Consider the following 235,698-nt stretch of genomic DNA (forward strand, 5'->3'; position numbering starts at 1 on the left):
CTTGTTAGCATATAGGTTTTCATAGTACTCTCTAATAATTCTTTGTATTTCCGTGGGGTCCATCATGATTTTTCCTTTCTCGTTTCTGATACTGTTGATTTGTGTTGACTCTCTTTTCCTCTTGATAAGTCTGGCTAGAGGCTTATCTATTTTGTTTATTTTCTAGAAGAACCAGCTCTTGGTTTCATTGATTTTTGCTATTGTTTTATTCTTCTCAATTTTATTTATTTCTTCTCTGATCTTTATTATGTCCTGCCTTTGCTGACCTTAGGCCTCATTTGTTCTTCTTTTTCCAAGTTTGATAATTGTGACATTAGACCATTCATTTGGGATTGTTCTTCCTTCTTTAAATATGCCTGGATTGCTATATACTTTCCTCTTAAGACTGCTTTTGCTGTGTCCCACAGTAGTTGGGGCTTTGTGTTGTTGTTGTCATTTGTTTCCATATATTGCTGGATCTCCATTTTGATTTGGTCATTGATCCATTGATTATTTAGGAGTGTTTTGTTAAGCCTCCATGTGTTTGTGAATCTTTTTGCTTTCTTTGTACAGTTTATTTCTAGTTTTATGCCTTTGTGGTCTGAAAAGTTGATTGGTAGGATTTCAATCTTTTGGAATTTACTGAGGCTCTTTTGTGGCCTAGTATGTGGTCTTTTCTGGAGAATGTTCCATGTGCACTTGAGAAGAATGTGTATCCTGTTGCTTTTGGATGTAGAGTTCTGTAGATGTCTATTAGGTCCATCTGTTCTAGTGTGTTGTTCAGTGCCTCTGTGTCCGTGGATCTGTCCTTTGGAGTGAGTGGTGTGTTGAAGTCTCCTAGAATGAACACATTGCATGCTATTTCCTCCTTTTGTTCTGTTAGTATTTGTTTCAGGTATGTTGGTGCTCCTGTATTGGGTGCATATATATATATATTTATAATGGTTATATCCTCTTGTTGGGCTGAGCCCTTTATCATTATGTAATGTCCTTCTTTGTCTTTTGTTACTTTCTTTATTTTGAAGTCTGTTTTGTCTGATACCAGAATTGCAACACCTGCTTTCTTCTCTCTGTTGTTTGCATGAAATATCTTTTTCCATCCCTTGACTTTAAGTCTGTGCATGTCTTTGGGTTTGAGGTGTGTTTCTTGTAAGCAGCATATGGATGGATCTTGCTTTTTTATCCATTCTATTACTCTGTGTCTTTTGATTGGTGCATTCAGTCCATTTACATTTAGGGTGATTATTGAAAGGTATGTACTTATTGCCATTGCAGGCTTTAAGTTTTTGGTTACCAAAGGTTCAGGGTTAGCTTCTTTTTTACCTTACTGTCTAACTCGCTTTTTGAGCTATTATAAACGCGGTCTGATGATTCTGTATTTCTCTCCCTTCTTATTCCTCCTCCTCCCTTCTTCATATGTTGGGTGTTTTGTTCTGTGCTCCCATCTAGAGGAGTCCCTGTAGGATGCCCTGTAGAGGTGGTTTGTGGGAGGCAAATTCCCTCAGCTTTTGCTTGTCTGGGAATTGTTTAATCCCTCCTTCATATTTAAATGATATTTGTTCTGGATACATTACTCTTGGTTCGATGCCCTTCTGTTTCATTGCATTAAGTATATCATGCCATTCTCTTCTGGCCTGTAGGGTTTCTGTTGAGAAGTCTGATGACAGCCTGATGGGTTTTCCTTTGTAGGTGACCTTTTTTTTCTCTCTGGCTACCTTTAATACTTTGTCCTTGTCTTTGATCTTTGCCATTTTAATTATTTTGTGTCTTGGTGTTGCCCTCTTGGATCCCTTGTCATGGGAGTTATGTGTACCTCTGTGGTCTGAGAGGCCATTTCCTCCCCTAGTTTGGGGAAGTTTTTGGCAATTATTTCTTCAAAGACACTTTCTATCCCTTTTTCTCTCTCTTCTTCTTTTGGTACCCTGATAATGCGGATATTGTTCCTTTATGATTGATCACTCAGCTCTCTTAAAATTCTTTCGTTCCTGGGATCCTTTTATCTCTCTCTGCATCAGCTTCTCTGCGTTCCTGTTCTCTGTTTTCTAGTCCATTAATGGTCTCTTGCGTCTCGTCCATTCTGTTTTGAAGTCCTTCCAGAGCTTGTTTTATTTCTTTATTCTCCTTCCTTAGTTCTTGCATATTTCTCTGCAAGTCCATCAGCATGGTTATGACTTTTGTTTTGAATTCCTTTTCAAAAAGCACTCAGTTTTCTTTGTCACAGGGGCGTCAGCTTCGGAACCCGCTCAGAGGTCTTGCTGCCCTGTTTCCCTAGTTTCCAGCCCTCCACGCATGCACTGTGTCTGCGCTCTGGTGCGGGGGGCTGGGGCTGGGTGTTTAGCAGTCCTGGGCTCCCTCTCCCTCCCGCTGGGAGCTGGGGGGAGGTGTGCTTGGGTCCTGCCGGGCCGGGGGTTGTATCTTACCCCTTTCACCAGGCGCTGGGCTCTCGCACGTGTGGATGCAATCTGGCTGTTGTCCTGTGTCTTCTGGTCTCTCCTTTAGGATTAGTTGTATTTGTTGTATTTTCAAAAGTATATATGTTTTTATGAGGAGATTCCCACTGTCCTACTCATGCCGCCATGTTGGCTCCACCTCCTCCTTTAACTTTTATCTGAGAAACTCTCTCCTTTAATTCTGGATTATTTTCTCTCCAGGTTTAGTATTCTTTGTTGTAAGCTTTTTTTCCTTTCAGCGCCTTGAATATATCATGCTACTCCCTTCTGGCCTGTAGAGTTTCTGCTAAAGAATCAGCTGATAGCTTTATGAGGTTTCCTTTGTAATTACCGCATTGCTTTTCTTTTGCTGTTTTTAAGAATCTTTTTGTCTTTAATCTCTGACATTTTAATTATTATGTGTCTTGGTATGGACCTCCTTGGGTTCAATTTATTTGGGATTCTGTGGACCTGGATATCTGTTTCTTTCCCCAGGTTGTGGAAGTTTTCAGCTATTATTTCTTCAAATAAGTTTTCCACCCCTTTCTCTCTTTCTCCCCCTCCTGAGACTTCTATAAAATAGATGTTGGAATGTTTCATAATGTAGATGTTAGAATGTTTTAAGTTTTCACTTCTTAATGTATTTTCATTTCTTAGTATTTTTCTTTCTTTTCAGCTTATATGCTGTCTTCCAAATTGCTTATCTGTTCTTCTGCATCCTCTAATCTACTGTTGATTCCCTTTAGTGCATTTCTCCTTTCATTTATTGTATTCTTAATCTGTGATTAGTTTTTATAATTTTTTTATATCTTTGTTGATGACCTTCCTGTGTTCATTCTCTCAAGTCCAGTGAGCATCTTTATAACCACTATTTTTAAATCCTTTTTGAGTAGGTTATTTAACTCTAGTTCCTTTAGTTCTTTTTCTTAAGTTTTGTATTGTTTGTTTCAAGCATATTCTTATGTCTCATTTTGTTTGACTTTCTGTTTGTTTTTATGGATTAGACAAAAGGGCTACTTTTCCAGTTGTGAAGATGTGCCCTTGTGTAGGAATATCCCGTGGGTATCCTGTGTGTGTGCTGTGGTTTTAGCTGGCTGGCTGGAGGCAGAGCCAGGGCCAAAGGGGCATGGTCCAAGGGAATCCTAGGTGGGTGCTGGTAGGGGTCACACTGCTTATTGTTATCTTTAATATTTGGTACGTAAAAAAAAAGCTATAGAATTTCTGATATATGGAATATATGTTTCTAGTACTCCATACTGTTGGCAACTAAATTTTAACCTATTTTGAAGGTGTAATAGGAATTATAAGGATGTGCATCTTCAAAAATCAAGCTTGGAAATGAATTTTAATCAGAATTGAGGGAGAGCAAATCTGGACTTCCAGTACAAATGATGATATATAGAACAAATAAAAAAATCTTCCAAAATTTTCTATTTAAATACTATTAAGAAAGAGAACAAAAGCAAAAGAAAAAGTCAACATAAATGAAGAAAATAACATTGCACAAAAGGCATGCAAGCATAAGGCTGATATCCAAGCAACTGTCCAAGAAATATTTAATAAGGACTTTTTCCAGTAGCATTTCTGTCTGCAGAAATCCGCTAAGGGCCTACAGGGTACTTATAGGACATTTTATGATTGTTGATTAGAGAGGCTAGGAGTTTGTTTTTCAGTAATAATTTAAAATGCGTATTGCCAGAAATTTGTTATTCAAGTTTAATGACTAACTGAAGGGCAGAGTTTATCTTTTAAAATATGCAATAACTCCTGGTGCTGTTTTGTCATTTGAATAGTCAACTGATAGAAATGACTTAAAAGTGTCTGGTATTTGAATTGTATTTGTTGCCTAAGAGCATACTTAAAATATCTAAAAAGTCATTCAATCCCTCTAAAGGTGTGAGTACAGCATCTGTCACTAAATTAGGTTTATTGTTCCAGTAAAACCCTATAAAGAAGCCTCAATTCTGGTAATTTTTTAAGATGATTATAAAACCTTAAATAAGATCTGATTTATCTGGAATAGTGTATGGCATTCTTTGCCATATAGTATGTGTACATACTATTTTTCATGTGAATGGATAAAAGAGTCCATTGTATTTTTTGGAATCATATTTATAATGACCATCACATCTATACAAATTTGATATGATACATCATTGTATAATTTCTAACTTGTTCTAAAACATTAGGTGTCTAAGGTTCTTATTCAATGGGTAAACTTATATAGTTGGAAGATTATTAATTAGATCATTCTATTACAATTGCTTGTGTAATTTCACAACTTTATTACATGGAAAGACAAGAACTGGTATGTAATTAGAATAATGCATAAATGAGAACACAAGCCAGACTAATTCCATGGAAGCAAAGGCTAAGTTTACCTGCCAAAGAAGAAATACATCTCACTAATGGATTCCTACTATTTTTACTAGGTAATTGAACAGTTGGGTAGAAAATGACTAAGAAATATTAGCATCAGTGCAAATTTACTCAGGCATACCAGTTACGTTTAACAGGTTCAGAACCATTTTTAATATAGAAGTATAAATATTCTTTCATTGGGGTAATTATTTATAGAAAGTGTGTGGAGGTATAGTTGCACTGAGGTCAGAGTTTACAGAATTTGATCTGTATTTTACTCAGTATTTTCAGAAACAAGAGCCATGTATACTCCATCACGGGAACCAGGAGGAACCTGAAAAAGAATCCAATGTTTAGAGTGAAGGAGACTTTGGATTTGGAAATAGTTTGTTGAAGGAAAGTGTTGCCTTATAGTGCTGGGATTTATTAAATTAAAGGAATTCAACAGAAACAAGCTGAGGTTCCATGGTTTTGGTGATAACTGTAACTCTGAGTATTACAATCAGTCCTCTCCATTTTTGGAATGGAAATTTTCATCTTTCTGGAATGGGAAATTACCTTAGCCTCTAAAGGCAACACCACCACCATACTGTCCAGGAAGAACAGAGCATCAGCCACCAAGGTGATTGTTTACTGAAATGGATGGATGATCTCCGTAGTTGTTCCGTGGTTTTTATCCTCAAAAGAGAAGGGGTTCCTAGCTTAACTATTCCTTTTCCTCTGGTGTGTCCACAATTAAATCTTGTATATTAGAAAACATCTCAAACACCCTATCAGTGAAGTTAACAGTGTAACTACTCTTTATTGTTGTAATCTCTTATTCTTACTTATGAGTAGGACCAAGTAGACTATTTGTGAGAGAAATCACCAGGAGGAAAACTTGTAGCTGGTAGAAAACTTGAAGACTCACTGCAGTGTCTTCAACTATGCAGCAGTTAAATGAAAAAGGTGTATGGAACTCTTAACTGTACAGATAGCATCTTCTTAGAGGGTGAGTGTGATCCTGACTTGCAAACGTTGGATATTATAATTGTATGGGAGATATAAAGATTTTATTCACTTGTATCCTCTATAAAAAATATCTCTCTTTATCTAAAGTAATGCTTGCTGCCTTAAAGTCAACTTTGTTTTATATTAGCTTTAGGACATGAGCTTTCTTTGGATTAGTGTCTACATAGTATATATTTTACTCAATCCTTTACTATCAAAATCTGTATATTTAAGGTGTGTCTCACAGAAGCAATATATAGTTTTTGTTGTTTGGTTTTAATTGAAGTGTTCAGTTATTTTGCATTTGAGGTGTAATTACTGATATATTTGGTCTTATGTCTACTACCTTACTACTTTGTTTTAGGCTGGACCTGTTTTATGTTCCTTTTTCTCTCTTTTCTTCTTTCAGATCATTTATAAAGATTTACTTTTCCATTTTTCTTCTCTATAAACATGAAAGTCATATATTCTTTTACTATCCTATTAGGAAGTACTCTAAGAGACTGAAATATACATTCTTACTATAATTTATTGTGTTCACTTGTTCACAATAAATTCATGTAATCTCTAGCACAGCCTTGTTATAGTTGTTGCTAATTCTACATATATCAGCCAACACAGTATATTATCATTTTGTGCAGTCAATATATTGAATTTTTTTCCCTTTTTTTGCTCTTATCTTCCTGCATTTTGGTACCTTTTCTGGGACCAGCTTCTTTTGGCCTAAAAAACTTTGTATTTCTTTCAGGGCAGGTATGTTGGGGAAAGCTACTCTGTTTATCTGAAATGTGCTTTATTTTGCCATCTTGAAGAATATTTTTAAGGGATATGGAATTCTAAGGGGCAGGTATTTTCCTCCAGCATTTTAGTAATTGTACTTTATTTCCTTTTGGCTTTAATTTTTTTTTATGGTGAGAGGCCACTTTCATTCTATTGTTGTCACTATAAATTTAGTGTTTCTTTATTCTCTGGCTGATTTTAAGAATTCCTTATTGACTTTTCCATTATTTTACTATGATGTAATTATGTGAAATTCCCTTTGTATTTTGCTTAGAGTTTGTGTACCTTATTGAATTTGTTGATTGACACCTTATATCAGTTTTGAAAAATTCTGGGTCATTATCTCTTCCAATATTGACTTCTCCCCATTTTCTGTCTCCTTTTCTTCTGGATATCAAATGATACATTAGATCTTTTTACAGCATCTTATGTGCCTCTTTTTTCTGTATCTTCCATTTGTTTTTCTATGTGTTGTTTTGGACAAATTTAAATTTATTAACCTGTCCTCCAATTGATTACTATTCTTTGGTGTGTGTCTATTATTCTGTCAAACTCATGTATTTTTAACTTTAGTTATTGTATTTTTCATCTCTAGAATTTTCATTTGATTTTTTTTTATATTCCAATACTCTGGCAGAGTCATCCAGCTTTTCCTATATTTTCTCTTTTTCCTCTATTTTCTTGATAATATTAATCATAGTTGGCATTGAGTCCTTATTTGGTATGTCTTGATCACTTGTGGATCTCTATTTTCTATTTTTGATCTTGATATTTGGGTCACAGGGTCCTGTCTCTTGTGATGTATTTTTTTAATGCCAGTGAAAAAAATGGTTGAAGCTCTAGATAATATTATCTTTCTCCAGAGAATATTCATTTATGTTTTAGCAGAGAGGAGGCTGATGAACTTGACTCAATCAGGAACTGAGCTGAATTGAGGTTGTGGGCAGTTTTGACTATATTCTGTTAAGATTCCAATTCATACCAGCTCTGGCCATTTGGGTCTCCCAGGCTTCTAACTAAAAGACTGTATGTTCACAAGGGTCTCTCTCAATGATAGTAAATGACCTTGAGTCTTTGTCTTAATCCCATGAGACTTCAAAGAACTCAGTTCTTCTGTTAGAGGCCTTCTTCTGAGCTTATTAGCCTACTGCCCTATGCAGCATCAATATTCAGCAAGTCTTAAAAGGAAAACCAGCGATAGCCAGTTTTTCATTTCTCCCTTCTCCCTGGGATTTTAGTTCCTTGTATTTCAAATTTTGCCTTTGTAGCCATTCAAGAGTAAAAGAGCTCTGCTGATTTGTCTGCCTGCAAAAAGCATCTCCCAACTTGATCAAAGACCATCTTCAACTTTGTGCCCTGTGTATGCTCTCTGAATGCTCCCAGGAAAATAGCAGCTGTACAGTATCAGCTCACATCTCTTATGTCCCTAATTCCTCAGAATCTTTCCTCCTTTATTCCTATTTATTTCAGCAGTAGCTTAAAAAAATTTTTTTTAAGTCTACTGTTCCTAGCTCTTGTTGAGATTATTGTTCTTCTTCAACCTACTTCATTATATCATTACATCATTTATCCGATATATATTTATTGGATATAAATGTCATTTATCCAATATATTTTCAGTAGTGACTAACAGCTATGATACAGGCACTGGAATGCTGGGAATATAGTATTGAACCTAAGATTCTGCACTGGCAGACTTCCATTTTCAAGGAAGTAATTAGACTAGACCATTAATACATATATATTAACATGTAAACTGTCAGACAATGTTAAGTCCTATGATGTAATAAAAGAAAGTACCTAAGGGAATAGAAGGTGATGATGCATTTTATATGGGCTGTTCAGAGAAGGTCCATCTGGTGACATGTGGTGGTGATGTGCACGAAGCTCAGTGAGCCACGCGTATGTCTGGAGAGTGTGTCACTAACAGGGACAGTAAAAGTCAAGGCATTCACGCCTGGCGATTATGAGGAAGAAGTTTACCTTAGCAAAGTGAATGAGGTAAAGAGTGGTAAGAGATGAAAGAAATGGTACAATGGAGCAGTCATTCCAGGGTTTATATCTATAGACACATTCCATTTTAACTAACGGAAATAGAAAGCTATTTGGGGGTTGTTAGAAAAAGAGACATAATCTTAAAAAGATGATTTTGGCTTTTGCCTTGTTCCATATAGCACAAGTGAGACAAGTGAGAAAAGTGTGGACTCGTGAGCTAGACTGCCTAGGGCACGTGGCAATGCTGCCGATCATTGGCTGAATAATCCTGCTTAATCTTGCTGTACCTGAGATCTAGACATGGCGGGATAGCATGGAATAGAAGGATGAGTTTTAAATGGGGTGTATTTGAGGTGACAGTTGAATACTCAAGTGGAAATGTAAACTACGGTCTGGAACTCAGTAGAGTAGGTCCATACTGAAATTAAATAGATGAGATAGAAGATGTACTATACTTACAGCTATGAGATTAGGTGAGTTCCTCTATGAGTCAGACTACACAGAGGTGAGTATTCAGTAGAGGAGCTGAGGTCAGTTATGATGACTGGAAACTGACCATTTGAATTGGTAATGAGGTTGCTCTGGCCTTGTCAGGAGCTGTCATGATAGAACAGTAGGAAACAAAAGGCTGAATGAAGGGTTAGGGAGGGGAGGGAGGGTGGCAGAGAGAAAGCAACAAGTGAAACAAATTTTACCATGCTGCAAACAAGAGATAAATGAGGCATTAGCTAGAAAGGAAGATGAGAATAGGAGTCACTCCAGGGAGATACAAGTGTCACTTTTATCTGATGAAGGTTAGTTAGTCTTGATCCAATCTGTAGGATTAAGGTTTAGCTCATTTGGATTGATCAAAATCACTTTTTGTCTCTCCCTCGTCTAGTGAACACTGCTATTTAACTGATTGGGTTGTTGTTTGAAAGGGCTAACAGCATTTTCATATTTCCTATCAGATCTTAAGGACCAGCATCATCTATCTACTGGGACAGTGATTTTTGATGTCAGAGACCTTGAATTTTTACAAGCAGCCCTAGACTTTAATTGTGCTGGGCCACCATTTAGAATTATTTATACTATATTATTTTAGTATTCAAGTTATTTAGCTACCTGACTTCTAAGGTTTTACATCCCAACATTCTCTCTCCTCCTCTATTAATCATTATGATGGCTGTGACCTTGATGTAATGTCACAAAGGTATTCTGAGGTGTGGGTAACAAGAGGACAAAGACTAATACTTGAAAATACCAGGGTGTACTCTGCCCATATGGTATCTATATTAACAGATTAATATAAAAGTACTTTAGGGCTGCCATTAACAAAATTCCACTGTATGGCTTTAACAATAGGAAGTTATTTTCTCACAGTGCTGGAGGCTAGAAGTCCCAGATCAAGATGTTGACTGGTTTGGTTTTATCTAAGGCCTCCTTAGCTCGCAGTTGGTCATGGCTTGCTGTGTCCTCACATTATCTTTCCTCTAGGTGCACACATCCCTGGTGTGTGTATGTGTATCATCACAAAAAGCCAACAAGATAGGTGCTATTCCCACTTCTCAGATGAGGACATTTAGATTCTGAAATTTAATCCAATAATTCAAAAAGATCTTAAATCTGTGGAGGTATCTGAATTACTAAAAACTATGCTCAACATATAGTAGCTATGGCAGAGGTGATAGGGATCTACAATATAATTTAGAATAGCTTCAACAAAAAATCCCAAAAAACTAATAAAACAACTATGGAACATAGATGAATTTTAGTTACCTGTAGGATTCGTTTCTGAGCTCTGCATTTCCAGATGATTGGAGATAAACATGATGATTTGTAGACATGGCAGAAAACTGTTCAGAAGATAATCCTAATTCTGTTCTGTCTTTTGAGCAAATGGTAATATCAAAGTATTGGTGCAATTGTGATGAGATGGTGAAAATCTTAGTCATCTTTTCCCCAGAGTGATTAACAAAAGTTAGAAAAAAACATGCAAATATTTGGATATTACAATCTGTTCAAATTTGATGCATTTTCAAAAATATTTCCTTTTGCAGATAGCTTATGCAAATTTTAGAATTAAGAATTGTCATATGAACAATGCAAACTGGCAGCTAATACAGTGATGTACACAAGTCGTATTTTTTCCTTCAAGTGCTTTTGCTTAGTTTTAAATTCTCAGTGCCACTTTGATAAATCATCAGGTAATGATATGTTTAGAAGCCAAATACTTAAAAGCCATGTGTCTAGAAATTAACATTAGGTCTTAAGAGCACCATCAATAATCTGTGTCATGTTTGCATGTATTCATCATTTAAAATAGAACAATATTCATATTGACATGTTTGAAAAAATGACAGTGTTTGGCATATATTAAATTCAAATTTTTTAAAAAGGGAGAAAAGGAAAGAATCTATTTCAAAATAACCTTCAACTTCTGAAAATAATGATGATCCCATTCAGTTGGACTTGTAAAACAATTTTAATTTTTACTCAAAATATGAGATGTCAACATTAGCCCTTATCTTACACTTGAAAATGGAGACAATTGGAAAGGAAGGGAAACAGAAGCTTAGATTTTAAAACTCAGGTTTCAAAAATATTCAAATAAGGCAGGTAAATTCCAGATGCTTCCCACTGTCAAACAGGAACTTTCATATGCCTTATTTCATTAAACACAAATATAATTTATTAGTAATAATAGTTTAATTTTTTTTAACTAAATACCATGGTTTTGTGCTTTGGAAGGCTCCCTAGTAGTGCCAGCTATTTCATAAACTGACCTGCAGTTTTTCTTTCTTTAAAAAAAATCCTAATCTATTTGGATTTAAAGAATAAATATTACATATCCATGGTAAACTATTTTATCACCACCAAATATAGGTGATCAGAATAAATTCATAGCATCAACAGCATATTTCTGTACTATCATCATCAGACTGACCAAAGTATGGGCTTTTGTAGACAAATTCTGATTTAAAAAGCCACCTGAAAAACAGGAGCAGGGGGAAAAAATGGTAGAAATAAAGGTTAGGTACCTAAGATAATTTTAAAGAAATTGATGAAAAGCACTTCCCCTAGTGTGAACTATAATTAGATAGTATTGTCTTTCTGAGGAAAACCACCAACTCAGTAACAGTTCCTCATGTGGAAGCTGAAATTCATTATTCACTAGACTCAGGGAGGAGACTACTGATTAAAAAAAAAAAGAGGCTAGATTAGATGATGTGAACTGGTAGTCCCCTGAATGCAGTTGAGTTAAACTATCCCCCACCCCAAAATGGCGTACACTTCCAGTTCGTTCTGACATTGCAGAGAAAGACATTACAGCCTTACTTAAAATACCAAGAAATGAACATACAAAGTAAGGTAATAACAACAACAAAAAAAACCCATGAAACCCTGTAATGTTTTGTTTGTACTAAAACCATTGTAAGGAGCTCTTAAAAAAGATTGGTTGTATATAGCAACAGTGCAAATGGCATCCTCTCCCAGGTCCTGTGCACACAATCTCTTCAATGCAGTGTAAGTTTCTTTTCCACAGCCACCTACAAACAACTGAAGTGTAGTGAATATATACTGTGGCTGGTTCCCTAACATCATAAATTAGTGGCTGGTGCCACTTATTTGTTTGTTGGTTGAACATTACTTATGGGAAATACTTAGTCACTAGACTTATTCTCTTACAAGTAGTTTTTCATTAAGGAATTCTGGTCAATAGTGGACTAGAATGAATCTTAACTGACCTCCTTAGTTCTTAGAACACTTGTTAACCTCTTGCCTCTTTTAAAAACCCCAATATTGTTTGATGGCAGCCACAAAAATAAAGCCTCCCCCTTTCCTTGCCCTAACATGGACCCCATGTAAACCTAAAAAAAAAAAAATTAAATATACAAGGTTTCTCAAAGTGCAAAATGTGTTATATATAGTTTCATAGACTTCATTTAAACAGTATTTTATACAATACAGTACAGTTTGAGATTTCTGTTCATAAGTTACACTACTTAAGAGACAACTACTTTAACAGGTTGGCCACTAGAAGGAATCTGACGCATTCTTACACAAGGTTAATACAGTTGAACTGTACAAGTTTGCTTCAGACCAAAATAAAGTTAATTTTACACTTATATACATACATATTTAAAAATGCTGTTTAAATGCTCATGTAGAGCCAGACAAACCTTATAAACCATGAATTATCCTACAGTTCTGGTTTCTGGTTTGCACACAGACATCGTATACAATATTGAAAAAATTTGCAGGACTACTCATTTTATTTCTTTCTGCAAAATCTGCTCCCCCTGTAGCTCTTTTGGAAGGGTTCTTGACCGCTGTAGAATCACGCTAAGTTCTTCAATGACCTTTGGTGGTAACTTCTTATCAGAGTCCAAAGGAGCTTTGCCATTCCTGTCCTCCGCCTTCCTCAATGTCTTTAGGTCTCTATGGCCTTTCTGTTGCCCCTCAAAGACCTCAGTCTCTGTGTCTTCCAGGCAGTTGAAACTCCGATGTTTTCTGGCTCGACTGCGAGGTTTCTCATCTTTGCGCTCCAGGCAGTGTGCCACCACAGAGGCCCTCTCCCTTAGGCCGCCATCCCCAGACTCTTGATCATATTTTTCACTGAGCCGCAGCCTTTCGAGTTCTGCTCTTACACTCTAAAAATAATATAAAATGTTTCACAGGAAAACAAAATTTAAAAAAAGTACTTGCCACATAAAAGTTAAGCCTTCTTAAATTAGAGCTTATTGCTATGATTTCGGTTCAAGCTTTACTTTGACACAAGTAGCCTGTCTGAATTTATATTCTAATCTTAGAGCTACAAAATCAACTGAAAGACCATGGAAATTCATTTAACATACCACTTCAAAGCTGTCTTTCAGGTTAGTGATCCAAATTGATTCTCATTTCAAACCTGCCTTTTCCAGTTCACGTCTGCTTAGGTGTGTCGCATGTCTGGGCAGCTGTAGGTCCTCCAGTGCTGTACTGGCAGGACAAGGGGGGCTGTGTGGCCACGTGAGTCAGGGAAATGCTCTGCACTACAGCCCCTTCTTTGAGTCACAATACATGTTACCCTATTACCACATACTGATAAGTATTATGGCAGAGAAATCTGTTTAACTTCTTTTTCTATTTTTTTCTTTCTCCTCCCAAAATATCTGACTAATAAAATCTTTCCTCCCACAGACATATTTCTGACAATAATGAAATGTACATACTAGTCCTGTATGGAAACCCATTTTTGTACCAGTGGATTAGAGCACTCATTCAGTGAACTAAAAGGGCCTCCAGGTACTAGAAATAACAGTGACAGAACACCTCTGATATACAGAGGTGCACTTTTTCAACTAGGGTTCAGGATATCTTGCGACTGGGCAATTCCCAGCATACAGAACCTTCATCAGATTCTCAAAAGGTACTACAACTTAATCAAGTGTAATGGATAAGAATGACCGCCAGAGAATCAAGCTTATGGAGCCACACAGAAAGGCTACCTGATAAAGTGGGTCAGGATATAGGTGGGGGTGTAAAGAAAAAAATTATTTTTTTTCACAAGCAAGAACTGAAGAAATTTGTCAACATTTCCCAACATAAATTGCAAAGCCTAGATTTTTTGTTAAGTTACAAATATTTGGAAGAGAGAAATGAAATGAAAATACTAACTGTGAAATCAGACAGTATAAACAGTACAGAAATGAAAGATGTCCAATTTAATAAAGGCAATGCCTTGTCTTTTTCTACAGTAAGTTATTCATAGCTCTGCCACTGTACGATGCCCTACTAGAAAGTCAACTCAGATGTAAGCAGGGTTTTTGTTTATGCTTCTGTTTGATTTGTTCACTGAACATGGTACAGTGCCTGAATATAGGAAATGATCAATATTCTTTAGACTAGTGAATAAATGTAGGCTTAAACTTTTTCACATGTATAACACCTTGTTCTATTTTCTTAAATTCCAGCAGATTCAGACATGAAATGATAGCAGAGAAGTTGAAACTGAATAAAAATTTTTATAAACATAATTTATAAATGATTTTGAAATTTCCTGATAAGGTTATACATTTCTTCTATTCTAAAATTACATAGAAGATTTTTTTTAAAAATCTGACTGCTAAGTTAAAATGCTTAGTCTTTCAAAAGTTATTTCTATTTGGAAAGCAAGAGATTCAAAGAGCCTAATTCCAAACCTGGAAGAAATAACACTTTTTACCTGCTTTTCTTTTTGTTTTGAGGGACTCAATGAAAGCACTGAAACATGCATTAGTCTCAAAGTGTTTAATGAGTTTTGAGTTGCAAACAGCTTTTGTTCTTTCCTGAAGAGAGTGAACTTCAAGTCAAGACTAATGCTACATCTGTTCTCCCGCCCCTCAAGGTGAGAAGGAAAACAAATGGAAACTTCCCTGAAAAATGCCAATACTTTTTTTACTGATGCTCAGGGGTCATCTTGCAGTCCCATAATTGACTGAGACACCCCATCAGTTCCCAAACCACTGGCATTTGATTGTATTCCTAGAAAGTCTAGTTACCATAACTCTAGACATGTTTTGCCATGGGCTCATTCTAAGGGTATTAGACGGGAACTTGTAAGACTACTTCGAAACTGTGATTTTACCAAAAGAACTTCTGTATACATATTTAAAATTGCTTGGCTACTTTAGGGATAAGGAAATAAGCGGTATTATGAATATTTAACAGAATGGTCAATGTCATTATTAAAACTATTTAAGAAAAAATTAAAATATAAAATGTCAAAGAGTGGCATAGGGTGATTCATAGTATTTTCTTGACGGATGCAATTCTGACTATGCTTTCAAAGAGATTATTACTGTGCTTTTGGAGCCAATGAGGTAATTAATGCACTTAAGACATAAGAAAACAAATGCTGTCATTAATATAAAAAAAAAAACCTAACCTACCTCGATATTTCTCCGGGCTTGGGTTGCATTTTTTTCATGTTGGATGGGAATTAGAGGCAAACCTCCGATTTTGGGATTTTTGGTTATAGAACGTTTCCGTTCCTTTCCAGCTGGTGGACATATGTCATTTTCATGCTGTGGAAACACAATATCTTGCTGTTGGTGGATGATTTCATTACGTGGTACACTATGTTATATAGTCACTTGGCTCCTTTACCATATATCCAAATCAAATGATCTGTTTTCCACGAGATGCCATTTATAATTATGGTGTTTACTCTGGCAGCAACATTGCTCAAGTATGCAAAACTCTTAAGTGAACTGAGCTTTGAGGTCTCAGTTCAATTTCTAAGTTTCAAATCGATGCCTCCTGTACTACTTATCAAACAAAAGGGGGATAATATTTAAGGGAATTGGCAAATTTCTTTGTGGGAGAAAAATAATGCACTTGTCTGTATTTCTAGGCCCTGTAATCAAAGTAACTACATATTCATTTTCTTTCTCCATTAAAGATGACTGTAGTGTAAAAAGTAATTTGACCTTTCATACCTCAACTCGACCTAAGGCATGGCTACCAGAAAAATTAGTCTTATTTTACAACCCTTTGGAAAATGTTATTTTCATCTAATTGAATTCCAAAGAAATGTTACCTTGTACACAGACATTTATACTGAAAATCATTGTACAACAGGCTATGGCACATTTGTTCTCAAATTATTGACTATATATTTTGGCCCACTGAGAAATTAGGTATTTCTAGAGAAAAGTTAATTTTGCAATGGGGAGAAATATCCACAGATAAAAATATAAGTTCTTGAGTGATAAATACTTAAGATATGCATATAAAAGAAAAATCTTTAAAGATTTTTTCCCACTCCTCAGGGTAGATTAACTTTATGTAAGTTGGGAAAAGCAAATTTATTTTCAGACAACAATCTATGAAAGAAGTACAATACCAATTATAAAATGAGAAGCTTACAGATGTTCTGATGAACTGAAAACCTTTTGGTGTGTGTATATAAATATATACACATATATATATACATACAAATATATTAAATATAGCTAACTACTCTATTTTTCTCTAAGATACAACAAATTCTAGTTCTTATGTTGCAATTAGTATTGGGATGTAGTGTTTTATAGAAAAGAACTCATTTAATAAGTATTTACTGTGTACCCACCATATAATAATGCCTAGTTTATGTTCAGAGGCATACTGTCAGACTTTGTGCTTATCAACTTACCTATTGTGTCTCACTTAATCCTCAATTAGCCTACAGTGTAGGTCCTATTATTACTATACATCAGATCTGCCCTTGAATTTTAATGAAGCATTTATTTTGGCTTAGCAAATCTACAATGGTAGATTATGCAATATTTCAATCAGATAGAAAGTTATAAGCTTCATAGTATTATGTCATGGTGACAAACTTGGTAAAAATAATTTTGACATAATTGGGAAGCTCTCAACATGCAGAGCTAGAAGACTGGCCAGGAAGGAATTTGGTCACCCTTGTACTCTTCATTCACCAATGTATGGCATGTATGCTAAATGATATTTTGAAGAACCTAAAAGAAACACAGTTCTCAAACACGTATTTCTTTTTTTGAAATGCTATACAACACTGTGAATACCAGCTAATTAGTTCTTACTGGGTTGATTCAAGAGGTATTTTTCCCAATAGCAAAAACCATTAGATGTTACGTTCTGGCCACATTTACACTTACTTGTGACTTCAAAAGTCAAACTGTATGGCTCATATAGTTGAAGATCATACTTTCATTATCATAACCAGTGATCACAACCCCAAATCTTCATTTCTATCTCCCACTTTCTATTTATCCCTCAGCCACAGCTTTGACATATAAATGTCTTACAATTTTGTCAATTAAAGTGCACTTTGTGTTAATTCAATATTTGCATACATTAGGAAAGGATTCCCCCCATCAAGTTGATTAACTCATCAATCATCTCACATACTTTTTTTCTGTTTTGGTAAGAAGAGTTACGTTCTACTCTCTTGCAAATTTCAATTACACAATACAGTGTTATCAACAATAGCCACCAGGTCATACATTAGATCTTCAGGCCTCATTCATCTTGTAACTGAAAATGTGTCCCACTTTACTGACTTCTCTTTCTCTTACTCTCCAAACACCTGCCAACCCTTTTTCTACTGTGTCTCTATGAGTCTGACTTTTTTAGAGTCCATATATAAGTGATACTTGCTTTATCTGTCTTTGGCCTACTTCATTCAACATAATGACTTCCGGATTCATGCATGCTGTCCCAAATGACAGGATTTCTTTCTTTTTTGAGGCTGGATAATATTCCATCATGCATTTATACACCATAGTGTCTTTATCCATTCATCCACTGACAGACATTGAGGTACTTTCCATACCTTGGCTATTGTGAGTAATGCTGCAATAGGTCTGTCTTATTTCCTGACCTTGGTCTCTTCTCTAACAATTGAATTTCATTCACTGTAAGTATTCTTGAGGCCCTCCCATCCATTCTCCCCCACCATTTTAATTTCTAGATTTTCCCCTACTTCCTGCACATTCATTGTCTGTCAGTATACTCAACCTCCTTATAAATGTCCTTGAAGTCCTGTGCTTTTTCTCTTTCCATCACACTTGCCTGGTAAAAACCCAAAACTAGTTGAACTGCATCTATCTACTTACTTTATGGGGGCCGACCAACTGATGGAGGAAAAAAAAAAGATAACCCTTTCATATATGCATCTTCTTTTACATTTAACCTTGCATTTCCCAAAAGCACAAAGCATTACCTTGAAGTTCTACTTCAAGTGAGGGCAATCGGCTGAAGATTTTCACCTTTACTCTGCCCCTAATCTTTCAACATGGCTCCCCAAGTCACTGGTGGCAAGCACACTGATCAAACTAAAAAATTATTAGTAATCCTGTAAGAATTTGATTTTCCCACCATGAAACATACCAATCTCCCTGCATTTGTAGCCATATAAGCAAGGCTCCCTTCTCTTCCAGTTAGTATTTATTCTGGTTACAAGTAACTTTTCTCTAGTCTTGTCTATAATTGATCAATGGGCCAGCATATACAGTCAATAACTTGAAAACAAAGGCTTTTTTTTCAGAAATGAACAAATGTGCCCTTGTTCACATTGCTTCATGTCTTCTAGAGCCTCTGCTGGTTTCATAATCTCCCTCCTCATTTATCAAGTTTTTCTTCCAATTACTGGATTATCTCCATCAGCATAGGTGCAAAGTATATACTCTCCCTTCATCATAAAGACAAGTAAATCAACACCTCAAAACTGACCTTGACCTTGTTTCAATTTAGTTGCAGCCTCATTCACCTGCATAGCAAATTCCTTGACAGAATACCCATCACCTGGTTCTCCTCCTTCCTCAGCCCTTCTTGTTTGTCTTGCTGTCTTTTCCGATTGACCCTTAAAGTTTGGAATGTCCCAGGGCTTGTCTGTCTGTCTTTCTCTCTTCCCAGTTCATTTTATATTCTCATTCTCTCTCTGGCTCTTTCACTCATCTCACCCCAAACTGTGGCTTTCAATAAAAATAAATGCTGACTTCCCAATTTACATTTCAGCCTCAATTTTTTTTTGCCTGAGGCTTTGACCCACACATCCCACTCACTACTTGCATTTTGCTTGTGTGTCTAATAGGCATCTCAAATTTCACATGGCCAAAACAGAACTCTCAATTTTCTTCCACATCTCTCAGTAACTTCACTTAGGTCTGTCAGTCGCCCAAAGCTGAAACACTAGGATTCGTTCTCTCAAACCGCTGTAGCCAATCAATTGTGAGCCCTGCTGGCTCTGCCTCAGGTATTCCTGAGTCTTAGTATGTCCTACCATGTCCCCTGCTACCTCCTCAGTCTGAGCTGCCATTTTCTTCTAAGTAAGCTGCTCTTCCTGCTTCCATCTTTGACCCCTGACAGTGCCCTCAACAAAGTAACCAAAATTATTATTGTTTTTGTTTAATATAAAGCAGATCTTATGATCTGTCCCCTACCTTCCTCACCTCTTACTTCCCTCCTCACAGCAGTCTTCATGATGTTCATGGAATAACAAGATACTGACCATGTCTCAGGACCTTGTGTTTGCTGGGCACTGTCACTGGAGCGCTCTCCCCACTTGCACATGTGTGCAAGACTTGCTCCCTCATTTCAGACAGGTCTTGGCACACCTGTCAGTTACTTGAAAGGCATTTCCTGAGAACCTTGCTCAATGTGTGCCCTTCCTTACCTCAGTCATACTCTCCCTCTCTTTTCCCTTATTTATAATTTTATTTTGCCACAACAGTATCTATTTGAAATGTTATCATTTATTCATATCCTTTCTCCTTTCCTATTTTAGAAGTACTAACCGAGCATGTACTCCATAAATGGTATTGGGGTCTATGGTACAGATGAATATACAGGTCTGATAAGGCTGACAGTCCTTCCTCTCGTACTGTTTACATTTTAGTAGGAAAGACAGACATGAAAAATCGAATAACAGAAACACCTTTTAGTTAGTGCTACAATGTTGAGCTACAGGTTCCTATAGCCTGAAGGTCTAATTGGTCTGGAGGTCAGGGAGAGTTTCTCTGAGAATGTGACATGTAAGCTGAAATCTACAGGACTTTTGAAGCAGGGGTAAAGAGGGGGATGGATATTAGAAAAGTGTTCCAGGGACCAGAAAGAACTCATTTGAAGGGGCACTTACTGGTGTGTGTGTGTGTTAACATATATGTATATAACATCTGCTGTTTTCCTGTCTGTCTTCTTATGGAGGTGAGCCATTAAATCCTTAAATCCAAGAGGACCTGTGTGTTTACCTTAGTCCTAAGAAGTGGAATTAACAGAGGGAAGGTAATTGGCCAGATCTTCTGGGGCCAGGACAATGAAAAAGTGAGGCATGGAGAAATACATTGACTGAGATAGCAACCTCTCCTTTCTGGCTTATATCTTGATTTTTCAACCACAGAGTCTACTGACTTCAATTATAAAAGAAACACATCAATTTAGTTGTATCAAAAATGGACACTGTAATGGTCTTTGACTCTAAGGTTCCAATCTTACTAAAATACTTTATATCTATTTTTTTTAAAGTAGGACTTAAACATTTGAATTTTTCAAAAGTCACAAAAAAGAAAAAAAGTAACTCAAAAGTTGGCAGTCTTTTTCTGCAAATGTATTCCCAGGAGTAACAAGAGCAATGGATGGAGAAAACTGCTTATTAACCACTGGAAAGGTTAATAAATTAAATGAACAGAGAAAATGGTTTTCAAAACAAATAAGGGCCAGATTTGGGGTGAATTAATTTCTCACTTGTAAGAGAAACAGGGAAGTACATCCTCAGTAATAAAGAGTGGCAACTTAATCGTTACCAGTGAATTCCGATGCTCTTGTGGGAAGCATTGCTGGCAATTCAACCAGACAAGGTTGGGGAAGAAAACCAATCCTGTTAATGAGACGTTTAACTCTTCCCTGAAAGACACTTCCTCTAGGGAGGACACTAAATAGGGAACAGAGTGTCGGTGCTAGTTCCTGGCACCCCTTGGTGTAGACCACTAACTAAATGTATGGTCCTAAGCAAATGATGGAACCTTTGTTCACCTATATTCCCTCATCTATAAGCTTTGTCATGCATGGTTTGTTGCAAGGAATACACGAGTTAACTCTTTTCAAGTATCTAGCACACAGTATTAAAGGAATGTAGGATCCTGGAAAGGCAGGAACAAGAAGAGTAGGGGGCCATAGGAGACCAAGAAGGAAAATAGCATACTTTTCTAAATAAAGATCAGGTTGGGACTCTGGTAGGATGACAGCTTAGACAAACCTCTCTCTCTTTATACTACTGTCTTAAAGCAATACACCTCTCCTGAGCTAAGCTGTTCCTGAGCTTGAAGAAAGAAGCATCAACAAAGAGTTAAAGAAATGTATAAATTTGGGTTGCTCACATATTTTTAAAAAAATGAATGAAAAAATAAAAGTATATGCATAAAACTCATTAAAAATTCCTTGAAAACCACCAACATTTTCTATAAGCAGTTACTATACTTTACTGGAGAGTGAAACAGAGGCTATACCTGGGCAATAAAGATACTGGCCATCCACTCTGTCTGAGTTTCGAAACTATCACAGCACAGGTGCCTGCAAAACAAGGTTAATAAAATACATAATTTAAAATAGACAATGGGCTATTCCCTAGTGTATTTGTTTGGTAATTAAGTGATCAAGAACTTTTTTGGGGATTCTCCTGTTTCATGACTTAATGCAATTAAGATGGGAGTATTTCAGTACAAGTGGCTTCAGGCTTCTGTTAAATATATGATATCAAAATAATGGTGTAAATCAAAATAGTTAAAAGCTTTGGTAACTGCTAAAAAATGATCAGCACTTGAGAGGCAGAAAGGTCAGTGTCATTTGCTCTTTCAGGTACATGATGGTAAACATCTTTTTCCCCAGAAATACTGAACCTAAGAATAAAAATATGTACCCATTTTCTTAAGAGCTATTTTTAAAAAAGGCTTAGACATTTTCCATCATTATGATTATAAATAATACTCACAAAACTCATTAAAAATGAACTAAATGAAAAACTGCCACATGTCCAGTAACACTGAATCAGTAACCTTTTATTGAAAACTTACATAAAACAGAGATCTGGCCCTCAAGGTTCACATAGTCTATTAGAGAAGCCAGGCATGTAAACATAAATCATAGCACAGTGAGAAAAAGAGAAAGTAAAGTTGAACACAAACATAGAAAGATCATACTTGGAGATGAGGTGGAGACTATTTCTCATAAAAGGAAAATTTTGTTACTGATGTTAAAGTGACATGAGGGATATTTCAATGTAATTCTATTTTTAAATCCTGCATTATTCAACATAATTTATTTGGAATAAGTTAAAATGAAATTTCTAAAAAATTCCTTCTTCCTTCATTAGAATCTCATAAAGATATTGTGTCTTTTCATTACCATGTCCAAGGAAACTTTTCTCCTTACAAATAATTTTCATTTTGCACTCATGTATATAAAATACTATAGGTGCAAATAAGAAATAAATATGTAATGATTAGAGGAAGAGTTATTGGATAAGAATTTGGGGGCATTTGAACTACAGTTTAAAAGAATTATGGCTGAGTCTACCAGATCAGCAGGAAGAGAACAGAACCATATGTGGGATGGAGAATCATACAGTATGGAAGAAGGCTCAGTAAAGGGATCACATATATTAAACAAGTATATGTGAAGCAGCAAAGAAAGGACAGAGAATTAATCACAGATTAAGCAAAAAAAGGGAACATCACTGGAGATAAATCTGACGGAGCCCTATATTAAGGACCTTGAAGCTGTGCCCACAACCCCATACTTTATCCTGTAGGTATAGGATCCACTGAAGCAGGAAAGAAACATGATACATTTTAGACAGTCTCTTTGGGGGCCAGGTGGAGAATGTACCAGAAACAAAAGCAAAGTCAGAGGCATAGAGAACCCTTAAGATGCCTGGAATAATTCAGGTAGTTGAAAGAGGGCAGGGCCCTTAGGATACAGGGGTATGAATGGGTCAGAGTAAATTAAGAGGCTGATCCAGTATGTCTTAGTGATTAACTAAGCATGGATAGGTGGGGCAGGAGACATCTGGCATAATCTCTAAGGAGATGTACTAGATACAAGTGACATCAATAGAAAAAAGCACATGTATGGAAAGAACAGGTTTGAAACCAAGATTTCTTTTTTTGAACTATGAAAATTAATAAGGGGCACCTCACTGACAGGGAGTTGGGAGGCATGAGGAGAAGCTCTCAGACTCACCAACTCGTTTTCAATTGCAGACCCCACAGGAAGAAGAGATGGACAGCTTACAACTCAAATACTATTTCAGCCATTTTACCATTCAGGAGGAGGAGGGAAGAGGTTCTGCCTCTCTCAGCAACAGCCCAGCCAATGACAGAGTGTCACAACTCAGCTAATGAGAAGCCATAACACACTGGACTCCCAGTTTCTTTCAATGGACTTTTTGCTTAGAAAAGTCCCCAATTCCCTCTTCCTTCTATAAAAGAGCATTCCTCTCCTTTTTTTCTGGAAATGTCTGTGGTTTTATCATAGCTCACTTGTCCCAAATTATAATTCTCTCCTATTGCAAATAAGCCCGTTTTTGCTGGAAAAATAACTGACAGCTTATTTTTTGGTTAACAAAACTGAATTCTGGCTAGTTCTTTTAAAACGGGATTTTGCATGCTTAGCCCATAAAAGGTGGGATTCCACATTCATATGGAACTAGGAAGAAATAAGATGTGATTTTCTGAGGAGGCATTGGCAAATAGGATATATGGAACTGACTGTTGGGGCCTGGGGGTTGCCGTTGAGGTTTTGGGGTGACACGAAGAGTAAAGAAGGTGGGGGGAGTCATCATGGAGGGTGCTCAAAAGAGGCCACTTTATTCCACATAAAGCTGTATTATACGGCTACAGTGCTAATTCATGGTTGCATAAATATTGAAGATGCGCATGCATGTGGCCTTCCTGGCCAGGTGCCTGGCCTTCAAGGCCCTTAGCTAGCTCCTTTCCCATGGGTACAACACGCTGTGTTTTCAGGTTTCTCAAGGCCAGACATATTTGGGGTGAAGCAGCAGTCAGCTGTCCTCATAGAACAGTAGGGGAAGTGGTGGGGGGAGGGGGCCTTCCCTACACTGACATGGACCTAAATCCTGAAGTAAATCCATTTTCCTCTTCTTAGACTAAATATTAAATACTAAATAGTATTTAGAAAAGATTTAGATTAGGTGAAACATTTCCTGTCTTTAGGTCTATCAGCCAATGAAGATTAATTCGTTTACTTATCAATATATAAAATCTGAAACGGCCAGCTGTTAACTTACCAGTGATGTTTTTCAGAATATGCTGTCAATCCCCAACTGCATCACAAGGGAAAAACACACACATATTAAAAATGAAAATTTCACAAGACTAAAGACAAGATTAACTAAGGAGGTATTATTTAATGGTGGGAATGCATAGTAGATAAAAGACCACAAGTGATGATTCAAACGGGTATGACTTATCTAGATGTGAATGATAAACTCTGAGGAATTTGGCTACAAATTTACCCCAAAGGGAGACAGAGGGAAGGAGTCTTGTGATGTTATGGGACAGCAGGGACAATCTCTTGGAAGATACTATTGGCTGAGTAAGAACAGAAGTCTAGGAAAATGGCCAAATCAGATAATACACATGCTTTCCTGCTGATACTGTAGGAAATTAAAGAATGTGCCAAGTTGCAGCACAGATGTATGTGCTGAGCTTAGAAATTAAGCATGGATACAAAAGTGAGAAAATTTTCAGTACTAGAATCTTGAATAAGCATAAAAAGTACATTAAAATGATGTTTCATGAGACCAAGAAAAGTTTTAGTGCCAACATTAATTAGCTCATCAAAGTGATTTGTGATAAAAGTGTGGCATAAACTTAACACTGGGATAGTTCAAATGTTAAAAAGGAGCACTGTGTGTAAGTGGGGTCCACTTCCTTTCTACCATTTATATGCTATGGGTTTACTACCAAATTTGGTGAAGCAAAAAGGGCAAATTACACAGCCAGGCAGCAGGAGGCTGGATGACAAATGACAGCATTTGTTTTCCTGTGTGTCAATTTGCCTGTGACATTGCCTGGAACAGTCTCCAGGTTGTGATGGATGAAGGAATGGGATATGGAGAAACCCATGTGACTCCGAGTAGACAGAGCCTCCTGGGATTTGCTTTACAGAGGGGAGGTATGATCACTGAGGAGGGTGACTAGTGCGAACATCATTCCTCCTTATCTACCCACACAAGTTCCCTTGATCTGCAAGAGTTTCTCTGACCTGCATCTGTGGCAACTTCAAGTATTTGTCCAAAGCTTCATTTACAGTAAGGTAGGCTATGCCTCTGAGCCCTAAATCCTTGAACAGACATATATTCCTTTAAGATTTTCAACAACCCTTCCCTTTCAAGCTTTACCTTGTTGGAGGCTTCATTTTCTTTTTCACTCCAAGATAAAACTTCACTGAACTGAGAGGAAACATTTTGTCATATTTACTACTCTGTAAGAAAAACAAAATTTGTAACTAAACAGATTTTATAAATATCATTACATTTTCCTTGAGTGTTAATGAGTGGGTTTAGAATTGTTTAGTTCTTCAATGTTTTATTAATGTAATACCAAGTTTTTGGTAAATGAAGATTATTTCAATTACAATGTTATAAATATAAATAGAAAATTTTGGATATACTTATATTTATATATGTATGTATATGTATATACAAACTTACAAATATACAATTTTTTATTCAGAACACTGGAGACAGATGTATATCAGAACTGATCATTTTTCAATTTCTTCATATTTTAAAAACACAACACAAATACAATATAGCTAACTTCACCAATAGTGTCTGGGGCAAAATCTGTGTTTATATATATTCATATTTCCATATTGAAATGCATGACATTTCATAGAGTGTGAGATAAATAGAAGCTATAAATATTGCTCTAGACTGAATGTTCGTATTCCCCCAAATTCTTACACTGAAATCTAAGCTCAAATGTGATGGTATTTGGAGGTGTGGCCTTTTGGGATGTGCTTAGGTCATGAGATTGGAGCACTCATGAAAGGGATTAGTGCCTTTATAAAAAGAGAGCTACCCTGCTATCTTAGCACTATGTAAGGATACCAGAAGTCAGCAGCCGACAACCTGGAGGAGGGCCCTCCCTAGAATCCAAACATGCTGGCACCCTGACCTCAGCTTCCCAGCCTCCAGAACTGTGAGAAATAAATTTCTTTTAGTAGCCACCCAGTCTATGGAACTTTGTTATAACAGTCTGCACTACGACAAATATGTTCATGTTGGTTTGAGTCAGGTATTGCCAACAAGTGAATTATGATTTTCCCTGCTTTTGAACTTCAGACTAATGGAAAACAGCCTGTGAACCTATATAGGTGCATACTGAACGATCTCAAATATCAATTTCATGAAAATTTCCAATCATTCATGAAGTAGACTATAAAAAAAGAATTTATATTTGCTCTAGATCTATTATATATTCTCCAAACATATCCCAACATATTTATCTATAATATTAAAAAAATAATCCTTGAATATAGACCATCAGGACAGTTGTCTTACAGAGGCAAAACCTGAATCATTATACTTCAATTTAAAAACTTATCAACCCACATCCATTTTATTATGTATCCTTGGATACCCTGAAATAGATTTTATAAGGATAATAGCAATGGAAGTAATTTTTAACAGAAGCTTTCCCCTATGTCTTAAAAATTCTCAAGTAAACCTCATTTTGAACTAGTAGGGATATAACATTTATAACTAAGAGCAAGTCGCTTGGGTCAAAGACATGGGTACAAATTTGGATTGCTATTTACTAGTTTGTGACCTCACATCTCTCTGCTCTTATTGTTTGTATTAAGGAAAGTAATAATATTGACTATCTCATGGATTATGATGAAGGTTGAATGAGAAAAAGTGTTAAATAACTGTTGTACAGATTAAATGAGAAAACTGCCTATAAAGTGTTTAGTCCAGTAATTTGCATATGGTAAGTGTGCAGGAAATTATGTTATTATAAATTTAGAGTACATTGCTTCATAGAAATAGCAATATATAGTTTCAGGTCTTACATTTAGGTCTCTAATACATTTCAAGTTTAGTTTTGTGTATGGTGTATCATATATGCATACTATACTGTGATGTATCGATAAAACCATAGCCAGAAGCATCCAGAAAAAAGAGAGTGAACTCACATAAATAAAATGAGAAATGAGGGAGAAATTGCAGAACAATCAACACCACAGAAATACAAAGGATTATAACAGATTACTATGAAAAATTTTATGTCAACAAATTAGACAAGTTAGAAGAAATTGATAAATTCCTAGAAACAATGTCTCAAGACAGGGATATTGAAGGAATAGAAAATAAGAACAGACTGACTACTAATTGAATCAGTAATCATAAAACTCCCAAGAAACAAAAGCCGAGAACAGGATGACTTCACAGGTGAATTAGAGCAAACATTTAAAAAGGAGTTAATGCCTATCATTCTCAAACTTCTCCAAAAAGTAAAGAGGAAGGAATGCTTCCAAATTCCATCTATTAGTTCACCATTACCCTTATACTTAAAAGAAATTTATAGACCAATATTAAGATTCCTCATGATCAAAGATACAAAAATCCTGAACAAAATACTAGCAACCAAATTCACAAATACACTAAAAGGATTATTCACCATGAATAAGTGGGATTTATTCCAGGGACGCAAAGTTAGTTCAACTCCTGCAAATCAACGCAATACACCACATTAATGAAAGGATGGATAAAAGTCATGTGATCATCTCAAAAGACGCAGAAGAGGACATCTATTCATGGTAAAAACTCTCAATGAAGTTGATATAGAGGGAATGTACCTCATCAAAACAAAGTACATCTGTGACAAACCCACAGCTAACATCATAATAGTGAAAAGCTAAAAGATTTTCCTCTAAGATCAGAAGGAAGACACAGATGTCCACTCTCACCACTCATTATCGTAGTACTAGAAGTCCTGGCCACAGCAATCAGACAAGGAATAAAAGGCATACAAATTGATAAAGAAGAAGAAGTTAAGTTGTCACTATAGATGACATGAAACTATATATAGAAAATCTTAAAGACCCCAAGAAACTATTAGAGTAAATGAAATCAGTCAAGTTGCAAGATACAAAATCAATACACAGAAATGTGGCTGTTCTATATATAGCAAAATGAACTAGCAAAAAGAGAAATTAAGAAAACAACCCTATTTACAACTGCATCAAAAATAATAAAATATCTAAGGAATAAATTTAACCAAGGGGGTGAAAAGACCTCTGCTCTGAAAACTATAAGATGTTGATGAAAGGTACTGAACACATAAATTAATAGAAAGATATACCATGCTTATGGACATGAAGAGCTAATATTGTTAGAATGTCCATACTACCCAAAGTCATCTATAGATTCAATGCAATCCCTATCAAAATACCAATGACTTGTTTTACAAAACTAGAATAAATAATCCTAAAATTTGTAGAGAACCACAAAAGACCATGAATAGCCAAAGCAATCTTGAGAGAGAAGAACAGAGCGGGAAGTACCAGACTCCCTGACTTCACACAAAGTTATAGTAATCAAAACAATATGGTACTGGCACAAAAATAGACACACAGATAATGGAGCAGAATAGAGAGCCCAGAAAAACCAATGCTTGTATGGTCAATTAATCTATGATAAAGAAGGCAAGAATATACTAGGGGAAAAGACTGTGTATTCAATAAATGGTGCTGGCAAAACTAAACAGCTATATGCAAAAGAATGATATTGGATCACTACTTTCCACCATGCACAAAAATAAACTTGAAATTCCTTTAAAAGAAAACATAGGCAGTAAACTCATGGACATTGGCCTTAGCAATTTTTTTCTGGATATGTCTGTCTTCTCAGACAAGGGAAACAAAAGCAAAAATAACCAAGTGGGACTACATCAAACTAAGAAGCTTCTGCACAGAAAAGGAAACCATCATCAAAATGAAAAGGTGACCTGCCATATGGGAGAATATATTGGAAATGATATATCCAATAAGGGAATAATATCCAAAAAAATACATAAATAACTCATACAACTCAACAATAAAAAACCCTAAGTAATCTAATTTAAACATGGGCCTGAATTAAAAGCAGAGGTCCTGAATAGTCATTTTTCCAAAACAGACACACATAAAACCAAAAGACACATGAAAAATGCTCTTTATCACTAATCATCAGGGAAGTGCAAATCAAAATAACAATGACACCAGTCAGAAAGGGTGATATAACAGAAAAAAAAAAGCAAATCAAGAAAAAACAAGTTTTGGTGAAGATGTGGAGAAAAGGGAGTCCTTGTGCACTCTCAGTGGGAATGAAAATGGGTGCAGACACTATGGAAAACAGTGTAGAAGTTTTGTAAAAAATTAGAAATAGAAATATATAGCCCAATAATTCCATGCTATATATTTACCTGAAGAAAACAAAATCATTAATTTGAAAAGATGCATGTACCTCTGTTTATTGTAGCATTTACAATAATGTATGTAATATTATTTACAATAGTCAAGATAAGCAACCACCAATAGATAAGCAGATAAAGATGATGTGGTACATAATATACACAATGGAATACTACTCAGCCTTAAGAAAGAATGAAATCTCGCTATTTGTGACAACATGGATGGACCTAGAGGGTATTATGTTAAGTGAAAAAAGTTAGAAAAAGACAAATACCATATGATTTCACTTATATGTGGACCTATATAGCAAAATGAACAAAAAGATAAATAGACTCAAATACAGAGAAAAAACAGGTGGTTACCAGAGGGTTAGGGGTGAGAGGATGGGCAGGATAGGTAATAGGGATGAAGAGATACAAAGTCCCAGGGATGAAATATACAGTACAGGCAATATAAGTGTAGTCAATAATGTTGTGATAACGATGCTGATGGACGATAACACTTATCCTAGTGAGCATTTCATATATATACATAAAAGAAAAAGGAAAAAAACCAATATAATCAAGTTAGGATCCTAGGACAATGTACCAAAGCCTGTTGAAGCAAGTATGTACCTCAAATCAATACTAAGTTCTATAAAAGTTAAACTATTATTATGAAGTCTTTTATTTATAAAAGTAGTTGAATTTGAAAAGCAAAGTGTGGAAAATATGTTTTCAAAAATAAAAATTTGTTTCCATGGAGATGACAGGTTAGGAGCATATAGGGGAAATATAGAGGAAAAGGTAAGAAAGAAGATGATCAAGAATAATGCTTTGGTGACCTCTGACCTCTGCAGCAATGATAAAGCCTGATATTTACATGTGAATTTCCTCAGTCACTATTATTATATTATCATGATGGGTATTATGAAAAACGTATTTTGAGTATGTTTTCCCTTCTAGCTAGATTTCTAGAAATGGAATCACTGGGTCAAAGGCTAGGCACACAATTAAGATTCTGTCTAAACTGACAGAGTACATTTACTCAGAGTTAAACACATATTCATGCATTTGCTAGCAATTTTTAGTTTTGATTTGATAATTTATCCATGTATGTCAATGATCTATGCATGTTATTACTTGTTTGTGTTAGTTCTTTATATACCAAATACAAAATTGTTTTGTCTTTTTAAGTGAAATATTCTACACAAATTGCTCTTTGTCTTAATGTTGTTCACTGTTTACTCAGGTTGCATGGCCATGTAGCTTAAAACGTTATCATTTTTAAAGTTTTAGTTCTTTTGTCAATTGGTAATATGTATTTTACATATATATGAGAATTTATATTGAAATTTACATTATATTGAGATATATTATATTGAAATATATTATATTGAGAATTTATATTGAAAAATTTATATTGAACAATTATCCCAGCTCTTTCTGTATTAAACCAAACTTTCTTTGAACTTTCATTTATAATGGCATATTTATCAAAAATAAAATGCAATATGTAATTAAGTTTTTTAGATGATTTTGTTTCCATTGTTATCCCTGTTCATTTTTATACCAGGATCATATCATCGAAGCTATTTTGGTTTTATCATATACTTTAACAGTAGGATGGGAAATACTTCACAAATATTTTACTTTTTATGCTTCCAAACTCTTAACTGTTTACCATTTGAGGTAAACTATCAAACCATGCTTGCCAGCTCTAAATGATTCCCTGTGTGGCTTTGAAAATAATTACATTAAATCTTATAAATCAATTATCAGTGGACATTTCCTGAGTTTTATTTCCATCATTAATAAAGCTCTATAGTTTTCTTCTACTTGTTCAGGTCATTTTCTGATAATTTATATGTGTTGTCTTCTTACTCAACTGAGGACTGATTTCTTGGGGTATTGATTTTTTTAGCTTGCAACTTTATTGAATCTTAAGGAATATGAAGTTTCTAATATGGAATAGTGAGGTAGCTTGTGAGGCAGTAAAGAGCCCACAGAGAGTCAAGGAGAGAACTTTAATGTACACAGTAGAGGAGCCTCCTGGCCACCTTTGTCAGAGGTGAAGTCAGATTGATTACAGCTGAGGTTAATGTCTCTCATCATAGATGCTGTTGTCTTGGACACGGTCCTAAGGCAGAAGGGTAGGGTGACAGGCAACAATTCTAGCAGTTAAGGCAAGATGGGACTTGCATATTTGAGAATGAGAAGCACTGTGCTTGAACTAGGCAGTCCGCATTTATATGGGCCATTGCCAAGTCCAGGACTGTCTACATTTTGTAGTAGTTTTGGTAATAGATTGAGATCCTGTCTAAAATGAACACAAATAACAATTTGAGAGGAGATCATTAATAGTGGAAAGTTTCAACCTTTAAACTGAATATGCATAAAGAGAAACTACATGGATCCTAATGGAAGTTCTAAAAAAAGAAATCTCATTTGGCAAGAGAACTTTATATAACTCTCTCTTTTGGTATGTGCATATTCTGGAGAATTTCTTCAAAGAGTTCAATATACTGGAGTGTTATGAATCTGTAATTGTTGCTTCAGGCACTATATTTCAAAATGAAATTTTTAACTAAGCCAATTACATTAGTGTGCTTAAAAACTTATTCTTCTGGCTAAAAGGAATTTGCTTATTAGTGCATGCAACTTTTAATAGCCCCCTTACCCATTTACTTTTTTCATATCATTAACAGTATAATGGTAATATTCTTTGAAACTTCTCACCTTTTATGTAAATCAAGTCTAAAAACATTTTAATTAACATTTTCTGTGCAGGGAAAACTTACAAAACAAAACCTATCTTCCCCTGTGTATTACTGTTATTTGTTGTTAATGAGTATTCATACATTACCTCTAATTAACACAGTCTCTTCAAATATACTTCCCAATTTGTAATTTCTACTCCCTTCTCAGTTAATCATTTTCTAATATATACCAGAACACATATATTAACAGCAAGTGTTGAAATCAGAACCAAATCTTTATTCAAGTAAGTTAGGAGTATTTTTACTATTGATTATTTACTGTAAAATCACTGAAAAGTTAACACAGCCAATGACACAACCATCAATACTAAAAGGAACAGGCCAGCAAATGAAAAAGATAACCAGCAATTAAAATGACATATTGAAAATAATAGTAGTTTGTGTTTAAAGGAAAACCATTAAGTCATGTTTGCCTTAATGTACAAATTAAAGTATCAGTTGAATTAATTTATCCTGACAGATGTACAAATATAACTTTCCAACACTTTTAATAATCAGACTATAATGTCACAATCTGAGGTCACTGTGGTCAACAACAAAATATGTTCAGGGTCTTTAAAGAGCACCTGTCTTCCTGGCAAATACTGTATGATCTCACTTACATTTGGAATTAAAACAGTCAAACTCATAGACATAGGAAATAGAATGGTGGTTTCCAGGGGAAGGGGAGAAGGGAAAACAGGAGATGTTGGTGAAAGGGTACAAAGTTTATTACACAGAAGGAGTAAGTTGTAGAAATCTAATGTACATCACAGTGACTATACTTAATACTGTGTTATATACATGAAATTTACTATGAAAGTAGATCTTAAATGTTCTCAGCACACACATACAAAAGGAACTCAAAGAACTATGTGAGGCAATGGTATGTTAACTAGCTTGATTGTAGTAACTTTCACAATGTATGTGTGTGTCAAAGCGTCATGCTGCACAATGTAAATATGTACAATTTTTATTTGCCATTTATACTTTAATACAGCTGGGGAACTTAATTTCAAATGTAAATAAAACACAATCTTTCACACCAAATCTTAATGTTGTCACTATCAGTTTATATGAATTATCTTAGATTAAGCAGGTTGAGCCTTTCAGAAAGATACAAACTCTTAAAATAAAACATATTCTGTTAAGGGTTATGAGATTCCTTATCTCACTTACAAAAACAATTCATCTAAAAAAAAAAGTCACTTCTCTATCAATAGGCTTCCTGGTGGCAGATTTTAAATTTACATCATCTTGGGGGGTGGAAATACCATAAAAAACTGGATTGACATATTCAAAAATATTTGGTACCGTTTAAATGAAAGGAAAAAGACTTATCCTCTTTAAGTACAATTCTGCCAGGAAAAACAATAAGCTAAAATTATGCAAAATTATTGTTTCTTTAGTTAAGTTCCTGCATAAAGCCTTTGAACTCAGACACCTGGGAATGAATTCTGACTCTGTCACTTAGTGGCTATGTCATCTTGGCCAAGCTACAAAATATCTTGCTATGCTCTGTTTCTTCATCGATAAAGTGAAATAATAATAGTACCAATTTCATAGATAAAAGATAATCCAAATGAAATTACAACTCTGCTTTTCATAGAGTAATCACCCAAATGTTTTTTGTTGCTATTTTGACTGTACTGCTATTATTATTAATAATGCTATTAGTTTCTAGCAAACTTCTGTTGCTACACAAAGTGTCAGTTCCTTAATGGGACTACAAAGTTCAGGTTGGTTTTTAAATACTCTAAGAAGATTTCAAACTACAAAAGTGACCCGTAACCAACATATTATGTACAGAGAAGGGCAAAGATTAAGGAAGTCAGTCTAATGAAGATCAAGGTGGGTGGCCCATAAAAGAAAATCAAACAAAATTCAACCAGATTCAGTTCTAGATAGATAGAATAATTAGCTGTTCATGAAATTTACTTTCATGAACACAAACCTTAAGTATTTTAAACTGGTGTGTTCAGTTCACACAACTCCAAATTTTGAATAGGGATAAGGGCTGCAGGATTACTTCTGCAAACTCAACTCTTCCTCTACTGAAAAAAACTAAAGAATGATAACAAATGATAATAAATACTAACAATCGAAGGTGGAGACAAGATGGCAGCATGAGTAGAGCAGCGGAAATCTCCTCCGAAAACCACATATATCATTGAAAATATAACAAAGACAACTCTTCCTAGAATAAAGACCAGAGGACACAGGACAATATCCAGACCACATCCACACCTGTGAGAACTCAGTGCCTCGTAAAGGGGGTAAGATACAAGCCCCGGCCCGGCGGGACCCGAGCGCCCCTCCCCCCAGCTCCCGGCGGGAGAAGAATAGGCAGAGGGGGAGGGAGACGGAGCCCAGGACTGCCGAACACCCAGCCCCAGCCATCTGGGCCAGAGTGCAGACACAGTGCATGCCCAGGGGGCCCTGGATACTAAGGAAACAGGGCAGCAAGAACGGTGAGCGGGTACCGGAGGCCTGGCACCGGAGGACATAAGAAAAGCGAGTGGCCATTTTTTTTTTTTCTGTTCTGTTTTGGCGAGCGCTTTTTGGAAGTCTAAAAGGGATAGGGACCCCAATACTAGGGAAACAGGGCAGCAAGACCAGTGAGCAGATGCCTGGGGCTGGCGCCGGACAATAAAGAAAAACGAGAGGCCATTTTTTATTTATTTATTTTTTAAATTAAAAAAAATTTTTTTTTCTTTTTTGTGGTCATTGTTTTGTTTTGGCGGGTGCTTTTTGGAAGTCTTAAAGGGGCAGGGCGGGAAACTTAACCCAGAGGTAGGGAATCCGGGGATCTCTGGGCACCCTAACCCCTGGGCTGCAGGGAGCAGGGAGGCCCCTTACAGAGATAAATAGCCTCCCAGCAGCTCCCCCTCCAACGTGACTCCACCACTTTGGAGCAACAGCCCGAGCCACGCCACGCCCACAGCAACAGCGGAGATTAACTCCATAGCAGCCGGGCAGGAAGTAGAAACCCTGTCTGCACGCAGCTGCCCAGCACAAGCCACTAGAGGTCACTGTTCTCCCAGGAGAGGAGGGCCACAAACCAACACGAAGGGAAGTCCTTCCAGCCGTCACTCGTTCCAGCTCTGCAAACTATTCCTATCACCATGAAAAGGCAAAACAACAGGCAGACAAAGATCACAGAGACACCAGAGAAGGAGACAAACCTAACCAGTCTTCCTGAAAAAGAATTCAAAATAAAACTCATAAACATGCTGACAGAGATGCAGAGAAATACGCAAGAGATATGGGATGAAGTCCGGAGGGAGATCACAGAAGCCAGAAAGGAGATTACAGAAATGAAACAAACACTGGAAGGGTTTATGAGCAGAATGGATAGGATGCAAGAGGCCATTGATGGAACTGAAACCAGAGAACAGGAACGCATAGAAGCTGACATAGAGAGAGATAAAAGGATCTACAGGAATGAAACAATATTAAGAGAACTGTGTGACCAATCCAAAAGGAACAATATCTGTACTACAAGGGTACCAGAAGAAGAAGAGAGAGGAAAAGGGATGAAAAGGATATCTTGGAAGAAATAATTGCTGAAAACTTCCCCAAACTGGGGGAGGAAATAATCGAACAGACCACGGAAATACACAGAACCCCCAACAGAAAGGATCCAAGGAGGACAACACCAAGACACATAATAATTAAAATGGCAAAGATCAAGGACAAGGAAAGAGTTTTAAAGGCAGCTACAGAGAAAAAGGTCACCTATAAAGGACCACCCATCAGGCTAACATCAGACTTCTCGACAGAACCCTACAGGCCAGAAGAGAATGGCATGATATATTTAATACAATGAAACAGAAGGGCCTTGAACCAAGGACACTGTATCCAGCACGACTATCATTTAAATATGATGGGGGGATTAAACAATTCCCAGACAAACAAAAGCTGAGGGAATTTGCTTCCCACAAACCACCTCTACAGGACATCTTACAGGGATTGCTCTAGATGGGAGCACTCCTAGAAAGAGCACAGAACAAAACACCCAACATATGAAGAATGGAGGAGGAGGAATAAGAAGGGAGAGAAGAAAAGAATCTCCAGACAGTGTATATAACAGCTCAATAAGCGAGCTAAGTTAGGCAGTAAGATACTAAAGAGGCTAACCTTGAACCTTTGGTAACCACGAATTTAAAGCCTGCAATGGCAATAAGTACATATCTTTCAATAGTCACCCTAAATGTAAATGGACTGAATGAACCAATCAAAAGACACAGAGTAAGAGAATGGATAAAAAAGCAAGACCCATCTATATGCTGCTTAAAAGAAACTCACCTCAAACCCAAGACATGTACAGACTAAAAATCAAGGGATGGAAAAACATATTTCAGGCAAACAACAGTGAGAAGAAAGCAGGGGTTGCAGTACTAATATCACACAAAATAGACTTCAAAACAAAGAAAGTAACAAGAGAAAAAGAAGGAAACTGCATAATGATAAAGGGCTGGGCCCAAGAAGAGGATATAACCATTCTAAATATATGTGCACCCAACACAGGAGCACCAGCATATGTGAAACAAATACTAACAGAACTAAAGGGGGAAATAGACTGCAATGCATTCATTCTAGGAGACTTCAACACACCACTCACCCCAAAGGATAGATCCACCGGGCAGAAAATAAGTAAGGACACGGAAGCACTGAACAACACAGTAGAGCAGATGGACCTAATAGACATCTACAGAACTCCACATCCAAAAGCAACAGGACACACATTCTTCTCAAGTGCACATGGAACATTCTCCAGAATAGACCACATACTAGGCCACAAAAAGAGCCTCAGTAAATTCCAAAAGATTGAAATCCTACCAACCAACTTTTCAGACCACAAAGGCATAAAAATAGAAATAAACTGTACAAAGAAAGCAAAGAGGCTCACAAACACATGGAGGCTTAACAACACGCTCCCAAATAATAAATGGGACAATGACCAAATCAAAATGGAGATCCAGCAATATATGGAAACAAATGACAACAACAACACTAAGCCCCAACTTCTGTGGGACACAGCAAAAGCAGTCTTAAGAGGAAAGTATATAGCAATCCAAGCATATTTAAAAAAGGCAGAACAATCCCAAATGAATGATCTAATGTCATAAATATCGAAATTGGAAAAAGAAGAACAAATGAGGCCTAAGGTCAGCAGAAGGAGGGACATAATAAAGATCAGAGAAGAAATAAATAAAATTGAGAAGAATAAAACAATAGCAAAAATCAATGAAACCAAGAGCTGGTTCTTCGAGAAAATGAACAAAATAGATAAGCCTCTAGCCAGACTTACTAAGAAGAAAAGAGAGTCAACACAAATCAACAGTATCAGAAACAAGAAAGGAAAAATCACGACGGACCCCACAGAAATACATAGAATTATTAGAGAATACTATGAAAACCTATATGCTAGCAAGCTGGGAAACCTAGGAAAAATGGACAACTTCCTAGAAAAATACAACCTTCCAAGACTGACCCAGAAAGAAACAGTGAATCTAAACAGACCAATTACCAGCAACGAAATTGAAGCGGTAATCAAAGAACTACGAAAGAACAAAACCCTCGGGACAGATGGATTTACCTCGGAATTTTATCAAACATACAGTGAAGACATAATACCCATTCTCCTTAAAGATTTCCAAAAAATAGAGGAGGAGGGGATACTCCCAAACTCATTCTATGAAGCTAACATCACCCTAATACCAAAACCAGGCAAAGACCCCACCAAAAAAGAAAACTGCAGACCAATATCCCTGATGAACGTAGATGCAAAAATACTCAACAAAATATTAGCAAACTGAATTCAAAAATACATCAAAAGGATCATACACCATGACCAAGTGTGATTCATCCCAGGGATGCAAGGATGGTACAACATTCGAAAGTCCATCAACTTCATCCATCACATCAACAAAAAGAAAGACAAAAACCACATGATCATCTCCATAGATGCTGAAAAAGCATTTGACAAAGTTCAACATCCATTCATGATAAAGATTCTCAACAAAATGGGAATAGAGGGCAAGTACCTCAACATAATAAAGGCCATCTATGATAAACCTACAGCCAACATTGTACTGAACAGCGAGAAGCTGAACGCATTTCCTCAGAGATCGGGAACTACACAGGGATGCCCACTCTCCCCACTGTTATTTAACATAGTGCTGGAGGTCCTAGCCATGGCAATCAGACAAAACAAAAAAATACAAGGAATCCAGATTGGTAAAGAAGAAGTTAAACTGTCACTATTTGCAGATGACATGATACTGTACATAAAAAACCCTAAAGACTCCACCCCAAAACTACTAGAACTGATGTCGGAATACAGCAAAGTTGCAGCATACAAAATCAACACACAGAAATCTGTGGCTTTCCTATACACTAACAATGAACCAACAGAAAGAGAAATCAGGAAAACAACTCCATTCATAATTGCATCAAAAAAAATAAAATACCTAGGAATAAACCTAACCAAGGAAGTGAAAGACTTATACTCTGAAAACTACAAGTCACTCTTAGGAGAAATTAAAGGGGACACTAACAGATGGAAACGCATCCCATGCTCGTGGCTAGGAAGAATTAATATCGTCAAAATGGCCATCCTGCCCAAAGCAATATACAGATTTGATGCAATCCCAATGAAACTACCAGCAACATTCTTCAATGAACTGGAACAAATAATTCAAAAATTCATATGGAAACACCAAAGACCCCGAATAGCCAAAGCAAACCTGAGAAAGAAGAATAAAGTAGGGGGGAATCTCACTCCCAACTTCAAGCTCTACTATAAAGCCATAGTAATCAAGACAATTTAGTACTGGCACAAGAACAGAGCCACAGACCAATGGAACAGACTAGAGAATCCAGACATTAACCCAGACATATATGGTCAATTAATATTTGATAAAGGAGCCATGGACATACAATGGCGAAATGACAGTCTCTTCAACAGATGGTGCTGGCAAAACTGGACAGCTACATGTAGGAGAATGAAACTGGACCATTGTCTAACCCCATATACAAAAGTAAACTCAAAATGGATCAAAGACCTGAATGTAAGTCATGAAACCATTAAACTCCTGGAAAAAAACATAGGCAAAAACCTCTTAGACATAAACATGAATGACCTCTTCTTGAACATATCTCCCCAGGCAAGGAAAACAACAGCAAAAATGAACAAGTGGGACTACATTAAGCTGAAAAGCTTACGTATAGCAAAAGTCACCATCAACAGAACAAAAAGGAACCCTGCAGTAAGGGAGAATATATTTGAAAATGACAGATCCGATAAAGGCTTGAAGTCCAGAATCTATAAAGAGCTCACATGCCTCAACAAACACAAAACAAATAACCCAATAAAAAAATGGGCAGAGGAACTGAACAGACGGTACTCCAAAAAAGAAATACAGATGGCCAACAGACACATGAAAAGATGCTCCACATCGCTAATTATCAGAGAAATGCAAATTAAAACTACAATGAGGTATCACCTCACACCAGTAAGGATGGCTGCCATCCAAAAGACAAACAACAACAAATGTTGGCAAGGCTGTGGAGAAAGGGGAACCCTCCTACACTGCTGGTGGGAATGTAAATTAGTTCAACCATTGTGGAAAGCAGTATGGAGGTACATCAAAATGCTCAAAACAGACTTACCATTTGACCCAGGAATTGCCCTCCTAGGAATTTACCCTAAGAATGCAGCAATCAAGTTTGAGAAAGACCAGTTCGCCCCTATGTTTATCGCATCACTATTTACAATAGCCAAGAATTGGAAGCAACCTAAATGTCCATCGATAGATGAATGGATAAAGAAGATGTGGTACATATACACAATGGAATACTACTCAGCCATAAGAAAAGGGCAAATCCTACCATTTGCAGCAACATGGATGGAGCTGGAGGGTATTATGCTCAGGGAAAGAAGCCAAGCGGAGAAAGAGAAATACCAAATGATTTCACTCATCTGCATAATATAAGTACAAAGGAAAAACTGAAGGAACAAAACAGCAGCAGAATCACAGAACTCAAGAATGGACTAACAGGTACCAAAGGGAAAGGGACTGGGGAGGATGGGTGGGTAGGGAGAGATAAGGTGGGGGAAGAAGAAGGGGGGTATTAAGATTAGCATGCATGGGCGGGGTGGGAGAAAAGGGAGGGCTGTACAACACAGAGAAGGCAAGTAGTGATTCTACAACATTTTGCTATGCTGATGGACAGTGACTGTAAAGGGGTTTATAGGGCGGACCTGCTATAGGGGAGGGCCTAGTAAACATAATATTCGTCATGTAAGAGTAGATTAATGATACCAAAAAAAAAAAAAAAAGGCAGTTCCTGTGTGGTGATCTCCAATGAGTTCTACACAAGGGTATAAAGGGCATATAAAAGTGTAGGCAAAGGGCCTGTTTGTGTTTATAGAGAGGATCAAAACCTAATTTGGCTACCCTGAAAATGAACTAAGATACGATATGAAAAAGAACTTCCAACATCAGCACTCTCTGGAAGACTCATGCCAGAAGATGATCATCAAAAAACCCCAACAAAGATCCACACACTGTTACAGGTGTAGATGCACTCATCCCACCAGTTCCTGGACTTGTCATGGGAATGAAGAAGGGGATACCTAAGCTGGCCTGTGCATACAGTAAAACAACAAATTTGACTGGATCTATACTGTTGGAACTCAACCAAGAATTAGGAGAAGTGCAAACTGTAGCGCTCCAAAATCTTACAACTACAGACTATTTACTGTTAAAAGAACATATGGGATGTGAACAGTCACCAGGAATGGGTTGTTTTAATTTGTCTGATTTCTCTCAGACTGTTCAAGTTCAGTTGGACAATATCCACCATATCATAGATAAGTTTTCACAAATGCCTAAGGTGCCTAACTGGTTTTCTTGGTTTCACTGGAGATGGCTGGTAATTACAGGTATGCTTTGGTTATGTAACTGTACTCCTATTATGTTAATGTGTGTGCACAATTTAATTAGTAGTTTAAAACCTATACATGCTGAAGTTACTCTACAAGAAGATATGTCAAAGAAATAATCAATCTTCCCATGTTTTCTTCAACCTGCTACTTCTATACCTTCTCTTCTTCCTTCCTAACTACAACCCTTAAATAGAATTTGTGCCTCATATCAAATTTACCGAGTATCATAATTCTTCCAACTGGTAAAGATACCTCAAGACAAATGCTGGGCATAGAAGCCACAGGGCATAAATATGCAAAGAAGTAAAAAGCTAACCTTTTCAAACAATAAGGCTTCTCTCTCACTTACAAACTTTACATTTCCCTGTATGGCCCCGGAAGATGACTGGTTAGCCAGAGACGGGTAAGATTCCTCAAGGGAGGAACAACCTAAGACAGGCACAGTCGCAGGGGGGCCATCAGGTGAGAAATTGGGGATCAACAGAGGTGAGGCTTAGAACCTCACCCCCCCTGTTCTAAGAGAAATCTACATACGTGGATGTTTTATTGCCCTTGCCTAGCTTGTATTAACACATAGTCTACAGGCACACACCTGATCATCTACATTTGCTCTCTTACAACACTAAACTATGTTTTCTACCTTTATCTTGTATCTACCTACCACTTCAGCATTTTATTAAAAATAATATTAATAAAGAGAGAAATGTGGTATCCACATATAAATCAAGTATAAAAATCAAATGAGAATTCATATTTGAACTGACTGTTTATAGTTCATAATGCATGAGCAAAACCGAAAGTTTCTGTGATGACTGCCCTTGTACTGTTCACCATGTAACTTATTCACTATGTAAGAATTTGTTCTCCATGTAAGAACTTGTTCGTTATGCTTCTGAAGTTTGGAGACTGATGAAAATTAGGCTTGGGGTGGATTAATGATTGTGCATTGAGCATTGACTCCCCTATACAGAATTTTATTGTTGTTAACAACGATTTCATCAATAAATATGAGAGATGCCCTCACAAAAAAAATAAAAATAAATAAATACTAACAATCACTTGATACCCAGACACACTCCCTGCTGGGTCTGTCAGATGGACTGACAAGATGGGAGTTCAAGTACAGTATAATACAGCTTTTTCAATAGGGATAAGGGCTGCAGAATTCAATGCTGTCCAGCTAGCTCCCCGCTGGACACTGCACTGTCCTTGAAGAAAGTGAACATAAGGTGTTACACAAAGTGGGAATGCTACTAAGATTTAATTACACCCATGTGGAGGTTTCCCTGCTGGAGAGACATAGAGTCAAAGTGGTCAAAGCACATGGAGAACTCGAAAGAGGCCACAACAAAATGAAGCCACAGGGCTTTGGAAAGTTGCCTAACAATTGTTTTTTCATCACATGTTAACAGATGTCAGCAGTCTGGTCTTTCTCTGTACATCTCCACAACAGAATACAGTGAAGTGCCACACGCTTGATGTATGTGAGCAATGTTTACTCAAGTAAATTCTGTAATTCAATTTGGAAAAGTGTCTTTACATCCTGCTGTCACTCTACATTTAAAATAATTGTGTAGGTATTGCTTGAATCTCAAGAGAGTACAGATGTTACTGTATACACCCATGTAATTACCACCCAAAAATGGATAGAGAACACTTATTTCTATTAACACAGAAAGGACCATACTGACTTATCTCCTCACTTCTGCAGCAACCTTTCGCCACACCTTAGGCAAGCAGCTTCTGACTTCTATCCATAAATGTTTTATCCTGTCTTAGCCTCCTTATGGACAGACTAATATAGTACCATTTTTGTGTTGATTCTCTTGCTCAACAAGGATGTGAGATTCATCCAAACTGTTGCATTCATTCATTTTTATTGCTGAGTAGTAGTCCATTTTATAAATGTATCATTCTCCTATTGATGGACATTTGGAATGTCTCCAGGTTTGAGCTTTTATGAATAAAGCTGTTTAGAAACATTCTTGAACAGTTGCTTTTGTGGCCATATTACCTAGGAATAGAATTTCTGGGTCATGGGGTAGCTGTATGAATAACTTTATTTAGAAAACTCCCAAACAGTTTTTCTACACAGTGATCGTGTGATTTTACCCTTTCACCGGTAATTTGTGAGGGTTTCAGTTAATCAACATCCTTATCAGCATCAGGTGTTGTCACTCTAGTGCTTTTTAGTCAGACCTAAAAATCAAGCTTACTGGGTTGTAAGATAGTATCTTGTGGTTTTAATTTGTGTGTCCCTGACAACAAATGATATTGAGCACTTTTGGCTCAATGGTTTATCAGACTGCTTACATTGTCCTTTGTACACTGTCTGTTCAATACTTTGCCTCAGTTTATATTGGGTTGCCTTTTTATTGTTGACTTTAGAGTTCTTTATATTTTGGATATGTATGGATCCTTTTCAGATAAATGGATGATGAATATATTTTTCTCAGTCTGGGACTTGCCTATACATATTCTTAGTGGGATCTTTTGATGAACATGCTACTATTACTATCCATATAATATATGTAATATATCTAACAATAATATATAAGTATAATATATAATGCTTCACAGTTCAAGAATAACTTACATATATTCTTATTTAAGCATAAAGCAATCAGGCATGCAAAACTCACACTATCACCATTATATATGCAGAAATTGAGGCTGAGAGTTTACGCTACTTATTCACACAACCAACTAAGCAGATTTGAGATATTTCTGATGCTAAATTCACTATTCTTATGTATCATTATTCACGTATCATTATCTACTCCTTCTTTTTCGTTTCTACTTCCCCTCTCCATTCCATAGTTCTTTAACAGAAGCTTTTAGGGAATTCAAACTTATAGGGATACATCAGTAAGATTCAATATATAAATATATTACAAGTCAGTTAACTCGAACATATAGGAAATATATTAATCAGATTTATTCTAATATTTGAGTTTTGCCTTTTTATTCCATATTTTATTAGTTTCTATTAGCTAAAATCAAGCCACTTTGCCTTAGGGTATAACACATTCTCTCTTACTTTTATTTACTAAGATGGTGATTTGTATGCTACTTTATAAAACACATATTAGAGTTTTCTTTAGGACTTAAGTCCTATCTTGGCGCTAAAAAATGTGAGGTGCTCAGAAAGGCCACATGAAGTTGTTCACTGTGTTGCTGAGTGTATTAATGTCATCTCCCAGAGGCTGAGAGAGCTCATCAGCTTACTATGCATTTTTTATTTATGATAGGCCTTGACTTCCAGGACAGGTTGTAAAGAGAGGTATATGGGAGAGGTATAAAATATACTCATACAAAAATAACCACACAAAAATATATACATGGTCAAATACTACTCATACAAATACCTTCAGATCCTTGTAAAGAAAGAGACAGCCATCTCGTAAAACAAAATAACGGTCTTGAAATTTATTTCCAGACAGTATTTTAGATGGTTCTTCTTTGATTTTCAAGATTCCCTCTTTGATACTTTCCAAGGACTTCCTCTCTGTAAAGTACAACATTACTTTTGTAAGTTAGGCACATTTTTTATTTATTTAGAATAGAATATAAAACATTTCTATCTTTTCAGTTTTGATAATAAAAAGTAATAACTTGCTCCCTATCATTAAGATGCATAAGGTTAGTTTCTGGGAACACCATGTGTCAGGGGAGTGTTGGCAAGTCATAGACCTGTGACTAAATCTATTTAAATCTGTTTATAATAAATAGGCCTGTCTATACTGTCCACTTAGTGAGTGTCTTAATGAACACTTGAACCCTAAACTGGTTAGGCTCAATTGAGATGTAATCCAAGTAAAAAATGCAAACTGGATTTGAAGACTTAGTACCAAAAGAGGGTAAAAAAAAATCACAATTTTCTAATATTGATTACAGGTTGTAATGATAATATTTTGGATATGTGAGTTTCAATAAACTGCATTAGTAAAATTAACCACCTGTTTCTTCATATACATATGTATATTTATGTATATTTTTAATATGGCTACTAGGAAATTTAAAGTTACATAATCAACTTGTATTATATTGTTTGAACAGCACTTCATAAACAATGCAAATATACAGGTGAAAAGGGAAACCTCTTCCAATATTTGACTCAAGAATCTGGGAATTCTTAAATAAGGCACTGGAGAAATTCCTGCACATTATGAAACAGGTAAGGGGAAAAGGCAAAGCTGCTAAGGTAGAGGATTTCACAACATTTATATTTCATGTGCAATACTGTCCATGTCCCATACTTAGAAACCATTTCAACTATTTCTACTTTAGAAAAAAACTTTTTGGTAAGACCCCCAATTTCTATTTGTATAAATTTATCATCTACCAATTTACCATTATATCTCTATTAAACTTTCTCCTTGAAATCCAGAAAATTTTCAAATGCCTAAATTTGAGAACTGAAGAAAAGTGGAAAGAAAGGGAACCTAAAGCCAAAGAGCCATGACATGGTCACTGTGGTGTCAATTCCTGTTTTTCCTGTAAAGCAGGAGTCATGACACCTATCCTGCAGAATGTTGTGGTTCTCATATAACGTCCATAAAAGATGTGGGGCCAGACACCATATCAGGAGAAGGAACTGTAGCAATATCCTGGCATTAGGTGATGTAACTTTTAAACATTCATGCATTGTTTCTGAAATTTACAAATTACTTGAATGCTTTCAGAAAGAACTTTTAATCCTAACAATCCCTTGGTTTGGGAAAAACCTTTACGTATACAGCAAATAATACACAGATGTTTACAATTACAATTAGCATAAGAAAACAAAACAAAAGTTTTTTAAAAATGCAAATAGTTTCTTCTAACTCAAAAGTGAAAATGGAATGACTACCTGGGAGCAAAATTCCCCAGGACTAATTACATCACTGATCCTAGCCACAAATACACAAAGGTAATTATCAAACTAACAGTTTTCCTGATATACATACTGGCCACAGATAATTCTTTTAATTACACTGTCATACTAAAATAGATCCTTCTCAAGGAGTTTGTGACTTTAAAATAATTTCTGATAAACACCTCCCTAAAATTTGTCTGTCATAATCTCTTAATATTCAACCCCATAGAAAAGAAAAATTTTTAAATGTTAATTTATAGCTAAATAACTTCTATTTAAATTAAAAATACTTTTCTAATTAAAACATTTGAAAGAAGACATTTTAATACAACTGAAAGTCAAGAAAAAATATGCATATGTAAAACTAGTATTCAGTGAAATTCAAATTACATCCATTTGATCATTTATTCACGATGATTGAGGGGCTAATATGCACTTGATGCTAGTAATAGATATTAAACCAGATAGAGATGGTCTCTGACTTGCAGTGCAGTGTTGGAAACAAATTGCTAAGCATGGACTAGCAAACAATGCTTATATTTCCTAACAGAAGTATGGTAAGCAATTAAGAAAATATCAGGTAGACTTAGTGATTCAGCTGATTTAGAACAGGAAAGTGGAGAAAGGCATTTATGATATTGCTGGTTTGGAAATAGGTAAAGCATAAAAAAAAACAGTTATAATCAAGTTGTGAGATATAGATAATACATATTGCTTGAGCTAAACATATTCCATTCAGATCTTCTGATTGTACTTTTCATTTATATTTTTGTTCAAATTAATTAACTTTTCCAATTTTACCAATACAGAATAACCGTATGTCCAGTGTCTAAGTAAACATTCATTTATAGGTCAAAGAGGAAAAAAGGCTTAGGGAAAAAATATCTTTGGGTGTATATTTGTTAAAATTTATTTTAGTCATCATCATATGGAAGTGAGTATATTAGCTAAATCTTGAAGCACACACTATTAAGAGACTCAGGAGGAAGGATTTGAGAAGAGGGAAGAACCAAAAGAACTTTGCAATATGAAGTTTTACGATAAATATTAAATACTTAAAAGAATCTCTAAAAGCTCTCACAAAACTAAATTTCTGTCTGGTCTCAAAATATTAAAATAAGTAGAAAAATTACCCCCACTTAAAGGACAAAATCAAACTACATACTTTGGGGGTCACTGCGTGTATGCCTCAGTGTATAATAAACTAAAGTTGAATTAAATAGCTTCTAATAATTTACTTTTCCCAGCTTTCCCAGTACTGCTTGGTCTCCCAACTTTGTGGTACTTCACTTTCATATTTTCACTGCCTTTACATCATCCTGGCAGAAAGCTTATTAAGATCCCTTGCTCCAGAAAACCTGATTCAGTACAAAGTACATGCCAGCAGTGCCCACTGTACTGGCTGTCCAGACCCTGTCCAGATTTGAGTTCTACTCTAGTTTGTTAGAATACAATTTCATGCCCTGCATGTCCCATATTAGCTAGAGTTCAAATATCTGCTATTCAGGTGTTTGCAGTGAGATCTCTGCTTTACAACTTGAGATTCTAGCCAGAACTCCTGTCTCCATGCTGTCTTTGGGCTTTTTTCTTTCTTGGAATCTGGTCAACTACATACATAGTTCTTTCATAGTACACTGACCTTTCTAGATGTCAAATTTACCTAGCTCTTAACTTCAAGAATGCTACTATTTCTAAAGCCACAGAAGTCTTTCTGGCTCCACCTTTTGCTATAGTTATCCAATTATCTACTGGATCCTTCTGATCCAATCAAAAAGAATGATATCACATGTCATATGGTCCATGCTATAAATCCTAGGCATGGTGTAATACAAGTTACTAAGTATGGAATACTTCCATGCAGTAAGAATTTTAAAAAGAAAGAAATACAATAGGATATGTTATGTATATTTGTTTTTAATTGGAAAAGAAACCAGCTATAGCATATAATGTACTAAAAGAAGCCATTCAGTAAACAACTTGGGAAATCTAATTTTTTTTTCAAGTGTAACAGACCTGAAGATTTGATGCATTCCCCAGAGCACTAATTCTTTCAGAGAAAGATTCTGAAATGTATCCTAATAGGTACAATTTCATTTACAACCTTCTTTGTCTTTCATTATAATCAAATTCTAGCATACTGCTATCGCTAAAGAATCATAAAGCCCTCTCTCTTTTCTTGTTGACTGCTAGGATAAGAAGGCTTGGTTGGAGTTCAGTGAGGAGTCTTTAAAGTTAACAATGTGGGTAAGAAAAAAAACCTTATTAGTTATTATTATTATAATATATTATACAATTATTATTTGTATAATATATATACAATTATTATTTGTATAATATATATACAATTATTAGTTAAATTGTGCTATAATTTTGTTATTAATTAGGAAAGCCCTTAGAAGTCACATGTAAGAAACAGAATGGCCAAATTTATTTAAAGACAACAAACGTATTGACCCAGACAATAAAACTGACACCATAAAAAGTTCTTAAACTATTTGCTAATGTCATTTTTCCTTAACTAGTGGTTCCTAATACCAATAAAATGGAGGAGAGGGGAGAGTTCTGAGGAGAGATGACAGAGACAAGAAGAGAGTGTGAGAGACAGAGAGTAGGGCAGGGAGAAACAAATTTGGGGGTGTATTTCTAAAATATAACTCCCTTTATCCTTCATGTTCAGTCAGCTAGCAATTCAGCCATTGTTCTTCCAGAATTTCTCTTTGGGGTTCAATTCTACTTCATTCTCAATGTCATCACTCTAACCCCTGCCTTTTCTACCTAATACCTGGATTCCAGGATTCTGTAACTCTCTGCCTGCTTTCCTAATGGCTCCAGCATATGATTCCAGATTCACATTATGCAAAATGCTATCTCATGACATCACTCCCCTGGTTCAATGCCCCACCTTTCTACTATTTGAAGTCTTACTTTCCTAATGTTAAAAGTCTAAATTCCTTTTCTTAACTTTTAAAGGGCTAAATAAACTTGATTCCTCCTACCCATCTCTATAAAATATTAAAATGTAATATTTATGATTCAGTTGATTATAATATTATTTGGAAAATCAATTTTTATTTCTACAGCATGACTCAAGTTGATTACTTGAATGACCATGAGAGAAATTCCAATGTGCTTGCTTGTATATAAATTCTATCCCTACTTCTATACTCAACTCACCCATGGAGATTTTTGTAACTACTTCAGTTCATACGTGTTATTCATGTCTCTAAACTCTAAGATGGAATAGAGTACAGCCCTTGAATACATAAAAAGTAATATTTATTCCATAATTTAGCTCCTAAATACATAATCATTTCATATTTGCTTTTTAAAACAATGTGTGCTTTGGATTTTCCTCCCCAAACGATGTGAGAGCTGACAGAGAACAACGACCAAGAGCACTCTCTCGAGCTGGACTGCCTGGGTTTGCATGACAGTCTTATCCTCCCCTGGATCCTGGGCAGTAATCTCTAAATCTCAGCTGCCTTACTGCAAAATGGGGGATCCACATAGTACTCACCCAGTGGACTTGGTATGTGAGATGTTTAGATCAGTGCTTGGCATATAGCAAGAAGAATGTAATTGCTTGCTTATTAATGAAGGACAGACACCATTTTTCTCTGTATACAGAGGTCTGTAGTAATCAATACAGAGAGAAGTATCCTTCCAAAGGTCTGATAATTAGACTGAATATTTAAGAATAAAGAAACTGAATCTGATTTATCTTTGATTTCAGTATAGTAACTAGTTTAGGTGAGAATATGGCCTGGATTTGAAGATCTTCACTCTAATCCCTGCTCCTCCATTTACCAGCAGGTTCCCCTGGGGGAGTAATATTATGTCTCCATATCCTAATCTCTCTATTGGTAAAAGGCCTTGTAAGTACTAATTAGTAGCTCCTAAGGCTACTAGAAAGAGGAAATGAGATGCTCTATGGAAAGCATTCAGCCCAGCATCTAGCATGCAGTAAGTGCACAGTAACTATGAACTATTGCTATCTGTTATCTCTTAATCTCTCTTATATATGATCTGAGTAATGACAAGGGAGATATACAACCAATGGGTCTATTTTTCATGGTCTCTATGTGTATCTCTTCTTTTGCTGGCAAAGACTATGTCCTCAGGCATGTACATCATCTGAAAAAGTTCCTTATTCCATGCTCCACCCCTGCCCATATGCTCAAGAGCTGAAGATGGCAAAGGGACATTTTCCACAAGAGACATCCTCTTAAAAATATGTCACAACCAAACGATATTTGGCAATATATGCACCACATCTAAAATTTCTTCCAAATTAAAAGGTATGCATATTTTCCTTTGTTTGATAGAGAGTAAAGAACACATATTATTCTTTGTAATTTGGAGGAAGAATTCCTGATGTATTGCACTCATTATATGACATTCACTAAAAATCTATTTTAGTAAAATTCAGTTGTACAACTGAAGAGAAACCAAGCCAGACAAAATACCTGCTTTCAAATAATCTATTTCTTAATAAAAGCCAAATATGTACCCCCTACTCAGCCATTCCAAGTCTATTTTCCTTTATGCTACTTGTATTGAAGCAATGTTTAATAGAACTAGTAGCCTGCTGATATCCTTCTAACAAGATTCTCCATAAGTAGCAAAATTGCAAATGTCATTACTGTTAGAGGACTGCCTAGAAAAGTGCCAGAGAGTCCATGCCATTTTAGTGACAGCAAATTGTAAAAAGGAGAACAGTTTTTCTGTTTATTATTACATTGAATTACAAAGAACTGTTCCTGAAACGAAATTTTGTATACTAAATGTAATACCTCTTTTCTATTAAATTACAGTGTGGGTTTTAGCATACTCTTAATAAACACACAGAAAACACTTTAGACTTTTCAAAATGTTCACATATTTCATCTCATGTGATTCTCATGAAACTTTCTAAAGTAGGGAGCACATATTATATGAGCTCATTTTATAAGTGAGAAAATTCTGGCTCACAAAGGTCTTGTGACAAGCTTAGAAAGCAACTATCCTAGAATTACAATTGAGGTCTCTTCATATCTAACACTGAATTCTGTCTTCTGTACTCAGACACTTTTCTTACAAGTAATGGTTCACCACCACAATAACAATACATGTTCAGGTGCCTTTCTTGACCTTGTGCTCCATTTGACACTATTAGCACTCATTTTCCTAAAACTTACTCTGATGATTTCCATGACATTGTTTTGTCCTTGTTCTCCTTTAACCTTTCTGACTGTTCATTCACACATGGGACACCACTTGATACATCCATCTCCCTTCTATCCACTCTATGCTCAGCTCTCTAATGTTTAACACTAAAACTGAATTCACCTTGCATTCTCTCAAGGCTAAAACCACATGCCACACATGTACTCCACAGCAATAAGTACCTAGTTCCCTCTAGACATATATTCTTGGACACTGGAGGAACAACTGAAACCCAATACATCCCAAACTAAATTCTGTGACCCCACCCTTTTCCTCATGCCAATGAACCACCTCTTCTATTCTCCCTATCTTCGTGTCTCAGGAAGCATATAAACCAAGAAATCCAGGATATACACAGCTTTCTTGCTAATAATACAATTCTAATTTCCTTTGGAATGTGTTCCCTAACTATCTAGATAAAAATGAGTCTGCAGAACTGTGAAATTTTGTCAGTACTTGCTCATTTACAAAGTGTTTTAATCATTTATATTTAGAAAAGTTTACTTAACATGTACTTTGAGTGAGCAAAAGAATAGATTAAGACATAGTCTTGTTATCGGAAGACAAAACATACAAGGAAAACTAAACAAGGAATGAGATTTCCTTGAATGAAGACATTCTGTGTTAGAAGAAACAGATGTCAATGATCGTCTAGCTGAACCATTTTTTCTGTGCTTTAGTCCTTCATAAATGTCCTGGCCTACAGTGGTCACGCACTACATGTTATGTTTGTTGTCTTATATTTAAAATAGGCTTCATTTTAAATATTGGATTTCTGTTCCTTTTGGGGAAAGATAATGCTTAATAATCCTTTAAATTTTGCACAGTAGATACCTGGTAGATTCCTAATAGAAACTTACATGTTGGTTTCTCACTACAGAATCACACCACTAGAATAAGGTAAGACTGTCATGCTCAGTGAATATCCAATACTATCTATCATCAATTTCCAAGAAGATATTTCTGCTTGAAGTGGATGAGGTTAAAACTTTCAACTTTTACGTACCTTTGGATTTAAAAACATTTGATAGGAGTGGAATGTAACTTATTTCAGCTGTGCTATGATTTATGGACTCATATTGTTTTTGCTGGAATTTTTAAAAGTCAGTTAATAGTGGATGGCTCAGTTTTCCGGGTCTGAATTTGCCAGAAGCAGCTGCATTTTGAACTATTCTAATGCAAATTTAATTCCAAAGCATCTGTCATATGTAGCAATCTAAATTTAGAAACCCACAGGGATCTGCATTTGAGTTGCATCTTATATCTAAAAAGTATTTCCTCCCCATTGAGATCATTAAAACTTGATTCCAATGTATCCCACTCTATTGTGGTAATTTTAAAGAACTTTAGTGCTTAAAATAAGGCTTTAGCGACATACTATTATTTATTCTGGAGTCTTACAGAAGGTGTACATTTACAGTTTACTTATGATAGAGATTTGCTGAAGCTTAACTCAATATAAAAGATAATGCTACTAAAAGATGGTCTAATAAGATTAGCTATGAAAAAACCTAAACGGCAATTTAAATGAAGTTTTATTCCCCCTATCAAAATGTCTCAGTCATAATCTATGGAGTAGAAAAGAAATTTGAGGACTATTATCTTTCTTTTCAACTTAGTTAACTCCTCATTACAGTAATGGCAATGGCACAAAATGTTTCTAAGAAATAAAATGCTATTTTTGAAAACAGAATTGATTTTTAAGTAGAGGAAACAGAAAATTCATTTACTCTCATATCCTTCCATAAAGTAGACTGTTACCTCATTACTTTAAATGAATGAGCTGAAATTAAGTGTTGGAGAATTCTAAAATCTATTCCTATATGTGATGTCTACATTTTAAGTTGTTTGAATAAAGTGAGAAAATTAAGGAAATTTAAACCCCCTAAACTTATCTGAAAGAATTCTCAAGTTAATAAGGTGTTGAAACATGTCAAACCACAGTACATGCTTATAATACACAAATCAGAAAATCATATAATTAATGAAATATAACTGCATTTGTGTGTATAGATCCACAAATAGAGAAAGGGATGGGTAAACAGTAAAATTTATGGCAACTAGGTATCAAGTATGAGGGGACAGGGTGCAAAGGACATGTAGCGCTACCATATATATGTTTTAACAAAATGTTAACCCTTCTCCTACTGTTACTGAGAGAAAACATAGTTGCAGTCAACTACTCAAATGTAGTTTCAAACTCTGCTGATAGCCTTCAGATTAGAATAAGAAAATCTTAAGTACAGGGGAAAAATCTTTAACATTTTCCCTTTCTGATGTGAAGATCAATGCATTTCTGAGGTGATTCTAGTTTTCCTGCTAACAATTTGATAGAGAAATCCTATTCAATTTACTTTCATTATTTTCCTTTTAGGTCCCAGTTTTAAGGAGTAGTGGATGTAATGAATGAAGCAAGAATTCAGAAGTAGGTGGTCGCTGTGATTAACTCAAGAGTTATTTGCCAGACAGAGACAAAGTAGACCGAATATCTAACTAGACTAAGATCTATCAGAAAGTGTCCTCCGTAAGAAGTATTTATAAGGTCCAGGTGGCTGCAAACCATAACTATAGGAAAAAATTATGACTTGAGAAACTGATTTAAAATACAAACAGGCCAGAGCTTCTTTAAAATGACAATCCTAAATTCACACAGATGCAGAACCAACCTTAATGAAAGAGATGATTTTGCTTTGGCAATCTGAATGTAAATAATCAAACTCTAATTAAAAACATTTATAAAGATTTTATTGGCTAGAAAACTAAAAATGTATTATTTATATCGTAGGTACTCCTATTTTTGACTGAAAATATGTAACCACTAATATGAAATGGCCCAATTAATGTATTTGTTGATGGTGTTACTCTAAACCTGATTCTTTTTTTTTTTTCATTCAAAGAGACATCATTTCCTGGTAGAAAGAATCATAGATATTATAATAGCAACTTGCTTATTGGTTTGGCAAACTGAAGTTGGGACAGTGTAGAATCAGGGTGTGTTTTATAGCTGCCACTCTGCTAGAGGAATGGAGACAGGAGAGTAACACAAGGTTGCTGACTTTTTTACTCTAGAGAAAGAATGGTCCATCCAGTTTTCTGAAACTGACAGTTATGTTTGCTTTCCACTGCCTGAATTCTCCAGTTTTTATGAAAGATGCTTTGTCGAGACCTTACAGAGGCTTGATGCTTTCACAACAGAAGGACACACTCCTTATCCCAAAAAGACACACAGCATATGTGAGGCATCATTATCATACCAACCTTTGTACCTGGTTTGTGGACAAAGTATGGTTTGCCACTTTACCATTTCTTCCTGTCCTTAAACAGCATAAAGAGTTTACTCAGGTGTGGTCACCCTCAACCAGCTCAATGTGTACATTGTTGATTTTTTTTTTTTTTCAAAGATCAACAGCACTTAATGGTACCCTTGCTTTGGGTTATCCCTCACCCCTACCTGCACAAAACCTCCCTTTATATCATAGCTTGTTAAGATCTTATTCTTACCTATTTTTATTCATACAGCCAGTCCCCTAGCATTCCAGCAAGAGCTAATAAGGTATTATGTCTAGGTGTGGGTTTGAATTATTTGGATATTTAGACATGGATAATTAGAGACATTTCAGAGGAATATTACAAAGAAGAAAAGGAAAATTCTCACCAGAAAATAAAAATTTACCTGAAAAGATGGACTTATTTTTTAAAAGAAAAGAAAACATGAGAACCTGTTATATATATTTCATAATGGTGATAGGACTTGGTTCATAAGCTCAATGCTTATTCTTTATCCTAATTTTAAAATGAAAGAATAAAAGAATTTAAGAACAAGAATAGATTCCATAGATTACCTACATCAAAGATTCTCCAATGGGCACCACTGACATTTTGGGCCAGATGATTCTTAGCACAAAAAGCTGTCCTGTGTGTTGTGGGATGATTAACATCATCTCTGGTCTCTACCCACTAAATACCAGAAACACCACTCCACCCAACTGGACAGCCAAAAATGTCTCCAGACATTGCCAAATGTCCCCTGGGGGACAAAACCACACCTACCTGAGAACCACTGTTCTATGACATGATGCATGTTGCATTCATATGACCAGAGAAAATTTCTGTGCAATTCTTGAGAGGTATAGAGAGGATGTGGCCCAAATCACATACAGTTGCAATAAAGAATTTAAAGTAATATAAAATTCTCCAAAAGGCTAAGCTTCTACAGCAAAAATAATAATACATGTTCTGTTTATTTAGATGCTAGTAAGACCAGAATGACACAGAAGTTGTAACACTGCTTGCATTTTGTTAAAATACTTTCATGTCCATAAGATATAAAGGGCATTACTACAGACTGAATGCCTATGTCTCCCAAAATTGCTGTGTTGAAACCCTACCTCTTGATGTGATGGTACAAGTAAGGGGGGGCCTTTGGGAGGTGATCAGGGTTAGATGAAGTCATGAAGGTAACGCCTCACAAGCGGGATCAGTGCCCTTATAAAAGTCACAAGAGAGCCTGCTTCCTTTTACTGCTCTCTGCCATGGGGCCATGTGAGGGTTCAAAGGGAAGTAATAAAATCTGCACCCTGGAAAAAGGCTCTCACCAGAACCAACCATGCTTGCACCTTGATCTTGGACTCAATCTCCAGACTATGAGAAAGACCATAGCAGCCAGAACAGACTGATAATGATTATATTATTATGAAATCAGATTAGCTTTGGTACAATTAAGAATTTACTGGCCTATGGCTATTAGCTGGTCAGCCTGCCATCATTCTTAGTAGGCTTATGGCATTTAAGAGCTGTAGCAACCTCCCCAATTTTTTTCTTTTTAATTAGGAGATTAATCTGTCCTCAAATTCAATATTTAGTAACTTTGTGATCTGGGGCAAGTTACATCATTTCTCTGGGCTTCTCTTTCTTTATTTGTAAAATTCAAATGATATAACTCATAGGGAAGTTTAAAAAAAGTTTAAATGACCTTTGGTGAGTATAGAGCTCAGTTACTGATATGTGATTAGTTAATAGTAATGGTTATTAGTAAACTATAAAAGTTGTAATAAATTTCATCTTATAAAATGTGAATCCTTTGCTTTCAGGGCTGGTTTATATATGGTACCAGCAGGAAATCTTTTCTAATCTGTGTTAGGTAGTGACAACACAAGAGAAGAACCAAGGTTTCAAAATAAATGTGTTCCGATACCTCACAGAGGGTCAGGAACACTCTTACGCGGTTCCCTTGTGCTGGCGAACACCTTGTTGAACCTTATGTGTGTACATGCCTTTTCCTAGTTGGAAGGCAGGTATCCTTAGAGGAAATGTTTTATTTTGCACTTATTTATTTTCCAATATCATCACAAAATAAGTGAAATTACAATAGGCACTCCATGTCAGCATTTGCATAAACTGCACTTCTTGAATGCCCAGAGAACTCTGAAAGGTAAACATAATTCAAGAAGGTTTACCAGCTCCCTAAAAATTAGGCAAACACCTAAGCATGACAAAAACCCTTAAAAATAGAAACATTTCTTCCAAAAACTAACTTGGTACGATCAGATTAGCCAACTATTGCCAGAGTGCTACCCTCCAGGAAATTCTGACTCTGGCATTTATTTTTACTTCTGTATATAGTCTTTCTGTTTTACAATGCTATGTCAGTAGACTCTGTATTTAGCTACTCTTTTTCTTTACATTTCAAAAACACTTGTGCTACAATAATTATCCTTTACCCAGTTGAATTTTCAATCCTGGTTGCAGTGTTAAGTAACAGCACCTACCATTATAGTGTTTAATTGTGTCAGTGGTTAAGAATCTCTTCACCACGAGATAAGCAGAGCCAGGTTCAGCTAACGAACTCCACTGAAGCACCTGCTCCAACACATTTTCTGTGTAGTGAAGAGGGCGCTCTGCAAAAATAAAACCAAATCAAATTGAAAAAAAGATTAAGAGAGAATTTTTATAATTGTGAATTTTTTAAAATCCTTGAAAAAAGATCTGTATGCAACAATAAATATTACCATACCTTGTGTTACACAATAATAGCACTAGGATTATGTACAAGAGACTCTATACCTAGAACACGATTAAGCATATAATAAAATTTACTGAACAAATCAATCTGTGCAGGGACATTTGTTACCCGACTATTTAAAAAAAAATTCAGAGATGCTGTACCTGAGATAAAAATCTCAGAAATAATACTGCTTTGTACAATAAACCATTATCTTACTCTACCTTCTTTTTAATTTAGGTAGTATTCTGGTTTGCTTATAGAAATCCACTCTTTGCATATGCAATTATGTAATCGTGAAAGGACTAGAAAAATTAATCTTTCCCAGTAGTAATAACTTAAGTTAATTCTTTATTTATCCCAACATGATTGGCAAGTTATAGTGTTTGCTCAATACTTGTGAACTTATAGCTGATACTGTCAGTCAATTAATATGAAATTATAAAATATAACTTCAGTAGAGAACATATGAAAATAATCATGAAATATAACTGAGTAATCGATGTTTAACCACTAGTGGAACTATCAATCAGAAACAATATGTGTCAGGATTATACACTAAATGTTCATGTAACAGACCAAAAGCAAGAAGTTGATGACATCTTAAAAATTTCTCCTTGATAAATACTCATCTATATACATTTTGTTTTAGACAATCATATTTTTAAATGCATCACAAGTTCTTAGCACAGAGTTAAAGAAAGAGCTTTTAGAATTACAATCAAAGCTTCATAGGAAAGCTTTCTGCTGATCAAAATATGCCAATCAGCTAATAAAATGTTACAACAGAAGCATATGCTGACAAAAAAGAAATTCAAACCTTTTTCACAGTACACTGAAAATAGCATAACTGAAATAAAGAACATAAGCTCTAATATAAAGGTGATGTAGTTTTCCTGATAATACATAAGTAAGTCACCCCAACTCTTCCATAGCCTCCTAATGCAAAGCACACAGTAGTGGGGCTTTTCATTTTGGGTTAAAGTAGGATTGCTAATGGCAAGCAAAAATGAACACCAACAGCATCATATTCATATATGAACAATGATACTTTAATTGGTAATAAAATCAAGTAAAGAAGAATAAATATAATCATATCCTTCTAATTCTGGTCTCTCCTGCTATGACCAGAGCATTCCAGAACTTACCAATAATCCGAGGTCCATAGAAACAAATTTTCTGCTTTCAGTATAAATAACCAGATTTTTGCTTACTATTCAGTACAGTGAAATGCAGTTGTGCATCTTGTGCTTACTGGAGCAAGCTTGTTCATTATGATGATGGCAATTACAAAAAAACAAACCAAAAAACCCCAAAAATAAAAGCAAAAACAAAACAAGCAACTGTGCCACACATGTTGAAAACAAATCTACCTTTTGTTTATAAATGCAGAATGTCGAATACATAATAGATGTTTAATAAATACTTGAGGAATGAAGTATCTTATGAATGGTGGTCTACAATTAACAGAAAATATTTGCAATGGATCAGCAGACAAAATACAATTCTCTGTAAAATCAGGTAAGATCTTTTATGCCATATCAATCCTATTTTATTTCAAGTAATTTTCTAAAAGGTTTGGCAAAGATTATAATTGCCCATAATTTACCAAAGTTATAATCCAACTGTTGATTATGTCATATCGGTTATCTTCTATTAATGGAGGTTATAATTAGAACTAACTGTATTTTTAAATAAAACTACTTATAGAAAAGCACTCTCTTTAAATTTGGTGTTATGTAATTCTTGGTTCCACTATATATAAACTCTGGGATACTGCTGATCCCCTTAACAGTTGGCACTTCTAGAATAACACCTATATCAGATATGATATACTGGATATTTTGCACCAGATATCACTTTTAATTACCTCAACACACTTAATTAGATATTATTATAATATATCGCATGCAAGGGAACCCAAAGATCAGAGAGATTCAGCTACTTGCCTAAAGTTAAACAGTTGGTTCAAGGAACAGGGGATTTGAAGCTCAAATATATTTGACTTTACAGCCCCCAAATATTAACAACTATACTTAGCTTTATTTGGGGTGATATGTAAACCACTATACAATGATTTTCTCACAGGTACTTTGGGGTAAAAAGTATTACCTTGCCACTGTTTTTTTGAGGATTGAATAAGGAAACATAAGCAAAGTGAAAAATCAATGTCACTTCACACTTCCCCCTTGAGATTTCCCCTAGGGAGAAGATGGTAAGGAAATAATAGCAAGATAGTTTCAACTTTTGCACCTGAGAAAACTGATGATACCACAGTTGGCTTGGAGAGAAGAATGTATTCTTAACTGCAAAACAGGATCTGGATTGAAATAAAAGCTTACTCTAATTTCATATAAGATTAAATTGGTAATGAGACTTCAAATATCAGAATTTTATATTAAAGAGGGTCACTATCACAAGTAGATACTATGATCACTCTAAAGTGTTCTTAGAGGGGGGCGGAAGATGGCGGCGTGAGTAGAGCAGCGGAAATCTCCTCCCAAAACAACATATATCTATGAAAATATAACAAAGACAACCCTTCCTAGAATAAAGAGCAGAGGACACAGGACAATATCCAGACCACATCCGCACCTGAGAGAACCCAGTGCCTCGCGAAGGGGGTAAGATACAAGCACCGGCACGGCGGGAGCCGAGCGACCCTCCCCCCAGCTCCCGGCGGGAGAAGAATAGGCAGAGCCGGAGGGAGACGGAGCCCAGGACTGCTGAACACCCAGCCCCTGCCATCCGGGCCAGAGTGCAGGGCCCTGGATACTAGGAAAACAGGGCAGCAAGAACAGTGAGCAGGCACTGGAGGCTGGGCGCCAAAGGACATAAGAAAAGCGCGTGACCATTTTTTTTTTCTTTTTTTTGCTTTTTTTCTGTTTTGTTTTGGCGAGCGCTTTTTGGAAGTCTTAAAGGGATAGGGACCCCAATACTAGGGAAACAGGGCAGAAAGACCGGTGAGCAGAGGCCTGAGGCTGGCACCGGAGAATAAAGAAAAACGAATGACAACCTTTTTTTTTTTTCTTTTTTTTAATTAAAATATTTTTTCTTTTTTTTTTTTTTTTTTTTTTGGTGGTTGTTGTTTTGTTTTGGCGGGTGCTTTTTGGAAGTCTTAAAGGGGCAGGGCGGGTCACTTAATCAAGAGGTAGGGAATCCTGGGATCTCTGGGCACCCTAACCCCTGGGCTGCAGGGAGCAGGGAGGCCCCTTACGGAGATAAATAGCCTCCCAGCAGCTCCTGCTCCAACGCGACTCCACCATTTTGGAGTAGCTGCCCGAGCCAGGCCACGCCCACAGCAACAGCGGAGATTAACTCCATAGCAGCCGGGCAGGAAGCAGAAACCCTGTCTGCGCGCAGCTGCGCAGCACAAGCCACTACAGGTCGCTGTTCTCCCAGGAGAGGAGGGCCACAAACCAACAAGAAAGGAAGTCCTTCCAGCCGTCACTCGTCCCAGTTCTGCAGACTATTCCTATCACCATGAAAAGGCAAAGCTACAGGCAGACAAAGATCACAGAGACAACACCAGAGAAGGAGACAGACCTAACCAGTCTTCCTGACAAAGAATTCAAAATAAGAATCATAAACATGCTGACAGAGATGCAGAGAAATACGCAAGAGAAATGGGATGAAGTCCGGAGGGAGATCACAGATGCCAGAAAGGAGATCGCAGAAATGAAACAAACTCTGGAAGGGTTTATAAGCAGAATGGATAGAATGCAAGAGGCCATTGATGAAACTGAAACCAGAGAACAGGAACGCATAGAAGCTGACATAGAGAGAGACAAAAGGATCTCCAGGAATGAAACAATATTAAGAGAACTGTGTGACCAATCCAAAAGGAACAATATCTGTACTACAAGGGTACCAGAAGAAGAAGAGAGAGGAAAAGGGATGAAAAGGATATCTTGGAAGAAATAATTGCTGAAAACTTCCCCACACTGGGGGAGGAAGTAATCGAACAGACCACGGAAATACACAGAACCCCCAACAGAAAGGATCCAAGAAGGACAACACCAAGACACATAATAATTAAAATGGCAAAGATCAAGGACAAGGAAAGAGTGTTAAAGGCAGCTAGAGAGAAAAAGGTCACCTATAAAGGGAAACCCATCAGGCTAACATCAGATTTCTCAACAGAAACCCTACAGGCCAGAAGAGAATGGCATGATATATTTAATACAATGAAACAGAAGGGCCTTGAACCAAGGATACTGTATCCAGCACAACTATCATTCAAATATGATGGTGGGATTAAACAATTCCCAGACAAACAAAAGCTGAGGGAATTTGCTTTCCACAAACCACCTCTACAGAACATCTTACAGGGACTGCTCTAGATGGGAGCACTCCTAGAAAGAGCACAGCACAAAACACCCAACATATGAAGAATCGAGGAGGAGGAACAAGAAGGGAGAGAAGAAAAGAATCTCCAGACAGTGTATATAACAGCTCAATAAGCGAGCTAAGTTAGGCAGTAAGATACTAAAGAGGCTAACCTTGAACCTTTGGTAACCACGAATTTAAAGCCTGCAATGGCACTAAGTACATATCTTTCAATAGTCACCCTAAATGTTAATGGACCGAATGCACCAATCAAAAGACACAGAGTAACAGAATGGATAAAAAAGCAAGACCCATCTATATGCTGCTTACAAGAAACTCACCTCAAACCCAAACACATGTACAGACTAAAAGTCAAGGGATGGAAAAAGATATTTCAGGCAAAGAACAGTGAGAAGAAAGCAGGGGTTGCAGTACTAATATCAGACAAAATAGACTTCAAAACAAAGAAAGTAACAAGAGATAAAGAAGGACACTACATAATGATAAAGGGCGTAGTCCAACAAGAGGATATAACCATTCTAAATATATATGCACCCAACACAGGAGCACCAGCATATGTGAAACAAATACTAACAGAACTAAAGGGGGAAATAGACTGCAATGCATTCATTCTGGGAGACTTCAACACAGCACTCATCCCAAAGGATAGATCCACCGGGCAGAAAATAAGTAAGGACACGGAAGCACTGAAAACACAGTAGAGCAGATGAACCTAATAGACATCTATAGAACTCTACATCCAAAAGCAACAGGATATACATTCTTCTCAAGTGCACATGGAACATTCTCCAGAATAGACCACATACTAGGCCACAAAAAGAGCCTCAGTAAATTCCAAAAGATTGAAATCCTACCAACCAACTTTTCAGACCACAAAGGCATAAAAATAGAAATAAACTGTACAAAGAAAGCAAAGAGGTTCACAAACACATGGAGGCTTAACAAACACGCTCCTAAATAATCAATGGATCAATGACCAAATCAAAATGGAGATCCAGCAATATATGGAAACAAATGACAACAACAACACTAAGTCCCAACTTCTGTGGGACACAGCAAAAGCAGTCTTAAGAGGAAAGTATATAGCAATCCAAGCATACTTAAAAAAGGAAGAGCAATCCCAAATGAATAGTCTAATGTCACAATTATCAAAATTGGAAAAAGAAGAACAGATGAGGCCTAAGGTCAGCAGAAGGAGGGACATAATAAAGATCAGAGAAGAAATAAATAAAATTGAGAAGGATAAAACAATAGCAAAAATCAATGAAACCAAGAGCTGGTGCTTCGAAAAAATAAACAAAATAGATAAGCCTCTAGCCAGACTTATTAAGAAGAAAAGAGAGTCAACACAAATCAACAGTATCAGAAACGAGAAAGGAAAAATCACGACGGACCCCACAGAAATGCAAAGAATTATTGGAGAATACTATGAAAATCTATATGCTAACAAGCTGGGAAACCTAGGAGAAATGGACATCTTCCTAGAAAAATACAACCTTCCAAGATTGACCCAGGAAGAAACAGAAAATCTAAACAGACCAATTACCAGCAACAAAATTGAAGCGGTAATCAAAAAACTACCAAAGAACAAAACCCCCGGGCCAGATAGATTTACCTCGGAATTTTATCAGACATACAGGGAAGACATAATACCCATTCTCCTTAAAGTTTTCCAAAAAATAGAGGAAGAGGGGATACTCCCAAACTCATTCTATGAAGCTAACATCACCCTAATACCAAAACCAGGCAAAGACCGCACCAAAAAAGAAAACTACAGACCAATATCCCTGATGAACGTAGATGCAAAAATACTCAACAAAATATTAGCAAACCGAATTCAAAAATACATCAAAAGGATCATACACCATGACCAAGTGGGATTCATTCCAGGGATGCAAGGATGGTACAACATTCGAAAGTCCACCAACATCATCCACCACATCAACAAAAAGAAAGACAAAAACCACATGATCATCTCCATAGATGCTGAAAAAGCATTTGACAAAGTTCAACATCCATTCATGTTAAAAACTCTCTGCAAAATGGGAATAGAGGGCAAGTACCTCAACATAATAAAGGCCATCTATGATAAACCCACAGCCAACATTATATTGAACAGCGAGAAACTGAAAGCATTTCCTCTGAGATCGGGAACTACACAGGGATGCCCACTCTCTCCACTGTTATTTAACATAGTACTGGAGGTCCTAGCCAAGGCAATCAGACAAAATAAAGAAATACAAGGAATCCAGATTGGTAAAGAAGAAGTTAAAATGTCACTATTTGCAGATGACATGATACTGTACATAAAAAACCCTAAAGACTCCACCCCAAAACTACTAGAACTGATGTCGGAATACAGCAAAGTTGCAGCATACAAAATCAACACAGAGAAATCTGTGGCTTTCCTATATACTAACAATGAACCAACAGAAAGAGAAATCAGGAAAACAACTCCATTCACAATTGCATCAAAAAAAATAAAATACTTAGGAATAAACCTAACCAAAGAAGTGAAAGACTTATACTCTGAAAACTACAAGTCACTCTTAAGAGAAATTAAAGGGGACACTAACAGATGGAAACTCATTCCATGCTCGTGGCTAGGAAGAATTACTATCGTCAAAATGGCCATCCTGCCCAAAGCAATATACGGATTTGATGCAATCCCTATGAAACTACCAGCAACATTCTTCAATGAATTGGAACAAATAATTCAAAAATTCATATGGAAACACCAAAGACCCCGAATAGCCAAAGCAATCCTGAGAAAGAAGAATAAAGTAGGGGGGATCTCACTCCCCAACTTCAAGCTCTACTATAAAGCCATAGTAATCAAGACAATTTGGTACTGGCACAAGAGCAGAGCCACAGACCAATGGAACAGACTAGAGAATCCAGACATTAACCCAGACATATATGGTCAATTAATATTTGATAAAGGAGCCATGGACATACAATGGCGAAATGACAGTCTCTTCAACAGATGGTGCTGGCAAAACTGGACAGCTACATGTAGGAGAATGAAACTGGACCATTGTCTAACCCCATATACAAAAGTGAACTCAAAATGGATCAAAGACCTGAATGTAAGCCATGAAACCATTAAACTCTTGGGAGAAAACATAGGCGAAAATCTCTTAGACATAAACATGAGTGACCTCTTCTTGAACATATCTCCCCGGGCAAGGAAAACAACAGCAAAAATGAGTAAGTGGGACTATATTAAGCTGAAAAGCTTCTGTACAGCAAAAGATACCATCAACTGAACAAGAAGGATCCCTACAGTATGGGAGAATATATTTGAAAATGACACATCCGATAAAGGCTTGACGTCCAGAATATATAAAGAGCTCACACGCCTCAACAAACAAAATACAAATAACCCAATTAAAAAATGGGCAGAGGAACTGAACAGACAGTTCTCCAAAAAAGAAATACAGATGGCCAATAGACACATGAAAAGATGCTCCACATCGCTAATTATCAGAGAAATGCAAATTAAAACTACAATGAGGTATCACCTCACACCAGTAAGGATGGCCGCCATACAAAAGACAAACAACAACAAATGTTGGCGAGGCTGTGGAGAAAGGGGAACCCTCCTACACTGCTGGTGGGAATGTAAGTTAGTTCAACCATTGTGGAAAGCAGTATGGAGGTACATCAAAATGCTCAAAACAGACTTACCATTTGACCCAGGAATTGCACTCCTAGGAATTTACCCTAAGAACGCAGCAATCAAGTTTGAGAAAGACCAATTCGCCCCTATGTTTATCGCATCACTATTTACAATAGCCAAGAATTGGAAGCAACCTAAATGTCCATCGATAGATGAATGGATAAAGAAGATGTGGTACATATACACAATGGAATACTACTCAGCCATAAGAAAAGGGAAAATCCAATCATTTGCAGCAACATGGATGGAGCTGGAGGGTATTATGCTCAGTGAAACAAGCCAAGCGGAGAAAGAGAAATACCAAATGATTTCACTTATCGGTGGAATATAAAAACAAAGGAAAAACTGAAGGAACAAAACAGCAGCAGAATCACAGAACTCAAGAATGGACTAACAGGTACCAAAGGGAAAGGGACTGGGGAGGATGGGTGGGTAGGGAGGGATAAGGGGGGGAGATGTAGGGGGATATTAAGATTAACATGAATGGGGGGGTAGGAGAAAAGGGAGGGCTGTACAACACAGAGAAGGCAAGTAGTGATTCTACAACATTTTGCTATGCTGTTGGACAGTGACTGTAAAGGGGTTTATAGGGGAGACCTGGTATAGGGGAGAGCCTAGTAAACATAATATTCGTCAATTAAGTGTTGATCAGTGATACCAAAAACAAAGCAAAAAAAAAAAAAAAAGGGCAGTTCTGTGGTAACCTCCAATGAGTTCTACACAAGGGTATAAAGGGCATATAAAAGTGTAGGCAAAGGGTCTGTTTGCGTCTATACAGAAGATCAAAGACTAATTGGGCTATCCCGATAATGAACTAAGATACGATATGAAAGAGAACTTCCAACATTAGCACTCTCTGGAAGACTCATGCCAGAAGATGATCATCAAAAAACCCCAACAAAGATCCACGCACTGCTACACCTGTAGATGCACTCATCCCACCTGTTCCTGGACTTGCCATTGGGAATGAGGAAGGAGATATCTAAGCTGGCCTGTGCATACAGTAAAACAACAAATTTGACTGGATCTATACTGTTGGAACTCAACCAAGAATTAGGAGAAGTGCAAATTGTAGCGCTCCAAAATCTTACAACTACAGACTATTTACTGTTAAAAGAACATATGGGATGTGAACAGTCACCAGGAATGGGTTGTTTTAATTTGTCTGATTTCTCTCAGACTGTTCAAGTTCAGTTGGACAATATCCACCATATCATAGATAAGTTTTCACAAATGCCTAAGGTGCCTAACTGGTTTTCTTGGTTTCACTGGAGATGGCTGGTAATTACAGATATGCTTTGGTTATGTAACTATACTCCTATTATGTTAATGTGTGTGCGCAATTTAAGTAATAGCTTAAAACCTATACATGCTGAAGTACACTACAAGAAGATATGTCAAAGAAATAATCAATCTTCCCATGTTTTCTTCCGCCTGCTACTTCTATAGCTTTTCTTCTTCCTTCCTGATTACAACCCTTAAATAGAATTCGTGCCTCATATCAAATTTACCGAGTATCATAATTCTTCCAAGTGGTAAAGATACCTCAAGACAAATGCTAGGTATAGAAGCCACAGGGCATAAATATGCAAAGAAGTAAAAAGCTAACCTTTTCAAACAATAAGGCTTCCCTCTCACTTACCAATTTCACATTTCCCTGTATGGCCCCAGAAGATGACTGGTTAGCCAGAGACGGGTAAGATTCCTCAAGGGAGGAACAACCTAAGACAGGCACAGTCGCAGGGGGGCCATCAGGTGAGAAATTGGGGATCAACAGAGGTGAGGCTTAGAACCTCACCCCCCCTGTTCTGAGAGAAATCTTCTGCATACGTGGATGTTTTATTGCCCTTGTCTAGCTTGGATTAACACATAGTCTACAGGCACACACCTGATCATCTACATTTGCTCTCTTACAACACTAAACTATGTTTTCTACCTTTATCTTGTATCTACCTACCACTTCAGCATTTTATTAAAAATAATATTAATAAAGAGAGAAATGTGGTATCCACATATAAATCAAGTATAAAAACCAAATGAGTATTCATATTTGAACTGACTGTTTAGAGTTCATAATGCATGAGCAAAACCGAAAGTTTCTGTGATGACTGCCCTTGTACTGTTCACTATGTAACTTATTCATTATGTAAGAATTTGTTCTACATGTAAGAACTTGTTTGTTATGCCTCAGAAGATTGGAGACTGACGAAAATTAGGCTTGGGGTGGATTAATGATTGTGCATTGAGCATTGACTCCCCTATACAGAATTTTATTGTCGTTAACAACCATTTGATCAATAAATATGAGAGATGCCCTCACAAAAAAAAAAAGAAAAAAAAGGAAAAAAAAAAAAAAGGACAGACTTCCAATGGTAAAATAAATAAGTAACCGGGATGTAATGTATAGCATAAGGAATATAGTCAAGATATTGTAACAGCTTGGTAGGGTGATAGCTGGAACCTAGAATTATGTATATAAATGTTTTATCACTGTGTTGTACACTTGAAACTAATGTAATGTAATACTGTGCGTCAACTACCCTTCAATAAAAAATAATTATTTTTTTTAAAAAAATAAATAAATAAAGTGTTCTTAGTTATATGAAAATACATAACAGCTGATGAATGGGCAAATATCTATTTGCAAAAAATTAGTCAAGTATGTTTTTCACATCAGTATCATAATATGAAATACCTGAGAGAGTGAAAATCTTGACTACCCAAGTTCCTGTATAAAAAGAGAGCTGAAAAATGGGATTAAAAGACAAATATTAAGAGTATCATATGCTACAATTATAAAATGGCATTAAAAGCTACCTTCAGAAAGAGGTAAGAGGCAGGAAAAAAATGAGTCATCAATTGTTGGTATATAAATTCCTACAAATAAACAAGTTTTTATTTATGGTTACATTTATAACCATCTGTCATGATAGATTATATGATATGTAAATCATCTGGCATTGGGCATTACTAGAAATAACTAATTCATTTGCATACTATCTATAGCACAGAAATTGCTGAAAATTCAGTGTAGTTATGAGAAAAACAGGTTAAGATGTAGTTCTTTAACTAGGTAAGTCATATTATTAATAGTTTAAAATCAGGTTTACAGAATAGATCTGGCCTCTCTCATGGAAGAGAAAGCTGTCCATTTTTCACTTGAAATAACAGATATCATTCTTAAATTTCTGGCAGTAATGACACAGGATTTCCTGGAACAATTATGACTTCCCCAAAAATTGTATTCTTACTGCCAAACAGAGCTGTGTAAGTCTTTATCCTGTTCACCTAATCAGAGGGTGATGGCACTTTCTTTGTCCTCAAGGGCTGAAAAGAATCCTTACTGAAAATGAGAACAGATCTTCCATATCACAGTAGTTATGAAGAAGAAATAAGAAAACATTTTGTTATGACCTTGCTGCATATAAAGTAACTGCCCCACAAACTTGAACCACTCAGTGAAGAGCCCCACTGAGAAGTCAGTGAGGCCCCTCCAGCAGTTAATGTTTTTAGGCAAGTGAAGGGATAGAGCTTATGGGACTACATTGGCAGAGGACAGGATCAGTTTTAAGGTAACGCATTAAAATAACAGCATACTTTAGGTTAGCTATTGATGAAGGTGATATGCTCTCCTAGGGTGGGTTTCAACTTGTCCTGATGATTGGAGACAGTGGTGGTTCAAAGGTGCTTGGCATCTTTCAAAAAATGAGACAAAGGATTTTTTTTTTTTCTATCCAATACAAGTCTCAAATGTCCCACTAGACATCCATTTAGAGACAAAGCCTACTTATTTATTAACTGAGCCTGGAAGCTAGCTCAGCTTTAGATATAATTCTTCAAATGTGTGTATGGTTTTAATATAATGTATTTTTTTCCAGGAATCTGACTACCATATAAGGAAAAAAGATCGTATCTATCATTTGCTATGGTCTGAGTGTCCCCCCTCCCTATCCATATGTCTCCAGTGTGATGGTATTAGGAGGTGGGGCCTTTGGGAGGTGATGAGGGCTCTGCCTCATGAATGGGATTAGTGTCCTTACAAAAGAGACCCCATACAGTGCCCTTCTACCTTCTGGGAATGCAGTGAAAAGACAGCCTTTCATGAGCAAGGAAAAAGGCCCTCACCAAATGCTGAATCTGTCGGAACCTTGATCTTGGACTTTTCAGACTCCAGAACTGTGAAAAATATTTTTTGTTCTTTATAAGCAACCCAGTCTATGGCATTCTGTTACTTCAGCCAGAATGTACCTAAAACAACATTTTACCAATGATGGCAAAGCTCTACGAGTCACAAACTGACATGCTTATATCATCTGCATTTGTAGCTGTCATATCCATGATAATTCCATTAATAGTCTTAAGAATCTATTTTCATTATCTTTGACCATATATGAGTGTCTGAGCATTTATATATTAGAATATGTTTTTATAATTATATTATTGTATATATTGACTTTAAAAAAATGAGTATGATAGATTATCTTGGGGGAGTAAAGGAAACGGTATAAAATATTTATTACACAAAGGGGGCATTGGATAATGACAAGATAGAGTACTTCTGATTTAAAATTGTACAGACACCTAAAATAAAAGCCAGCACTTTTGGTTTACTTGTTTGTCCATTTATTTATTTATCTATTTTTGATTCTTTGTTCCCTAGAAGATCTATATTTACATTAGAAAAGGCACCAATTTCCTGCTGACATTCTCCCTATCAACTATACCCTTGTGACTCCCAAAGCTTTCTCTTTTATCTTCTTTTTATATTTTGCTTTTTCCTGCATGTTACTAGAAATAAAGCTTTTAACATTTCAGAAGGTCAGGTGGCAAACACAGTTTCCATCTGCTTCAGTAAGCCAACCTAATCACAGGCCCTTTGTCACTTTCTTAGCATTGTTCTCCTAGAAGTGTTAAAAATAATCTTAGTTTTCTCTTTTGGCAATTTCCGTTTGAACACTTGGCCAGTCATTAAAAACATGCCAAATTTGAATTCTTAACACCACCAAATATATTCTTCCTTGGGATATAAGAGTGTTCCTTTGATTATATATTTGGATATTCACAAATCAAAACAACTTGAAGTCTCCTAGTCTTTTTATAACTTCATCAGTATTTTTTTAATTAGGGAGAAGGAAACAAAAAATGAATTCCCCTATCCAATCTTACCATTTGTGATGTACTCATTTGTCATATGCAAGTTGATACATCAGTTGTTCTCAGGGTTAGCATCCCTTTATTTTCCAAGACAGAATTTAGTAACAATGTTTCCAGATATACTACAATTTTTCTTCCAGCTATAGATAATTCCTTCCTGTCTTGGTCTGTTCTGCGTGCTCCTCTCAGTAGGGAGAACCAATGTCCAAAGGCACAGGGCTCTAATGACATGACAGCGATATGCTTTGACTCAACCCTAAAGAATAACGGTGATAGGGAGAGGATGCCTAGCCCAAAATCCATGATTCACTATTCTGCTGTGGATTTCCTAAAAAAAAAAAACAATTGAAACTGAAGCATGGAGGAAACAATCAGCCTTCTAAGAGCTAACCAGGGACAGGAGATCTTCTAGTGATTCTTTCTCTACAAGCAGGAAATCACCTTTTGTGTATCTATCCAAGGAGCAACAATTCAGATTACTCAGGTTCAGAATGCATCTACATTTTTTCCACCTCAGTAACAAGATATTTGTAGTTAATATTCTATATCGGTGCACTATGCTAGAGGGAGTGAGAGCTATAAAGGTCTAACATATAAGGTAAATGTCCTAAAACACATGGTCTAGTATACAGCCAGATATATACATATTGTTATTCTTCAAGTCAGATAGTATGCAATAGTATAGATCTACAAGCAAATGATCAGAAAAAGATCATTGGGAACTATGTTCATCTAAACATCATCATGGAAGAAGGGGGCATTTGAGCCAGATCTTGAAGGATAGACAGGCAATGAGGAAATAATAAAAGGGTTTTAAATGGTGGAACAACATGATCCTGTTTGTGATTTATAAAGGTAATTCTGGCAGTAATATTGGCAGTTATCTTTTCCTCACAAATACAAAGAAGCTGGTAACCTAGACCCTTTCCTTAAAATTAAACAATATAAATAAAAAGACTGTACCACCTGTATATCATACAGTAATGCAACACTGTGCTTCACTTACTCAGTGGATTTGAACTGAATGGCAACTATGTGCCAAACACTGTTGCCAAACACAAGGGATAAGGACAATCCCTCCTTCCTTCCAAGGAGCTCCCCTCAAGAGAGACTAATAAATGCACGTGATAGGCACTATGAAAAAGGTAAGACAGAGTGCAATGGAACCCTTCATCTGGGTTTTAAAGGAGGTAAACAGATGAGCCAGCTGGGAGAAGACTAAAAGGTGCATTTGGGACACAGCAGCTGGCCCATGTTCGTCAAACACAAAGAATGGAAGAGATTATAAAGAACATGTAAAATGTGAAAAGATGGCAAAGGAAACTGGAACAGAAACTCACTGCGTAGGGGATAGTCAGAGGAAGAATTATAATGACAAATAAGACAAAATGATTAGAGAGCCAGGAGGAGAGTTCAGGCAGCATGGAAAACAGTCAAGACCTTCAAAGGAAAAGGGAATGATCGTTAACAATAAATGCCACAGAAAGGCCAGTACAATAAAGCCTGAAGCAAATGCACTGCGCATACCACATGGGGGTCACAGTGGTCATTTGCCAGACCACTTTCTGTGAATGGGGAAAACGGAGCCCGACTATGGGGGAGCATAGTGCTACAGTGTGAACCGCCACCTAAGTACCAGGGTTGCTGAATCTTGACAATGAACATTAAGAAGTAACATTTTAAAACAAATAATATTTTTAAAGAATTGTGCATGATAATAAGTACAAAAGCATCCAGATGGAATAATGAAAGGTGAAGTTATTTAATAATCTCATTTCATTCTAACATTGATTGTAACACTCTTATTAATACATGATGGGGTATTTCAATGTTGATTTTAATTTTTATCCTGAGCTTGCAGGTAGCAAGATTTTATTTCTGGCCATTTGACAGCTGTACTTGGAAGGGTCCCGAGACCTTAGTAGGTATCACTTAGACAGACAGTCAAGGTACAAAGACGTTCTGCACCACTTTTTTTTTTTTTTCTTTTTTTTGGTCTTTAAAACCAAGTAGTGTCATTAGAATGGTAAGCTTATTCAGCACTTGACTCTTGGGGTAGTCAAGGTATTTTGAAAGCTTTCTTTATCCTTTTGCTTTTGAGATAAAAGATGGCAAAATATATGATCTTCTCTACTAAAGATAGATGAAAAAGGAAAAGTAAAAAATAAAAACTTCTAGGTTTAAAACAAAATTTTTTTAAAAAAATAATAATCTTTTAAATTAACACTCTTTGTCTTTGTTAAATAAGTAGCATACAGGAATAAGGTGGATGGTGGTGGTGATACTGAGAATATTGTTCTGGATCACATTGCTTGCCCTTATAAACAAAGACCTTGTTTTCTGAGGTGGCAACATGGACGCCTAATGCTTTGCACTGTATTTTTATAGTCAATAAAATAATCTATTGAGATGAGTAAACTCACAGGAGGGTGACCTGGAGTGGCAATAACATAATAGCACATTCACTGAGGTAGAAGGGATTTTAAAATGAGAAGTCAATACTTAGAAAACATAAAATGTTAGCAATGACTTGTCACAGAGACAGTATTTCTTCATACTATAAAGAATTTAAGAATTCCTAGCTTGAAAATCACTTACCTAACTCTTCATTTTCAATGACTTCAAATGTGGCCCAGATGTCACCTCTTGTAGGAATGATATTTTTTATTGCTAATATATCACTAGTTAATTCTTCTGCTTCCATCACAGGAGATATCTGTAACACAGGCAAACTTTCTTCAGAATATATGTATGTCAGACAGAGAAGTGGCCTTATGCTAGGGCAATAATAGTCTCCTATCTAACATCTTAAGATACTCCAAGTTTCCTCTTAGTATGCTTAACTAGCTTCTCCATATACAGAAGCACATAGAGAAAACAGACTATTCAGATCTTCTCCATAAAATGTTATACACTTTAATGTGAGTGCAAAAAGATATTATAATATAGACATAACTCAGGAAGAACTTTTTTCTCCCTTACTATGCTATTAGATCACTCAAGAAGGAAGTACATGATAATACACAGAAAGACATTCACCAGACAAATACAAAGGTTTTCTAGGAGTAAGACTTTTCACTTGTCAGTTCTATAATCAAGAGTTGAAAGTGCCTTGGTTTACTCAGTCTGGGCCCTAAATTATACACAGCTAACTGCTCTCTGCCATGCCCCAAAGCCCCAGGGTTTTAATGGTCTGAGGTGTGTCCTGCCATGCCAAGTGACAGACAGTGGGGTACCAAAGTATGCTGGAGCCAGGATTTTAGAGCATAGAACAGAGTCTGAAGTGCCAGCCTGGGGCCAGCTCTACAGGAAGACCCCAGGCCATTGCATAAGTGCACCATCTTCTTCAGGGGCTTTGGGGATTTTTTATTTGTTTCCTCTGTTTTTACCAATCTTAAACGTCAAAAGCAAGCTGACATTCTTCAGTTAGAATTGTTATAATATTAAACAAACAGAAATGTTTAAGCATTAGAATATTGCAACTACAACCTAGTTTGCATGTTTTCAGTAAAAATATCTACCTATTTAAAGAGTTCTGAGAAAAGGAATATGCTCATTTCCATTTCTCCTGTCCATTATTGATCATGAGTACACTGGACATATGTAAATAACATAAAACATTTTTCATTACAGGTAACTCACACAGTCTATCTTTTGGACCTCCTGGAATATATTAATGATACAGTGACATTCACTGCTTTCTATTTGGAAAAGCCCATTGAAATATAACCTTAAAAGAAAAACCAGCATCTGGGAAAGTGGAGAACTTTAGGCAATAAAAAGATTAGTAGATGAATCATTTCAATGATGCCGATCATCTGAATGGCTTTAAAATTTTTTAAGAAGTATAACCCTTTATTAAAATAATAAATGACTGAGAAACCACATTTTGTGAAACAGTTGGCAGAGAGTGCCTCAGGCTGACGCAGGAATGGAAGACCAGAACTCCACTCCTCGTCCCAGGAGATTCCCTAGGCCCCTCTTTAGAACACCTACAACTTCACAAAGCACACTTGGGAAATCATTGCTCTACAAAACATACAAGTTAGTATAACAAACATCAGGTTTGGAACATGATGCTCAAGGTCTGCATTCTGGTATTAATGCTTTTAATTCCCAGTTTTCATTCCTATAAACTTGAGACATCACATGCTTCATCTATCTCCTCAGGTTGAGGTACTGATCTGCTGAGATAAAAATAAAGACTTTTGCAAAGTCTTAAGTATTAAACAAATGTTAACAATTGTTTCATATAGGTTCTGAAGAGAATTAGAAGTTGTAGGTGCAACTACATAGTCCTTTATGTATATATATTAACATAAGAATTTTGCTCTATTGTAATAATTTTGTTCAATTGTAATAATTATAATAATTGTAATAATTGTTATGGCTTTATTAAGAAGATAAAATTGAAATGAGCTAGTAAAGAGTTTTTGTGTAGGTGGCACTAAGTCATGTGCTTTAAATATCTCTTTTAGCATTAGTGATGGGCTTGTGCTGATAATCTATTACTTCATCCTCATGTTCCCTATTATCAACATTTCACAATTAGCGTAAAAAATATGATGTGGCCAAGGAGTGACAAGGCTACTGAGTCATAAGGACAACATCTATGACTCTAGTAGTTCAGCTTCATACTCTAAGTAAGGTAACCAGTGCCACAGAGTCATATTATGAAACCATTAAAAATGTATAAATTTACAATTACAGTATGTTTACTAAAGTCCAGAAATACCTAATGTTAAGACTTTGTTTAATCTTGATCTTTAAAAAAGATAAAGAGCTAAAGCTGAATTTCTACTTTTAAATGGCAGAATGCCTAGTCCTCCACAGACAGAGAATGCAATCTTACTAAGCAGAAATCTGAAATATCACTCTTACTTTCCTAAAGGCAGACTATGTACTGAATATGGTATCATGAGACAGATCTTTTTAATTCAGAAAAAAATGATTAATATTCTTAAGAATGAAGAGTTATGCAATACCCAAGTAAATCTGGAGATTGTAAACTGAAGTCTAGGATACAAGGGTAGGGGAGTATTAATAATTAGTAATGATAATAGTACTAGTAGTATTATTTACTGAACACTTATTCTGTGCTGAGCTGTTTGCTAAGTGTTTACTGAGTCTTCACATCAAGCTATGATGTAAATACTGTAATTTCTCCTCATTTTACAGGTAAGAAGACTGAGGCTCAGACAGAGTAAATTAATTTGCCTAACTTGAAGAAGCTAGGAAGGAAAGGAAAGTGTTTGAGCTCAGGTTATTTCCAGAACCTATAGAAAATCCTAACTGTAATCTAAAGTACATAAGATGCTCTCTAACCAAATGACTAAAATATGAAATTCCCAGAGGATATTGGACAATTTTATCATTAGTCATTATTTGAGTTGGACATGTAAAATAAAATAGAAGAAACAATGGAAAATTTAAGATATTTATATTAATGCTAACATGTGTGATTTCCAATAATAGTACTCTTCACATCTGTCTTCAGGACTCACCCGAATTATAATACTGCAGTCAGGTTCCTTCCTTTCTACATACACTTCAATTAGCAAATCTCCAGCCTGGGAAACCTAGAAAACGGCAGATGTGAAGACAGCAATTTTAAGTATGTTGCAAGAACACGTATATGAGACTTAAGATAGAAAGTCCTAGTCCTGTTTCTAAATATTTTGTACTAATGAAATGAGCCAATCACCCTGTTAATAGTATGACAATACCCATTTTTCCAGATGTGATTAAGAACAAGGAGGCTACACAAGTGATAAAATCAGCAACAATAATCACAATGCAATTTTTTATCTCTTACTAAAGAGTTTGGTGTCCTCAAACACCCTTACATTCTAACTGAAACCAACAATCAAGGTACAATGGAAATATGCTGACTTCAACAACAGAAGTCGTAAGAGCCAACAGCATGTATGCTAACAGGATAAACAAAATGAGGAGTGAAAATGAGCCCTATGTAATTCTGCTCTACACTATCTTGTAGGCATAAAACCAATAATTAAAAGGGAAAACAGGTCTGGCTAATTTTCAAAGACATATCTAAAAACTGAAATTTGAGGATAAAAGTGGGTCAGAGTTATATTAAAATTACAAATAGAGAAGGTATCTTTATCAAGGAAAAAATAAGATGAAAGGATAAAATAAGGTAGATTATAAAGGTAAATTTTCATTTTAATTATATTTAGCCAAGCATTAAGTGGTAAGTTATTTGGGTCACTGCTGCACCCCAGAAGACATATTAAAAAAAGAAGACCCAAGCCAGAAAATAAAAGGTATAAAATGGCACTCCATAGATTGACAGTATAATATGAAGAAGATTAACAAAGAGCCAAATGGATTTATGAAAAAATATGCGTAGCTTTTTTTCAAAAACTCCCTTGTTTCATAATCACTTAGAACTAATATCTATCAGCCAATATTTAAAATGATCCTAACAGGGAAACAGTAATTCTGAAGTTAAATTTGCCTCAGAATAAAACCCGAGGAGCAAATTTTGTGGGAAAACATTAAAAAATGTAAACATTCTTAATTATTCTGGCACTATAAGCTTAGAAAAGCTTTATTTACAATTTTTCTTCTTCACTTTCGATGTTACATGAAAATTCTAGGGAAGAAAAGATACAGTTGACATTTTTACTTTTCACTGTGTTTGCATAAACAACTCTCCAGGAAGGACACATTTTAAAAATTAAAAAAGCAAACACAAAGGACTCACAGAGTAAAGCCAAAAACAAGAATAGCTAAGAAGTTCAAACAGGGCTAAGACATAGAGAATGTCAGAAAAATACTCCAGAGGAGAGTTTTGAATGGTTTAGAGAAAAACTCAAGCAGAAGAACACCGTTCCAAAGTCTTCCACTTTTCTTCCCCAATTATTCTATTTTATAGACAGCTCTTTTCTTATTTTTACTGACTTGTATACTTAATTAGAAAGAACTCAAGATTCATCTCCTTATTCTAAGATGAATACAAAAGATTAAAATGAAGAAGAATGTTCACACTTATCTAATAACAATATAGATAATGCTACCTAAGATTATCCATTGAGCTCACACAATCCTTTACTTAATGGCTAAAACTCCCCCAAAAAAGAATAATCCAAGGGAACTAATTGATAATGAACCAGATTTTTTTTAGTGTTACAGCCAACTCCCCCAGAGGCTGCATTAATTACCGTGGGCCAAAATGGAGAAGCTACTTCCGTAGGTAATTAATATCTAAGTATTAGTACTCGGGAATCTAGGCCCTAGAATGAATGCTTTTTCTCGGCTCCTTCATATGAAATTATAGCTCAGATGACGTTTCTAATTAGTAGTGAAATATCTCAGGAATGAGGCAAATCAGGAAGCATTTACCTCATTCTCTGAGTACATCTATAAACAGAATATATTTGACCCATTTCTATTATTTACACTGTATCCTGAATCCACTACAATTCCTAGTTATTAAAAGAGGATTAAATGTCAATTTTAATAAAGTTCAACAAACAGTCCTCAAACAAGGAACAGTACCCTGGAAAACTACGGTGCAATCTGAACATAAGAATACAAAATAATGAGACGCAGGAAAAGAAGAGAAGAACTAGAAAAGTCAAGTAAGACATGAATCAGCTACGTTACAAAGATCACATTAGAAACTTTCCCACTGATGCAATTTATCTGAGAGCATGCAGAGCAAAAGCACGTAAGAAATGATCTATATTGTCAAAATCATAATGAAAAGAATCATTAGGGAGTCTGAATTTTCAACTAACTAGTATTTCTTTGGCTTTAAATGCTTCCTTTGAAATCCACTGACATTTTCAATAGTACTTTTATAACTAAAATTTGATTTTATAAAGGATATTTTAATAAGATTAAAACTGATTTTTCCCTTTATATTTTGAAAAATTTACATTAAAATACATGGGCATTTTGCATGTATGTATCATGCTGCAGAATCACACAGCTATTTTACCTAGGTTCCTATCTCCCCATTACTTTTACTTTGCTTTAAATAGGAACTCGAAAACAAACACAACAAATGTCTTTACTTACAATGGAAGTTTTTGTTGTTGTTGTTTTTTAAATTTTTTATTATTTGTAGGTCTAACTATTACTACTCACTTGAGTGTCTTTCCACTTGGTAATAAAGCTATTTTCTATGTCCATTTGTTTGACTTGGTCTTCTTTAACCTGTTTAAAATATAATTTGGGACATTCTAATAAAATACAAGGAGTGATGGTACTCATCCTCACATATCTCTTCAAGAATTTACAAACGAACAAGTGAAAAATAAATGAGAATGGCCATCTTAATCAGCATGGGTCCACACAGCAAGGGCAGAAATAAAGCCAAGATAGAGCCTCATCAAGTTCACAACACTTCATGCTGTAGATTCCATCAACAGAAGCCCTATTGCTAAGGTGACTTAATAAGCAATGGGGCTGATGACTGGTTCGTTATGTTTATGCAGGGTGAGATACAAGACTCATTTCTCTGACTGAAATGTTCACTAAGTGCTTATGTTAAAGTTGGATTTAACAAAACCATGAAGATAACCGCTTATTTTTTATTAATGTAGCAGTACAAAAATAGAAAAGACAGCATGTAAAGCCACACTTTTTTTCTAATTTTTCATTTCTCAGCATCAGAATTATGCAAAGAAATTGCTATTGATCAAATATAGTGGACATACATAGAAAGAAATAAAAAGGAGATTAAAGAGCAAAGAGAATCCAACATCTCTAGTGTCCATTCCTATGTAAACTAAGATACAAATTGTGCTATTTTATTAAAATACAGTTTCTTTTCCTTTGCTAAGGAATCCTGTGATCAGTTATAGGAATGTAAGAACTCTAGAAACAGTAACCTATTACATTAATCCATTTGATTTCATCTGGTATACCCATAGCACCCCCCTACCCCAAAAAGTCTTATGCAATACCATTTAATAGAATGCCCCCAAAATAGAATGACAAAACTGAGATGCCAGAAGTAGTTAGTGATAAAGCTGGACCTGCCACCCAGAACCTCTATATTCCCTCCATGTTCAAATCCTGGGCTTATTTCCTTTATTTGTACCTCTTTGAACTAAGAAATCATCCTTACTCTCTTTCCTAATAAAATATGAAAACAGTAACCTCATAAAGTAGCAAATTGAAAAGTCAAATAATTAGAACAGAGTGTGACAGTAAAAGCCACAGAATATTATTCCAGAATTATATTTTTTTTCCAATTCATGCACTATTAAAACACTAAATGCTTTCAATTGCAGAATTTATCATCATGGTGTTTATTACCGAATTTGTGAAATTCATATTTCACACCTATAACTAGACATACTTAATGCATACAAATACTGAGGAGAAAAACACCCAACACCCATAAACACTATAAATGGAAATATTTTGTCCAACAGACACCAGATGGTGAAAAAGCTTTGAAATCAGCCAAATTTAAAAGAATGGCTATAGCTTAAAAAGCTACTTAAAGCTAACAAAATTGAAGATCATGTAACTATCCTTTATTTTCTTTATTTTTAAATATTCATAAAGACCTGAATAAAAAACATCCTAAAATATATTCTTTAATTTGCAAACAGTAACATCAAAGCCATTTTAACAAGGGCAAGAAATATTTACCTCAAATATTTCAACATAATTATTAATTAAGTCTTCAATTACATTCACTTCTTCACTAGTTTGCCCCTTAGTTTGAAATAAACAGGATGAAAAGACCAAGGCCAAATTATGGGCATTCATGTGATTGATTTCTGAGCATTTCTGAACCCTGTTAGAGAAAAGCACAGCTTATTAGGGCACACTTCTATTTGAAAATTCCACATAACTGTAAGTCATAATACACATTTATCATTCTTTTTAAACACACACACACTGAAGAACTCTGATATAAAAGGTGTAGTGGTGATTTAAAGGAAAATACATTGTTCTTTCTTCCAAGTAGCTTACGGTCTAGGTTAAAACATAAGAAAAAACTCCTGTTAAAGGAGATATTATTGCACCTTACAAAGCAGTACTTGATTGTTGATTTAGGAGAGACCCACCATATCCAAACAATTCCAGATAAAGGGACAGCCTGTGGCCAAGGTGTAAAGGTGTGCTTGCACAGTGGTGCAAAATGACTTGAGAGACTGAATGAAATAAGGAAAGGTAACAAATGAAAGAAGGAGAAAGGGGCAATAGGTAAGCAGGAAACAAGGCAAGAAAGGAATTGGGAGGCATATTATTGAGAGTTCCAAATTTAAGGTTCAAGCCTGGTCTCAATTTTCCAGCAAGTGTCCATCCAGTAAAAAAATACCTGGCAGCATATGTTTCTATGGTTGTTCAAAATAGGATACTATCACTTCAAAGGCAAACAATTAATTAAAAAATGTGATTACACTTTTACTGGATATTACTAAAAATGGCTTTTTATAATGAACAGAAATGAACAGAGTAATCAACTCTCCCAATCAGTGGGCTGAAACACTTGGGTGTTACAAAGAACATTTAAAATATTCACAAATGTTAAGTTTAAAGTGATTTAAAAAAAATTACAGCCATCATCCCAATAAAAGGAAATAAACATTGATAAAATGCATAAGATGAAAACTATAAGTGATACACAGAAATATCTGTTAATGCTCTTTGTCTCTAATTGTATATATAGCAGCTGCTTGATTGCCTATCTAATTACATTTGCAAACTTTTAAAATACATACTAAAAATGAGAGACCAACTCCATGAAAGGAATAAAGCAAGACTAAGGTAGGTATACATATCTATAAAGAGCAGAGAGATTCTAGTAGGTACAAGAAAAAGTGAGTAAATGTGACAGCAATATATATGATAATGTATGAGACTCACAATAAAATGCCAAACTGCACAGCAGAGAAAGAGCAAGTACAATCATCATATATGATTTACAAGATGCAAAAGGAATTGCAAGTTAATAAGAGGATGTAATAATTATGGATATCCTTTTCAACACCGTTTGTGTACTTTATCATATGGGCCTGGAAAATTTATCTGCATGTTGGCCTCTGTCACTAGAATCTAAGCATCTCACAGTCAGGGACTTTGCTTTAGTCACACTGTAGTGTGTAATAAATATATGGGGAGTGGATTAAGTAAATGTTAGTCATGCAGAAAGTGATCTGTTAACTAGGGCAGGGATGGAATTTAATGCTAAATCAACCTGACCTTACCCAAACTGACCTCTCAAACTTCTGATGACACTATCATGCAATTCCATCTTTCCTGAGACCTCGGTCTGCAATGGCATTCTCCTGTCACACTCTTCACCTCTCTTCTGTTTCTGTAACTGCCTGAATTTCTGACATAAAGTATGTACAATACAGTATTTTCCTTTTCTTCCTCTCTCTCTCTACCCTCATGTGTAGCATTCCTGAGAGTTCCCCACTCAGCCCACTCACTCTCTTCTCACTCAGCCCTTCTCATCAGAAGACCCAAGGAAACTGTTCCCTAAATTAGTTCCCCTGCCTTTATTCTAACCTCTGCCCAGTCCATCCATTACATGGGTTATTGCCCTAAAACAGACAAGATCAGTCACTCCTTATCACTCTGAGGAATAAAATCCAAATGTTTTGGCATGAGCAACAGAGCCTTGTACAACCTCCTTCCAGCCAACTACAAATCATCTGTCTCAGCACACCTGTTCCCTAGAAAATCTCCTTCACTCACTTCTCATACTTATCTTTCATGTCCAGCTCATTTGTCCCTTCCGATTTGAGAATGCTGTACAGGACTACATCTGATTCATTTCAGAAACTCTTCAGTGTTGTTTATCATAGATGGCATCTTAATTACAGGAAAAGATGCTAAAGAGATAGCTTAATGAGGATTTCGTTTTGGAACCATTCTTAAGATATGGTAAAAGATTCAGAGTCACAGGCAGAAGGTGAACTACAGTAGTTAAAGAAATGGCTCACTGAGTGCCATGTATAAAATGTCTAGAAAAGTTCATGAACCCACCCACCTGTAAAGGTGTTCAATTACAGCTGCCAGGGTTGCTCGGTTGACCCCTGGAAGAGTACGTATGAATGCTCCATACTTTTTAATTCTTTCCTTGTCATCTTGGGTATCTATACGTTAAACAAACAAATAAAACAACAACAAAGAACAACTTTAGGTATAAACTTACAATCTGCATTACAAATTTGCCTTTTAACAGTATATTAAAACAATATTCACAATTGTATTTCACTGATACAATCAAGTTCAACAGAAAAAAATGTTCAACTTTCTCTCATTCTGGAAAACTGCATAAACATTCCACAGCTGTGCACTATTGCTCTTACATTTTCTAATTAAAAATGAAGCACTTTCAAAACCTAAGGTTGTATTTTACCTTCTACTGAATGGAATATTGAATGCCACTTAATAGGAATATATTCAATTAATAACTCAAACTGGAGTACAAATTGAAAAGATAAGCCAAAGGTATTTCAATTATGACTATGGGCAGACTTCATTATTTTTATTTGAAAATGACATTTCTGATCTTTTTTTCTTGCGAATCATAAAAATCTTCCCCAAACTATGAATCATCCCAGAGCTATGAACTGTGTATTACCCTACAGAACCATGTAAAGGGCCTTTTACCAGCCCTGGTACTTTCAACATTTTGGAAAAGGTAAGGGGACAGTAAAAGAACTCAGGTGCAGGCCCTGATAATTATTATACAGACGGAGGTGAATGGACCGTTGGCCTTGGTCATGGACAGAACTTGGTTAGCTCTAGAGAGGAAGATGAGAAGGAATTAACCTCTACCCTCCTATCTCCAAGAAGTCAAATACTGTACACATTAGACATAGGAACCCCAAAAGTTCTACACTCTAGAAGATATGTAGTAGTGGTTTGGCCTAATCTACTAGCTTGCATGGGGAATAAAAGGCCTTTTCTTGAAATAAATAACTTGTGCTGGCTTTGTAACTCAAGAGGATTGTGCTTATATCTTCCCTCTCAATACCCAACTCTCTTTGGAAACAAGATTTTTTCATTTTCTGCTTAGTTCCACCTATTCCATTCACAGAAAGCCAGCAGCACATCAATGATTCTTTAAAAGTATACGGTCACTTGTAAAGGGCATTAGGAATGCCTGAGGAGGTAAGAGACTGGGACACATCTGTGACATCTGTGAAGGACACTCTTCAAAACTGCACCTGATGCTTATTTTGCACTGATTGAGCCTGCATGTGAGTGAGATCTATAAACGTAAATGTGGTCTCATCGACTTAACTGCACTAGTAGATGACTCTAAAAGCAAGAAGGGAAAACACCCAATTATGTACAAAGACTGTACTGAAAGTAAATTAAAATTATCTACTATCCTGAGTACAATGCCAACACTTACCCTTGCCCTTGTGTCATCCAGTTTCTCACTGTAGAGGTAATTGTAGTTATTCAATAAAATGTAATACTATTACACTTGCAACAAGAACTTAGGCTAGTACAGCACATTTTTACAAATCTTTTAAGAAGAAAATATGTAATATTTTCAAAATAAAGTTTAAGCAATTTGAAAGTAAAACTGAAGATAGAATTCAGGTCAGATAGAAAATACAGTGAATTATTCAACTACTTCATTCACCAGACAATTTAATAGTGTTCTTAGAGAACAGATCATACATCCTATAAATAGGTGGCATGCCACTGCAAGGCATGCTTCACCTTAGGTACACAGGAGGACCCAGGAGAGCTCTCATATGAGATCACCCAGAGAGTTCTGGTTTACCTTCGTCAGATCAACCAAAGGTACTTTTGACAGGTCAGGGTGCACTACCCTGGATCCAAAAGCAAAGAAACTTTAGGGCTCTTTGATCCAGTGTCCAAAGCCTTCACCATGTAAATTCTCAAAGAATTCACATCTAAGTGAAGGGTGAACACATTTCTCTCTGACACATGCTACCATTTCCCAACTACCTCCTCCTGGTTGACTGACAGCATTAAAGACATCTTTGTCATTGAATTTGACAACTTTAGCAAAAGCATATGTGTCATAAATTTTTGATAACTGATTTTACAATAAAGACAAACTGTCTTTATAAAATAGAGATTCTATAAATAGCTTCATAATTATAAACTACAATAAAAATCTTAAGGCAAAAATGAGGGTGACAAGGTAATTGGGCTTAAAGAGATGTATTATATTATTTCATATTTTATATTCCAGAAAATTATACAGTCATCTCTTTTTGTAACTGAAGTTAAACCTATTGATTTAAGAAATATCAGGAAGCAAATAAAGAACTTCTGAATTAGACAGTTAAATTATGAAAAGCTTTATTTTAATAACAATATGACTTTCTTCTTGTTGATACATAATAAGGGTCATTCTTGGGGTAATTTCCAAACTGGGTTTTCGTGACATTTCAGAATTAATCCCTTTAAATTTCCTATTTATATTTTAGATCAAGTGACTACTTTCAATGGAAAAAAATCTATGTCTCAACCAAAAAAAAATCATACAGTCAAATTCAAAGGTGATTTTCAAAAAATATCTTGAAACACATTTAATGTCTGAGAGAAATATATTACTAAATTACAGCATAATTCAATAACATAAAAACTGAAAAACATGAAGACTGAAAATCATCACTTTGAAAATATTGTGGGCATACAGGAATGTCTGTGGTTTATAATAAAGATTATGTGATAGGTGTGGGGACAAGAAAGATAGGATTGAAGGTAATGTTTCTATTTAAAAGTCTTTACTGTTGTAATGTTCCTATGAAAGGAGTTATTTTGAATTAATGGATGTTAAATATAGGTTTTATTGAAAGCAATTTGATCAAGTAAGCAATTCAATAAACTTTTCTAGGGTTATTTCTTAAAAAGGTTTTCCTACAGTGTAGCAAAACTTTTTTGCTTCATTTTAGACAGGGTCCAGGGAAAATAAAGAAAGAAAGAGTAAAAAAATGTTATGTACTCCAAAGAGGGAGAAAAAAATAGAAGAAAGCCAGGAGAGTCATACTGGGAAATCAAGTAAAACGAATCTCATACTACACCTTTATTTTAATCTTACTGAGAAATTCACAGCATATACTTGACTTGACTATAACACTTCCAAAGTTAAAGCAAAGCAGAAACTAAGAAATCACTGAAAACTAGGTATTACCATTAGATGGTATTTAGCAATTATTTATAAATTCCTTTTGAGGTAGATATAAACAAGTATGGATATTTACATTTTCTGTTCTGTGCCATTATGTACATTGTTCCTCCCAATTAAGTATTCAGATTATCAGACTTTTAAAAATCTAATTATCAAATTATAAGGCAAGCATTTAGTACATTCTGTATTAAATGTATTACCTAAGGCAGAGATCCAATATGGATAGAGTTCCTTAGTAAGAAGTGCATCATCGATGTCAGAGAGAAAACTTTTCAACACGCCTGTCACATCTTCAAGCTGATGTTTTCCAGCTCTCAATTTAAAGCTTCTTGCATCCTTTTTGAAATTCTCCAGGAGTTCACTTACGTGCAGAGGATCACCACTCTTTTGATAGATAAATTTGCACCCTAAACCTTTGTTAGGAAAAAGAAAGGTTACATGAAAATGTCTAAAATCAAAATTCACTTTATTATCTTAGAACGTTTGTGTTGGGATGATAGGCAAGAGGAAATCATTATCCAAGAGTTGATAAAAGCACGCATGAGAAGAGGTCTCCCCGCCTCCTAATTTTAGCACTGAAAATGTAAACCCATGAGCAAGCTGCCCCAACCTCAGCTTTTAGCAAGCTCCTGCTCAGCCTCCCACCAGTGCCTCACGCTATCTTTCTCTCATGTTCTCATACCACAAGTGCCCTACCTTCTTTCAGTCTCCTACAATACAATTTGCCTCTGGGACAAATTTCCTGAGTCCTCTGCCCTCATTTATGCACTGGTTTCTGTCTGTTCCCGCCTTTATCTTCTTTTAGACAAAGAGTTGGATCATTCCCTTTTCAAAGTGATTATCAAGTGCCCCACATAAAACAAGAGTGTTGGTTAGTAGGAGGTAGAGTAGTGATGATGATGATGTGAATAAAAAATAATGCCCCTTTCTTTGCCTTCTACCAGGTCTCCTGTCTCCCTTCCTCCGCAAACAAAGCTTTTTGATTACTTATTCTTTCTACCGTCTCACATTCCTGTTAATCCTTGAACCACACAATGTTGCTTCTGTGCTCAGTTCCTACTCTATTGGGTCCAGCTTCATCAAGAGCATCAACCCTACTTTCTAGATGCTTTTCAGTCTTTACCTAATGAGAATCCCTGCAGTGTTGGACGCTCCGAATGAATCCCTGCTACACTGCCTTTAAGAGCATGGCTTTCATGACATTATGACCTTGCATCCCTTTGCCTCTTCCTCACGACTATCCTTCCAGGTCTTCTATTATTCTGCTCTCTACTATTTACTGATGAATCCAGATATCTGCTCTCAATCTCTCCTCTTTCCCATTTCCAAAATTCTCTGGGTGAACCTATCCACCTTCCTCACTTCAACTATCACATATACACTTTCACTCAGATTTTAATTTCTAAGATTTCGAACACACACACATTTTAATATACATATACTGTATAAATATACATGCAACACACATATCCACGCCAAACTACATACAGACAGATCAAAATAACCTGAGGAATTAATTCCCCTGCCCCAGTCACCGCTTCCCATCCCAATCCCAATATGCTGTTTATCTTGTTCCTGTAGCTCAACATACGGCACTCCTTCCTCCCCAGTCCTTTATAAGACAGCACTTTTCTTTCTCATTTACCACATTAAAAAAAATACCATCACATACACTTTTCATCACGGCCTCACTTTCAAAACTGTCCCCTTTTTCCCATCCGCATGCTATTATCTGGTGCCCTCAATTCCTCACTACATTTTTACAACTCCCTGCCCCTATTCTTGTGCAGCCCTCCTGTCTGCCTGGACAATAGCAGTGCATTCTGAGATACAGATCTGTTGGTATTACCAACATGTTTAAAAATCTGGATATCACCTTCCCACTCCCTGGTGGGAAAGTGTGAGGATTTTGTTATGATATATAAGACCCAGCGTGAATTAGCCTAACCCTTCTGCCTCTTTTATCTCACTGCTCTTCTCACATTATACTCAGACCACATTTAACTACACAAAGTTCCCTGAACAGACAACTTCCTGCTGACTCCACTCAGGGGCACACACGGTTTCTTCCTCCTAGAAGCCCTCTCCATTCTTCGCCTCACTAGCTCCTATTTTCTCTTAAGACTCATGGAAGTCTCACCCATGGAAGCCCTCCATGGCCACACTTATTCTGGATGAAATCGCCCTCACACCACGGACACCCACACCAACTCCTGAACCTCTCTACCACAGAATTTTGTAAACTTTAGCTGTAACTATCTGTCCACTTGTTTGTCCTTGATTCACATCCTGGAAGGCAAGGATCATGTCTTATTCTCTGTATACAGAAGCTATAAAGTGCCTTGAAGAACACAGTGGGTATTCAACAAATGACTACTTAATTCAAGAATAAGCAAATTCTACAAAAAACAATGGTGTCCAAATTTCTGATATGTTACGTCCCTAAGTGAGTGAATTTCTAATAGCTGGTACTCAAATGTTTAGTTAACTGAATGTGAATTTGAACATAGTTTCATTTTTATAAGTGAAAATAGTTTTCCTGAAGAACTACTGGAATTCATTTAAAAAACTCTAAAAATTATACAATCAACTCGATCAAGTTCAAATCTTGATACCAGGAACACAAAATGCTGACTTTTAGATTTTAACCCAAAGGTTAAAAAGAAGGAACTTCAAAATAACTGCAATCCTAAGGGCTCTGAGCAGACCACCTGCATCACTATAATCAGTAAATCACTGGGCATTCTCTATGGTCTTATCAAATCTTCCCTTCTATATATGCTGTAACTTCAGGGTTTTCCCCATGTTCTGCTCATAAAAAAGAAAAAAAAGCATGTAAGAAAGTCTTTCATTGGCTTTATTACTTTAATATGCAAGTTAATGTACCTTCTGCTAGAGTTACAAAGTAGTTATAATGTATGAAATTTAGTTGAAAACAATCTAATGCTTAATGATTTTAAATTCAAAGAAACACCACAAAGAAACTTCTGATTTCCCTAGAGAAACATTAAATTGGATACACTCGAGCTACTCAAGTTATTTTAATCAATTTGTCAGCTTAATAAAGACCCTATGCCTTTGTGAAACTAACATGATGTGAAAATTCCCAATGAGGTTATGTTCTTGCTAAAACATAATATGTGTGCAATTCACTTATATCTGCAAAATACAAGTATACTGACAGCGAATGGTAACAGATGAAGATAACCTTCTTCCTTGCCAATTTTCAAATAAACAGATGATTACAGTTGATAAGAAAAACATAGACATAGTACCATTCAAAGGAAATTCAGAGGGTAATGACCTCATAATGTGATCACGTATACATTTACAGAAGATACATAACTCAAACACAATGAGCCTCAATATTGATGATAACTGTACTTGGATTACATATGGGATAGGTAAAATATTAAAATGGCACTCTTCCCAGAAGAAAATATATTAACATATACATATTATATTTAATCTCCAGGAATTATTTTCTACATAGCCTTTGTTTTATTTCTGACATTTAGTTACATATCAGTTTATTGTCAGTTCTCATACTGAAGTGCATGACTCATGGCTTTGTCTTTAACTTATTATTCCCACTGCTGTATTTCCAGTACCAAGATCAGCAGTGAGCACACAACAGACACTCAATAAATAAGGAACTAACTAAAAACACAATGTTTTACTGCAGCTTTCTCACTGATTATACCTTCTTTTCAAATTAAAAAGACCCAAGACACTTGTAACTCCAAGAGAACAAAAAGAGTTGATACACCTTCCAAAATACCAATCATTTCACTGTTAGGCATTTGTTATCTAAATCAATGGCATTTTACACAGATTGAAAGAGAGCAAATATTTTTATGTTAAAAATATAATTAAGACATTTCTACCTTTGAGGGCATTAAGGAAATATGTAACAGGAAGAAGGGATTTAAAGAATTCAAAGTAATTTGAAAAGAACCATCAAGAATAAAAGCATGTTTTATTTACTTTTCAGGCATATCTAAACATTTTAAATTAAAATAAAGCCGGGCCATGTAGATATCAATCAATATCTTTTTTTTTACCTAAAAACTATTCATAAAAATACCTGTTGCAATAAGTCAAAGCTATTACAATTAATAACTATGATTCTTAATATAAACATATGACCAATAGCATTATAAATGAAATACACATACATACTTTGTATGCCTGCCAACAAAAAGCAAATACTTTTACATATTTTCCCATGTTCTAAAAACATACTTAGACAGCCCATGGCATTCCCCTAGACTTTAATGAAGCTTGTGACCTCTGGAAAATACAGTCTTTAATCTACTTTTCATACATACTTAATTGTAAATTCTTTCAATCTGGTATTTAAAATGTGTATGCATGTAAAGGAAGGTGGATATGGTAAAAGTACATTTTACAATTTAAATGAGTTTTACTGGGAGAAGGAATGGCATTTAGCTCAACAGTGACTGTGCCTTTATTTTTCACTGGTGTACTACAAACAGAAAGGTTCTAATTCAGTCCAATGGAGGTACCACTTCAAAACTCTAAGAATGATATTATGAGTTCAGGGGCTGAATACAAACTCTGTAATACTTACCATACTGTGTAACAAATGCTATACAGCTGTTCACGATAATGGGAACGTCATTTTTGCTGAGCTGCTGATCTTGTAAGGCATTGCCATCTGTACCTGCTGCTTTCTCAATTGCAGTACGCCAGACTGTGAAATCCAACTTGGTATGCCCGTGGATGTATAATGCTCTGTAAAGTTTAAAAAGCATTTCAAATTAATTTTGCTTAAAAAGAGAAAAGTCTTACTTGAAGACAGATTATTCTTAAATACATATCAATGTGATCTTTCTTGCCCATCAGAAGAAAAACCCTCTGTCTACCTCTAGCTTTCACTCAATCCGTCGCCTGGACAGTCACGTCTCTCTACAGAGTAGAGGAAGTTCTCTGGATTCCTGGTCTCACCTCCCTTCATTCCCAACCCCTTTTATTATGTTGCTGTTTAACTGAACGGAAACTGCTCTGGCAAACACCACCAGTGAATTCTAATGGTTGTTTGTGGATGTATCTTTCAAGATATTAGAACTACTGATGATTTCATTTCTTAAAAAAGAAAGAAAGAAAAGAAAGTACCACCTGATCTGGCATTGGTAGTACTGTTCTTTCTGGATTTCCCTTCTATCTTGCTGGTCACTCGGTTTCTTTCTCAAGCTCACTTCCCCTTTTTGAAAATGAAGCTGTAACCTTGGAGCATTATATCTTGGAGCATTATTGGGTTGCTATCACTGCCCAACCCAAATGTTAGCTCTGTATTTGCTTCCTCTGTGACCTTGGACAATTTATCAACTTCCTTTGGGCCTCTGTTTCATCATTGGCAAAATGAGGATAATAGCACCTACCTCAGCACTCAAAAAAATATAATCTTAATACTAAGTATAGTGAACCATCATAATAAGTAATATTAACTTTTGGAAGCCTTCACCTTAATGTGCCACAAGCAGCTCAAGCCGTTCTCCCTCCCCACACCAAACTGGTAGCACAATTCTCCACTTATCCCACCAGGAATTCAGAACTGATCGTGAATTGCCTCCTCCCATCACTGCCACATGAATTCCACCACAATAATCCTGTTGATTCCAGTTCCCTGACATACGTGCGCTGCCTCTCTGTTCCACCAATGCCTTATTTCAGGTCTCCAGATGGCTTCGTGAGGTCACTGAAAACCCGACAGACCTCCTCTCCCTGCTCTCCACCTCGCTAACCCCTTCTGCTCAGAGCTGCCAGGAAGATGTGGCTAAAATGCAGCTAGTGACATTACTTGCCGATCACTGCCCTTCTACAGCTCTGGAGTTTTCTAGGGTGAAAGGCCTTCATAATCTGGCCTGTATTTTTCCCTCCAACACTACCATTCTTTATCAAACTCAAAACACATATTAAAAAACACCAAATCTTCTTACCTTTGTAATAAATATTTCCTCCAAAGAGGCTGGCTACTCCTACTCCTCTGTAAGTGTACTCCAGGTAGCCCACCCTGACGCTCTCCTCTAGGTGTCCTTCCTGTGCTTAGACTGTAACAGGTGTCCCTTCTTTACCCTGAATAGTTGCTTTGCCCATTATAGCATCTATTTCCTCTGTAAATGTTTTAGCTGCTAGAGCCCAAACTCTGCTCGGGCAAGCAAGGAAAGCATTTCAGTATCTCTAGTCATTAGAACAGTGCCTGCTGTTTAGCTTTAAGGGATTCTATCACTTTAAAGTATATGGTATCTCTAGATGTAAAATCTGATTTGAAACACAAGTGAGTTATCATGGATGTATTTAAGTATATTCACACCAAAGTAAAACAATTTGATCTTGATTTCAAACTATGAGAGCTACTTTGCATTCAGCTGCAATTAACTCTGGGTTGTTTTGTCTTGGGGGTGGAGGGGGTGATCTTTTCCATTCCTGAAAATTCACTGGTCCTAATTTTAAAAGAAAATAAAATTTCTTCTTTCTTTCCTTCAGTTCCTTTTCTTGAAATGCTCCTCTCAGAAGATAATGCTACCAGCCCCTCACTATACACTTCTAATATCTTCTCAACTTGCTATAAGGACCACTTCTTCACTGACATTTGTGTCTACAATCTTCTTCTCTTGCTTTCTAACATCTTTATCTACTGTTTTAATTTATCAAAGCCCCACAGCAGCCCTGACCTCCAGGTTTTTGTTATTTTTTAAGAATTCTGACACTTGCTCTAGCACTCCTGACACACTTTAGCCTTTTCATTTGTCTTACACCATCTTTAGCTCAAAAGCTTCTATTGTTGGGGCAATTTGTCTAAATGACGCTATGTAATAGTGAGTAACTTCTCTGAGAAATACCAAGCCCCTACATTACATAGACTTAATGAAAATTACATCTTGTTAAATTCAGGAGTTTGGGTAAAGAGAAAATTTTAACTTCTTTTGATTCTTAGTTTTTTTTTAACCTGACAATTAAGTCTAAATATTTTCAAAAATCTTTGAAACTGTTTGCTTATAAATCAACAACTACAATGGGTATTTCAGTAAGAAGTGGAAGAAATCCAACATATGATGGCCATCCTCCAGTTCCAGTATAACTGCATTAACTGTGAACATTTCACATTTTCTTTCTAGTCTGAAGAAACTGTGATGACAAGTTAAGCTGTCTCTTCATGAACTAGTGAGCGGTAGAACAAGTAATGACAAGTTAACTCCTGAACCAACTTGTAAAAGACGGAATCCTCGAACATATCATTTACAGCAGATGTTTGAGCATTTAATAGCATCAGTTCCAAAACTGCCCTCTCTATTGCTTATCTAAACTCTGTGCACACCTAACCAAGCATCAAGAGGTATTTTCAACGCAGATGCTGGCCAACTTTGTGAGCTCAAGTGTTACCAAATAACGATTTTATATTTCTGGATGAGAATTCAAAAGAAACATTCATTTACATCTTGAAATCTGAAAAGTTACTCTGAAGAACAATAATTACAGAGAAACAAATTATGCTATTTGTCCACTGCCCAAGCACACATTTTAAAAGGTGCTTCAAAACCATATAAAGAAACATTCTGACATCCTGTAATGAATCAAGACAGTTTAATAAGACCAGAAACCAAATCCCAGGACTAACAAAAACAATTTTCTCAAAATTGCAATATAAAAACCACAGAGTACAGACAATCATAGTTGAGCCTAGTTAACTGACAGGAACCCATAGTGTCTTCAAAAATAATATCAATACAATTGACTGTGTAAAAAATAAATGTACTTATGTGAAGAACATTTTAAGCACAACTAAAAAGCAAATAACACACTCCACAAATATGATGAAAAAAATAATGCATTAAGCATTTATACAAAAATAAAGACTACTAAGTCTTGTATAAGTTAGCATTTTTTTGGCCCAAAACATTCTGCTTTCATTTCTGAAAGACACTTTTTGCTGAATAGAACATTTTAGGTTAACAGCTGCTGGTTTGGTTATTTTGTTCTTGTTTTCAAACACTTCAAAAGATTTTTAAAAAGATTTCATTATATTGTTTTCTTGCTTGTACTGTTTCTGATAAGACACTCTTATCTTTGTCACCAATACTTCACGAGTCTTTCTTTCTCTGGTTCTTTGAAATTGTTTTTCTTCACACTGGTTTTCAGGAATTTGATTCTGATATCTTGATGAGATTCGTCTTTATCATACTTAAGATATGTCGATCTTAGTACATGTGTGGGTTTTATCAAATTCAGATAATATCGCCGTAATTCTTCAAAGATTTTTACTTTTACTCCTTTTTTCTCTTCTTGTTTTGGGATTTTAATTACACTTACATGAGACTTTTTGATGCTGTCCCATTGGTCACTGTTGGTTTTATTTAGTCATTTTTCCTCCGTGCTTAGGTTTTGGTAGTTTCTATCATCATGCCTTCACATCCACTGACCTTTTCTATGTGGAGTGTTCTCTTGTGTTAAGCTGATACAATGAAGTTTTCTTTTCAGACAGTGTCTTCAGCTTTAGAATATCTATTTCTCTGTTTGGTTCTTTTTTTTAGTTTTCCATTTTTTTCTCGTTATGTTTTCCTTCACATCTTTGAATAAATATTAATATTTGAAAATCATTGCTTAGCATCTTTGTGAAAACCATTCTCTCTCTCAATTCTGGGTCTGCTCCTGTCATTTGATTTGTGATTTACTATTTCATATCATTAGTAATTTTAGCCATATGTTAGACACTGTGAATGTTGACTGTCAGGACTGTGTTGTCTTCTTTAGAAAGTGTTGATTTTTTTCATCATTTGCCTGTTTGACTTCAGGCAACGAAATTACCTGTGGGGCACCTGATCCTTTTGTAAGTCTGCTTTTAAGCTTAATAAGGTAAAAAATATAGCAGCCTTTACCCAAAGGCTTTTAGAGTTAATACTGTGGTACTCTCTTCCCCAAATTTTAGCTAGTACAGGTTTCTGGAACTCCTGCCTCTATGTCTTTAATGTAGCAAAACCACCACATTCTGCTTGGTCTCCCCATTTCCTGTGCCATGGATTGGAAAGTGCCTACAGGTAGGGAGCTAAATGATCTGAAGCCTTGCTTCACTTGTCTCCCTTCTCTCCATGATCACAATCCTATCTGAAAGTAGTATGTTTCATATATTTTGTCTAGTGTGCTAGTTGTTTCAAAAGGGAGGGCACGTTCCATGCCAGTTAATTCTTCATAGACAGAAATCAAAGTCTGGCACATTTTATTTAGTCACTGCAAACATAAATCACCCTCATTTTAACTTTTGAAATATGGCATTTTTCCGCACCTTCAGATAAGCATCTGCTACAGAGATGAATTTTAGAAACAGGCAATTGTTATGAAACTGCAAATGCAGACACTGTGTCACAAGAATAATGCAGAAGGAAATATTATTTTAAATAGTTTCTTCTGAAGCCAACAGTTCAGTAAAAAGTGTCAAAGCACCTGATTCCCTGAGAAAGGCAGAGGCTCCAATTTTTTTAAATCTCATCTCTGCACACTATTAGGCAATCATCTGTAGAAATGTGAGAAACAGCCCTGATTTGAGTCTGCTCAAAACCTTTAATGGCTGCAGAATAAATCCAAATCCACACTTTTAACAATAGTTTTAAAAACAGTTTAAAAGTAACTGTAAAAATAATACATCTTCTGTACCCTTACAAAGGATACAGAACAAGGCAAATTATTAATTAAATTTAACTGATACTGATATGGTATGAATCTATCTTTCCAGGCCCACTGGCTCGTTTCCTCAAGAACTCAAGGTTAAAGACCAACTTGAGCTCAAGATGTTCCTTAGGCTATCCTATTTCTCTGTACCTATTGTGTCCAAACTTAGGACACCTTAACCTTTCACCCTCCTCATTTTTTCCATCTTGAAATCCTACCTAGGGTTCCAGATCTAGTTAAAGATAATTCTCTTTAAAAAATGATTATTCTGATCCCATTTATCTAGGAAGGATCTTCTCCTTTGTTTTACTTCTTCATATTGTACCACATTAATTTTTTCATAAGCTTACACCCTAGTACACAGAAGGTCCTTTGAACTTAATAAAATAAATTTGAAGCAAATAATATGTACTTTAAAATCCACCTTAGCCATGCATTCCCTTTCTCAAAATTTCATTTAACAACAACAAAAATTCCTTCATAATATAGGTATGAATAGTATACCTTTCTTTTTGCAAAATCTGAGGGGATGGTGAGAGAAAAGAATCTCTTTACCTTGGCAACATTCAGATTAAACCATCTCTATGAATTAAATCATCAGAAAGTTACAAAAGCAGTCAAGCTGATATTGTGGGCAATCGGCTACTATTTAATTTGCAATTACATGCACAATTTAGAAACCACTTTAAGATAATTCATCCTCTAAAGTATTGCTAACATACCAGCTGCTATAAAAGATAATTTCAGGAGGTAAAAGCATCACATGTAATAAGTTGATATGAAATAAGAATCTTAAACTTAAGGTATTAATCTCCCAAATTGAGAAAAGTAGTCTGTTCCACAATTGTGGACCGTATTTGATGAAATACTTATCCCCCAGTGTTAGGTTCTATATGTCTGGAATTTGCAATTAAAACTGAAGGCAGTCAGGCTTGGGAGCCATCAAGTACTTTATGCTTTAATATAGGTCAACCAAGGAATCTTAAAAAATAAACAAATAGAAAAACAACAACACACACACCCATCTTTTCTCTTTCTGATAACACAGCTGAATTATTCACATTGTACTTATTGTAACCAATGACATTTCAATAAAAGCTTAATAATAGGTGTCTCTGACAAACGGTCATGCAGCTATAGAGTGTGAAGATGGTGAACACAGTAGCTTATTTATCAGAAAGAGAGATAGAGATATAGAGAGTGGGTTAAAGTGCAAAAAAAGTTTTTACATTTTAAGGAAAGGATGTTTTGAACATTTCAGTTAAAGTGAATATATAACCTACTGTCCAGGAAAATGTCTTTTGACCTAATACTCCGGAATGTTTGTTCCCTGACTAACAGCAGACATTCAAGAACATGATTTTTTTCACACAAAGGAATTCTGACTAAGGCATAAGGGAAAAGCACAGAGTCTAAGCCCCAGCAACAGCATCAAATAGCATGCCAGAAACCCTTAAGTGTAATCAAGAAAGCTTTATTTTCCAAAATAATAATTTTTGGAGTATACAAAGAATACACATTAAAGCGACACCATCTGGAACACCTTCTGTTTAGGGCTTTTTGGAGCTAAAATGCTCTGTGTGTGGAAAATATTATTGCAATATTTTTCTGTCTAAAGACACTCTTGCTATGCAGATAGAGAAAATTACCATGAAGATTAAAGTATATATCTAAACTGAGACTATGTTCAGTGAGTGGGTGATTATCAATTTATGAATTTTTCCTGTTTAGGAGGTTTTTTCTGACCCTTGATTTTAAGAAATATTAATATATTTTAGCCATTTAATCAAAGGTAGGCAAGGTTGGGGAAAAGATATGAAATTCATTAAATTTATTTATGATTTGCAATTCTGGTTCAAGCTGTTACTAGCAAAAGAATAAAGGTTAAAACTTAGAGCTGGTTGGTTTCTCTCAGTTATTCACACTATCTCTATATGCTATCAATATTTATAACTGGAAGTTGTTTTATTTCATAAGTCACAATTTTATCTGTCATTAACAAATCTAACACAATCTACTTTAGCTTACAGTCAATATTTCCCAAGGGGCTAATAAATCAAGAGAGATGAAAAAAGAGTGCCATGCAATGAAATTCTCTTATTTTGACATAGAAGTAAAATAGCTCTTAATCACATCCACAATTAACTAGTCTGTTTGAGTATGCAAACTTAACAGGAGAGAAGTACGCATTCCCTATTTTGGTAAATGATACAACCACTCAAAAGTCACCTAGGCCAAAAGCGCAGAAGTCATTCTTATCTCCTAATTCACAAAGCAACTGACCACCGCCAGATGGGTATCTCTCAACATCCTACCAGATCTAGAAGGCTCCCAATATCCAAAACCACCCAACAATTCTTTTCTTCCTGGTATAACTGAGGGCCCCTGCTCTCTGGCCTGCACAAGTTCAAACCATCTAAAACAAGCTGCACACCTATTCCCTCCCAGGATCAAATCCCTTCTACTTCACTAATCCTATTACCCTCCAGACATTCTTGCCAAACTGTTCTCTGCAGCTGTTTCAATTTATTTGTTCTCAGCGTTAAACTAATCCAGGTTCTGCTTCATCACTTCTGCTCTCTTCAAAGCTGTCAGTATCACTTACCCGATGGAGGATCTGTCCTCATCCCGCAGCACCTGACACTTCTGACTAATCCCACCTCCCGGAAGCACTCTCTTCCTGGGCTGGTGACACCACTCTGCCTTGGTTATTACTTGCCCCACTCTCTGGACCAACCAGTTTAATATCCCAGGGCAGCTATTCTTCCCTGAAAGTCACCCCACCTCTCATATGACATGCATTCATCAAGGCTCCAATATTGTACTTCTTCCCATCTACTCCACAGACTCTTCCTAAGTGATTTCACCTTCTCCCTTCTAGAAACAGGAAACTCCAAAATATGTATGTCCACTTCATTAGCCTTTACATGAAGGTCAGATCCATAACTGTAACTTCCTCCTAGCCACTTGTCTTTAGATGTTGATAAGCACTTCATTTTCAACACGTCTTAAATTAAACTCCCAAACCTATTCTTTTCCCACTATTCCCTATTTGAAGTCCATTTATTTACAAAATATATACATATATATGTGCATACGTGTGTGTATAAATACACAGACACATACAGATGAGCCCTATTTTGTACCACCTCAGGTGCCATCGTCTGGCACAGCTGCATGCTTTCTGTTCTGGAAAGGTTTAAAACCTAGTGCACTCACAATCTCCTTGATTTTTTATTCAAACTTCTGACATGCCTTCTTTCTGCTTCCTCTTTAATTAGCTAAAAATTGTATGGACCGCTGTACATTTATTTATTTCCTAATAATATGATTTTTTAGGCTTTCTAATAAAATGCTTAAATTCTAAATTCTGGAAACATATTGTTTATCCAGACTTCTGGTACAATTTGTTTATTTAATTATTGAGACTGATCTGTATATTTAACATCTGTGATAAAAAGAAAAAAAATTTTTGGTTGCGAAGTTACAAATTGACTTTACCTTGATTTCAAAATGGGTTTGGGAAAAAAAATTTTTGGTTGTGAAGTTACAAATTGACTTTACCTTGATTTCAAAATGGGTTTTTCTCCTCAACATCATATAGGCACTAGAAGGCTGTTTAAGTGCTTACAAGAGTGTCTACACAACATGTTAAGTTCTACACATTCTCATAACTGTTGTATTCAGAATATTATTGATTTGGAGAAAAAAAAAGTAAAAGCAGGATATAAGCATTAAGTTCTACACATTCTCATAACTGTTGTCTTCAGAATATTATTTATTTAGAGAAAACAAGAAAAGTAAAGGCAGGATATAAGCAAGTACTAAATATAGCTGTTTTCAAAAGGTACGTTTTGTATGGCAGCTCTTCAAAGAGATTCAAAGAAGTTAACCTGGTTATGTATTTGTCCCTGTATTTCCCCTACTTCTTTGCTGGCACACTCCTTGTTCTCTGCTACTGTGAAAATGCTTTTAATATAACTTGTTAATAATAGATAAAAAATTTAAATTATCATAAAAAAATAGGATTAAGCAGCCTTGACCATTACTTTGGGATTCTATTTGTTTTCAACTATTCCATGAACTCAAAAGTATATCTCTGTTCACTTACTAATTTCCTGTAGTCCAGGGGAAAGGTCAAGATGCTACAATAACAAAGCATTTAATCTTCTGGTTTCCCTACCTTGCATTTATAAGGAAGTCTGCCTGCAGGCAATAAGCACTAAATAAAAATTCATCAAATTCAATCATTTTAATCCATGTTTGCTAAATTTTAATTAAAATTTATGCGCCACTAGTTAAATCCTTCTTAAACTGAAAATGGTAGAAAAATACCTTTGCTATAGTAACCTGATTAAAAATATATATACATATGAAGGATAAATACAACAAATTCAACTACCAGGTTGCTGCTTGTTTATTTGTCTAAGAAAATAAGCTCTGTGAGCTCAGATACCAAATCTGTACTGTTGACCATTCTTCCCTGCCCTAGGAGGTAGCAGGCAGCAGGCATTCTATAAATACTAATAAATGACTGTGACAATTACCTTTGTGCTAGTACTTTAATGATATAATACCATCTATACATAATACTGCCTCTATGATTTCTGAAAATAAATTAACAGTGCTCTGACAGTACAGTGAAACTATCAACTGGTATCTAAATCAGAATCTAATAGATAAGTGAAGACACAAAATCTTCATTATGCCTGTAAATTAAAAATATCCTCTGATATAAATATCTAATCAGCAATATGTTTGCTGTCTAAAGCTGTTCATGTCCTCCCATAAAGCTGAAGAAAGGCAGGTTCAGATAACTGTTGAAAGTTATTATTTATGTCACCAGCAAGGAAAACAACCAGGAGGAAGGCTAATTAAGCTACATTTTTATATTACATGCATTTGTTGCAAATGATGCTGAACTCTTGTAGAGCTAAACATTCTGAATAGGTGTAATTAAGGGATTTCAAAACAAAGGACAAGAAATAAAGAAAAAAACAATTTGTTCAAGAGACTATACCTTCCCAATTGTTGTGGTGGGACCCTAGCTGCTCCTCCTAAACTCTTTTTATAGATCCTCCTCCTCTTCCTGACCTCTAAATATCAGAACCCCGGGAACCACCATCCTCCAGTGTCTTCTCTATTTATACTCTTTCTCAGGTGAATCTGTCCAGTTCTTTGGCTAAATAACACCAACATGCTGGTGACTCTCAAACCTCTACCTCCAGCTGCAGTCCTTCTACTCAATTCCAGGATTGTACATACAAATGCCCAATCACCAGCTCCACTTGGCTATCAAACAGACATCTCAAAGTATCACTCCCAAAACCAAATTCTTGAACTACTACCCTAAACTTACTAACACCTACTCAACTACCCTGTATTTGTGATCTGAAAAAACAGCATCATCATTCATGGAATTGCTCAGGCCAAAAAGTTTGGGTTCCTCGTGGCCTCTTACCTTTATCTAATTCATCAAAAGATCCTTTCACCTCTGCCACAATATGTTCAACCACCCTTCAACACTACGTGACTAGATAAGTCATCTGTTGCCTGGCCTCTGCAGGAGCATCCTAAGGAGCACTATTCAGCTGCAGTCAGAGCCGTCTTTTAAAATCTTATGTCAGATCATTCCACTTCCTGGTTCAAACTGAGTAGCTTCCCATTATTCTTAGAATAAAATCAAGTCTTTACATAGCATGACCTGTAAGGCTCTACACGATAATGCCCAGGGATATCACTGGAATCATTTCTTCCCACTCTCACTCATTCAAAATCAGCCCAGCCACATAAGCTTCCTTGCAGACTTTAAATTGCCTAGGGCAACACACTATTAGGGTCTTAAAAATCTCCTTGACTTTGTAATTAGAACATCTATTCAGGCTGCTGCATTGTTTGTGTCTTCATTTTATGCAGATCTCTGAGCAAAGATACCCTGTCTTACCACCCTATCTAAAATGGAATACTGTTCCATCAGGCTCTATTTTTCCTTCAAGGATTTAAAATTGATGGTACCCTGTAACATTTTTTTTACTTTTATTCTGTTTCCACCACTAGTGTATATGCTTCATGAGGGCAGGGACCATATCTGTTTATTCATCTTGTATCCCTAATGCTTGTAACATTATCGGATGCAAACTGGTACTTAATGTGAGAAGTCAAGTTTTAGCTATGCATGACTCACATGCACAGACAATTCAAGATATTATTTATATCCATCATACCTACACAAAAACAAACTTACAACTACCAAGGTGCTTCCAAATACTTAGCTGTGGGTGTCCTAAAGGGATTTAGGGCTATAGGAAATGACAATAATTGATCACACTGTGTTTGTTGTAACAAATACAAAAATATTCGAGTTTCACATCTGTACTCTTTCTCATGAAGAATACATACATACTTCAAAAAATTTGCAACAGGCTATAGGATAATGGGTTCTACCCCAAGAAGGTAACCAAAATATCCTACACCCTGGAGTTATTACAATAAAGAACAGAAAGCACAAAGGCACTTACCTTCCTTTTTCTACCAAGAGCAAGACATCCATTTTTCCCCCATTTTGAACCATTGTGCTGATTGCTGGGGGGAGAGGAGGAAAGCATGAATAAATGTATTTTTTAAAATTATACTAAATACCATAAAGATACAAATACTAATACTTAGATGTTTGCAAGTGAACCATCATAACTTTATGTAAAAGCTACCATTAATCATATGCAATAAAGAACTGCACCATTAAATGTGAGAGAGAAAAAAAAATCTTACTTAGCTCTTGCAGTCTCCTTAAGTGCATTCTATCTTCCTGAGCTTCTTGCATTTGAAGGTAAAAACGCAAACTAGATTTGTCGATAGCAAACCAGCCTTTTCTCCACTGATCCAGGGCATGGCAGTCTTTGTAGTAGAGTTGACCAATCAAATCATAGTCAGCTTCTGTTAAGTTTTCAGCAACAAAGGGAACAAAATGCTGTTAAAACAAATACAGAAAAGTAATAAAGACAGTGAAAATAGAAGTCTTTCACTATCTACAGAATGATGGAAGGTGAAAAATATTCTTTTTTCTATTTTAAACACTTAGAAGTAACCCAAAGTTCAAGACATTTAAACTTGCTATCAGTCTTAAAACTGAACAGCTTGCAACACATTTTTAGATGGCAGCATCTTAAACCATTTTTCTTAATATATATAGAGAGACTTGAAATAAGAAGATATATGTATTTTTTGATCTGTGGCATTTTTCAAAATGTCAACTTTTGTCTCCATTTGTTTGTGTCCATTTGTATATTTTACTGAATCCGTTCTTTTCTCCTTTGTGTATACCATTAATAAGATATCTGCCTACAAAAATACATACACAGAAATGCCTTTATAATACTGAAAAGATTTTAATCATCAAAACATGGCCTTAATTTGAAGAATGATCTCTCCAAGTTCCTACATTAATTTCTTCTGTGCTTAAGGCTTGGAAGGAAGCTCTCAATCTCTTTGACTACAATCTTTAAAAATCTAATAAAGTACAGACACTCTTCCCAGAATCTTGTGTAAATTTTTCATGGACCTCTGAAACTCAACCACTGACCCCCAAGTTAAGAATCTCTGGATTTAGGGTATAGATAAAGTATTTAAATACCTTGGCTATTGCCTCTGTCCATCTTCTTTGAGCTTGAGATGTTTCAGCACCAAATAAAAATGCACGCTCTGAGGGTAAGTAGATCTCAAATGTAAAGATGGGCCTATAGCACACAAATAAAAAGGTACAACCAGCTCATGTTTGGCTCTTAGGAAAACAACTAACACAAACTCAAATTTTTAATTAAATTTCCTTTGAAAACTGGATGCTGTGAAACCAATCTATCCATCAATCATATTTTTCTGTTGATGGCTTATATTTTGCTAAAATGAGTTAAATAGAATACAGTGGGTAAGACAAAAGCAGTATCTGTCTGATGACTTAATCACTCTACTGTATGATGTTGTTCATGCCCTGGACACTCATCAGCTGACTGGTGCAGCAGGGGGCTCTCTCGGACTCCTGTTCCCTCTCAGACCACTCCATCCTGATTAACCATTCAAAGCAAACACTGTCCAAACAGTTCTCTCAGCAGCCTTCTTCTTGTCTTCACAAATTTTCCTTCTGTCATCTCATCTAATCTGAAATTTCATCTCCTTACTATAGAGAAAAATTAGATAATACCCCATGTTCTGAATTCTTCCCTGGGTTTCTCATGCATAGTTCCGACTATTTCCGAGAACGTGCTATGCATGCATGCCGCCGTCACCTAAGACATTCAAAGCACCCCATATCACAGCAGTCTTCCTTCTTCCTCCTTTTTGCTTCAAACCTGTTTCACCTTCATGTTGTGTCATGATCTACCTCATCAACAAACTCAAAACCTTGGAGTTTAATTTCTTCCTGTTAACATCAGCTCTTCATCCAGTCAGGCAGACATTTATTTAATTTTATCAGTTCAATGGTAGGATTCTCTCAACCCACTTTTTGTTTTTAATTTTCTCTTTCTCTAGTTAAACTCAGTAATTCTGGCATCTTTTCTTCCAATCTCTTCCTTACTTCTTCAGCCAGCTTTCTTCCTAAAATACAATTTATGTAATTCTCAATGCCTACTTATGGCAGTTCGGAATATGGCTGCAATAATTATTTTTTAAGCTTCTCTCATTGCAGATGCTTTCTCCTGCGTGTCTACTTTTATTAGTAACATGTCAAGAATGTTTTATTTGTAATAGGATTATTTACTAATATGAACTAATATTATTTTAAATTGTATTTTATTTACTAATTAAACAGCTTGATAAAGAGAATGCACTTATCTACATTTCACAATAAGCTATATTAAATTGATTATTCACTTAGAATAAACAGTATTAATATTAAAACAAAAACAAATCAACTTAGAGTTACTAGAAATAGTATATATTGGTCATTATGTAATGATGTTTCATGTAGTTTTACATAAATAAAAAATTTTGCAAATCTCTTCTCACTCTCATATGAAACTTTAATTAAAATCTTATGTTCCTGTACAACTTATATTTTGAAGATTTTAGTGTTTATTCACTAATCACATCACAAAATGTGATTAGAAACTTTCACACCAAAGATCTTAGATGATCTGTTTCTAAAATTCAGAATTTTTGTGAAATATTCTGAGTCAAATATATTAAGTACATAATGCTTTTAATTGCAACTTTTTTGAGACCATTAAAATGCCAAAGTGGATCTTTAAGGAATTTTGCATTTAAGTATGTTATTAAATATACTTAGTGTTTTGTTTATTGTGATAAATTATCACTGAATATTTTCCATTGTCATCTATTCGAACCATGATGCATTAAGAGCATACATTTTGCCAGTAGTCCACTACTTTAAATAATTAGTAAATCATAAAAATTATAGGACTACTTGTTCAAGAATGGAATGCTATAAATTTTCTTAAGATTAGATGCAAACATGTTAGCCTTTCATATTACCTAATGTAGTATTTTAATTTTCCAACTTTTTAGTGAATTCCCTAAGGAATTTAAAATGCTAAGGCTTCAAGAAACCATTCAACCCTTCTACAATAAAAACCATTGAAGAACTGAAATAAAACCCTTATTACAGGTGATAAATATCAGAAAATATTTTTCACCTCCTCCTTGTTTAATGATAGACTTACCCAGTATTTAAATACAAGTCCTCCTTGTGTACAGCCAGGCAGATTACTTCATTGATATTAATGGTGCCATTCGGTGTGGTAGACTTATCATTTTCATAGTAACTCAAGAAGCCTGCTTCCAAAACACACCACTTTTTATTTGTCTCTAAGAATTCAAAACAAACAAACAATAAATTGAACTGCATCGTATGTCTAATTTTTAAAAATACCTCGGTTAAAACTAATGACTGGATTCAAATAAATGTATTAATTTCCTGTTTTGTGCAAAGAGCATGCTATTGTTGCATGGGATATAAAGTCATATTCTCTGCTTTCAAAAAGTCTACAATCTCGTGACAAGGGATTTACAAGCCATAAATAACTATGACATTAATGACTAGAGAAGCAGGCAGATCCAGAGCCTCTACAAAGCAACTCTAACAGAGCAAGGACTAATGTCTGCACATAGTATCAGGAGGAAAAATGTACCATAAAAAGTATGACTGTGGTTGATGTTAAAGTAGGTATGCAAAAGAAAAAGGGGGTTATAACCTGCAGTGCCCTTAACACCCTGGTCAGGGGAGGGTCAGCATACTATGCCTGCAGGGAAAATCCAGATCATCATCTGTTTTCATACATAAAGTTTTTCTGAAACATAGCCACGCCCATTTGGTTATAGACTGACTGTGGATGTTTTCCTGCTACAAAGGCAGAGCTGACTTGCAGCACAGACATCTGGCCTACAAAGCCTAAAATATTTACTACTGGGCCCTTTTCAGAAAAGTTTGCTGAGCTTTGATTTTGTCATTGCTGGTGAGCCAATGAAATGGTTTCAGGGAGGAACATAATTAGATTTGAATTTTGTACACTCTGCTTACTGTGAAAAATGGATTTAAGAAGGTGAGGCCACACACAGGAGACCAGTTATGACACTGTCAGCAGAAGTCTAAGTGAGAGATGCAGATGGCTAAAAGCAGGGCAGTGGTAGTAGAGATTTGGGGGAGGAGAAGGGTGAGAGAAATGCATAGATGGGTGTGTGTTTTAAGGAGATAAAACATATTGATTGGATTCAAGGAGGGAGAACCTATTTTTAAGCTTTCATTACAAGGTGAGCAGTAAAGCCCACTTTCATTTAAAAGAAAATAAAGTAGAAACAGTTTCAGTGGGTCTACCTTTAGATACGCTGAGTGAGAGTTTTCTGTTGGAAATCCCAGTAGAAATACTTATTACATCTCTCTATGGATTTTCAGCTTGGAGAAAGAAAGGTCTCAATAACCAGAAAATTTTCAGAATACAGGTAGTAGTTGAAAATATAAAGTAACCAAGGGTAAAGTTGTAGGGAGCTTAACACATGTAGGAGTAATTAGTTGATGTAGGAGAGGTCCATGAAAGCACCAACAGTGTGTAAAACAGGAAAGGGGTTGAGCATTTCAAAAAGGAGGGATTCCCACTATAATACAGCAAAGAGATCTAATAAAAATGGGATGAAAAAATGTTTGTTGGTTTTCTTAATAAGGAGATAACTGCCTACTTTATTGAGAGTGCTGTGAACAAAGCCTGGTGGCAGCATACTGAGGATTAAGTAGGAAAGATGGATCAACAAAACGGGCATCATAAGCTCAAATGAGGGCATGAGCCACGGTGCGGCAAACGGCCGACAATCAAAAAATGTTTACTGAACTGAACAGAAGATAAACATTTTCTTTCTCATATAGACAAGACTAAAGAGAAGAACTGGAAACATACAGTTAGATCGTGAGGTAAGAAGATTATTTAACTAAAATGGCACTTGCTCCAGCTAATCCAATTTCTCCAAGACTGGGCTTAGGCGCAGCCTCTCCCAGGACTCTTCTCCAACTCTCTCTCTCTCCTGCCAAACCAAGTTAAGTATCTCCCCGTGGCATCCTCAGCACTAGGTGTACCCTAAGAAGGTGGAACTGGAAGCCAAAGACCCTGGGCTCTAACAACGCCTCCACCACTAACTGGGTTCCCTTGAAAAAGAACTTCATCCATCTGTGCTTCAGGTTCTCATCTGTAAACTGGGGATAAGAAAAGCGTCTCACTCATGGGATTGCTATGGTGATCAAATGATGCAATACATGTGAAGCACATAGGAAAGTGACTTTACAGGTGGCTGTTTAAATATATAGTACCATTTTTAAAAAATATTTTTCATTCAACATAATTTTAAATACAACTGCAATATGTGAACAATATAACAATTTAGATTTGTTTACCTCTCCAGAAATGCTATGAGCTACATAAGAACAAGAATTATATTTTCTATATCTTAACAATCACCACATTGCTTGGCCTAGGAAAGTTACTGAAATTATTATTGTCATAAGTTAGGAAGCAAAGTTACTAGTTATGAAGATGGCTCAAATGATGCTGCCAACTTCAAGAGAAACACAAAGATGTGTTAATCTGTAAGAGAATCATAAATGGAATTACTTTTAGCATAGGAAGATGGATCCATGTATATATCTCCATTCCCTCCCAGAAATCCAAAAGAATGACATGGAAAGGATAGAAGGTATAAACCCAAAAGGACAAAGAGAACCAAAGGGACATCTAGTATATAGGGAGTGACTGATTTTTTTGAAATAAAAGTTGGTGATTTCAGATCTGCATAAGAAGTTAACAGGAAGTGAGCAATGTATTACAAGTTCCCAAAAGTAATGGAGAGGCTAACACGTCAGTAAGTGTGGGGTAAGAAACCAGGTTTGTGTTAAAAGCCCGTATCTTTTCCAGTTAAGCCCATATATCTTTTCCTCTGTACTAAGGAGCTAACAGCCCTTTCTCACCCATGTGGAAGTTGATCCTTTACTCTGGAGAAACTGAACCAACCAGATTCTAACCTGCAAGGCTCGAGCCTTACTTGGAGGCATAGGTAAGGAGTCATTCTGGAAAGAAAGTGGTTACCTCCCCCCCACATACATACAAAATGCTAGAACCAATGATAACCAAGACCTCCAACCCAACTCTCAGCAGGAGACTGGTGGAGTCTTCTGAGAACTGATCCAAACATTTAGAAGACAGTTTCCAATGCAAAAGACAGAGACCAAAAACAAAGTAACAATTTTTAAAACTTTATTTAATATAAGACTGTTCAGGGAAGATACTGCAACCATAAAACAAGAACATGCTCTAAAAGAAAATTATGAGCAAAAAAACCAATTTTGGATAATTAAAAAATATATCATAAATTTAAAAAAAAAAAGAAAAGAAACAAAAGAAGGCTTAAAAAAGAAACTTCCAAAGGAGAGAAAAAAAGATACAATGATCTATGAAGTCTAACATCCAATTAACATTACTTCTAAGAAAAGAGAAAAAGAATAAATGAGACAACTTATTAGAGTCAAATGGATAATGTCTAAGAATGAAAAAACAAGGAACAAATATCTGTTTTCCATTAAAATTATTTGTATGTATTGTTTTGGTAAAATAAAAATTAGACATAAAAATTATTTATAAGGATCACCAATTAGTGTGCTGCAATCAGATTAGGCTAGACAAATATGCATAAGAATTTGTGGCTAACCAAAAAGGCACTGCTTGCTACCTGGTAATTATTCTCAGCAACCTCAAAGGTCTGGAAGCAGAAGCAGTAAAAGTGGACAGAGAGGTTAGCCAAGCTGTTCTCTGATCACCCTGGGGTATAAAAGAATTTCAAAAGAAACAAGCAATCTTGGAGGGTAGTAGAATGCTTCTGAAATCATAATAGGGATACAAATAAAGGTGGAAGAGGGCTGATGAACGGAACTGGAAAGGGTCCAGGGTTGATGAATAAGAAAAACTAGAAGGGTTGAAGAACAACATAGAAAAAATAAGGCCCAACCATAAAAATGCAAATGGAATTAACATTAATTTAAATGTAAACACTGAGTCAAATTCTGCTAATGCATCGACTCTAATATGAGAATATCATTTTGGAAAGTATAGTAAATCATACAGATTAATAGAAAATCTGAGTCAATGAAGTTGTTAGGTAGAAAGACAGACACAGCAGCCAGAGAAGGGGAAGATAAGGTTCAAAGGAAAAATATTCCCAACTCTGCCCAGGTGGGGGTCTACGTGAAGACAACAAAGACCTTTCAGGGAGATAACTTCCTTGCCTATTGGGACCAGGCCCAACCTGTCCCAACCAGCTCCCAATGTGCACACAATCAAACAAAACTAAGAATTGCCCAAACCACACCCCACTATGGGAAAGAGCATGCACGCTGAGGGGGATGGCTATAGAGACGGACCTGTCAATCAAATGACCCCACCTTGTCAATCAAAGAGGCACCTCCTAGACAGAATGTAATTAAAAGCCTCCAAACTAATGGGGAGAGTCCTTTGTCTACCTTGACTCTGTCCCACTTTTTCCCTGGAATGTATTCAGAGAAACTTTTCTGTTTCACTATTGTGTCTCTCTCTGCCTTTCAATTCTTTGCTTTGGCAGGACAAGAACTGAGGAGCATAAACACAGCGTGGCAACGAAGCCATAAAAATAAACAATGGTCCATATATATGAAAAAAATATTGGAAGAAATGAAACTTAAGTTAAAGATTATTAAAGCTGACTATGGAAATGATAAAAGGGGAGGAGAAGTTATTAACCGCTATAATTTAATTGCACATTTAATACTGGAAATCAGGAACTACTGCCTTAAGGCTATATATTTTATCTCTTTCAATTTTGAAAATAAAACTTGGGGTCATTTCTAAAAAGGTGCAATTCTTATCTGCTAAATTAGAATCTAAAGAAAAACAAGTGGGGCTGGGAATAAAGTGTCATTTTAGATATGGGTCTCTTCAGGCTTATTTTACTATTATATTCTGAAAATCATGTGCAAATATAAAGTGGGTATTTACTGCTTCAGTATTTTAGTGGGTTTTATATTATTATACATTCCAAAAATACCTATGTTACTCCTTGCATTTAACTTATTTCCCAACTGACCCTTAGGCAATGAAAATATAAATGCAGAAAAGTTCTTGTAAACAAAAGAGATGAACGCCAACCAGACACAATGATTTTATATAACCTGCCTTTGCATTGTCAAATTTGTTATGAATCTTCATCACTCCTTTTTAATTTCTGCTTTAAAAACTAAAACAAAGAGCCTTGTTTATTGAGCAACAAAACCCAAATCATCCCATGTATTTCTTAGTGAAAGACAGTAATGTGTGAAAATTAAATTCTGGTTTTAATGACATAATTCAACATCTACAGTTATGCCACATAACTCTTTCAATAGTGAGGTTAAATAGTAATCTCAAGTATTTAAAAAAAGTAATGGTGAGAAGAAAATTTTGAAATTTTTAGTTTCCTGTGATAAAAGGAATTATTTTTAAATCATCATCTCATTATTCTGCTTCTGGACTCTAGAGTTGTACCAACTCTGAAATATTAAGTTATTGCCAAAAATTAAATTATATAAGTGACCCTCTAAGTGATATTTAAAATATACTCTAGTGCAACAGACATTAAGGCTAATAAACAAGGCCTACAAATATAGATTTGATGAACAAAGTCTATAGATCAGACTAATTCCTAATTTTGATCACTATGTTGTGGTTGCTTAGGGAATGTCTCTTTAAAGAAACACACACTGAGGCTAAAAGGGCATCAAGTCTGAAAACTTACTCAAGTAAGTCTGAAAATAACACACAGACACAGCTCCTTTCCTCGTACTTCACACAACTGCACTTCACAGATACTGTGTTTTTCACCAATTGAAGGTTTGTGGGAACCTGCATCAATAAAGTCTATTAGCACCATTTTCCAAGACCTTTGCTCATTTTGTGTCTCCATGTCACATTTTGGTAATTCTCACAATATTTAAAACTTTTTAATTACTATTATATTTGCTATGGTGATCTGTGATCAGTGATTATGACTCTCTGAAAGCCCAACTGATGGTAAGCATATTTTAGCAATGAAGTATTTTTTAACTCAGTTATATATATTGTTTTTCTAGACACAAGGCTATTGCCCACCCAAGAGACTACAGTGTAGTGTAAACATAACTCTCATGCACTGGGGAACCAAAAATTCATCTGACTCACTCTATTGCAATATTCGTTTTATTACGGTGTTCTGGAACCAAACCCATAGTATCTCCAATGTATGCCTGAATACACACACACACACACACACACACACACACACACACATACACAGAAAGACAGAGGATAAAGTAAATGTAAGATGTTAATACTTGGAATACCTGGTTAAGAGGTATATGGGAATTCTTTGTACTAGCAACTTTTCTGTAATGCTGAAGTTACATTAAAGTAATTTTTAAAAAAGTTAAAAGAAAGTATATATTAAGTTTGTCTTTAAATTTCCCTGGTGGTGGTAAGAAGCAGAAGAAAGAAACCAAGATGACATGTTTGGCATCAGAAACTATCATGAGGAGAAATATGCAAAAGATAGAAACCCGGAAAGCTGTAGGTTCACTATGTTTTGAGAAATAGATTGCCAAATGAAAAGGTGAATTATAACTAGAGGAAGAAAAAAGCACCAAGAATTTCTTCAGTACCCATTGGAAAAGAAAGTTCACAGAGACCCCATCAGTTCCTACTGGAGGTGACATTGTTCCAGGGTCCCCAAATCCTGAGACACATTGCAGACTCTGCACAGTTACATGACAATCAGGAAAAGCCACAATCTGTAAGTATTTTTTACAGATTTCTACAATATAAGAAAAGGAAAAGTCAGAGCACAAATCAATTTGAGTTTATGAAATAATTTCAAAACAATGTACTCAGATGACTAGCATACCCTTCATAAAGAATAAAGCAAAATTTGCACACTTATTCAGTATATAGATAATGACTGGCACCGATTATTAGGAATTCCACACCCTGTCCTCATTCAACCTGCAATCCAACTGAACAGGAGATGTGTTTGGAATAATAACCATCAAGTGGTCCTGTTAGGGGTTATAAGCAATCATAGAGAGAAGCCACACTCAGAAAAAATTCCACAGAAAAACACAACTCCTGAAAAGTCATGTTTCTGAAGTAGCAAAAAATACATTGTGAGCTACAATCATTCCATAAATCTAAGAACAGTATGAGTAAAATCACAGAAAGGGGAAACTACTGAAAACCTATTTGGCCAGAGAATCAGATTACACGTGAAATTCAGAAATGGGAAACAAGACTGCAGGCTCAGAGCAGAGGCCAAGCCCCAGGAGTCTCACATGACAGGTGTTCAAGAGTTTGTACCTTTCTCAGTAGACAAGTGGGAGCCATTGGGAGGTCTTAAACAAAAAGTGCCACATGCATGATGCATAAAATAAATGTAAATGCAGAATATAATTATGCAAATTCTAATGGCAAACAAATGACTGATCTCTTTAAAAAGGTGAGTACAAACTCATTCTAAGCTAGAAATAAAGGCTTGGGGATATTTAATCCTGTAGCATTACCATCGCTATAACCCTTGATTAGCTTTATTTTTATAAGTAGAAGAAAGAAAACACAATGAAAAGGGCCAGAGGTCGGACAAGGCAGGCACAGATACTACCTTTGAGATTTCTAATAACAGAGTTGTGACAGGAAATCTTGACATTCCAATTCATTTGGGAAGCAATGAAAAGCTTTAACAAAATTACGTTGGATTGCATTGGTCTGCTTAGGCCATTCAGGTGTGCTCTCCTGGCTCTGACTGAGAAATGTCAGTACACAGAATGACACCCTCTCTGCTACAGAAGTCATTTTATTGTGAATGGGTTACTAGGTGCCATTCAGCAGAAACAAAATTGGGACCATAGGAATGGGTAACTCTCAGGCCATAAGCTGTTTAATAGACAGGAGCTGGTGTGTACGGTCGTTAGACTGGTTGTGGAGAGGTAATTCATTCTTTCTATTCAAATTTTGATGTTTACATCAGGGAAGAAAAACATTTTTGGAATTTACTTTAGTACAGGTAAAGGACTCCAAAGGTGACCTATTGAAATACTACATTGAAGTGATATGGATGCTATAGGTGGGTACATCTGTTGTCAGCTACAGCCTGTAGGACATGCCTAAAATCAAAGGCTAACTGGAAGTTAGAAATTGCTGTGTATACAGATGGTGCCACTGCTGCTCCTCCCTTTCTCATCATATGCATGTGCCACGTACTTTTCTACATATTTTATATACATCAATTCATTGAATCCTCAGGAAAAAAAAACCTACAAGATCAGGCTTATTACTACATATCTCTTCCTTTATCTATCCACAGGCACAAAATGGTTACTTGACTTTCCCAAGGTCACATAAGTTAGCATCAGGGCTGATGGTAGAACCCAGGCAGTCGAGTTCATAAGGCTACCAAGCTGCCCTCTTGAGCACTCTGCATAGTGCTTTGCTGTGCCTGTTAGAAGCTACATGAACAGGCATGCTTCTCCATGCCTGTTACCTGAAGCACTTAGGTTCATCTTTAGAATGTATCAGAGGAATGCAGAGGTCATGCTTTCTAATACATATATGAACAAGAAATCTGAAATAGTTATGGTGAAACTATTATTTTTTGAAAGCATGAAACTGTTTCCTCATGAAGAATTTCCTAAAATGATGGTATTCAGCATCCACTGAAAACAGGAATCCTCTGCATTTAAAATAAATGTGTTTTATCCTTAGAGAAACATTTTTAAACTAGATAAGGTAGGCATTTATGGAAGAAAAGATCTTCAAAATTGTTCAATGCTAACTATGAAATTAAATATAAAGAGATGACACAGTTTCCAGTATCAACCACTTTTCTTTTTAAAAACCAAACTTTGTGTCAACAGATAAGGTAAGATACCAAGGGAAAAAAATACAGTTGAGGCGAAACAACAGGAGACAAAACCAGGATGCTATTATTCAGCTCCACATTTAGGTCTAATAAGAGCTATCAGTCTCCTTTTGTGGACACTAAATTGAGGGGGGAATAAAAAGAAATAGAAAAGAAAAATACAGATCAGTCTTCATAACCAGAGGCTAGAAGAACTTCAAATCCTGAAAACCTGAACTGACAATTTGAAGCCTTTGTAACTCTCTGAAGAACTGCATGCATTTTATTCCCCAATTTTTCTGTTTTTAATCATTTTGCTCTATGGCCATCCTGACAAGCACTGATGGAGAGATGCAGTCCAGGTGCTTGCTGTTCAGAGGCAAAAGTGACAGCCATATTTTAATCTCTAAGTCTTTCCAAATAATTCATTTTCTCCCTCATAAAGTGGCTATGGGAGTAAGACCACAGCATGATATTGAGGGAGAAATGAGTAAGAAAAAGAGAAAAGCAGAATTCCATGTTTCTTGGTAGTTTGACTTTTTGTCTTCATTTTTAAGTAGGCTATTTATGGAAAATATGTTTTGTGCCCACAATTACATCTTTTTAGATGCAAGTCAAAAATGTATTTTAGATACCAACTATTCAGTAATCATGAAAAGTCAGAAAATGCCAATCTTCATTGAACTTTCACTCAAGAGAGAGGAAGAAACAAATCAATGAAGGAGGGATCAACTTCATGTGATAAATGCTGTCACGAAAATGAGCAATGTCCTATGAAAGGGAAGAGCTGGTAGTGGAACACACTATAGGAGGCTACCAAGCAGTTTCTCTGACTAAGTAGCATTGGACAGAGATCCCTAAAAGATAAGAAGGAGCCAGACTCTGAGAAGTGACCTCCTTGCAAGGTGATCAGCAATTGCAAAGGTCTAGAAGAGGCAGAAAAGAATGTGGCATGTTGCAGGAATGGAGAAGTAACCAGGGTGGCCAGTCATGTGAGCATAGGGAGGAACAGCATACAATGGAGGAGTGGGGTATGAGAAGGTCTGACAGGTCAGAATAAGGAAGAAGGCTGTATTCTAGAATGAGAAGCTGCTGAATATATACAAACAATGGAAACACCTTATCTTATTTACATTCTTAATAATCATTAAGTCTGCTTTTTGGAGAATGGTTTGGAGGAAAGCTAGGGCAGATATTGGCAGACAACTAAGGAGGCTATTACAGCCGAGGCAGGACATGATGGTGGCGGGCACTAGGATGGTATCAGGCAGAGATGGAGAGCAGCCAAATGATTCAAGATCAAATTTCTGTTTGAAATGATAGAATTTGTTGACAACCTGGATGGAAAAAATGAAGATCATGCAAGAATACCTTGGCAGGAGATTATTTTTCCAATGAAATCATTCCTGGTAGGCTGCATAGCCAAAGTACAAAAGCTCAATTTCATATTACTTACAAAAGGATGTTCCAGAATGAGAAAAAATTCCTAATTAAATTATAGAGGGAATGCATCAGTTTCTGTTTTTTGAAATAAATTTTAACCAAAAAAAATCCCTAATTAACTATAAAAGATAAAAGGAAAGAATGATTCAATTACAAGCTAAAATATCAATTTAGTCCTCAAGTGATTAAGAAAAGCAATCTATTTCAAGGAAGTATTAAAACAAACTGATAACTATAAATATTATAATCAAAATTGCCAAAAAATAAATAAAAGCTTACTTTTAGCCCTCAGAATGCCTATGATATGTTGAAAAACCTTAGGAAGAAAATCTTACATTTCAAATTCCCTATTTCATCTTTGTATAAGGGGTTTGAAGGGTGAGTCTAAGATCTGCTACTATTTAGAAGAAACATTCTAGAAAATTAAAAAACTTATTATAAGTATATTAATTCAATTATCTTAGTAATTACTATAATCAATTCACAGATTATTTAGGTACTTTTTTCCTCCTTCTGATTGGTCAACTTTCAACTATTTAAGGGCTAACTACTGATAAGGTGCAAGAGAAGATGAGAAAATCTCATAAAATTTATTATTTATTATTGATTAGGTTGAGTAAAGGAGAACATTAAAAAACAATTGCTGAAGGAACCGAAAACATATAAACTAAATGACAAAAATGTTCTGCCATCCTAGTGTGACCTGGCCATCATGCTTTGACCAAGGCCAAAATATTACAATCATAATCATAACATGATCAGATATAAAATTCTATTTCATTCTGAGTTCCCCCAGTTTTCATGTGAAAATCAGCATAGTATTAATTAACCTGAAGTTTTTACGAAGATTACAATCAATGTATGTAAAGTGCCTAAAGCAATACTGTAACCATAGTACATGCTCACTAAAGGATAGCTACTGTTTTCAGGGAAATCTAATCAACTACTGTTAATCCCAATATAATTCTCCTTAGAGATGTAATTTTGGTGGGCATAAAGCATTTATACTAACATAATCACTCCAAATGCACAAAGATTAGGGTTAATACTTTAGAGTGAGTTTTTCACCCACCTGTTCCTTTGATCCAGTAATATAGCTGGATTATATCCCTAACATAATAACCTAGGAAATTAGTACCAGGTGTCTGAAACACTGAATGCCCACATCAAATGGCCCATACAGCTTAATCTCTCTTAAATTCTCTTTGTTCTTGTAAAACAGATCTCATTATCTTTTACTGCTGATATTTCTCAAATTAGTTCATATGTATGCAACTGGAGCATGAGGCCTGTTTCTTACTCATTTTCGTATTCCTAATGTTTTAGTACATGCTTGACACAGGAGCTGGATGGATAGGTGGATGCATGCTTCCTGTGACTCAGATTAATTCCCCAAATGTAGACTAAGTTGTTAAATCACATTAATTCCCATCATTTTTTTTGAAACTATGCTTAAACTTTATTTATACACACATATGCTCAGAACAAACTGAACTTCTGATATCAGTATTCGTATAGAAAAGATACCCAAAACTGGTCAGTCTTCCTATGTGTTGACATTTACCTGTTATCATCTCCCCAGTTCATGTGTGTCCCTCAGGAGAGCGGCTGAGTTTCACACTCCTATGAAATAACCCTTAAATCCTGAAACACCATTGGTTGGCCCTCAGGCAGACATCAGTGAATTCTGTTGAGAATTCACTCAGCATTCCAGCCCAGTGGTGAACCCCTGCTGAGGTGCATGAAACACGTATCTGTGCCTTGAAGCATTTAAAAATCCTCAAAAAATATTTCTCTATGGCAAGATGAAATCTAACATCTTAAGGGAAAAAAGATCAAAATGAAAACCTAATTGTTCTGATAATGAAATAAAGTTTTATCAGATAACAAAATCTAAATGGAGCCGAAAAGATACCTTCAAGCAGTTTTCTGTCTGAAGCGAGTTTAGAAGCAGCAGCAGGAGCCTGATAGAGAAAGTCACACAGGAACGTGGACTGGGTGGGCTCCTGACTTGATCCACCTTCAGAATGAGTGTCATGTTGAGGGAAATCTAGAAAAATTACAAAAATGACACATCTGAAATCTGAGGTATAAACAATTTTCCCTTTGCTTATAAATGCATAAGTGAGTTTTTAACTAGAAGAAAAGCTATTTTGAATTTACCAGAATAAATGTACTCAGATATTTATTTTCCTTTGTACAAAATCTGCAAATAAGCACTTGTTGTTTTTATTAATCACATATGAAAATCAGATTTAATTTTGGTGATAATGATTATGTTGGGTTAACTATTTTAATCTTCCATTTATAAAATTGAAGAAACATAAAAGATTTATTTCCTAAACTTTTTCTTAAAATGATATAATATTATCTTAAGCATCTTCCAACTTTTTGGAAATTATATTTTTCTTCATTAGGACAGTTTTTTTCTTAATTGAACAATAAATAGATTTGTGTCTCAGTTTTCTTACAAATATATCAGAAGAGACCAGGCTAATACAGGTATAGGGGCTAACCTGAGAATTTGTTATGGTAGAGAAATTCCATTTGCAGACTCTGCCCAGCTTTCTTGGCCAGTAGATAGGGGGTGCTATGCACAGGGTCCCCAGTAGCACACATAACATCTGCTCCGCTGAACAGCAAAGCCATTGTTTCCAAAACATCTGGTTTTACTACAGCAGCACACAGAGCCTGGTTGTTAAAAGAAAAAACACGTTTCAAAGGAAGAGAATATAATTCTAGCTATTAAATGAGTGAAAGCCTACCAAACCATTTACAAGATAAAGTTTACATTCCTTTTTAACTAAGAAGGCTAATAATAATTATGCCCTGAATTAAGCAATAGGCTCAATAGGTCCACTTCGTATGAATTTAAATTACAACCTGTTCAATGCTTTGGGCTGCGATGTTCCCAGTCTTCCACCCCTTCATATTTGTTTACGAAGACATTTTTTTTATGCTTGCATACTATGACACCAGCTGAAAATTCAAAGCATTTCAAATGTAATAACAAAGTATTCACTAGATGTTTTGTCATATGAACGTTGTATGTATGTATGTATTTTCCAGCTTAATCAGGTTCTGAACAATCCTTAAACTATTGTGCTTTGAGAATTTAAAAGATGACTGCAAAGCAAGTTCATGCTCTTTCCTTTTTAGGGCTATGGGTGGGGAGGAGAAAAGCAATAAAACATTATTGACTTGTGTTATAAACCATCACTATACAAACTCTAGGAACCACTGAAGCCTCACTTTTTTTCCCCTTTTTCTTGAAGTAATAACCTCTCAGCCTCTAACTTCTTCCTCACTTTATTGACTTCACATTTGCTTCCAAACGCTAATTTTGGCATTCTGATTTCATCTGACTCTTTAGCCTTGGCCTCATCACCTTACCCACTCCTGACATGGTGCACCTGGATGGATCCCTGGTTAATCTGTCCTTCGTAATGCAATTTCAGGACAATTGTTCATTAAATATCCCAATAGGCATTTGACGATGTACAGCCAAGAAGTCCCAGGATGCTTTCACAGCTCCAGCCCTGGAGGGTCAACTGTTGAAAGTACTTATTTTCTCTATCATAGCCTAGCTGATCTCCAGTTTCTTTTGTGTCAGAACCAAGAAGCTGAATTTTGTACCTGACTTTGTACTAATTTACTAGGTGATTTTAGGCAATCCCTTCTCCTCCTGGGTCTTATTTTTTCCTCATCTGTAAAATGAAGGTGTTGGAAAAGGTAACACTAACATAACTCATAAAAAGAAATAAAATTAAGCAATGATTTTATCAGACAGTAAAATATTTTTAAAATTTCTTTTTAAAACCCTTGCTATTCCTACTATCAAATAGTAAAAGATGCTTTAACTTCTTTTCGAAATCCTTGGCACATATTTAAAAAGACATTAAGATCCACATCTATTATTATGTTTTATAGGATACCTTATTTAATTCTTCTTTAGTAAGAGATGCCAAAAGGGTCTTTCTGAATTTGGCTACAATAGCTTTAACTGCCTTCCCATTTAATCACGTGTATTTCATTTTATTCTTGTTCATCACCCTACTGTTTTCCTTCATTTGCTACATTTATTGGTGTGTATGAGCCTCTATTTCAAGAATTAATCATAATCCTTGATTTATTATACTCTGTCATCATTATGTCATGCATGTCTGGTATAACTGGTCTGTTATTTTGATAATGTAATAGCACCCATGAAAACACCATCCAAAACAAATGTTTTTAATAATACCCTATGTAAATATATGGTTCCCTATCCACCGTCCCTATTTTCCTGACTCTACCTTAGGTAGCCATCATGAATCTTGCATTTATTGCATGCCATTGCTTTAAAATCACATGATTTCCTCCCTTTACCAAAATCAAAAATGTACAAAGATGAAAAACTTGGCTTAGGGGCACTAAACCAAAAGAAATCTAAGTCACTTGCATCATCTTGTAATTTTTGGAGAAGTATGGAAAAGGCATTTATCTTCTAAGATGTTCAGCAAAATGCTACTTACCTAAGATCCTTATCCAATAAGTATTGCCATTAAAAGTAAATTAAAGAATGGAGGATCATGAAAGAATATATTCTCTAGGCATACAAACACATCTCTAAGCAACAGGCATACAAAATACAACTCTAAGCATACAAATACATCTCTAAGCAATATGCAAACAAAATACATGTGTTAAATAGCTACAGATAGAAGCCTCCTAACACACAAGAAATTGAAGCAACAATTTAAAAAAAAAGGGGGGGGAGCAGGATGCTTAAAACCCTTTGCCAAAAGGATGAAGGCCAACTGGACAGCATAAAATAGCACAAGAAAATCTGGAATCAATCAGCCAATGGTAAATGATACTCCAAATCAGTAGCAGTAAGCAAACCTTTGCTATAACAATAAATTAATTGAGCAAATGATGTTAATTTTGGTGACTAATGTACAACTTGAAGTTAATGTTTGGTATTCGATCACCAGAAAAGGAAAGTTGTTGAAGTTTTAAGAATAATGGGGTAGGCATAAGTTAGCTGGAAACTTCAGTTAGGGACAAAGAGTTTATTAAGTATTGATAATGAATTTTTAAGTAAAGCCATTGGCATAACTCATAAAAGGAAATAAAATTAAGCAATGCTTTTATCAGACAGTAAAATATTTTTAAAATTTCTTTTTAAAACCCTTGCTATTCCTACTATCAAATAGTAAAAGATACTTTAACTTCTTTTTGAAATCCTTGGCACATATTTAAGAAGACATTAAGATTCACATCTATTATTATGTTTTATAGGATACCTTATTTAATTCTTCTTTGGTAAGAGATGCCAAAAGGGTCTTTCTGAATCTTCCTTCTTTGTACTTCTGTGTGATGAAATTTTTTCTCTTTTCTACTGGCGAGTCCATATATAATTCTTCATCTTTTTGAAGATTACCAGCCCAAAAATCATTTGCTCTTTTGTTTCCAATGACAATAAAAAGCTGAAGTGTCAAAATATTATAAAATAGTATCGGTTCATAAAATGTACTTGACTCTTCAGAACACTGACTCACATTAAAAGTTAAAACATAACAGTATAAAATATGCAAAAACACATGAAAGGCCCAGCTTCTTCAGGAAGAGGGAATGTGAGAGCAGATACTATTTCTATTTTAAATATAGCCTAGCTGCTCTTAATAATGGTACAAGATTAGCTAGGAAAGAAATTGCAAGCAACCCAAATTGCAGCAAAAGCATTATTTTCTGAAGCTCACATTGAGACAGATTCATTTAAAATGGCTGAGTAGCTGGGCTAATGTGGCTGAGAGTGGTACTGAAATCTGAGAGAGAAATGGAAATGGAAGACAGCAAGTTAGATATGATCACAGTTAATGACAGAGTATGGCCAAAATCAAGAACAGGAAATTTTGCCAAATGTTTGCATTCACTTTTCTGGTATTTCATCCATACTGAGTTAAAAAGAAAGAGAGTAAATTTTGGCTTAAAAATAAAAAAGCTGTCAAGCCTTTAAAAAGTAGTTATTACTATTAAAGCTATTTGTTGGCACTTTTTATTTTTAGAATGACTATCTCATGCAGGAAGCATTCTCAAAGTTGAAGTAGAAAGTTACTGTTATCAAACAGGCTGTCAGCCATTTTTATAATGTGGCGAGAACTTTATTGAAGAGCTCCTAAGGTAACTCATGACACCCTACTGCACACCGCCTCCCACTAGGAACTGCCACGGTGAAGCCAGACTTACCTCGATGAGTTCGTTACTCCAAATGCTGGCGTCCATTTTTAGACTTCTGACTTTGGAATCTTTTGGTCCTAAAGATCTGTGTTGTCCTGAAGTCAAAAAACAGTTGTGTTTTTATGTTAACTTGTGTGTAACTGGATTTTCTATTGTAAAAAAAAAGTGTATCTATGTGTACATGTATGTATGTATATTTCTTTTTAACTTAAGAAAAAATGGTACCTTGGAAGTTGAGGGAAGATAGGGAGTCACAGAGAAAATGGTCAAGAGCGTCAAGTACTGCAAAGAAGACAATAAAGATTGGAACTGACCCCACAGAAATTGAGGTAAAATACATTGGAATGTGGTGAAAGTATTCTTATTGGAGTAGAGAGAAAAGAAGGCTGATTATAGGATGCTGAAGAAAAACTAGGACAGTAAAGAAATGAAGAAAACCCATGCGGACTTCCACTCTTGAAAGAATTGTGTCTGGAATGGAAGTTTTCAAAAAGCTGATGTTAATAGGACAGACTTATGCAAATTTACATGCTGAAACAAAAGCAACTCTCTTATATAAAGTAGTGGGAAAGAATAGCCTTGGACATCACACAGACTCTCTCTCCCAGTGAGACTGAAGAAGAGAAAAAAGTCTGGGGAAAAACACAAAGTAGAGGAGGATTAGCTGATACTTTTTGTTCTTGCTACTGATTTGTTAATCAGCTCACGTGAAAATCTATCAGGGTGATGAGCAATGTGGCAGCACAGAGCTCTAGAAAAGTACTAAGGGTTTAAAGCAACTGTCCTTGTATTTGCTCCAGCTGAGGTACTCCTCTGGGTTCTCTCAATGAAACCTGAACTCAGTTCTAGTCTTGCCCTTATCACACTTTATTGTAACTACTATTTCTATGTTCGTGGAGGATATGTTGTGTCTTATTATACATCTTTTTAATTTCCCAGGACCAGTACAGTTACCTGGTAGAGCTGGAAAACTGTTATAAAGTTTAGGTTGTGCCTAACTTTCTGAAAGCCCTCTGTGGTCACATACCTGCGCTGGGGTCCATTCCCTCCACTCACCTGAACAACTGTCTGAGCTCCCAAATACACTGAGCTGTCAGTCTGTAAGCTGTAAGGTCACAGTAAGAAAACCAGTCATAGTACTGGTTACTTTCATAAATGTCCATACACCCGGGACATGCTTCTTTGTAAAAACTCATGAAAAGAGACACCAGATCTGGTATACCAGGTCTAAACCCCAGTACAAACTTGATATGAAAAATAAGTCTTACTAATGACTGGGGAAAAAATGAACAAATCATACAAAGATGCAAGGGTGTTCAGGGTGCATTCTGAAACATTCTCCCTAAAATCTAAAAATTTCAACACTGTCTTTTTAAAATGCACACATGGACCAGTAGGCACAAAAAGTAACATGCTTAAAAATCTATTTTTACATCTAAGGCATGCATAAGAGAAGTTTAGAATTGTAAAATATTTCTAAATTTGATTTCAATGTAATAAGCTTTCTGCTTTTATTTTTCAAGACCTTTAGCTGGGACACATTATGTGTGACAATAAAGAGCTTTCAGTGCCAATCTGCCACCAAACAGGGATGAGCATAACTTATCACTAATTACCTGCACACTTCTTACAGATGACAACACAGAGATTGATGGATGCCCAGTCAGGATCTGGGGCTTTACAATCTGCACAGCTCCTGTTGGACTCATTGAACCAAATCTTCTCGGCTACTTCATAATCAGAGAGAGTTTCCGCTATCGATTGTTGCACAGCTTCAATCCACTCTTGTTTCTCTTTTTCAGACTCTGCTGTAAAGCTGAAACAATTAACTTTTCTGCATTATCGATCTCCCTTGTAAAGGCCAATTAAGCAGTATGCTCAGTTTGCATATTCATTTCACTCACAAATTAAACAGCAGCTGAAAAATATGCCTTCCAGGCAGTTAGATAATGTTTTCTATTAAAAATCATCTACTTTAAAAATCTGTCTTTCCTTTAACCCTCCACTTTGCTGATGACTTTGTTTACATATCTTGGACCAAAAGTAACACACACATTTTTCTGACCAGGATATAAAAATTGCCTTGTTAGGTCAAAAGCTTAAATGAGAGGTCATGCTTCCTAAGCAGTGGTTATATAATAATCAATAAGAGATTGGGAGAGTTTCAGAACTATTGGATTATTTTGCCAAGAAAGTATGTCATGATAGTCTGAAATGAAGTTATCAAAAACACCCACCAGAAATTTTCATTTTTTTCAGTCTTAAAAATATTCCTTTTTTTTTCTAATTAGAAGAATGCCCAGATGGCTTTAAGAAACTGAGAAATTAGAAAAGTTTTCAGTAACTACTATTCTAACAGAATTCTAACTCATTTTTAGTCATGTTCTTTCTGATTTATTTAGTGTTGATTGGGTGCATAAAGAGATAAAACATTAAACATCAGCTCACTCCTTCAAGAAATATTTACTGAGTTTCTACAATGTGCTAGGAAATATGCTACAATGTTCCAGAGTCAATGACCCACAAAATTATGCTTCACATTAAAATTTTTTGTTCTGAAGATGAAAATACTTTGAAATACAATGAATATAAAAGATGACTAACATACTCTCAATAACTCATAAGGAAACTGAGTGACCTATAGGAATTATAATTTTTGAGACACTTAATGGTTCCAACATCACTGTAATATTCATAAACTTCTTAGTGGCTTCTACTGTGGAAATTAATTAGGAGAAACCTCACTGACATGAACTCAGTTCTAGTCTTGCCCTTATCACACTGTATTGTAACTACTATTTCTATGTTTGTGGACATGATGTTGGGAGACCTGCAGAAGTTCTCATGCCCACCACTCCTCGTAAAATCTTGTTCCCATCAAAAGAGATGGATGCCATACTGTTTAAGCTACTTTCCTACCCAGCAGGAAGAAGGCTTCCACCTTCCACCTCTCTGTAGCGACAGCCAGTCGAAGGCTTAAGATTCAGCCAATGAGAAGCCACAATACATGGGACTCCCAGTTTACTCCAGTAGACCTTCTGCTGAGAACAGGCCTCCCAGCTCAGCCCCTTCCTCCATAAAAGAGTGTTGCTCACCTTTGTTCCTTGGACATGCCTAAGGTCCTGCTAGAGCTTGCTTGTCCTGGATGGCAATTCTTTGCTACTCCTGGATAAACCTGTTTTTGCTAGTAAGATAACTATTTTAATTTTAAGGTTAACACTAGTTTTACATAGAACCAATATGATACAATGGAAAATAGACACTTTATATTTGTTTCTGGTTCCTGGAACACGGCTCCTAAAACTCCTGGAATATCGTGGTAAAAGTGCCTTTTGTGTACTGAGGTAAGTCACAGCTAGAGCCTAAACAGCCTCAGGGTGGGGGCTGGTCACCAGAAGAGCCAGCAACCATCAGAGGGCTAGAACCTTCAGCCCCACCCCTGGGCCTCTGGGGGTGGCAGGGGGGCGTGGCAATTGAGCCCCAATCAAGAATGACCAAGGATTTAATCAATTATGCCTATGGAATGAAACTCCCATAAAAATCCCTAAACACCTGGGTTCAGAGACTTCAATGTTGGGAGGGTGATGTACCCAGAGAGGCAAAGAAGCTCTGTATAACTAATTTCCCATACCATGCCCTATGCAGTACTCCAATTTGGCTGTTCCTGAGTTGCATTCTTTATAATAAACTGGTAGTAATAATTAAACTGTTTTTCTGAGTTCTATGAGCCATTATTGTACAAACAGAACAAATTATTGAGTAGGAGTTGTGGGAACCTCAATTTGCGGCCATTTTGGGCAGAAGTGTGGTTAACCTGGGGATCCAATATTTGCAACTGGCATCTCAAGTAACAGAGCAGTTCTGTGGGTTCTTAAATCTTAAACTTGTTGGGTCTGATGCTCTCTCTGGGTAACTGTTGTCAGAACAGGACTGAACTGTTGGACACCCAGTTGGTGTCCGGAGAGTTGGAGAATCGGTTGCTGTAAGGAAAAACCCCACATAGTTGGTGTAGAAGTGTTGAGTAAACACAGCTCAACCAATGTCTACATTTTTAGTTGAGGCTTGAATCTGCATATGTGAATATTAGGTAGAAAGATAGACATGAGCAGCTGGGAAAGGGGGAAGACAAGGTTCAAAGAGAACGCTGCCCACACTCTGCCCAGGTCAGAGGTCCCGTATGAAGACAACAAAGGCTTTGCAGGGAGAGAACTTCCTTCCCAACCAGATCTCAACAGAGGCACTATCAATGGAACTAAGAACTGCCTAGATCACACCTGAGCGTGGGGAAAGGACATGCTCACTGGGAGGCAGGACTATACAGAGGACCTGCACTGCCTTTGTGGTGGCAGGACAAGAACTGAGGAGAAAAAATTCAACCCGTAACATGAAAATTAAGCTTGTTATTCTGTATGTGATTATTTCCTTCTCAAAATTTGAGCCAAGTAGATATAATTTGACAAATAAAATGAGCACTAGACTTAGTAGTGTTTTTGAAGTTGTACAGTCCTTCAAAGACCTCTGAAATTCTCTGATCTGCTTATTACCCTCTGGTATGCTGATTATTTGTTACAAATGAATTAATGTGGTTGAACTCAACAGATACTGACTTATGCCTCTTCTGTGTATGAAAGCTATGGAGTCTTTATAGGTTATAAAAACATATTGAGAAGTCTAAGATTTATTTTTCATTGTAATAAGGAAGCAATTCCTAGAATACCATAATACAAGATCTATGATGAAATGATAAAATATTATATCAATGGCTGCTATAAGATCCATCAGCATCATTTGAAGTTGGAGTTCCTTTTAGGAAATTATTGTGGAGCAACTGTAATTTGAGATTGATTTTACAGAGGGATTATATAGGGCTAAAAGAAGGTAAATAACAATACAGTTTAAAGACAATGTAGTATTTTCTCTTCAAAATGTGAAAACTTTTCATATGTTTATTAATTAAAAAATAACATACTAAGCCTTCTAAGAAAAAGAAGCATTAAGAAACTACTCAAATCTCATGAAATTAGTATCTCTGCTGTTTGTTCAAGTCACTTTTACAAGGTATTTTTATGTAGTGGCTAATAAATTAGACAATAGGCAAAAGAACATAATTTTATTAAGTGCCCTGTAAGAAATTAAGTCAGCACTAGCAACATAAAAGTGTATCACCCATGCTTTCCTGTAGCAGTACAAACACAAAAATGGTTTAATAGAACCTACCTGAAACTCCTATAGGGAGTGATTATCTCAAAAGATTGTTTCACAGTTCGGTCCACTTGCTTTACATTTGCTACATTCATAGGAATTATGGTAATACCAAGTCCACTCTTAAAATCCTAGTTTGGAGAAAAACATAAAAAATTATAAAGAAACAAAAATAGGGATTTTGAAAGTACAATTATATTTTCTAAAATCCTGTAAGTCCTACTAAATTTTACTACACATATGTAAATGGAATGAAACAATCCATTAAAAAATGGCTTGAAAGTGATTTTCTTATATTAGGTAGTCATTTTCAATACATGAGAAGACAGTGCCATTCTAGGCTTGACAGTTGGGCTCTTGATGAACTATTAGTTTCTTTCACATGAACCATAAATTGAGTAGGACATAGATTTTGAACTACATGCATGCCTTGATTTCAAAATTTAGGCACTTTTCTATCTTTATCTATGCAGAAAAGGAAACTAACAGTGAACTAACCCTTACCATATGCCCAATTTTCTAGGCAGGGAAGCCAAATGACTGTGAGGTTGGTATAATTACTATTTATATAAAAAGATGAAACTAAGGACAAAAGAGATGAGGTTACATGGCAGGTGCAGCTGAGAATGTATGGTAGAAAGGGACTGAGAGCCAAGCTGACTGCTCTGTTTTACCAGATGGGGTTACCTCTGCTCTGTCACATTTTCTTTCTCCTTGCACATTCAAACAAAAGCATTACTTGATTTACAATTTTATCTCATTTCCAATATTTTATTACTTTCCCTTTCCTTCAATTAGATATTTAAAAAGTTCCTCTAATGCTATATTGGTATGAAAATTGCCATTTGTTCAACACCTACAGGAGCTATGTTTAGCTTGCTCCACCAAAATTAGGAACTGTTCAAAGGCTACAAAATCTTCCTTCCAAAAACACTGAAGTTTGCAATATATTATGTAGTCATAAGGGTTTGGGAATTTATTGAATAATCTCAATACTTTAAAAAATATAATCTATACCTCAAAAAATGAATTATCTGTGTGAACAGGTTTAGATTAAGTGTGTCTGATTTCCTAATTTAAATTATGAGGAGGAAAAAGGAGCCATACTAAACAGAGTACAAAAACTATTGGTCCATTTTCAATAAGGACAGTTTCAGCAGAGACTGTGAAAGAAACAATTCACAGGCCTTTCTTTGCCTCTCCTGCTAGATAGGCTAAAAGTGAAAGTACTATGTTCCTGTCTCCCTTGCAGTTCAGAGGGGCTGTAAATTATAGTTTGGGTCAATAAAATATAAATAATTCCCAGCCTGTGTGTGTGCTGGGGAGGCACAGGTAGAGGGACAAATCTTTGAAGAAGAAAGACTTTCACCCCTTGCCTTTCCATCTTCTTGGGGAATAACACCTAGAAGCCCAGAAGCCATGTTAGAATGTTAACATCCTTGAAATGAAAAGCCCGAGGACAAATTCTCGCGCTCTAAGCGTGACAGAGTAAAAAAAAATAGGAAGACCCTTGTTCCTTGTGGCAATAGCTCTCCACTGCCTAAACCAAGAGGTTTGTTAAAACAGATGAAGCCCTATCTATCTAAGCTATTCTTTAGGTTTTTATGATTTGATACCAATGCATTCCTTATTGGTAAAATAAGTCAAATAATGTTTTAACAAATTTCTTCCACTTATAAAGGCATCCCGAGTTCCATCAAAAAGCTGCAGAAGAGCTCCTCTTCATTTTTTTAATTTTTTAATTTTTTTATGTTTTTACAAGTTTTTAGTTAAAATGAGGAAACTGACTCCTTTATAAAATAAATCATCAACAGAATATTATTTTCTTCTGATGAAAAACAAATGGCTCATTTTGTAAGGAGAAACAAGCCAGAAATGACAAGTCAATAATATAAAAGATGCAGAGACATACTAAATGTTATAAGATAATTAGAAGACTGTGATATATTTTCACATTATATAGTAAGACCACTGAACAAAAAATAGTACTTAACATGATCTATATGAAAGAGGGGAATCAAACTTTTCCAATCTGCCCCATTTTAGTAAGTTTCAGCATATTGATGTTATTAAATTTAAAAAAAAGTCTCAATTATCCACACCAGTGTTCCTATTGAATAATGTAGCTCTGCAGAAATTTCCAATGCATGTGACTGGAAACACTCAAGCTCTCTTTCATAAATAAGGTAATAAAGTAGGGGTAGCAAGGTAGGATATTTTAAAGCAGCTTCCTGATGGCCTACCTTGATACAAGGGTAACTCTAGAGTAAAAAAAGACTGCATCCTCTTCAAACAATTCTCTGTGATGAAGGTTTTGACAAGAGCTGGGTATCAGACCACTCCTGATTATATTCTCTGATGTGGGCCTCACTTGTGGGTACTGTTGGTTACCAAAGGCAGAGCTACATACTCGGGCCATCAGACTAGCAGATGGTAAGATTGACAATGTTTTATGGAAACTGATGGGCCTCATCAAGGCTCCAGCCTGAATAGATGGACCCTCATTTCAATAAGCAAGTCGTGAGATGTCTGCATGAAATATATAAAGCTGCAATTTCTGCTATAAACAAAGCAAGGCTCAGTCCAAGACCCGAATATTTCTCCCAAGCAAGACAAAGGTAATTTTTTAAGCCTGGGAAATAATTGTAACACATTTATCAGCTGCTTGCCATGGCCATATGGTTTGAGTAATTAGAATATCCACTGAACTCACCGGCACAAATGGACTGTAAAATGTACAGCAGAGTAACAAAATAAATGTCAGTGCTCTTGAGAGCTATTAAATATGAAACAATTGTGTTTCTTATTAAAAATATTTGTGGTGACATTAAGCCATCTTTTCCAAAAGTATCTAGAACATATTTAGAATATGTCTGATTCCTTGAAGCATATCCGATTAGAATCTGGCTTATAACACAGATTACCTGTGTTGATCTCTCCCTTCCACCCTGAGATTCTGATTCTGTGAATCAGCAGAATCTAAGAACTTTAGTTAAAAAAACAAAAGTACAATCCTGTGATTCTCATATGGAGCTAATATTGAGAAACACTGAATCAGGTGGCAGAACCAGCTGTACAATCTAGACAGTATGAATCTGCAATATTTAATACCAGGACACAAACGCTTCTCTCTGCCTTCTGTAAAGTAAGAAAAGCATGCAAACAGAGTACAAAAACCAAAAAAACATTTGAAGTCACTAAGACTACTGGTTAAAAACAGGCTGGCCAGAACACAGTGACACATTGTACTCTCAAGATCCTCTTTGTCTTGGGTGCCAACCCCTGTGATAATGTCTAGAGACTTTAAAAGCATCAGACTTCATTAAGCCTAGTGAGTGCTCTGCACAACTGGTTTGATATCTATTTGTGTAGTGCTCTGAAGCTTACAAACAGCTTTGAACTAACTTAATTTTGTGAAGGCAAAGCAGATAGAGCCATTTTTTTAAAACGGGGATATCTGTCCTGACAAAACAGTGTTTATTAAGTACTTAGTGCCAGAAAGTGTGTTAAGTCCCAGGTCTGCACAAAAGCATAAGACTGGGTACCCTCCTTGGGGTAAGCTTTCTCCATGGGGAAGCTTATAGTCAGGAATGCACTTATAATTGTATTAAGTGCAAAGAAAAATACATGGCTGTAGGGTAAGCATTGTGTCCAGCCCAGAAAAAAGAGAGCTGTGTTCACATGAAGTTTTGTAAAAGAGGTGACACTCCACTGGACAAATGACGAAATCCAAACCAGACTGATCAAGTCTGCCTCTCGCATCAGTTCACTCATTTGCAAAATGGAGAAAACTATCTATAATACCTACCACATCAATCTGGTAAGGGTTAAATGTATGTAGAAATGCTTCAGAGAATGCCTGGCACCCAGTAAGTCCTACATACAGTCCTAGTTCACTATTGTTAATGTTATTTTCTACCTCTGGAAAGTTCTGTTGAAACCAAGAGAACTTACCTATTAAAAAGATAGTAGCAAGAAAATACATGTTTAAAAATAACTAGCAGGCATATATAAAATTCAAAAATGGGATGGAATGTGAATGTTAAACTTTCAAGAAAATTATAAATAAATTAAAATTAAAACTAAATTACCCACTAGCTACAATCTAATTGTCAGCACTATTCTCATTTTAAAAAGTAGGCACAACTCAGGAATAAGCCAAACTTTCAACCTTTAAAATGCTATAAATGGGGCTGGAATAAACAATGGCATAAAAATTCAGTGGGTAGAATATAATTACAGAAAACATAATGCTAAAAACAGATTCTGAAGTAAACAATATTTACACTTAATTTGCTGTTATACAAGGTAGGAGCTCAGAAAGCATGAATCTCACCCTTGCTACTAAAGTGACAGTGGCCAGACTTGGCAGAGTATGTGGATATTTGTGAAGGTGGCAATGGCTGGTGGGCCTTAGGAGTTGGACCTGGGGGAGAATCTTGGCTGAGCCATTTACTGGCTGTATGACTACCAGCAAGTTATACAGTTTATCAAGACCTCAAGTTCTTCATTAATGCAAAAACAGTAACTCCCTTATACATACAACATTGTTATAAAAATTGAATGAAGAAATAATACAGCGGTGGAGCCAACATGGCGGCGTGAGTAGGACAGTGGGAATCTCCTCCCAAAAACATATATATTTTTGAAAATACAACAAATACAACTAATCCTAAAAGAGAGACCAGAAGATACAGGACAATAGCCAGACTACATCCACACCTGCGAGAGCCCAACGCCTGGTGAAAGGGGTAAGATACAACCCCCGGCACGGCGGGACACGAGCACACCTCTCCCCAGCTCCCGGAGGGAGGGAGAGGGAGCCCAGGACTGCTAAATACCCAGCCCCAGCCACCCACACCAGAGCGCAGACACAGTGCATGCGTGGAGGGCTGGAAACTAGGGAAATAGGGCAGCAAGACCTCTGAGAGGGTTCCGAAGCTGATGACCCTGTGACAAAGAAAAGCTAGTGCTTTTTGAAAGTCTTAAAGGGACAGGGAATTAACAGCTAGATGGAAACAACACAGGTCACACAGCCCAGTGGCTGGAAATTACAGGGAAAACCGGGCGCATTAACCCCCTGGGCAACAGCTCTGAGACCCCTCAAGGACATAAACAGCCAAACAGCCCACCCCCCATCCATTACCCCTCCACGCACTGCGAAAGCAGAGAAACAGCCGAAGGCAAACCACGCCGACAGAAAGGGAGATCGGGCTCGGCAAGACAGAAAGACCCAGCCTACACGCAATTACCGAACACACGCCACTAGGGGTCGCAGCTGTCCCAGCAAAGAAAGGCCAGAAGCAAGTGAAAACGTGGCCCTCACAGCTGGCAGTCAATAGCACCTGTCAACATGAAAAGGCAAAAGAATATGATCCAGACAAGACTAACCCAGACAGCTTCAGCATCTGCTACATCTTCCCCTGAGAAGGAATCTGGGGAGATAGATTTAGCCAGTCTACCTAAAAAAGAATTCAAAACAAAACTCATAACCATGCTGATGGACTTGCAGAGAAATATGCAAGAACTAAGGAAGGAGAATACAGAAATAAAACAAGCTCTGGAAGGACTTCAAAACAGAATGGATGAGATGCAAGAGACCATTAATGGACTAGAAAACAGAGAACAGGAATGCAGAGAAGCTGATGCAGAGAGAGATAATAGGATCTCCAGGAATGAAATAATTTTAAGAAAGCTGAGTGACCAAGCGAAACAGAACAAAATCCGCATTATGGGGGTACCAGAAGAAGAACAGAGAGAAAAATGGACAGAAAGTGTCTTTGAAGAAATAATTGCTGAAAACTTCCCCAAACAAGGGGAAGAAATGGCCTCTCAGACCACAGAGGTACACAGAACTTCCATGACAAGGGATCCAAGGAGGGCAACACCAAGACACATAATAATTAAAATGGCAAAGATCAAAGACAAGGACAAAGTATTAAAGGCAGCCAGAGAGAAAAAAAGGGTTATCTACAAAGGAAAACCCATCAGGCTATCATCAGACTTCTCAACAGAAACCCTACAGGCCAGAAGAGAATGGCATGACATACTTAATGCAATGAAGAAGGGCCTCGAACCAAGACTACTGTATCCAGCACGAATATCATTTAAATATGAAGGAGGAATTAAACAATTCCCAGACAAGCAAAAGTTGAGGGAATTTGCCTCCCACAAACCACCTCTACAGGGCATCCTACAAGGACTGCTCTACATGGGAGCACTCCTAAAAAGAGCACAGAACAAAACACCCAACATATGAAGAAGGGAGGAGGAGGAATAAGAAGGGAGAGAAATAAAGAATTATCGGACTGCGTTTATAATAGCTCAACAAGCAAGTTAAGTTAGACAGTAAGATAGTAAAGGAGCTAACCCTGAACCTTTGGTAACCACAAACTTAAAGCCTGCAATGGAAATAAGTTCATACCTTTCAATAATCACCCTAAATGTAAATGGACTGAATGCACCAATCAAAAGACACAGAGTAATAGAATGGATAAAAAAGCAAAATTCATCCATATGCTGCTTACAAGAAACACACCTCAAACCCAAAGACATGCACAGACTTAAAGTCAAGGGATGGAAAAAGATATTTCATGCAAACAACACAGAGAAGTAAGCAGGTGTAGCAATTATGGTATCAGACAAAACAGACTTCAAAATAAAGAAAGTAACAAAAGACAAAGAAGGACATTACATAATGATAAAGGGCTCAGTCCAACAAGAGGATATAACCATTTATAAATATATATGCACCCAATACAGGAGCACCAACATACCTAAAACAAATACTAACAGAACTAAAGGAGGAAATAGAATGCAATGCATTCATTCTAGGAGACTTCAACACACCACTCACTCCAAAGGACAGATCCACCAGACAGAAAATAAGTAAGGACACAGAGGCACTGAACAATACACTAGAACAGATGGACCTAATAGACATCTACAGAACTCTACATCCAAAATCAACAGGATACACATTCTTCTCAAGTGCACATGGAACAGTCTCCAGAATAGACCACATACTAGGCCACAGAAAGAGCCTCAGTAAATTCCAAAAGATTGAAATCCTACCAACCAACTTTTCAGACCACAAAGGCATAAAAATAGAAATAAATTGTACAAAGGAAGCAAAAAGGTTCACAAACACATAGAGGATAACAACACGCTCCTAAATAATCAATGGATCAATGACCAAATCAAAATGGAGATTCAGCAATATATGAAAACAAACAACAACAACAACACTAAGCAACAACTTCTGTGGGACACAGAAAAAGCAGTCTTAGGAGGAAAGTATATAGCAATCCAAGCATATTTAAAAAAGGAAGAACAATCCCAAATGAATGGTCTAATGTCACAATTATTGAAATTGGAAAAAGAAGAACAGATGAGGCCTAAGGTCAGCAGAAGGAGGGAAATAATAAAGATCAGAGAAGAAATAAATAAAATTGAGAAAAATAAAACAATAGTAAAAATCTATGAAACCAAGAGTTGGTTCTTCGAGAAAATAAACAAAATAGATAAGCCTCTAGCCAGACTTATTAAGAGGAAAAGAGAGTCAACACAAATCAACACTATCAGAAACAAGAAAGGAAAAATCACGACGGACCCCACAGAATACAAAGAATTATTACAGAATACTATGAAAACCTATATGCTAAAAAGGTGGGAAACCTAGGAGAAATGGACAACTTCGTAGAAAAATACAACCTTCCAAGACTGACCCAGAAAGAAACAGAAAATCTAGACAGCGCAATTACCAGCAACGAAATTGAAGTGGTAATCAAAAAACTACCAAAGAACAAAACCCCCGGGCCAGATGGATTTACCTCGGAATTTTATCAGACATACAGGGAAGACATAATACCCATTCTCCTTAAAGATTTCCAAAAAATAGAGGAGAAGGGGATACTCCCAAATTCATTCTATGAAGCTAACATCACCCTAATACCAAAACCAGGCGAAGACCCCACCAAAAAAGAAAACTACAGACCAATATCCCTGATGAACGTAGATGCAAAAATACTCAACAAAATATTAGCAGACCGAATTCAAAAATAAATCAAAAGGATCGTACACCATGACCAAGTGGGATTCATCCCAGGGATGCAAGGATGGTACAACATTCAAAAGTCCATCAACATCATCCACCACATCAACAAAAAGAAAGACAAAAACCACATGATCATCTCCATAGATGCTGAAAAAGCATTTGACAAAGTTCAACATCTATTCATGATGAAAACTCTCAACAAAATGGGAATAGAGGGCAAGTACCTCAACATAATAAAGGCCATCTATGATAAACCCACAGCCAACATTATATTGAACAGCGAGAAGCTGAAAGCTTTTCCTCTGAGATCGGGAACTAGACAGGGATGCCCACTCTCCCCACTGTTATATAACATAGTACTGGAGGTCCTAGCCATGGCAATCAGACAAAACAAAAAAATACAAGGAATCCAGATTGGTAAAGAAGAAGTTAAACTGTCACTATTTGCAGATGACATGATACTGTACATAAAAAACCCTAAAGACTCCACCCCAAAACTACTAGAACTGATATCAGAATACAGCAAAGTTGCAGGATACAAAATCAACACACAGAAATCTGTGGCTTTCCTATATACTAACAATGAACCAACAGAAAGAGAAATCAGGAAAACAACTCCATTCACAATTGCATCAAAAAAAATAAAATACCTAGGAATAAACCTAACCAAGGAAGTGAAAGACTTATACTCTGAAAACTACAAGTCACTCTTAGGAGAAATTAAAGGAGACACTAACAGATGGAAACTCATCCCATACTCGTGGCTAGGAAGAATTAATATCGTCAAAATGGCCATCCTGCCCAAAGCAATATACAGATTTGATGCAATCCCTATGAAACTACCAGCAACATTCTTCAATGAACTGGAACAAATAATTCAAAAATTCATATGGAAACACCAAAGACCCCGAATAGTGAAAGCAATCCTGAGAAAGAAGAATAAAGTAGGGGGGATCTCACTCCCCAACTTCAAGCTCTACTATAAAGCCATAGTAATCAAGACAATTTGGTACTGGCACGAGAGCAGAGCCACAGACCAATGGAACAGACTAGAGAATCCAGATATTAACCCAGACATATATGGTCAATTAATATTTGATAAAGGAGCCATGGACATACAATGGCGAAATGACAGTCTCTTCAACAGATGGTGCTGGCAAAACTGGACAGCTACATGTAGGAGAATGAAACTGGACCATTGTCTAACCCCATATACAAAAGTGAACTCAAAATGGATCAAAGACCTGAATGTAAGTCACGAAACCATTAAACTCTTGGAAGAAAACATAGGCAAAAACCTCTTAGATATAAACATGAGTGACCTCTTCTTGAATATTATCTCCCTGGGCAAGGAAAACAACAGCAAAAATGAATAAGTGGGACTATATTAAGCTGAAAAGCTTCTGTACAGCAAAAGACACCATCAATAGAACAAAAAGGAACCCTACAGTATGGGAGAATATGTTTGAAAATCACAGATCCGATAAAGGCTTGATGTCCAGAATATATAAAGAGCTCACACGCCTCAACAAACAAAAAACAAATAACCCAATTAAAAAATGGACACAGGAACTGAACTGAACAGAGAGTTCTCCAAAAAAGAAATACAGATGGCCAACAGACACAAAGAAATACAGATGGCCAACAGACACATGAAAAGATGCTCCACACCGCTAATTATCAGAGAAATGCAAATCAAAACTACAATGAGGTATCACCTCACACCAGTAAGGATGGCTGCCATCCAAAAGACAAACAACAACAAATGTTGGCGAGGCTGTGGAGAAAGGGGAACCCTCCTACACTGCTGGTGGGAATGTAAATTAGTTCAACCATTGTGGAAAGCAGTATGGAGGTACATCAAAATGCTCAAAACAGACTTACCACTTGACCCAGGAATTGCACTCCTAGGAATTTACCCTAAGAATGCAGCAATCAAGTTTGAGAAAGACCAATGCACCCCTATGTTTATCGCAGCACTATTTACAATAGCCAAGAATTGGAAGCAACCTAAATGTCCATCGATAGATGAATGGATAAAGAAGATGTGGTACATATACACAATGGAATACTACTCAGCCATAAGAAAAGGGCAAATCCTACCATTTGCAGCAATATGGATGGAGCTGGAGGGTATTATGCTCAGGGAAACAAGCCAAGCGGAGAAAGAGAAATACCAAATGATTTCACTCATCTGTGGAGTATAAGAACAAAGGAAAAACTGACGGAACAAAATAGCAGCAGAACCACAGAACTCAAGAATGGACTAACAGGTACCAAAGGGAAAGGGACTGGGGAGGATGGGTGGGTAGGGAGGGATAAGGAGGGGGGAAGAAAAAAGGGGGTATTAAGATTAGCATGCATGGGGGGGTGGGAGAAAGGGGAGGGCTGTACAACACAGAGAAGGCAAGTAGTGATTCTACAACATTTTGCTATGCTGATGGACAGTGACTGTAAAGGGGTTTATAGGGGGGACCTGGTATAGGGGAGAGCCTAGTAAACATAATATTCGACATGTAAGTGTAGATTAATGATAACAACAACAAAAAAAAAATAGGCAGTTCCTGTGTGGTGACCTCCAATGAGTTCTACACAAGGGTATAAAGGGCATATAAAAGTGTAGGCAAAGGGTCTGTTTGTGTTTATACAGAGGATCAAAGCCTAATTGGGCTACCCCGAAAATGAACTAAGATACGATATGAAAAAGAACTTCCAACATCAGCACTCTCGGGAAGACTCATGCCAGAAGATGATCATCAAAAAACCCCAACAAAGATCCACGCACTGCTACAGCTGTAGATGCACTCATCCCACCAGTTCCTGGACTTGCCATGGGAATGAAGAAGGAGCTATCTAAGCTGGCCTGTGCATACAGTAAAACAACAAATTTGACTGGATCTATACTGTTGGAACTCAATCAAGAATTAGGAGAAGTGCAAATTGTAGCGCTCCAAAATCTTACAACTACAGACTATTTACTGTTAAAAGAACATATGGGATGTGAACAGTCCCCAGGAATGGGTTGTTTTAATTTGTCTGATTTCTCTCAGACTGTTCAAGTTCAGTTGGACAATATCCACCATATCATAGATAAGTTTTCACAAATGCCTAAGGTGCCTAACTGGTTTTCTTGGTTTCACTGGAGATGGCTGGTAATTACAGGTATGCTTTGGTTATGTAATTGTACTCCTATTATGTTAATGTGTGTGCACAATTTAATTAGTAGTTTAAAACCTATAAATGCTGAAGTTACTCTACAAGAAGATATGTCAAAGAAATAATCAATCTTCCCATGTGTTCTTCCGCCTGCTACTTCTATAGCTTTTATTCTTCCTTCCTAATTACAACCCTTAAATAGAATTCGTGCCTCATATCAAATTTACCGAGTATCATAATTCTTCCAAGTGGTAAAGATACCTCAAGACAAATGCTAGGTATAGAAGCCACAGGGCATAAATATGCAAAGAAGTAAAAAGCTAACCTTTTCAAACAATAAGGCTTCTCTCTCACTTATCAACTTTACATTTCCCTGTATGGCCCCAGAAGATGACTGGTTATCCAGAGACGGGTAAGATTCCTCAAGGGAGGAACAACCTAAGACAGGCACAGTCGCAGGGGGGCCATCAGGTGAGAAATTGGGGATCAACAGAGGTGAGGCTTAGAACCTCACCCCCCCTGTTCTGAGAGAAATCTTCTGCATACGTGGATGTTTTATTGCCCTTGTCTAGCTTGGATTAACACATAGTCTACAGGCACACACCTGATCATCTACATTTGCTCCCTTACAACACTAAACTATGTTTTCTACCTTTATCTTGCATCTACCTACCACTTCAGCATTTTATTAAAAATAATAATAATAAAGAGAGAAATGTGGTATCCACATATAAATCAAGTATAAAAACCAAATGAGTATTCATATTTGAACTGACTGTTTATAGTTCATAATGCATGAACAAAACCGAAAGCTTCTGTGATGACTGCCCTTGTACTGTTCACCATGTAACTTATTCACTATGTAAGAATTTGTTCTCCATGTAAGAACTTGTTTGTTATGCTTCAGAAGATTGGAGACTGTCGAAAATTAGGCTTGGGGTGGATTAATGATTGTGCATTGAGCATTGACTCCCCTATACAGAATTTTATTGTTGTTAACAACCATTTGATCAATAAATATGAGAGTTGCCCTCACAAAAAAAAAAAAAAAAAGTACACACTTCCAATTGTAAAATAAGTAAGTAACCGGGATGTAATGTATAGCATAAGGAATATAGTCAAAATATTGTAACAACTTGGTATGATGATAGCTGGTACCTAGAATTATCATGTATATAAATGTTGAATCACTGTGTTGTACACCCGAAACTAATGTAATACTGTGTGTCAACTACCCTTCAATAAAAAATAATTATCTACAAAAAAAAAAAAAGAAATAATACAAATTAAGGTTTTACAATCCTTTCATTTGTTCTAAACACAGAATTTGTTTCTGACAAAAATATTTCCATTTTATTTATAATGCCTGAAAGCATTCACATCAATGATTCCATATTAAGCATTCCAATTAGAATTCATGATATTTATTGAGATATTGAAATGGGTTATTTCTATGAATTTGTAGCAAAGAACCTATGTTGGAACTACATTTTAAAACTACATAGTGAAAGAGCAATATAAAAGTTTGATTCCCAAAAAGAAAAGTTAAAGAAGGGATTAACCCCAAATTTGCTGAAATCTCAAACCTACTTTGGAAATACTAGATGCCAAGTTCCCATGCCAGGAATGAAGGAACTTGGTGCTTAAACATTTGTTGAAAACAGATGTGGCATTGTACAACATTGGCACCAGACTTCCTGGGGAACACCAGATGCAGAGTTTGGCCAGATACAGCACCCAGAGAATTGGAGGCCACCACCTACATCCTGCTGTTCCTTTCTACACCACACAACCCGCAGCCCTATGAGATCTATTTAAATTCTATTAGGCTTTCTGTCCCATGCCAGACACCAGGGAACAATATGTTGGGGGAACGAGTCCCTTGTTATATCCTGATTTGAGAATGTTTAATCAAATGAATTTATGTAGCTGAAACCGCAGTGCCACAATTATCGCTAAATGGGTACACAAAACTACCAAGCAAGACATCTGGTTGTAATGAACTCACTAATGTTAACATGATATTCAAAAATCTCATCAAGAAAAGATGGAGACTGGTTGTCAGAACAATGTAACAAATGGAAACTAAAACTTATCTTCATCTCATATCCATTTGCAGAAATTCTGTTCAACTGGCAATACCATATATCCAACACATAGTGTGTGGTCATATTGTACTAATTTATTTAATATTTTTTAAATGTTGCCTTATAAATATATACACATATGTCCAAATCATTTAAGATAAATTAATAAAATAATTATTTTTTCAGAAAAACAGAAAATCCATAAGCTTTGAACTGATAAAAACAATTTAATGATATAAACAAAGTTTCTATACAACAAAATTAACTGAAAAGTGAAAAGTAAGCAATAACTCAGAAAAGCAGTCAGAGAAAATGTAACATGAAGATTACTATCTTTGTTATATGAAGAGTTGAAGGAAATTGTCAGAAAAGACAATAAAATCCCAGTAAATAAATGGAGAAAGAAAATGAAAAGACAATTCAGAGAGAAGAAAGCAATTTAAAAAGAAAGTCTTTAAAAAAGATAAACTCTCTAGTCAAGAAAGCAGCTGCAAATGACGATTAATTCAACAAGTGCACATACAAAATGTTTACTGAGTGTCAGCTACTTGCCTGGAACTCCTGAGGACACAAGCAGCGAGTAAAGTAAAATATTCACACCATTAATCTGGGAGTATAAAAATTATAACACCTGTAAGGTTGAAAGAAAACTAGTGCCTATTCACATAGCTAAAAGCATTTTAAATGTAAATGATTATTTACAAAAAAGTCATAAAAATTCTTGCAAGAAAAAAATCAGAAAGGAATAAAATAGGCTGCATACAGAAGGCTACCAGAGATCTCACTAATTTATCACTATGTTCTACCCATACTGAAAGGTGAGATCCTAAAGAGCAGGAATTTTTGGTTTACCACTGTACCCCCAGAGCCTAGAGCAGCACCCAGAAGTGAGAAGATGCCCAATAAAAATTTGTAAAGTGGATGAATAAAAACAGAAAAACAGTGAACTGTAGTATAAGCTATACAAGTTCAGTTACACAACTCATTTTACACAAAGCTGAAGTGCCAATGGAGAATAACCATCATAACAGACAGGAATAGAGCAAAGCCTGCTAAAAATAAGCATTTTGGGGAGTGGGAAAGTGAGATGGTGCTAAATGATAAACGGGATGGTATTTAATGTATGTGATACTAGCACACAGTGTTCTGTAACTGAGCAATTAGGTGAAGAATTTTAGTGGCAATTTCTACTTTGCCATCTCCTCTAAAAATGTTTTTACATCTCTCTTCTTGGTTCTTTTCCACTTTCTACAGTCTATCTGCATAAAAAACAAAACAACAAACAAAACACTAATATTCCTGAAGGCATTTCTCCTACTCAGTCAAGACCTACTGCAAATTTCAGTTCCTATCATCTGCTAATGAATGAAAGGGTAAGAAAGAGATGAAAGAAAAAAGTGAATCTCTGAACCCAGCAATGGAAAAATGAAAATCCATGTTAATTCTACAGTTTGGCCTTGTCAGTGCCCTGTCGAGAAGAATGTGCAGTTTGGCATTCTCCTTGCCGATTCTCTTAAAAAGAAGGAATTTCAAAAATCAGGTGATAATGACAGTAGTCTGTTCTAACAGCTATTTTAACTTAGAAAACATAAGTTCTTGATTCAATAGAAGGGATAGATCCAGAAAAAATGAAAGAATTGCTGAAAATGTATTTGTAGAGATGGTTGACATGGAATCTTAAGGACAACTATTGGAAGAAGAGAAAAAGCTGTAGAAAAGTTTAACAATAATCTACAAAATTAAATTTCCAGATGTACACAAAAAGTTAAAGGAACTTCTGGGAAAGAACAGTTTCAAATGGTTTTCCAAACATTTTCCTTTATGCTGACTTTGCAAATGAAGTTTTTAATTTCTCCTCTAGATCATGCTCTGATAATAAAAGTCTGTGTTAATAAAAATTAAATTTTTATTAATTAATGAAATAGTTATAGTTTGTATAAAGTGAAAAATTTTAATTTTACATAAAAATGACTGAATTTTAGCAAAAAAATAAGTTACCAGTACATATAGTTTAGAACCATATACAATTTATTAGTAACAGTTTTTTAGGATTTAAAAATGTATTACACTAATTATTTCCTTAACTTTTCACTCAAATTTTTGCATATTTCAAAATATTCAATCAGGTAAAATATACACTTCCAAATGAAAGTTCATCACAAAAAGATATGCCAATCCCAAGCTGAGGGATGTTGACTATAGACACACTCGATATTGTTGAAAGCTATTGAATGCTTAACTTTTAAGGAGAATACAGTCATTAATTGTACAGGTGGAAGTGTTTATAATTCCCATATTTCATTGGATGCCCTTTTTTGTACTTTTCTGTAACTCCTGCACAAGTCATATAAAGCACTCAGCTCACCATCCATCATAAATAAATGCTGGTCTTGCCTAACTTTTCCTCCTGGAAGACAAGACAAGCATCTCCCTCAGGAAGCACACCATTTTCAGAGTGCCTGACATGGTAAAATGGTTACTGAATGCACACTCTGAACCTCATAGGCAACTAAGCTTATTCAAGAAAAGAACCTTTGTCTATTTCTAAAAGCTCATGAGCCAGAAATTTTCTTTTCAACATACACTTTAAAAAGACAGTTTGGGGAACCCTCCTACATTGTTAATAGGAATGTAAATTGGTGCAGCCACTTGGAAAGCAGTATGGAGGTTCCTCAAGAAAACTAAAAATAGAAATACTATTTGACCCAATAATTCCACTTCTAGGAATATACCTGCAGAAAAATAATCCCTGATTCAAAAAGATTTATGCAGCCCCCCATGTTTATTGCTACATTATTTTCAATAGCCAAGATATGGAAAGTACCAAAGCGTCTGTCAAGAGGTGGTACATACACACAGTGGAATATTATTCAGCCATAAAAAGGAAATAAATCCTGCCATTCACAACAACATGAATGTACCTAGAGGGTCAGACTAGGTGAAATAAGCCTGGTAAAGGAAGACAAATACCATGTGATTTCATTTATTTGTGGAATATAAAAACCTAAAAAAACAAAATGAACAAAATAGCAGTAGACTCACAGACACTGAGAAGTGACTGACAGTTGCCATGGAGTAGGGGTTTGGGAGGGTGGGTAGGGAAGGTCAGGAGATAAAGGGGCACAAAAGTTCTCAATCATAAGTTGGTCACAGGGATGGTAAGACAGCATGGAGAATATAGTCAATAATTCTGTAACATCTTCCTATGTGGACCGATAGTAACCATACTAGTGGGGATGGGGATTTAATAATATGGGTAACTGTTGAACCACTGTGTTGAATATTTGAAACCAACATAAGATTGTATATCAACAATACTTCAACAACAAAAAAGACAGTTGTTATAGTGAATAAGAAGCTAGGCTTAGACTTACAAAGTTCTAGTTTTAAATTAAACCCTTCATGATGGACTGAAGTCCTTAAAACAAGTTACTTAGCCCTCATTTTCTTAATCTGTTAAACATGGATGAGAATATCTTCCTCCTACATTTAAGGGGAAGATTAAAAGGGAATGTCTATAAATTAATTAGCATGGTACTTGGTACTCAACAAGTGGTAGTCATTATTATGCGTTTTATGATCAATTACTCATATTAAAGTAATTTCATATAATTTCTTGTTAATCAGAAAGTATTAATAAAACTAAAAACATTACTTCTAGAGAATAACATAAACTCAATCTAGCTAACGTAAGAAATGAAACTAATAATTTGAAGTCCATCAGGTCTGTGCAAGTAAAAAGCAAATACTTAAATTAATTTGGCAGAGTAACTTCCATACTAATACATGCAAATTATGCATTTTTAACCTCCATTCCAATAAAAAAGTTTTAATCATCTTACTTCACAGACTGAAAATGTTCATATTCAGTTCATACACATTATTAAGCTCTTCATCACTTTTCTTCTTGAGGAATATGCTAACTATCCAACTTATTAATATGCCAACCGTGCTCAATGATGCTTTCCACAGTTAATTGGCTACAAAATCTTACCCCAAAAATGTAATGAATAAGTTCCCACTGAAGTTCAGAGGATGCCTTGGATAAAGATCTATAGTTAATTGTTTTTGAAACTACTGTTCGTTTTCAGTCAGTATCTCTGTATTTTGCTACAAAAATAATCAGCATTTATATTTTACTTTATTATATAACCCATTATAATGCATCATAAAATGAGTTCACCTAAGATCAGATATCTAAAGCACATTGGTTAATTCCACAAGAAATTACTAAGCATCTAATATATTCTAAGCTGAAGATTAAGTAAGAATTTATTCCCAAAATGGGATAAGGAAAGAATTTTCCTACACATACTAGAAAATAGAAATGGTAGAGAAAGGGAAGTCTTTAGAATCAAAGCAGAATTTGTTACTAGAATATCAGTCTTTTCAAAACATTTAAACTGGCTCTTGATACTTTGATACTAACCAAATTCAGTGAGTCAACAACACCTTTATTTTATATATATGTGCATATGTGTGTATGTGCGTACATCATCACTTGCCTCTAGTAAATTATTTCCTCTGCAAGCAATGTATCTTCTCAAAAAAAAAAGAACAAAAATAAGACGTGGAAAAATGCTGAAAACTCAAGAAAATACATTACCTGGGTCTACTCTATAATTTTCTATCATAGAACAAACATGATAGGTTCAAAAGTGGGCCTATTTCATCAACAGCTATAATGGTTGACTGGTTCTTAATTATTCTCTTATGTATTTTTATAATTTTACCTCAGCTAAGGAATACTTTCCAAAATTTATTTTCAATGATTCTATTTTTTAGTCCCTTAAAAAGGCAATTCTAGGCTCAAATATGATGTAGACTGCTTTTCCACTCACTACTGGAGGAACTGAGAAAATTCAACAAAAGAACTCCTTCTTGGTTACATTTAGTGGAATATCCAAGGCAAAAGCAAGACTGCAAGTAAAACCACTAATATGTGTAACAAAACACAGTTGTTAATGTAGTTAGGGAACCACAATTTACAATTACTATACCATAGCTCACCTGTTCATTTTTGCAAAGCCACACGCTGTTTCCACTTAACACAGTAAAAATTTTGGCTTTATACCCTCTCAATTCAAGATAGCCACATTTCTCAGGTACAACCACTGCTTGAGAGTGCAAGGAAGGGGACTGTGATTTCAGGGCATTTAATAGTACACCAATCCAGTCATTTCTCTCCTCTGAAAATAAAGATAGGAGAAAGTACATATATCCATTCTTATACAAAATACATAGATACAGAAACATGGTCAAGGATTTCTTCTCTCTACAACAGGTAGTTCATAGATTCATTTCCACAACCACAAGCTAAATATTACTGCAGACAAAGTCAATGGCCCAGCTCTGCACAGGAGAAGGAATGACACGACTCAGTCACCCCACAGCCGTTAACACAGCTTCACCTGGGAGCTTATAAGGACTGAAAAAGCTCAGTCCCTACCCAGATCTAATGAATCAGTCTTCATTTTAAGAAGATCTCCACGTGATGTGTATCCACGTTAATGTTTAAGTACTCTTAGATTATTCAAGAGATTGGATTTTCTCTTTTAAAAGAAGAAAGTTAATATTGTGACTGAACAGTTAACAGACTTACCTGACAATTATTAAGGTACTCAAACAGCCAGAAAATCTTACCTTCTGTCACTTAGAACCTACTCAAGTAGAGATTCACTCACCATTCTATTCCCACCAGTCCCAAGAATAGCATTTCATTCAGTGAATTAAAACTTAGTTGTCTCACTACTTTAACAAAAATGAACTGACCTTCAACTATGTACAACACACTGTGTTATGAGCACAGGAATTCGATCTAGTCCCCAAAGAGCGATCGAAGCTGTAAGTCAGGTTAGATGTGAACACATAATGAAACACAGATACTATAAATGTCATACAAATGGTATCAAATAATACATGAGTCAAATCAATGGAGGTAAGTGCTTTGCTGAAGGTCATATGGCAAATTAGTATTAAAATTAGGAGAATCAAATGTTTTAACTCTCAGACAATTGTTTTTGGCATTATGAAAAAAGAGGTATTTGTGTTATGGCTTGAGAATGTGGAGCATTTGACAAGACAAAACTGGGGTTTGGAAGAAAAAAGAGCAAAACAATATTCTGAGCAGAGGAAAACACATGAACAAACACAGAAACAACCAACATCTGTTCAGGGACTGACTCGCAGATGAGCATGCTAAAGTCTGAACTCACAAGGAAATAATGGGAAATATGGCTAGAGATTTGGCAATGTCTTTGTAGGAATTCTGTCTTTATTAAAGAGTCAAAGGGAAATCAATTCAGGATTCTTAGCAAGGAAGGGACATGATTAGGATGATGAGAGGAGACCAAACCGGAAAGTTGGAGATCAGGAATAGGCAGGCAAGAGAGACTTAACATAGAATGAAAACGGGAAGAGAACATATGAAGAGTCAAGACATTAAGGGAAGTAAGATATAGCTGAGGTTTTGAATATATTCGACAGGTGTTCACAAAAATTACTAATTTTTTATAATAGTTAGCTTGGTATCATGAATTGACCAAAGAAGGTAGTAAGTTCCATGTTATTAACAGACCCACCTCTGGTTTTCAGTGCCTTGGCATGAGCATCTAGGCAGACTGATAACAACATGTGAACAAAGGTAATCTATATAAGAGAAGACCCATGGAAATGTTAGGTGTTTAATGTAAAAGTAAAAGACATGGGCAAACCTTGAAATGCAACTGTATTTATGAGGCTGGACCAGGCCAGCAAATAACAAATGGAGACGTGGTTATCAAGGCAAAAGGAGAGACAATACAAAATAGACTCAATTCTAGGTGGGAGCAATTTTCCAGAGGGAAGGAGAAGGAAAGGCATGTGGGGCCCAAGCTTGGGAAACTGGATCGTATCTCAGATCTCTTTAAGACAAATCTAGCTGGAAATACTTCATTGTGGATGGAATGAAGTCTCCATATTAGCCTTGTTCACATTCAAACATATTCCACAATTATGTCACAACATGAGTTTTTATTTTTTAATTTTCTTAAATTTTAAATTGTCTTCATTCTTGCTCACCTTCAAAACTACTAAAAAAGTTAGCTGTGCTCTTAATAACTAAATCCAAAAACTAAAAAGGTACAGCCTAAAAACTCACTCAGCAATGCTTTATTGCAGGTGTTACATAATCTCCAGCATCATTATAAAACATGAGACATGAAAATAGTCAGGTAACTAAGTCAATGTGCTGCAGCTACTGTACATTTCACATCTACTTAAGTAGATCCAGACTGCACTAGGATGAGTTATTACATTTTCAGTAACACCAACAGATCTTCCACTTAACTTGGCTATTACTTGTGATCATTTGTTTCACACAAGATATTCCTGTCAAGTAAATAGTATACAATGTCTTTTGTTTCTTTGTGTTAATCTACATAAATCACTGAGTTTGAAATGTAGGTCATAATTTTATGAACTGAGCCAAAGTGTGTGTAGCTTTTAAACTGCTATTAGCATGTATCTCAGTTTCTCAGAAAATAATTTGAAACTGACAATTGCATCTGTTGGACTTAAGCATACTATGGCTATATCTCAACAAGTGGTTTCCTTATAGTCTAGAAGAATTAACTAGCTCCTGAAGGTCTCATTTAATAATAAGAAGTAAACAGTCATGAAGAAGAACAGGAATTAATAGGGACATTCAGTTTATTCTTCACTAGCCATACCATGGAGATAAACAGTGGTACAGATAATTCAAACACAATAAAACAGATTACAAGTGTCATTGGTATTTGGCTGTGCAATGTGTGTACCTTAGACATGACGAATATGCTTTGAGAAATCACAATACCTCAAAACAAATAATGATTTTCCCTTGGGCAAAGTGTCTTGGGCAAAGCTAGATAATATGCTAGCTTTTGCAGCTCTTCACCCCATGGTATTTTAATTCTCCCAATAACAAATATTTTTTGAGCATCTATCTTGATCTCAGTGCTTCTGAGAATATGGCTTTGCTCAAAGCAGAGCATAAAAAAGAAAAGGGGAGCAGGAAAACAAAATTGGCACTTTCTTGTAATTATGTTAAGATATAAATTAAAGATAACAGCAATTCCCCTCAAACCTCAAATTAGTCCTTGACATTTTCAGGAATGCCAACTTACAGTGTAAGAATCAAAAAAAAAGAAGCTAAACAAATCAACAGGGAAGACTTAATATTCTCTGTACTACTGGATTTAACAGTAGGCATATTCACTAGTAAGAAAAGACTATAACTAGAGTTTATTACACAAGAGCTGTGTAAAAGATTACTAACAAAATCTAACAAAGCTTAGATTAACCCCTACTTGTGATATGATAATATAATCTAACTAAAGATCCCTCAGAGTAACCCCTTTTCAATTTTACTTCCCTTAACATTGTATAATAGGGTTGTTCTTGAAATCAAAACCATTCATTCACACAAACACTTACTGAGTACCTACTATGTTTCAAGACCTATTCTGAATACCAGGAATGGAGGGGTGAACAACACAGATCATGGCCTTGCTATTCTCAAGTTTATGCTTTTGTGAAAGGAGAAAGGTAATAATACACAGTTATATATTACACAGTATCAAATTCAATGGGATAAAGTAAAGCACAAGATGAGAGGCACAGGAAGTGCTACTTTATAAAGGGTAAGAGAAAGAGCCTCAGAAAGGAGGTGGTGGCTAATCAAGAGCCTAAAGAGGTGGCAGTGATGGAGCAAGGCAGAAGAATGGCTGGAACATTCCAGGATAAAGAAAGCATCAAATGTCAAGACCCCAATGCAACTGCAGGGTTGACATGTTCAAGAAACAAATGGCCACTGTCATTGAAATGCAGTGAGTGACAAGTCAGATGGAGATAAAGAGTGATCTGGGCCAACATGTAGGGGTTTTTACACATCCTGAATACTTTACTCCCACTGTGGTGGAAAGAAAACAGCATTTGAAGTAGACTGCCATGACCTCTCTTGATGAATGATCATTCTGACAGCTGTACTGAAAATATGACTGTAGCCAATTAAGGAAGGTCATTACAATAATTCAGATAGAACTGTTGGCTTTTGCTATAGTGGTAGTAGTACAGGTGTTCATCCAGATATATTTCCAAAGGCAAACTGATAAGATTTTCTGATGGACTGGATGTGAGATATGAGGGAGAGAAAGATTCAAGAACGACAGTAACTACTTTACTGAGGTGAGCACTGAATCATGCAGGCAGCTGTTAAATCACTATGCTGTATACTTAAAACCAATATAATACTGTATATCAACCATACCTTAATATGAAAAAAATTAAGTCATAATTACTTAAAAAAAGAATGAATCCACTATTATGAAAAAAATTAAGTCATAATTACTTAAAAAAAGAATGAATCCACTATTACATATATATATATATTAGATATTATAATCGCATATGAGCTGCCAGTGGCGAACCCATACTCTGTTGTCTAGAAACAGAGCTGAGAGAATGACACGCTTGTCTGTCTCCCAGGGGTCTAGAACTGGCTCGGGGGACAGGAGCAGGGGACCTGCAGCTGGGAGCCAGAACTAAAAATGGCCCTGTAAACGGAAGGACCACTCAGAATTGTTAAGCCCTCTTCTAACTATGAGAACTGTCGATTCAAAACAGCATCAACTCTAGGAAGTAGCAATCTGCAGGTTACCACAAGTCCCAGGGGAGTTGACTGAGGGCAGAGACCATTGGTTCTTAGGATTGTCTCACCAATTCTAAGGATTTTGCTTGAGAAAAAAAGGAATTAGGACAAGTTTTCTGTTTGAGGAAGAGTATTTTTTAAATGTTATTATATTTCAACATAAATCACATTCAACCAAGAGCATAACAACATTTCACTAGGAAACTTAGGGGAATTCAAGTTTTTGAAAATTTGTGGGGCAAAGATGCCAAACTGTAATCCTATTTTAGCAATGTCAGTGCATAATGCAGCAGTTTAGAAAGAGTCACATCAGTTTCAGGGGAACAAAGGGTAGGTGGCATAAATCATTCAGAACTATTTTACCAAAAATGAAGAATTTATCTCTGCCAGGATGTCAAACCATTTTCCCTTTCCTTCTAAACTTGAATCTGGCTTCTTGGTTACATTGAAGCAAAGTTTAATTTGGCTTAAAGTTCATTAAGTCAAATATTTCCTAAACCACTACGGCTGATATGTCAGTTTCCACAAAATGAAAAGTAATCAACAATCTGCATACATGGGAGGAGGAAAAAATACTTAATAAAACATGTTTAGTATCTTCTTGAAGGTTCCATACTAAATATACAGGTACAATATAAGCTGTTTACATACACACACATAGATAACACACATTTCTACACACACTTCTCTTTAAAAATGTGAGTTATTACTACATAAAAATGACTTTCAGTGAAAATAATTTACTCAGCAACTCCATGTGGATAGTCTCAGTTTTTACTGAAGTAGTATTTCCATGCTTTCAAAAATTAAAGACCTCAGATTTATTTAACAAATAACATTTTATATGAAAGGTAATGAAATTCTTATACCAAGTTTACATCACAAAGATGAACCATGTACCACAGAAGGATTTATAGGTTATTGTAAACATGTAACTATTCTACTTAAATAAAATTTGTCTGTTTAACTTTTAACTGTAACAAATAAATATGGCTAAGCAGATTTTCACTTAAGTTGGAAGCTTTCTTTAGTATGTCTATCTTAAAATGCAGGCTATGTGGCATATGTGAAATTTACTTTGAGAAGCCAAGGGGAAGATGATAAGTGCCCCAAACAAATAGGTAGGCACATCTTTAGGGCAGAGGAAAACAAAACATAAAGAAAGATTGTCATGATAGCCAGTCAGAGGAGCAGTGCAATGTGTTTTAAGAAATACTGAAAGAGATAAACTGACTTTAAATACAAGTCTGATATTATGTATCACCACTGTGCACAACTTTCTGACTTTCATGCCATGAGTCACAAAAAGTGCCTTCTTACATAGGCAGTTCTATATAAAATGCTCTGAGACAGGTGTTGGGAAAGTTTTTCTTTAAAGGACCAGATAGGTAGTAAATATCTTACACTTTCTTGCCCATACAGTCTATGCCTCAACTACTCAGTGCTGACCTGGAGGCACAAAAGCAGCCATAGGATAGTATGTAAATGACCACAAGTGGCTGTGATCTAATAAAACTTTATTTTTATTTACAAAAACAAGCAGTGGGCCAGATTAAGGCAACCCCTGCTCTACACTATCACCCTCAACAATTTTTAATTAGCTAATCTAGTAAGAAACACTTTTTACATTACATATGTGCAATACTTAAAATTTGTTAGAAGCAATGCACTTCGGTATTTCTTATTCTATTTTACATTTATCAGGGATTTTTTTTTGGTACCATCAGGAACTAATAAGTTGATCTCATACTTATTGACTATCTTCTGTGTGCCATGCATTGGCATATGTTCTAGGAAGCTAACAGCTTTAAAAAGACAAGTATTGACCCATAATAACTAATACTGTTGTAGTTTATAAAAGGTGAATACTCATATGTGCAAAATGGGATAATAATTATAATACCTACATACCTCATAAGACTATTGTGAAAATTAAGCATTTAGAAGATTATCTGGCACGTATCAACTATTCAGTAAGTTCTCCATATCACTATTATTCAAAGTATCATAAAAGCTGAGTTATAATCTACAATAAAAGTAGGCTTTAAAATAAGTTAAAATTCAAATTCTTTAATTAACAAATATGGCCTTACCTATTTTATGTAAAAGTAGTGAGGTTTATAGCAACATATTAATAATCAGAAACAATACAACAGAGAATTTTTAATTCTCCTGGCTCTCTCCCACTCCCCCAAAAAAGTCAGGAAGATTTGAAGATTTAGATTCCATCCACAAACCACATGTCATCTACATGAATGTTCACTCTCAAGTGATCCACAGCAGATGGGGGCATGGGGAAAGAATTCACGAAATATATTAAGATGCTACAAAATTTATATTAGAATGATTACTAGGCCTGCATGTTCAGTTAAAATCAACCTTTTAATAATTTGAAAAAAATTTTATATTGAAGAACTACATTGCATTATCAAGACAGCTAAAAGGTAAACTCCATAAGAGCAGAGATTGTGTCCTTTTTTTCCACTGTTGTATATTCAGAATTTAGAAGAGTCCTTGGCACTGAGTAATTTCTCCTTGTTTACTGCATGCAAGAATAGTAAACAAACAAATGACTTACCCCCTTCTTTATAACATTCAAAAAATTAATATAATGTACATGAATGTCAAACTGCCAGGTGTTACATCAGAAACTGATATAATATTATATGTCAATTATACCTCAATAAAAAAATCTAAATAAAGAAGGTGGTATAAGTGGAATTCAAGCTCAGTCCCATTAAAAATATATAAAATAAAGATTTAAAAGTAATATATTTAAAGATTTCTTGACATTTCTGGCTCAACTGGTTTATTAATCTTCTGATAAGTCAGAAATTAATGTTAGTGTTTTTATAAGGATAAAGAAATAATCTTACCTTCTTTTTCTACTCTAAAAACAAAAGTTCTTTGCATTGTAACAACTTCAAATTTGTTGTCTCCTTGAACTCGTACCGTAGATATAGCAGAAAGGGGAATTATTCCTTTTGAATACTTCTCCTGTATTAAAGAAAAAAGATACACAAGAAGGCACATTAAAATGAAATTTTCTTAATCTTAAAAAAAGAATGGCACAATATTTCCAAGTGCTTCTCTTTCATAATTTTAACTTAATTTTTTAAAATTATATACAAATAGTATATGTATCTTCATATGCATTCAATACATTTAAGGAAAACATTAAATGTCCCTTTCAAGTGAGATGTCTTTTCAATTTTCTCTTCATCTGGAATTAAAAGGGAAAGAACAAATACAAATAGTCACACTAGATCAGCAACATACACCCCCAAAAAACAGCAGTATGTTCTTTAAAACAAGTGGTCAAAATGATTTTGTGGTGTTTGCAGGCCTCTGCTGGCCATAATAGGTATTGTAGCTGAACCATTTCAAAACTACTGTTATTACATACTGTGAGCAAGAAGAATGTACCTAAGAAACCAAACTGTTGGATTTTATCAATTAATCTTACTTCTCAAAGCTGTGAATATGAATATCCTAATCTCACAACTGCATGACTCTACTACATTTTCTTCTATAATGACTAAAGAATAAGAAAATGTGGATTTGGCTGTTTGCTACTGGCATGTGTATGTGTATAACATATCTTATAATTTTGCTCAGAAAGGTCATTCTTAAGACTCTTGGTAACTTTCTCAGTATTCATTTTCCTGGACCCTCCTAAAGCATTTAACATAATGACCACCCCACAATTTCAATTATTTACAAAGGATATGATATGTACTGTGTTGAAAAGAAAATTTAAAGAGTATTTATATGTTCAAGGAGCCTCAAACTAAAAATCAGTTAATACAGTGACAGAAAGTTTAAAACTGAATACAAATCATAGGCTATAGGAGTACAAAGATGGAAATTCTCAATCCTGCTTAAAAAGGTCTGAGGTGTTTTCACACCTCATATATAAAAAACCTTAAGTTTAACCGAATAGGTAAGTTGGTGGAGGGCCATCCTGGCCAGAAGACTGAATAAGGGAGGTATAAAGTAGAGAAATTGAGGAGCTGCAGAATAGAGTTAAAGAGATAAAGTTGAAAACATACATCACGGCTACATCAAGGAAGGTCTTTAATATCAAAAGAGCTTGAATACTTCCTTATGAGGTTTCTTCTACTCTTCCCTTTCAGAGCATTATTCATGGAGCCCTCATTTTTTAGAAGATCCCAAGTATCTGAAATAACCGGTTAGGAGAAGAGGTACTACAAACCATTCCATGCTAAGAAAAAGGACCAAGTTCATATTCCTCCCAGGAACTAAACTCCAGCCATTCAGAGCAGATGAGTGAAAGACAGTCACAGTCAGAGCTGTGGAGACCTACAGGGAGGTTTATCTTCTAAGGGAGAAGATACACTATACAATCGTGGTCTTCCCTCTTGGTGCTTTGACAGTTTCTTCTCCACTGCCTCTGCTCCAATCTCCCATCCCTGACTTGATGTATCCATCAAAATCCTATCCTTTCTTCAATACCACCTTAAATACCAATGCCATGAAGGCTTTCCTGTCTTCTCACACAGACAAAATCTATATACCTGAACTATGACTCAGGAAGGTGACTGGGAAACCTCCTAGCAAAAGAGAGGGATGTCAGTTACAAGGTAACTTTTAATCTGCTTATTTTCCTTTTTTTAAAAAAAAAAACTCCTTAAGAAGAAAATATCTTCTTACTATTTCAACTATCAATTTTAGGCAGAGCATTCTAAAATCTGTCCTTCCCTAATTTCGGTCAACTCCACCTTCATATTGCAAGCCATCAACAGTGCTCGTAATTGTCCCATAAGCCCCTCAAACCTTAAAACTGAATTATCTCCTGAAAATGTACCCTCCTTCTATATCTGTCCATGCAAATGTCATTCTTCTAGTCAGTCCATCATTATGGAATAGTCTCTGACTTGTGCTGACTTTTAGGCCCACATATCTTGGGATTCTCCCCTCATGACCGTGTCAGCTTGTTCCCCGTCACTCCCTGACTCTTCCCAGACACATTACCCTTCTTCAGGTTTCCTGAACATACCATATTCCTGCCTAATCCAGTGCCTATGCATACTCTGTCCTACAAGGAATGTTTTCCATACACATCTTTACATAGTTACTGCCTCTACATCCTTTATATTTCAACATAAATGTATGCTCCTGAAAAAAGCCTTTACCGCCAGTCTCTTCCTCAGGCCCACCCAGGTAGCTAATCCTAATCTGAGCTAATTGAAGCCTATATGTTTCCTTCAGAGCAATTACTAACTATAATTAAAATGGTGATTTTTCTATGTTCTGTGTGACCATTTGGTTAATACAGTCTTGCCAAATGACTGTGGGTCATATGTTTATTTTCTTCACCTTTCACATAACTAGTATTGGATAAGTATTTTCTGAGTGAATGAATTCCTTCATAATTATACCAAACTCTGGTAGCTTTTTTAATGTTTCTAAATTCATTTCTTAACACTTCCACTGGCCTATATAGTCCACATGCTGATAAATTAATGTCTGATTTACTGCACTCTCTCCTGATCTGCTTCCCTACATTCAGCTTGTTTTCCCTCTAACCTTTCTTACATATTATCGTTCAAAGGTCATAGTTGGAGAAAATAAAAGATTCATGGAGGTGGATAAAAGGATGGGTCTTGAATTCTGCACGGGGTTCTGATGGATGCCAATAACTAGCAAGGTTCAGATGGAAGAGCAAAAGTGTGGAGGTGAAACCAGAGGAAAGATTTTCCATGCTCAAGTTTCCCATGGTGTGTACCCAGACACTGCTGAAAAAAGTTGGACAAAGAAAAACAGGACATGGCTGGCTTAAAAAAGGAAACCCAACAAATGTAGGGGGTTTGCAATGCAATACAGGCATAACTAGACCTATAAGTGCTCTAGGATTGAGGGGAGCAGAAGAATGTCTTCCCATTGTCAGGCAACCTCAGACATAGGCAAGGTCGCAGAACCCCTGGGCACAGAGTAAGGACCTCTCTGTCTGTAAATCTGTAGTGGTTGACCAGACAGTGAAAACTCTAGAATGCCCAGTCATTTACACCTTGTTTCCTAGGTGATCCATTCTCAAATTTTAGTTTGCCTAAGTATTAGAAGAGCTTATAAAAATACATCTCTAGATGTATTAATATTTCCTGAACAAAATGTTACCATGAACCCATTTTTTCAGTAGGAAAAACAAACAAACCAAAGAGTATTATAGGGAAAGAAACAGGAATTTTAAAAAGAGTTTTCCTTACTCGAGATGTCTTTAAGGTGATTAAAAAGCAATTCCTTAAAAAAAATAATAACTCACATGTCCATAATATATTTAATAGGTAAGTAGTTATGGAAGAGTAACAGAAAAATAATACCCCAGAAGTGACCAAAATGCACTTAACAAGCTAAACACTATGTCACTTTAACCTCAGGAAGTTGAAGTTTCTCTAGGGACTCATTTATAATCTATTACGAGATCCCAAGATAAATCTCAAACTTTTTAACACTGTATAGTTGATTTCACATTTCCCTTCTAACAACATACAGCAAAGACAATACGGACAAGAGAAAAAAAAACAGAACAAAACTCAATGACAACAGGCTCAAAATGACTGCATTTTTCAAAGTGTAAAATTTTCCATAAGGGAAGAAATTTTAAAGCATCCCTTGAGCCTGTAACACACAGATATGTGGGTCAAGTTTGTCATTTATCTTCCACTTCCCAGACAATGAAACGACTGCAGGGCAATTCTGCCCACAGCTGAGTGAGAATGGGGGTGAGTTAGATTTGTTGGCAGAGAATAAGGTATCAAGGCTACTGGGATGATGCCATTTTCAGTAATACAATGAAAAAGTCTGTGCAGAGACATGATTGAGCAGAATTGAGGAAAGTGGAAGAAAACTAGCAAAAAGTCTGCACACTAATGCCTGGAAGCTCAATCACACGCTCCTCAAGTACACATGTAAACACTGAAAGACACAAATGTCCCGTGCTTGACCACTAACACTGCACCCCAGCTAAGACAGCAGCTAAGGCCTTACCTATGCCTTCTGGTCAGTGGCCTTGAACCCCCCCTTTTCCCAGTCCACCCATCCATCCCTTTTGTCAGAAGGGTCACAGCAGAAAGTGTGTCTCCTTTTAGGAAACACCCATCCCAGTGTTTTTGTTTTTTTTTGCCAAGATGAAACAATCATCAGGATAGTAAAGAGATTAAATGCCAAAGGAAATAATAATTCGAATTTTAAAAAACTCAGTGTTAAGCTAAACAATTTGTAATAATTCATGTTAACACTAACTTTTTAATCTCAATTTCAAACCAGGGCTGCATCATTTTTACTGCATCAGTATCTAAAGATATGAGACGCACTCATCTCCTTACAGCAGTTGAGATGAACTTTTAAAGAACAAACAGAATGAGTCCAGTTGGACAGAGAAACTAGAAATTATCTCTCCCAAAACGGGATAAGGATACTACCACCAACATGGCTTCACAGCATGGAAGACTGTCACACTCCTGCACAGATTTCCTCTTCATTTCAATCCAACCAGGGAAGGGCACAGGTGCTGAAGAAAACCAGCATTTGGGGTCCAGCAGATACAGAAACCACACTGTACCCACCCTAGGTATACAAATCATCTCAACATTCAAATGTACAAGCAAACTAAAAAGAGTAGATTAAGACACAAAATCAACTTTTAAAGTAATATTCATCCCAACATCTTAGCAAACTTTAAGAGATGTGTTTAACCTATTTGTTGCTTTGTCTGGATCATTTCAAAGTGAAACCAAACAATTAACATTTCTCTAAATTTTCACTATCCTTAGTTGCAGCCTCTATATAGTGTGTGTTACTTTCTGTCTAAAAGCATATACTCTTCTGTCCTGAAACACTGAAAAATCAGTATATGAAAGGAGTCTAAGTCTCTATTCAGGCTACAAATATCAGCAGTAACAGACAGTGGGAATCTCTAAAAAATGAGAAGATAATGTTAGATTATAAGCTATAAATAAAAGAATGCGATTAAGTGCTAAATGAGTATGTTAAGAGTAGTCTATACAGTTAATACTATAAAATTATCTGATGTTAATTAACTAAAATATAGTATATTTATTAGTTCCAACTTTCCATTAAGGAAATTTTCAAACCCAGAGAAGTTGAAAGATTAGTACAAGGACCACTCATATGTCCTCTACCTAGATTTAACAATTGTTGACATCTTCAGTTTTTGTTTTATCTGACTATGCATGCATGCAAATGTATGTATTTGTAAATATAAATACAGAGAGAAATAGGTAACATTTAAAAAACATCTGCAGATTATGGGACTTTAATCCTAAATATTTCAGCCTACTTCTTGGAATAAAGATATCCTTAAACCTAATGCAAAAGACATGACTAAAACAGCATCATATCCTTAAGACTTAACTGCCTAAAGAATATATTGCCACCACTTTCATATCAAGATTTTCAAAGAGCTGTAACTCCAAACAGCCTTCTCAGCTTCATCTCGCCTAAGTCTCCTTCACATACTCTATTTTTCAATCAGAAAAATACTCAGTTCTACCATACACTTATGGTGGAATTGATTTCCCATCTGGGCATCTTGTTCTATCAGTTTGTATACTTTCTAGTTTCTCTATGCACAGAAATCCCTTCTTTAAGCTCCATGGTTAATGAAATATCATGCAAGAAGCCTTCTTGGTTCTTCAACAGTACCTTCTAGAATATAAAGTTGATCTCCTTGCTTTGTCATTTCCTATAATAGTGTAGTTTTACAAACATTCCTTAATGCTTTCTAGGACAGAGGCAATTTCTTATTCATCAGTATATCGCTCATAGCAATTCCTGTAGTTTGCAGAACACAGTCAATAAATGATTATCAAACTATAAGTTTTAGAACACCCCAAATTTTATATGTCAAGGAAAAGTTAAGCTATGAAAAGAATTAAGTGTTTTATCACATGTTGATAATCCAACTCCTATTTTTAAAAACCAGATCATTTGCTGAGTGTACTAAAGTGCAACTAATGTAAGTAAAGCAATCTCTGAAAACCATGTAATGTGCTTACCTTCTCATTATTGTAATAAGAAATGCTAAGGCCATCAAATTTCACCCATCTCTTCTGAAACATACGTTTTCTGCAAAACATATGAAATTATTGTTGTTGTACATTGAAGTAACATGAACATGGATTTTAAATACATTTGTGATATAACTGTGTGAGTACATTCCTATGTGCTGTTAGAACAATAAGCTATGACAATGTACAATTCTGGCATGGTACATGGGGAATGTACACTGCCACTTTCTTAATCAGTTGATATTGGTATTTAAATCCATGACACTGTTAACAGTATTGACATCTACCTTATAAGGTTGAGTGCAAAACAAAGTTGGTCAGACATGCTATCATTGCACCCCACACTTCCCTTAATGGAGGTAATCTTTTAGTGAAGACAGTATAAAATTTTATCCCTCATTAAGCTTGAAACATTTATCTTATTTTACCATAATTTTTGCTTGGGATCATGAATAGTATTTTTTGCTGAAATAACAAAACTTTTGTCAACTGGGTTTGCATATGTTATCAAATAAGCTGAAATAAAAAACAATGAAACAATGGTCAAAAAAAGAGGAAATGATCAAATAAGCTGTAAAAGCCCTGTCTAAATACCAGTTGCAGTCATCCAAAATCCTTTGAAACATAAACATTTTTTTTTGTTTGTTTAAAGAATCTAATAAAAGGAAAATGCAGTTTAAAACGGTTACTGACAGAAGAAACAAAACAATGTAACTGCATGTTTCCTATTTAGGCAGAGAAGACAAAAAGATGTTTTCTGACTACACAAGAGAAAAGTGAAGAACCACTGATACTTGGTTTTACTTTGCTTTGTTTCAGCCCCCTTCCCTGAAGTCAGAGGATTCTAAAGGCTTTGATTATGTGAGTCCCTACCTGGCTCTTGGAGTGAACTGGCAATCAGGGTACTTTTAGCCCTTAACACAGATTATATATGAAAACGAACTTCCTGTTTTAAAAAGAAAGGCATTTCTAAACAAATTGGTCACACCCTGTCTACCCTTTCCTTTTGCAGTTTCTAACATATTTAAGGTAAGGAGTTGGTATAACTTTCTGTGGTTTTCAGAAGGCTTAAAGGTAGAAAAAGAACTAGTGTGAAGAACTTGTCTTCCCAGCTGCTTCCTGAGCACCACACAGCTCTTACTAAAGTGAAATACAGTGAGCCTCCCACATGATTGTTAGCCCATTTATTCTGCTTAAGATAAAATTGGAGCAAATATGATCAAATAGAGAACAGTTGCAATGGTTCATTAGAAGTGCATACATTTTCACATATAAGCATTGAATTAATTATGAATAAGAAATGTAAAGACCATAAGATCATATAACCAAAACTAACTACTCAGCTCTCTTTCCATCTTATTCCACCATCTTTCCACTTTTTTTAAAGTTAGTCTTGGTCTACAGTGCGGTTTTTCAACATTGCAAAAAGCAAACAGAGCCACAGACATCTAGTTTTTACTTCCTTTACCCAACCACGGGTTCTTCAAATTCCCAGCATTTAAAGTTAATAGTAAAGAAATATGAAGCAAACACAATAACTCTAACTTTTCACTCATTTCTTGTTGGTCTTTGTCATACTTAGAGGCAAGTAAATAGCCACCCTCTCACACAATTTCAGCAGTGACTCTGTAAGTGAAGATTTTGGCTGGGCCCCCACCCACCTTACAGTGTGAATGGTAGTAAACTAGAGCTCAGCAGCACATATAATCTTCCATTTCAGAATCAACCTCTGCAGAGAGATAAAGGCCTTAGAACCTTCCATTATCCTTCTCCCTTTGCTGACTTCTCCTTATCTTCTAGAATTCTACCTAAACAATCTACAGACATCCCTTCCCAAGGACCCAGTCTAAAACAAATCACAAAGTTATTCCCTCTCAAAGTAACCTCTCCTTTTCTTCATAACACTTAACAGAATATTTAATTATATATATATATGTGTGTGTGTGTGTGTAATATATGTATATGTGTTTATATACACATATTTATATTTACTTGCTTAATGTCTGTCTCCCATACCAACCCTTATGTTACAAGAACAAAGTCCAAGAATGTAACTTGTCCATTATACCGTAAGCAACTATCACTGAAACAAATATGGCACTAACAAAACAATCTGTTGAGTGAATGAGTGACATAATTAAACATAATCCCTTTATCAGCAAGAGGGCAAATGACTCTCAAATGACCAGCACTCAATAATTTATCAGCATCTTTTAAAAGAAAGGTTGGCAGAAGGCAGGAAGACTCCTAAAAATTCAGAATTAAATTCAGTGTTTCAAAACCTGCCAAAGCATAGAGTGAAAAAAGGTTCAAAACCTACTTTAATATGTATTACTTAAGATTGTTAAATTGTAGCCACTTGGACTCATAAAGCTTTCTTATAATTCCATCACCATCTGGAGAGAGTTTGAGGTCTGAGGCATCATCAAGGAACTGAACATACACATTCACAGAAAAATGAGAAAGGGAGGAAGGAAAGAAGACAGCTTAGAGACCAAAGATGCCACCATCTGACTAGCTACATCTCTCTTTCCTCGGGCACTGACTACAGAGGCCCAGGGCAAGTGACCCCAATATATGTCACCATGGCATACTGAATTGAAGCGACTGGAGAGGCAGGTGGTACAGGAGAAATATTCTGACCCTCCTCTGTCCCCCACTACCACTAGGAACCAGGACATAAATCTCCCATATGAAATGCACCCTCCCTGCACCCAGAGGGGAGAAGGTTTCCTTACCACCAAAGACGGGGAACTGAGAGCCTAGGAGACTACATAAACAAGTCCTGTTAGTTTACTACTAATTTACTACTCCAGCCCAAATACTGTTTATTTAGAATTCCTCCCAAACAGAAGCTCCCAAACCTGCCTCTTTGTCCTGTCAATTCCTCACACATTTATTGTCTCTTCATCTAAAATGTATACAAACTGCCCGCCTGCCTTGGTCATTTCTTTTGGTCTTGATTTCATTATTGGGCCTCCGTAAGTATGTAATAAAACTTTACGTCTTTTTCTCCTGTCAATCTCTCTCATGTCAATTTAGTTCCTAGCCCAACTCGAAGAACCTTGCAGGGGAGAACCTGCCAAACATATTTTATCTGTGGCTCTCCGAGCAAAGCCACAACCCAAACCTCTGCCTGTGACAGACTTGGCTTCTTAGGTCATCTCCCATTTCAGTGTTCCCAGCTACCACACAGCTACTAGATGTGTTCAGGCACTTGGACTCAATATTTTTAAATATTATTAAATCTCTCCAATAACATATGGAGAGATAGGTAAACAGGACAAATCCCAGCCCACAATGAAAGGGGCTGAGAGGCTATACAGGGTGTAGCCACTGAGAACAACCGGCCCACAGGTGGGCAGAGCTACTTTACAATCTGACCATTAATTTTACTTTCACCATCATTCACTCATCTGATTCAGCCATCAAATCTCTGGGTGCCTTCTGTGTGGACACCATCCTCTAGCCAGACTGCCTCCTAGGTCTAGACTTTTTCTTGCCCTGTGGCCTTCTCAGATGCCATCTTCTCTGCTGGGAATGCTCACTGCCTGCTCCTGACATGGCTGGCTCTTTGCCCCCGAGATCTCAGCCTGAAAGTCAGTTACTCCAAGCAACTGTCCCTGACTACCACACAGCACTTTCAGCGACCCTTGGTCTCTGGCTCCATTTATATTCTTAATGAGATTTTTGTAATTACATGTTCCTTTTGCTTCAACCATCTCCTATGATAGATACTGAGATAATTTGAGTGTAGAAATCATTTCCAATTTGTTTATCAATGTAAAACCAGTGACTACCATGGTCCCTAGCTGTAGCTCTAATGGGAAGGGGGCCCCCTCCTGGAGCAAATCCCACTATGAATCCGGTGAAACCAAAGTAAGGTAAGGGGAAGGGCAGGTTGGGAGAAACCATTTTTCTCTCTTGCAGTCACCTGACTTTGCTGGTGAGGCACGGCTCTGTCCATACCTCACAGCTAGCCATGCACTCTCTTTCCTCTGCCCGCCCCTTCCAGCAAGAACTTCAGGGGTGGGTCCTTGGTGATCAGCATATCCCAGACCAATTACATACCAGGAATGGTGGGGAGGAGAGAATGGCGGTTTTCTCTCCACTCCTCGTCCCAGATCAGCAGGAGGCTCTGCAGCGGTAAACACCTATTGATATGTAAATGAACTAAGGCTAGGCGGGAGATTCTGGAAATTCTGCCATTTACCTCACACTAACATATAAAATGTGCTTAATATTCAATAAATAAATGAACATATTTTTGATTGAAAAATGCTTACTCAAATTTGTAGTATTTATATATTTACATAATATATACATATACAATATACAGACATATGGAAAATGAGCACTACTAGAACACTTCACTCTTAATGTCACCTTTTTCCTTTTTTTCAAATACTAAAGATCAGATTTTTTTATACAACAAAATAAAAGTTCTGTAAATCTACCTATTAGAGTCTACAGAAAACTTGAAAAATTCATCATTCATTTCTATGTAATTTTAAAATACATTTTAAAGTTAAACATTTAAAAATATACTTCTTTAAAATATATATATGTGACATGTTCTTATTTAAAAATACAAATTAAAGATGCTTCTAAAACTAAACATTGTTTAATCTATTTTGCATATTAAACATGTCAACATTCAATTAGCTGTTTTCTGCATGTGTACTTCAATAATGAAGTCTAATAACTGGTTAATTAAAGATAAGAACTTACACTCAGATCTTTTTTATAAGAGTATTCCCCTTTTTAGCAAATGGAAACTTGGATTTCATATTGGTAAACCCTAAAAATTAAATCAAAATTTCAACTTACATAATAAAAGGATGAGCTTGATGTTTCTAAATGTCAAAGTATAATCTTAAATTAACAAATATTGATGAATATTAAATTCTTAAGAATTATTTTGTGCAAGAGCTGAATATTTCTGTCATGTATTTATAAAAGTCTATTAGATACATAGCAACTAATTCCACTGGAATTATGTAAAACTAAGCTACATATAACTAGAGGTTGCTAAAGTACTTTAAATATTTTATCTGGTGTAAGTTATGCCTTTCCCTTAAATTTCTCTTAACAGTTTAATTTGTTTAGCAAATGTTCAAGAAAAAAAGACAAAGTACAAAAATACAATGTCTCTCTAGCCTGTGTTCCTAATATCACATGACACAAATTAGATCTGAAATACTGGTGAATTATTACACAGAGATTTTAAAGCCTCAATAAAGAATTTATTTGGCTCAATAATCTTGGTAATAAAAATGACACATAATGCTTTGTTCTAGGCACTACTATATAAGGCCTATACAAACATTAATTCATTTATTCCTCTAAACAACCATATAAGTAATATTATTATTTCCATTTTACAGGTAAAGCACAAAGACACTTGTAGGTTAAATACCTTGCCAGAGTTACACAACTAGTAAAGAACATATCTAGGAGTCCAACTTAGGCAGGTCTGGTTCCAAAGTCTTGACCACTATGCCAGAGACTCTATTACATTTTATAGCAAGGAATTCTGGAAATCCCTTCAGGCAGTGGTAACATTTGACCTCTACCCATTTTATATGTGAGTTCAATTCTGCCAAGTGCTTCAGATTTCCTTCAGGATAATAGGAAAAGCATACATGAAACACACTAGCCCAGGTTTTATCCTCTTGATTTTAGAGTTCTGAAGGGAAATATTTGAGAACCTTTTTTAGAATAATTTATAAGACTCGTGCAGTGTTATTGAATGGATTTCTATAAACTCTTCCCTTAAGCTCAGGTAGGGCAGGTGGTATAGTTTCAACTGTTTTCATAAATACAGCTTCAACACCTGGCATCAGTTTGTGCTGTCTCAAAACTGTATGTCTTAAAAATTCTTTTTTAATAACAGTATATATACAATTAAATCTATATTTATGAAGTACTCATTAAGAGGTACTCTTGTTTAATATCATTTCTAAATGCCAGAAGTTTTTGGTTTTATTTTTTTAAGATTACATCTTTTAGCTAAAAAAAAATTGAACATAATAACCAATGATATTAATCTGAAGAGGCAGAGGCTGATAAATTGTCACCTTTAAATATCACACAACTGGAATGAAACTTCAAAGTCACTAAGTCAAATTTATGACTTTTATTCACATATATGCCTCCTATTTTGTTTTCTATTTGCCCATTTTTATAAAACTGAAATTTTATTATTTCCACACCTTAACACCTTAGTCAACACTTAACCCACACTGCCAAAAATGTCTTTTCTTGACATTTCTTTGTGATCCCAAATTCTTCAAAAACAAAAGCCCCTCTGCTCTAGGGCTGAGAGGTGCCACTTTGGACACCTTTGCTCTGCCGTGATTGGCTCATGGCTCGTGACGGGGACTTTGCGTTTGTCCGATACGGCAGTGCCCAGTGGCAGTGTGAACTGTGAGGAGTTCACCAAGTTCCAGGAATTACACTTAAGGTGATGAGGATGACTGATAACAGAATAGTACATGAATTAAACACTATGGTTCCAACAGCTTCCTTTGCAGGGAAAATTGATGCTAGCCAACCTGTAAACAACTTTGAGTCTTTCATGGCGACTCAATTCAGTAGAGACAGAGTAAAAAAAACTGTATACCTCAGACCTCATCAGTAGTAAAACACCTCCGAGAAGAGAGAGAAGAGAATTTGGATGCTTTATTGTTATTAAAGCAACTGAGAAAAGAACAAAGTTGAAATGGATGCAGTCAGAACTGAATGTTGAACAAGTGGTAAATGACAGGAGCTGGAAGGTATTTAATGAACACTGCCGAATTCACTTCAAGCCTCCAAAGAATGAATAAAAAGATATATATTTTTTAAAAGGACTGGGACATCTCATAAGAGCTAGCATGACAGACATCAACAAGGCGTGTTCCCTAGGATGATTTCTGAGCCAACAGTCCAAGACCTTTTGTTGATTTCAGCCCTACTTAGCCAAGACCTCAAATATAAATAATTCTGATAATTATGGAGAAATCAACTGCTATTTTATATTGATTAAAAATAGTAATAATAATAATGGCAGGGGTGCCAAGGTGCTACCTGTGCAGCACGCCTGGGAAACAAGCAACCCAAACTAAATGTGCTTTCTTAGGAAGCTGTAGGATGATGAAACTGATACATGTAATTTTTTGGTTACCTCACAGATTTTTTAGTTCTGAGGAAGAATTTGGGGATGAATGGATAAGTATATAAAAACTAATAAAAAAAAAAAACAAGGGAAACTAAAGGTTGCAAATAAAATAATTTAATCATAATATGCTACATAGTTCAATTTGAGTAGTATTTACAAAGTCATAAGAGCATAAAACTAAGTACAGATATAACCTGAATATTTTATGCAACTAGTTAAAAGGATGATAGGAACAATACGTATGTCAAAAGAGGAGCTGGGAGGGTGGCACAGTGATAAAAGTGAATAAACATTATATTCTATGGTTGTACCTCAATAGTTAATTACTAACACTGAAGAGTCAGAGTCTGTATAAAAATATTAAGATACACAAAGAAAATCCTAAATGCATTGAAAGTGGCTCCCTCTTGTGATAAAGAGAGAAGGGAGAAAAAGTTGCTAATTTTCTTAATAAGTCTTATAGAACTGACACTTTAAAACTATGTGCTTTTATAATCACTGAAACACATCGTTTTGAGTTTCATGTGAACTCATGATTTCTTTACCTTATTTTTGCCAAGGTCAGCAATGACTAAAACTTACACTATCAAAGGTCACCTGAAATAAAGCAAAGCTCTTTTGAAGACAAAGAGAACTGAGGTTTACAGAGCCCCAGTTAAGTATCAAGCCCATCTTACCTAATTTTCCAACTTATCCCACAGAGGACATCTTGACCTCACACCTTTATGTAGCAAATGGAGGTTCTGAGACATTGAGTTACACAGCAAATGAGCAATAGCTTCACAACTTTAACTTCAGTTTGTCTTTTCCAACACCCTCATTCATTTCTCTACAACTAGACTGACTGAATGAAATTAGCCATGTTGTTTTAATAAACAATAAAACTTGGAAAAATTTTTCCTTTAACTACAAAATACTGAAGTTTTATTTGCTTGGCACAACCTTCCCAAGTGATGTGTGATTTGAGAAGCAGTTAGCTAATTTGCCAGTATAAAAAGATACTTTTGTATCAGAGATTTAAGATTCAATTTTAAGTTCAACAAGGTGACTGACACACAATAACCCTATTCAGATAAAGACTTGTCAGCTTCCTACTACATTTGCTTTTCACTGAAAGACCAGCCACAAGACTTCATTCCCAGGAGACTTGCACTCACACACCTGTCTACCAGGGTGGGGAATGGCTCCGCTACACCAGCCCTGGGAACTCTGGGCACTGACTGGGAAATTAGTCATGCAAAGGGGCCCCAACAGGATAAGATCTCAACTCCCACTAAGCTTCTGGCTTTTGGGTGATCTGACTCCCAACCACTGTCTGGGGTTTGACCTGAATATGCTTTGCTCAACCTGAATGTACAACTCACTGGTAGTTTCTCCCTGCTGGTCCTAGAGCCCAGCTTTGCATCTTCTATAAAATAACACCCACCGACCCCAGCTCGTAGACTTCAGTACCTCTAGGTATCACCTATATCAGTGCCTTTCACTCTCTGTAGCCAGAAATCTATTTGACCTATTAACACTGGTTAAAATATTATCCATCAAGGGCCAACTGGACTGCTACTTTTCCTTCTAGAAGGTCTTAAAGGAATGTTTTCTCAATCCCACTGTTACCTCAAAATTCTGTACTCTGTGGACCTTTCTGCACCAATTATTACAGACTGTCTTTTGGCTTAATTTTTCCTTCATTTTTCTTCTATCCTAAATGGCAGATAAAAGAACACACACATCTTGAAAAAAAGATAGTGGAGTAGGAAGGTAAGGCAGAAACCTCCTCCCACACACACACACCAAGGAAGACAGGCAAAATAACTAAATCTAAAGAAGACCTGAAGACTGCAAAACATACTGCATACACCTGGTGAAGAAAAGACCACACAGAGAAGGGTAAAGTGGCAGGGCCACAATTAATCATAACCCAAGCCCTTCTCCCATCCCACACCAGAGGTGGGAGGAAGAGGAACAAAATGGGGCAGGGATAGGCACTCAAGAATTCTGCACACCTCACTCTGGAGATCTGCTCTGGGAACACAAGTCCACATTGCACTGGCATGGACAAAATCAAAGTTCCTATGGCCAGGATTCTCAACTGACCCTAGTCCACTTGCTCGTTACATATGTGTGGGCAATACATTGTTATTGACTCTCTCTCTATATAAAAAGCTCTACCCAGTGCTCAGGCTTCATGGCTGCAGGAGAGCAGAGGCTGGAGTGGGGGCAGCAACGAGGACAAAGACTGAGACAGCTGTAGGGGCAGAGAGGCCCAGAGGCAGAAACTGGCTTGCTGCATGCGGACTTGCTCTGAGGTGGATGGGATTCTAGTGCTTGACCTGACACTGTGGGAATAAAGTTGGGCATAAACCCTTCTTCAAGATCATTCCACTGTCATTATTTGGTCTCACCAAATTTAGAGTGAACTTGCCTGGGGCTGAAACCCACTGGCAAGACAATTTGGTTCTGGTAATTACTGGGGCTGCACACCAGGGACAGTTGGAACATTCTAAGATGCTAGAACTTCAGCCACTTACAGAGGACAGGCATGCTCCACTGGTCTACTGAGACGAAAAACAGAGGCAGCAGTTTAAAAGATTTGCCAGCAGCAGAAGCAGTGTCAGAAGGGTGAGGGTTAGAAGGAACCCTTCCCACAGGAGAAAAGACAGGTGGATGATAAATCCCCAGCCCTCCCTCAGCACAACAGTTCGGGCATTCAAGGGAGTCCCAAACACTCCATCCCCTTCACTGGTGGGTCAGTCCCATGGTGCATCCCTGCACACCACAGGCGCACCAGCTCACTTGATCCAGCAGTGTCAGACATTGCTGCCTGGGAGGCAGGAGGTGGCTGTCCCAGCTTTTCAAACCCTGTCTCAGCATAGCTGGGAGGCTCCTGCAGGAGCCATTCCCAGAGCTCCTTCCTCTCCGCAGGCAGCCAAGCTAGGTGCCATCCCAGAGAATGCAACTGCCACACCCACACCATTAACCCAAAAGCCCCGCCATCCATCACCCCAGGAAAGACAGAGGGAAGCCCTGCCTACAACAATCCCAGCAGAAGCTACTGCTCTGATCACAAAGGGCCTGCTGAGGCAAACTGCAGAACTCAGTGGACTGAGATAAACCACAACTGGCTGGCAGACAGAAAGGCAGTCCTGCCTTTTTCCCATTAAGAACAACTGGGTCTCCACAGTAAAGGAGAACCAGGCACTGGAGAGTAAAGAATCTTGAGCTTCTGGGCACCACAGGATGCCTCCTTCATAAAGCTATTATTACTCTATAGTTCAGGAAGCATAGCAGAGCAATCTAATACAAAAGAAGAAACACAGAAACCTTGACAAAATGACGAGACAGAGGCATATTTTCCAAACAAAACTACATGATAAGACAGCAGAAAGAAGGCTAAATGAAACAGAGACTACCAGGCTTCTTGATATAGATTTCAAAGTAACAGTCATAAATATGCTCACTGATCTGCAGAAAAGTAATGAAGATCTCAGGGAAGACTTCAACAAAGAGATAGAATAGTTGAAAAAGAGCCACTCAGAGCTTAAGTATACAGTAACTGAATTAAAATATACAATGGAGGGAATGAATAATTGATTAATGCAAGTAGAGGAGACAATCAATGAGACGGAAATTAGACGGCAGGCAGGAAAACAATGAAGCTGAGAAACAGAGAGGAAAAGAATCTCTAGGAATGAAAGAATGCTATGAGGGAAGGAAAGAGACACTCAGGTTATGGAAGCACAGAGAGCCCCTAACAAAAGGAACCCCAGGAAGACAACAACAATACGTATAATAATTAAAATGGCAAAGTTTAAGGATAAGGAGAGAGTACTGAAAGCAGCCAGATAAAGAAAAAGGATTACTTATAAGGGAAACCCCAACAGGCTATCATCAGATTTCTCAGCAGAAACTTTATAGGCCAAAAGGGACTGAAATGATATATTTAATGTACTGAAACAGAAGGACCTCCAAGAATTCTCATCTGGAAAGACTATCATTTAAATATGAAGCAAACAATTTCCAGATAAACAAAAGTTGATGGAATTCACCACCACTGAGCCAGCATTACAGGGTATGTTAAAGAGACTGCTATAGATGGAAATGTCCCTAGGGCTAAATAGCTTTCACCAGAGAAAACAAACCCAAAGTAAAGATAGTAGACTGATTAATTACCAAGCAAGCACAAAACCAAAACTACACAAAAGAAGCAAAATCAGCCACACATAGTATCAGTCAAGGGATACACAAAAAGTGCAGATTATGACATCTAATACAGAAAGTCTGGATGAGGAGGAGGAAGAAGAAAAACAGAAGTACCTTTAGTTTAGAGTGTGCCTGAAATAGAGTAATCAGAAATTTTAGATAGATTGTTATATAGTAAGGAAGCTATCCTTGAACTCTTGGTAACCACAAAACTAAAGCCTACAATAGGTACACACACACACACAAAAAAAAACTTTTAAAGGAAGTTCATTCACAACATTAAAAAAAACCTATCAAATAACAAGAGAAGAGTATAAGAGGAAGAAAGGAACAGAGAGGAGCTACAAAAACATCCAGAAAACAATTAATAAAATGGCACTAAGTACATATCTATCAATAATCACCTTAAATTAAATGGACTGAATGCACCAATCAAAAGACATAGAGTGGCAGAATGGATAAAAAAACAAGACCTATCTATACGCTGCCTATAAGAGACCCATTTCAGACCCAAAGACATACACAGACTAAAAGTGAAGGGATCAAAAAAGATATTACATGCAAGTAATAAGGAGAAAAAAGCAGGAGTAGCAGTACTTCCATCAGACAAAACAGACTTTGAAACAAAGTAACGAGACAAAGAAGGTCATTACAATGATAAAGGGGTCAGTCCAACAATTGGATATAACCGTTATGAATATCTAGCAACCAATATAGGGGCACCTAAATCTGTAAAACAAATGCTAACAGAATTAAAAGGGGGGATAGAGTGCAGCTCATTCATTGTAGATGACTTTAATACAGCACTCACATCAACAGACATCAACCAGACAGAAAATAAATAAGGAAACAGAGGCTCTCAATAACACATTAGATCAGATGGACTTAACAGATATCTACAGAACATCCATCCCAAAATAGCAGGATACATAATTTTTCTCAAGTGTACACAGATCATTCTCCAGAACAGATCACATATTAGGCTACAAAAGATACTTCAATAAATTCAAAAAGATTGAAATAGTATCTGCAACTTCCCAGGCCAAAATGGTTGAAACCAGAAATAAATTACACAAAGAAAACTAAAAAACCTGCGAACACATGGTGGCTAAAGGAGATGTTTCTAAATAATCAAGGGATCAATGAACAAATTAAAACAAATCAAGCTATAGAAAGAGACAAATGAAACCAAAAATACAAAAGTCCAATATTTTTGGGACATCTCAAAAGCGTTTCTAAGAGGGAAGTACATAGCATTACAGGCCTACCTCAAGAAATAAGAACAATCCCAAATAAACAGTCTAATCTGACAACTAAAGAAACTGGAAAATGAAGAAAAAATGAAACCTAAAGTTAGCAGAAGGAGGGATATAATAAAGATCAGAGGAGAAACAAATAAATAAAGAATAAAGTAGACAAAAATCAACAAAACCAAGACCTGGATCTTTGAGAAAATAAACAGAATAGACAAACCCCTAGCCAGACTTAAGAAAAAAAGAGATCATACAAAGAAACAAAATAAAAAATGAAAAAGCAATAGTCACAACAGATACCAAAGAAATACAAAAAAAATTAATAGAAAATTCTATGAAATATTATATGTGAATAAATTGGATAAACCTAGAAAAAAATGGACAAATTCCTAGGAAAATTTAGAATTCTAAAATTCTAAAAGCTTCCAAGACAGATCTAGGAAGAAACCGAAAATTACAAATTGAACAGACCATTTACAAGCAACAAAATTCAATTGGTAATCAAAAAAACTCCCAAGAAACAAACTCAAGTACCAGATGGCTTCACAGCTGAATTCTATCAAACATTTAAAGAAGAGCTAATACCCATCCTTCTTAAAGTATTCAAAAAGAAGAAAAGAAAGGAATACAATACTTCCAAACTCATTCTAAAAGGCATCACTCTGATACCGAAAACAGACACTACAAAAAATAAAAATTATAGACCAATATCCCTCATGAACATAGATGCAAAAATCCTCAACAAAATACTAGCAAACTGAATTCAAAAATACACCAAAAGGATTATCCATTAAGACCAAGTGAGATTTATTCCAGGGATGCAAGGATGGTGTAATATTCATAAATCAAAGTCATACACCAGATTAACAAAAAGAAGGATAAAAACCACATGATCATCTCAATAGATGCTGAAAAAGAATGAAAAAATTCAGCATCCATTCATGGTAAAAACTCTCAACAAAATGGATATAGAGGGTACGTACCTCAACATAATAAAGACTATATATGGAAATCCCAGAGTAACATCATCCTCAAAGGCAAAAAACTGAAAGCTTTTCTTTCCTCTAAGATCAGGAACAAACCAAGGATGTCCACTCTAAGCACTTTTATTTAACATAGTACTGGAGGTCCTAGCCACAGCTGATAAGATAGGTAAAAGGCATCCAAGATGATAAGGAAGAAGTTAAACTGTAACTATTTGCAAATGACATGATATTATACACAGAAAATGACAAAGACTCCACCATAAAATTATTAGAACAAGTAACTGGATTCAGCAAAGCTACAGGATAAAAAGTTAATAAACAGAAATTTGTTGCATTCCTATATACTAACAACCAACTAAAAAAGGGAAATCAGGATAACAATTCCATTTACAATTGCATCAAAAAGAATAAAATACCTAGGAATAGACCTAACAAAGGAGGTGAAAGTCCTGCACTCTGAAAACTAAGACACTCATGGGAGAAATTAAAGAAGACATAAATAAATGGAAATATATTCTGTACTCATGAATAGAAAGAATTAGTATTGTCAAAATGGCCATCCTGCCCAAAGCAATTTACAAATTTAATGTAATGCCTATCAAAATACCAACAGCGTTTTTCAATGAACTAGAACAAGTAATTCTAAAATTCATATGGAAGCACAAAAGACCTCAAATAGCCAAAGCCATCCTGAGAAGAAAGAACAAAGCTGGGGGTATTATATTCCCTGACTTCAGGCTACACTACAAAGCTCTGGTAATCAAAACAGTATGGTACTGGCAGAAGAACAGACCCATAGATCAATGGAATGGAATGGGGGTCTAATTATAAACCCACACATAAATGGTCAATTAATATATAAGAAAGAAGTCAAGAATATACAATGGGGAAAAGACACCCTCTTCAATGACTGGTGTTGGGAAAACTAAACAGCTACATTCAAGAGAATGATACTGGATTATAGTCTAACCCCATATACAAAAGTGAATTCGAAATGGATCAAAACCTGAATGTAAGACATGAAACCATAAAACTCTTAGAAGAAAACATAGGCAAAAATCTCTTGAACATAAGCATGAGCAATTTTTTCCTGGACATATTTCCTTGGGAAAAGGAAATAAAAAATGAATAAGTGGGACTACATCAAACAAAAAAGCTTCTGTACAGCAAAGGACTCCATCAGCAGGACAAAAAGACAACCTACAGTACAGGAGAATACATTTGTAAATGATTTATCCAATAAGTGGTTAACATCCAAAATTATATATAAAGAACTCATATACCTCAACACCAAAATAACAACCCTATTAAAAAAATGGGCAGAGGACCTGAACAGACATTTCTCCAGGGAAGAAATATAGATGGCCAACAGTCACATGAAAAGATGTTCCACATTGCTAATCATCAAGGAAATGCCAATCAAAACCACAATGAGATATCACCTCATACCAGTCAGAATGGCTATTATTCAAAAGACAGGCAATAAGTGTTGGCGAGGATGTGGAGAAATGGGAACCCTCCTACACTGTTGGTAGGAATATCAATTATGGAGCCCTTGTGGAAAGCAGTATGGAGGTTCCTCAAAAAACTAAAAATACAAATACTATTTGACCCAGTAATTCTACTTCTAGGCATTTACCCAAATAAAACAAAACAAAATCCTTGATTCAAAAAGGTATGCACCCCTATGTTTATTGCCACATTATTTACAACAGCCAAGCTATGGAAGCAACCTAAGTGTCCATCAGTAGATGAGTGGATAAAGATGTGGTGCATATACACAATGAAATATTATTTAGCCATAAAAAAAGAAATCCTACCATTTGCAACAACATGGATGAACCCAGAGGGTATTTCACTAAGTGAAATAAACTAGGCAGTGAAAGACAAATATTGTATGATTTCACTTATTTGTGGACTCAAAAACAAAATGAACAAAATAGCGGTAGACTCAGACACTGAGAAGTGACTGATGGTTCCTTGGGGGATGGACTGGGGTGATTTGTGGGGGAGAAGAAGGGTATGAAGAGACACAAAAATTCTGAATCATAATATAAGTTGGTCATGGGGATAGTAGTACAGCATGGAGAATATAACCAGGGATTCTATAACAGCTTCCTATGTTGACAGATAGTAACTGCACTAGTTGGGGTGAGGATTTAATAGTAAGGGTAACTGTGACACCACTGTGTTGTATACTTGAAGCCAATATAAGAATGTATATCAATGATACTTCAGTAAGAAAAAAACACACACACATCTTGCTTGCCTTTGTATTTCTCCAGAAATTCTTAAGCATATTAACGTTCAAGTTGCTGAGTTAGCCTCAAATGTTTAGCTTCTGTCATCCCTGGCTCACATTACCACACAATGCTTCTCATGGTTAAAAAATTAATAATAACTTTAAAAAAAATGGATAATTTAGCTGAGTAAGTAATAAAGTCCTAAAACATCTTGTCAGGTAAAATATGAATTCACTGCAGTTTTTATAAATATGCTCCATGAGCACACAAACATCTGTAGAAAATAACAAGTTAAAGAAGTCAAAAGGGTTTTTCCCTGTTGCAGATATTCTTGGATATTTCAATATGTGCATCTCCTAGAGGGGTACAGCACATTCACACATTTGGTTTTCTTTACAGCAACTGACAGAACTCTTGCTCTGAGTTACATATTTGGGAAATGCTGGAATAAATTATATCCAGTCCTCTATATTTAGATTTGCTGAAAAGCTTGAGCTTATTAGTAACAGCTAGGAAAGAGGAGGAGGAGAGACTTGTTTTTCTATCTCAAAACCCAGTAGATTTGTTAAAGCAATGACATTTATTAAGTTTTTAATCTTCCTGACCTATTTGAAACACTAATAACAGATACAAGTCCAACATTTTATCAAGTTTCATCCATACACTTTTTTCAAACTGATAGTATCAGACTACATTATATTTCAATCATTCAAATATTTAAATAAGTTTTCACACTTTAAGCTCAACTGGAAATGTTTCAATATTTCTTTAGTTGCAAGATGTTACACAATTATTTTCTTACTAAATATTGGGCAGTTTTCATACATTGTGCATTGATTCAAAACTGGTATTTCCATTTCAAAAGCAAATAGACCATCATGTGAATCAAATCCAGATTATGAATTTGATTATTTTGTTTAATGTCACTCATGACTGAGGATGGTTGCTATTTGGAGAAGCATAACTGAGAGTGGCTATTTGTTTTTGAACAGTGCTTTGACAATATGTGTAAGTATCTTTAGGTGGGAAACAGAATTATAAAAAAGAACACAGAGTCACTGCTCTGTTAACGTACACCAGAACTGCCAATGGCAACTGCAGATTTTCAGCTAATACAGTGTCTAGAGTTTAATTTTTATTACAAATTTCCTATAAAGAAAAAAAACAGCTGTTTCAGAAAAATTAGAAGAAAAAATTATCTCTAATGCTAAGCTTTTTACTGATTCATTCAACAACAAATAGTAAGAGCACCTATCACATGCCAAGCAATGTCCTAGCTGCTGTGGATACCACAGTAAACAAAAGTCAGTAGAGAGGACGATCCCTATGGAGCACATATGAAATAAATAAATCATCTAGGATATGAGGCCTGCAGAGGAGAATAAAGTAATTAAGGAAGTGATGGGAAAGTGAGGGAGAGAGACAGTGATAATCTTAAATTTGTTGTCAAGGCCTCAGTGTAAAGGAGACACAGGGCCAGGACAAGCCTTGTTGCTCTCCAGGTAAGAACATTCCATATAGAAAGAAATACAAAGGTCACCAAGGAGGGCACCTGCTTATTACTTCTTTGTTTAACAGAATAAATAGAAAGCAGTTTCCCTGTTTTGTAATCAAGTTATAATATTCTATTTGGGACCCAGAAGAGACAGAGGAACCTGGTATAAGATTTGAGTTGACCATGTAATCTGTTCTATGCCTCTATGGCCCACATGCCAAAACTGGTCTGTTATCTGTGTTTATAATAAAGTTTTATTGAAACATAGTCTCATCCACTTGTTTACATATTCTCTATGACAGCATTCATGCTATAACTGCTGAGTTGCTGATCTCCCACAGAGATCATATGGCTATAAAGATTAAAATATTTACTATCTACCCCTTCACAGAAAGTTTGCTGGTACCTTCTCTATGGAATTCAGAATGCCATCTAAATCAGTGCTACACACACCAAAGATACATGTGACCATGAGTTAAACAAAGCTCTGTAGCCTCTACATAAGGAATGGGTTGGCATCACTTTGTCTATTTAGTGAATACATTGAACACCCTCATAATAATCTAGAAAGTCTAATTAGGAAAAGGAAAAATTCAGATTGTACATCTGATCTGATAAATTCATGCTTCTTGGCCAGTCCCACATATTTCTTTTAAATCAAAGCAATACAATCATGTAGAAGAGTTCTGTTTTTTTTTAAATTTTTCAGTGACATAACAAGCTCCTTTGTTTAGCTTCCAATCTCCATTCATCCTGGTATCTAGGAGAAAAACTTTTCAGCCAGAAAACTCAATTATTTCTCCTAAAATGAAAAAATATAAATCTAGAAAACTTACAGCATCTAACCTTGGGCAGGTTCAGAGTAGGAAGGATGGAAAGGCTGAAAAAAGAGAGAGGGAAAATATCTAACTCTCCCAGAGGTGACCAATAATGGTGAAGCTTTCTCAGTGTGCCTGCAGCATAAACATACCAATCCTGTGAAGAGCAAGGTACCACCAGAGATCATGCAGGAAACCACAGCTGCTAGGGGCTCTGTTCCTAGTGTCCGCTAAACCTTCTGGTGATACTTTAAGACAGCACTAGGATGTCCCAAAACACTTTACAGAAATGAAATATTTGAGAATATTCAACCTCATTGTCTCATTCCACCAGTGTACACATTTGACTGCTGACTCATACTTCTGCCATTTGAGGATGCATTTACAATAACACTAACAGCTGATGAAAAGTAGGCACAGCTGACTATTTTGTCTTCTTAATGTAACCAGAAAGGAGTGAGACAAAATAACTGACACTAAGAAGGACTCTGCTTCTGTTCATTTCAACACCCAATTTGCTGAAAGGATACAATCACATAACATATTAACCATATAAGTATTAACCATTAAAGTTGTTTTGTCTGTTTTGTTTAGGTGGGAAACAGAATTATAAAAAGAACACAGAGTCACTGCTCTGTTAATGTACACCAGAACTGCCAATGGCAACTGCAGATTTTCAGCTAATACAGTGTCTAGAGTTTAATTTTTATTACAAATTTCCTATAAAGAAAAAAACAGCTGTTTCAGATCTGATAAATTCATGCTTCTTGGCCAGTCACACATATTTCTTTTAAATCAAAGCAATACAACCATGCAGTTTTTGCATTCTTAGGAAATGTAATTCCTGCTCTCAGTAATCAACTTATGCTTCTGGTAACATTTTTATTAATAAAAAGTACTTTAGTTCAAACCAAGGCTTCTAGAAATGATGTACATTTTCAGGGTAGTAGCAGAGAAAACCAACACATTGTAGGGACTCACAACATTAACTACTTAAATATGAGAGATTTAATCCCAACACAGTTTAATAACTCATGTGGAACATTTCAAATAAACATTTCCAAAGGACATTAAAAAATCAGGATGCCAGAGAACAATTCTAATTAAACATAAGCCTTCCCCAAAGGTTTCTCAGTACTGTAAAATACTTAAGGGAGAGATTTCTTTGTAAACATCTGAAATGATTAATCTGTTTTTAAAAATAGAACATTCAAGGGACTCTGACCTTCTGTGCAACATACAAGAATCACAACAATATATCAGTAACAGTGAAGCCCAAAATCTAGCAATGACATACTTTCCCCTAACTACAACAGGACTTACTATTACAAAACTGTTATGATATGAGCAAACATCAAACACTGGAGGCCAAGAATACCACCTCAATCTGTGCTATTTTTCTGTTATTTTTACAAATTGGGATACAGTATATTTTGGTACAAAGTTAGAAACTAACATTAAGGGTATAGGTGGGAAATCATAACTTTGTTTTAATTTGCCGCTCAGGAGCTTAACCCAGCATTCCATACAGGACATTGCACATGTCCCTCTTTATGTCTGAAGAACAGCATCTGCAAAAGTGTACTGAAAAATCTGTAAAAACTGTATTTGTTTGCATGGGACAGGGGAGGAGGAGTAGCAATCTAGCAGGTTTAGAAATAGATAAACTTAAATTTTTCATTAAAAATATGCTATTTAAGAAAAAAAGAAATACATACCCTTGAGGAGAGAGTTTGTCCAACCATCCCGATTTAATCTTCCTTGCAGATGATCCATAAAAGCAGGCATAGGGAGATATTACATTTGAGGAAATAACTGATGAATCAGCATTTCTACTTGTTGAGCTTAAGGGATAACTATGCCTATTAATAGGGTCCAAATTCAATGGCTTCTGAGTCCTGGATTTAGATGCCTTTGAACTTTTTCTTCTTAAACTCTGAAAACATTCTTCTACTGTTGAATATTCTGATTCTGAAGCAGAGTCTATTGGAAAATTGTTTTTGTCCTCTCGAGGGATCCAAATATCTTCTACTTTGTCTTCACTTACATTCTCCTTCCTGTTATCATATATGCTAAATGGAAAAGAATGGTGTTAACATTTCAAAGTGCTATATGTCTGATAAGCCACTGGTTACTTTCTTAATTTATAAACAACCAATCACAGAAATTTAAGGTCAAGAAAATCTTACAGTTCAAGTAACCCATTTGATAATTTTTAAAACACTTCTGGAAAAATTAAATAGAAATATCTCAGTATCCTAAGACATATTTGAACACTACTAGAAGTAGTATATTATCTCTTGTGTATTATTTAACCTGATCTGTTTATTTTGGGGGTTGGATGTAAGTGGTAAGATTGGAGATTGACTGTATTCTTTGTATCACAATTGAACATCTTTACCAGCACCATTAAGTAGCAAGCTCAACCTCTAGGCCCTGAAAACCTTATGAACCACTAACTCATCTGCTTTTAGATCTTGCTTCCAAATTTGTCCCTTGTCTAGCTCTCCCATTAATCAACTCCAAGGATGTTATGCTCCATCATAATAAAACAGGGAGTATGTATGATGGGTTAGACCTTTTACCAACTATTTTGCAACCCTACTGAGGAAAATTACATTACATTGTATTGTAAGCTAGAAAATGAGAAGGGGTCAGAATACACTCAGAAGGTAAATGTTATATAACACACTATTTAATGGAATGCATTCATAATGGCTAAGCATATTGTTATAGATTTAAGGAATGAAAAAACAGATTCACTCAGCTATTTATGTATAATAAAACTCATTACAAAGAAGTTTTTTGCTAATAAGTGAAACAGATATGCCTAGCGGTCAAATTACATCCTTTTGGATACTGTTCTAAAAACCATTAGTTCCTTAAAGAATGATTTTAACCTGGCCTCTTTCAGACTTTGCATTATAATATGCTCATATGAAATGCTTACTGATACTCAATTATTTAGATTCAATTTAAGGAAACCCACAAAAATGTTAGCCTTGGAAAATGAAGGATAAAACAGAAGATAAAAGGAACATAAGGTAAAGATGCAGTACACCAAGTTCTAACAAGGCTGAGAAAAAAATAAAATCTAAGTTGGTGCCTCACAAACTTAATTTCATGTATGATCTCAGTAAGTGGATAATTATCAAGCTACTCCTCAGTGCTGAACTTACAATAAAAAAAAGATAACATTACGTTTGTCAAAATTCTGCACCTCATATAGTGATACTTCTTGCATTGTCCCACATCAACACATGACTTTGCATCTTTGAAGTGTAATAATGGTCACCACATATTTGCCACTTTGGTTTCAATTAGGGAAAAACAAAAGTAATCTGTTACAGAATACCACTATATGCTCTATTTATAGTTTCTAAATCCAATTATTAAAATGAGTGCTGTCATTGAAACATTTAGAAAGATTTGAACTTTTATAAATTATTTTCTTAGAAATATGAGCAAGAAGTCAACCTTACGTAACATTCTATTCAAAAGAATCATCATCAATCATAGACTCATACCTTGATTTGACAAAAAAAGAGTTTCTTTCAGTGGTTGTTTCCCTCTTGAGTGTTTTTTCACTGGTCCAAAATTCATTCTTTATAGACTTTTTCTATTTTAAAAAAAAAGTATTTTTTTTAGGGTAGCAATATGCTACAAAGATCCACAATGTCTGGAGTTAGTTTTATTAAACAAATATCTAATTGTTTAGACCAATTTTCAGGAAAAACAATGAATTAGGGAGACTTTAACAAACAGTAGCCTTTTGATACCTATTTAAATCATTAATAATAGATTATTTCAACTAAGATATATAAAACATGCTAACCAAGAACAAATTTTTTTTACTTTCCCTCTTACTTGTGTCTTCCAACTTCTCTTTTAGTATGGCTAAGAAATAAAATACAAAAGGAATACAAATACTGGAGAGGAAGGACCAAGTGAGAGGCTGAATAATTAAGATATGTAAATAGCCAGAAGTCTGTATTTAGGTGCAAAGCAAAGCAAAATCTAGGGAGTTTTTTGTTTGCTTGCTTTCTATGGGAGTTTGTCTTCTTCTTCTTCTTTTTTTTTTTAAGTAGCTTGTCTTGTGGCAAATCTTGAAAAACCCACTGTCCTCTATTCTTGAAATCAAACTGAAATGTTTTTGTGATACATATTTAAAGATATAAATTTGCCATGATCTTGCTAAACAGAATTTTACTGACTGTAAAGTTCTTCAGTATAACATATTCAAACAGCTTATAGAATATGAAGAGGCAAATATAGACAGAAGAGCAAAGAATTGAATATGGGGAAAAAAAATGTATGGGACTAACCTTAGAATTTTCTAGTCTCTGGAAGAGAAAGGTCTCTCCATAAGGAAAAATAGAAGATGAATTCTCCTCATTTGAATCTTTTGGGGGGAATTATAGGATGACAATGGAAAGATGTGAATAAAGTTAAATATTTTTAAAAAGCCATGTTTAATTATTTTACAGCAATAATCACAACTTCAGCTTTATTCTGACAGTCCAAAATTATGCTCATAATTCTTATCTCCAATAAACTCTCCCCATGGTCTTCTTGATGCAGTGCTCACTGTAAATACCCCTTACTTCACAACCAAGACATAGAGCTCACTGTTTCTTAAAATGTGACTTTTCATATATGTCCTTTGTAAACTCTAAGATCCACATTAATATAATTAAGCACCTTTCCCACATACAATGGAAATTGTCCTGATGACATTTCTGTTAATTCCTAAATAGTATTAATGACAGAAAATTTATCTTAATTCTACTATAATTTTCAATAATTATTGAAAGTTCACTATTGTAATGACTGTCATTACACTCAAATATCAGAATCCACTTAATATAATCTAATACTATAGCTACTGACACATCTGTAAATAATTTCAAGAGAATTTCCACCATCCTTAAATCACACCAATCTTCAAGGAAGAATTCTCAACACTTAGATTTTCTGCTATGGCAAAACTTTTCTTAAGATTTAGTAGCCAAATACTTGATATCTTACTGTTGAAAAGAATGTTCCTGAACTTGTAGAAGCAAATTTTCAAAATGAAAGAAAATCCTCTGTCAACGATCAATTTACCAAAGCAATGTCAGCCCTTTCCTGTTACCATGGCAAAATTACATTCCATAAATCTATGTCCTGTGGCCAGGCTGTCAGAAACCACTTAATTTAGTGAAAATAAATGCCTTTGAATGTGACTAATGATAAATGAAGCCTGTACAAAAAAAATATTTTTACATAAGCATGTGCAAATTTCCAGGAGTCTGAGTACATATTACTGTCTTTTATTCACTCACCTTTAAAAGTGTCTGAAGTACTATGGACCTTAGCAGATGCTTATTCACATTATTCCCTATTCTACAGGTGGGCTGCCTGTTTGATTACATTTTTTAACACATTTAAGACTCTCAAATGACTTTTACAGACACTTTAAAAGCTGAGACTCACTTTGCTGTGTCACAGACTTCCCAGATGAAGTAGCAGTATTTCTTCTCTCACGGAAATAGCTTAAAGCAAAGGGAAAAGTAGATAAATTAAAACAGATAGGTAAAAATATATACATTACTATCTTAAGTAAAAGGATTAATTATGAAGACTTAGATTATTTTCAGTAGAAAAAAACAATACTCAAAAGTAAGTTTGATTTTAATTAAACAGAATGGCCAAATTCCACAAATGTATTTCTCTAAATAGGCTTAAAGGAAAGAGATTTCAATGGATATTACAAATGTTTGCTTCTCCTATTTCAAATACAGAAAAGTAAATAAATATATTTGTCCAATGCTAGTATGCACATAAAAGAATCTAAAAACTGTTAGCCATATCCCTGTGAGAAACTAATTTTCTAACTAGATGTTGGTATTTATGTAGTTTTTCTGCCATCAGCTTTGTAATATTGAGTGAAAAATACACAAGACATTTTCTCAAAGTTCTTACAGCCTTAGGAGGGAGATATTACAGATAAGTAGCAATGACAAAGAAAAACACTGGAGGAACAGAGGGAAATGAATACCTAACCACTCTATGAAAGAGTTCTACTGCTTTCCCATCTAAATGTAAGGTTCATGACAGTGTTCTTAACCTCTCTTAAATATACATATGCTAAAGTAACTACAAGCAAGGATATAGAAAAAGAGTAGAAACCAATGAAATAGAATAGGAGCAAAATTTAAAAATCATTGTAACCAAAAGCTGGTTCTCTGAAGAGCAATAAAATTATTAAACCTCAGGGAAGGAAAATAATAGTGAGCCAGAGGAATAAATTAATATCAGAAATGAAGGAGAGGACATCACTATAAATCCTACAAGCATAAAGGGATAATTACAGATTATTAAGAAAAAATTTATGCCAATAAACTCAACAATTTAAATGAAATGGAAAAACTTGAGCTACACATTATCAAATATGACACAAAGAATAAATAGAAAGTCTCAATATCCCTGTATCTGTTAGAGAAATTTAATTTAGTAATTAATCACCTACCCACAAATAGTCTAGGCACAGATATTTCACTGTTAAATTCCATAAAACATTTAAGGAGGAAATAATAGGAATCCCACACAAACTTTTTCAGAAAATAAGGATGGAGGGACTACTTCCTAGTTCATTCTATAAAGCCAGTATTACTGATACAAAATCATCAAAAAAAAACTACAGATAAATATTCCTCAGAAACTTAGATGCAAAAACCATTAACAAAATATCAGCAAATCAAATTCAATAATATATAAAAGGGCAATACAAGAGAACAAGATGAAATTTACCCCCAGGAAAGTAAAAGCTGGTTTTCACTGGAAAAATCGTAATTCAACACACTAAGGAAATAAAGGGAAAAATTATATTCTTGTAACAGATCCAGAAAAGCCAACTGACAAAATTCAACATTTATTTATGACAAAAACTCTCAGCATACTAGAAATAGAAGAAAACTTCCTCAACTGAATAAAGTGCATTTATGAAAAACCTACATCATAATTAATGGTTAAAGACTGAATGATTTCCCCTAAGACTGGGAGTAAGGAAAAGAGGTCTGTTTGCACTACTTATATTCACATTATCTCAGAGGTCTCAGCCAGCACAATATGACAAGTGAAAGAAATAAGATGCATGAATATCATAAAGGAAAGTATCTTATATGCCGAAGGTTAGCTAATAATTAAGTAGAAAATCCTCAAGAATTTACAAAAAAACACTTCTCAAATAAGTCAGTCTGGCAAGGCCCCAGGATAAGAGGCAATTATTTAAAAATTCAACAGTTTTCCAAAATACTAGCAATAAACAACTGGAAAAGTAGTTTGAAAAGTCAACTTTTACAACAGTATACAAAAGTACTAAGAGGTAAACTTACCAAAATATGGGCAAAATAGACAGACTGAAAACTATTAAACATTGTTGAGTAAAATTAGACAATGAAAATAAAGTTACACCATGTTAATGGAAGACACAAAGTTGTCAGTTCTCCACAAACTGATATACAGAATCAACATAACCCCAAACAAAATTTCAGTGGGCTTTTTTATAGAAATTAACAAGGTGACTTTAAAATTTACATGCATATACAAATAACCTAGAATGTCAGAATAAAACCGGAAAATTTATATAATTCGATTTCAATATTTAGACTAAACTACTGAATTAAATCAGTGTAGTACTGGTGGAAGGACAGACATAAGCATACCTATGACACAGCAATTCTCCTCCTAGGTATATATACAACAGACATGCACATTCATATGCTCCAAGAAAAAAACACCCAAATGTATGTCAGCATGAAAACAGTGAAACAAACTGTGAGTCACACACTATTCAACAACAGCAAACTGAAAGGCAGCAACATGCGTACATCTCAAAAACACCACGTTGAGGAAAAGATATGCACAAAATGTTTCTTGCTGTATGATTCCATTTATATGAAATTCTAGAGAAGGCAAAACTAATTTATAAGATCAGTCTGATGCAAAGGGTATGGTAATGTACTGATAATGGGCCAAAGAGATTTTTGGAAATTGATAGAAATGTCCTACATTGTGATATTGTGATGGTCACATGGGTGTATATGTTTGCCAAAACTCATCAACCTGTATTCTTAAAATGAGTCTATTATACTATTTGCAAATCAGATATAAATAAAGCTGATTTACATTATGTGTATACATATACATTATTTAAATGTAAAATACTGGCCATGTTGAGAATATGAAATATTTATCAATAGAATGAATATCATGGTATAGCCATATGATGAATACTATACAGCAGTAAAAATAAACCACAACAATCAGCACTGATGAGTCTCAAAGTTAAGCAAAATGAGCTTAACTGAAAGAATATTTGTTATATGATTGCATATTTTTCTTAAGTTCACAAAACAGTCAAAACTATACTGTTTGGGATATACTTAAGATGTAAAAAAAAAAACTTAAGCAAGAAAATAACTGTTATTTAAATTCAGGAAAGAAGGTGTCTTTCACAAGGAAAGGGCACAACAACTCTACCAAAGAGTTACAGAGGAATTCCTCCTTGTTCATTATCTCTAGATTCTTGATACTATTACCAACTATAATTATTTCTTCAAATTTGTTCTGACACAAGAACACAGTAATGATTTGTACCCTTGAGTAGAGCAGTGCTCAAATTTTCTACATCTTTGGTAACCTCTGCTAATAATAAATATTGCTAATTCTTATTAAGCATTTATTCTATGTCAGACACAAGTCTCAAAATCACACACACACACACACACACACAATGTATCTTCACAAACAACCTAAGTAAGAACTATTATTACCTGCATTTTTTTAAGAAGAAAATTGACACACAAAAGCTGTTAACTGACTTTCCCACAGTCACACAAATCATTAGTAACTAATTGGGCATTCAAACCCAGGCAGTCTAGTTCCATATTCTAAACCACAATGCTTACTAAAAAACTCAACCTTAATTTACTGAAAAATACACACAAATTAAAAAAAAAAGACTTTGAACTATTTTAAGTACACCCATTAATGGTATTTTAAAGCATTATATGTTGTTGGTTTAACTATTAGTCATATGAAATGTAAAAAAATGTGATGATTTTTTATTTTTATACTCAATATCCACCTGCAAGTGATTACCAAATCTATCACCCAAGTTTATTTCATCTATTGTAGATGAAAGACTGGCTCAATACGGGAAACAAATTGTTCTGAAAACTGTTGATTAGCAATTTATATCCTCATTTATCTATGAATAAATTATCACAAGGTATTTTATATTCTAATGCATATTATGCCCAAAGCATAATGTAAGGAAATTATATAGGTACATCTAACATCTCAACCTAATAACAGCCCTATGAGGTAGGTCTTGGTGTCCTAATCCTACCAATAAGTAAAGAAAGCTCTCCCAGCCCAAGTCCCACAGCTAATAGGAGGCAAAGTCAACTTCAATGTCAATTCTGCCTTAAGTGAGAAGTCCATGTCCTTTCCTCCTATCTGCCTCTTTCTGCCCTTTTATTTTCCCACCAGTTATCCTAATTGAGATTACTTTTAAATTTAAAATATTAAGCATGATTAAACTGCAAAAATTACAAACCCATAAAGAAAAGTGGTAGTTATCCTCCTGTTAATATGCTTTTCTGATCTTGGTCAAGTTACTTACAGCTCTGAACTGGATTCCTCATTTACTGAAGGGGAATAAAAATAGGTCTTGCTGCCTAGGAATATGAGAAGTAATGACATAATACTTTTAAAGAGCTTAAGGTGTGTCCTACCAATGTAAACACAGTAAGAATGTGCTATTATTATTTTTACTAGAGAAAAAAAATGGTTGGTCTTCCTTGCAAACTGAATGTGCACATTTGTTTCTCTAAGTTTAAAAAGCATGAAAACTCTTCATTTGTGATAGTGAAAAAGTTTTAACCTAATAGGGGAATAAACTGTGGTGTTTTTCCCTTTAATAAAATAATATAGAGCAGTTAATGCAGAGAATATGTGCTTTGATATGGACAAATCTCAAAACCAAAATTGACTGCAACATCAACTTGCAAAAAAATAACTCTGATTACCCAAGTGACTTGTCAGCATACTAGAGATGTTTTTTTTTTTCACACAGCTTTTAATCATAAAAATTGCCAAGACACAGGCAGAAACAAGATGGCGGCGTGAGTAGGACAGCAGGAATCTCCTCTCAAAAACATATATATTTTTGAAAATACAACAAATACAACTAATCCTAAAAGAGAGACCAGAAGACACAGGACAACAGCCAGACTACATCCACACCTGCGAGAACCCAGCGCCTGGTGAAAGGGGTAAGATACAAGCCCCGGCCCAGTGGGACCCGAGCGCCCCTCACCTCAGCTCCTGGCAGGAGGAGAGGAGTGGGAGCGGGGAGGGAGAGGGAGCCCAGGACTGCTAAATACCCAGCCCTAGCCATCCGCACCAGAGCGCAGACACAGTGCATGCATGGAGTGCTGGAAACTAGGGAAACAGGACAGCAAGACCTTGGAGAGGGTCCCGAAGCCGGCGCCCCTGTGACAAAGAAAAGCAAGTGCTTTTTGAAAGTCTTAAAGGGACAGGGACGCCACAGCTGGACGGAAGCATCCTGGGTCACAGCCCAGCAGCTGGAAATGCCAGGGAACTCCGGGCGCACTAACCCCCTGGGCAACAGCTCTGAGACCCCTCATGGAGGTTAACAGCCAAACAGCCCCCCATCCATTACTCCTCCGGGGCCCCGCCACAGTAGAGCAGCGGCCTGAGGCTGGCCACGCCTACAGCAAGGGAGCTTCCTCCATAGCGGCCGGGCAAGATACAGAGACCCAGTCTACACAAAATTGCCCAACACAGCCACTAGGGATCGCAGTTGTCCCAGTAAAGAAAGGCCAGGAGAAAGTGAAAAGACTTGGCTCTCCCAGCTGACAAAAAGTCAATAGCTCACCATTGCAACTATCAACATAAAAAGGCAAAAAAATTTGATCCAGAGAAGATTAACCCAGACAGCTTCGACATCTGCTATATCTTCCCCTGAGAAGGAACCTGGGGAGATAGATTTAACCAGTCTTCCTGAAAAAGAATTCAAAACAAAAGTCATAACCATGCTGATGGACTTGCAGAGAAATATGCAAGAACTAAGGAAGGAGAATTCAGAAATAAAACAAGCTCTAGAAGGACTTCAAAACAGAATGGATGAGATGCAAGAGACCATTAATGGACTAGAAAACAGAGAATAGGAATGCAGAGAAGCTGATGCAGAGAGAGATAAAAGGATCTAAGAATTTTAAGAGAACTGAGTGACCAATCGAAACAGAACAATATCCGGATTATACAGGTACCAGAAGAAGAAGAGAAAGAAAAAGGGATAGAAAGTGACTTTGAAGAAATAATTGCTGAAAACATCCCCAAACTAGGGGAGGAAATGACCTCTCAGACCACAGAGGTACACAGAACTCCCATGACAAGGGATCCAAGGAGGGCAACACCAAGACACATAATAATAAAAATGGCAAAGATAAAAGACAAGGACAAAGTATTAAAGGCAGCCAGAGAGAAAAAAAAGGTCACCTACAAAGGAAGACCCATCAGGCTATCATCAGACTTCTCAACAGAAACCCTACAGGCCAGAAGAGAATGGCATGATATACTTAATGCAATGGAACAGAAGGCCCTCGAACCAAGACTACTGTATCCAGCATGATTATCATTTAAATATGAAAGAGGGATTAAACAATTCCCAGATAAACAAAAGTTGAGGGAATTTGCCCCCCACAAACCACCTCTACAGGGCATCTTACAGGGACTGCTCTAGATGAGAGCACTCCTAAAAAGAGCACAGAACAAAACACCCAACATATGAAGAAGGGAGGAGGAGGAATAAGAAGGGAGAGAAATAAAGAATCACCAGACCGTGTTTATAATAGCTCAATAAGCGAGTTAAGTTAGATAGTAAGATAGTAAAGAAGCTAACCTTGAACCTTTGGTAACCACAAACTTAAAGCCTGCAATGGCAATAAGTACATACCTTTCAATAATCACCCTAAATGTAAATGAACTGAATGCAACAATCAAAAGACACAGAGTAACAGAATGGATAAAAAAGCAAGACCCATCCATATGCTGCTTACAAGAGACTCACCTCAAATCCAAAGACATGCACAGACTTAAAGTCAAGGGATGGAAAAAGATATTTCATGCAAACAACAGAGAGAAAAAAGCAGGTGTTGCAATACTAGTATCAGACAAAATAGACTTCAAAATAAAGTAACAAAAGATAAAGAAGGACATTACATAATGATAAAGGGCTCAGTCCAACAAGAGGATATAACCATTCTAAGTATATATGCACCCAATACAGGAGCACCAACATACCTAAAACAAATACTAACAGAACTAAAGGAGGAAATAGAATGCAATGCATTCATTTTGGGAGACTTCAACATACCACTCACTCCAAAGGACAGATCCACCAGACAGAAAATAAGTAAGGACACAGAGGCACTGAACAACGCACTAGAACAGATGGACCTAATAGACATCTACAGAACTCTACATCCAAAAGCAACAGGATACACGTTCTTCTCAAGTGCACATGGAACATTCTCCAGAATAGACCACATACTAGGACACAAAAAGAGCCTCAGTAAATTCCAAAAGATTGAAATCCGACCAACCAACTTTTCAGACCACAAGGGCATAAAACTAGAAATAAACTGTACAAAGAAAGCAAAAAGGCTCACAAACACATGGAGGCTTAACAACACGCTCCTAAATAATCAATGGATCAATGACCAAATCAAAATGGAGATCCAGCAATATATGGAAACAAATGACAACAACACAAAGCCCCAACTACTGTGGAATACAGCAAAAGCAGTCTTAAGAGGAAAGTATACAGCAATCCAGGCATATTTAAAGAAGGAAGAACAATCCCAAATGAATGGTCTAATGTCACAATTATTGAAATTGGAAAAAGAAGAACAAATGAGGCCTAAGGTCAGCAGAAGGAGGGACATAATAAAGATCAGAGAAGAAATAAATAAAATTGAGAAGAATAAAACAATAGCAAAAATCAATGACACCAAGAGCTGGTTCTTTAAGAAAATAAACAAAATAGATAAGCCTCTAGCCAGACTTATTAAGAGGAAAAGAGAGTCAACACAAATCAACAGAATCAGAAATGAGAAAGGAAAAATCACGATGGACCCCACAGAAATACAAAGAATTATTAGAGAGTACTATGAAAACCTATATTGTAACAAGCTGGGAAACCTACGAGAAATGGACAACTTCCTAGAAAAATACAACCTTCCAAGACTGACCCAGAAAGAAACAGAAAATCTAAACAGACCAATTACCAGCACCAAAATTGAAGTGGTAATCAAAAAACTACCAAAGAACAAAACCCCTGGGCCAGATGGATTTACCTTGGTCAGACATACAGAGAAGATACAATACCCATTCTCCTTAAAGTTTTCCAAAAAAATAGAAGAGGAGGGAATACTCCCAAACTCATTCTATGAAGCCAATATCACCCTAATACCAAAACCAGGCAAAGACCCCACCAAAAAAGAAAACTACAGACCAATATCCCTGATGAACGTAGATGCAAAAATACTCAACAAAATATTAGCAAACCGAATTCAAAAATACATCAAAAGGATCGTACACCATGACCAAGTGGGATTCACCCCAGGGATGCAAGGATGGTACAACATTCAAAAGTCCATCAACATCATCCACCACATCAACAAAAAGAAAGACAAAAACCACATGATCATCTCCATAGATGCTGAAAAAGCATTCGAAAAAATTCAACATCCATTCATAATAAAAAACTCTCGATAAAAAAGTACCTCAACATAATAAAGGCCATGTATGAGGATAAACCCACAGCCAACATCATACTAAACAGTGAGAAGCTGAAAGCTTTTCCTCTGCGATCGGGAACAAGACAGGGATGACCACTATCCCCACTGTTATTCAACATAGTACTGGAGGTCCTAGCCATGGCAATTAGACAAAACAAAGAAATACAAGGAATCCAGATTGGTAAAGAAGAAGTTAAACTGTCACTATTTGCAGATGACATGATATTGTACATAAAAAACCCTAGAACTACTAGAGCTAATATCGGAATTCAGCAAAGTTGCAGGATACAAAATTAACACACAGAAATCTGTGGCTTTCCTATACACTAACAATAAACTAATAGAAAGAGAAATCAGGAAGACAATTCCATTCACAATAGCAACTCTTAAGAGAAATTAAAGAGGTCACTAAAAAATGGAAATTCATCCCATGCTCTTGGGTAGGAAGAATTAATATCATCAAAATGGCCATCCTGCCCAAAGCAATATACAGATTCGATGCAATCCCTATCAAATTACCAACAGCTTTCTTCAATGAACTGGAACAAATGGTTCAAAAATTCATATAGAAACACCAAAGACCCCGAATAGATAAAGCAATCCTGAGAAGGAAGAATAAAGTGGGGGGGATCTCACTCCCCAACTTCAAGCTCTACTACAAAGCCACAGTAATCAAGACAATTTGTTACTGGCACAAGAACAGAGCCACAGACCAATGGAACAGAATAGAGACTCCAAACATTAACCCAAACATATATGGTCAACTAATATTCGATAAAGGGCCATGGACATACAATGGGGAAATGACAGTCTCTTCAACAGATGGTGCTGGCAAAACTGGACAGTTACATGTAAGAGAATGAAAGTGGATCACTGTCTAACCCCATACACAAAAGTAAATTCGAAATGGATCAAAGACTTGAATGTAAGTCATGAAACCATAAAACTCTTAGAAAAAAACATAGGCAAAAATCTCTTAGAAATAAACATGAGTGACCTCTTCTTGAACATATCTCCCTGGGCAAGGGAAACAAACACAAAAATGAAAAAGTGGGACTATATCAAGCTAAAAAGCTTCTGTACAGCAAAGGACACCAACAATAGAACAAAAAGGTATCCTACAGTATGGAAGAATATATTCGAAAATGACAGATCCGATAAAGGGTTGACATCCAAAATATATAAAGAGCTCACACACCTCAACAAACAAAAAGCAAATAGTCCAATTAAAAAATGGGCAGAGGAGCTGAATAGACAGTTCTCTAAAGAAGAAATTCAGATGGCCAACAGACACATGAAAAGATGCTCCACATCGCTAGTCATCAGAGAAATGCAAATATAAAACCACAATGAGATATCATCTCACACCAGTAAGGATGGCTACCATCCAAAAGACAAACAACAAATGTTGGCGAGGTTGTGGAGAAAGGGGAACTCTCCTACACTGCTGGTGGGAATGTAAATTAGTTCAACCATTGTGGAAAGCAGTATGGAGGTTCCTCAAAATGCTCAAAATAGAAATACCATTTGACCCAGGAATTCCACTTCTAGGAATTTACCCTAAGAATGCAGCACTCCAGTTTGAAAAAGACAGATGCACCCCTATATTTATTGCTGCACTATTTACAATAGCCAAGATATGGAAGCAACCTAAATGCCCATCAGTAGATGAATGGATAAGGAAGATGTGGTACATATACACAATGGAATATTACTCAGCCATAAGAAAAAAACAAATCCTACCATTCGCAACAACATGGATGGAGCTAGAGGGTATTATGCTCAGTGAAATAAGCCAGGTGGAGAAAGACAAGTACCAAATGATTTCACTCATATGTGGAGTATAAGAACAAAGGAAAACTGAAGGAACAAAACAGCAGCAGAAGCACAGAACCCAAGAATGGACTAACAGTTACCAAAGGGAAAGGGACTGGGGAGGACAGGTGGGAAGGGAGGGATAAGGGCAGGAAGAAAAGAAAGGGGGCATTATGATTAGCATGTATAGTTTTGGGGGGCACGGGGAGGGCTGTGCAACACAGAGAAGACAAGTAGTGATTTTACAGCATCTTACTATGTTGATGGACAGTGACTGTGAACGGGGATGTGAGGGGGACTTAGTGAAGGGGGAAGCCTAGTAAACATAATGTCCTTCATGTAATTGTAGATTAATGATACCAAAACCAAAAAAAAACAAAAAATAAAATAAAATTGCCAAGACAAGCAGTGGCATAAAGGATAATTAACATCAAAGATCTCCTTTTATGATCTATGCTTACCTATTACATAGATAAGACAGCCACACCAAAAAAAAAAAATAATTACACACCAGAAATGTCACAGAATGCTTAAAAAACTCAGTACTTATAATTCATAACAGACTGACTATAACAAACTAACTACAGGTCATTACAGAACTGAATCCAATGAAAAAGGCCACAATAGCTAGGCAGCAGTTTAAACTACCTTGAAGTTATATAGCATCTAAACTGAAACACATAAATCTGATAGCAGAAAACATGTAAGTGTATTAACTACAGTACCAATCAAGAATGTGAAATTTATAGTCCATAGATAATTAAGTCTTAATGTATGAAGTTCCAAAAATAGTCCTTAGGATAAGAATAAATAATAAATCACTATCATGAAAATTACTTTCATCAACTAGAAAAATCTGTAGCTCAAAATATATTTTCTCAAAAAGGTGCTTTTTAATTATGAAAAATAAAAAAGTATCTTCGTAGTGTCTTTTTACCTGTAAAAAGTATTGAGCAGTGAGATAACTTTATCCTCTAAGAAGAAATCAAACTGTTGACTATTTAAATTTTTATTATTTAGGAGTTCAGTCTGAATTTTACAAATATTGAAATAATCAGCCTATTTTTTTCATAGAATTTATATAAAAGAATTCTAAAGGAAAAATGCTGGATTTTAGATTGCTAAGCATTTTTCTGATAGAGCATGAAATGTGAAGTTTTTCTTGAACATGAAAAGGAAAGGATGAGTTTCTGTGTTTTTCTTATTCAATGCAGCCAGCACTTGCTCCTTCCTTTTCTGTACAGTTTTTGCTCAGTATCCACTTCTAATGTCTATTATCCTGTGTATATCTAGAACAAATTATCTGTGATTTTTATTTTTAATAAAATGTTCAAAGAAGGCTAGAGTCTTCGGGTTTAGATTTCAAACTTCTGAAAAGCCCTCAATAGTTAATGCTGTGCCTTAGTCTCTTAATGAGCTAGGACAGACGCACTCCAATCACAGTACAGCCATGCACACCGTCCTCCTCCCCATGACTCTGCTTCCTTATTTTCCCTTTCCCAAAAACATTCAGAGCCACAACACCTACAAGAGAGGGCTTTGTGACTTGTGCGCAAGATAAAATAGTTGCATGAACGATGTATGGAAATTATTAAACTGGGGAGCAGTATTAGAAACGTAGACCTCTTCAGCAGCTGAAAGCTATCTGTTCCTTCCTGCCTGGAGCACTAAGGGGACCCATCTAGAAGGATCACAGGAGAACCTATGACTCCAGGGAAATGACAAGATGGCAGTGGGACTGGCTTCCTGCTCTGAGGCCCCCATGGGAGACCTCCAGGTGAAGGTGATAAAGGATGGATGGAGCTGGCGCTTCAGGAAAGAGTAGTTAAAAAAGAGATCCTGAGGGTCTTTGTCCAGCATAGCCCCACCCTACCCAGCCTTCCTGAGAAAAAGAGCAGGCAGGAATCAGGACAGAAACTCAAAGCAAGGACAAAGCCAATCTATTTGACCGGAGAGTCAACTGTGTCAAACACATTAGAAAGGGAGTGGGGACGGGTGGAGGGAGGGCAGTGCATGTCTGGTGGGAGAGAAACAAAGGGTTTCAGAGCAGGAAATCACACCAGCACATTTTTTAAACAGATAACATGAAATGTTTTAACTAGTAAAGAAATTATGTTAAAAGCACTGGTCCCAAGGAAATACTTTTATTTGTTACATCAAGGAATGCACTAAATATCATTTAGTTGTTACCTCAATAGCAAGAATCTCCAATTATATTATCCACAATTTTATTTTTAAGGTTATATTGTAACACTTTAAAATCCTGAATTACTATTTGCAATTCAGGTGAGAACCACAAAGAGAAATAAACAGGGAAGTTTGAAAATAATTTATTTTACTTTCTCATTTTATGATTTGAGCCCTACAGTTGCAGATACCATTTACAGCCATAATCAAAGTAGAAAGGTTACAATGGGTAACTGGGCATGCTATCATGCAGCTAGTACTCAATTATTTACTGCTGATTTTAACATTATTTCAATTCTCATTTTCAAGGATTCCCAGTCACAATGTGAATAACAAGCCTTTCATATGATACAAAGCTTATATTTACAACTAAATGAACATCAAAGTCTCAAAATTTATGAAAAATAGTACATGCTGTTTAAGACTTAAGCCTTATGTTAAAGGCTCATTAAAACTTAAGCCAAATGTTTCTTATTTGAAGTTATCCTTATGGCTCCCAAAAGGATTCTGTTCTGGCAAAGAGGGTTTTAATGTGTGCACTCATAGCAGACCCTCCTTGGGTATTTTCTTTTGATCATTTAAAATTAGCAAACTATTTTAAGCTGAAGTGTCACACAAAGGTTGGTGATCTACAGTCCTATGAAATATTACTGTTTATATATGCATATATATATATGCAATTGTTATGTATACATGTGTGTGTATACATATACGCAATCAACATTTTTAATAGTTACTAATGAGCAGTTAAGAAAGAGGGTTAAATTAATCTAAGGCTCAATTACCTCCTAAGAAAATGGATGAATAGTATCTACTTAACAGGGCCATCATGAGAATTAGATAACCGATGGAAAATTATAAAGCAAACTAGCAACTAGGTGTTTAATAAATGACATTAAAACAATTGATTCCCTAGAAAACTAGACATTGCTATTGGCAAGGCATTAGGGATTCTGCCTTCAAAGAGTTTATGCTCTCACGGGAGGTACTTAAATTAATATAGTATTGTAAACCACCATATTTTCTCTGGCAAATATAACCAAAATTTTGCTCTGTAAGTACCAAAGGTGCCTAAGAAGAAGAGAACCAGCAGGCGGACAGAGTGGATACAGAGGATAGGATGATCCTACATGACTGCCAGCCTAGAGCCTGTGCAGGAGTGCAAATCTGGAATTACATTGAGTGCCACAGCAGCAGTCAAATTCCAACAGCCTCCTGATTCCCAGAAAAGACAAGTATTAGCTTTGACGGAAAAAAAAATATCCCACCACAACCCTGGAGAAAACCACAACTACTTTAGATGTAACTTTAAGAAAGGGATAAAAGCTCTCCCTGCTGTAAGTCAGCTCTTCTTACAGGCCATAGTTACCTCAGGGTACCAATGACTGGACATGCTGGTAGGGCCCCTCTATAGAATTCCAGTCTCCAGGGAATCTGGGTTCATACTGTACTGCTATCATCTTTTTACATCTGTCTTCTACACTACACTTCAAGCTTCTACATTTCTACCTCCTTTGCACCTGGCACAGTGACCCGTACCAAGTTGGTGTTCATGAGATGTGATGAATTATTAATTCATGCCAAGCATTGTTCCAGACAGTAGAGATACAAACATTAGAAAAATGGCCCCTCCCAAAAAACAATCCAGTGGGGAGACAAACTCAGCAATTCAAATACAAGAACTCATGGAAAAATGTAACACCAGGTATGGAGGAAGGTAGAGGAAGGAATATCCAGGTAGAATTAAGGGAAGGGACTCCTCCCCAGTTACAAGGGAGAAAGCTAGGCATTTATAAGTTGGAAACAGACTCTGGGAAATAATGAACAGAGAAGTGGCATAAAAAAAGCTTTGAAAGAGAAGGAAGAAAAAGCTGGTTAGTTTAGGTAAATTAATATAAGTCACATTTAGAAAGGAACACTGAAAATATAATTGTTAACAATAACTAAATTCCCTCAAACTGAATACTTACAGCTTATATAAAAAATCTTACCTCCCTGAAATTCCTCTCACTGACCCTGGGATCTCTGGTACAGGTCGATGTCTTAGCAGAAAAGATCGAGATGGTCTTGAAACCAACTTGCTCCGAGTTCTCATAGGTTCTAGGATTGGTGATGATGGAACATACAAATCATTTACAACCATTTCTCCTTGAAATTGGAAGAATGGGGATGGTACTGATTTTTCTAATAAACCATTAGCCCCATTTCCAGAATTTGCTTCTGATATTGAAAAGCCAAGGGAAGGAAGGCATTCAGAGTCTGCCCTGGGAAGCTTGCTCACATTTCCTGAGATCAAATCAACTTGCTGCGTTTGTTCTTCTTCAGTTGTGCAATCCATAGTCTTCTTTGTTATCAGAGATTCCATTTTAATATTTTCACTACCAAATAAGGAATCTTGAAAAGAACCCAAATTCAGATGTGGTTCTCCTTCTGGAATGGGAAAAATGTGCTTGGGAAGAGACAGCTTATCATCTGATTTAGGAGACTGGCTATTTTCCACACTGACATCATTTCGATCAAGATTATTTGTAACAGTCTCAGATTGCATTGGGCTAGGTGTCTGAAAACTACCTGAATCTGAAAGTACTATGCAGGTATTCTGATCAGAAGATGGAGTGCGGCAATCCTTTGAAATCTCATCATTCTTCTTTGTTTTATGAACATTTGCATATATTGGAATATCTTGCATTTTTGACAAGATGATCTGTAATTGCTTAAGTATCCTCCTACGGTGTCCTGTAGGTGATATTCCAAGTTTGTGTAGCACGTTGTCATTTACTGCTGCACAGTCCTTCACAGTATTAAAACCAAACTCACGGAAGTGTAAGAGATACTGCTCCAAATTAATGCTCATTAGGAAATCTTTGATATCAACATTTACTTCACTGACTGAGGACATAATGGTGGCTTCATTACTAAGCTGAGTTACAAAAAGCAGCACAATGAAGTACAAACAGGAGAGTGCACGTCTGTACTGATTTTTCCTTTATTACTTGCAACAAAAAATATGTCAAAATGTTATTTTCTCCACAATAAATGTCTGTGTGCTTAAGCCTGGAAAAAAAAAGAAAATTAATTTTTAGAACATTTTAGTAATTAAAACCTAGTTTTATAAGCTTTCTGTGATATGACAGTAATAAGGATAATTTGACTTTTGTTCACTGTGAGTTTAGACTCTTCGGCATTACTTTGTATGCTCTAAGAAGTCAATTCCTAGGTAAAGGATGAAGGTGCAGGAACAGAAATGTTACAGTAGTATCAAGGGATGATTTTCACCAAGGTAAAAAATGACTCTCACACAAATATAAAATGAACATGTGTCAATTATTTTATTTAACTCATCAATAAAAGAGGGAATCAATAAAATGGTAAGGCTGGTTCCAAGAGCATTTGGGAACAGGTTTATACAGTTTATCAGAAAAGACTTTTTTTTAAGTGTTAGAAAAGACGTGTAGGTTGTATTTTCTTTTTTTCCTAAACTGATTAATGTCTTACAGGGCAACAGAACCATTACCTATGGGGTTATCATCTACTGGACAAAAATCCAAGAGCTAAGAGATAACTTTCCAGTTCTGGGCTCTAAACAAATAGTAAATAGAAAATAGAGCATAAGAATTAGAATTAAATATTTTAGGGTGGGCCTGTTAAACAATATCCCCACAAGGCATTGAAAGAATATCTTGAACACTTTTTATTTCCAAATCGTTGATAATTTTTCTTAATAATAACTAGATATGAACAACTTTCCCCTTTAATACCTTTTATTCAAAGACTCTTAAAAAGTAGTTAGAACATATTTCTTGGGTCAGTAATTTTTGTTTCAAAAAAGCAGTAGCATTATATATACAACATTTATATACAAGATAAGACTAGATGAATAACTCATTCATTCTTAAGTACATTCTTAAATAACAGGAAATAAACTAATACGGAAGTAAAAGGAAAAAGTTTAAAGGTCTCATTTTCCTTTTTGCCCAGCAGATTCACATAGCTTCCTTTTTCTTCCAAACAACATCACTAAAATTATTAAGAAGTGAACTTATCTAGGTGCTGCTGATATGGCTATGTTCAATTTGTGAAAATGTATGGATATGTGCAAATTTCTCTACCTTCTGCTTCAATTAAAAGAACACAGCACAGAATATGCATAATACCCATATACTGAAGTAATAAAATGACACACACCCAAACAAGGTAAATTTATCTGAACAAGCCCTGGTGTAGTGTTGCTGGAAATCACATCTTAACACAGCTCTCTGAAAGGCAAAACTCAGATACAGTGTGTCTGACATGTCAACAACCCATAATATTGCCTCAACTATTAGAAAGTTTCAGCAAACACTGACAAACAGGTATGCCAAAAAAGGAAAAGCACACACCACATTCAGGTAGCACTAGACGGGCACAGAAATAAAAGTACAAACGAGATCAGAGGCAGGAAAGGCATCTGTCAGTAAAGTATCCCTGGGTCCCACTCAAAATGACAAACGTCAGGAAAAAAAAAGCAGCGAGTTAAACCTCAACACCAAATACAAAACTAATTATCAGATATACCACTCTTAATTCTATACATTTTATAAACGAATACATTATCTAATTGTTTTGCACATCACAAGATGGAAATAATTCTTGTGTCATCAAATTGGTTGTCCCCTTGACCTTGCGACTTCCCGGTCCTGGAAACTGTGAAAACATAGTCTTTTTGTTAAGCCAGGCAGTCTGGAGTACTTTGTCACAACAGCGCAAACTGACTAATACATTCCTCCATCCTCACTGTCCTTGCCACGGTTTAGACCCTCATTATATCTCTTGCCTGGATTACTTCAACAGTCTCTGAACAAATCCCTCAGCCCAGTCTCCATGTGTCAGTGAACTACTGAAAATCCAAATTTAGCATGTCACTCCACACCCTCAACAGGATAAACTCTAAGTTCCATATAGTGCCATACCACAGCCTGGTCTAGATCTAACAGTAATAATAATAACAGCTACTACTGATGTAAATAGCAATTATGTGCCAGATATCATACCATGTACATATTTCCTGCAAGGTAGGATTCCTATGTATTGACTCCAGGGTCAAGTTCAACCTGTGCCAAACATTTTACCAACATCCTTCCTCACTTTTGCTTATTTTTGGTAATTATCATTAATAAACTATTTAATTTACACATGCTACATCTGCTTGCAAATCTAAATATTTTGCAAAACTTTGTGCACTATTTGAAATTCTGAATAGGCAGTTATTACCTCCTCTGGGAAAGCTTCCTATCGATCCTTTAAAACAGAATGAATCACTCCTTTCCCCATATGCATTTATAATTAGGGCCTAGTACATTGCAAAGTGCTGGGAACACGTTTAAGGGATAGGAGAGAGGTAGGTAGGGATAGGAGAAGTGGTAGAGAGGCCCATTGTTAGTTTTTTTTGATGTGTGTGCATATATGTTTTAACACACAAAGCCCTTTCCTGCCCTTGATATACACATGTATCCTGGGTGGCTACGTCAAGGAAAGATATACCAAATGGCCAAATGTGCTACCCAAAACCACTTCTCTCTGCTGTCAACATGTTGAATGTGGCTAATGAACCCAACTCTTTTCATAATTTATAAAAAGTTCCCTCCCACAGGCCCTACAATCCTCTCTGCACTTTCATGTCAGCTCCATCCTCTAATCACCAACTTTTTAACTGTCTGACCACCGAAGGGTATTCACAAATCTGGTTCTTTCTGTAGAGGCTTCAAGCCCACAGGCACATCATCACATGCAAAGAGATGGACATGCCTCACTCTCTAAGTCTACCATGTTCAAACTCCTTTACCATGAAATCAAAGCCCTCCCCAAATGGCCTCCACTCAGGCACATGGGCAGGCAAACTGTGCTCTAGGTCAGTGGTTCTTCAGGTACTGATACATGATTCTGCTGTACAGCAACAACTGCCCATAACAGGCCCAGGAAACTATTTGTAACACATCCCAAAGATGACTGGAATGTGAAACAATATTTTAATTACAGTTTTGAATTCCCACTATCCCCAAATATGCTTTAGACCATCCCACTCATCATTAAGCTCATCACTCTCCTCTCCTAGGATGGAATGCTCTTCCCAACACATTGCCCACACATCTGGAGTCAGACTCAAATCCCACTTCCTCTACTTCCTAGCAGTGTAAACATAGGTACATGTCAGCATGTCTGTTTCCTTACCCACAGACTGGAAATGCTCAAAGGTACCTCAGTGCTGAAGATAGAGATAATTCATCAGAAGTGTTAAAACAGTGCTTAGTACATGTTAAGTGCTTTGTAAATATTCACTTCCATGATTATAATTATTTACTCTCATCTTTAGTCATTACCTTCCCCCAGACGAAATCCTCACTATTTGAAGTCTAACTCAACTGCTGTTTCCTTCACAACTTCACTGAACAAGAAATAAATTCTCTTCTCTACATTCCAACAGCACTGACTTCTTGGAGCACTTAATCACATTCTATTCACACCGTAGTAACCTACAGAGGTGGCATAGTGCAATGCAAAAGTCAGATTTTGAAGCTGGACAACCTGGACCAAATCCCAGTTTCTCCACTTATTAGTTTTGTGACCTCAGACAAATATTTTCACCTCTCCGTGTCTCAGTTTCCTCATCAGGTAAATAGCAATAACAGCACATACTTCATAGGGCTGTTGTAAGGCATTCAGAACACCAATGCACACAACAAATGTGAAGTAAGTGTTTGCCATTATAATTATTCTTTTATTATCCCATAATAAATAACTCTGCCAAGATGGTGACTAGTTCATATAAGCTACTCAGTAAGTGCCCAATTACTTATTTACAAACACAGAGCATGATACCTAAGTAGTACGTGTTTAGAGAATGCACAAATAATTAGCATTACAGACATGGTTGTACGTTTGCCCATCCTATCCCAGCCCATTTCCAAGACGAAGTAAAAACAAAGGGGAAATAACATTTAGGAGTGCCTGCCCATGTCTGGCTTGCAATATTACATTATCCTATTATCTTACTGAGCTCTACCTTAAAACCATGCCCTGAACCAGCTACTTCTCACTGCCTCTCCTGCTTATAGCTTAGTCCAAACCATTATCTTGTGGGTCTCAGATCACTGCAACAGCCTCCTGACTGATAGTCCTGAATCTGAACTGGCCCTCTGCCCCAGCATAGGATATTCTCAATACAGCAGCCAGAAGGATTCATTTCCTAACAAAGTCACAGCACTGCCTGCAACTTCCCTACTTCATCTTCCCTGGCTTTCCCCTCCATCACTCAATACCCACAAGCTGACTGAAGTCTTATTCTCACATCATGACCTAATCTCTCACCATTCTGTCTCTTTCAAATCTGCTTCCCCAACCTTACACCCACAGCTCACTCTACCACTAGCAGGTCTCCATCCATAAAGCCTGCCTTGTGCCTCCCTACCATCACCGTTTGTCTACCTTCGTGGCTTCTGTTACCACCTGGCGTCTGTGGAATGTTCCAGGAGCTCAGGGATCTGGTCTATTGTTTACTGCCCCAGCCCTTAAGTTGAATAGTCAGGCACATAGCAGGTACCCAATAAATGTTTGCTGAAGACTTCTCCCAGCTTTGAGATGATTTAAGATGAAAAGTGGAAAGCACACATAGTTTTAAAGTTTTGTCTCTCTAGGTCACCAAGCTTATAAGGAGCAGAGAGAGGATTCTACTACAGATTTCCCCAATCCATCTAACTATTAAGAGATGTTTAAATTAGGAATCGGGAGGTTGGCAGGTCAGCTGGAAACTTTCCAAACCTGTGAGGATTTTAAAAACTCATATATTGGGACAGCCTTCCCCCTCCTAATGTCTCAAGTAAGGGAAACCACGACAGTGAGCCACTCCCCACCTCCTACCCCTCCTGCTATTACCAGTAGAGCTTTGTCATACCTCCTAGTTGAGCTAAGAATGAAAACCATGGGTCACTTCATTAAACTATAAGGTCATTAAGTATTCAGAAATGACAACTTCTGGAATCACATTTGCCTGACTAATATCTTACGGCAAGGAGCAAAGTAGCATAGCATAACTGAATTCAGTCATGAGCTTAATATAATATATATTTTTAAAAGAACACCTTTTAAAAATCAGAAACATAACCTCAGAACATTTAGAAACTACAAAGATGTCAAAATAATAGGTTTAACAATCACAGGATTCCAAGATTGAAAAGTACCTTAGAAAATACCTACCAAATAAAATTATTTTTCTTTTTAAATTTATTTATAGATAATTTTTATTTATCAAGTAAAGAAAACTGTCATGTATATAACAGAACTTTTCAGTATTATCAATACAAGTCTTGAGGATTCTAAGAATGAGGATTTATTGTATTTCAGGATGGTAATTGCCAAGGGAGTGGAATTATCTCTTAGGGAAAATCCAGAAATGTAAGAAAATGCTTTTGCTGGTCATAATGACTGAACGGCACCAAGCACAGATAGGAAAGGAGATTTATGACATCTCACAGTGATACCCAAGAGAGAAGCCTCGGGGACAATTTTTACTCCTCCAAATCTCTAAAGCTACCCCATAGGGTGTCTGGCACTAAAGACAATGAGAGAGGTATCCCTGATATCAAGTGATTAATAAACTTATTGTAGAGAAATAGTTAATCCCTTAAAAAGTAGGGGCTTCACATGAATTACATGCTGAAGTGGTTAGTTCAGGCTACAGGTATAAGAGAATCCCACCTTTGCTTCAGTACATAATACAGTCACAACAAATAGGTATCATGGTATGTGCATATCAACTCACCATTTAATACCAGGATACTAACTTCAAGTATTCATAACAGCAATATGTTTCACTTTGACTATTTCCCACAACCATGCAGAAGAGGAAGTGGTTTTGAGAAAATATACTTGTCACACAACTCCATCCCACAGTATAGAGATGTCAAACGTCGAGAACCCTAACTTACTATGCTGGACTAAGTGCTCAGCTCTTAGAACACTAAAACTGGTTGTTTAGCATCCCTCTCCTCCACCATCTGTTCGCATACTAGCCCCACTAAAACCCCTAGAGGAAGCCCAGTTCCCTCAACCTGGCCTTGTCTCCCAACTATGGTCACCCACAGGCTCTGACCTCAAGGCCCCATGTCTTCTACCTTGACCACTACTCCTTCCCACCCACCAAAACATCCACCCTCTTTCATTCTCCCTCAGACTTGTATTGCTAATAATAACAGCCCAGTATTTGTGCAGTGTTTACAAACCATCTGTGTAGGATCTCCTATAATTCTCACAGCTGCATTGAGAGGCAAGTCCCATGCCCAAAGCTACACACTGGATAAACGGTGGATAAATTCTAGAATTCTGACAGTCAGACTCCACAACCTATGTTATTAACTGTGATGCCTCCTAATAATCTTAATTGATTTAACAGTAGAGGGGTATCAAGGACTTCGTATTTTCCCTCTCCTTTGACTGTCTAGACTTCTAGTCACTAGGCAAATGCTGTTTTAATATACCATGCCTAGAAATTTGATTGTGCATATATATGTCCATGTCAATGATTAAATATGGAAGCCTACACTTATTTACATTTACTTGTTTGAGATAAAGAGACAATGACAAATTAAGAGAGAACATTTTTTAAATTGTTCTATAAAGTAATGGTAATATAGAATTTAGTTTATTAAGACTTATTTTACATCTATTATTGTAGAGAGACAACTAATTCAGAACTATATAGTACAACAGAATGAAGCCAAAATCAAATAATCAAACAGGGTCAAAGTATTCAGTGACCACCAGAGAAGTCAATGGTGATGGTTAAAAATTTTTTAAAGACAGCTTGAATAGTGTTGAACAAAGTACTGAAGTATTTTTCCAACAGGTACTTGACCATGGTCTTAAAGGTTTAACTTTAAATATGATGCAAAAGCAGGTAAGGAGTGGAAACAATTCAAATGGTCACTGACAGATTAATGGATGAACAAAATATGGTACACACATGCCATTAAATACTAGACTTAAAAAGGAAAGAAATTTGTTCACATGTTACAACATGGATGCACCTTGAGGACATTACACTAAGTGAAATATGCTGGACACAAAAGACAAATACTATATGAGTCTACTTATATGAGGTATTTAAAGTGGTCTAATTCATAGAGAAAGTAGAATGGTGATTACCAGGAGATTTGGGGAGGGAGTGTAGTTTTTTCATGGGTATAGAGTTTCAGTTCTGCAAGATGAGAAAGTTCAGGAGATCTATTTCACAACAATGGAAATAAACTTAACACTACTGAACTATACAGTTAAAAATAGTTAAGATGGCAAATTTTATGCTATGTGGTTTTTTTTTTAACCACAGTAAGTAGAAAAATGGACTAGAAGATCTGAGCCAGCTTCTCAGCTTTCATTCAAACTGAACTCTCTATATGTACTGTTTCCTCTCCTTTGGGGACCAATTCAAGTCTTCCAAATGTGCACCACCATATCCATGAGTCTTTCCTACCTATTCCATCCCCTCATCCCTCATTACTTCCACCCAGGAAGTAAGTATAGGGATCACAGTGTTCTGGAGACAGGTTGCCTGAATCCACTTGTTAACTGTGTACCTTGATTAAGTTATTTACTTCCCTGATGCTCCGTTTCCTCATCTGTAAAATGAGCATAATATACTTTATATCCGATAGGATTTGTTAGGATTAGACAAGTGAAATATGTAATGTATATGTAACAGTATATGACATGAATTATAAGTGTATAATAAGTGTTGGCTATTATTATTATTAACTCATCTGTTGTATACAATCCTGTGCTGGGTCAGTCAGTCATACTATGTCACTGCACTTGGTTTGACTAGTATTCTTCTGTCTGACTAGTAAAATTACATCCCTTTAAATTAGCCCTGTAAATCATTCTTCTAATAAACCCACAAAGCATCTCACACAGCAGTAAACAGTTTTATTAATTTAATAAAATACAGATGTGGTCAGTGAGAAGGATGATCCTACCTGAAGATTAAGACTCGGGACACAGAGCGCACTGACTACCAGTGATTCCAGCGCTGCCAGGTGCGGTCTGCACCGCCTTGGGAAAGTTCCTTTGCTTTTCTGAGATTCATTGTCGTCATTTGTTAGCAGTAATGACAGTAGCACCTACCTCACAGGACTGAGGATGAAATGATTAAATATGCATAAAGGTCCCTGGCAGTCCCTGGCAGTCCCTGGCAAGCAGTAAGCACTGTAGCTGAAAGATAACCGAAGTTTGAGCAGAGAACTGCCAGGCTTTGGACAACAACATTCTGCAGTTTGGATCAAAGAGAAAGTTGTTCTGTTATGTTTTGATTACTTTATTTACTGTGCAATCTAAAAAAAACACAACTCTTTCAAACTCTAGAAGTCAGCATCTATTTCCACACCTGGTGAAGGCCAGAAGGATAGCTCCTTTACTCATTATGTGAAGTTTTAAGTAGCCTAAGTAGTACTAGGTTTAGGTGTTTTATATAATCTCTCAAACGTGCTTGATAATTATTAACTTAGCTTCTGTCAGTCTTTTCTTTTAAAAGCTATCCATCTAGATTTTAGGTTAACTGGCTAACGTTTGAGAATTATTTTCAATTCTAATCCAGAGGTCTTTACCATAATTCTTGGACAACCGGAGAAAGGTTTCATCTTCCTGAGTTCCAACAAGAATAGACATGGTGATAATAAAAAGAAAGAATAAGCTGAAGTCTGTCTTACTGAGGAAGACTCCCACCTATATGCCCCTAACACGTGGGAGGCTGCCTCCGCCCAGTTCCAGCCCCCTTCCACCCCTCTGTACAGTCTGGCCACATCTAGCCCAAAGGAGGATAATCAGATCCCTTAGAACTCTTGAAGTGAACACTGGGCACATATTCTTCAGAATTCTGATCCATTTCATGCTACACTGAACATGAATCTAGTGTTTAATACACTTAGGTCACAACTAGCACGCCATTATACTTCAATAAGATTTTTAAATGTATACAAATGTGCAGTTTTTTATACATACATATTTTAACTTCAAATAAATGTATACCTCACCATTTCTCTGAGTTTGAGTCACATTTTTAGACTAACCAGATGTTTCAAAATAGCCTACTGTGAATGGTTTCCTCTCTGCATTTATAAATAGCACCCTGACCTCTTTTCCAACTGAATCTGAGGGCTTATTCCTATTGGTTCTGTAATTGTCAAAGTCTCTTTTTCTTAGGAAAAGAGGGCATCTCAGCAAATGTCTCCCAACTTATTGACTCATTTATTTACATTTATTCATTCGATAATATTTAAGAAACATTATCTACCCTTGCCAAGATAATACCCGGAAATATTTGCAGTTCAAGATAACAGTACCTATTATCTCATTTGTGAACAGTATTAAGTGCTACAAGAAAGTAAAGAAGCAATGTCTTCTCTCAAAGAGCTTAAAATCTAAAGGGGTAAATTAATCATTACTTAAGCAAGGGCAAATAGCACACACGTGAACAATCAGTTCCCTGCTACTCAGTGCCAGTAAAGAAGGAATACCAGGATTGGAAGACTGACGAATCCCAAAAAAAACCCACTTAAACAGTAATAAGAAAAACGAAATTGTGTGACCTTGACATTCACATGGTGTACATTTTAAGTATTGTTTTATTTTTAATTTAATAAAGAAGGCACACCATTATCCTTCCTGAGTACCAAGGAACTGTAAAAATCTTAAAATCAACTCTCAGTGAAAGCGAAATCTCCAGCAATTCAGAGCTTTGTGGACGGAGCGATCAGTGCAAGGGCCATGGAAGAGACTTTCAATACAGGAAGAAAAGTAGCAGGCGGAGCCAGCAGTATCTGAAGCAGAAGGAATGCCATAAGGGGGCGCCGAGGGAGAAGATGTCTTCAGGCAACAGCGAGATGAAAACAGCTGGGAGGACCTAAGGTTCAACATGTAATGAAAGGCGGTATCAGAAAAGGAGCTGAAATTGGCTATAGAGGGCCCTGAAGAGCAGGCTAAGGATTATGAATTTCATCAAGATCCGTGAGAGTCTTGGCAATGACTTTCACCATCACTCCCACCATGAGTCCAAGCCACCTGATAATCAGCATTCAGGCCACACTTCTTTCCTGCTCTTGATCATCTGTCCAACTCCGAACTGATTTACTACTCTCTCTTCCTAAAGTTATTCAATGTAACCCACAGAGTTCTTTTTTGCATCCCATTCTGTGAGAACCACAAGGGCGGATATACAACCTTATTAGCCCTTCTCTGGCGGCTACTTCCCCTCACCTACCCATCCTCCTTTGTACACAAATGAAGATGGAAAAACAATTCTTCCCACCTCTTCACCAGTAGTTTTTATTCCGGAAGCTGCACAAAACAACACTTCCAACCCAGATCAGGACTACTTTGTTTTCTACATAGCATGGGTAAGGAGGTAAGCTTATGCTGAGTCAAACTGTAATAAGATTTCACAGATCAAATTTCTAACTAGAAAGGATCCTGTGAAGAGACTGTCCTTGACTATTATTTCAACTAAAGGAATAAGTGAGCAAAATGGTTTAACCATCATTATATATCTACTCTGGTCAATACTTAGAAAAGAAAAACTTAAAATGATAAGCTACAAGGCTCCAGGACATCACAGAAAAGATTAAGAAGATAGCTCATAGCCTCTAATCTCTCATCAATCCATATTAGGTCAAAGCTAAGAAATATTTCCAATATTAATAAGAAGCTCTCTACCTAATTAATATTTTACAAAGAATTCAAAAAACACCTTAGTTTATTTAGTAAGTGCAAAGATTGGATTCAATGAATGAGTCAATAAATAACTGAAAAAAAAAACACTTGTTAAAAGAAAGCTATTAAAGCAATGACCATCATTTATACTGCGCAAATTAATAAGAAACCTCACTAAGGTGGAGTGGGAGGCTAGAAGGGGGAGCCATTCCACTCCATGACAATTTTAGGAAGAACTGTCAATTATAGGCCCCTATAGAAGAATCATCAGCAAGAAGGAATCATCAATCACAGGCCACAACAGGGACTGAAGCTCCAAGAAGAAACTGAGTACCTCAGCAACTCAGCCAATGAGAAACCTCATCACCTTAACTCCAACTTTTCTTCAATGGACCAATGGACTTTCATTCAAAACAACCTCCCACTTCCTCCTTTTTCTCCATAAAGTTCCTCTCCTTTGTTGGGCTTGCCTATGGTTTTGCCTAGTTGGCAAGTCCTGAATTGCAATTCTTTGCTATTCCTGAATAAACCCATTTTGCTGGTAAAATAACTGGCAGTTTTATTTTTAATATTAACACTTCGCAATTTTATAACATAATTTCATGTTACTAATGTAAGACTTTCCAGGGAAAAACTGCAGTTTATTATAACCTCAGTCCTCTACTTAACCACAGAAACTAAGAATAATTGAATTGAAAAGTATTAAATATCTTTGTGCCTCACACTGCTAGAAATCTATAGTGATATCAGATCAAGAATTTGTTTTTAAATGTACCATCAGCTTCTCCTTTCATGGACAACCCATATAAAAATCTGACAGGCTTACAGAGGAAAGAAAAAATACAAACACACACCCACATAAATAAGTTTTAACAAGTCATTTGACTTACCCGCTAGGTACATTTTAAATAAATTGTCAAGTACTGACAAATCAAGTCTATATAAAACTCTTGGTGTTAAATTCACCTTAAAGGTGTATGGGTTAAATACATGTTTAAAAAGGAGTCATAGAGAGATTTCCACTTAGGGCTCTAGCCTAATTCTATGACCCACTTTTGTTTTGTTTTTTTCTTTTTTAAACATCATTAAATAGTAGAATGTCATGAGAATTTTTTTCTCACTTCTTCTAAGTGCATGAAAGCCATAGCTAAGAGTTTAGACGTATGTCTTTCTTCCTTAAAGTTAGCTCCTTTTTTGTAACAGCCATAACTTCATATTCCAATTACTTATGGGCAATGTTCCATAAACTGGAGCAGGTATGGAGTGCTTAAGTGAGGCTGGAATCAATACTGACCTTGTAAGTACAATACTATTATTGGTAATTACAATGACATCCGATTAAATGTACTTTTAAAAATACCTCTTTTTCAATACACTTAAAACACAAAAAACACAAGGATGTATTTCACTGAACAGCCTACTTCAAGGACAACCTTGCAACAACAAAACAATGTTTCTATCACAAAACCGCAACAGCCTATGTCATGATTCCACACAAACTAGCTTCTATTTTTCCCCTAATGTTCAAGGGTTGTAGTTCAATGTAGTTTCAGGAAGACTTCTCCCAGTCAAAATAACTCCGGATCGCCACAAGGAGGTGAAGGAAGTGTTTTGAGAAACCAAGCCAGGATGAACTTACTTTACTAAATGAGATGGACACCCATTTTCCTAAGAGACCTGTCTCCAAAAGTAAACGAGAAAGATCCAGCTGGTAAACTCACTGCCTACAGGTTCCCGTGTAAGGTGCTGGGTTCAGGCAGGTAGAGGCCAAATGATTGTAATTAAACGTAATTAACAGGCCTGTCATCTCAAAGAGTGTAACAAGCAGGGTGCGGGGGAACACAGAGATCGGAAGGAAACTCATTATCTCTACCGAATAAATAACTTGGTGCCTGAAACTCGTTAAACGGCAGCTCCTTTTCATTTTTGGGGGGAGTGGAGGGGATGACTAGTTGCCCATCCAGATTGTCATGCACCACCGCCCCCCCCTCCCCGGCCAAATCCCTTTAATATAAGTGGAGTTTTTCTATCACTTACCCGAGTCTGGTTTCCTTTTAGACGCCCACACGCGGGAGCGAAATCCTAGGAGGCAGAAACCAGAGCCCAGCACTTTGCGCTCTGGATATTTACCCGGAAAAGTGCCGAAAAACCCCGGCCCAGCCTGAGACGACGAGCCCACCCCGGCCAAGCCCACGGCCACGCCGCCCAGCCCACCCGCGGCCGCCGTACTCGCCTTGCGCGCCGGCAGCCGAGCTCCGAGGAGAGGCGAGACGAGGCGGGCGGGGGAAGCCCGGGCGCGCGCAGCTCTGTCTGCGCCCCTCGCTCGTCCAGACCCGTCTGTCCCCGGAGCCAGGCCTCGTCCTTCACAGACCCTGCCGGCTGCCTGCACCGCGTCTGCTGCCCGGCCGCGGCCGCGCGGGCGGCGCTGTCACTCGGGCCGGCGCGCCGCGGCCGCCGCACCTGGAGGCGGGGAGCGCGGGCCGCGCGCAGCTCCGGAAGCGCCGCGCCCACCGCCGGCGCCTGCCCAGGTGCTACCGCGCGGAGCCCTGGCCGCTTCCTCTCGGCCAGCGCGGGGGCGAGCCGGCGCCCCGAGCCGGGGCTCAGCTGTGTGGGCGGCAGAGCCGGCCGCCCTGGTTCCGCCGCGTGCTTGGGCGGCTGACTCAGTCCGCCGCGACTTGGCCGCGCCTGGCACCCTCGCCACCTGGCTCACCTCGGCCCAGAGCTCCTGGCCCGGCGGGGCTGCAGAAGCTGCGAAAGCGCGTCCGGGAGCGCAGATCGGCGAGGGCATTACCCTCCCGGGACGGGGATGCCGATAACCCTGATTCCCCGGCTCCTGCCGGCCGGTTGTTTTGTCCGTGCGCACTGATGGCGGGTTGCTTGTGCAATGGGCGGAACCTCACCAGCACCGATTATATGAGTATTGCTCTGCTAAGTACTTTCCATGTTACTTCACCGTTTCCCAAACTTAAGACTCATACAGGACGCTAATTTTCCCAGGCTGCTTCTTGGTAAAGTTGCATTCAATGGGCTCGGGAATCTATTTACAAAGCCCCATGCAGGTGCGACTGAGTCCATTACATAGGATTCTCCTTCATGCCCTCCCTGTGAGGAAAGATTAACAGCCCCACTTTCTAGTTGAGTTTGAGGGGCACAGAAACTTCCCCAAGAAGACACAGCTTTACAGGGTGGAGGTAATTTTCGATTTAGACCCGAGCTCATCCCGGGAGGAATACCGCCTTCTCACTAAGTTTCTGAATTCCCATTTCTAGTCTTCTTCCCCTGAAGGGAAAAGGTAACCAAGCCCCAGCTTTTCTCACACCTGAGATTTCCCCTGGAGCTGGACCTTGGCGCACTTTGCTCTTGGAAGTGATAATAAGGAGGCGGCCAAAAAAAAGAAAAATAAGGGGATTAAAAAAAAAGCCTTTTGTGCCTCCAATACCTGGGAGTCCATAAAATCCACTTGTTTGCCAGTGAGTTCAAAGGTCAACTCTAAACATCTCTTCACAGACTGTAACTGAAATTCTCTCCCTTACACATGGAGTGTTCTTATCTTTCCTCTGGCCCTGTTGATGGAAGTGAAACAATTAGGGAAAGCAGTGAGCTTATTAGGAAAATTAGGTAATTGGTGAAGTCCAGCATGTAGCAGGCTTCCCAGGAGCCCAGGCCCTTTGGAGGCCTCATCTTCCCTGGAGAACCTGCCCACCAAAAACACCCTCCTGCTGGTGCAGACTTTGAAGCAGTTGGGACATGCATGCCCTAGAGACACCAACTCTCCTGTTTCTTTTGAACCAAATACTTCATAGCAAGTCTATTTCCAACAGGAAGTTTATCTTGACGTTTTCTGAACCCCAAGAATTGCCTTTTCTTTGGATCCCTATGGAATTTTATTTTTGTAGCTCTTTCCTGGCTTCCTTTTAGATTTATGCTCTGTATTCTTTCTCCCTCTCTCTGTCTTTCTGAGTTCTCACATACTTTTCATTTATTTTTATCTTTGTAAGTCATCTTAAATCCTTTTCTGAACAAGGTGGGTTATAAATAAACACAAATTCTTACATCGGTTGTGGTATGTCTCAGAACGTCAAGCGCTGCTTTGTCCTCAAGTTACTTCTCTTGGTAGGTTTTGTAAACTAATTGGGATTCACTGTCTCTTTGCAATATCTTAAGTTTCTTGAGTATCATTCAGTTTTTATTGCTTAAAAAATGCATTGAACTGTTACTTCTTGGGAATTTGAGAATGCAGTGGTTAGCTAACATAATACAACCTCTGGATTTACAGTCTTCTCTGAGAGGAAATAAGAGCTGTAAGGCACACGAATGATTTAATAATAGTACTGGGAAGTGAAAGAAAAATGCTTCCCCACTGAATGTATACCCTGGTAATAAGACCCATTCTGGTCTTAAGAGGCTAAATATATGGAAGAAAATAAAAGACGTCTGAGGAAACACGGCAAAAACTACCTTTTATTAATTGCTCATTAATCGTACTGGGCTCTAACCAAACACCTAACATATATGTTGCATATATATAACAACTTTTAATTATAACAACTTTTCATTCTTTTTCTAGTTTTATAAATACAAATAAAGGCTTAATTGAGACTTAAAGAGGGTAAGTAGTAAATAGGAATTAACACATTAAGGCTGTATTGGTAGGCTATAAATTATTTATTTAGCAGCCTTCACAGTGAGGCATTCAGAGAGAAAAATAGATTAGAAAATTAACTTTATAAGAATTTGGGTATATGAAAATCTGTTATTTCCAAAGCCATTGGAGGATATATTCCCAGTAATTTCCTTCTAGACAGGATTCACCCCTATTTAGTGGACTTTAGCAAAAAAATAGATAATAGCTGTGTCCCTGCCAGAATTTGTGTCTGCTTCTGCCATCCCTCCTACCCAGAATGCACTCTACTTCGGAAACAGGTAATTGAGAGAGTGGAAATCTTATGCCTCTGCTCCTCCTTCTCCTTCCCCTTTTCCTTACATCATGGAGGCTAACATCCATAGAACATTTATGTGCCAGTTGTTAATCCCAACACTTTATTTGTAAAAGTTCATTCAGTTATTTCACAACTCCTTGAAGAGACAGTTTTGTTCAAAAAAAACAAAACCTGAAGAAAGAGAGGTTGAAGAATGTATACCAGTTAGGACTATAAGGGAGAGAGAACTCCAATCCAGTCTTCTCTAAGATCTAGTCTCTGCACCAGATGGCCCCTTCGAAAAAGCACAGTGCAGGAATTGAAAAGGCCTCAAAATGAAGCCTGATTGTGTATGTTGTGGCATTTTGAGCAAACTCATTAACTTACCTGAGTTTCAGTTTCCCAGTCTGTAAACTAAGAATAATAATAGCTATGAGAATTTAGTGTAATTACATACCTAAGGCACCCAGAAAACAGTAGTCCCTCAATACATTTAGTTCTACTCTATTTTCTCCAATTATTCTTCTAGATCACGTTCAAATCCCACCTTCCTCTCAAGCCTTTTCAAATCTCTGAAACCCAGAATTATTTACAGAAAGGAATTTAAAGTAATCTCACCATTGTTTTCTAAAGGAAAAACCAATGTTATTTTCACCAAATATCAAATTTTAGGGATGTAAATTAAATAGGCATATGTCTACTTATAATATTTAATTCATTTTAGATAAATATTTATTAAAAAATTATACATTAAAGTATAAATTCTGCCTTTTCCACTCATATTTTATAAAATAATTTTATTCAGACTTTAACTTCCAACTCTGACATCAATGACTTCAACATCAGAGCCACATTTTTAATCAGTGTTTTGTTTTTTCCAGAGCACATTGCTTTCACTTCTTTATAAATTCTTGAAAATAAGCAACTTTTAAAATCCCTTTATTATTCTGTCCCTGGGAATATTATTATAAACCACAGGTTCCCACTTGCTTTATATTAAGAAGTTGCTTTTTCTCATTCATCCTAACTATATACATTAGTTATCTCCACCAATTTGTTTGGGTTTTATTTTTTTGAATAGTTTTTGAAAGTATGCTTGCACTGTCCTGGGACAATTACAATTAAGAGGTCATACCCCCATAAGTGATTCTTAATCTGCTTTAAGTATCTTCACTTCCTTGATTTTTTAAGGCAGTTTCATCAGATGACCTCTGCATGTATCCTAAACGATGACTAATTGAAGATGTTTCAGACTACATACCCAATTCCAGAGTCTAAGTAGTGCAAATTCATGTACAATAACTGAGGAAAGGTAGAGCTCCGGTGATGCAGAGATTCTAGGTACAAGGCATTGATACACATTATAAAATCTTTTGACCTTAATAAGGCTGGAAGGTAAGGACTATTATAATTTCCTTTTTTAGCCTTTGAAGAAACTGAGACAGAAAGGTTGGTACTTTGTTACAAGTTTTGAGAGTTGCAACTTTTATTGACTCTTTCTCACCAAAAGGAAACCTCTTAGTGGATGTCTACTATAAGGGAGACAAAGGAACAGTATAAAATACTGTCAGGTCAATTACAATACTGAACAAAAGCTAATGGTATTGTGGAAATAATTTATTTTAAAATGTAAGATTTCAGAAATCACTAAATATTTTTTTAAATGAATATACGTTTTTCTATAAAACTAATATTTCAGATCATTTAGGCGCTAGAGATTAGAGTATTTCATTGATATTGATACACATACTTTTATATTGTATGGCTTCTGAAATGAATATTCATCTTAAAATGAATTATATAAATTGTCATTGCTTACATGGTCATGAACTTAATCACAGTTATAAAAACAAGTTTATATTGTCATCTTTTCAGTTACTTGCACTGACTGCTACACATATTGAGTTTAACTGTCATTTAAAATGTCTTTGAAAATATTACACTAGGTTTTTGTGAAAAGTTAAGCAAACAGCAGTGTGATATTTGATAAAAATCTGTGTCTAAGTAACTCTCTAAGAGCATTTTCATATATACATAAGAAAAATTCTCAGTAATTAGGAAGGTCACAGTGACATTTTTTCCCTCCTGTCATAGAAAATACTCCTATATCCTAAAATAGATTGAATTTTAGAATTGTTGACATTAGTTTCTACCACTGCTGACATAAAAATCTAATTTTATTTTTCTGTGGAAAAAATGTTCCTTAAGGAAAAGAGAAATTCCAGAGAACCTAACTATTGCCTGATGGATTTGCAGATGAAATACATGTTTTAAGTGGAAAATCACTGCTTCCACTTGGTTGTGTCAGGTTTTCTCACGTATTTCCAAAATTGAGTTGACTGAACACACCGCAAAATTCTATTCCTTTGTGCTGTAGCACCATTTTTTTCCTTTTGCTAGAAATGCTACCCTTATAATACATATTTAATCTTGAAAGCTCTTCTGACATCAAGAAAATAAAAGGGGAGGGATTTAGAGATGCAAAAAAGGTAGAAATACAAAAGCAACAGCTAAATCCCTTATAAAGTAATGAAATTGAACTGTCAAAGAACTAATTTGAAAAACACAAGTTAATATCCATGTAAAATGTAAATGAAAAATAAGGAAAGGATTGATCAAACCTCATGCCACACGACAACTGCCATAAAAGCAGAGGTCACAAGCTAGCTGCCCATGGAAAGCATGAAGTATCTCTCAGGTAGGGTTTTGAAATTTTTAATTAATTCCCCAAATTTAGAAGATTTTACACTAAGTATGGATTTTCAGCTTCTCTTGGAAAATCATGTCAGATAACAGTGAACTCATATTCCCACAAAGCAAGTCTGAACAACTTGGAAAACTGGCTGTCCTTTTGGGGCAGGAATATACGCTGTCAAGTTTGCTATAGTCCCATTCACCCTTTTTCTCCTTGAGGTTGTAACAGGAACTGTAGAGGTTGCAACTATGGGATGTTTCCTGAAAGTATGATCCTTGAAAGACAAACTATGTGAGCAACCCGTGAGGCAAGCTTATGGATTTCTGAAATGAAAGTTTTAGAAATACACAGCCCAGATCAAAAGTTATTACCCAATATATTAGAAATGTTTTAGCAGCAGCAGCAATAGCAGTGCGATCATCAGACCTAGCATCTAATGAGTTCCTAAAGTCAAATAACATGTTAAACACTTTGAGGCTATTCACTCAACTGATTTCTGTAGATATAAGATATGATGAGTCAGAGATGAGATAAACAATGTAGACTGACTTCTCTATCTTTTTGGAACTTACAGTATGATAGCAGAGGCAGGTATAACCCAAATAATTATACAAGTACATCTATGTCTATATATAGATATACATAAAAATAACAGTATACTATACAGTACAGATGTAGACACATATATTACATATACTATAGTATATCTATGCATGCATACATATATGATTTTGTTTAAGCACATGAATTTGCTAATATTTGTCCATATTTAACCTCAAAAATGGTCATTGCATATTGTTCAAATTAATACATTTTAAGAGGAAATACTTTTCCCCTACTCCCAATCTTTCCTTCATGTAGATGGAGTTTCTAATCCCTTGGCCTTTCTTTGTCTCCATCTTCAGCCCCCAACACACACATTCTGCCCTGTGTGGGCACATGAGCCCTGCTTTTTCATCCCCTCTTTCTCACCAGCAGCCAGAATTCTGTGTTGCCCTTCCAAGCTGTAAATCCTATGGGAGGTTGGAATCTATCCATAGTTTCCAGAGCCTGACACATTGTCTAAAGTTAAAAAAGTAATATTTGATTCCTCAGCTGCCTGATTTCCTGTCTGCCTTTCCATTCATTTCAGTCAAGGTACCCCAATATTATGGTATTAGGAACAAAAAAGGTTCCATGAAAGAGAATAAGAAGGGGAAGAAATGGTTTTTGATCAGTAAATCAGAAGAGTCCTCTTTAAACAAGTGACGTTTAAACTGAGAAGTAAGGGCTGGGTGGGAGTAAGCTGTGTGCTGTGCGTGTGTGTGGGAGGACAGAGATATGTTCTAGGCAAAGGAAAGCATTTGTAGAACCTCAGAGGCAGCAAAAAGCAGGAACTTGGGAGGAACTAAAATAAGGTTTGTTAGCTTAATAGTGAATGACACAGAGTAGAACAAGATGAAGTTGAAAGGACAGGCAGTTATGTAATGTAGGGCCTTATAGGCCATGCCTAGGTTTTGGGATTTGATCAGAAGGCAATAGGAAGTCATGGAAGGGATTTATTAAGCAGTGGAGAACATAATTATTGCCTTATAAGATCTTCAAAACAACCTTTGATGGGTGGTAATATTATTATTATACCTACATGTCAGCTGAATAAATTGAGATGTAGAGAGGTTAAATTGCAAATGTATTATTTGATAGCACATATATATGATTCCAGGGACCAGTCTTTTAAATCAATCTTCTATCCCATCTATCCAAAAAAAGCTCACACTCTAATCTGTAGCAATTTCACATGCATTTGTAGATTATGACTTACAAATAAAAGGTATGAATCACTAGCTTTTTAAAGGATTTATAAACATTGGTATTTATAATTATTTATAATTTGATACTTCTGTATTTAGGGAAACAAATGGATAATTCTGTCAATTCATCCTTCCAGTTTCTACAGTGAAACTCTAATAAGTTAGAGATGATTTAATTTTTGAACTGTGAAGTGTCTCTTTTGTGTTATATAAACAAATTCAATCATTTCCTCCAAACCAGGTAATTAAATTGGAGGAAAGGGAGCAGAGTATAAGAATGTCTCAGCACTTGATGAAAAAGTTTTGGTGGATTTGAGAATGAAGAAGCTAACCAAATCACTCTATCTAAGAATGCTAGAAATTGATATATGATTTAAAAGTTCATTGATCACTGACTTCACATGCAGTCTGTTGGCTACCAGCAACTTCTATGCCATCAGTGTCTGTTCTTACTTCAGCAAAGATCCATATACTTTGTTTCTCTGTCTGAAAAAGTTGTGTTCTCAATTTCTTTGAAACAGTTTTTTTTTTTAGAAAAGATTCTGCCATTTGATCATTTTTTGTGTGTGAAGTACGACATTACGATCTTAGTTATGCCAAACAGCAGGTGCACAGACCTTCAAAGACCTAACTCTCAAGTTTGCATTTCCTTTACTCCACATGTCTGCTGTAGCATCCTGTGTGAAGGCTTTGTATTTTTTCCTGCGGAAACTCTCATACCCGCACTACTTCAACTTCAGTCTAGTTTGGCAGTCAGAGTAGATGGTGTCTGCCCAGTACATTTTGCAAGCATATTAAGGAGACCATGGCAGTCATGCTCTACTGAACTTTTCTTTCTTTCACTTTAAAGCACCTACTGCTCATGTACCCATTCAGCCATGAATGCTTGGCTTCTTTGTTACAGTTACTAGGGCACTATAAAAGGTTTTCTTTTTTTTTTTCATTTATCTCCAGAAAAAGAAGAAAATAAAACAGCACTGGAATCAGTCACTCATCTTTATGCTCTGGGACAAGACAATTTTTACTAGAGCAATCATTTAAAAAGACACCAATTTAGTACATGAGATTTTTTCACACAGTGCAGAGTGGATTTTCAAAAAAAACGCAAAACATTTTATATAATCATCAGATGGGCAAACTATCTTACTGAACAGGCTGAACTTAATGAGGAACAATTCAATATAAAGAATTTTGATCTTTCTTTCACTGGTCCTTCCAAATTATGCTATTGGATGTATGCTACCCCTGCCCCCTGAATGAAATAAAGGGCAGGTCCCCTAGATTTTCTGATCTGTGCCAATGACAAGAACAGTCTAATTTATTTGACAAAAAATGTTCAGTCTGATCTAGCATAACAGACTAACTCCAGTGTAGTTCATTCAACATAAAATATACCATCCTCAGTCACCACCCCCTTTCCCACAGGCCTGCTTCTGGTCTAGAAGCCTTCCTTGGGGTGGTGGATGGAATCAGAGGGCTTCCTTCTCTCACTTGCTCACCTCTTTCTGCATTCAGTAGCTGCCGCAACAGACCCCTCAAGGGTCAGGTCAATGGGAAAAGGAGATTGAGAGAAAAGGTCATCTCTTACATGGTGGGTGCATCTATAGTTTCCTGGCTCTTTTCCTCTTAGTTTTCCCCAACTCTGTCACCATTCTACCTCCTTACCCCCAACTGCTATAGTCTTGACTTTACCTGCCTCTCTTGAGATACTGGGAATACTTCCTCAGCCAGCAGCATCAACACCCTTCTCAGCCCCTTTTTAGTACACTGTTTCTCTTTCAACAGACTCAGTGACTACCTCAAGCTTCTCTCATATCCTCTACAGCCTTCAGCAAAGGTCAAAATAGACAGCCGTTGTTCACTTCAGTTCTGTGAACTGCTGTCCTGTCTTACCTTCTTCAAAGCTAAACCTCAAACCATTTTACATACTACATTTAGCACAACTAACAATAAAAGATAAGGGCCACTGGCTAAGTACATAATTTGATAGAACAAATTGTAAAAAGAACATGCCACTACATCAACAAGGCTGGAGTCTTTGGTTTTTGCAGGACTGTGTGCATGGGTGGTCATGTTTATTAAATATTACCCATATTTATTAATACTGGGGTATTAATACCTATTAACTACCCATATGCAAACTCAGTACATAAACTATCTCTCTTAATCCTTGCATCAATTCAACGAATTAGACTCTGTTATTCATCACATTTCACAGATGAGGGTACTTAGAGGTTGAAGAGTATAAATAACGTGCCCAAGGGCACATACCTTGTAAATGGTAGAGCGGAAACTCAAGCTTAGTACCCTGTCAGATGCATAGGCCTAGTTTACTGTAATCACTACAACAGGCCACCTCCTCTTGGAGCTAGAGTGTTCTTAATTTAATAGTGGCTAGAGCTAGGCTATTTAAATGAATTCCTGCATCCATAGTCAAAACTTTGCTCGGATACCAGATATGAACGGCAGCTTTTATCTCTGTGTTACAGACAGAAATCACTCACTGAATAAGGCGTGTCCTGGGGTCAGGCCTGTACATGACTGTAATCTTCCTGTTAAACAGTGCTAAATAATAACAAGATTCAAGGCTTCAAAGAAGTCCATCCACTCCCTTACATATATTCTTGCATATTGTATCAGTAATACAGCCAACAATGTTCTGGTTCAAATTTCTTCTGATAGTTGATGAAATTTATAGTTTGTTATGATTTCTAGGAGTCTAGTTATGTATTTTGAAATCCAGTTTACAGAATGGTCATTCTTTCAATGCATAATGTCTAAAGCAGCTTAAGCAGCAATGAATAGCTATAAGAAAGCATTTGACTAAGGACTTAATCTGGTGGTTTTGCCAACAAATAACTCATGCAAGCTCTCCCATGTCTTAGGCCAATCATAAACTGGGCATTTCCAAACTGGGTTTCATATTAGGTCTATGCAATGCTTTATGAAAATAAGAGCTACTTAAGCATTTGGAAATGCTTTAATCAGTACTCTCTCCTAGAGATTTATCACATACACTATCATATAAAAGACTTCAATGAGTTTACTCTTGTTTAATTTAGCATTTCCTAGATTTATTTGATTGGGAAACCATCTTTTAGTGCACTATCTTTAGTTTACAGACCATACTTTTAGAAAAGCTGATCCAGTGTGATTAGGGAATCCCACATACTACAGGTAATGCTTGAAGAAGATTATTGACTGTTACTTCTTGTCATAAAGCTATTGAGAATTTTTTGGTGGGCATGGTTTAATGGAAATAATCTTTAAAATGTTACTAGTGTGTACATATTCTAGATGGCTATACAAGGTCTATAGACCTCAAACTAGAGAGAGGGCTGACAAACTTGAATGAAATTATAGAGCCACTAGGATATAGGTCTCAATAGAATGCCTGTCCACCTCTTCATGGAAATGAAACAAAATGTTCCTACAGATAAAGTTTTTCTTAAATACCATCTTTAGAAACTAATCCAACTCATAGCCAAAAACACAACAATCACCAAGTTCTATACCCCAGAAAAATTTAACCTATAAATTTTGTAAGTCAATAGTTACAAATGCTGATATAAGCCCTAAATGATCTCACAGAAGTATCCTTATGACGTATAATGACTTTAGTTTAATTAGTGACATAAATTCCAAAGGAACTCTTGAAACAGTTACTTGCCCAAAATATATCTATATGACAGATTGTGTTGACATACTGCTCTAATAATAATACTAGTTAACATTTTTGAAAGCTACTTTGTGTCAAGTAGGGAGGTGAGCACTTACATAGACTAACTATATTAATCCTCACAGCAACCTGAATTTTATAGAATAGAACTTGAAGATGAGACCTTAAGTAATTTTCTCAAATTTGTATTGACAATAAGCAGTTAAGCTAGAATTAGCCGCTGTATTCACTAGCCCAGTACAGAAATTTTTGTATTTGGGTTTCATGAATTAGGATACTTCTTTAGATGTGGTAACAAAAGACAAAATAAAAAACATCTAAATAAGATAGAAGCTTATGCCTCTCTTAGTTCACATAAAAGTAGCTCAGAACTGGATCAAGCTCACTCCCTTTCTACCAACATGTCCTATATAGCTCATTGCCAAATATGGCTGCTCTAGCTCTCACCATCACATCCACATCCCAGCTGGTGGGAAGGGAAGAAAAATAAAATGCAGCGTTTACTCTTTCATAGGACAGACCTAGAAATTGTCTATTACTTTTACCCATATCCTACTGGCTATAATTAATTACATGGCTACACCTATCTTTAAGGGAGGCTGAGAAATGGCATCATTATTCTGGTTATCCATGCACTCAGTTAAAATTCCAGGGTTCTATTGCTAAATAAATAAGGGGAGAATGCCAATTTGGGGAAAACTAGCTCACAGTCATTAGCTACAAGCTAATTATTTAGAGAGACCCATCAAAAATAGTGATTTTAGCTTTAGAATAATTTACATTGGGCAATCTTTTCTGCTAGAAATTGAATAGCAAGGCCAAATGGCTGGCATGGTATGAAGTCTTGGTCAACAAAAAACTCTCTCTTTATGAAGATGGGAGAGTGTGGATCTTTCTGCTGTCATGATAGAAGATACATCCAACTTCTTCAAAAGTATTAGAAATTTATTGGAAATTTTTGTCCAATCAATTAGAGATAAAAAATACCATGTCTTTATGGTGCTGTTAAGACGCGATTGTTAAACATAATGGATCAGCATTAAGCTCATGAAATGAGTCCATGAATGATACATGTCTACAAGGGTGAAGAAATTGTCACTAAAGCTATTAATAGTCTCATTTATTCTTACTGGATTAAATGAATCATAAATAAGAAAACTAAATATGAGTAAGGAGCTATTCACTAATTAAAAGTCACATCATTGGCAATAAAGGAATATTTATCCTAACTAAATACACATGTGAAAATCAACAAGTCATGTATGAGAGTAATGTGGACAATGTGAGACATAAATCTACCTTACAGCAATTCATTCCAAAATCCATGAAGACAGAACGCATTAAAAAAAAATTTCATAGAAATGTTTAAAAACCATTTTCCTTTGAAAAAAATGTGAAAAATCTACAAAACACAGAAATTATTGCAAACATCACAATTACAATTGCTCAATGTTTGAAAACTAATATATTTATCCAATTTTGCTTATTTTAACTAATAAACACTGACATATATTGAATTTACCTCTCTGAATGAAATGCGAGTTTTAAAGAGTCCTGTTTTTATATAGCTCCCACTACACAGAGTTCTGATTTCTTTTAAACTTCTGTATTTTCCTTTCCTTTCCTTTTATTTTTTATCTTTTCATATATTTTCCCAGGTATTCACTTTTATTGAGAAGAGCAATTTTTATTTGAATATTTACATCTCATTTTTATTAGTACTTTATAGCTTTCAAACCCCTTTCATGTGCCATTTTAATCTACTTCTTAGAACTAATGCCTATCAGTGCAAAATATAATGTCTTATCAGAGATCTCTGAGACTCAATACATTTCTTAATTTTCTCTCTTGTTTAAAAATATAAGGGCTCAGATTTATGATCTTCTTAAGTGATGGGAATTCTTCTATACTCTGGAGCCTCCAAAGCACTAATGTCATCACTACACCTTTTCTAATAAGTTCTTTGGATCTGTAAACACAATTTCAAGGAATGTAGGCTCTGAGTTTCCTAGCAGATCATGTACGCACAACAATATTTTTCAACAAATAAAAGGGAAATGTATCCATTTTTTCAATGTCATAAAACTGGGAGAAAGTTTTATACTGAAACTTAAGACTCATGGGCCATGTAAATATTTTTTTGTATTTATAGTGGTGACCTCAGCTTGAAACTTGGTGTTTTTTATCTTTGGATTTAGGTAAGTTTGAGTACATCTGGAGGTTCTATGCTAGTAGTTTTGAAAATCTTTTTGTACCAAAGGCTCCTTTGTTCAGTTGTAATCTTCAGAGGAAAATAAAACATTGAATTGATAATAACCTGGTTGAAATAGGGCAGGTGTGGGGTTAGTGGAGGGGAGAACCTCTTCCCCTCTGTGGAAGCATGGGTAATTCTAGGCAGTTCATTCAGTCAATTATGCAGATTGCCCTTCATCTCAGCCTCATGACTCAGACCTCTGTCATAGGGTAGGATTTGTAATAAAATAGACTGAAAGCTGTTCTCTACATGTCTAAAAGGTACTAAGTAAGAATCCCACACAAAAGTAGCATGTAAAGTATGTTACAGAAAGTAGCCCTGGAGAGGAGAGGCTGTAGCATGATGGATATTTTGGGAGCAAGGGTTGAGCATAGTATATTGAACCGCAGAATGACTAGAATGAATTGCCATATTTGGACCTTTAGTGAAGACCTCACCTTTGATGCCTATCAGCAGGATGTGAGTTTCATAGTTTCCAAGGCCTTGGCAGCAGACATAACAAACAACTGGGAAGAAAAGGAAAATGTCCGATACCCCATGGTGGCCGAGAGGATGTTTCTTGAGGATATTTAAGACATACTAGAAATGCTCATAAACAGCTGAGAGAAAGAAGGCAGTGAAGGAGATCTAAACCTTTTTTATTTGCTGAAAGCCATATACTGAGTGTTATCAGGGTCCAGGTGAAAAAACAGAATTCACACTGAATGTTTTATAAGAAGATTTAATTTAAAATATGGTGACACTGGTGTTGTAGGCCTTTGGAGCAAAAAGGAACATGGGGTAAACTCTGAGCTAATAAGAACAAGTGGCTACTGACCCTAGGGCTATGGGAACAAAAGGGAAAAGTTAGCAAGGAGCCATTCTGAGAAGCCAAGTACATCTAGTTGATAAATAAGAATCATAAAAGAGCTTTTATGGGGAGCTTTATAGAGAGTCATTCTTTCTGTGGATGCCAACTCTAAGGATCCACAGCTAAGTGTCTGGGGATATAATGAATCTGCTGTCAATCATCAGGGCCTATAGGCTACAAGAAGACCTACTAGCAGAGCAGAAAACTAAAACACTCTGGAACCCACTGCTCTGTCCATTACCTCATCTGGCTACAAAATATCAGAGAGTAATGTCTTCTGCATCTCTTCCAATTTGCAAATGCCTTGCAACTGCCTCTTTGGGCTAACTCTACAGGTAGGGGGACCATATAGGTGAGGGGATTCTGGGAAACAAAGTTCTCAGTTTAATGAAGATGACATAATAGTCCATCACAGCCTATCTGTGCAAGTAACTCATTAAGTAATCTTTTGTAAAATGGGAATAATAACTGGGTATATGTGAGGATGCATTGACATAATGTATGGAAAGATTTTAACATTGTCTGACACACAGTGAACACTCATATGTGGTTTTTTGTTAGTATATGCTAGAAAAACAAAAATGGAAAGTAGTATGATTAAGTCTGCTCAAGGTAAATTAATGCCATTATGTATACATTGCTGTGGTGGCCATGAGAATGTCTCTTGGATCTCTGATTGCTGAGAATATAACTAACTAATGGCCCATTAAGCTCTGGAACCCATCTGTCAGTTGTGCTAGGGCCATGCCTTCCCACTGGCCCCTAGACAGTGACTAAGTGTGGGAGCAATACTAAGACAGGTTTGGTCCTGGAAAACTGAAGTGTCCTCTGGCAGCAAGACCTCCCAGACCGCTATGCTGAACTTTTCTGAGATCTCCAAGACCCATCAAGAATCACTCTTCCTTCCTTCCTTCCTACCTTCCCTCTCTCTCTCTTTCACCCAAGGTCAGACCAAGATTCTCCAAGCTCCCTCTCATTTTCCCTCACTGGCTGTTCCCCTAATAAACTTCTAGCGTGTTTACTCTGGTACTGGTACTGCGTCTTGGAGGACATGAACTAACGTGAGTGCAAAGGAAAAATGATGGCAATCCGTGGAAACCATGCCCATTCCATGTTTCCCTTTGGCTGGGCCTTTGGCGGGAATGAAGCCATCACTGGGAAAGTGTCCTAGGGAGGTGAACAAGTTTTCTTACAGCCTAAGAAAGCAAAGTAGGTGGAGATGCTCTTCATCCTGATGTTTACAGTGCAATACTGCATAAACTGGCATCTACTCTAGCCTAAAGTATAGAGGATACAATATTTGAATAAGGGATGTGAAAATATAAACTGAGGCATATTAAAGTTTTTAAGGGTTTATTTAAGCAAAAACATATTCAAATCAGGCAATGCCTAACTTGAATTGGTTAGGAGGAACCAGGAGAAAGACTTATGTAAACAAAGTCTGGAAGCCAAGAAAGGCTATTTGATTGGCTAGAGTGTAAAGCCCAGTTGTCTGTCTGTGATTAGCTGTCCCTAGCATTCTGATTTGGTGACCTTGACGCATTTACAGGCTTAGATGTTGGTTTGCTTATGTAGGCTACCATAGTATTAGACTCACATGGTTCTAATGCACCCTTGTTTAATTACTTTAACAGGGTATTATGCTATTCTCATTTCTTCAACTGCTTTAACATCTCTTTCTGTTTCCATTGAGATTATCAGTAACTAGCATACCTAAGTTAATACTTTGTTGCCCTAAAGAATTATTTTACAGTAATACAATTTAATGTTCAAATGCTTTCTTTGATTCAATAAAAGAACCATGAGGAAATCATGATGCTTTTCCAAAGCCTCTTTTGGAGACCTTGTTCATTATATTAAGAGTTATTTACATAAAAATCTACATCTTAGAATCATCCAGGATATAGCACCAAAAATGTTATACCTCCTTTCATTTAAAAATAAGACCAAAGACCATCCTGTCACTGCCTTGATGACCAGGAAGTTCAGTGTTCAGCTCAGTGCTTAAGAACAATCTTTTCTCTTCTGGTAATCTTTTCTTTTTCCATGTGTGACTGCTGATCTTTTTGGTTTTATTTGTGATGATCATATTGTTTAGGAGTTTATCTTAAGAATCCTAAAATATTTGGATTTGTTTTGGAGGGAAGGGGAATAAGTAGGCTATAAAATTTTAATTACACACACACACACACACACACACACACACACACACACACACACACATAACTGTTAACTCCACACAAATCATGAAAGAAATAATACTTAAGGGAGTTGTGAATAATCTACTAATTAGGTGGAGTGAAGCTTGTATCTCATAGCTTATTTATTTAAAAGAATGAATTTATCCATTTCACCTGAGTCACTTACTAGAGCTGGACAATAGGCCTAACTGGCAGCAGATGTAGCTCTTAGTAAAACCTCATACACTGCAGCCAGTTCTTTCTCCACTGTCCTCATTTGTAAAATAAGTATGTGGGACTAAGCAGACCTAGGGTATCACTTCTAGCTCTGGAGTTGATCCTTTCAAGTGTAAGCTTCTCTGATTTTGACACTTAAACATCTAATTATTGTAAGAGAACACATACAGGAATGACAAAGAGGTGGCATGGGCAAGAGGAAGTTTCCAAAGTGCAAAGACCCACTAAACAAATGGATCCAATTGAAACATTTCCTTTCAAATTAAATTTGAATGTTTTATCACCTAATGAGCCTTTTGAAGTTCCAAGAACTCAAAATTTCATTCAGTGATTTGGCATCATGAAATGGATCCCTAACCAATCAAAACAACTAATTCATTATGGGGAAAAATGATACTAAATATATTGACAACTTCTTAGTCATTAAAGTATGTATGTGAAGCACACTTTTTTGGTATACATTGTGTAAATCAGATACCACACATGACAACAATGGAGAAAAGTCTTAGTAACGATTTGGAAACAGAGTGATTTGTTTTGTGCATGTAACTGTTAATTACTTTAGTCTAGCAGTCAAGAAAAACAAAACAATCAGATCTGAAAGAATTTGGTATTAACTTTGTTGTGAAATATCAGATAATCTTTACATGCTGCAACAGGTTGAGAACTGCTCTTTTATCTGTAACACTAAGATAAACTCCAAACAAAAATATAGAATAAAGGCAGATTACATAACAATATAAATTGTTTATTTAAGTCTACCTTAATTGTGTAGCTAGCTAGCCTTTCCTAGTAAGCTAAACTACATAACAGGATTTAAGTTGCCCAGCTACATGAGGGATGGGACTTGCGTCCCTAGTGCCTACAAGAGTACCCAGAACACAGTAGATGCTTAGTAAATATTTGTAATGAATGAACATATTTGTAAGTTATCTTGCTCAATTTAAGGTTTAAAATTGAAGTTATTAGCACTCACCAAAATGGAGGGACTTTAGTTCTCCACAACACATGGAACACTTTTTAAAATGTGTGTGTAAATATATATGTGTATTTAGATGCCACTGTTATGGTATTTCCTGTGTGGTGGAGTTACTTGAGGTGGTTGCTATTGTTTTCTTCTAACATATTGAAAATGAACTCTTTATTTGTGGAGTCTGAGTGTATGAAGTGCTATCAGCTCTAGTTTATCTTGGCATTGAGGCTCTCCAAAGGATATATCTTTCCAAACTTGGAAGGAAGCTACTTTATGTAGCAGATGCAATCAGCCACAGCACAAAAATAGCACTTTTCTGAAGCTTATGACAGATCCAAATGCCTTGAATCAAAGATTCAGCTGAAAGACGCTAGAAGTAATTACCTGGTATTATACAATTCCATTGATTCACCATTATTTGTATCCCGAAAATAGTTTGAGAGTAGAGATAAGGGGAAAAAGTTATGTTGGCAATTAATAAACAGTAGTAGTAGAAATCCCTAAAGAAGCAGATGTGAGTAAAACTGTGTCTTTATACATTGTAGGTCAGAAAAGAAACAATAATCCAATGCTTAAATTTTCATTCAAACTCATATTCACAAAGTTTTCTCTGGGCCAACCAAATTCAATTATCTACTGGCCTAAGAGAGTCAAGGATTGAGCAAAAGAATGTCATTGTTAAAAATAGGATGGTATATAATATAGAGGATTTTTTTTTAAGTTCAAGATGTTAGTTGCTTCACAGTTCTTGTCCCCATGGAAACACCATGTGCTTGGTATATAACTAGATGATGAGTGGAACGCAGCCTCGTTGCTGCGGCTGCATCCCTAGGGATGGTTTCACCAAGGAGCTCTCTTGATGGCTGCATTCTGGCTCATCTGTGGTTCTGCTGTTTCATTTTTCAAGTTAGGGAATTTGCAATAGGTTTGAAATTGCACTTGAGGATGTCTATTTTTTTTATATTTAACATCCACCACTCCATCAGCCTGCCTGTGCTATTTGCTTTTTCTTCCCTGTAGTTTTCTTCTCTAGTCTATAACATTCAAACTTTTTAAAGTCCTGTTTTAACACAAGGCTAATTTGTTCTTCTAGCATACATTTTTTGGCTTCCTTTAATTCTTGTCAAATGCACTGTTTAGTCACTCCTAGATTTTTAAGATTCACAAGGACCAGAACTGTATCTCTTAAGGCACCTACAGGATTAGGACAATGCTTAGCACACAATAAACCCACAATACCGGTTGATTGGTGTGCAAAGGTCTCACGTTAGGGCTCCTGTTCTCTGTAATATGTAAATGTACAGGTCAGCTATCCTCACTTTTATCCAGCTGAGATTTGGTGATAAGCACTGATTTCTCTTAATGGATTTTCCCAGATGAGATTGTCTCACTGTTTGCACTCATCATGACACCCGGGTGACGGTGAGGAATACCGAACCCAGATGGGTTGCAGTATCTATTATTGGCCCAAATCCATAGCTGAACTGTAGGGAGGACATCACCACTATCACACTGAAATAGTTAACATTAGAGTGAAGCTGTGGCTGTATCTACATAGAAGACTTTCTCAAGAATTCACTTGCATTATTATATGCTGCTTTGTTTATTTTGTGTCGCACAAAAGGGCATTGCCGCAGCTGCCAGATTACGTAATGGCTCAAAATATCAGTCTTCAAGGCCATACAAACACACTGCTATTCCTTTCTTTGGACAAGCATAAGGATTTTTACTCTGGTAAAATCCCCTATATACTCAAAAACACCCTTATATATTCACTTTAATAGCCTTTCCATGGATCATCTCTTTCTCTCAAAAAGTATATTGAAGATATTTTCCTATTTTTTAAAAATTCCTAGCGTGTCCCTGCTCTTTGAATTGCTCCACTTTCTAGGTTCTTAAGAATGTTGAGACTGTTTTCTAGATATTAAGCTTAGAACTTTGGCTGAAATGAGAGCAAGTGAGGTACAATAAAATATTTGGAACTATGGTACCTTTAAAAATCTAGAATTTCTTAATGAGAATATTTTGAATATGCTAAAAATGTGTTTTAAAAATCTTATAACATTCCACAAGGTAAAGTCTGAAGGCTCCTTGCACTTCCAGTTATTGAATTAGTAATTTGCAATTCTTTACAATTTGGTCCTTTTTACTATTTTAAACCCTCATTAAATTTTTGAGGATTTAATGAGTGAAACTGTGGTTTTCAAAAGCACCCAGAGAGTCAGTTCTTCCCATGGATAAATACATTATTTCTCTTGTACATTTGAAATAAGAGAAGTCTTCAAATATCAAACATACTGGCCTATTTTCACTAGTAGTATCAGTCCCTCTTAGGACATAAACGAGGCAGTAAGGGATTAACTCTTTCAAAACACAACGGAGCCACTTCCCATAAAAAGGCATTGACTGACAGTACTGTCCTATATAATAAATGAATTCATAACGCACCTTCACTGAAATGTAGCTATATAAATAATCCCTAGGCACCTAGTTTATTTTCAGAAGCAAACTTAGATTTTAGAAAAATACAAACCAATTTAAGAGTACAAAGGAATTATAACCACACATTGTACAGCAAAAAGGGAGTATTAGAGGAGAGGTGGGAAGACAAATTTGGACTAAACTATTTAAACTAGAATTTTCTTATTTCCACCTCCACTTGGACAAAATGGCTCAGAGCAATCACTGCCTATTAGGATTTTTGCCTTTGAAGCAAAACTAATGTCCTTCAGCAATAACTACATATATATATATATATATATATATATATATAAAGTGTAGACCTGATTGTCAGACCTGATTCTTAGTTCCTTTGAAGGTAGTAAGCCAAGAATTAAAAACGACCCTTATCTTGTGTTAGATAATACCACAGAGAGTACTTCTAACTTCAGCTTTAGCTTTTGTCTACTGGCTAGACCTATTTAATTTTCTAACCTGTTTAATGAGCTCCAAAAATAAATGTATATTATAGAGAAAACTGAAGCACACTCCCTATTTACAGAGAAATGACACAGAGAGGGCATTCATATAGTTTGAGACCTAAATAACCCAAAGCAAATTTAATTCGATACAGGAACCTGGAATTCCACTGGAGCTTTTATCTGGGTCTACTGGTAACTGTAACAGCATCTTTAAAAGGTGGCACGGTCTTGGATTGTCTGTGTCCTAACAAAGATTGAGTCCTCTGTGAGAAAAGGAACCGATTTTTTCTTTCTGTCAAATTTCTTAAAAACAAGTTTAGTTCCCTTAACATTTTAGAGCTAATTCTGAATTACAAAATGAGGCAGCAGAAAAATCATGCATTTCTGACAGTGCTCAAAAATAACAGAAAAAAAAATGTTCCTGATGATATCACTTCACTGAGCAGACCTAACACATAGGCTGAGTGGTACCTGGAAAGGCATTCATAGAAGCTTTGATTTTTGCTATTACAGATTCATTCTTTAAAAATTCAAGTAATGCTGGTGAAGAGACTCACTGAGAGATACTAGTGCAAATGAGTTTATCCAAGTGATTTTTGGCAGATGATTCAAGGCAGCAAGAGAAAGAGAACAGGGAAAATGGGCTGAAAGGGAGAGGCAGGTAGGAATCATGGCCAGAAAGGAGACACCAGTGACAATTTCATAATAAAAATTCTTTCCTGGGCCAATTGTGGCTGTTCCTCTCACCCACTGCCGCTCCCTGAGATCTGAGGGTGGCCCTGAACCTGGAGATGAGAGCAATGGGCAGGGGAAGTGGAGCGAAAAGAAAGACTGGTAATGTTTTTTTTCTGATGTTGGACGTGGTTAATATCTGTACTATACGTAGTATATTGAAGACAGCATTTGATAGCATAAGAACAAATGTGTTGAGATAACAATGGTCTAAGAGGAGAGAAATTATGGTTCTAAGGAGCTCAATATTTTTTATTTGTAATGAATTTTGTTTCTGAGCAATGTGTATAATATTCTCCTAGGAGTAATAGGCCCTGGGGGTTCCTGAGGTGGTTTCAGACACATCCAGGTTTAGATGGAAGAGTTGAATTACTTCTGAAAAGCAGCAAATTGCACATCTGTCAACATCCTTCCCCACTTCAATAAAGAATTGCTGTGATGTTGAGGATGTAGCTCATGCTGAAGAATTTGTTTCTTGCAAATTTATTTTTGCTTTTGCAGTGTGGGGAATAAGACTTCTGACAATTCTACTTTCAAATAGATGAATCCTTTTATGATATGTCTAGGAATAAGGTCTCGAAGAGATTGCGTAGAGTGTAGGTGGAAGAGATGTTTTCTTGAGGTGAGATCTGGTACAGCACAGTCGTATTCTATGGGTAGATTTTATGAGTGTCCAGAGGAAAGGAGGGAAACTCAAGGTGAACTTGGAGGACTATGTAGTGTCAAAACATTAAGCCCTTTCTTTTCCTCCTTTTTAAACTTTTCCTTCTTTCAGTTATTTTTTCTCTCATTGCCAGAAGTATGCCCCATATCTCTAATCATACCTTGGTAGAGGTCAAGCCATGCGGAGGGGATAGAAACACATTTTAAATAGTGGGATACCGTAGAGCACATGTGGCAGTGCATCTGGCATACCTTGTTTGAAACTGTCTCAGAGAATTTTGGCAGAGTGGAAAACTATCTAGTTTTCATTTCACATGAAAATTTACATCATTGGTTTCATTTCATAGGTCCATGACTGTATTAAGAGTCATAATTTTTACAAACACAACAATGACTCAACAGAGACATGTTGCAAAGCTGTAATCCAAACACTGACACTAATTTTAGAGGCCTCAATGCTGTTACAAAAGAAGTTTCATTAGCCAAACAATGGAATGCCCTTAATTGCTTTTCAATTTCTAATTTAGTTCCTGACCCTCCGAACAAACCATTTTCTTTCATAGAGACTACAGAGCTTGCCGGTAAGAACTTTTAATACTAAACTCCCAGGTATGACAAAACATCTCAGAATCAATCATTCCTGTAACTGAATGGTAAAGATTTGAGAATTCATTTAAACACAAAGGGATAAAATGATCTCTGCAAATGCATCTGCTGTAGTTTTTCAAATCTGATGATGTAGTTTGAACCAACTCCTTTAGTTCTGCTTCTTATCAACACATAAAAATGACAAAAAAAAAAGGATAAGTTTTAAATCTATAATTAAACTGCTCCACCACCATTTTTATTGGCATATTTTTTAAGGAGTTTCCAGTTGTTTTAATTTGTATGAAAATTATTAACAAGCAGTTAATTGTCTATGTGGAACTTATTTGGAGCCTAAATTTTAGAACTTGTATAAAAAGTAAGAAAGGTACTTGTGACTTTTATGAGACAATTGGAAATTTGAACCCTGACCCCAGTATTGGATGATATTAAGGAATTTTTAAAATTACTTTTTTAGGAAACTAATATAATGATTTGTTAAAAAAAATAAAGAGTAGATTGTTTAGTATATTTCATTATTGTTTTAATCATCAAACATTTGTAGACCTTCTGTTGTATCTAGAGTTCTGTGCTCAAGATGAAGTATTTGATATTTGGCCATTACCAGGTAGTAATTATTCCACCTATGTTTGAAGATCATGCCCAGAACATTGAATGCTTTAAAATTCATTCTCAAATACTTGCCATTGAATTCCAAGCATTTTCAAATGATAAATGACTCTTTATAAAGTCAGTAAGAGTATGTATTAGCTATTCTGAAGTAATCCACTTGATATGACTATGTTATGTCAACTGTAATTAATCATTGCCAAAGGACATATAGTGAATGTAACATTTGGCCTTAGTTCATTTTTAATATATGAATTTTGTTTATATCAAAGTAAGACATGTACATAGTTTTAAAGAGTCAACTAGTGTGACAACAACTTTTTTTAAAAAAAGCAATAGGACCCTGGCTCCCTGCCTTTCTTCCCACCCAAGTATCCAAGCATCCGATGATGCCCAACTGCCAAAGGCTACCAGGAATACACCTGTAATTGAACAGGTAGAGCTTATTATGCATTATGGCAGAATGTTCCTAACAACCTGAGAATTACCTAAGTGATGAGAATGACTAGGTGTCTTTTGTTATGGTAATGAAGTGACTTTTGGAAAGCATCTAATGAGGCAGGCTCCTTCCCACAATCACCACCTCCAGAGAGGGAAGAGGAGCTGGAGGTTGAATCAAACACCAATGGCCAATGATGCAAGAAGTCATGCCTATATAATGAGGCCTCCATAAAAACCCAAAGGGACAGGGCCCAGAATTTTCCAGGTCAATAGAGATATGGGCAGAACGGTGGTTTGAAGAGGGTATGGAACTTCTTTGTCCTTTCCCCATTCCTTGCATTTCAGTGAGGGAGCCATGGGACATTTCAGTTTGAGTGTTAAAGGGGCTTATTATAGAACTGGGCTTTGGTTATGTGATTTTAGATAAACTTCCTGCTCTGGATTGGATTCTGACTAAAAGCAGGAACAATTCTACATTCAGTGACTTAGTAGATCTTCTCTATAGGGAGGGAAGACTAGAGAGATGCTAAAGCTACAGCTGGTAAGAAGCAGCTCTTAACATATCAGCTGGAGTTGGGAGATGCTTAATGTTTTGTGGCTTGGACAATGCTTGTATCTTGTCTGTGTTTAGACATAATTATAGAGTGGTCTTCATTTTTGCCTGATTCAGCATAGTTAGAGTGCCCTTCAATGATGTTGATATTCTGTTAAAATCTTAATGTTTAACAGGAGAACACCAAGCTGAGCTGTAAGAATCAGGCCAGTCCTTGGCAAGACCAAGGTCTTGCAGGTGGCACTATAATAGCTCCTAGAGATCAAGAGTTGTTCTGGAGGCTATTAGTATCTTTGTCCTTGGTGCTTTGGATATTTGTGATTATATGACCAGTTAGAATTTTTTTTTTTCACAGGGGGAGGGCATGCATTGTTCTGGGCCCTTTGGGTCTGGAATATCAAGTCATTCAATTCTGGGAAACTTTCTTATATTATTTCTTTCCTGTTGTTTTCCCTCTCTCTGTTTAATTTCTATTAATTGGATCACCCGGATTGAACCATTCGTTTTCTTAACCTCATTTTCCCCCCCCTGTTGCTTCCTTGTCTTTTTGTTTGACCTTCTGGGAGATTTACTCAACTGTGTCTTCCTACCCATCACCAGTGTAAACATTTATTGTTATCCAATTTTAATTTCTGTAGTTCTTTCTCATTGTCCGAATCCTCCCTTTTTGAGAAATCTTTTCTTGTTTTGTGGGTGCACTATCTTTTCTTATCCCAGACTCAGAGTGTCAATTATACATTTATTTGATATTTTCTTCTTTTCCTTCTGTTGGCTCTATTTTTTCAAGTTCTTTATTCATGTTTGCTTTTGTCTCCAGCATTATATTAGAAGCTTTTCAAATGCCTGACCTCCTTGATTGTTGTTCTATACTTAAAACTGAGGCATTAGTATCACTGTTTGGAAATTTTAGATGCATAGATAGGCTTATGACTGGATGCTTCATTGTTGATGATCTGGCAGGGGCGGAGCAAAATCTGTGGTCAGGAGTAGGGAGATAGACACTAAATTTCACTATTGATAGATTTTTTCTTCTGGTGTTCAGTTACTCTACAAAGGAAACCTTTAACGTTCTGCCAGAGAGGTAATGCTTGCTGATCCCTGTTCTTATTGCTGAGCAGAGTGGAGAGGGACCTCACTATTTAAACTGGAAGAATTTCACTTATTGTCAGCATGGCACTTTCTTCCAGTTCTCTGTTCAGTGCAGGCCTCCTGCCTTTCTGCTGCAGTTTCTTCATAGAAAATATCTATATCTTATGATGGGTGGAAGAGAGACTTGTCCGGCTATTTGGGGCAGA

At 36.3% G+C, this 235,698-nt stretch overlaps 1 protein-coding gene and 1 pseudogene across 8 annotated transcripts; one reads left to right on the forward strand and one right to left on the reverse strand.

The window, feature by feature from the left end:
- Positions 1-10,979: 10,979 nt before the first annotated feature.
- On the reverse strand, positions 10,980-211,495 carry ARAP2 (ArfGAP with RhoGAP domain, ankyrin repeat and PH domain 2). 8 transcript variants are annotated; one of them, XM_036908436.2, is made up of 33 exons: positions 211,012-211,495; positions 196,562-197,624; positions 182,170-182,228; positions 181,020-181,096; positions 180,222-180,313; positions 178,413-178,766; positions 158,529-158,598; positions 152,367-152,487; positions 144,834-145,012; positions 126,540-126,655; positions 122,939-123,138; positions 121,332-121,417; positions 120,389-120,571; positions 117,617-117,791; positions 117,016-117,150; positions 104,915-105,059; positions 102,871-102,973; positions 102,009-102,207; positions 101,759-101,822; positions 90,148-90,311; positions 85,754-85,966; positions 82,416-82,521; positions 80,060-80,207; positions 78,542-78,610; positions 75,928-76,002; positions 73,022-73,139; positions 57,005-57,133; positions 44,542-44,681; positions 25,420-25,502; positions 24,304-24,339; positions 21,506-21,569; positions 15,428-15,562; positions 10,980-13,168 (listed from the first exon to the last, which is right to left on the reverse strand). In XM_036908436.2, the coding sequence occupies exons 2-33, from the start codon at positions 197,467-197,469 to the stop codon at positions 12,785-12,787; spliced, it is 5,130 nt and encodes a 1,709-aa protein (XP_036764331.2). In that variant the 5' UTR covers positions 197,470-197,624; positions 211,012-211,495; the 3' UTR covers positions 10,980-12,784. The 8 variants fall into 8 exon arrangements, with proteins under 8 accessions (XP_036764331.2, XP_036764329.2, XP_057358127.1 ...); XM_036908434.2 differs by lacking the exon at positions 211,012-211,495 and adding an exon at positions 210,535-210,702; XM_057502144.1 differs by lacking the exon at positions 211,012-211,495 and adding an exon at positions 210,516-210,634.
- On the forward strand, positions 164,831-173,261 carry LOC130683776 (protein MIX23-like; annotated as a pseudogene).
- Positions 211,496-235,698: the final 24,203 nt, after the last annotated feature.

The sequence above is a fragment of the Manis pentadactyla genome, chromosome 5 (assembly GCF_030020395.1).
Source record: "Manis pentadactyla isolate mManPen7 chromosome 5, mManPen7.hap1, whole genome shotgun sequence".
Taxonomy (NCBI): Eukaryota; Metazoa; Chordata; class Mammalia; order Pholidota; family Manidae; genus Manis; species Manis pentadactyla.

What these genes read in the sequence shown, in the direction of transcription:
- ARAP2 (XM_036908436.2), bottom strand. Translation starts at nt 197,469, where the DNA reads ATGTCCTCAGTCAGTGAAGTAAATGTTGATATCAAAGATTTCCTAATG. An exon ending in CCAAAGAAGAATTAAATAAG is followed by an intron (nt 117,792 to 120,388) that starts GTATCCTATAAA and finishes TTTAACAACCAG; the next exon opens with GCTCTGTGTGCTGCTGTAGT. An exon ending in ACTGCAGTATTATAATTCGG is followed by an intron (nt 73,140 to 75,927) that starts GTGAGTCCTGAA and finishes CCTGTGTTACAG; the next exon opens with ATATCTCCTGTGATGGAAGC.